General features: G+C 40.2%; 6 protein-coding genes across 15 annotated transcripts; 3 read left to right on the top strand and 3 right to left on the bottom strand.

Moving 5' to 3' along the window:
• Positions 1–10,520: 10,520 nt before the first annotated feature.
• LOC124134315 (TATA-binding protein-associated factor 172-like) lies at positions 10,521–72,313 on the top strand. Its single transcript, XM_046499064.2, has 39 exons — positions 10,521–10,879; positions 15,570–15,693; positions 21,718–21,832; positions 22,201–22,338; positions 22,537–22,706; positions 24,995–25,119; positions 25,998–26,124; positions 27,265–27,423; positions 28,477–28,572; positions 29,072–29,248; positions 30,145–30,285; positions 30,878–31,005; positions 31,940–32,072; positions 32,761–33,018; positions 34,050–34,195; positions 35,044–35,218; positions 36,574–36,743; positions 37,804–37,968; positions 39,436–39,553; positions 46,308–46,464; positions 47,941–48,008; positions 48,397–48,486; positions 48,898–49,030; positions 52,910–53,007; positions 53,989–54,190; positions 54,846–54,994; positions 56,354–56,506; positions 57,550–57,687; positions 58,813–58,964; positions 60,269–60,346; positions 61,089–61,152; positions 62,162–62,369; positions 64,022–64,266; positions 65,251–65,399; positions 68,584–68,742; positions 69,460–69,537; positions 69,966–70,095; positions 70,841–70,932; positions 71,484–72,313. Exons 1-39 carry the CDS (start codon positions 10,869–10,871, stop codon positions 71,749–71,751), a joined length of 5,487 nt encoding a protein of 1,828 aa, XP_046355020.2. The 5' UTR covers positions 10,521–10,868; the 3' UTR covers positions 71,752–72,313.
• A 7,441-nt stretch (positions 72,314–79,754) lies between these two features.
• Positions 79,755–87,729, bottom strand: LOC124134316 (IQ domain-containing protein K-like). Its single transcript, XM_046499065.2, has 7 exons — positions 87,437–87,729; positions 86,400–86,654; positions 83,946–84,043; positions 83,281–83,333; positions 82,917–82,994; positions 82,169–82,253; positions 79,755–81,023 (listed from the first exon to the last, which is right to left on the bottom strand). Exons 1-7 carry the CDS (start codon positions 87,489–87,491, stop codon positions 80,733–80,735), a joined length of 915 nt encoding a protein of 304 aa, XP_046355021.2. The 5' UTR covers positions 87,492–87,729; the 3' UTR covers positions 79,755–80,732.
• Positions 87,730–92,636: 4,907 nt separating this feature from the next.
• On the bottom strand, positions 92,637–141,702 carry LOC124134321. 2 transcript variants are annotated; one of them, XM_046499077.2, is made up of 3 exons: positions 141,579–141,702; positions 137,065–137,153; positions 92,637–93,289 (listed from the first exon to the last, which is right to left on the bottom strand). In XM_046499077.2, the coding sequence occupies exons 2-3, from the start codon at positions 137,089–137,091 to the stop codon at positions 92,777–92,779; spliced, it is 540 nt and encodes a 179-aa protein (XP_046355033.1). In that variant the 5' UTR covers positions 137,092–137,153; positions 141,579–141,702; the 3' UTR covers positions 92,637–92,776. The 2 variants fall into 2 exon arrangements, 1 of the variants encoding a protein (XP_046355033.1); XR_006861080.2 differs by lacking the exons at positions 137,065–137,153; positions 141,579–141,702 and adding an exon at positions 94,109–94,242 and having other exon boundaries at positions 93,151–93,289.
• Positions 98,523–129,109, top strand: LOC124134320 (PDZ and LIM domain protein 3-like). 2 transcript variants are annotated; one of them, XM_046499074.2, is made up of 9 exons: positions 98,523–98,773; positions 115,053–115,204; positions 116,102–116,243; positions 117,913–118,106; positions 121,336–121,544; positions 124,994–125,102; positions 125,678–125,763; positions 125,970–126,066; positions 126,404–129,109. In XM_046499074.2, exons 1-9 carry the CDS (start codon positions 98,645–98,647, stop codon positions 126,405–126,407), a joined length of 1,122 nt encoding a protein of 373 aa, XP_046355030.2. In that variant the 5' UTR covers positions 98,523–98,644; the 3' UTR covers positions 126,408–129,109. The 2 variants fall into 2 exon arrangements, with proteins under 2 accessions (XP_046355030.2, XP_046355031.1); XM_046499075.2 differs by having other exon boundaries at positions 98,524–98,773; positions 121,336–121,409.
• On the top strand, positions 140,530–201,760 carry LOC124134318 (LIM domain-binding protein 3-like). 7 transcript variants are annotated; one of them, XM_046499067.2, is made up of 14 exons: positions 140,530–140,775; positions 141,651–141,802; positions 171,758–171,790; positions 173,655–173,751; positions 182,982–183,115; positions 184,762–184,892; positions 186,802–186,985; positions 189,020–189,226; positions 190,493–190,530; positions 191,475–191,823; positions 193,079–193,265; positions 193,736–193,856; positions 198,176–198,291; positions 198,674–201,760. In XM_046499067.2, exons 1-14 carry the CDS (start codon positions 140,665–140,667, stop codon positions 198,749–198,751), a joined length of 1,938 nt encoding a protein of 645 aa, XP_046355023.2. In that variant the 5' UTR covers positions 140,530–140,664; the 3' UTR covers positions 198,752–201,760. The 7 variants fall into 7 exon arrangements, with proteins under 7 accessions (XP_046355023.2, XP_046355022.2, XP_046355025.2 ...); XM_046499066.2 differs by having other exon boundaries at positions 140,531–140,775; positions 184,759–184,892; XM_046499069.2 differs by lacking the exon at positions 171,758–171,790 and having other exon boundaries at positions 140,533–140,775.
• Positions 201,761–216,032: 14,272 nt separating this feature from the next.
• Positions 216,033–226,160, bottom strand: LOC124134322. 2 transcript variants are annotated; one of them, XM_046499078.2, is made up of 9 exons: positions 225,674–226,160; positions 223,543–223,636; positions 222,565–222,874; positions 222,138–222,238; positions 220,341–220,518; positions 218,543–219,744; positions 218,229–218,317; positions 217,866–217,974; positions 216,033–217,430 (listed from the first exon to the last, which is right to left on the bottom strand). In XM_046499078.2, the coding sequence occupies exons 1-6, from the start codon at positions 225,809–225,811 to the stop codon at positions 219,075–219,077; spliced, it is 1,491 nt and encodes a 496-aa protein (XP_046355034.1). In that variant the 5' UTR covers positions 225,812–226,160; the 3' UTR covers positions 216,033–217,430; positions 217,866–217,974; positions 218,229–218,317; positions 218,543–219,074. The 2 variants fall into 2 exon arrangements, with proteins under 2 accessions (XP_046355034.1, XP_046355035.1); XM_046499079.2 differs by lacking the exon at positions 225,674–226,160 and adding an exon at positions 225,088–225,244.
• Between the last annotated feature and the right edge of the window lie 18,593 nt (positions 226,161–244,753).

Raw genomic sequence — 244,753 nt, 5'->3', positions numbered from 1 at the left:
ATAGTGCCAATAGATGTAGTTTTAGCCATCGAATCACCTTATTTCAATATTTGACCACCCGTGAAGATCCGGGGTAAAAAGCGACTATGCTTGTCGTAAGAGGCGACTAACGGGATCGGGTGGTCAGGCTCGCTGACTTGGTTGATACATGTCATCGTATCCCAACTGCGTTGACCGATGCTAATGATATCATTCACTGGATTGCCTGGTCCAGACTCGATTATTTACAGACCGCCGTCATATAGCTGGAATATTGCTGAGTGCGGCGTTAAACAATAAACAAACAAATCAATATTTGACAATGACTAAAACCATTAAACATGACTCATCTCTGAAAAAGATATTTGACAATGATAAAGCAGAAAAGTTTTATATCGTGCCGTGCACAACGGACAGTAGTGATAGTGATGGTGTCACTGATACAACAGCTGTCTACGTACTGTTTGATTTGCATTCTAGAAAATGCTGCGTAAATAAGAAAACGTACAACTTTAAAAACAAGATAACTTTAATCCAGACGAGTGAGTGATTCCAGTTATATCGCGACGTGTCAGCTTAATGTGGGAGGAAAGCCCGAAGTGATGCAGGTCTCAGACGTTTACCACTTCGGTGAAACCCACGAGCACGGGTATGGTGCTGACAAACCTAGAAACATAATCGGGGCGAACCGGGATTCGAACCCACAATCATAGGTTTCTGGCGCGCCCAAGGGACGCAACTCTGCACAGCGTATCGCGGCGCCTTAGACGACTGGGCCACCCGTGCCCCCTAAATCCAGACGATCAACACGGCGCAAAGGATTTTTGCAGCGTACCTACCTATTAATGCCATGAAGCGCACACGTGTAACTCAGAAGATAAAACAAATTGTAGTTTGCATGTGGTACCTTCAGAATCAGGAATAGGAATATGGCACAATTCAGTTTAAATGTGTATGATATATAAAAGTAGAAAGCAAACATAATATGAAAACAAAACGAGTAACATGTTTTCACAACAATGACTTCATGTAACATTTGTTATTGTTTTCAAGGAACAAGAGGTATTAATAGTGGTATACATGATACTGATGACAAATTACATCACTACAGTGGTAAAGTTATTAATATTTTTCATAATTATTTTTTTCAAAATAATAACTCCATTGATGTAATATTATTTTATAATGAAGTAAATCTGTGAAGATATGTAGATATTGTTAAAACTGAAACCCACATCGTTGTGAGTGCGTTTGTTAATTTTAACCATGAACCATACTTCTCTGTGAGAGTTACCTCCTAATGGTAATATGTTTAGTCCTGTAGCCTGACACATCAATTATTCACACTGTGCAAAAGTGCTAATATCTCCCTGCACGGAAACTGGGTCAACGTTTCCCGCATAGCGATATGCTGTAGGTCTGTCCCGTTCTTTCTCGACAGGCAGAACCGTTCCACAGAAATGTGGCAACGTTTCACCACAGCGAAATAAGTCGGATGGTGCTTAGACCGGTACCCTGCCCTTCGCCTCCTAGCGGCTGCATGCGAGGAGCGCAAGCGCTCTAGGGCAGGAAAACCCGTCAAGGACAGGTCGTGTCTCCCTCTTATGATTGTTGCCGAATATCATAAACATGTTTAAAGTAATATATTACATATTTACAACTTTCCATAACATGGTTTTACGCCGCTTTAGCAATATTCCAGCAATATCACGGCGGGGGACACCAGAAATGGGCTTCCCACATTGTACCCACGTGGGGATTCGAACCCGGGTCTTCGGCGTGACCGAGCGAACGCTTTAACCACTGTGCTACCCCGCCAGGTCTCCATTAACAGAACGCTATTTGTTTTGCATACGCACATATAAACATCACCGTCCTCTCTTCACATGCTTGTGCGTTGCTGTTGTGGTTATTATCATCATGAGTATATACTCTGTACAAAAAGAAACGCAAAAGTAGTAAAATCGTAAATGTCTGACATTGTTGTCGACATCCATACAAAATTAATTATACCAAAAATGAATTTGATGGAAAAATCAACCAAATGAGAGCCTGGCACCGAAACACACTAACATGCACGTGCAATATCACTTGTTAGGCTCTAAAATCTGTGGGTTGAAATACCATCACAATCTTTCAGCAAGTGAACAGCAAAAACATACCAAAACTGACGGAGCAACAACGCCATCAGCCGACTGCAAACAGGAGAATCGTCTTTGGCCGTAGTCAGGTTTTTCCACGTAGCACCAAGCACCATTACAAGACTGTGGAAATGTTATCAGACACACAAGACAACACGTGGCCCACCCAGATCCGGTCGACCACGTATCACTTCGACAACACAGGCCAGATTCATACTGTCACGTCACTTACGTGAAAGAACCACCACGGCCACCTCTTCAACTGCGGCAATACCAGGGAACAAACCCGTAAAACCGAAATCCCAATCCTTGCCATATCTCTCTTTTGTTTACATGTTCCCTGTCACCAGTCATTAACAAATTACCCTCACTCCCTCAACAGAAGCCGGCCATGACCACACATGTGCTAACCCCTCCATCCCTTCTACCCCCTACCTAACAGTGTCAGGGTGCAGCAGTTTTTGTATCAGGTTACTGTTCAGTCAGAGACATCTATTTTTAATTCAACTAGTTGGACCATGGGGCTGACTCTTGGAGCACTATTGCTGTACTGGCAGAGACAAAACGTGAAAATAAAACATTAAAAAAGAACATCCACAGTCATATTATTATGGACATAGTTTATTTTTGTAATATTGTACAACATGTATATTATAATATATGGATAACATATTTAGCTTTGAACTGATGCCAAGACACTGCAAAGTATAAAAATTCCTTCATAAAAAACTATTACGAAGGACCCTATATTACAGAATTTTTATAAATCAGAAAGAAATTTAAACTTGCTTCATTTCGGCTATTACAAGTTAGTTAAGTCTTTTGTAAGAAATATAATGTGATTTAAGGACTTTGTGACAGCCTACATGTCACTGTTCATCTACTTGCTATTTATTATTCTGTCTCACAGTCCCTGAATTACATCATTTGCCTCCACCATGACTGAACCTGTGATGCTATACCTCGAAATAAAGCATGTCTAGAAATCTAAATCTCAACATCCAAAATTATGGGGCCCTTTTTCCATTTTCGTTGTGATTTTTCTGCAAAAATTATAAAGTTTTCAGAGAATAGTCTAGTTCTCTTTAGCACTTAAGAAATATAGGAATAGCAGAAATGAAATCATATGACACTTCACATTGTTTTCACACAAATATTTATCCACTATTCATACATCATAATATTTGCAAAATCTTGTGTATCAGTTATTGTCCTGAAATCTATTTAAATAACTCATTTAATTCAATAAAGCCATTTACATTTTGTCATACATAATACTTCCTCCTCACTGAAAAAAATCAGTCAGTAAATAATTGTATTTAGACACAAAGTCATTAAATAATCTTGATACAACAATATGAGTCACAGATCTGGTTATTCGTTATTCGTTGTTCGAATAACGAAAAACAAGCCAGCACCGGGTTCGTTATTCAAAAGCTGCATATTAAACAACTGCAGTAATGTGGTCAAATACACTGAAATTCATCTAATATATGACAGCAGGTTCGTCTTACACCATCATCCAAAAGCTGTTTAGTTATTCAGTACTTTTGAGTCACAAAAAACAAACCAGCACCGGGTTCGTTATTCAGACTTGGTATAACAAATATAAGATACCGTATTTCCAGGAGGTTCGTTATTCGTTATTCGTTTTTCGAATAACGAAAAACAAGCCAGCACCGGGTTCGTTTTTCAAAAGCTGTATATTAAACAACGACAGTAATGTGGTCAAATACACTGAAACTCATGTAATATATGACAGCAGATTCGACTTATATCATCATCCAAAAGCTGTTTAGTTGTGTCATTTTGACGAACCTGCATCGTCGGCAAAGTCACAGAGTATGGCCACAACTGCGATAGAGACAAGTTTGGTTTCGTGACGAGTCAAGTTTTATGATTCACCGTCCGGATGGTTGACGTCATGTTTACAGACGTCGCGGGAAACGTTATTCTCGAAACTGCACAGGAAGAGGACAGATTTGTCGGTGATAGTGTGATGATGTGGGCAGCCATCTCCTTCACTGGTAGAACAGACTTGGGGAATTTAACGGCACAGCGTTACACGTTGAGATTCTTCGGCCACACGTCCTTCCAATTATTATTATATATCTCTGTGTGTGTGTGTGCGTGCGTGCGTGCGTGCGTGTGTGCGTGCGTGCGTGCGTGCGTGCGTGTGTGTGTGAGCAACAAGCGAACGTCATTTTACAACAAGACAAAATCCGACCTCACACGGCAGGACTGACAACAGCCTTTTTCAGGAATCTCAACATCCAGGTCCTGTCATATCCCTCCAGGTCTCCAGATTTTAGACCAACCGAACATTTATGGGATGCACTGGATCAACGATTGCAACAGCAACAACCGCGACAGTTGGCACAAGCACTGTGGGCAGAGTAGGTGAACACTCCCCAGACACGATTCGGGATCTGATTGATGCTACTCAGTTTTGGAAGGTGGCCATACAATATATTGAGAACAGATGGCCTTCACCTTGAAAATCAAATGGGTTTTACCACCAGATATCTATTACTACTATAAATTACAACTATTATCTGCAGAGGTCAACACTGTCGGTAATACGAAGTTTCACGTGTTGGTTGGTTGTTTGACGCCGTACTCAGCAATATTCCAGCTATATGACGGCGGCCTGTAAATAATCTAGTCTGGACCAGACAGTCCAGTGATTGATATCATGAGCATCGATCCATGCAATTGGGATCGATGACATGCTTCAACCAAGTCATGTCATAAATGTCAACTCAATGAATACGGGTTCAATAAAATATTATATGTACGATTCAGAGATCTTGGGATGTTTTCAATAGTCACTGAAACGGACGTACAATACATTTTTAGGAACTGCACTGTAACGACAGAATTCTTGAGAAGGGCTGAATATTTGCACCAAGTGGAGCCAGTGAAAATCATTTATGAAGCGAGATGGCTAATAGAAACGCGGGAATTCTCCCTGTGGTGTATCATCGTAATCTGGTCAATCTTAGCAATTTATTCAGGATGTTTCATATAATATTCAAATCTAGCATGCAGCTCGCCTGGTGGTGGCGAAAAGCCAAGATGGCCACAAAAAAAGACTTATTTTTTATAGATTGTCAAATGTTTGTTCAGTATCATTTGTTCAGTTCAAAACAATTCCAAGTAATGTTTTACTGAATGTTATAGTTTGGGTACTACATGTCATTCATTTGACGCAAGGCCTGTAGTCCATATGGCAGATCTGCGAAATATATAATATGACTCGTGTAGACAACACGAACTAGGTTTAAACTCAGTAACTGACCACACAACAAGACTAAAAAATCGCATCCCAGATCTGAGAGGACACAATAAAAAAGGCTAAGAGGCCTGTATTGACATTTGATCAAAATATTGGACCGGCACTGAACCATGCCAGTCCCACGCTACCGAATCCTGCAGACTGGGGTTGGGAGAAGGCATGTAGTAATACGTGGATACCCAAGGGGACAACACTTGGTCAGGCAGCAGAATTAAATCTGTTTCGGTGGAGAATCGAGACTGGCATTGGCGTTTAATATTTACTTGAACTGGGTCAATGTTTCTCCTGGCGGACTGAACTCACCCGAGTTTCATCCTGAGTGAGTGAGTGAGTGAGTAGAGTATTGTTTTACGCCGCTTTTTGCAATATTCCAGCAATATCACGGCGGGGGACACCAGAAATGGGCTTCACACATTGTACCCATGTCGGGAATCGAACCCGGGTCTTCGGCGTGACGAGCGATCGCTTTAACCACTAGGCTACCCGACCGCCCCAGTTTCATCCTGAGCTCTGTAGCATTTATCTATTATAATTTACTTGCATATAGCAGAATCTCGGCTTGCGTACGCAGCAAAACGTTAAAATTAACATATCGTTTTTTGATTCAACAGAATTAGTAAAGGAGCTGTCGTGTCACTGCATTGTGTGGTCCAACACTTGATTGTCTTGTCAAAACACGATTGTTAACAAGCAGCCGTCGTATGGCAGGAGTACTCCCGTGCTGCGTCAGGCAACAACAAAAACAACACTTAATTTTATATGTAAAATGTGTGAGTGGCGGATGCTACCGGTAGAGCAGGACATGCTTTCCCTTTCTTGAGCACTTGGTGTCATCGCCGATTTTAAGCGATCTATTCATTCACACCTATTTTTCCCGTACGCCCAATATAATCTGCTTCGGTGGATAATCTACACTGGTTATTCTCCCGCGGCGATGTTCTATATTATACAGGTATACACTGTACCCGTTAGAAGTCTTGCACGTGCTTTTGTGTGTGACAAAGGCTGTGTTAGGTACACTAGTACTGTTCTGTTCACGGTAACTGAGTTTGGAACTGTAAACACATGCATTGATCATGAGCTGATATTCCTGGTCATACTATCTATACATATTGATAATATACATGATAGATAGACTCGACCGTTTAACTCTTAATCCGGCTGCAAGAAGGGAGCTTGGAAGGTTTTCCGGTATAAGAGGATAAAAAGTACTGGCTGCGACTGTTGCGATAGGAGCATAATGTTGCCTTAAGACATATCTATACTTTTCAAATCAGGAACTTATTTATGTCAAGTGATAGAGTTTATTCCGTAAATAATATTTACGGAATAAAATCACTTGATAGAAGTAAAGACATTTGTCAATTTGGTGAAACCCACGAGAAAGGGTATGGTGCTGACAAACCTTGAAACATAATCGGGGCGAATTGAGATTCGAACCCACAATCACAGATTTCTGGCTTTCCCAAAGTACGCGACTCTGCATAGCGAATTGCAGTGCCTTAAAAGCAACTGGGCCTCCCGTGGCCCCTATTTCCTGAGAGTGTCCAGTAAGCTAGATATGTTTTTTTCACAATCAAGATGTATGAAATATGTTCAAATCATGAACTAACTCTCAGAGTATGGTACCCCCAACTGCATGAGGTCGAACTCCTAGACTACAGTGCCGGGCAAAAGAAGTGTACACTTTAAAATTGGATTTGACCAAAAATTTACAAACGTTATCAAAACGTTACTAGGCTGAACAGCCAAAGAAACGCTCCAAAACAGCTCAGTGATACCCGTATGAAATACATCACCATCGAATAACCATTTCTTGTTTGCTTCATTTTTAGCTGCCATAAAAAATGGGTGTGTACTTTCTTTTGCCCGGCAGTTTAGGATACTACGATGAGGTTTGATTTTTTTTATATTTTAGGCAGCAGTCAGTAATATTCCAGCTTTATGGCGGATGTACGTGTTTATATCGGAAATGCTAATGTGTGTTTTCGCAATGTGTATAGCCACCTGTTTATGCAATCAGATGCATCTCCAGCCATCTGTTGTTCTGTCGAAATTGGGTATTACACCTTTACCGTTATCGATGTGGATATATAGTGTAACAGACCATCCGCCCGAGAGGCCATTACACGCTATATGGACCCCAGTGAAAAGATTGATTTATTTAGTCGTCTGCCGTTTTTTATTCATTTGAGGCCGGCCATTTTGATTTTCACTGGACATGCTGGACGTTCTGAAAAATAATGAGGAGCGGTGTGGTAGCCTAGTGGTGAAAGGGTTCGCTCGTCACGCCGAAGACCCGGGTTCGAGTCCCCACATGGGTACATTGTGTGAAGCCTATTTCCGGTGTCCCCCCTCCGTGATATTGCTGGAATATTACTAAAAGCGGCGTGAAACAATACTCACTCACACACTAACTGAAAAAATAATGTCTTGTAGCTTCAAATAGTGTTTGGCATGAAGCGCTGACTGAAAAACATAACCTGTATTAAACAAAGTTCCCAGCCTTCCAATGTATGAAGAAACAAGAGGACAAAGTCATCGATATGCCCCTCAATGGTAAACATAGTCGAATGTCTCATTGTATATTTTATGTCAACTGTTTGTCAGAAACCCCGGCATTCCGAGCGATCACTGCTGGGAACGTCTACTTTGAACGTTCAGATAATCGGGACGATTTCACTTTGAACACAATGGTCCGGTATTAACAAGGTTTTTTGTGTGAATCCTATTCTTATCTACCAAACTGTGACAATACATTTCTCGAGAACAGTGTTCGTAGACTAACTGGACCTCCATTGTAGCGTCATGTACTTTGAATCGGGCCCATAAACAAAGCCATTGTTGCGATGGACCCAGGGTATATATTTATCCTCATACAATGGAGATGTGATACACTGGATATTCGACGACGATCTTTAATAAAACAGCGTTGACTGATTCCTTTTCAAAACTGTCCATGCGACCTTAAGTTTTAACACCCCTCAATTGAGTACAATCTCATTGCACCTTAATTTTGTTTGATTGGGTGTGAGTCAATTTTTTTATAATTTAGCAAGCGTATGTGGGTGACTGAGTTCAGATTAATGCCTTTCTTTAACAGCCTTTCATTCAACTAAATGTCGGAGGGAAACCCAAATTAACGCAGGTTAAAGTGTTCACTGTTTAATTGCATGGTGCTGACAGACAGTTCAAGGAACAATACTGTGCCGAATATTGAATTCGAACCCACCACTAGAAGATCCTACAGCCATACAAGGGTCACACCTGAACAGCGACCTCGACTGGTGACAGAATACGTAGAGTGTGAACTGACAGAATACGTAGTTCATGAAATGACACAGTAGTTCATGAACTAACGGAATACGTAATTCATGAAATAACAGTAGTTCATGAACTGACGGAATACGGTAGTTCATGAAATGACACAGTAGTTCATGAACTGACGGAATACGTTGTTCATGAAATGACAGTAGTTCATGAACTGACGGAATACGTAGTTCATGAAATGACACAGTAGTTCATGAACTGATGGAATACGTAATTCATGAAATAATACAGTAGTTTATGAACAGACGGAATACGTAGTTCATGAAATGATACAGTAGTTCATGAACTGGCGGAATACGTAGTTCATGAAATGATACAGTAGTTCATGAACTGATGGAATACGTAATTCATGAAATGATACAGTAGTTTATGAACTGACGGAATACGTAGTTCATGAAATGATACAGTAGTTAATGAACTGACGGAATACGTAATTCATGAAATGATACAGTAGTTTATGAATTGACGGAATACGTAGTTCATGAAATGATACAGTAGTTCTTGAACTGACGGAATACGTAGTTCATGAAATGACACAGTAGTTCATGAACTGACGGAATACGTAGTTAATAAATTTGACCTATTGAAATGGAGCAGATACAAATCTTGAAACAAAAATGCTTTGCAAGATGCGAAATTCCCGATTAGTCATGCTAACGTTATTTACCACATGCTGTTTATGCAAAAAACACAATGACCCTTCTAAATATTATTATCGTCATTCAAGACACTATTGTAGGTGTGTGTTTACAATAAACGGCTATTCGTTTTATCTGGCATCGCTAGAAGTGCATCTATCGTAAGCAGAATGACAATTGTAATGGTAATATAAAGGTGAAGTTAGATTTCAAAACCCCATCTTCTCTTAAACGGAGACGAATCTCCACGGCAGATCTGCTTGTTGCCCATTTCCTGCCTAGGTCTAGATGTAATTGCTGCCACGTATGAAATTCCGACATTTTGTCTGCATAATTTGGTTAAGTGTTAACTACTGGATGCAAAATATATTGTGAGTTGTTAGAGTAAATCAGATCTAATGCATATGCATGAATTTGAATCAAACTGACCGGAAATATATTGTACCCCTTTAATTCCTAGACTGGCATTTAAAAAAACAATATAGCTTCGTTACCTTTTACCGGATATTTAAGGGCTAGTGTGTCGTACTTTTGGCACAGTTGTGAACGCTGGGATTTTTTTTTTACCATATTGTAACATATGTGCGTTTTCTGTTCGTTTATATAGACATTTTTACCATCTAGATCTAGTTATCATTAAGTTCATAAAAGTATCTAATGGGCAGATTTGTTTACTTAAAGTATCCTTTGACTCATTAACAGTTTGCCAAATTCCCTAAGGTTTATGTTTTTTTTCATTCAAATACAACGAGAGCACTCAATGACACAAGATCAACCATGCGTACTCTCGCTAAACTTCCTACACTGTGTTGTCATATTACCTACCGCTTCTTTCTTTGTATAAGAACCCTGTTGAGAGCTGTCAATACACTACAATGCTTTCGTTGTTCCGAAATGTGTGTGTTTAAAATCTGACCAGTTTTATCGTCCCGACAATGTACGAGGAAGAAGACGTTAATATATTTGGGAGTTAAAGCTCGCGTTTATCATAAATGGTGACAAACGATTTGTAGCGACTACCACAAACCGTCAATAAATCTAGACACTTTTCATTGGTCAAAAGTAATGACCCTCCTGGTTTTCTGGCCAATCAGAACCCTCGTACACCGCTATTTTAGGCTAGAGGTTCAACATGGCCGTCAGTATAAATGTTCGCCGCGGAACAGGCAGGGTGTCGGGAAGTTTAACTCCGAATGTACTGATTGTCAACCCTGTTGTCTTTCAGAGTCGAACTGTGCTTAACTTCTTGCAAAATGTTTGCATTTACAATCTTTTAGACGAAAAATATAGTGGATATCAGCAAGTTTCTAGCCATACGGATACTGCTGCTGTCTCGAAAGAGGTTGCTTCAGTTCTCGTCTTGACATGGCAGCATCCGGTGGAAGGGTGTCATCCTAAGGGAAATATTTACCGCCGACCTCCAGCTGACGTAGACAAACCTGTCTGAATTCTTCACATCTACATTGCCATTAAAGCAAACGTATGACCACGAGGTAATTAGAGTGCATAGTAGAAATATTCGTTCAACAGCATTTTACAGCGGTACACTCTTCCGTTTGACGTGTGTTAAAAAATGGTGACTGGTCTAGATAATAATATGTCATATTTAATGTATTATTGATATTTCTACGTAGGTTCTTATAGCAGTTTGATTGTCAGTTTAAGCTTCTTCTCTATTTGTTATTTTGTCATTAATTTCCAATCATTGATGAAAATCAATAATTATCCATTCTGATCTGCATGCTTAGCCATGAAAATTAAAAATCTAACGTCTATATAAATGTGACCACTCATTATCAATGTGAACACAGAAAAATCTATGACTGTTAGTTAATTTTATGAGAATATATACAGCGTCAACAGTTGACTTTCAAGTTGTATGTCAATTACATATGCCCATAATTTCAATCTGAGGTGGTCTATAGTATGTGGTGATGTGAAAAGAGTGATTGAGTTTAAGAGAAAATATACATGTACAATATTCGTGCAAGTGAAAAGTTCCTTTCTGGTTGTCCCCTGCAATGACTTCTGTAGGTCATTTTCTGAATTCATCATAAATAAAGGAAAATTGGTTGAAATTAATTATAAGCATGATAAGGATCTTAATTGCGGTTCCATGGCTAACTTTCAATGCTCAATTCGAAAAACTGTCAACAATCATCAGAGGTATCTGGAATCCTTTTTCCTTTTACTGTGATGGAGAGTTGTATTGTTGATTATGTTCGTGGTCTGTTATTTTTAGAAATATCTTGTCCCCTCAATCAAAATACTAAGCTTAGTTTTGTCTATCAAGGTATCATTTTCGAGTTTTTCAGGACACTTAAAATTTCAGTATTCATTGAGGAAATTATTATGCATGTAGGATGCAGTATTTTGCATGAGGCAAAACCCAGCAAGTATAGACCATTTTGTAGACTGATCATAATATGAGACAACCAAATTGGTAACTGGTTTAAAAATATGTAGTTTTCAATATTTGCTGTCTGTTTATGATAAAATGTGACCATCATCTAACATCTGTTTAAAGCAAGCAGATTTGATTTTGTCTGAAGGTAACCAGTGTGTTTCTAACTCTCATTTAAGTAAAGGTTCGACTACAAAGACAGTCGCTGAAATGGTTTGTTAACAGGGTTATGTCCAAAGCCGATTATTTGCACCATTTTACACCAACCATTTTTAATTGACACCGGGTGTTCTAACCTATTAAACCATGGCTAACACTTATAGAACCTAAACACCTTCAACTTATTAAATGTTAAGACAACTTTGTTTTGAAAACCGTATCACAAAACTTTCAAGAACTCCATGCTTAGCTGGACAATGAGTCTTCCTATGCAATGCACATGAAATGTGAGTCTTCCAGGTTAACTTCACTGTTTTGCCAATCAGGTTATGCCCCAGAACAAGTATACACTTCTCTTGGACCAACTTAAGTACATTATCAATTACCTAAATGTAACCTAACCATGAGGATGGAATATATAGCTATGATCAACGTGATCAAGGAAAGTGTTTTTTTCTATTTGTTTCTTTCAACAAAAGCTACAAAATCAAAATGTCATGTACGTTCAATGTATTATGATGTATTGAATTACATACTGAGTTAAAACACAAAAATCCCTATTCATAAACACATCAATTTTAACAGTGTTAAGTTTTAATGTTAATTTTGCGGAGTAGCATCCAAGTTGCCATGTCAAAAGATAACATTCGTTAGCCTACACCGATACTGAGTCCATGTATGGGTGATGTCTGCATTTGATCAGGAATAAAGATCTGTAATGAAATACATGTTGAAATTGATACAGTGGATATGGTAATTCAACGGCTCAGGACGGTTTTGTACTCCGATCTCGAGATAAGCTGTATATTTGCGAAGAATATGCTTTAAATAACTGAAATATGCAGACATATCAAATCCTAGTGTATCAAATTCACTACAAAAACTATAGATACGCCATTGAAATAAAGCAATTGCATATATTGAAACTGTTAGACAAAATGATTGTGTATTAGCCAATCGCCAAAGTTACTTACCGTTAGTTACATTCTGAAAACTTCTGCTACAAACATACAGATAGACATGATAGATGCCCATTGAGAAGCACAACGTGTCTAGTCAATGTACATGTATCTTAAACAGTCGCTGATTGGTGATTAAAACAATAGTGCCTTTCTTACAATGCTAGGGTTGTAAACAAAAAATGGCTTCCTAGAGAGGGAGCCGCAAGCAGACGCAGACAGGTTTTCTCCCGTTCACGTAGTTTTAATTGATTTACATGGATTGTTACAAAACAAATTTTAAGTGTAATACCCAAATGTCAAGAAACAGGTGGGAAAAAAAAATTGAATACCCAAATCAAAGTTTAACCCTGGGTAAAATACCCAAATAACCAAAAGCTAATCTATGGCTCTGGTACTTTTGGGTTCCTAAAATTAGTCATGCATATTTGTACCCAAGCAACTCAAAATTAATTGGGTAATGGGGATTTATTTTGCATATTTTATGCAAGTATACTGCTTATCTGGAGCAGTGACTAACTGCAGTTCTTTAATGGCCAGTCAAAGACAAAGGAGACATGGATTAATATGATGCTTTACTAGACAGCTTCATTTCTTCCTTGAAATTACGTCCGTTCTGCGTAAGCCACTCATGCATGACCTTTTCTCATGTCAAGGGTTTATGTAAGCTGTGACGCTCCATTGTTCAACTCTCCCCTTGCACAGTAGGAATCAGGTTGCAAGATGACATGTATTTATGGACATCCTAGATTGTCAATTTGTAACTTGAGGAATATAGTGGAGCCTTTTCAACTTCATGGCGATTTTTATCCTGCTTGTGTGAACAAATCTTTGGCATGTTTTGACTACTTATCTGCTTATAGTTGTTGTTTTTTAATGATTTTCTTCTATTTTCTTATCGCATGCTTTGTTGGTCTGTCAGAATAAAATTTGTTGCCAACGAAATTTGTTTGGACATTACTGTCAATTTCAAGAATTTACTTTTATTAACATGATTAAGCATTTAACAACTGTGAAAGTTTGAGTTTATGTTGTTTTTTTATTTAGGTCATAAGAATCTAATGTAACATACCAATTTAGTGTTTTATACTTTTTTTTTATCCTGTTTTCATGTTTATAGACACAGGGATTGGTCAGCTTGGTCAGTGATTGAACCATTAACTTTTATGTGCCATAAATATGTGAGCAGAGACATATTGTTTTGCCTTGCTCGTCAGATCTATAATCCTAAAAATTAAAAATGGACAGGTCGGAACACTAGGACAACATCTGTTACAAGGATTATTGATGGCTCTTGTGACAGATTGTTGTATGAGCATCTAGTTATACTATTAGTAGTACTGTATATGCATGATAAGTTTGTTTGTTGTTTAACACCACACTCAGCAATATTCCAGCCATATGACGGCGGCCTGTAAATAATCTGGACCAGACAATCCAGTGATTAACATCATGAGCATCGATTGGGATACGATGACATGCATCAACCAAGTCAGCGAGCCTGACCACTCGATCCTGTTAGTCGCCTCTAACGACAAGCATAGTCGCCTTTTACAGTAAGCATGGGTTGCTGAAGACCTTTTCTACCCTGAATCTTCATGGGTCCCATGATAAGTAAAGACATGAAACGTTTATGGACAGTGTCTGAAATAACTGGATGCCTGCCTTATAATGATAACATATATAGCAAAACCCTAAAAATGGCAAATTGCTACTAGTCCTTATGATACCTTAACTATTGGGCAGTTTGGCAAGGACTACAGGACTGGTGCCAATTTCTAACGCTGCCATTTTCAAAAACCCTTCAGGCTGTTTATTTATCCCAAAGTATCAATAAAGGTGAGACCAGTTGTTCAGAGAACTTGAAAAGTGTCAGTGAATACTTGTATGATATCCAAGTTCTGGAGTGTATGGTTTACGGCAAATGATGATCCTCACTCCAGTTTGATGTCAACATGGTCAATAAACAAGGTGAGCTCCTGTACCTCTGGTACTTTGGTTTGAGCACAGTCTGAGATGGGATCGATGGTCAGGCTCGCTGATTTGGTTGATGTATGTCATCGATCCCTATTGCCCGGATTGGTGCTCATGATGTCAATCACTGGATTGTCTGATTCAGACTCGATCATATAACTGGAATATTGCTGAGTGCGGTGTTAAACAACAAACAAGAGAGTTACTTCTCTTATGTCGACAAGTATACCATGGGTATATTGACAGGAATTTTATTAGGATTCCAAAGTGGCATGCAATTGGGGAAAATCATTATTTTGTTCAAATTTCGGATATTTTAAACAATGTTTAAACATTGAATTTTATCATTGCATTCAATGCAGTAATGTTAAACAAAACTCTTTCTCAATATTGGTCCCCATTGTCAGGGGATTACGAGTTTCCTTTACAAAGCCATAACATTAGTTGTGACTATAATAGCATGAATTGGGAAATGTTTTATTCCAATTTGGGAATTTTTACTGATATTTGCTGCAGTCTTGGGGCAGAACATCTGCCTCTAAGCATGTCTAGATTAATCCCTGAGTGACCTAAGAATACGTCACTGAAACTAGTGATGTTTGTGACACAAATTGTAGTGGTTATAGAGTGACGTATTCTCATGATAAATATTATGATCGTATTGTAAGAAGATTGTTCTCCTTCCAGATTAGATCGCCTGTTCCTGTTGCTGGACACAGGGTCTACGCCTCTCATCCGGAAGTCGGCCGCTGACCAGCTGGGAGAGGTGCAGAAGCTGCATCCTTATGAGCTGCACAACCTTCTGTCCAAGGTACATCCCCCTCACAAGTCATTTCATGAGTTACCATGGTTACAAGTGGCCTGATCATCTAAAGGCCCTGTTGCGCTATCAAAACCTTTGATAAAAAAATCGATAAAATATTGCGAGAATTCCCACAATATTTTATCGATTGGTGCATGATATCTACTCTGTGGGACTTGGGGTGCATTAATGTACAGTCATGTGCAACTTATACGTTCGTGTAACGTTTAACTCGCTTCTTTGAAGCGCTTGCGTATTGCAACCGGACGTCTTTTAATTATTTTAGTGGGTACTTTACGTCTCACAACACGTGGCTGTCACATGACACGTTCTAAACTTGTCTGAGTGACCGAAAAGCCGAGATGGGTCGAAAAAGTAATGAGCTAGGCGTGCCTCTCAAAGACATAATTGCAGAAAATTTTGAAAGTGGTAGAAGTCAGAGACAAATTGCTGCTATCTTGAAGATTCCCCGATCTACAGTTAGATATATTATTCATAAATATTGTCGCACTGGATCCATCGAAAATCTACCTCGGAGAGCACGAAGAAAATTCATTGATGGACATGATCGCACCTCGTTAATTAGACTCGCAAAAAATAATCGACGAATGACTTTGAGGGAAATTACCAGTGAATTTAATTCAAATAAGGATCAAGTTTTTTCCAGAACGAAGTGTCCAGCATGCATTGCACTCTGAAGGATATTTTAGACGAATTGCTAAGAAAAAAATGGTTGTGCGCCAGGTGAATAGAATTAAACGTGTTTCATGGTGTAAAGAGCGGAGAAAAGAAAGTGTAGATAATTTCTGAAAAAAAGGTGATATTTTCAGACGAGAGTAAAATTGTTATTGGTACTGACAACCGTGTGTATGTATGGAGGAAGTCCGATGAAGCTTACAGGCCTGAGTGTGTGTGTACACCCTAGCGACATAAGGTGTCTTTGATGATATGGGGTTGCGTCACTTTTAAGGGTGTCGGAACTTTTGTTGCCGTAGAAGGAAATATAAATGCTGACAAATATATGGATGTAATTGACACTAATTTGTGGCCAGTTATTGCCCGTCATTTTCCCATTTTCGTCATTTTCATTATCGTCTTCCGGGATGATGACGCCCCTGTACATCGTGCGGCAAAACTAAAAAAGTATATGGAAGACAACCAAGTAGACACGCTTTATGGCCAGATCAGTCATCTGATTCGAACATTATAGAAAATATTTTGCTAAAAATTAAAAGACATTTAAAATCCCATGTCAACGACGTCACTACACCTGATGAACTTTTCAACGAGGTCCATGCATATTGGCAAAATATACCGCTTGAGTATGTTCAAGGATTATATTCGACGATTCCGAAGCAGATTCTGCATGTTATAAAGATGAAAGGTCATCTCACAAAATATTAATGGAATGAGACAAATAGATTTTAAGTTATTGACGCTGAAAGACGAGGTTGCTAATGTAAACAATGCGCCACCATTTTGAAGGTGGGCCAATATAAGTTGCACATGACTGTAGATGGGTTTATTTTATGCAATTATGGGAGTCACTTATTGATTGATTATTTACATCAATCAGACAGCTGATTCTAATATTGAAAATAATCATCTTGATTTTCTTTGCCTTATGGGTCTCAATTTACTATCAGCGCCTTTCATTGGCTGAAAGTCCCAAATGGTCCAATCAGAATGGAGTTTACACATTTTTGCAAATATATTAGTCATAGTTCTGATAATGCCAAAGATGTTTCTGCTTCAAATGACCTTGGTATCGCAGAATTGCCAACCACAAGTTGTTAGCGATATACAGGATGGGTCACATAGCACAACTGAGAGTGACTGAGGAAACGTTGAAAAACTGAGAAAGCTAGAAATTTTAAGCAAACCTGGTTTCGTGACTACACGTGGTTGCAGCAGAACTCAGAAATAAATACTACGACATGTCAGCTTTGTATAAATCATGTGGGATCTAATGCAACGACAAAGCTACATTCTAATTTTATGATGCGTACCTTGAAGAGACATGCTAACGGCAGAGATCCCAAACAAACTGTTGAGTCTCGATATATTTCCGACGTTGTTGCTGCAGTACGTCTTATCTGAGACAGATGCCATGCAAAGATTCAGTGTATCCCTAACGTTCCATGTGGACAGCATTTCTGCATCAATAACCTGCACACCATCTGGTTTATAGTTTTATATGATCTATCAGAATGTGGCCCCATAAGTTTTGACAATGACCCCATGTATTTATACTGAAGAGGTCCCTGTCCCCACTTGTTCAGTTTCTTGGCAGAACACTGCTAGTTATAATTATGCCTTTATATGAAACTGTTAACATTTAGATTCCGTATATATGCCTCTGTGGTGAAGTGTGAATGGCGTGTGGTAATGAATTATGCCAATAAATAATGATAAATGCACCTAGCACAATAAGATGCACACTTACCCCTTTTTTCATTTCAATAGTTAGGTATTTCTACACATATTATGACACTGGTGAAGATCCGGGTTAGAATAGGTCTCCAGCATCCCATGCTTGCAATAACTGTGGGTGGGTGGTTTGGCTCGCTCACTTGGTTGATGCATGTCATCATATCCCAATTGTGTTGAATCAATGCTCATGATGGCAATCACTGGATTGTCTGGTCCAGACTTGATTATTTACAGACCGCTGTTATATAGCTGAAATATTGTGAGTGCTGCATTAAACAACAAACTTTGTCAGAAAAAAATAAACTTCTTAAAATCTCTCAGACCAATTGACATTCTCGTACATTGACATGAACGACATTGAAGTTCACCAAACTTATTGTTTCCAAATATCAATCACTTTGTTACCATGGTTGGACGATTTCTGGCTGTTAACATTTTCCTGTTTCTTGGCCAGAATGACAAGGTGCAGTGCCCCAAAAAATTGGTTTAGGTTGACAAGTAAGATCAATTCAAACAGGAAATAAATATCTTTGTTTCCATGTTACTTCTTGATACACTTCCGTATAACTTGTATAGACAATGATCGGCAGATACCAACAATTCCAATTTTGGTGGAATTGTTACAACATTTAGAATCAATTTCCGCCAATGCTGTGAACTGAATACTATCATGATTATGCAGATTTTGTCCCCAAAACCTTCCTCGTACTTGACATGTTTAGACGAGTTACTGACCACACTACAGGCATTGTCATATGTATGTTACAGCTAATTATTATCAATTAATAATCAATTGATAATCACATGTTTTATCTTGTCGTGGACATGGTGGAAGGTTTACAGATTTTGAGGAGTTAGTGTAGTGCGATACAATGCTAAAGATTCATCAAAACCCATCTTCCTGAGGCAAGGGAGGAAACTGACTATAGAAGTCCAGTTTGTTTCCACTCTTGCCGAACTAGGCTGGAATTTCTGAGTTATATTTTGGCTGGCCTAAAGAGTTTATGCATAGTCCAATCAAAATCATGTCACGAAATCAACATCCTTTTCGTTAACAACACGGCGTCTGCCATGCAGATTTGCGTCGATTGTGGGATTTACAAAGCATGTGTACCATGAACTTGGCATGCATGTTTTTTTCCAAAGCTTTTCTGGTTTTTATTCATATGTTTTAGTGATTTGAAGTGATTCGCAAAGTAGGACCTTTTGATTGTTGATCAGATCGTCTTGACTGGGCACCACCATTTTATTTGAAGCAAATGCAATCTGATTGGTCGATAGGAGGGACATAGAAGGGGCATAGGTCGTAATCGCCACCGATGGAGCTACAATTGAGCCACGGAATTCCATCATATTTGGGCAAGGCTTGAAAATGGGTTTCTAAAGTCAGTTATTTCCCTTCCTGCTGGAAGACGATTGAAACCATACAGTCAGTCATGATAATGATTACTGGTGGTTTTTTTAAGTACAAGGTCATTGACTGATTGAGATTGAGCTTCTGACACACTATTTGTGTAAGTCTAACAGAGATGATCTGGACTAGCTCAGAGGCCAATACTTGGCCCCATGTCTGCAGTAGATGTCAGTGAAAATTTTGTTACAAATTTCCCAATTCTGTATATTTTAGTAGTGACTAATGTCCATTTGTGAGGTGATTTGTGTATCACTCACAACAGGACCAGTGTGAGGGAGAGGATTTAATGCTTAGCTATGTGTTATTGCTTTGAATGCAATAATAAAGTATCTCCAAGTTCTTGTAAATAAGAACTCACATTGAACATTTTATCCCAATTTGCCTGCCTTGTAACTCAGCTTCAAATACTAGATAAATCCATGGGCAAAGTATAGGCCCCCTTGGTCTCAGTTTCTGAAACATGACCCATGATTCCGTTTGTATTTGTTGTACATATCCACATCAGTGTAAAACCCTGGGTCAGTGGGGTAGCCTCGTGGTTAAAGCATTTGCTCGTCACGCCAAAGTCCCAGGTTCGATTCCCCACATGGGTACAATACCCATTTCTGGTGTTCCCGCTGTACTGAAATATTTCTAAAGGTGGCGTAAAACCTCCTCCATTACTTTATTGATGACTTTTTGTGTTGAGTTCAGTCAAGTCATTTAGTACTTGAATACTTCCACACCATGCCCGGTGTACTCAAATTTGTAACAATTGGGCAGAGCTTAGATACAAATACAAGTTTATGTATTTTTTAAATCACAAAAACCAGTAGTGTAAAGTCACTTTGCTGAACTGGTAATAACAACCCAGTGTGCCCTTTACAGCTTGCCTGGTGGATCAATTGCGGACACCGCGTACCTGTATGTGAACTTGACTACTGTTAATAATGCACATATGCAGTACTTGATGGCATATTTATTGTAAATTAGACAATTATCCCTCTTGTGAGCTTGACACAGGATGCACATAAACAGTTGCAAATAAGTCAGATTAAATTTCATTTAATATGTGTTTCAAGCTGAATTATTAATAAAAATGTCTACTTATTAGCATGATCAGTTTAACAAATCATAACTATACCCCCCTGACTGGACCAAGAGGGTAAAAATATGTTGAGTATGCACAGAAAAATATAAATAGCCAAAGAGAATGTGAATAAATACTCAACATGCTCAACTGATCAAAAATGTATCTGGTTGGGTAATCATGGTAATGTTGAGAATAAAACTATAAAAAAATCTAATTGCAAACATTAGCTACATGGCCACCCAAATCCTTTGCATTCTGTCGGTGAAACTACGGAGAAGTGTATTCACATGTATAACTTGGTAAAGCATCATCTTCAAACAGTACATTTATCATTGTTTATGTTGTCTTGCTTCCTCATAGAGGGAAATGTTGCAGTTCACTACGTTGTCATGGAAACTAAGACATTTAGAACTAAATTATGTATTGCTTTTACTGATCCAAAGTTCTGTGCAGAGTTGAGTCTATTAAACACACCCACACCTATGATTGTGTGTTCGAAATCCAGGTTTCACCTGATTGTTTCTAGGTTTGTCATAACAAGACCCATGCGCAGTGGTTTCACCAAAGTTGTGAACGTCTGAAACCTGCATCATTTCCTCCACATCAAGCTGGAACACTGTGACATAACTCGTGCGTGCGGGCGGGCGGGCGGGCGGAAGAGAGACAGACGGGTGATTGCTATGACCAATGATTAACCAAGTCTGACCACCCTATTGGTTTAATCTATTCATATGACGACCCGTAAAGATCCTGGGTAGAATAGGTCTTCAGCAAACCATGCTGCAGTCAAAATGGAATATTGTTGTTGTAAGAGGTGACTAGTGAGATTGGGTGGTCAGACTCGCCCGATTGCATAGATCGATGATCATGACATCAATCACTGGATTGTCTGGTCCACACTCTATTATTTGCAGACGGCCATCATATAGCTGGAATATTGCTGAGTGTGGCGTTAAACAACAAACAAACGAACAAACATCATACAACAAGCATAGGTTGCTAGGGACTTATTCAAACCCGGAATCCGCACTTGTTCATAACTTTTCAAAACATCATTAAGCCAAACTCGCCAAATGGCTGCAGAAGGTAATGCACGATGGTTTGCACTCCTCAGGTACATGGCTACCTGTGCAGCAGCAACTGGGAGACTCGTATTGCGGCAGGATTAGCAGTAGAAGCCATCTCCAAACATGTCCCGCAGTGGGAGCCCAGAGGAGCTCCTAAATCAGGTCAGTCTTGTTACCGTGGTTACCTTACAGGATTTGTACAAATTAATACCCTTGTGACGTACTATGCTTGGCGTATTAGGCGACTAACAGGATTTGGTCAGGTTTGCTGACTTGATAAGATGAAGATAGATTATCTGGTCCAGACTTGATAATTTACAGACCACTGTCATATAGCTGGAATATTGCTGAGTGTGGTGTTAAACATCAAACAAACAAACAAAATCCTTTTTCAAAGTCAGTGATCAATCTTAAAATTTCATCTAATTCCCAACACTTTTCCAAAATGTTCCAAGCTTTGTCAGTACATGTACTCGCATTGCTCTGAAATGTATGAAGTCATTCATGGATGAATTTGTCCACATTGCTAGAGTTCCCATCACCCTCGTCGGCACATGTGGCTGGCCGCATCCTGTTCTCCCACTTCGACATCAACAAGGTGTTGGCATACGGGACGTCGCTGCTCGGATCTGAGGGTGCCCAGTACGACGTGGACATGTCAGCTATGGGTAAGTCAGTGTTAAACAGGACCTCTCTCAAACCTGAGGGAACAGATGATCAACATTAAGATATCTTTAACGTTTTTGCACATGTCATCCGTAGTTTGTCAGGAGAGCGGAAGGTCTCTCCCCTGTCAGTTTAGAAAACCAGTAGCATACCTAAAGGTCCCCCTTTATTTCAAACACTTTGTTATATGCCTGTTTTAGCACTGGGTGACCAAGAGTCCCTCATTCGGCAGCGGCAGCTGCTGAACAAGCGCCTTGGGTTGGATATAGCTGGCAACCTCGGGATCGAGACAGACAACATTTTTAATGATGAAGATCTTATGGCTGCACAGAGCAATGGACAGTCCAGCAGCAGGAACATCTGCAGCCAGGTAGGAGACACTTTGATCAGTGTGATAGTCAGTTGTGTGTTACTGCAGCCAGGTTGGAGACAGTTTGATCAGTGTAATAGTCAGTTGTGTGTATCTGCAGCCAGGTAGGAGACACTTTGATCAGTGTGATAGTCAGTTGTGTGTATCTGCAGCCAGGTAGGAGACACTTTGATCAGTGTGATAGTCAGTTGTGTGTATCTGCAGCCAGGTAGGAGACACTTTGATCAGTGTGATAGTCAGTTGTGTGTATCTGCAGCCACGTTGGAGACACTTTGATCAGTGTGATAGTCAGTTGTGTGTATCTGCAGCCAGGTTGGAGACACTTTGATCAGTGTGATAGTCAGTTGTGTGTATCAGTGTGATAGTCAGTTGTGTGTATCAGTGTGATAGTCAGTTGTGTGTATCAGTGTGATAGTCAGTTGTGTGTATCTGCAGCCAGGTTGGAGACACTTTGATCAGTGTGATAGTCAGTTGTGTGTATCAGTGTGATAGTCAGTTGTGTGTATCAGTGTGATAGTCAGTTGTGTGTATCTGCAGCCAGGTTGGAGACACTTTGATCAGTGTGATAGTCAGTTGTGTGTATCAGTGTGATAGTCAGTTGTGTGTATCAGTGTGATAGTCAGTTGTGTGTATCAGTGTGATAGTCAGTTGTGTGTATCAGTGTGATAGTCAGTTGTGTGTATCTGCAGCCAGGTTGGAGACAGTTTGATCAGTGTGATAGTCAGTTGTGTGTATCAGTGTGATAGTCAGTTGTGTGTATCAATGTGATAGTCAGTTGTGTGTATCAGTGTGATAGACAGTTGTGTGTATCAGTGTGATAGTCAGTTGTGTGTATCAGTGTGATAGACAGTTGTGTGTATCAGTGTGATAGACAGTTGTGTGTATCAGTGTGATAGTCAGTTGTGTGTATCTGCAGCCAGGTTGGAGACACTTTGATCAGTGTGATAGTCAGTTGTGTGTATCAGTGTGATAGTCAGTTGTGTGTATCAGTGTGATAGTCGGTTGTGTGTATCAGTGTGATAGTCGGTTGTGTGTATCAGAAGCCAGGTTGGAGACACTTTGATCAGTGTGATAGTCAGTTGTGTGTATCAGTGTGATAGTCAGTTGTGTGTATCAGTGTGATAGTCGGTTGTGTGTATCAGAAGCCAGGTTGGAGACACTTTGATCAGTGTGATAGTCAGTTGTGTGTATCAGTGTGATAGTCAGTTGTGTGTATCTGCAGCCACGTTGGAGACACTTTGATCAGTGTGATAGTCAGTTGTGTGTATCAGTGTGATAGTCAGTTGTGTGTATCAGAAGCCAGGTTGGAGACACTTTGATCCGTGTGATAGTCAGTTGTGTGTATCAGTGTGATAGTCAGTTGTGTGTATCAGTGTGATAGTCAGTTGTGTGTATCAGTGTGATAGTCAGTTGTGTGTATCAGAAGCCAGGTTGGAGACACTTTAATCAGTGTGATAGTCAGTTGTGTGTATCAGTGTGATACACTGATAGTCAGTTGTGTGTATCAGAAGCCAGGTAGGAGACACCTTGATCAGTGTGATAGACAGTTGTGTGTATGTGCAGCCAGGTTGGAGACAGTTTGAACAGTGTGCATGGTGTGATAGTCAGTTGTGTGTATCAGTGTGATAGTCAGTTGTGCGTATCTGCAGCCAGGTAGGAGACACTTTGATCAGTGTGATAGTTGGTTGTGCGTATCAGTGTGATAGTCAGTTGTGTGTTTGTGCAGCCAGATATGAAAGCTTTGATCATTGTGATAGCCTTTTGTGTGTATCTGCAGCCAGATGTGAAAGCTTTGATCATTGTGATAGCCTTTTGTGTGTATCTACAGCCAGATATGAGAGCTTTGATCATTGTGATAGCCTTTTGTGTGTTTCTGCAGCCAGATGTGAAAGCTTTGATAATTGTGATAGCCTTTTGTGTGTATCTGCAGCCAGATATGAGGGCTTTGATCATTGTGATAGCCTATTGTTTGTTTCCTATTTCACTGCAGATAGAGTTTGATCACTGCCGAATGGATATGCTGGGGCAATGGGTGACCTCGTGATCTGAGACACCCTAAGTTGCACTGGAATGTTGTGTCCTATAAGTGTCACCATGGTAAAAGGATGAACTGGTTGTGGGTTCGAACCCAAGATTCATCCCGATCTATGATCCCTGGTACATCGGTAATACACACTGATGACCTGTCCGACTTTGCCCTTCCTCCCACATAAAGCTGACGCCTAGTGATGTAACTAAAACACTGTGTAAGGCAAACTCTACCCTAATCCACTTCCTGACTTCTGCAGCCTGTGGCAGACATCGTGAAGCAACAGCTGCTGGACGTGATGGGCGGGATGAGTGCCCGGGAACGCAACCGGGCTAAGCGGAGGGCAAAACACATCATCAAACAGAAGTCTCGAGAGTCTCAGAGGTGAGGAAATTGGGTTTTCCTGTATGATAAAAAAATGAAAACTATTTATTCCCAGTTAATGGTTTATAACCAGTTGGGGCAAGACACTCAAAACTTTTGTGTGACTCTTTAAATTGTACTCTTGGCTTTCAAAACATATGAAATGAGCATGGTGTTGAGTGACGATCGTATCAATCAGTGATCATGACATCAATCTGGTCTAGACTCCATTATATACGGGCTGCCATCATATAGCTGGAATATTGCTGAGTGTGGCAATGTATACAAAACACAAAGATACAAAAACATGTAGTCTAAATGTTAAGCCATGCATGGCTCTCTTAATTATGCTCATGACTCACTGAATTATGTCCTTGACTCACTGAATTATGCTCATGGCTCACTGAATTGTGCTCTTGACTCGCTGAATTGTGCTCTTGACTCGCTGAATTGTGCTCTTGACTCACTGAATTATGTCCTTGACTCATTGAATTGTACTTTTGACTCACTGAATTGTGCTCTATTATGCTCTTGACTCACTGAATTAGGCTCATGACTCACTGAATTGTGCTATTGACTCACTGAATTATGTCATTGACTCACTGAATTGTGCTTTTGACTCACTGAATTGTGCTCTATTATGCTCTTGACTCACTGAATTAGGCTCATGAGTCACTGAATTGTGCTCTTGACTCACTGAATTGGGCTCTATTATGCTCTTGACTCACTGAATTATGCTCTTGACTCACTGAATTGTACTTTTGACTCACTGAATTATGGTCTTTACTCACTGAATTCTGCTCTTGAATATCAGAGTAACTTTTCCGACATGATAGAGCTGATGTATCGCTCAATGCAGTGTAAGCGTCAGTTCAGTAAAGTAAATCATGTTTCCACAGTTGTGATGGCAGTACAGAAGGCGAACCTCCAAATAAACGACAACGCCCAACAACGCCATCAAGTGAGGATGGAGTTGATGACAAGCTGGTCATAGATTCCACAGACACTACACTAAACTTTGAGGAGGTGGGTCCCTCTGTGACAGTGTGTAAGGCACTTCACCTTTGCCAGTACCCTTGTCTTTATACAATGTGTTTCTCCATCCCCTGTGAATACACATGGACGCTATGCTGTGAAGTAGTGATGTCTGTCTATTTTGTTGTAAGCTAATGAAATGAGGCCATTTGTACTTCATTGAAGTCCAGTAAGCAGAACTTGCCCCCATTACCATTTCCTGACATAGCAATATGTGGAGCAGACGGCAACAGGGCTATGGCACATGTAACACACATTGTGAAGCAGGAATCACTACTGTTTGTGAGAGAGACCGCCTCCATGGTCCAGTAGTAGAGTGTCCGCCCAGAGCGCAGAAGGTTGGGGGTTGGATCCCCAGCCATGTCATACCAAAAGACATTAAAAGATGGTACTTGTTACACTGCTTGGCGCTCGGCATTAAGGGGCTAAAACAAGGACTGGTTTTGAGTGGGTTTTTCATGTTAAACTGTGGCATAGAATCTCTGTGAGCTAACACTACAAAATCAGCATTAGTCTGAACAAGTACAAGCAGGCACACACACACACATGTGCATGCACGTCTTTATATAAGTGCAATAATCTTGGACGTGACGTTAAACCTTACATCCTGTTTGTGAGATTGAAGTTGAGCACTCATTGGCCTGAGTTCAAGTGGGTTCCCAATCCCTGAAACCAGGTCTGGATTTGTTGGGTGAAAATAGCGATACATGTTTTCATATGTGATAGAGGGACATAGTGTGTACAAGCCCATGAACTATTAACAATGCACTTCACCGGAACGAATGAGTCCTTATTTGGCAAATATGGAAAATGTAGCATTACAGGGCTATGACGTAATATGTAAAAGGTGTAGACTTAAGTTTGAATATTTACCTGAGTGACGTATCCTATTATCTCATCAAATGTGGTTGAAGGGGAATGTGCTTTTATTTTTCCTTTGCCTGAAAGTAGGAACATTTTTCATTTTGAGACTCCAGTTTAGAACAGGACGCACGCACGCACACACGCACACAGAGTTTGTCAGTTGTAATTAGCATTTCAAGTTCACTCCTAAAAAAATACCCTCACCCTTTTGAACCTGCTCTGAAATATTTATGGTCAAGAAATGTCCTGGTAACATATCTTCCACAGATGGAGGAGTGGCCATTCGAGTCTTTCTGTGAGCTGATGATGAATGACTTGTTCCACACGTCGTGGGAGACGAGGCACGGGGCAGCTACAGGGCTTCGGGAGGTCATCAAGCTTCACGGACGAGGGGCAGGGAAGACGAACGACACGCCGGCCGATCAGGTAGAGGAGTTTTTCACGTATAGACATTTGTTTGGTTCCCTTGGCATAATGGCAGCATGGGTTAATATGTGCAGATGACACACATCTTTAGCCTGGTAATGTTCGTGTTTCTGTCCCCTCCGATGGGATCCATTTGTCACCGCCCATCACCTTCTGAAACAGGCTGAAGGTCCTGCATGTGATGGACAGTTTCAAGTGCTGATACATGTCTATCATGGTCTATAACTGGATTGGATTCCTAATTGATATGTCTCTGGGTGTATATGTGGGTTTTACTTGAGATTAATTTAACACATGGTTATTTATTTGAGAAGTACTCATCTAACACTGGTTCCTTGATAATCCAGAGTATTATCCCTACAGTCTATTATGATTAATACCCCGGACCCTATCGCAACCTCACCTGTAATTTCTATATGGCTTATATGACATGAATTCCAATTGAACGACTGTTCTTTTACAACTGAAACAAGCGGAAATATTACCTGTACTCAACACAACTACTGTTTGGCATCACAAGTACATCTGGAACATCTTCCCTCATGCTCTCGGCATGCTCATTTAATAGGATATTCTTTCCCCCGGGAAATTCTTTCCAGGAGAAAGTAATATCCAAGGCAAAAATATCCAGTGGAAATGTTTGCCAAGGATATTATTTCCACAGCCAGTATCTTTCTAACACTTGAATATTCTGTATAAATATCCTTTCTTCCTGAAACTTTATGACCCAGAAACATTAATTGTTTACACTTAGTCGTCAATTTACAATTTTCCAACAACTGATACTAAAATATAGCAAGGCCTCACTTTGGGGAGGTTGTGATTTTGAGTGTAGATCTGTGCCGCTCTTGTGTTCTGAGCATGCTGAGGAGGCATTTTGATTGGTTGTTGATTTCAAGCTCTCAACAAGATAAATTCTATGCTAAGTTGGTGATGTCACTTAGGAAATAAAGTTATAGAGGTGAATTTGTACAAGGTATGTATCATAATCATGATCAGATGATAATAGAATGAAAATATCAAATAAGTTTCATATATTGTGTTTCCTTTCAGTTGCCTGCTGTCAACCATATATGGCTGTCTGACCTTGCCCTTCGAGTCCTATGTGTTCTAGCTCTGGATAGGTTCGGAGACTTTGTGTCCGATGAGGTCAGATATTGGAATATGTGATTTTGATGAAATGATTCTCCATTATTTATGTTAATAAACCGTAAATTTAGTAAAAGGTTTCGATGCAATATGTGCAAGTTTATGTCTCACAATTCTTGTCCCAAATAATGAAGTAATCAAAAAGATAAAACATACCTTTGTCTTTCCATTCTGGAATCTCAAATTTTGATATATGCTCATTGATATCCGTGAAGACGTAAACGACATACTATGCTTGTTGGAAGAGGCGACTAACGGGATCAGGTGGTCAGGTTCACTGACTTGGTTGATGCATGTCAACATATCCCAATTGCGTGGATCAATGCTCATGATGTCAATCACTGGATTGTCTGGTCCAGACTCTATTATTTACAGACTGCCGTCATATTGCTGGAATATTGCTGTGTATGGCGTTAAACAACAATCAAATCTTGCTCGTTGATGTTTTGAGCGGAACTTGATCATGTTGATGAGAGTTGGCACCTTCTGTATGTTCCAGGTGGTTGCGCCAGTTAGGGAGACTTGTGCTCAGACACTCGGTGTCATAGTTAAGTATCTGGATATGCAGGAAGTAGAGGGCATTGTGGGAGTTTTATTACAGTTGTTGGGTCAAGGACAATGGGAGGTTCGACATGGAGGATTGCTTTGTCTCAAGTATCTCCTTGCTGTCAGACAGGTGAGTTAGTCATGCTAGGAATCTTTCCTGTTAAGGTGTAGTTTGAGATCAGAACAAATATTTTTTTAGAACATTTTGACCTCTTTAGGTTTTACACTACCTTACACATGCTTGACAACACAGAGAAAAGTCAACAGAGGACTTGAGGAATGATCATTAGTGCATCAAAACACACAGGCAATCATACGCACCCACACGCACCCACACGCACCCACACGCACCCACACGCACCCACACGCACTCACACACACGCACTCGCACCCACGCACTCACACGCACGCACACACACGCACTAACACAAACGCACTCACCCACACGCACCCACACGCACTCACACGCACTCACACGCACTCACGCACTCACACGCACCCACACGCACCCACACGCACACACACGCACACGCACGCACTCACACGCACCCACACGCACCCACACGCACCCACACGCACGCACTCACACGCACCCACACGCACCCACACGCACCCACACGCTCCCACACGCTCCCACACGCACCCACACGCTCCCACACGCACCGTAATAAGTGACCAGTCCCAAAGGTCATGGATTTGACAAGTGTCATATAAAGAAGTGTTTTCCATGGTAGTTGTCTCAGTAAAATATAACTATGTCAACTTCTTTATGATGGCAGCAATTGCTTCAAATATTTGTTTAAATATATATGGAATTAACGAAAACATATTCCTCATATTGGTGGTCAAATAATATATTGAGTAAAACAAACAAACAGCTTAACAAATTATACCCATGTGGGGAATCAAACCTGGATCCTTGTGACGACCAAACACTTCAACAATTTGGCTACCTCAGTGCTATTAAAAATTTCTCCTTGTTAGGGACACTGACAATAAAGTTACTACTCGGTGCGTTTCTTGCAGGACATGTCAAATGCGTTGTTGCCCAAGGTTCTCCCAGCTGTGTTTCTGGGGCTACAAGATCCTGACGATGATGTGAGGGCAGTTGCTGCTGCCGCTCTTGTACCTGTTACAGACACACTCGTCACTCTGATGCCAGAACAGGTAATTCTTTTAGCAAAATGTGCCTTGATTGCGGCACACTCTATTTGATGTACAATTAGTTTTCTTAATTCTTTCTTATGACTGAGATTGAACATTACAGTGTTACCATGTGTTAACCAAGTTAACATTGTGAGATTATGTTCTTTGATGCCATACATTCCTGAAATCCATACCATGAGTTAAATATCAGTTGTTACACATCCTTAGAAACCCGTTAAGATCCGTGTTAGAAAAGGTCTTCAGCAACCTATGCTTGTCATAAGCGATGAATATGCATGTCGTAAGAGACGAATATGATTGCCGTAAGAGGCAACTAACAGGATCAGGTGGTCAGGCTCGCTGACCTGGTGGATTCATGCCATCATATCCCAATTGCGTGGATCAATGCTCATGATATCAATCACTGGATTGGCTCGTCCAGACTCGATTATTATTATTTACAGACCTCCATCATGTAGCTGTTATATTGCTGAATGCTGCGTCAAACAACAAACAAACAAAAAGTCCTGAGATGAAATGTTACATTTAAGGTTCATGTAACAAAACGGTGCAATTAGTATCTGTGAAACATTATTTGTTTGTTTTTGCCCAGACGCCCCATGTGATCCAGTGTTTATGGGAGACCCTGCTCGACCTCGACGACCTTACTGCTTCAACTAACTCCATCATGACGCTGCTGTCAACGTTGTTAGGTCATCCCCTCACAGCAGCAACAGCAACGTATGTTAATGATGTGATCACATTTGCAGTTGTTATTGACTATTTGATATCCAGTAATTTCATTGGGAACTAGCAGCTTTAGCCAGAAGTTTCAAATTAAACTACTTCCGGGCATTCAGACTCCTTGATAAGACTAGATGTTGGCATCATAGGCTACACTGGATAGATTCAATTTGATGCCATCCTGAATCAAAAATATTTTTAGATAAAACAGAACGTTGTGACGTCAATCTCCCGGGAAGATGCTTGCAAGTTCACCAGGAACACGATCTTAGGGCGGGAAGCTTAGTAGGTGTCTGTACAGATACAGAGTAAGATGGGACAATACCAATTATCCTGGGAAATATACTACTGCACTTTTGATAGGGATATTTTTTATCTTTCCATGATACACTGAACAGATTCTCATAATAGGTCACATACATGTATATCAAATGTTGAGTGGTATATTTTAGGAGGAAAGTTTATCGGTTATTCAAAACTACTCTCCTGCCTTGTGGTAACCTTGGAACAGATTTCACATATTTATTGATTGCATTTGTGAAAATATATGACACACCCTGACCCTTGTTCACAGTAATTCTGGTGGGCACGGGTGGCCCAGTCGTCTAAGGCGCTGTGCAGAGTTACGTCCCTCAAGCACACCAGAAACCTATGATTGTGGGATCGAATCCCAGTTCGCCCAAATTATGTTTCTAGGTTTGTCAGCACAATACCCGTGCTCATAGGTTTCACCGAAGTGGTAACTATCTGAGACCGCCATCACTTCAGGCTTTCCTTCCACATTAAGCTGACATTCAGTGATATAACCTGAACACTGTTTCAAGCGACACACTCACCTGCATGTGTTGAAATGGTAAGTTCAGTTTAATGCCTCATCTATATCATGTAGATATTTCCTGTTGTTTGATGCCCCTGTGTTTGTCCATTTCAGTGTAACTGCATCCCTGTCTGAACTGACACCTCGCCTCTTCCCCTTCTTGCGGCATAATATAGTGTCCGTGCGACGTGCCGCGATACAAACACTGTCCACGCTCCTCACCATTGCCACCCCAGACACAAAACAGGTCAGTAAGGGTCGTCATCGGTTGTAAGTGTTGGCTGCATTTTGATTGGTTGAAAAATGTTAAATGGAATTTGTACCCACATGGATATCTTGATATTAACTTTTAAGAAAAAAAATTCTTCACCCAGAATTTGAAAAACACATGGAATTGTTTGCTAAATTTTAGCTCAGTTGTCATCCATTATATCATGACTTTACAACATCCAGGATGACGATATATTGTCTCACAAATGTGAGAGTTCATGCAGATGGAACTTTTGTATTCATCGCTGTAACTACAGGACAAAATCAAATACACCATGGCCCACTTACACAAAGCAATCTTAGTGCTAAGATGATCGTACTCCCATACTTTAACATCGGCTCATGATAGTCATAGCTCTAAGATCGCTTTGTGCAAGTGGGCCCATGTACACAACACCTGCAAATCTGAAATCACAGAAAGTTTATCGCCTAACTGAATAACCAGCTTCTACCAGATTTTAAATTATTTATGGAATTTTAAACACCTCCAGAACTAATATGTGGTGTCAATGGCAGGTATTGATGGGTAAGCAGTCATGATGAGGATATTCTCAGCATTTTGTTGATACCAAGTTGATTAATTTGTGTCTTAGCTAAGTAGATATATTTATCTTTACTTATCCCTGTCCAGTATATTAAAGCTGCTCCTTTCCTTCTCCCCCCAGCCAGTGGTGCGGAGCTGGCTGTGTCCGATCCTGCAGGACGTGCTGCGTCACGTCTTCCAGCGGAGTCTCCTGGAGGAGCGGCAGGAGTTGCTTGACCTAGTGCAGAAGGTGTGGGGTCAGCTGCTCCGGTGTGCCCCCCTCGACTACCTGGTGGCTGCCGTCATGCCCTGGCTCGGGGTCTGGCTTTGTCTCCTCATGCAGCCAGCTAGCCTCCCCTTTGACCCCCAGTACCTCATCGAAGCCAAGCATCGTGTTCGGGTAGGTTATTGTGGAGGGTAACTTCTTTAATCCATGTCAATAAAAATGTTTCAGATATTTCTAAGCGAAATTTTGCCCTTTTAGCAACATGGAAGTGATTTTTTTTTTTTTAATTTAAAATTGTTATGCTTGAATTTAACATTAGTATGCCACATACTTTAGAACAATGTCAGATACTGAAATACTGCTGACATTTCATCAGAGAAAATGTAACCATCAATAATGTGTCTATATTTGGAGTGGAAACAGCTGGAATAATCATTATTTTCATAATCTATCAAACCTCATTGAATAACAATGATAATAAAAGGAAATAATTACTGGTTCGCAATACTTGTACAGTGTTACACATTGTTATTTGATCAGCACTTGATTTATCTGAGTATCACTTACCTGAGTGCCATCCATTGTTATAGGATGAACATTTAACTTACCTGAGTGCCATCCATTGGAATAGGATGAACATTTAACTTACCTGAGTGCCGTCCATTGTTAAAGGATCAACACTTAACTTACCTGAGTGCCATCCATTGTTATAGGATCAACATTTTACTTACCTGAGTGCCATCCATCGGTATAGGATCAACATTTAACTTACCTGAGTGCCATCCATTGTTATAGGATCAACACTTAACTTACCTGAGTGCCATCCATTGTTACAGGATCAACACTTAACTTACCTGAGTGCTGTCCATTGCTATAGGATCAACATTGAACTTACCTGAGTGCCGTCCATTGGTATAGGATCAACACTTAACTTACCTGAGTGCCATCCATTGTTATAGGATCAACACTTAACTTACCTGAGTGCCATCCATTGTTATAGGATCAACACTTAACTTACCTGAGAGTCGTCCATTGGTATAGGATCAACACTTAACTTACCTGAGTGCCATCCATTGTTACAGGATCAACACTTAACTTACCTGAGTGCCGTCCATTGCTATAGGATCAACATTGAACTTACCTGAGTGCCGTCCATTGGTATAGGATCAACACTTTACTTACCTGAGTGTCGTTCATTGTTCCAGGATCAGCAACACAATCGGGGACGGTCGTTCCCAGAGCCTGCCACAGTGAAAGAACAGAAAGATTTTATAGGTGGCACAGAGACAGTCAACAGTCACACCACAGACAGAGATGCTGTCGTCATCAACGCCCGACAAACTGCAGCTAAGTATGTTGCTGTAACAACTAACCTATTACTACTACTACTCTACTACCACTACTACTACTACTACTCTCCATGGGGAGTAAGGGGGCATGGGTAGCCCAGTCATCTAAGATGCTGCAATTTGCTGTGTTGTGTCCCTGGACATGCCAGAAACCTATGATTTTGGGTTGGAATACTGGTTCGCCCCGATTATGTTTCTAGGTTTGTCAGCACCATACCTGTGCTCTTGGGTTTCACCGAAGTGATAAACTTCTGAGACCTGCATCACTTTGGGCTTTCCTCCCACATTAAGCTGACACGCTGTGATACAACTGGAATACCGTTAGAAGTAATGGTTAAACCCATCTGACTCACTCACCCACTCACTCATCCATGGGAAGTCATGGTAAGAATAAGTCTCCGGTAACCCATGCTTGTTGTAAGAGCTGACTCAGATGAATGGAGTGATCCAGCTCAATGACTTGCTTGATTATGTGTCTGTTGTACCCCGACAGTGTGGGACACTGATCATTAACACCACCAGTGGCTTCTCTGATCTAGATTTGATTAGTCAAACTCCATACTAAATCCTATTAATTGCACTTTCATGCAAAACTGTAACCAAACATGGTTTAGACGAGTCAGGAATTCCCTGTATGCATCTGTAGTAAGGAGTAATTTTGGAGTAATAGGTCAAAAGTGAGCCTTGCCCAATGAAATGCACACTATCTTCTTTTTTAAATTGTAAAGTTGGTTATTTCAGAATCAAGAGGATTTAATCTATATTAGAAGTAGTCCACTACTACAGTAGGGACAGGGGAATTCTTTCCTTGAGAGAATTATTGCAACCTGATCCTGATCATTCCTTCCAGATTACTGGGTCAGTTGGCCTCCTTCATAACAATGCCAATCCCCAACTTCCCTGCTGATGTAGAGAAACCTGTTGAATCACTTGCCAAACTGTTCGTCTTCCACCTCAACACAAAGTCCGCCCAGCAACGTTTTGTAATAGCACAAGTAGTCTACCATTGGTTTCTGCAGAGTCCAGTAAGTAATCACTGTAGTACTGTCGATCATCTGTCGAGTGAATCATCTACAATCAATTACCTACTGTCAATCATCCATTGGTTATATCAATCATCTGTCAAAACTATCATCTACAATTTACCAAATACATTTACTGGCACTATCAAATCTTTCATGTTTTTGTGATACAGCTTGTAGATACACCATAGAAATCCATTGATTATTGATTAATATGAATACCGTATTCGACATAATAAGCGCCCAGGGCACTCTCAAAATTAGAAATAGGGGGCTCTTATTACAATATTATTTTGGTGAAGAAAAAACAGTTGATAGATAAATTTCCTGCTTTTTGCTGACAGCCTGAAATGTTTATATACGGCAGATATATTTTTCCAGAATTTAATTGCCCATAATTAAGTGTGTATATAACACACGAGTGCATATTATATGTGAATAAATAAGTCTTTTGTACATTGATCAATCGGAAGGGGTGCTAATTGGGATTGTTCACTTGCCAATATATTATCAAATATCGCCGTGAGCGCTCATTAGAGCGGGGCGCTTATTACATCGAATACGGTATTCTACCATAACATGAAACATGAATGAATTTGAAGACTATACTACTAGATGAACATAGTAGAATGTATGAAACTCCTTGTGCCAATGTTTTTATCTGTCCATTTGTTTTTCCATCAGTTAGTGCGGCATTCTTTTCTAAGTCAAACTAGCGTCCAGAGCAGAAACACTAATTTCAGACACACGTCAAATAATTTTCCTCTCAAACAATTGGGCATTTTGAAATGTATAGAGATGTAGAAGGATCTTTGTACAGTTGAGCTAAACCCCTCAACTACAATTTAGTGAGGTTGAACATTTGAAATGTCAGTTATAAGAAATGAGGAAACGGAAATCCAGCTATTGAATGAAGCAGTTATATGGCAGGGTATCTTTGATTTTGCCCATGTACCGCTTTAATTGGGAAGAATTGTGTAATCATTCAATCTGATATCAGTGTCTATTATTCTGTCATTAGGGGTGGTCGGGTAGCCTTGTGGTTAAAGCGTTTGCTTGTCACGCCAAAGACCCAGGTTCGATTCCCGACATGGGTACAATGTGTAGCCCATTTCTGGTTTCCCCTGCCGTGATATTGCTGGAATATTGCTAAAAGCGGCGTAAAACCATACTCACTCACTCACTATTCTGTCATTATATTCAGATGTGTTGTACTAAATATAATATTAAGACATTTCGTGCATTGTCATGTTTGTCAACAAATTAATGTGTTTAAGAAGAGCTTCCATGCCTGTACTGTTATTGTTTAATGTTTTTGAAAGAGCAGCAAGTAATAAGTGTTGACCTTCTCTCTTCAGACCTGTGAATGTCCTACAGATGTTAAAACCAAAATCCTAGAATGTTTAGGTGAAGCAATATACTTTGATGAAATAGCAATATCGTTCACTCGGATGCAATCGGACTGTCAAGACTTCATCGCCAGTCTACGACAGCAGGGGATCCCGATAGACTCCATCTTCCAGCCAGGGTACGTAGCACCCCTTATTGCAGCACCTTGGTCCTACCCCCTGGGTAGGCGGCAGCGTGGTCCTACACCCGGGGTAGGTAGCACCTCTCATTGCCTTATTGCAGTACCTTGGTCCTACCCCCAGGGTAGGTTGCACCTTGGTCCTACACCCAGGGTAGGTAGCACCTTGGTCCTACACCCAGGGTAGGTTGCACCTTGGTCCTACACCCAGGGTAGGTAGCACCTTGGTCCTACACCCAGGGTAGGTTGCACCTTGGTCCTACTGCCAGGGTAGGTTGCACCTTGGTCCTACACCCAGGGTAGGTTGCACCTTGGTCCTACACCCAGGGTAGGTGGCACCTTGGTCCTACCCCCAGGGTAGGTTGAACCTTGGTCCTACACCCAGGGTAGGATGCACCTTGGTCCTACTGCCAGGGTAGGTTGCACCTTGGTCCTACCCCCAGGGTAGGTGGCACCGTGGTCCTACTGCCAGGGTAGGTTGCACCTTGGTCCTACACCCAGGGTAGGTGGCACCGTGGTCCTACACCCAGGGTAGGTTGCACCTTGGTCCTACACCCAGGGTAGGTGGCACCGTGGTCCTACTGCCAGGGTAGGTGGCACCATGGTCCTACACCCAGGGTAGGTTGCACCGTGGTCCTACACCCAGGGTAGGTGGCACCTTGGTCCTACACCAAGGGTAGGTGGCACCGTGGTCCTACCCCCAGGGTAGGTGGCACCGTGGTCCTACCCCTAGGGTAGGTTGCACCTTGGTCCTACTGCCAGGGTAGGTTGCACCGTGGTCCTACACCCAGGGTAGGTTGCACCTTGGTCCTACTGCCAGGATAGGTTGCACTGTGGTCCTACACCCAGGCTAGGTTGCACCGTGGTGCTACCCCCAGGGTAGGTTGCACCTTGGTCCTACTGCCAGGGTAGGTTGCACCTTGGTCCTACACCCAGGGTAGGTGGCACCTTGGTTTGTTCAATCTGTTTCATGAAACAAGTGAAAAGATGAGTTCTGACAGTATTTGCGAGGAACTGGACGTATGTATCTGAACCAACCTTTCGCTTGTGACTTTTTCAGAGCGATATTGACCCTTGACCAGGCAAACCACCTGACCATGGGTTTGTTTGAGCAGGTGAAGGGCTCCATCAAGCCCCGGTCGCTGCAGACGTTGGAGGACAGACGCAAACAGCTGCAGGTGACGGTCGACCAGACCAGCCATGAACAGAATACACTGACAATACGGTGAGATGCAGTAGCTAAGGCATCATTTCACTTATATGTGTTTTATGGATTGTGAGGACATGGATGGTCGTTATGTGAACCGCTGCTGGACGAATGTTGAAATTGTGAATTTGTAATAAATAAGGCTGAGAATGAGATTATATTTCAGTGAGTCTGTATTTTACACTTTAAGATTTAAGTCCATATCATGGCTGTGTGATAATATCAAGTCTGTGGTAAGAGGCGACTAGATGGGGGAGTTAGAATAGGTCCCCAGTAATGCTTGTGGTAAGAGGCGACTAGATGGGAGGGTCAGAATAAGTTCCCAGCAGTGGTTATGGTAAGATGCGACTAGATGGGAGGGTAAGAATAGGTTCCCAGCAATGCTTGTGGTAAGAGGCGACTAGATTGGAGGGTTAGAATAGGTCCCCTGCAGTGGTTGTGATAAGAGGCGACTAGATGGGAGGGTTAGAATACGTCCCCTGCAGTGCTTGTGGTAAAAGGCGACTAGATGGGAGGGTTAGAATAGGTCCCCAGCACTGCTTGTGGTAAAAGGCGACAAGATGGGAGGGTTAGAATAGGTCCCCAGCAGTGCTTGTGGTAAGAGGCGACTAGATCGGGGAGTTAGAATAGGTCCCTGCAGTGCTTGTGGTAAGAGGCGACTAGATGGGAGGGTTAGAATAGGTCCCCAGCAGTGCTTGTGGTAAGAGGCGACTAGATGGGAGGGTTAGAATAGGTCCCCAGCAGTGCTTGTGGTAAGAGGCGACTACATCGGGGAGTTAGAATAGGTCCCCTGCAGTGCTTGTGGTAAGAGGCGACTAGATGGGAGGGTTAGAATACGTCCCCTGCAGTGCTTGTGGTAAAAGGCGACTAGATGGGAGGGTTAGAATAGGTCCCCTGCAGTGCTTGTGGTAAAAGGCGACTAGATGGGAGGGTTAGAATAGGTCCCCAGCAGTGCTTGTGGTAAAAGGTGACAAGATGGGAGGGTTAGAATAGGTCCCCAGCAGTGCTTGTGGTAAGAGGCGACTAGATTGGGGAGTTAGAATAGGTCCCCTGCAGTGCTTGTGGTAAGAGGTGACTAGATGGGAGGGTTAGAATAGGTCCCCTGCAGTGCTTGTGGTAAGAGGCGACTAGATGGGAGGTCAGACTTGGTGACTCGTTGCAGTCAGGTGTCAGTGGGGAGCCCTGGTAAAAGGACACATCTTTTACATTAAAGATGCCCTGCGTAAGGCTTTACTGAATTCACTGAATTCACAAATGAATTCAGTCAATTCAACACAGACTTAAAAAGGCCTAGAAATATTTATTTTTGGATATGCAAATTGAGCCGTTCTGACAAAGAAATACAAAAATGTGCTGATAAAATCTGTTCGAAAGCACAATTATATTTATATTTCTGCCAAGAAAAGTGTTCTCATTGCCATAGTAAGGCCGTAAGAGATGTGGTGGCTTGAGTTTTGTATGAATCAGAAGATTTCTGTATTGCAGGGTACTGAGTAGCCTTGCACTGGCAGCGGTTGTGCTGGATGTGCTCCCGGAGAAACTGAACCCAGTCATCAGACCCCTCATGGACAGCATCAAGAAGGAGCAGAACCGGAGTCTCCAGGTAGCCATTGTACCTTGTGCTGGGGGTGGGACCTTGTGCTGGGGGTGGGACCTTGTGCTTGGGGGTGGGACCTTGTGCTTGGGGGTGGGACCTTGTGCTTGGGGGTGGGACCTTGTGCTGGGGGTGGGACCTTGTGCTGGGGGTGGGACCTTGTGCTGGGGGTGGGACCTTGTGCTTGGGGGTGGGACCTTGTGCTTGGGGGTGGGACCTTGTGCTTGGGGGTGGGACCTTGTGTTTGGGTTGTCGTCTCAGTTGTCACAATTCTCTGTGCAGAAACTTAGGATTGTGCTTTGGTATCTATATCAAAAAGTCTGTACTAGCACAACCGCACCGCACCGCACCGCACCGGACCGCACCGCACCGCACCACACCACACCTAACCGCTAATTCTCTTTCTGATTAAATCCTCCTTGGGGCACTTATTGCATTTTCCTTGCTCAAGAAAATCTATATGACATAGTTGTAACCATTTTCCTTAATAAAAAATGTTACCACACAAAAAACTTCGTTTTTGTATGATATACGACCACCCTTACGGGGCCTCACCCCCAACGGCGCCTCACGCCAGGGGGAGCAACTCTCACCCAAATCACTTTCCTTATGTCATCTGTAAGAGACAGACGTGTTGATTTTTCACACAAGACAAAAATAAGAGAAATCTATCGTTCGACAAGAACCATGGCTGACCAAACTGTATGTATGGTACATTTCTTTCTTTGCAAAGGCGTAATACCTCGCATTGTGAAGTTATAGAGTTGTAATAATACGCCACGTGCACGGTACCTTTGAATTCAAATGGCCGTAATGGCGTCCATATTGTAGTTCCACGGGCTGATACATGTAACACCAAGGCCATTAAGAAACGGCTTGGGGTTTTGTTATATCATACAGCATTGGTCTACAATTTTTTCCTTTACAAAACCCAAGGTGGTGTGTTAATTCTAAACTACACTTACCTTTTTTACGGGTTTTTACACCTTAAAAAATTAGCGCGTAACACGCCCCTTTGGTGTTATAATTATACTACACATTGGCTATTAGTATCGCGTTACAAATCGCATTCTACATTACGCCTTTGCTTCTAGTTTCACAATTTATGCACGTTTCTTTCCGATCTTTATATCGCACTGATACACGTTGATACCCTTCCCGCCCACCTCAGAAATTACGGTCTTGTTTACAAGACCTTCAAACTGTGTACGGGTTGTTCTAAGACAGGCACGAACGCTGCCGAATATGTCTGGCGGAGGACATTGCCTTTACCCCCCGGGGCCCCCAAAAGAGACAAGTTGACTTGTTCCACTTTAAAGAGGTCTATTAAAGGCGGGGGTAGATATCAGATCTACTAAGACATCCCCCCCTCCCCATCTAAAAAGGGTAAAAAAGCTGCCGAGATTGTCTCCCCCGCTCCCTCTCCGGGGGCCGGGGGAGAAGGCTCGAGGGTCCCCGTAGTAAGCACTGCACCCTCTCCTGCACTGTCTTTGGCAGACTTTTCTGCGTTACTTAAGTCGCAGATGGCGTCGATGATGGAGGAGGTAAAGTCTCAGCTCCGAGAGGAGATGCGGACCGAGCCTTCCCCGTTGTCGGCGCCGGACGCGGCTTCGAGACCTTGTGATATGCCCGGCGTCGGCCGAGGCAGGCAACTTGGTCTCGGGGACGATCTCAGACCGGGCTTCGGCGCCGGCTCGAGGTCGCTCCCCAGCGGAGGGGTGGCGGGCGCCGGCCCGTGCACTACCGACGCACAATTTTTCCCTAGCGGAGCCAGACGCCTCTTCCGAGGCCGAGGCTTTCACTAGTGGATTCGTAGCCCGGAGCCAGGGGGGTTCCCTTGGTCTCGGGGACGATCCGAGACCGAGCTTCGGCTCCGGCTCGAGGTCGCTCCCCAGCGTAGTGGTGGCGGGCACCGGCCCGTGCACTACCGACGCACAATTTTCCCTAGCAGAGCCAGACGCCTCTTCCGAGGCCGAGGCGTCCACTAGTGGATACCTAGCCCGGAGCCAGGTTGGTTACCTTTGTCTCGGGGACGATCCGAGACCGAGCTTCGGCTCCGGCTCGAGGTCGCTCCCCAGCGTAGTGGTGGCGGGCACCGGCCCGTGCACTACCGACGCACAATTTTCCCTAGCGGAGCCAGACGCCTCTTCCGAGGCCGAGGCGTCCACTAGTGGATACCTAGCCCGGAGCCAGGCTGGTTCCCTTTGTCTCGGGGACGATCCGAGACCGAGCTTCGGCTCCGGCTCGAGGTCGCTCCCCAGCGTAGTGGTGGCGGGCACCGGCCCGTGCACTACCGACGCACAATTTACCCTAGCGGAGCCAGACGCCTCTTCCGAGGCCAAGGCTTGCACTAGTGGATACCTAGCCCAGTGCCAGGTGGGTTCCCTTGAACCTCCGGCACCTCGGCACCGGGACTCGGCCTCGGGCCGGGTGCAGAGACACGTGCGGGACAGGATTGTCCATGTACTGCCTCAGGTTGCTGCGCCCATGCCAGAGTCGGAGACACCCAACTTGACTAAGGTCAAGCAGGGCCGGCGGTTGCCCCCCCCCCCCCCCCCCCTTTCCCGTGTGCGGTGCGGAGTTGAAGGCTGCTTACATATGCTTCGAGGAGCAATATCATAATGCATGCCAACAGCTCCGTGTGTCCGTACACTCTGCGTATCTGTCGGCGGTACAGAGGGAGTTAGCGGGAGAGGGGCCGGCCGACTCTTCGGAGTTGGCCGCGCAACTAACATTATCTTGCGCGGGACGCTATTCGTAGCTGTGCATCGCAGATGATGTGCGCTGTTATGTGCATGCGCAGGCGGTGGATGTCGGTATCTAAATACTCGACTTACACACGCCAAGACCTACTTGCTTTGCCGTATAAGAGGGTGCCACCCTCTTCCCTGGGGCTCAGCAGGCGGTCCGAGAGGCTGATCAATTGTATACTTCCATCAAAGACTCATAAGGCCTTGTTGGAGGTACCAAGCGTTAAAACCGCGTAAGCGGGCCTCTCCAATTGTCCCCTCCTACGCTAACGCACGGGTCAGACGTCCACACCTGCTTGGAAGCCGCCGCTTCCTTCAGGTATAAGGGCGCCGTGAGGAGCAAGAGAGGCACGGGCCGGGGCAAGGCAGCTGGTCGAGGCCAACAGCTTTTTCGCGGGGCTGGGAACGATGGGTTCCCATTAGCGCCCGAAGAGCCCCGGGTGAACCCATAGTCGCAAAACTCATCCGCTCCTCCACTTTTCCGGGATAAAGCACACACCGGTGCCTGCTACCCGAGAGAAGGCGGAATTCCTCCGTGCCGAGGTCGACGCACTTCTTATGAAAGCTGCGATCGAACCGGGTCCCGAGGGACAGGAAAGCGAGGGCTTCTACTCGACTTGTTTCCTAGTCACCAAACAGTGATCTCAACTGTCGAGACAGGAGAAAGGCTAACGTCAATAGACTTAAAATACGCCTATCTCCACATACCAATACATCCAGAGTTCAAGAAATACCTGAGGTTTTCTTTCGACGGGAGGTGTTGTCAGTTCAGGGTTCTACCATTCGGGATCTCCACGGCCCCGAGGGTGTTCACCAAGCTGATGTTGATTCCCGCCCAAGTGGCCAGGTCAAAAGGTCGGTTCTGCCATCCGTACCTCGACGACTAGGTTACTAAGAGCTCTATTGCAATCCCTGAGTCAGATAGCTACACAACAAGTGATAGATATTCTGATCACTCTAGGGTGGATGGTCAATCTCAAGAAGTCAGATCTGAGCCCCACTCAGAATCTAGTCTTCCTAGTGGCTAATTTCAACACGGTGAGAGGACGTGTATCTCTGTCACAAGATATCAAGTCCCTTAAGCGCAAGTCACACTGCTCGTACATGGCTCCAGTTACTGGACAACATGGCGGCGACAGTGGATTTGGTCTGGCGGGCGCGCTTGAGAATGAGTCCCATTCAACAAGCACTCCGTCGACTTTGGGCGAACTCGGAAGATCTCGAGACTGTGCTCGAGACTCCGTAGTGGCTCATTACACACCTCCAGTGGTGGACCGAGGTCGGGAATCACTCCCGTTCCGTCTCTCACAGTTCAAACAGACGCGTCACTCTCCGGCTGGGGAGGCGTTCTGAATGATCACACTGCCTCGGGACTATGGTCCCAGCAGGAGATCAAACTGCATATCAATGTGCTAGAACTGAGAGCGGTCAGGTTGGTGTTCCAACGCTTCCCGGATCTGCTTCGTGGCCAAGTGGTTCGTCTAGAGATGGACAACCAAACGGCGATGACTTACATCCGGAAGCAGGGGGGAACGGCGTCTCCGTCGCTTCGACGAAAGACGTGGCAGTTCCTACTATAGTGCGACTCTCACGATATCAGGGTGCTACCTGTTTATCTCCCGGGGGTGGACAACGTCCGTGCGGACGCTCTGTCTTGCCGGATCCTCGCTCCTCACGAGTGGAGGCTCGACCCGGGGATATTCGGGATTTTCTCCCTGTTATACAGGTCGTTACAGGTGGATCTGTTTGCGTCTGGGTTAAATAACCAGACACCAACGTTCTGCTCCCGAGTCCACGACCCGAGGTCGGTGGCACCGGACGCCTTTCAGCTAGATTGGACGGACAGTTCTGTGGGCATTCTCCCCAGTACCTCTGATTTCCAAGGTCCTGTCTCAGCTAGGCACTCAGCCTGCGCGACTAATTGTGCTCCTGGCACCTCTTTAGTCGGCGCAGAGTGGGTTTCCAGTAATACTCAGGTTTCTGGCTCAGCCTTCTGTTATATTACCTTTACGACCGGACCTCCTATCCCAGAACGGGGCCCTCCACCCGAATCTCAGGATTCAATGGGTGGCTTGGCCACTGTCAGGAATCGCCTCCAGAAGAGCGGTATTCCTGCACGAGTTGCAGACACAATACTGGCTTCGCGGAGGGATTCGACAAACGTTCAGTACGATAGATAGGCCTGCTATGCGCCCAGGTGTGTCGATAGAGGGATTGCAGATCTTTTTTCTGCAGATCTCGTATCCGTGCTTGAGTTTCTCCAGTCGCGACTAGATGACGGCCTGGCCGCATCAACAGTCCGAGGGTACTCTACAGCTATCGCAGCTTTTCACGTCCCTGTCGACGGGGCACTTCTGGGTGCACATCCATTAGTGCAGCGCTTTTTAGCAGGTGTGGACAGGATCCGACCGCCAGTCCGGCGGATCAGTCCCCCTTGGGACTTGTCAATCATTCTAGATTGGCTGTCCGGTCCTTCCTTTCGGGATCTGTCGTCTCTCTCTCTTCAGCTGTTGAGCTGGGAGACGGCGTTCCTTGTGGTGGTAACGTCCGGCAGACGGGTAGGCGACATTCGTGTTATGTCAGCCGATCCCAAAATAACTGTCTTCCATGGGGTCGATAAATATCACCGGGACAGTCAGTTTTCGTCTACCGGACTATTACCGTCCTAGGGTCGCACACGATTCCACGTGAACGGCTCCTATTGAGCTACCCGCTCTTTCACAGCCTTCCTCGTCGGGGACCACTGCAAGACATGCTCATGTCTTGGATGTCCGCACGACTCTCAAGGCCTATATCAGCAGAAATATGGGTGTCCGTAAGGATAACCAACTATTTTGCTGTTACTGCGGTAGGAAGGTTGGCTCACCTGCGAGTAAACAATCTATCTCGAGGTGGATAGTTTCAAACATTTGTACAGCGTATACGCTTACAGGCAGGGACCCCCCTACCAGGTTGAAGGCTCATTAGGTTAGAGCAGTGGCTGCGTCAAAAGCGTACGCCGCGGCTCTGCCCATTGAGCAGATCTGCTCCGCGGCTATTTGGAGCCAGCCGAGCACGATTCATCAAACCTTACCAACTCGACAAACACTCAAGCGAGCGTACTCGGTTTGGTCAGTCAGTTCTCCGAACTGGGCAAAGTTCTAATCTCTAGCTGATTGAGCATTCGAGATTTTAGACAGTCTTCCGGTTATACTGCTCAGTAATGGTCCGGATTTTATCTTCTGCGGTCGATAAATATCAGTCCTTACTACTCGATAATACTCGTATTTTGCGCACGCACTCCTTCGATCCTCGGGGACCCTCTGGCCTAGCTCAGCGCTGGTTATGGTCTCTCGTGATCTACGCCCTTATATCACTTGTTCAAAAAAGTGTGGGGGGGGGGGGGTGGGAGGTGTTTCGAGTTCTCAACTTATGACAAGCCGCAAAAACAGGCTTTATCATAATATATGGTCGACCACGCCCTGTCTCTAGCCCCCGCCTTTCGACGGTGGTGCCTCACGATAAGGTTGGTTCCATTTATTGAACTCAATATTTTATTCTGTTGAATAATCAAATACGATGTATTTATTTACGCCTGTTGCTGACGGATGCCACTTCCTAGATTATCTTTGGGAGTCTGTCTTGATGCAATAAGTGCCCCAAGGAGGATTTAATCAGAAAGAGAATTTTACAAACCTGTAGAGGTTATGAATTCTCTGATGAAATCCTCCTTGGGGCACGGCCACCCACCTCCCCACATTCCGTCAGCATTTGACATATGGAAAGTGATTTGGGTGAGAGTTGCTCCCCCTGGCGTGAGGCGCCGTTGGGGGTGAGGCCCCGTAAGGGTGGTCGTATATCATACAAAAACGAAGTTTTTTGTGTGGTAACATTTTTTATTAAGGAAAATGGTTACAACTATGTCATATAGATTTTCTTGAGCAAGGAAAATGCAATAAGTGCCCCAAGGAGGATTTCATCAGAGAATTCATAACCTCTACAGGTTTGTAAAAATTTATTTTTTCTATTTACAGAGTGAAGCTTCCAAGGGTCTAGCTAGGTTGCTGAGTAAATGTGCTCAGCGGAACCCCAGTCCAAACTCCAAGGTGCTCAAGAACTTATGTGCATTCCTCTGCTGTGACCCCTCATCTACCCCCATTGTCTCACAAACAGGGGTACAGAAACATACAGGTGAGAGGAAGCTGCAGTTCACTCTTGTGTGGTGCCATGTGTATTTGGTCTTCTGGTTGCAGCAGGTGCTTGGAGAATAGTCATCACAGCTCAGTTTTATTTTGCTGTACCTGTGAAAAAGCAACCTGCAATGATCGGATAATCCATAATTCTGTGTTGGTAGTTGGTTATTCTATGCATTTGTCATTTTTATCCCCCGCCGCGCGAAAGCGCGAAGCGGGGGATATAGTATTCACGACCGTCCGTCCGTACGTCCGTCCGTACGTCCCACCTGTTTGTTGCCACGATATCTCAAGAACTAAACACTGGATTGTCTTCATATTTGGAACTATGGTGTATATACAGACTCCGCAGACACCAGTCGGTTTTGGTGACCTTGACCCCATTTTCAAGGTCACAGCAGGCATATCTGCTTTTGGAGTTGGAAAACGGTGTTGCCGCGATATCTCAAGAACTAATCTCTGGATTGTCTTAATATTTGGTACTAGGGTGTATATACGGACTCCGCAGACACCAGTCGGTTTTGGTGACCTTGACACCATTTTCAAGGTCACAGCAGTTAAATCTGCTTTTGGAGTTGGAAAACGGTGTTGCCGCGATATCTCAAGAACTAATCGCAGGATTGTCTTAATATTTGGAACTATGGTGTATATACAGACACCGCAGACACCAGTCGGTTTTGGTGACCTTGACCCTATTTTCAAGGTCACAGCAGGCAAATCTGCTTTTGGAGTTGGAAAACGGTGTTGCCGCGATATCTCAAGAACTAATCGCTGGATTGTCTTCATATTTGGTATTTTGGTGTATGTATATACAGGCGGGGGACATTTCGTCACTTCTGTGACAAATACTTGTATTTTCTTGTTTGTTGTTTAACGCTGCACTCGGCAATATTCCAGCTATATGACGGCAGTCTGTAAATAATCGAGTCTGGGCCAGACAGTCCAGTGATTTACATCATGAGCATCGATCCATGTATTAGGGATATGATGACATGCATCAAACCAAGTCAGTGAGCCTGACCACCCAATCCTGTTAGTCACCTCTTACAACAAGCATAGTCGCCCTTTACGGCAAGCATGGGAAGCCAAAGACCTATTCTACCCCAGATCTTCACGGGTCTAAGAAATAACATGAAGAAAGCCTTAAAGTCGACAGAGATAATTCAGACATCGACCAAGTGTTCAAATAATACAATGTATCAAATTGTAACATCATGAATAATGGATGACATCATATTGTATTATTCTCAACAGTGAAGCAGATTTGTGTCATACCGCTTAAACTGACCAATCCACATTGATTATAACTAACTGCAAATGTACAAATATTGGGAAATGAAGACACTCAATCAGGACACCAACTGAAATGCTTCAGTGGATGACACTATATTCAGTTGTAGAATTCCATGATGCATTTGAGCAGCTGCTGAAATCAGCATGTCTTGTTTCCTCAATCTCTGTCTTCCTTCAACAGAACCGCATCCTCATGAGATGACATGCGACACACACACTGGCATTCTGACGCTCACCAACATGCAGAAGGTGAGAACACTGCCATATGTGTGTAGATCGTGTTAAACATGTTAAATTTTAACAATGTGAAATGAAAAATATATGTTTGTTTTATTCTGTGGCAGACGCTTACATTCCAGTTGTATTACAACAGTCAGTGAATTATCGTCTTAACCCATGTGAACCAGTGCTTGATAGAATTATCAATGTATTCATGTACAATGACAAGAAGTCAACCAAGTCAATGAGCATGGCCACCAGGTCCAGTTTTGATGCCATTTACTGACCCGGAATCCACACAAGGAGACAAGCATGAGGTACTGCAGACCTATTCTGACCTGGAATCCCCACAGGGTAAAAAATATCAAGAGTAATTCTTTTCCATTACTCTGTGATAGCCCAGTTTTTGTTGTCACAGGCTCCGGAGCGTAGTCGGAGATGGTACAAGCGCAGTGTCAGTGTTAAGGTGGACACTGAAGGATCGAGTGAAACCAACTCGGAGGTCGAGGTAATGAATCGTTTTTTTATTTCTATATTTATGGGTCTTCCGATCTGCAAAAAATATAATTCCAGTTTAAAAGTTTTTTATCTGGTAATTACACATAAAAAATATCACATGCTAATAAATTAAATTTTAATACTTATTGTTGACCAGTATTTATCTTTGATTGTTTACCCTGATGTCCCATACTTTCCTCAGATATTTTATATCATTATGGGCCCTGTACATATTGCTTACATCTGAGCATATTGCTCAAAACTTTCCAGATATGTTAAACCCATGGTTCCACTAAGGTTGTCAACACCAAGTTTACATGGTTTCACTAACGTTGTCAACACCAAGTTTACATGGTTTCACTAACGTTGTCAACACCAAGTTTACATGGTTTCACTTCACTGCAGAATGTTCTGTTGACAGAAGCAACTCCGGATACAGCGCCAGGGGTCAGAGAGTGCCTTGTTCACAATATGTCAGCACTTCGGCAACACTCTGCCAGACAATGCTCCATCACTCTGGGAAACCTGTACTGCTGCATTCCAACATAGAATAGGTAGGTGGACGCATTCCTACATAGAATAGGTAGGTGGACGCATTCCTACCTAGAATAGGTAGGTGGACGCATTCCTACCTAGAATAGGTAGGTGGACGCATTCCTACCTAGAATAGGTAGGTGGACGCATTCCTACATAGAATAGGTAGGTGGACGCATTCCTACATAGAATAGGCAGGTGGACGCATTCCTACATAGAATAGGTAGGTGGACGCATTCCAACATAGAATAGGTAGGTGGACGCATTTCTACATAGAATAGGTAGGTGGACGCATTCCTACATAGAATAGGTAGGTGGACGCATTCCTACATAGAATAGTAGATGGACGCATTCCTACGTAGAATAGGTAAGTGGACGCATTCCTACATAGAATAGGTAGATGGACGCTGAATTCCAACATAGAATAGGTAGGTGGACGCATTCCTACATAGAATAGGCAGGTGGACACTGAATTGCAACATAGAATAGGTAGGTGGATGCATTCCTACATAGAATAGGTAGGTGGACGCATTCCTACATAGAATAGGTAGATGGACGCTGAATTCCAACATGGAATAGGCAGGTGGACGCATTCCTACATAGAATAGGTAGGTGGACGCATTCCTACATAGAATAGGTAGGTGGACGCTGCATTCCTACATAGAATAAGGAAGGTGGACGCATTCCAACATAGAATAGGAAGATGGACGCTGAATTCCAACATAGAATAGGCAGGTGGACGCATTCCTACATAGAATAGGCAGGTGGACGCATTCCTACATAGAATAGGCAGGTGGACACTGAATTCCAACATAGAATAGGTAGGTGGACGCATTCCTACATAGAATAGGTAGGTGGACGCATTCCTACATAGAATAGGTAGATGGACGCTGAATTCCAACATAGAATAGGTAGGTGGACGCATTCCTACATAGAATAGGTAGGTGGACGCTGCATTCCTACATAGAATAGGCAGGTGGACGCATTCCAACATAGAATAAGTAGATGGACGCTGAATTCCAACATAGAATAGGTAGGTGGACGCTGAATTCCTACATAGAATAGGTAGATGGACGCTGAATTCCAACATAGAATAAGTAGGTGGACGCTGAATTCCAACATAGAATAGGTAGATGGACACACACTGCATTCCTACATAGAATAGGTAGGTGGACGCTGCATTCCTACATAGAATAGGCAGGTGGATGCATTCCTACATAGAATAGGTAGGTGGACACTGCTTCCTACATAGAATAGGTAGGTGGACACTGCATTCCAACATAGAATAGGCAGGTGGACGCATTCCAACATGAATAGGTAGGTGGACGCATTCCAACATAGAATAGGCAGGTGGACGCATTCCAACATAGAATAGGTAGGTGGACGCATTCCAACATAGAATAGGCAGGTGGACGCATTCCAACATAGAATAGGTAGGTGGACGCTGCATTCTTACATAGAATAGGCAGGTGGACGCATTCCAACATAGAATAGGCAGGTGGACACTGCTTCCTATATAGAATAGGCAGGTGGACACTGCTTCCTACATAGAATAGGCAGGTGGATGCATTCCAACATAGAATAGGCAGGTGGACACTGCATTCCTACATAGAATAGGCAGATGGACACTGCATTCCTACATAGAATAGGCAGGTGGACGCATTCCTAAATAGAATAGGCAGGTGGACGCTGCATTCCTAAATAGAATAGGCAGGTGGACGCTGCATTCCTACATAGAATTGGCAGGTGGACACTGCTTTCCTAAATAGAATAGGTAGGTGGACGCATTCCAACATAGAATAGGTAGGTGGACGCATTCCAACATAGAATAGGCAGGTGGACACATTCCTACATAGAATAGGTAGGTGGACGCTGCATTCCAACATAGAATAGGCAGGTGGACGCATTCCAACATAGAATAGGTAGGTGGACACTGCTTCCTATATAGAATAGGTAGGTGGACGCATTCCTACATAGAATAGGCAGGTGGATGCTGCATTCCTACATGAATAGGCAGGTGGATGCTGCATTCCTACATGAATAGGTAGTTGGACGCATTCCAACATAGAATAGGCAGGTGGACGCATTCCAACATAGAATAGGCAGACGGACGCATTCCAACATAGAATAGGCAGGTGGACGCATTCCTACATAGAATAGGCAGGTGGACACTGCATTCCTACATGAATAGGTAGGTGGAGGCATTCCAACATAGAATAGGCAGGTGGACGCATTCCTACATAGAATAGGCAGGTGAACGCTGCATTCCTAAATAGAATAGGCAGGTGGAAGCTGCATTCCTACATAGAATTGGCAGGTGGACACTGCTTTCCTACATAGAATAGGTAGGTGGACGCATTCCAACATAGAATAGGCAGGTGGACGCATTCCTACATAGAATAGGCAGGTGGAAGCTGCATTCCTAAATAGAATAGGCAGGTGGACGCTGCATTCCTACATAGAATTGGCAGGTGGACACTGCTTTCCTAAATAGAATAGGTAGGTGGACGCATTCCAACATAGAATAGGTAGGTGGACGCATTCCAACATAGAATAGGCAGGTGGACGCATTCCTACATAGAATAGGTAGGTGGACGCTGCATTCCTTAATAGAATAGGCAGGTGGACGCATTCCAACATAGAATAGGCAGGTGGACACTGCTTCCTATATAGAATAGGTAGGTGGACGCATTCCTACATAGAATAGGCAGGTGGATGCTGCATTCCTACATGAATAGGTAGTTGGACGCATTCCTACATAGAATAGGCAGGTGGACACTGCTTCCAACATAGAATAGGCAGGTGGACACTGCTTCCTATATAGAATAGGCAGGTGGATGCTGCATTCCTACACAGAAATTTCACGTACCCCTTCAGCGAATTAAGGTAAACGAACAGGTAATAAGAAACTTGGTCAGTACAAATTTGAAATTTGACATAAAAAATAACCAGACATGTTTATTTACCGTTTAAATTGCATTTTTCTGCTAGGCATTGTTTTACCTTGTGTATTTACTCTAAAACTAAGCCAGAAACAGGAACAGCTGTACACACGTTTTCTTGGAATCTACCAGTGATTCAGTTAAAACTTTCCCAATGATATAACTTTAAAGGATTTTGATGAAAGGATCGGGAAAAAATTGTATCTGAAACTATTTTTTAATATATTCCAATATCGTGTTATTTTAGTTGCAGCTTTTACTCTATATATTGAAAATAATAATAACCATAAGCATAGCACATCAGTGCAGCTGATCGCTATTGCCGGATATTTTTTTCACATGGAACAATTTGACCAGTCACTGTCAAGGCTGTGAAATCTATATGTTGACATAGAATTGTCAAACTGCAACAAATATGACTTTTAACGAGTCAAAGTATGGCATTTATGATATATCTATCCATTCTCTGTCAACTAAAGCTCGTTTCAAGGCATCAATAGTGATAATCTGACCGTGGTTGCTGTAAATAACGGTGAATTGTGTGATCTTCTGATTGCTTCACACACGATTTCGCTGAAATTATTTCAAACAATATTAAAAGGAATTTTGAATAAAATCAATGAAAAAGGTTTCGAAGTAAAGATATACAATGAACACTTTTTATATCCAGACAGTGTAATTACAAGATTATATTGCGTATTCCAGTATGGATTTGTTGACATGGTATTTCTGGTGTTACATGCTCACAGTAATGTCCTTGCATTGGGGGGTAAAAACATCAAAACTCATTATGGCGTGTATAATGAGCACCCCCTTCTACACAGCTGTTTTGGGTGGTTTTTTTTGGTTTTTTAAACTATATTTATTGTGCACTATACTCAAGAAAATATGGTATTCTGTTCACAGAACTAAAGATTTATGCTCTAGTGTTTTTCTTCATGACATTTGTATTTACAGATAATAGCCAGACGGTAGAATCAGCTCAAGAGTTAGTTAACTCTTTACAAGTATTGGAGACTATAGGTCCCGCTCTTCACAACGATCTCGTAGAAACAGTGAGTAGCCCCATGTTTCAGTCTGGTTGTTACCCATGAAGATCTGGGGTAGAATAGGTCTTCATCAACCTGTGCTTGCAGTAAACATGGTAAAAGGCGACTGCGCTTGCCATATGAGGCGACTAACGGGATGTACCTGTTCCTGTATCTGTTTTCAAGGTTACCCCATGAAGATCCAGGTAGAGAATTGGTCTTCAGCAACCCATGCTTGCCGCATGAGGCGACTAACGGGATCGGGTGATCAGGCTCTTTGACTTGGTTGACGTTTGTCATCATATCCCAATATTGCGTCGATCGATGTAATGCTCATGATGTCAAAGACTGGTTTGTCTGGTCCAGACTCGATTATTTACAAACCGTCGTCATATAGCTGGAATATTGCTGAGTGCGGTGTTAAACAACAACAGACAAACAAACAAACAAACAGTCTGGTTGTATTGATTGATGTCATAGTTGATTAGTAGAATTGTGTAATTTCTGTGTTAAATAGTTAATCTTTAACCCGGGTGAAAACAATATTCACTCACTTATTCACTTATTCCGATTGTGATTTGATACCTCTGACTGACCAATCAGAACCGAGTTATTTCCAAATTCATGGAATTATTACTTACTTGCTGCAGATAATCTGACACCTCAGGTCCTTTTCAAACATTGTTGTGATCCAGCTACTCCCGTTTAGTAAAAGGTTGGTGGTACCAAAAGACTTTAAAAGATGGTACTTGTTGTTACCTTGCCTCGTGGTTGGCTCAGAGTCAGCATAATGTGACTGAGTGGGGTACCCATGTAAAACTAAGGCATGGTATCTCAGTCAGCAAGGACTTATAAAGTTAAAACTAGAACAAGTAGATTCCCACACACAGACATGCACTTGTGAAGTGAAATAATCTCAAATCCGATGTTAAGCCCCATTTCACGACCTCATCTAATCCAGCCCCTGAAACTGGTAACTCTCTTCAATTCATTCATTGACTGTTGCAGATATTTAGTCACCTGGAATCCATTAGGTCATGTATAGAGAGTCATTACACCGGCGTGCGGCACATGGCAGCCAGATGTTTCGCCATGTTGACGCAGCTGCGCACCACGGTGTTGATGATGTTCATTATAGAGGAGATACTGCTGATGCTTGGAGCTACGGACAGCGAGACGAAGAGACAGGGGGCCGTGGAGACTTTTGCCAGTATCCTTCCAATGTTGATGCCATGACCATAGCTTCAGCTGCACTTCCATTCTTAAAAAAACATGGAATTGTGAATACATCACTGTGTCAGGATCTTTGAGCAGGATAGCTTAGAAATCAGGGGGGTATTAACAGGATTCAGCTAGAGAAGAAATATCTGGCTTTTCAGATTCATGTTTTTCGAACCTTTCAATTTTTATGGTTGGCAGAATCCATACATGAATAACATAAAGTCGTGTCCTTTGTAATGGTCAAGGAGTGAGTGCGTGAGGTTTTACGCCGCTTTTAGCAATATTCCAGCAATATCACAGCGGGGGACATCAGAAATGGGCTTCACACTCTCTAATCATGTCGGGAATCTTAGCCCTAAGATGATCGTAACTCCCATACTTTAACAAGGGCTTAAAGTAGTCTTAGCGCTAAGATCACTTTGTGCAAGTGGACCCTGGTCTTCAGTGTGATGAGCAAACGCTTTAACCACTAGGCTACCCGACCGCCCCATCAGTCAAAGTACTTTCTAATCTTTTTTTTTGTATAAATCCAATGTGTAATGTGATTCATTCATATATTTGCTGTAAATATTTAGTGTAATCATGAAAATATTCTGGATAGGTCTTTGATTTCTTGTAAAGGTTAACTTCCTTAACACTGCCAGACATCATTGATGTGCTGGGGATGGAGCTGGTGCCGTATGTGGTGCTGCTGGTCGTACCGATCCTGGGGCGCATGTCAGATCAGAATGAGGCTGTACGCCTGATGGCTACACACTGCTTTGCTTCTCTCATCAGACTCATGCCCCTAGAGGTGAGAGTTAGAACACTAGGGTCATCAGGGTGTCACCACAGTTCTCAGGGCCTCTAGATCACGGCTCACCACAGGGTCGCAGGGCCTCTTGATGTGGTGTCACCACAGGGCCTCTACATATGGGGTCACCATGGGTCGCAGGGCCTCTTGATGTGGTGTCACCACAGGGCCTCTACATATGGGGTCACCATGGGTCGCAGGGCCTCTTGATGTGGTGTCACTATAGGGCCTCTAGATATGGGGTCACCATGGGTCACAGGGCCTCTTGATGTGGTGTCACCACAGGACCTCTAGATATGGGGTCACCATGGGTCGCAGGGCCTCTTGATGTGGTGTCACCACAGGACCTCTAGATATGGGGTCACCATGGGTCGCAGGGCCTCTTGATGTGGTGTCACCACAGGGCCTCTACATATGGGGTCACCATGGGTCGCAGGGCCTCTTGATGTGGTGTCACCACAGGGCCTCTACATATGGGGTCACCATGGGTCGCAGGGCCTCTTGATGTGGTGTCACTATAGGGCCTCTAGATATGGGGTCACCATGGGTCACAGGGCCTCTTGATGTGGTGTCACCACAGGACCTCTAGATATGGGGTCACCATGGGTCGCAGGGCCTCTTGATGTGGTGTCACCACAGGACCTCTAGATATGGGGTCACCATGGGTCGCAGGGACTCTTGATGTGGTGTCACCATAGGGCCTCTAGATATGGGGTCACCATGGGTCGCAGGGCCTCTTGATGTGGTGTCACCACAGGACCTCTAGATATGGGGTCACCATGGGTCGCAGGGCCTCTTGATGTGGTGTCACCACAGGACCTCTAGATATGGGGTCACCATGGGTTGCAGGGCCTCTTGATGTGGTGTCACCACAGGACCTCTAGATATGGGGTCACCATGGGTCGCAGGGCCTCTTGATGTGGTGTCACCACAGGACCTCTAGATATGGGGTCACCATGGGTCGCAGGGCCTCTTTCACTCCCAATAACTTTCACTAACTCACTAGTTACACTGATGAAGCGAACAATTGGCATGTGACAAATACAAGCTCACTGGGGTAGAATGTGTCACATTAAACAGGACAACAGCTCATTTCAAACTATTAAATTGTTTATATAACATAACTAGTTTGGGGGATAGAACAGTAGGCCTTTCTTTAAAGGCACTGGAAACTAACTCAGATCTGAGGAGCTAAAATGGAACTTGATAGTACGTTAACTTATATACCATGAGTGTCACTTGTAAGGTGAAGCTTTGTTTGGGGGACAAGTTACTTGATGAAACTACTTCATTAAACAAGTTCTGGATCAGTTAGACTTGCATATTGTCAATGTGTACATGCTGTGCCCACTACTTCAGGCCGGTATCCCCGACCCGCCTGAGATGACGGCGGCGCTGGTGGCAAGGAAGGAGAAGGAGAGACAGTTCCTGGAGCAGCTGATGGACAGCTCCAAGCTCAAGAGCTATGAAATCTCCGTCCCCATCCTGGCCGAACTACGCAAGTATCAGCAGGTACATCTCCCTGCATCACAGGGACCGATGGTTCATGTGTTCAGTGATAATATTATCTGGGACAAGGCCTGTTCCTCATCCTTGGTGGATTCTAGTCAGATTTGGTCCATGCTTCTTGCTCCATGTTTGACATGTCTGATGTGTGACATGTCTGATGTGTGACATGTTTGATGTGTGACATGTTTGATGTGTGACATGTTTGATGTGTGACATGTCTGATGCTTGACATGTCTGATGCGTGACATGTCTTGTCATGTCTGATGTGTGACATGTCTGATGTGTGACATGTCTGATTTGTGACATGTCTGATGTGTGACATATCTGATGTTTGACATGTCTGTTGTCTGACATGTCTGATGTTTGACATGTCTGATGTTTGACATGTCTGATACATGAAATGTCTTGTCATGTCTGATGTGTGACATGTCTGATGTGTGACATGTCTGATTTGTGACATGTCTGATGTGTGACATATCTGATGTTTGACATGTCTGTTGTCTGACATGTCTGATGTTTGTCATGTCTGATGTTTGACAAGTCTGATGTTTGACAAGTCTGATGTTTGACAAGTCTGATGTTTCACATGTCTGATGTTTAACATGTCTGATGTGTGTCATGTCTGATGTGTCGTGTCTGATGTGTATCGTGCCTGACATGTCTTATGTATGATGTGTGACTTGTCTGTGTGACACGTCTGATGTATGATGTTTGATGTGTCTGATGTCTGACGTGTCTGATGTTTGACATGTCTTTTAATCTGTGGTGCCAATGCATCTGAAATACTCTGCTTTTCATTTGTTTTAAAAACCATCAATGATTAATGTTATCACCCACAGGAACCACACAAAAAATAAGTACATTGCCTGAGACCTATATTTAAATGTGATTCTAAAATTGTTCAGATTTAACCCAAAAGCTTGCTGTGCACCGATTTGCTTTTTACCAGAATCATTTGATTGTGGTTCAAGTTGTTACTGAATATTATATCAGTTCATAAGCATTGCTATGTCTTTTTTTTAAACAAAATATACATCAACCTTCAGGATGGCGTGAACTGGCTGGCCTTCCTCAACAAGTACCAGCTACACGGTATCCTGTGCGATGACATGGGGCTGGGGAAGACACTGCAGTCCATTTGCATCCTCTCCAGCGACCACCTCCTCCGGGAACACGAGTACACAGTGAGTCAGTCACACGTCATACGTGCTCATAGTCACAGTAGCTTATCACATTCACGTAAACGACCAACAATTGACTAAAGATGGAGCGTAGTGTTGATACTTCTGCTGTTTTACATGCCAGGCAACCCCATGGGCATTCCTGGTTGGAACCTAGCAACCGACCCAAGAACATGATGAAGATTCTCTGTTGTCGTCAGCAACCTTTGTTTGGAAGAGGTGACTAACAGGATCGGGTGGTCAGGTTCGCTGACTCGGTTGATGCATGTCATCATATCCTAATTGCGTAGATCAATGCTCATGATGTCAATCACTGGAATATTGCTGAGTGTGGTGTTAAACAGCAAACAAACCAAACACTAGCGTGATGTGCTGATTGTCATGGGCAAGTTGATGGATGAGGTGGTGAAGTTCTGTGACTTGTTGATTGCATGTCAATGTATCCGGGCTGTGTGGGACGTTGCTAAGATCTGATCAGTGATTGATTGGTTTGGAACAGGCTCAGTTACATCCAGGTCACTGTCATATAGCTGGAATATTGCTGAGTCAAAAGACATACAAATGCCAGACAAAAGTTGCACTTCAACCTCAAGGTTCTTTTAACAACTGACTTTTAAGGGATCGAGTAGGTTATGATGATTTACCTAGCTGATTGTGTCAGTGTATTCCAAAGACAAGGATTGTTGTTTATGTTGTCATCTGCTACGTTGTTTCGTCAAGACTGCCATCAGCTGCCGACAGTTTGCTGACTGGGCACATTCACTCACATGCTCACTGTTTTTGTCCTGAAGATATATACAATTTGTTGCACACTACATAAGTGTTGAATACATGACACTTGTTTATGGATAGCAACTTCTCTTATTCCTTGTGAGCAAGAAGTAGCTCTGAAACGTCGTGACAAAGAATAAAAGAATAATAAATGTGTCAGGTATTCATGTTCTTCCAACTTCAAAATTCCTATCAAAGACTGAATATGATTCAAGTTCCTTGGTATCAGCATCAGTTTAACACCTCTTCATAAAGGGTTTTACTTTGAATATGTGGTTAAATAATGAATGTGTAGTTTTGTTGTTGTTGAAAGTGTGTTACATGCCTCCAAATGAAGTCTTGTTTGTTTCATGACAGAAGTCTTCAAGTCCGGACAGCACACCAATCCCATCTATTGTTGTGTGTCCGCCTACCTTGGTGGGCCACTGGGTGTATGAGGTGAACAAATTTGTGGACAAGCAGTATCTCAACCCCCTCATGTATGCTGGGCCTCCTGGGGAAAGACAGAGGTAAATACCTGTTTGAGAGAGTGAGAGGGAGATAAATACCTGCAGGAACAGGGTCAAAGGAGGTAAATACCAGCAGAGAAGGGGTGGGACAGGTAAATACTCACAGAGACGGGGTGAGAGGAAGTAAATACTCACAGGGACGGGTGTAGACAGAGGTTAATACCCACAGGGACGGAGTGAGAGGGAGATAAATACTCACAGGGATGAGGTGACAGGGAGATAAATACCCACAGGGACGGGGTGAGAGGTGGATAAATACCCACAGGGACGGAGTGAGGGAGATAAATACTCACAGGGACGGGGTGAGTGGGAGATAAATACCCACAGGGACGGAGTGAGAGGGAGATAAATACCCACAGGGACGAGGTGAGAGGAAGATAAATACCCGCAGGGACGGGACGAGAGGGTGATAAATACCCACAGGGACGAGGTGAGAGGGAGATAAATACCCACAGGGACGGAGTGAGAGGGAGATAAATACTTGCAGGGACGGGGTGAGAGGAAGATAAATACCCGCAGGGACGGGACGAGAGGGTGATAAATACCCACAGGGACGAGGTGAGAGGGAGATAAATACCCACAGGGACGGGGTGAGAGGGAGATAAATACCCGCAGGGACGGGACGAGAGGGTGATAAATACCCACAGGGACGAGGTGAGAGGGAGATAAATACCCACAGGGACGGGGTGAGAGGGAGATAAATACCCACAGGGACGGGGTGAGAGGGAGATAAATACCAGCAGGGACGAGGTGAGAGGGAGATAAGTACCCACAGGGACGAGGTGAGAGGGAGATAAATACCCACAGGGACGAGGTGAGAGGGAGATAAATACCCACAGGGACGAGGTGAGAGGGAGATAAATACCCACAGGGACGGGGTGAGAGGGAGATAAATACCCACAGGGACGAGGTGAGAGGGAGATAAATACCCACAGGGACGAGGTGAGAGGGAGATAAATACCCACAGGGACGGGGTGAGAGGGAGATAAATACCCACAGGGACGGGGTGAAAGGGAGATAAATACCCACAGGGACGGAGTGAGAGGGAGATAAATACTTGCAGGGACGGGGTGAGAGGGATATAATACTTCAGATTAGGTAACTGTTGGTCTCCTGTGGCTGTAATAATGTTGACCTATTTTTAAAACAATGTCCATTTTCTCCTTCAGTGATATTGTTAACTCATGCTATTGTCAGATATTTGGTATTTTTTTAGCATCAAACATTTGCAATAGTTTATGGAAATAAATGTTGTAATTGAACTGGGGGTTTGTCGATTTGGTCAGTCTCCTTTCTCTGTTCAGACTGCAGAAGAAAGTGAAGAAGCACAACCTGATTGTTGCCTCCTATGATGTGGTCAGGAACGACATAGACTTCTTCAGGTGAGCTACAACACAAAATATCACCAAATTTTAAAAAACACAAAACAATGTTATTAAAAAGTCATTAATGCAAGTCCTCAATTATTCTTAATATTTGTTGCATGTCATGTAAGAACATAGTTACTGTCTATCTGTTCCTGTATTGGGGGCAAGGGTGGCGCAGTCGTCTAAGGCGCTGCGATTCGCTGGGCAGAGTTGCGTCCCTTGGGCACGCCAGAAACCTATGATTGTGGGTTCAAATCCCGGTTCACCCCGATTATGTTTCTAGGTTTGTCAGCACCATACCCGTGCTCGTGGGTTTCACCGAAGTGTTAAACGTCTGAGACCTGCATCACTTCGGGCTTTCCTCCCACATTAAGCTGACACGCCGTGATATAACTGGAATACTGTTAAAAGCGGCTTTAAACCAAACTCACTCTCTCACTCACTGTTCCTGTATTGTTACCATGGATACAAACCTCATGACGATCCAGGTAGAGAATAGGTCTTCAGCAACCCATGTTTGCCGCAAGAAGCAACCAACGGGATCAGGTGGTCAGACTCAATGACTTGGTTGATGCATGTCATCTTCTCCCAATTGCGTGAATTGATGCTCATGTCAATAACTGGATCGTCTTGACCAGACTCAATTATTGACAGGCCACCGTCATCAAGCTGGAATATTGCTGAGTGCGGCATTAAACAACAAAGAAACAGAACCCTGATTACATGCCATGTCAGAACATTGTGTATTTCTTCACAGCACCATCAACTGGAACTATTGTATATTGGATGAAGGTCATATTATCAGGAATGGAAAAACAAAGGTATGCGTCAAGATCTTGTTGCATTGATCTGAGGGGTGCTTGACCTTTTCATTTTGTGATGTTAAAATATATATATATATATTTGTGATGGATGATGCATTCCTGCAATGCTACATGTCACCTACCCTGTGGTCTCTAGCAACCTGTGCAAGGCATCCTTGTGTTGTCAGGCTCGCTGACTTGGTTGATGTCATCATAACCCAACGTTGTGGGATGTTGCTATTATATCAATCACTGTCTCAATAAGTTACAGGCTGCCATCGTTTACTATAAATCTGGAAAGTTTTGCAAGCAGGAAAGTACACACCCGCAATAGTTTCATGAAGCAGTTATGTTTGCAGACCAAAGACGTAAGGAGGAATGTTTCTTGAATTCACTTCCACGTGTAATCAAACCAACCAGTTACTGAATAAACAAACACTCACATCCTGTTTCCCTCATAACACATGGTCATTCACAGTCAATAGTCTAATTGTCTAAGTTCACTAACCTGCCTCATCTCATCATGTTGACATAACACCAAGTAATCCGACATACGCCAGCTGGTTCAGTCTGTTGGATAAACACGCTACTCCAACCCCCCTAGTCAACGACAACACATGCATCTATAGTTTTAGTAAACACTGACTGACACTGAGCTACCATTTCATCATGCCGCTTCGTACTTATAAAAAACAACATATGCAAAAGTAGGTTGGATATTTGGTAATCTTAACATGGTGTTGCAAAACTTTCCAGACGTAGTAAAGGCTATTGTTAGCCACTCGCAGTAATTTCATGGCGCCAAACTTCCAGATTTACAGTATCTGGAATATTGCTGAGTGTGTCATTAAACAAGAAACAATCAATGTCAGGAATGTAGACAAACCAAGTTCTGAAATGTTCACAAGAGGGTGGATTGTATGGTGTACAACGTCTATGATCTGCATCACATTTCCTCCCATGCTAACGTGACACAACTGAAATACTTTGATGTAAAACCCCTCTCACACTCTTGCCACCTGTTCAGCTGTCCAAGGCTGTGAAGATGCTGGTGTGTAATCACCGCCTGATCCTGTCCGGAACTCCTATACAGAACAATGTTCTGGACCTGTGGTCTCTGTTTGACTTCCTGATGCCGGGATTCCTGGGCACGGAGCGGCAGTTCCAGGCCCGGTATGGGAAGCCGATCCTGCAGAGTCGGGATGCCAAGAGCACAACCAAGGAACAGGAAGCAGGTGAGGAGAACCACTAACAGTGTAACTACCTGGGAACTTACGCAAACATGCATTAATAACAGTTCGCATAGTTTCATGACTTGGTTGTTTTAGGATCTTTTTCAAAATATAACTTGTGATGTGTAATAGTGCATGTTTATGCCCTGAACTACAGTCGAACCACATAGTGTCGAACTTTGATGTGTCATATTCCCAGGTACCTAAAACTCACCTTCTGGTCCCTGTTAATTTCTGCTATATTTATCATCATTCATACTTGGATCTGTCAAACTGGATATGTCAAATTCCAAGTTGTCTCAAACAGTTCATAATAAAACAAAACAACATCCACACTCTCCAAACTTTCAACCTTCAACCTTCAACTCATTTCACACTCAAATGACGGACCTCACTGCGATTGACACAATTACACCAAAGGCAGGATGCTTTCTAACAACTGACAATATCCAATCAAGGCTAATTAACAAGCACACCTTACAACAATCGTTCAAGCTGATTACTGGATACACAGTGGCAGAAAGGTACTTTAGCATTCTCATGTGACTGCTGATATCACGTGAAAATTGAAAAATGAGTAAAACAGATTTAAGATCTATTATTCAAGATATGACTAAAACACTGACACCAGACCAGATGGCTATGAGACGCCTGAATAGCTGGCCGCATCACGACCAACAGCCAGGGCACTGAAGTTTACATATGCATTGAATTCTAGTGTTTCATCCAGACCTGGTAATAATTTCCAATAACATGATTTTGGGTTTTCTGAAAATTCACTTTCTTGGTTGTCTCGAACCCTGGACATCTCAGACTCTTTTTCAAGGTCCCTCCGTGTTCAACACAACGAGTTTCGACTGTATTATACTTCAGGCATAATGAATAGCTGGGGTATAAGGGTGCATAACACAACACATAGGAGCTCAGCAAACTATTTCTCTTCTGATATGGCTTCTTCCACAGGCTATCATGAAAAAGTGTTCATTATCATGTAGTAATGAACAGTTGGTGTCCTCGATTTTTGCCTCCAACAATTTCAGATGTTTGATAGGGAATGATATTCTCTTGAAACGTAATTTGGTGTTGATTTAGGAACAATGCTTGTATTGCACATATTCTTTCTGATTTTAACAGGTGCAATTGCATATTCCATGTTGACGTTTGATAAAACTTCTTAAATCTGTGCTTGAGTTTATCTTGTTTTCAGACAGATTTACACTACCATAACTTCATTTGTTGCTACTTCTTTCCAGCACACATTGACTATATCATTATATTCCTTGACTTTATATGGGGCGGTTGGGTAGCCTAGTGGTTAAAGCTTTTTGCTGGTCACGCCGAAGACCCAGGTTCGATTCCCAACATGGGTACAATGTGTGAAGCGCATTTGTGGTGTCCCCTGCTGTGATATTGCTGGAATATTGCTAAAATCGGCGTAAAACCTCACTCACTCACTCCTAGACTTTATGGCAAGTACCGGTAGTAAGCTAACCATGTTATCCGGAGAGGCATTCAAATAAACCCACAAAGCTTGTTTGCCGATCCGACCATCTATACTCTCATGAAATAAATACTTTAAACCATTTTAATGTATTTTTCACTTATTGCACTGTGATATAGAGCTTTATTCAGTGATAATATTAACTGTGTTACAGGTGCCCTCGCTATGGAGTCTCTCCACCGACAAGTGCTGCCCTTCGTCCTGCGCCGCCTCAAGGAGGACGTGCTGCAGGACCTGCCCCCGAAGATCATCCAGGACTACTATTGTGACCTCAGTCCCCTCCAGGTGGAGCTGTACGAGGACTTCGCCCGCTCACGTGTCAAGAAGGGCATCGATGAGACCCTGCAGGACGACACGGACAAGAAAGTTAACTCTCAGGGAACTACTCATATATTCCAAGTATGTGTAAATTTTTTATATTTCATTTTATTGTGTCAGGCCTGTGATGATTTTAAATGTCTGATATTTACAGTGGGTCTGTGCTCCATGATCTGGTATACATTTTCTGTCTTGGTCTGGTCGATGAAATTAGTGATTTGTGTCAATCTGAGACATAGGGTAGTCATCAACTGCCAGGTGGATATACACTGTACGATGTGAATTCCCAACAATATGGGTCATGAAGGGCTGGCTAAGACTGATGGGTCAGTGGTGTAGTCTAGTGATTAAAGCGTTCGCTCGTCATGCCAAAGACCCAGGTTCTGTTCCCCACATGGATACAATGTGTGAAGCCCATTTCTGGTGTCCCCCGCCGTGATGTTGCTGGAATATTGCGAAAAACGGTGTAAAACCATACAAACGAACGAACCAATTGACCCAAGCCTAGTCTCCCATTAATATCAGTGTTAAAGCAGTAGAAGAATGTGTGAAACTTGTCAATGTTCTGTTTTGGGAAAGATGGCCCAGTGGTTTATGGAGCCACAGTTACCTGTTCAGAGGTGTGTCTAAGTCATTCGAGGGTCCACTGGTCGTGGGTAGTATCTAAAATTCACCCTAATATGGATCCTTGGTCAAGTATCACATTGTGTTCCGCCGAAGTGGAAAACATCTAACACTGGTATAACTCCTGACTTTCATCTCACATTAAGGTGATATGTTGTGATAAAACTTAAACACTGTTCAAAGCTGAGTTAAACCCAAGTTGGTCACTCACTCTCTCACAGCATGTGCAGACTGTACAAAGGAGTATAGTTAATCTAGTCATCTAGTCACTGTGCAGAGTTCCGATATAACTGAAATACAGTGTGAGCATCACTAAACTTCACTGCATTTAGATTAGCATACTTGTATCTGCAAGTGTTTATCATACAGCTTGGTTTGCCCTCATTAACTCACGTGTTGTCTGATGGTCAAAGCAGCTGACTGTTGATGTTTCCTCGCCAGGCTCTGCAGTATCTGCGGAAGGTGTGCAACCACCCGGCCCTCGTGCTCAACCCCAACCACCCCAAGTTTGAGTCAGTCTGCCAGCACCTCAAGCAGCAGAACTCGTCCCTGAAGGATCTCACACACGCCCCCAAACTCACAGCACTCAAGTAAGTCTCTGTCTCATGTCGGGATTTCACAACACTCAATTAAGTCTTAGTCTCTTGTCACCACCTTCAACAAATATTGAGGAAACTTGTGTTGTCAATAAAAAAATTATTTTACCTTATCGTGACTCATGCCTATTGTTATCTCGATTTCTGAAAGGTTGTGGAAACTTCCTGAACTGTATTCCAAGAGAACAAGTAGAGGGTGCAGTTTCTGTACTCCATTTAGGAGAAAAAGAATTTGCACAATACCTCTTCATTGTGTAAAGGAAGAGGTTACACCGGAAGAGATGAGAATTATCATGATCTGCATCTTCTTCAGACATGATAACTATGAAGAATAAGAAGTGTGAGGTAACGCCTACATCTTCTTCAGAGGAAGACAGGCCATCTGATGTTATGGAGGAGGTCCACGTTGACCTTCCTTCTTTGCAGGGTAAGGCAGTCATGCCATCACTAAGTTCTTTCCTGGGAAGCAAGGACGTTGACACTCTTATTAAAAGTTCATCTAGGTCTAAGAAGAAATCTCCTACTGTCACCTGCACTAGCAGTAAGAACCTGAAGGTGTTAGCCAAGAAGAAAAGCAGTTATCCCTCTTGATTGCAAGTCATCTTCAACTACAAGATCTGCTAAAGCACAGAACACAGATACCTGCACGCATCCAACGACATCAATGCAGCTCCAGAGGTTCATGAACCTCCCACAACCTTCACAGACCCAGCCATACATGCAGGACCAGTCCTTCACACAGCCTCAGGCCTTCACACAGCACCAGGCCTTCACACAGCCACAGATCTTCACACAGCCACACATCTTCACACAGCCACAGGCCTTCACACAGCCACAGACCTTCACACAGCCACTGGCCTTCACACAGCCTCAGATCTTCACACAGCCACAGACCTTCACACAGCCACTGGCCTTCACACAGCCTCAGGCCTTCACACAGCACCAGGCCTTCACACAGCCTCAGGCCTTCACACAGCACCAGGCCTTCACACAGCCACAGATCTTCACACAGCCACAGATCTTCACACAGCCACAGGCCTTCACACAGCCACTGGCCTTCACACAGCCTCAGGCCTTCACACAGCCTCTGGCCTTCACACAGCCTCAGGCCTTCACACAGCCTCAGGCGTTCACACAGCCACTGGCCTTCACACAGCCACTGGCCTTCACACAGCCTCAGGCCTTCACACAGCCACAGATCTTCACACAGCCACAGATCTTCACACAGCCACAGACCTTCACACAGCCACTGGCCTTCACACAGCCTCAGGCCTTCACACAGCACCAGGCCTTCACACAGCCACAGATCTTCACACAGCCACAGATCTTCACACAGCCACAGGCCTTCACACAGCCACAGACCTTCACACAGCCACTGGCCTTCACACAGCCTCAGGCCTTCACATAGCCACTGGCCTTCACACAGCCTCAGGCCTTCACACAGCACTAGGCCTTCACACAGCACTAGGCCTTCACACAGCACCAGGCCTTCACACAGCCACAGACCTTCACACAGCCTCAGGCCTTCACACAGCCTCAGGCCTTCACACAGCACTAGGCCTTCACACAGCTCCAGGCCTTCACACAGCACCAGGCCTTCACACAGCCTCAGGCCTTCACACAGCCTCAGGCCTTCACACAGCACTAGGCCTTCACACAGCACCAGGCCTTCACATAGCCACAGGCCTTCACATAGCCACAGACCTTCACACAGCATCAGGCCTTCACACAGCTACAGGCCTTTACATAGCCACAGACCTTCACACAGCCACTGGCCTTCACACAGCCTCAGGCCTTCACACAGCACTAGGCCTTCACACAGCACCAGGCCTTCACACAGCCACAGACCTTCACACAGCCTCAGGCCTTCACACAGCCTCAGGCCTTCACACAGCACTAGGCCTTCACACAGCACCAGGCCTTCACACAGCCTCAGGCCTTCATACAGCCTCAGGCCTTCACACAGCACTAGGCCTTCACACAGCACTAGGCCTTCACACAGCACCAGGCCTTCACACAGCACCAGGCCTTCACACAGCCACAGACCTTCACACAGCCTCAGGCCTTCACACAGCACCAGGCCTTCACACAGCACCAGGCCTTCACACAGCCACTGGCCTTCACACAGCCACTGGCCTTCACACAGCCACAGACCTTCACACGGCCTCAGACCTTCACACGGCATTCTTCAGCAGGATACGATACCTACTCCACCTTCTAAAACAGATTTAGTAGCCAGCATCACACATGATTTTCTACTCATTATACGGTAACAATCAGAAAGAGTCCAGATGTTTCCTTCACCATGGTTACAAGAACCCAAGGGCTACCAACTTCTAGTTTCAATGCAGACTTCTTCCCTCAGGAAGAGCACTGACTTGTTACTGAGGGCACTTCAAATTCTAAGAAGAGCAAGTCCCTGACTTCACCTTCGGGTCCTGGCATTAGCAACCAGTTCTCCTCCGCTCCCCCCACATTTCTCTGGGAAGTAGACATGTTACTCCTCAGCGTTACGCAGCAGCGTCAACTTTTGTAGCACATCCTGCTCATTAATCCTATCGGATCGGAGACGTTAGGACAGTCTAGATCACACCAGACACTATCATCAGGGTTCTCTAAGTCTCATATTCAAACTCTGGTACAGACCATGTCCACCATATTTAGTGTACATGGCTTGTATTAGTACATGAATTTTCACCCTCACCGTGGAATCATTCAACTAACATTGAATCTACTCAGATTAGACAGTGAGGATTGGCTGGAAAGTTCACCTAACCTCCACCATGAGGTTGAGTCTTCCAGTGCGCCTGCGCTGCTCAGGGGGTGCATTTGGGTGAGCTTTATTTCTGTTCTCTGGGAACACATTTCAGGAAGTTTCCACTACCTTTCGGAAATGAGATGAGATAAGCAATAAGTGTGAGTCAGGATAAGTATGAATGATATTTGTACCTATAAAAATACATTTCTCCCATAAATGTTAGATTCATTGTTTGTGGGAATAACAAGTAATTTCCTATAACATGGCATGATATGAACTCTTCATGTCTTTCCTTGTCACACCAGCAGAAATTCATTTGATATGTCATGTATTTCCCTGTTATGGATTATTGAAATCCATCTTGTTGTGCCTTGAGTGTATTTTGTGTACCAACATAATAATAGACATATCACATTGCAGACAATTACTAAACGACTGCGGTATCGGTGTCACTGTGTCAACACCTGGGGGCAGCACTGGTCATCTCGGTACAGATGTACCGGTTGTCAACCAGCATCGAGTGCTGCTCTTCTGTCAGCTGAAAGGCATGCTGGATATAGTAGAGAAAGATTTGCTCAAGTGAGTTTGACAAGTCTGCTGTCACTTCTGTTACACATCTGTTTGTGTGTTGTGTGTAAACACGGTCTCAGCCAAGAAGTAAGAGAAACATTTCGTGCGACTTTTTTCTTGCATGGTTCTGAGGCACACCCTGTGAAAGTAAAACATCCTGGCATTAATATAACATTTGTGCATCAGTAAAACATCCCTGCATCAATGAAATATTCCTGCATTGGTAAAACATCCTGGATCACTGGAACATTTCTGCATCAGTAAAACATTCCGGCCTCGATAAAATATTCCTGCATTGGTAAAACATCCTGGACCACTAAAACATTCTGGTATCACTAAGATGTCCCAACAGCGGTAAAACATCCCTGCATCAGTAAAACATCTCTGTATCAGTAAAACATCCCTGCATCAGTAAAACATCTCTGTATCAGTAAAACATCCCTGCATCAGTAAAACATCCCTGTTTCAGTAAAAATCTCTATCAGTAAAACACCCCTGCATCAGTAAACATCTCTGTATCAGTAAAAATCTCTGTATCAGTAAAACATACCTGCATCCCTGTGCATAGACTAAAAAAGACATTTTGACAATAGCATACTTTCCCAAACAATGTGAGGTACCATTCTGCACCAGTTTTTCAACCTCATGTCTACTATTATATATAGAAGACAAACTGGTGACTTCCATGTGGAAGTGAGTTGATTGTCATTGTATGTCTTGTTCCAGATGTCAGTTGCCATCGGTTACCTACCTCCGTCTAGATGGAAGTGTCCCTGCTGGCTCCAGACATGATATTGTACACAGGTCAGTCACTTTTTGGTGCACCGCTACCTTCTGCCTACTTAGCATCTGCTCACTGAAGTAGAGCTCTCACTATTGCTCAAATCTGTAAAAAAACACATTTAACTTTGCCTGGCCATGACTTGATTATGGACAGGCTGCTTGAATATTGCACATCATGCTCACTCACTCACTCACTCACTCACTCACTCACTCACTCACTCACTCACTCACTCACTCACTCACTCACTCACTCACTCACTCACTCACTCACTCACTCACTCACTCACTCACTCACTCACTCACTCACTCACTCAGAATACCAGATTTTTCACTTTGCAGTAGCCGAAAACCCATACTATCTCTCAAAAAAGGGATTCATTCATAAGCTGCACACAATCCTTATGTAAGATGATTGTGAACCATCCAATGTCATGTCTGTGTTGTCTCAGATTCAACAACGATCCGTCTATAGACATGCTTCTGCTCACCACCCATGTCGGAGGGCTGGGCCTCAACCTGACCGGGGCCGACACTGTGATATTTGTGGAACATGACTGGAACCCCATGAAGGATTTGCAGGTCAGTACGACTCAAGGCTGTGGTAGAAATTACCCTGAATTGTCTACAAGCTCAATAATAGCTTTTGTGTATTAGTCTTGAGTATAAGTGTTACTTTTCAAATAATGAATGGCAGTAGGACCACAATTGAAACTTGTTCAGGATAAGCAGAATCAGAATTAAAACTTTTGAAGTTTCGTAATGTTATACTTTTTAATATTTTAAACATTGATGATACTTGCCCAAATATATATGGCCATCCCAAGAAATTCTACTAGTCATCAAGATGCCTTTAATGTTAGATAAACACTCTGATAAGTGCACTAGTGCCAATGTCTAGCCCCGTGGAGGTCTTGATAAAAAGAACGCTAAAACATTTGCACCCAAGAAAAAAATATTATAAACATAAATAGCTTTTTTAAATAGTTTTAGAGTTGAAGATTGGACTGAAAGTATTTCGTGTGATGGATTTTGTCAGGTAGCTCTTGTCACTCCTGAAAGGAGGTGATAATTGTTTCCAGTTGAGGTTTCAAAAGCCATTGGTTTCTAGGTTTGTCAGCACCATACCCGTGCTCGTTGGTTTCACCGAAGTGGTAAACGTCTGATAACTGCATCACTTCAGGCTTTCCTCCCACATTAAGCTGACATGCAGTGATATAACTGGAATAATGTTAAAAGCGGCGTTAAACCCGAATCACTCACTCACTCAAGAGCCGTTAGATAATAATCATAACGTTGAGGTTAAAATGTTTGGTTCACATTCCAGGCTATGGACAGAGCTCATCGTATTGGGCAGAAGAAGGTGGTAAATGTTTATCGTCTCATCACCCGTGGCACCCTGGAGGAAAAGATCATGGGGTAAGTTGGGTCATATTTAGTGGAGGTCATCCGGTACATTGGGTCATGTTTACTAAAGGTCATGGGGTAAGTTGGGTTGTTTACTGGAGGTCATGGGGTACATTGGGTTGTTTACTGGAGGTCATGGGGTACATTGGGTTGTTTACTTGAGGTCATGGGGTAAGATGGGTTGTTTACTGGGGATCATGGGGGTACATTGGGTCATGTTTACTGGAGGTCATGGAGTAAGTTGGGTCATGTTTACTGGAGGTCATGGGGTACATTGGGTCATGTTTACTGGAGGTCATGGGGTACATTGGGTCATGTTTACTGGAGGTCATGGAGTAAGTTGGGTCATGTTTGCTGGAGGTCATGGGGTACATTCGGTCATGTTTACTGCAAGAAGAGATCATTGGATCAGTTGGGTCATGTTTACTGGAGATCATGGGATAGGTTGGGAATGTTTACTTCAGGAGGAGATCATCTCCAAATGCATCATGTGTGAATCTCACTATGCAGCATGTGTTACTCCTAGTGCAGCATCTCCTAACTGATTCCCTCCCTGGCTTCAGGCTGCAGAAGTTCAAGTTGACAATAGCCAACACCGTGATCACTCAGGACAACTCCAGCCTGCAGACCATGGGCACCGACCAGCTGCTGGACCTCTTCACCCTGGGGGACAAGAAGAAGGGGGAGAGTGCCGCCAGCGCAGCCAAGGACGGCGCCCTCAAGCGGGAGACCATGAGAACCATCCTGGAGAACCTGGGGGATCTCTGGGACGAGAAGCAGTACGAGAACGAATTCAACCTGGACAACTTCATGAAGTCTCTGGCCAAGTAGCTATCCATGTGTGACTGGCTTGGTTGACCATGTTTACAAACTGTTCCCAGAACAGACCTGTTGAATTGGGGTTGATAGCGCAAAGTGAAAGTATCCCTGATAGTATGAAGAGTCATTTACTTTTAGTAGGCTATCCAAACTTGTGGGCATGCGTGTTATATTGTTGAACAGCTGTCCTTTAAGTATGACTCGGGTTCTGTCAGTATTTATTTGGAAGGAAATGGGCATTCAATGCCAATGTATTCCTGCATGAATTCAATTGTTATAGTTGAAGAATAATTACATTCAATTGTTTCATTATATGGCTGTTTCAGCTGTTTTTCTAACCTAAAAGTTCCAGAAGATGCCATGTTATTCCAATACTTGCAGAGAGACATGTAATCTTAGAACAGTTGTTTTATCTTTGATTACTACATCCTGGTCACGGGTGTACCAATTCACCTACCGTATTCGACGTAATAAGCGCCCTGCTCTAATAAGCGCCCACAGCGATATTTGCTAATATATTGGCTAGTGAACAATCTCAATTAGCACCCCTTCCAATTGATTAATGTACACAAGACTTATTTATTCGTGTACAATACGCACTCGTATGTTATATGCACACTTAATTATGGGCCATTAAATCCTGGAAAAATATATCTGTCGTAAATAATCATTTCAGGCTGTCAGCATAAACCACGAAATTTACGATCTTTCAACTAAAAATAATATTCTAATAAGAGCCCCCTATTTCTAATTTTGAGAGAACCCTGGGCACTTATTACGTTGAATACGGTATGTATGTATACTACTGAAAAGAAGTTAGAGAGCGCCCAATGTTTTCCTGACTATAGTTATCTGTCAGATTAACTGTAGTCATATGGAAAGATCGTGTGTTCTTTAATTTCTTTTGAGTAGTATATTTTCTGCCTGTATGCCCAAGAGATCTCAGGCCACGGTTCATTAATCAATTCAAATAGGTGTCGGTTGAATGTCTCCGAAAATGCTGAGTAACGAGTTTACGTGTATCATATTGTGTATCATCTTGTGACCTTAGCATCATTACACCCTAGTGTTAGACTTACAAATGCAGTGGAGTGAAAATCTGTCACGGACAAGACGTCCAGTCTGTGTCCGTGCAGTGTGTGTGCCTGTTTGATCCAACATTAGGAGTACAAGTTTGCAAAAGAAGACATGCCTGCAGATACGTGGAGAGACGATAGCTCTCATTGTATATACATGTATATATGCATCAGGTCAGGTCACAGGTCAAGGTCATGGTCATATCTGACTCCTTGGTTTCTATGTATGATAAATATTCCATGATTTGTTGGATGGTTCTTGACAACATTATGCAACATTTGATTGTTTTCTGACGTTCAGGAAAATGTGTCATTTTAAGACTGGTAGTTGTTTTAATGTGTGTTTTAGGGGAATTTTAATTTGAACGTGAGAGTGGATTGCTTGGGTCTCGTGGACATATTGTTTGCAGCATTTTTTTTTCTGGACAAAATAATGGTCACAGGTGACTTAGCATCAGAAGGTTGCTATATGGTCCATGCCTGCACCTCATCCTCCACACCCAAGTAGAAGCACGTTGGCACAGTGGACTGAGTTGCCATTATTCCCTGTGCGTGACAAGCCACTGATAGTGGGTTTGAATCCCAACTAAGCCCAGATTATGATCCTTGGTCTGTCCTACAGTTTTATGGATTTGGGGCCCACAAATTCAGATTGGTAGGTCGAAAAATATAAAAATAATTGATTTTTTTCCTCAATATGTTAAGTAGGTAAGGAAAGAAGAATAAAAGTTTTGATCATAGTATTTTTCATTCAAAAATATTAATTTTGATAGCAACTGTTAGGTTGGGGTGTTTTAAACATATTACTTATTTCTGATCGGCAAAATAATAAAAACACTGATTTTCATTTTCATTTTCATTTTCATTTTATTTTTTATAATTCAATTTTTTCAAGTTACTAACCTTAGGCGTACATATATTAATCAAGACTAAAGACTGACTGCAGGGTTAGGGTAAAGTCAGAGGGTCGCTTGTGTCCTTGTGTTCATAGCTTACAATACACATCATGCAGCTTCTTCTCATGATTCCTGTTACTTTTGCATCTCATTCCTAGCATCTAGGGTAAATGTTTGCATGTATCCCTTGGAGACGTCTGTAACTTAAAAGACTTCAGATGATTTGATGATTAAAAGTGCAACTGCTGAAATGTCAAATCAACAGTTATTATGCTATTTGTAGCTTGCAAAGGAAGTGTTTATGGACTTTGTGTGTAGGGCTGGGACAAGTCCAAATTTACTACCCCCCCTATTACCCTACCTGGGTACCCACACCCATAATACCCTACCCGGGGACCCGTTGTAGGTCTCCAGATATGGGTACAAATGTCTGATTTGGAATTGTTTGACCGTAGCCCTGGCAAAATGTATTTAGATACACAAATAAAAAGATCTGGTTCTGCATACAAAGAAGTTGACTGAAGTGCAATCTTTATTCAAACATATAAAAGTCAGAAGGAATGCATGCATAGTCAAACATTAGTGACATGTAGTGTTACCATGGAGTTCTAGATCATTTTTGTCATTACACAGTATATCACGTGACTAACCACGGGTCCGGGTAGTACCGTGGGTACCCAGGTCCCCGGGTTAGCTGTCCCAGCCCTGTCTGTTGGTACTGACCACTCATGACTATGTTCCACTGAACTATATATCCAACTGGATTATTTCCACTTGTTGAAATATTTGTCCACAAGTCCTCCTGGTGTTTGTAGAGAACACAGACTGAAAATAAGCCATAGGATCCTGTCACTCCAGATATGTAATAGCCTTCAGAAGGTCGTATGTGTTTGACATGAAATAGTATTACTGGGAGGTCAGATACCAGCCATTATGTTTGAGGGGAGGTAGTGCCAGTGTAGTCTAGTCCCACTATTGCTGTGTAGTTGTAGTTAAACCAATGTTTTATTTCTATTAATTAAAACCCGGATTGGTCAACAGGCATTGTGCCTATTTGAAGACCTCTCCAACATAGTTGTAGTACCAGTTGCATATTTACAGATCTGCACAACAGTGACCACAATCTTAATATCAGATCTTTTACTCCAATACAAATCTCGTAAAGATCTGACAAATCTTACAGCATTGCTTCAAGTGAACCCTGAACGAAGGTTTGACCATCCAAGCTTGATGGAAGTTTCTGTGAATACTTGAGCCATTCAGATGTCGGATCAAAGACGATTCAGTTTTATTTCTTCACCACCTTCATTTGAAAAGTGAAGATAGAGATCTGGGTTAGAATATGTCTTCAGCAACCCATGCTTCCTGAAAAAGGCGACCATGCTTGTCGTAGGAGGTGACTAACGGGAAAGGGTGGTCAGACTCGCTGATATGGTTGTTGCATGTAGTCATATCCCAATTGCATGATCGATGCTCGTGATGTCAATCATTGGATTGTCTGGTCCAGACTTGATTTTTTACAGACCGCTGTCATATAGCTGAAGTATTGCTGATTGGGGCGCTTAACAACAAACAAAAATTGTGAAATGTTGATGTGTAAGAAAACCAACGCATAAGACCAATATTCATTCAATAATACACCCTTCTGGGTACAGATGCCATGGTGCTTTCAAATGAAAGGGTGTGTAAAATATCTGCATCTTATACTACTTAAAAGAAATTGAAGAACACCCGATTTCTTCATATGGCTGTAGTTAATGTCATGACATTACAGATTAAGAATAATCATGAAAAAATCAGATGTTCTTTAACTTCTTTTGAGTAGTATAAAATATTACCTGTGTTATTTTACATTTGGAAAATGTTTGTTTCAAGATGCAAATATCAAACATGCTGTACCAAGATCTCCACTCGCTCGTACAGAGAATTCATGCTCATTGGCTATTTGGAATGTTCACCTGATGTCAACTCTGATGGAGGGAGGGTTTGTCACATCTTTCTGCTTTGAATTATCAATGGGAGTTATATATCGGATTTTAATAAGATTGCATGACTCACAATGCTGCTAAATGCATAAATATGAAAATGTTCATGAAATTAAAAGTAAAGTGTCTATGTAGGAAATGTTGCGTTATCAGAATAAACATGCGATATTTGTGAATAACTCTTTACTAATCAGGAAATGGATATCTACCATTGTATGCAAACATAACGCTCTGTTCAGGGGACACTGATGCCAAGTGATCTGGAGCACTCTTGGAGTACAGGGTTGTCTAATCAAGGTGTCAGATGGATGTTGTGTTTTAAATGCCAGTCATCCCATTCTGGTGCTTGCTCCGTCCCTGAAGTTCAAACACCTGTTCATGATTTTTTAACAACTATAATGTAAACAGTAAATTGTTACTGTTGACATCCAAATTCCATTAAGAAGGGATGTTTTGTTGATGAGACCTACTTGTTAATATGAAAACCAGATTATTCTTAATCCAAAAGATGTAATCTGTCTGATGTTTCAATGAGAATACCAGTTGAGGGCTATATCTGTCACATGGTGGACTTTTCTGAACTGATTCTGGCATCAGGTTATCATTCGTCCATGGGAGGTTATCATTTGTCCATGGGAGGTTGTCATTCGTCCATGGGAGGTTGTCATTCGTCCATGGGAGGTTGTCATTCGTCCTTGGGAGGTTGTCATTCGTCCATGGGAGGTTGTCATTCGTCCATGGGAGGTTGTCATTCGTCCATGGGAGGTTGTCATTCGTCCTTGGGGGTTTGTCATTCGTCCATGGGAGGTTGTCATTCGTCCATGGGAGGTTGTCATTCGTCCTTGGGAGGTTGTCATTCGTCCATGGGAGGTTGTCATTCGTCCATGGGAGGTTGTCATCCGTCCATGGGAGGTAGTCATTATTCCAGCGGAAGGTCAGATCTCTGTTCTTTCATCTCATTTACTTCATTCCATTAGATATTCTGTTGACATGTATTTTTTCATTTCACAACATTGTTGACTAGTGCTTTGGATATGGATGAAACGTTTCATGATGAGGACAGATGTTGAGATCGGGTGGTTTTGTACATCCAGAATGATTGTAGTCCTTGTTACTCATGCTATCACCCACGTGTTGGGTCCAGACACAATTATGTTCCGACTGTCAGGCTGTAGGTGTAATAGTGTTGTATGTTGTTAACAACACATTCTACAGTGCTGTGTTTTCTTTAAAACAAACCTGCAATATAAGCAAGAAAATATGGACTGTCATTTATATTATCTGTCTTAGTAGGGGTGTTCAAGGTGGAGTGAGTGAGCTTGGATTTACGCCGCTTTTAGCAATATTCCAGCAATATCACGGCGGGGGACACCAGAAATGGGCTTCACACATTGTACGTACGTCAGGAATCGAACCCGGGTCTTCGGTGTGATGAGCGAACACTTTAACCACTAGACTACCCGACCGCCCTGAGGGGTGCTCATAGAATACTTGCAGCTTAATACAGCAAGTACAGATAAAATCTCTGATAGACCTTATGATGCTGCTTGGGTTGTCAGAGTTGTAGTTGTGTTCGAGAGTGAAGCGTAGATGATACAAGCATCACTGATGTGCCTCCTTTCGGCTCTCTGTAAACCAAGTAAGTAAAAAAACACTTCATGTTTTGTTAACGTATAGTTACTTGATCTCAGTACGCCACGAAATAGCAAGTTGATAACTTTAACTTCCTGGTGTATATTTGCAGTTCATCAAACCAAACAAGTGACTGTGAGAAGATTTTCCAATGTGCTTGTTTTTGTTGCTAATGTACTTTTATCAGCAAACAAGTAAAATATCATTGCAAGTAATTGTTTATTGTTTGTGATATGCACAAATGAAATGTTTTTGATGTTTAATCACTGTTTTGCTTGTGCTTGTTATAAGTTGGATGTTGATCTGTTTCTATCATGCAATTGTGCTATGCTCAGTTTCATACAGTACTTAAATTCATGTGAATAGCTACATCCTTTAGTTAAACTCTCTCATGTAGTGGGTCCTTCGCAATCTGGTGCATTTTGGGGTCTGGAAGTAGAATTATATTTGCTTACATAATAATACCCTGCATAGCAGTAAAACAATAAAACCAGCATTCATCATTGGAGTTAAGCATGGCTACATTAGCTGTGAGGGCCATGACCTTTCTTTTCTTTCCGTTTTTTTCTGTTCAGGCCACACTTTTTTAATGTTATCTTTCGTTGGGTTATTACAGCTTTTTCACACAAGGTCAGTCACAATAAATAGTGATGCAGACATGGAATTTATATATAACATTTCATATTGTAAAAGAGGGTCTGTTTTACTAGTGGGAGACATAATAGAAATAAATATTTTTATGCTGTATTATTTTTTCCCATATGCTTTTCAGTAGGGGCGGTGGGCAGTTAAACGTGTGGCCTTAATTAATTTGAAACTTTCAAAGTGAGTTTTCTGGTCTTGTTGTGAACCACAACTATGTTACCATAATGGGCGAGTCAGAAACATGTATTAAATGAATGAAATCTGTTACACAAGGTCTGTTTCGTGAGAATGTTTTGTTTCAAAATGTATAAACCATTTGACAGAAATAGGTATTTTTCTAATCCAAGATCCCCCTGGTTATGTTTCTGGGTTTGTCAGTACCATACCCATCTGGTGGTTTCCCCAAAGTGGTAAACTCTAAGACCTGCATCCCTTCTAGCTTTCCTCCCACATTAAGCTGACACGCACGCCATGATGTAACTGAAATATCATTCACATCCGTGTCAGACCCAACACTCTCACAAATGCTGCATATAGTCAAGATTATTTCTATTTTACCAACATCTCATCATTGGAAGCATTTCACCAGTTCTATAAAAAGTAGTTCATGGTCCCTGGCGATGTATCGATGTGAGATATGAAATGAAATATCTCTTGATAAAGTGTAACCAAGATGAAAGGGTATTAACTAAATGAAAAATTGAGGTGAATTTTGTGGTTTTACAGTATTTATGTCGGCTTTACATTACAGCCAGCATTTACAGATCATTGTCAATAGCAGAATCACAGCAAGGGGGACAAACAGTCAGTTTGAGTTCAAACTTTTGAAAGATACAGAAATCTACCAGATTACAGTACAGATGGTTATCATGTATTATGTGATGTTACAGTTGTTAAGATAAATTTCTTGTTTCTCATGACCTAGCCCCGCCCTAATGGGTTTGGGTTGGTTGTTTTTTTCTCCATTTTTATCACAGTCAAGAAACAACTTTTTAGACTCAAATTTCCTTTTTTCATAGGATTCCAACTTTTTGCACATTCCCTGCCATTCATTGTGTGTCAGATTCATGGGGGTACCTTGACATGGCCAGCATGGCCTTGACTTGTCTGTTCGAACTTCAGGACCATAGCCAAGAAAAGTCATATTAAAATTGTATAGTACTCAAAAGAGGTTGAAGAACGCCCAATTTGTTTCATCTAACTATAGTAAATCTGTCATGGCTGGTGGGTATTGCAACACACAGCCTTCCAGTTGTGGGTGTTCTTTAACTTGTTTTGAGTAGTATACATTAGAATCAAGTTTTCTTGAACAGCTTTAAACTACTAAGTAATAAAATAAGAACAAAAATCCTCTCTCCACAGTCAATAATAGGTCATGAAAAACAAGTGTATATTTTAACTGCTGTAAAAAAGGGGCAAATTCATAATCTGGACAGCTTGTTGAATTTTCTGAAAGGGTGGAAATATTTTTAAGAACTGTTTTTTTGTGATTTGTACACTAATTTACTGCTGTTTCTGCATGGAATTGAAAGTTACTTTGGAAATTAATGTAGGGTTGTTGTTGACTTTGCAAGGTTAAATTAGATAATAGTGAAATGTGTCTTAAATATTTTGACATTTTGTGAATCACACCAGGTTCCTTGAAACCTGTTACCTGTAAATGATAATACATGTACCACAGAAATAAAGAAAAACCACTGAAAATTGTCATTTGCAGTTTGTAATTTCTCATTTTGTTGAAAAAAAATCTATTGATCTAGGAAAGCAATAAACAAATGAAATAAGTTTTGTTTTTGTTTATTATTTCTCACTGAAACACTGGAGTGTTTTTAACTCCCAGGAAACATTACAGATTGAAGACGTTAATGTATTTACAATGGCAGAAAAGTACAGATTTACATATATACATATATACACAAATATTTTAACTTACAATCCTAACACAACAAGCTTAATTAGATTTTTGATGCTTCAAAACAGTCATAAGTATTTCGTTCACAAAAAGGATCTATAGAATATAACTGTCATGTCAGGTTTTAAACAATGTCGTCAGGACTCTGTGCCCTGATATTAACCAGCCAAGATGGCTCTATGAATAAACCTATTTGTGTATACATTGGTTGATGAATTAACAGTAATTTACTTTTCTATTTTATGAGCTTGTTTGTCTCAGCTGTCTATAGTCAGACATCAAATGTCCTTAAAAAAAATATGTACTTAAAACAAAGTTTCCAAATGATAGTCCTAGAGAGGTAGCATCACTTGTCGGATTATGAGCATTTGCTTTACTTTATAATGGTGAATCACTCCAGGAATTAAAAAACAAATGGAAAATATTTCTTCAATACAATGTAAGGAACCAAAAATCATTTGTTCAAGAAATAGTGCAAACATATTACTTAGCATCCTAATTTACATACACCCAAATGTTCAGATGTCCATAGAAAGAAATTGTATGGCAACCCCATCCCAAACTTTTGTTATTCATTCAGAGAAAACTTATATTCTGTCTCTAAGAAGAATGCCAGAGCTCCGACCTACAGCTGACACCAGTGAAATCACTGCAATAAGACTGGGAATGTATAATCATCATTCATTAGTCTCCGTCAAGTACCCATGAAGATACTGCCATCCAACAAATAAGTCTGGTTAAAATGTTTCATTGATGTTTTGTGAACAGATCACACACCATCCAGTGGAAGCAATGGAATGAAATAACACATGGTGATACAACACCAAGATGGTGGTGACCCCGCTCTCTACTGTGGGGGGGTCGGAGACTGGGCTGCAGGGGTCGGGGACTGGGCTGCAGGGGTCGGGGACTGGACTGCAGGGGTCGGAGACTGGGCTGCAGGGGTCGGGGACTGGACTGCAGGGGGCAGATCCTCCTCAGTCTCCATGTTGGTCTTGGAGGTAGTGGGTGTGGGTTTGTCCCAGTCTGGCATCTGTTTGTCCCAGAAGTCGCTGACACGGGTCTGGATCCCTCGATTCTCCTCCTGCCATTCCTTCTGCCACTGGCGGAGTTCCTGGATTTCTGGAACCCGACGAACCTGGACACAAGCAGACATTGTGTTGATAAAGTTTTGTTTTGTTGGTTGTTTTAAGCCATAGTCAGGAATATTCCAGTAATATCCCAGATGCCTGAATGAGTATGTGCCCAACAAACCTGTGACTGAGTTCAATGGAACCATGCTGTTGGTATGGAGACACAATGTACAGGTGGTCCCCTTGTATGACAGCAATAGCCAGATGGTGATCTGCAACATCTGGGTGGGTCATTCAATATAAGGCTGTGCATGTTCTAAAGATGCACTGCTCAGTGGGGATGTCATTGAGAGTCAGTTTATTTCAGTTAAAGTCGGAGTATTTTCCATCTTCTCGGGGCAAGGGCATTAACTGACTATCGAAATCCAGTTTCCACCCTTGCCAAAGTAGGCAGTAATTTCCAGGCACAATCATAGTGGCTCTCATATTACTTGCATTTGCTTCAAACAAAATGGCCACACCCAGTCAAGACGATCTCATCTATGTTTTTATAAAACAGGTCTTACCCCACAAAGTGTATCAAATCACTTGAGCACCTTGATTAAAAACATGAAAGGATTTGCAAAATTACTGTTGCCCAGTTGGTGGTACGCATGCTTTGCAAATCCTGCAGTAGACCAAAATCTGCGCATTGAAATCCATGATGTTTACAAACTGGATGTCTAGTTCGTAACACGATTTTGAATGGAATACGCATAGCCAAATTGTAACTCCGTCAGTCCAGCCTAGTTTGGCAAGGGCAGAAACTTGACTTTATTGTCAGTTGATGCCCTTGCCTCGGGGAGATGGATATTTTCCAGTTGATTATCAGTACTGAATTTTCCAATCAAGGTTCCCTTGCACTATGTGATCTAAATGTCATGATGATAGTATCTCGCTACTTTATCATAGACTTACAAGATAGAAGTAGCTATCGATTTTTGATATACTAATAATTGAACAAATGCATTGTATGTAATCTCTTGTTATTGCAACAAAAATTTCTCAGAATTACAATAAAAGTAAAAATACTAAATGTCCTGTCCAACAGCATAAGCTCATATTTTGTACACAAACAATTTTATTATTTTATTTTTCCGGCCAACCCAAGGTAATTGCGAAAATCCATAAACACTATAATAAGTGTGGCCTTACTCTCGAAGTAACTTACCAGATAGCCTCTCCAGTAGGACTGAATAATGAGAGCAGCCTCCTCCTCAGTCCAGATGAGAGACAGGGGCAGTGGTGGGCGGGGACTGGCAACAGAGAGACATGATAGACGTGATGGACTGGCAACAGAGAGACATGATGGACTACAACAGAGAGACATGATGGACAACAAAAGAGACATAATGGACTGGCAACAGAAAGAAATGGACAACAACAGAGTGAGTGAGTGAGGGAGTATAGTTTTTACGCCGCTTTTAGCAATATTCCAGCAATATCACGGCGGGGGACACCAGAAATGGGCTTCACACATTGTACCAATGTCGGGATTCGAACCCAGGTCTTCGGCGTGACGAGCGAATGCTTTAACCACTAGGCTACTCGACCACCCCGACAACAACAGAGAGACATAATGGACTGGCAACAGAAAGAAATGATGGGACAACAACAGAGAGACATAATGGACTGGCAACAGTGAAACAAGATAGACTGCAAAAGAGAGACATAATAGACAATAATATCAATGGTGGGAGATGGTTTTTGATGATGAAATGTCCTGAACACAAGGAACAAAAGCAAAATATGTCCATGATATTCCTTAATTTGCACTCTGACAGAGCTTGCGAAAGCTAGCACCAGACTTAAGACATGAATCACAGCTCGGAATTAGCGACCAGTAGATGTCGGATGGTAAAATCTGAGGAGTGCATAGCTACAATGTCCCTGCCCCAGAAGCTGCCTACACTACTCACTGTTCCTTGAGCCACTCCTGCACAAATGGGATGCTCCAGAGGTCAGTTTCTCCTCGGTCCGTGTACTGGGGATTTCGCCTTCACAAATAAACAAGTTACCTTTCACGCAAGGAAACAATAAATTGTTGATTTATTAAGTGACTTGTTTCTCCTATTTCCTTTGTATTCCAACAACAGATATCTTCATTTTATAAGGATGAAAGTTATTCAACAAAATACATTTCAGCTATTATTTCTTCTGATTTCTTGATGTTACAGACACCTGTAGACAAACAAACTGAATTTCATATTCTCACTATCCCAATAATTGTCCTTGATCTAACACCTGGATTGCTGATCACATCAGATAAGGTATGAAGTTTACCTGTATAAATACTCGGTAATAAAATCCAGTGCGTTGAATTTGGTTCTCTTTCTCTGTGGACCAAATAAAATTATTTAGAAATAAATGAAAATGATCAGTTGTGGTTTATCAGTTTTATCAATCAATTCTGTCTGTGGTATTCAAGGCCATTGGCCCACAGACAAACGTACATAAGAAGACAATAGAGAGGTACATATAATTAAAACATTGAAATGACATTATTAAAAAAGATAAAAATCAATTGATTTTATCAATTGTCCTAATAATAATGGTACTTTGTAGAACTTCATTATGTTAACTACAACAGAGGTTCGGCTATTAACATACAAAATGAATTGAATGTACACTGAGCAAAATATTTTCAGGTTTATAATCTTTTCTTATCAAAGCCTACAACAAAGATTTGATAACACATAAACTCTTCTCTCATAGAGTGAGTGAGTGAGTATGGTTTTACGCCGCTTTTAGCAATATTCCAGCAATATTACGGCAGGGGACACCAGAAATGGGCTTCACAATTTGTACCCATGTCGGGAATCGAACCCGGGTCTTCGGCGTGACGAGCGAACGCTTTAACCTCTAGGCTACCGGACCGCCCCTTCTCTCATAGAACGTATATTTAATCATGTTAAAATACTTTTTTATCCACTGATTGTATATTATACCTCAAAGCATTTTTCTGTTTTGGCCTGTCGGAGCATCGCTTCAAGAGCTGGCAGTAACACGGGGAGGACATAATGTTCCAGGTACTCTCGAGCCGTGCCTGTAACAGTACAGGAACAGATGGGGAGACTCAATCTACATTCTGCAAATCTCATTAAACTCAGATGTATTACTCCCATACAAAACCTCTCTGCATGAAGATATACATATCCTCCATGGAAGGACTCACCGGGTGAACCTTGAGCGACACTTTGACTGCATTCTAAATGAAGAATGCTTTCTGAAACAATTTCGATGTATTTCCTTCTCACCTTGATTTAGAAATTATGATCCTTTCAGAAGAACACCCACACAGAATACAAATATTCTTCGATGGTACTCCACTTTGGAGAAAGATGGAATGACACTCAGAAATGAAAGGGTGTATGGAACAGTCGCAACGTATGACTTCCATTTAGAACTGTCCATTTGTGTTCGTTTTCCAGATACAGAATACAGATTTCTAAAATAACAGGATATCATATAATATAAAATAATAGTTTTAGATTCTACTCTTTCAATTATTATATCGAAATTCTTTGAAGTTATATTATTGGGTAATTATTAACCAAATCACCGGTAGATTCTGAGAAACGTGTGTACAGCTGATTGCTACTTCCGGCTTAGTTTACAAGAAAATACACACGGTAATCTTAATCTTTGCATATAAAACAATGCCTATCAGAACAGGAAATACATTTTAATCGGTAAATGATCATGTCTATTGTTTTTCGCAACTTTTTTTCGCAACTTTTAAATTTGTATTGACCAAGTTTAATTGTTATGATCGTATGATCGCTGAAGGGAAATGACGTAATTTTTTTCTGCCGAAGACAAACACGTTTTTATTGCAAATGTAGGGATTGTGTATGCGCTGGTGATGTGCTTCATTCCGATTCACTTTATAGGCGGGGTGTATAAATTAGCATCGATTTTAAAGGCTTGGACAGGCTGGTCGCCTTATACGTGGGGTCGCTTTAAAGACAGCGATATATGGTATACTGCTCTCAATGCTTCACTCAGTTGTTCTATGAAATTAAGAAGCCTTGATGCTGATTAGAAAATTCACCTGACACCACATCCAATGGATGGTTTGTAGGATCTTCATACAGAGAGGTTTCATCTGAGAGGTGAGGTGAAATGGGTTTTCACGATGTCTTCCAAGATTATTACACTGATATAGCAACATAAATGCAAGTGTGTATGTGTGTGGCTGCTTGTACTAGTCTGGACTAATGCTGATTTTATAGTGCTAGCCCACTGGGATACCATGCCCCACTTAGACACAGAATACTGACCATGGCTTGTTTTAGCCCCTTAATGATGAACACCAGGCAGGGTAACAACAAGAACCACATTCAAACCCCCAATCTTCCACTCTCCGGGCAGATGCTCTACCACTAGACCACAGAGATGGTCTATCATCTTAGAAAAATAGATATAATTTTAATGATACTGAAATTATGCCTGCACCCAAGTTTAATCCCATTTCGAGGAATACCACAGCCTCTAATGTAAGTTTGACCAAGATACACAATCAGCAAGCAACATTCTGCTGAGAAGTTGTCATCTGTCCAAACAATCTATGTACACAACAAGTACAAAACAGTCATTGTTGAAATCTATCTAGATCTAGAGTGTCTTATTTCTACTTTGAACAGTATTCAGTGTGTCAGCTTAATGTGGAGGAAAGCCCAAAATGATGCAGGTCTTATATACGTTTCCACTTTATATGAGCACAAGTATGTTGCTGACATCCTGATCAGGGCTTACCTGGGGTTCAAACCCATGGTCATAGGATTCTGGCCATCTTCCTGAGGCAAGGGAGTTAACTAACTGTAAAAGTCCAGTTTCCACCCTTGCCAAACTAGGCTGGAATTATGGAGTTATATTTTGGCTGGACTAACTAGCCTATGCATTGTACAATCCAAATCTTGTTAACGAAATTGAAATTTGGTTCCTAAGAACATGGAGATTCCGGTCAATTGCAGGATTTGCAGAACCTGTGTGCCGTCAACTCTACGTTGACAGATATTTTCCAAATCTTTTCATGTTTTTAATCAAGGTCCTGAAGTGATTTGATGCACTTCTCAAGGTGGGAACCCATTTTATTACAATAAGGATCTTGACTATCGATCAGATTGTCTTGATTATAGGTGCCGTCATTTTGTTTGGAGTTAATGCAAGTGATATGAGAGATGGAATCTAATTGGTGAACAGGAGGGACATAACTCGTAATCACCACCGGTCGCGCACCCAGAAATTCCAGCAGAGTTTGGCAAGAGTGGAATCTGGACTTCTAAAGTCAGTTATACTCCCTTGCCCTGGGAAGATGGATTCTGGCATGCCTAAGGGACCTCTAGATCTATGACTGTGTGTGACAGTATGACCAAATATGATAAAACAATTTAACATACAAGTGTCTTTGTTTGGGGGTGGAGGAGGTGGTGGTGAAGGTGATTTCGGTGGTTTCTGCGTGAAAGAGTAGCCCACGCAGGATGGATGACTCTTGGCTACATCAATCTCTGCAAATGGGTCAGCATCCGACTCAATTCTCTCATGCATCTTTCCAAAAAAGACTGGGTGATGAAGTGCAGGATCATAGTCTTTGTAATCTGTAAGCACGGAGGATGTGTCTTCTTCTCTGAAAGGAGGTCTTTGTCCTGCTATTTCTGAAAATAAATATGGTAGCAATATTCAACAAATACACTTCCTGGTGCCACTGACTACATATGTGTGCATAGTCAATTCAGGTTGTCACGACTACATTTCTAAATGTCGTGTTTATCGTCATGGCTGTTAACTGGACAAGGATTATCTCATTAACTCAGGTCAATATTTGGTCTTTGGCTGTGGGTCACAGACAACAAGATCTGGTAATATAACAAGCTATATTTGGGATTACACTTTCTTCATAAAGTTAAACTTGGAACTAGCAGAAATGGCACCACGACTTCATACTATGGCTTTATAGTGATAGACATAAATATAGTAATAGGTATAAAACATGAAGTAAGTATTTCCCATTCTGGAATCATTTATCTAAACAATACATTAAAGTAAATATTAGCTGTTAGCCTAGATGTGCTCAGATATTTTTAAAACAATTTTTCCACCCAAAATTCCCAAGCCAAGAGATGCATCATCCATCCGACATGAGAATTATTAAATCTGAATGCGTTTTTTTTAGAGTAAATTTGGATGCACGTCAATTTAGCTGAATCTGCACCTGAACCGTTAGGCTATCTGTTCGAGAACTCGTCATGAGCAATACATAGGCGCAGGCTAGGCTATTTCTTTCCGAGGCGACATCAAACACTTCTTTCATCATCATCAATAACATTTTGATGAGAATAACTTTTACCCTAATTTCTTTTGATGATATATTAGCCCAAGATACATTGGGTATCGTGATCGGAAAAGTACTAGGACAGGTAAAGAAACATAACTGTACCTTTGCAGATTTCGTGCCAAATATTCGGCTCTGGAACTCTTGTGATGACTGACATCTTGTTAGCCAAGTGGCTTGAAGAATGTTTGGTTACTTGCTCCGATTAGGCTCCAGAAATATTCTTATTACAACCACTAAATCAATATGTATCTTACTTGATAACATATAAAAACATCAAATAACTAGCTGCACTTATGTTTACAAATTACACGTGAAAAGGGAAACTCTATCGAGCCTAATTTTCATCGACGGAAGTGTCGTCGTCCCATAGCAACCGACAAGGGACATCACTCTAAGCGTGCATGTCCTTATATTTTGACATATGTATTATTTTTTAGGGGTTCGATTCACGAAGAACATCTATACTTTCGAGTGTTTATGATACAATTTTAGACGTTTACATTGGCTCTCAAAGATATAATTTATTCACCTGCCATATAATACCATAATCTTTTCAAATATAACGAATAAACTTTTATATACAACTTTTAACTGAAAGTTTTTGTAAAATTAATACAAGTTATAATATAGTGATGACAGGATCACAATAAATAAATTATTTGATTTCCATAAAAAAAAATTAAAAATATGAGGTTGGACGAATTTTGTAAACATCATTTTTGTGCACTAACTGTTCAAGGAACACTAACTGTTGACAGATGTGATTCACATGAAGCATAAATGTTTTGAAGGACGATATACTAGTACATGGTGAATGTAATCAATCAAAGAAAGAGCCAAGGTTGCTTGGGACATGTTTCAACCTGGAATGTACAATGATACATAGAGATTATTAAATGAACGTGTGTCATACTGATTTTACAAAACGAGCAAGAGCGATATAATAATTCTTTATTACCCATCATTTCTAAATCGTGATGCACTGATCACAACCACTGTCTTAGAAAACCACTGTTGTATTTTGACAATCTTCAGCTATGACATCTTTCCAACCTTACTTCAAAATACGATTTGAATGACGAACCATAGAGTTTTACATACACTACATTAGGGCGAGAATGAGTCCAAATTTACTACCTTATTACCTGAATCTACTCAGCCTTCACTATTACATTTGTAGAAAACATTCTTCATATTCAAATCATACTTAGATACCATATTTTTTTATGAAACTGTGCAGGGTGATGTAACCATGAACTCTTTTTTTATATTATCACAAAATGTTACATTGTTACTTTATACAATATCTCATGTGACTAATCATAGGTCAGAGAAGTCCTGTGGGTACCAGGGTCCTACTCAGGATCCACCAGACCTGGTACCCGAGGTTAGCCATCCCAGCACTACAGTATATTAAAGATTGCAATAATATATAGGCTTTTGAATGGGTTATCAATCTTCAAAAATGTTGATCAGAAGTCTTTGCCCAGCGGGTGAAAAGACTTTCATCTTTAATCAATTTTCTACATCAGTTACTGAATAAATTTTAATTTGTGCAGTTGTTTAGGTCAATCATTTAAGTGGGAAAAGATGCTAATTCTATTTCATAGTGCAGGTTGTTAACTTTTCTTGCAGAGAAATGTATATACAGTATACATTGTATACATACTGTAGTATGTATTGTACACTGTCACGGAAGTCTTTGAAATGGTCTCTCTGAGTCTTGATACTATACATGTTTACTGAACTACATGTACATGAGTGAGTGAGTGAGTGAGTATGGTTTTACGCCGCTTTTAGCAATATTCCAGCAATATCACAAAGGGGACACCAGAAATTGGCTTCACACATTGTACCCATGTCGGGACTCGAACCCGGGTCTTCAGCGTGACGAGCGAACGCTTTAACCACTAGGCTACCCGACCGCCCCATGTACATGAAGAGAGAGCACTGGCATAAAGTGGAGTTGCATGAAAGCATTGCTGTAATGAACCTGGGACATTCTTCTGACATGGTGAGTTTACTGTATCATAATGGAATGTTCATCAATTTGAACCTGATCCAAGTCAAGCCAATATTGGTCCAAATCCAAAACAGACTTTGTTATCAATCTTGTGACATTTATTCAACCTTGAATTCACAGATTTCGTGCTGGTACAGAATTGCTTCATGTATTACTTAGATCTGCTTCCCCCAAAGTTAAGTTTTTTGGTTTGTTTGTTTGTATGTTGTATATAATAATGCCTCACTCGGCATTATTCCAGCTATATGACGGCAGTCTGTAAATAATCAAGTCTGGACCAGACAATCCAGTGGTTGACATCATTAGCATCGATCTATGCAATTGGGATACGATGATATTCATCAACCAAGTCAGCGAGCCTGACAACTCGATCCCATTAGTCGCCTCTTACCACAAGCATAGTCGCCTTTTATGGCAAGCATAGCCACCTCTTACTGCAAGCATGGGTTGCGGAAGACCTATTCAACCCCGGATCTTCATGGGGCCCAAAGTTAAGAAACATGATTGATATGCAACTATAATTTGAAGAAAAGAAGTCGTTCGTTTCAAACCACAATCGCGATATCACTGCAAAAGTTTACTATTAAGTTGTATCGTGATAAGAAGCCTAACTATCCACAAGCAAATGGTTTCTGGGTTTAGTCAACATCAAAGTCCACCTTAGGTCAATATAACTCCACCTTCCCAGGTTTAGTACTGGTAGGCTATTAGACACACTGAGTTCAGAGACCAGTGATGCTGACAGAACCAGATGAAGGATGCTAAGTCTGAGAACCCCTTTTTCAGACACCTATTGTGTCAGCCTGTGTCCATGTTTCGTTCACTAAGTGTCCACCTCCCTTTTTAAAAATCCTGGGTGTATGTGTCCTTGATAATCTAGGGTATTGTTTCTCCATTCTATAATGACTTATACCCTGTCCCTATATCTGAGGTCATAGCTATGTTGTGATCCTCCTGACATCACACTGAAACTAGAAGTCCAATCAAAGCACTCACACAAACAAGAGATACCCTGTGCTGTTTTAGTGATAAGAGGTAAGGGAGGTAACTGACTGTAAAAGTCTAGTTTCCACCCTTGCCGAACTAGGCTGGAATTCCAAGGCCCAACGGTAGCGCCACCAATAACTATTACGAGTTGTCCCTTCTATGTCCCTCTACTGCCCAATCAGATTCCACCTCTCCTTGCACTTGCTTTAAACAAAATGTTGACTGCATCAATACATAGTTTGATCGATTTTGTTTGTTTGTTGTTTAACGCCGCACTTGGCAATATTCCAGCTATATTCTGTATATAATCAAGGCTGGACCAGACAATTCAGTAATTGACGTCATGAGCATCAATCCACGCAATTGGGATTGATGACATGCATCAACCAAGTCAGCAAGCCTGACCACCCGATCCCTCTTACAACAAGCATAGTCGCCTTTACAGCAAGCATGGTTTGCTGAAGACCTATTCTACCCCAGATCTTCAGGGGTCCGTTTGATCAATTGTCACATCATATGATCATGATGTTCTTCTTCTCTAGGAAGAGTCTGATGCTGTTAAAGAAGACAGATGGCCTGCTACACAAAACACCTTTGTCAACAACATTTATTGTATGAAAATGTTATTTTTTGTGAACAATAACAAATTAACACATATACAGAGCTATCAAAAGACACAAAACAAAGATGTCTTTCTATTAACAGAGGTGTCAACAAAGATGCAAATTGTTCAAAAATTTACCAACATATAACAAAATAAATAAATCCTGAAAGAATTCTATAAAGTAATTACTGTGTAGAGTATTTCGAAAGGCAACATCTCACGTTAATGTTTTCAGCAAGAACCATATACCAGGTACATATAAAGTTGGTCACTTAAACAGAGCACATTATAGTGTGGCTCTGTCCAGTGAGCCTTGTCAGATCCAAAATATGTGACAATTTTAATATCCGTCATCTCTAAAACCTTCCCTTTCAGCATTGCTAGGTGTGGAGTGCCCTAATTATGTTTCTACGTTTGTCAGCACCATACCCGTGCTTGTGGGTGTCACCAAAGTGGTAAACGTCTGACACCTGCATCACTTTGGGCTTTCCTCCCACATTAAGCTGCCACAGTGTGATATAACTGGAATACTGTTAAAAGCGGTGTTAAACCCAACTCACTCACTCACTGCATAACCAATGGGATAAAGGGACTTCTAAATTTGTCCTTTCCAAAATTATCTTCAATTATGTAGGATATTATATCTCCATTCTATTATGATAATAGACCCATTCACCGCCAGAGCTTTATTTTAAGGACGCTGAATTACATGAAGCAAAAATAACCATTCAATCAAATTACACTCATAAGCAAGAGAAATTCTGTGCCTAGTTAGTGCATCTCCCTGATGCAAGGGACTTAACAGAGTATTAAATCTAGTTTCCACCCTTGCCGAACTAGGCTGGAATTTCTAGGCTTGATAGAAACCACCAGTGCCACCAGTGGCTATTACGAGTTATGTCCCTTCTATGTCCCTCGTATTGACAAATCAGATTCCATCTCTCATATCACCTGCATTTGTTTCAAACAAAAAGGCTGTGACCAGTCAAGACGATCTGATCGATAATCAAGATCTATATTGTAATAAAATGGGTCTTAACCGTGAAGAGCATCAAATCACCTTGATTAAAAAACATCAAAAGATTTTTAAAATATCTGTCGACGCCCAATTGAAAGTTCACATGCTTTGAAAATCCTGCAGTTGACTGAAACCTGCACATTGAAATCCACATTTTCAAACTGGATGTTTGGTTCGTAACACAATTTTGATTGGATTAGGCATAGAACTCCAGAAATCCAGCTTACTTTGGTAAAGGTGGAAACTGGACTGTTATAGACAGTTAACACCCTTGCCTCGGGAAGATGCGTTAGTGACAAGAGAGTTGAAACAAAACTCTAGTAGCCAATGACTCAAGGTCACATATCATAATAGCATTGAGATGAATATACTGAACAATAACATGGTCCAAAGTTGGCAGGCATGGGTATAATACATAGCTCCCATTACATTTCCAAACTGATTCTAACTACCCGCTCTAATAAGCGCCCACTGCAATATTTGCATATATATTGGCTGGTGAACAATCCCAATTGGCACCCCTTCCGATTGATCAATGTACACAAGACTTACTTATTTGTGTATAATACACACTCATGTGTTATATGCACCCTTAATTACGGCCAATTAAATTCTGGAAAATATGTTTGTTGTGTATAATACACACAGACTTTTCTTTTGTATAATTTCAGCCTGTCGGCATAAACCACGAAATTTACAATCTTTCAACTCTGGTGTTTTTTTCACCAAAATTATATTCTAATAAGTGCCCCCTATTTCTAATTTTATTACGTCGAATACGGTCATAACTTTTGGCAATATCAAATAGCATCATAATAATCCCATCTCTAGTTTGACAAACATTTTAAGAGAAGGGTTCTCAATCTGCTCCAAGGCTTCTCGAGCTGACTTCCCGCCATCACTGTAATAGTCCTTCAGAGATTCCGCATACGCTATCCACACACAATTTACACATCCACTCATGCAGCAGTCAATGGGAGGTTCAGGGGGGGGACCCTTCCCTGGTATCACGCCCTGAGTCTTGAGGGTGGGCTCCGACATGTCCAGCAACTTGGATTCCGTGCCGACAGTTGCATCAACAGCTTTAGTTTGTATCACAGCTTGATCATCATTTTTATTTGCATTACCTGAGGATGAATGTATTGTTCTCATTGTGAGAGACTTATCACACACTTTTGATATCACTTGAGTTGTACGGTATACTGTTTCCGTGGAAACTGCTGAGTTATGCTGCAGGAGGCGGAGGAGTATTTTCCCACATATACATGATGACGTTGACAACATTCCTCTTGGCAAGATCAGTGGTGTTACAGGCAAATGGATCTGTCAAAGAATTAACAAATTAATAAGCACTGAAACATATTACAGTCATGGATGCAGCTTATGACATCAAGTAATTTAGGATTTCCATTTGTTTGGTTGTTTTTTTTGGTTTATATTTGGAGGGGCTGTGGGGTGGGGTGTTAACGCCACACTTAGCAATATTCCAGCTATATGACCACGGCCTGTACATAATCAGGTCTGGACACGACACTCCCTTCATCAATATTGCGACCAACAATCACATCATCAAAGTTCCAAGTCACCAAGTCTGACTAACCAATTGTTTAGTCACCTCTTACTATGTCCAGCATAGGTTGCGGAGGACAAATCAAATTCTTACCAGGAATCCACACAGGATTTGGGATGAACACATTACACTTCTTATTGATTTTCACCGAAAAAAAATAATTCATTGGACAAGGTTGCTGGTCTTGCGAATTGATGTAATATTTAAACAGTGAGATATAAATGCTAAATCAATTCCAGTATACCTGATCAATCAAAAGAAACTAGCTCTGTGCCATGGGAAGTCATAATATTGCAACTGATGTCAAAGTCAAAAGATTATTTTTCATAACGCTTGTAAAATGTCTTTGCAAATTCTATTGTCTGTTTTATAAGAACTTTATTATTAATTTTGATTAGCTCTGTTCAATAACTAACACATTACAATGTTAAACCGATCAGTAGTTTACACAACTAGCCAATAAAACATAAATATTATCTCGAATATATTCTTCCGGATTTTAACAAATAACCTCTGAAACATTCAGATCATTAGATACGAATTAATTACGCGAGAGTTTACTTGTTACATACTTTCCGGTACACGAAAGATATTCACATTTTCCCGATAAACGAATTATCAGTGAACAGGTTGGCACAATGCATCAGTTTATGATGGAACATTGCCGACGACATTTCGTCCTCGACTTCATCAAGCCGGACTGTCATAACCGGACCAAATACACACTTCGTGCCAGCAACAGCACAGTGTCGACAATTCCAATTCTTTTAACTGGAACTGTGTAATATGTGTATGCAGTAGGCCTACATTTGTTCATATTTATGGCACACCAAAACAATTACACCCTGTTTTTTATAAAGTAAAGTGTTCAACATATCTTTGAAAACTAAGTAGATTTAACTAAGCATAGACAAAGTATTATTCTTAGTAGCCATTTTATAGTTAAGTGGTTGGTTTTAATTAGCATGCAATAAAGACATTTGTACACATGATTATCTCCTTTTTCAAATAACACATTTCACAATTATTACTCTATTCCAATCAATAAACCATGCCATTATTTTAGGGGGGGGGGGGTTATGTCACTTTAATGCGTCTTGGCAATTCGGCACAGACAAATCAGGAAAACGAAAAATAATCTTAGCTGCTGCTTACGTGAGTTATAACATTCAAAGCGTGCAGAGGTATGAGGCTTTATTTCTCGGATTTTTGTGCATAGATAAGATAAGATAAGATAATATTTATTGCAGAAACGTTCCATTACGGGACAGATGCAATTTTAAAAGACAAGACATTATGATTTATATATACATATATACAGACATACATAATTTACATTCCTGTAGACACATACAGAAACAAAATAATCAATATTATATATTTTTATACATAAAATGTCAACGGTTGATTATGAAAGGGTATTTATTGTTTGAAATTATAGATGTGGAAACAAATGCAGTTGATATTGACTGCTTCATTATTTGATAGGATGTATTGAAATAATTTGTCTTCATGACTGTGAACATTTACATTTACATTTTGTCTGGATAGTTTTTCAAAGAGTATATTTCTTTCTCGAGTGTGTTTAATGCAGTGAAGTAAGTAATGTTTTTCGTTATCAATGATTGAACATGTAGAACATAGCCTCTGATGTAGTGGGGTTGGTGGCTTTGTGTGTCTTCCAAGTTCAATATTTAATTTATGGTTACTTAATCTTAGTTTAGAAAAGTGGACTCGATATTTTTTTACTTTACAGTGACTGAGATAGGGTTCTAATTTTATTTCATTTTTAACTATCCTATATGTCCTAAGTTTGTTTCCTGTGCCTCTTGTTGTATTTACATCTTGAAGAGATTCCTTGAAGAGGGAGTTGAATTTAGATTTGATTTTCTCTTTGAATATTGGTGATAGGAAAGCTGAAATACTCAAATTGTGTTTTCCTAAGAATAGATTCAGCTGGTATACCCATCCTAATCGTTTTTTCACCAAATATGTACTTTCTGTAAAAGCGTTCTGAAGTATTATGTTTTTGGAAGAACAGACATGGTGATAAAAAATTTCTATTTTGATTAATACTGTGTAGATAAGGGGGTAGAGTCCTAGTTCAGCTCGGCTTGCCCAGTTATGTGTTGTTTTGTTGACACCTAATATGGATTTACAAAATTTGAGCTGCAGTTTTTCGGGGATAAATGAATCAAAGTTGTTCAGAAGGATTGATTCTACACCCCAGATTTCACTATTATATAAAATTACTGGCTCGATTAATGTTTTAAATAGTTTGCAAGCAAGAGCTATTGGTATATCTTGGTTAAAAATGGTGGACTGAAGCTTGTGGTAGGCCCCTAGGCCTTTTTTCAAGAGAGGTTTAGCACTGTTTTAAAGTTTACCATTTGCTTCGAAGCGTATTCCTAAATAGTTATAACTATCTGTTACTAGTATTTTTGTATCACCTATGGTCCAAGTATTCTTTTCTTCTGTTTTAATTGATTGTCCAAACACTACAACATTTGTTTTATCACTATTAATCTTTAGGTTATTTGTGGCACAAAATACCTTTAGTCCATCAAGTAACACTTGTAGCTTTTGGGGGGAATCGGCAAATAGAACTAAATCATCGGCAAACAACAAATGACAAATGTTGAAACCATTGAGTGTTTTATTATTGCTATCAGATTTGATATAATGTGGAAGGTCATTGAGGAATATATTAAATAATGTGGGAGACAAAATGCACCCTTGTCGTACCCCAATGTTGGATTTAAAGGATTGTGAAACGCCCTTGTCAGTTTTCACTTTATAAGAGATATCACTGTATAGTGATGATATTATTTTAAATATGTTTCCTGAGATTTTATTTGATAATATCTTTGTTAGGAGTAGTGATCTGTCAACTGAATCAAAGGCCTTTTGAAAATCTACAAAGCAAGTGTATAGTTTTTTCTTTTTACTTTTTGTAGAATCTATTAATATTTATGCATATTTAACTTAAAAATTAAGAACACATGCTGTAAAATGCTTTCTTAAAGATTAAAATCATGTATATATGCGCGGGATGTTGATTGGGCAGAAAAGGATTAAAGTTCACTTGATTGTTCATAGCCTGTCATTTCTGCTGCGTTTCATCATACCACACAGTCAATGTTGTTGAAACCTCGCTCGTAGACAGCTAGAACACGCGTGGTATGCGAAACGAATGAAGCGTCCGTACAATCTCCACGGAAGAAATAATTCAGACCAGATTTTAACACCCACTCACCCCTACGTACATCGGATTTTGTCAATTTGGCGTGTCTGGATTTGGTGTGTATCCGTGGTTTGCCAGAATTAATGCAGTGTGTAGCTCAAACGTTTCATTTTATCATGAATTCAAATTAATTTTCGAATGTTAAATCCTGTTACAAAAGAGACCCTGAAAACGATTATCTAAAATAGCATGCCACCACATATCGATATATGTTGTAATTTTAGACAGACAGTTATTATTTTATCGTCAGATTTGTGTATTCATAGGGACAACATGGCGTTATTTTTATTACAGTTTTTTTACTGACAAGTTCTCATGAATATACAAAAGGAAAGTCCTGATTGAATATATGACCAAACATTGTATTTAACAACGAATTACAACTAACAACTTATTTTATGGGTTTATAAAGTTTGGCTCTTCCTTCTGTATCGAGCCATGATAAGGAAGCTGATAATAATACCATCATTTAATGCGCCTGTTTGTGAAAGTAATGACATTGTGTTTGCGTGGGAAGCTTTTGAGGTAAACCTATAGTGTCTCAATCAAGTTATGTTATATATGAAAAAAACATTGTTTTCAGTTGTAGCTTTAATGTATCGGCAGGGGTATCTAGACATTGATTCGCCGTTTAAGTGGCTAAGCCTCTTTGTACAAACGGAAGAATTTACGTCCAAACATAAACTTATACACAGTAAACATTGTTAATCCGGACAAGTCCTTTGTAAGAAAATCGTCCCATGATCTAATTCGAACTCTCATATATCACAGTTCTAAGTTGTTCATGTGGACAGACAAATGTTTATATATACAGCTCATCACTATATATACGGAGTGATGTTTAGCTATATATATAATATCTCTCTTACAAGATAAGCCACTCGGTGGTGTGGTCCGGATTAATGAGGTTTCACTGTATGCCGTACCGCACTTTTACAATACTATACCTATTGCGATATTTTTAGATATTTCCATCAGTGCCAACTCTTATATGACCGATGATAATATAGTTCGTTAGGTGTAGCACGTTTTAGGCATAAATTATATCCCACACCGAAAGACGTGGATATTATATGACTTCCTAACATAAAAGGAAACTTATCTTCTGTACAGAGATTTCAAAGCCATCGCTTATGCTAGTTCGACGTTTTCTACAATCCTAAAAAATTGGGAGTCAATACAAAATAGAAACTTTTTACACTTTTGATGACACATGCCCCGAAGTGAAAACTTGAAAGCAAATCTAAATTTCTTTATTAAAAGAAATGGACTAAATGATCAAATCTATCGCTAATAGCTAATGTTAATAGCTACGAATTTCTCTCAAAACATTTCTTGTTTAAAAATTACAGCAAACGTTAATGAAATGTATATTGTTGTTTAATTTAGCAAAAAAACGTTAAGCTCCAAAGTTATACAATTAACATGATTTACAATAACCTGACATGACTTCTTTCAATCAAATATGAGACTTTCTTTTAAACCACACCTGAATGTATGACGCAGACTGATTTGAAACGAGATGCCGTTACACGGGTTTCGTTACACAGGCGTTACAAGTTTAGCGTGTGACCCTAGCCACCCCCGAAATACAAATAATCCCCAAGTAAAATCGGCTACCTAATAGGTCAGTAACACGGGCCTAATTACAACCGTTTCAACTATTTCCGCAGCCCCAAACTTGTCACAGTCGGTCACACCCACTTCTCCCGCGGCCTACTGACGCATCCTAGAGGCCCGTGTGCAAAAGTTTGTTTCTACCGAAGCCGTCCCCTCACTGGCGAGGAGTTGGATAAAGCTGCGAAGTGGCCCATCGACTTCGAGTACTTACGTCGGACCCGCTACCGTTGTCACAGACGTCGTCATGAGTAACATCGAATTTCAGCCAGCTGAGACAATGACGGTCCAACTGGGCCGTCCAGATTCCGGTACCCCCTGGGGATTCCGTTTGCAGGGTGGGACGGACTTTAGCACCCCTCTCTCAGTGCAAGTTGTAAGTACATATACATTGACACATCCGAGACTCATCTATTTTGTCTGCCGGTGGATGACAGTTATCTGTGAAAAAGTACACGGTACTAATACGTGTATGTATAACATTATTCAGGATAAAAATCGGAGGTGTGACTTATTTGAACTAAATAATGTTATGATGAATCGTCCGTGTTTTTCTCTTACGGTACAGCTGCTAACTTTGATGGTGTTCGTTAGATAGTTCGTTGAGAGCGAGGTCCCGCTTCGGCCAATTATCTGCCTGTAGTAAGGAATCGCTAGCTATATATGGGTAAGCCAAGCGCGTGCTCAAAATACCTGTAACACGAACTTGCCTCACGGCAAAGCTAATAATGTTTTTATATTTCATATCACCCACTAAACAGACGGACCAGCTGATTGCTATATGTACTTGATTGACAGCAATATACTACTGTCGACGCGAAGTACTCACGAATTGATATAGACATCAACTGTGTAATGTGATATAGGGCTGCACAATCAAGAGCTGCCGACACATATTGGGTAGTTATGGCATGATAATAGGTGGGATAACGGTTTACAAGCCTAACACTATGTAAGGATGACATTTCACATGGATAGTTTGTTCAAACATGAGCAACATTGTTTATGCTAGGAATAGATGCATTTATATACCAGGTGGTTGCTGAATAGATTGCCTTTGAACAACAGGTTGCTGTAGTATTGGAATAAATACCACAACAATCTTCTGCAGCAGAAACTATGCAGAGGAGTGGTGTGTATAGAAGGAACAGGAAATTCCACTAGGAATTCTGAGAGAAGTCAATGAGAAAACGTTGTTCAGTTATTTTTGTAACAGCGATAATATATAATTGATACTGATTAAGCTGTACACTTCACCAGATAAAAGTGGCTCATTTTATCAGGAACAGCCAGGAACAGTTTGAACCAGGTCATGCTTGCTGGGGTCATTAAAAAATGCTGAAAATTGGATGCCTGGTGATAAATTTTCTATTTTGGGGTTTTATCTTTTATTGAATTTTAAACACATATTTTGTTTGGAGGAGTTATGAATTACTTTTTATGATTGTAAACATTTGAGTTAAGCCACACAAAAAGCTAGTTTCTAAGCACTTTTTTAAAAGAAAGCTGGGTAGGAACATATTTTTGTTGTATTTGGCATTTCAGTTTCCCAACAGCTCCAGTCATAATTCTTCCACACTTAAAGTACACCCGGACAATTGTAACTGTAGCTGTCCTATGAAATACCTGAGAATAGTTGAGATTAGGGGTGTCATTGATTGGAAAGGATAGTATCGATATAATGACGCAAAAGTATCATGACATATTAATAATAATAAAATTAGTTATTCTGTATGTGTATAAATAACATTTTCCTATCTAGTCCTTCAATTTATCATCTTAATATTAAATATGAACACTGATTGATTAAATGTTTAAGATTGAATTTTCATTGTCCATCTGAACTATGGCTATCATAATAAATGTTAACACTTCTATGGCTGTATATTATTAATTTTGTTTGTTTGTTTAATGCCGCACTCAGCAGTATTCCAGCTATATGACGACAGTCTGTATATAATTAAGTCTGGACCAGACAATCCAGTGATTGATACCATGAGCATCGATCCACACAATTGGGATACAATGACCTGCTTCAACCAAGTCAGCGAGTCTGACTACCCGATCCCGTTAGTTGCCTCTTACGACAAGCATAGTCGCCTTTTACGGCAAGCATGGGTTGCTGAAGACCTATTCTACCCCAGATCTTCAGGGGTCTATTAATTTAGTATCAATATTCATAAATTTGTACTGATACAGCATTGACTTTAAACATTACTGATACATCAATATCACAATATACGATGACATCCATATATAGTTAAGGTGTGAACTGTCACAGCTGGTGACCTCTATTTACCTAATCCTACAAGTACTCACATAGTGAATCACACAGGTACTCTAATTATAGTGATGGACACAGGTAATTGTATGTACTTATGTCTGGTAGATTACAGGTGTGTCTTATTGTAACGGTATCACTGGTTCAAGATTGTGTTTCAGCAGCAGCGAGTTGTGATGCTGAAGCTGAGAAATCTGACTGATGTGTATAATATTAGACAGCAAGATGTGGTTAACATGGCTAAGCCAACCATCCACTGTAAGAGTGTATTTTAAGGGGTTGTGGATTCCTTTAACAAAATGGGATAAAAGCACTTTACTGCTTCATGTAATTTAACATGAACTTACTGTAATCATGTCACCACTACTGTTTTCTAATACAGGACCCTTTTCCATGACCCCCAAAAACATTTCCTTAAAGGGCAAGTTCACACGGAAATGAACCTATTTTTCTTGTACTTTTTCCACATTAAAAGTGTTAACATAGAAGTGTCATAGACAAAAATATAAAAATATCACAATTAATTAACATATTTTTCGCATTAAAACGATTTATATTTTTCACATTTACCAAGTGTTCTATTTCCACAACAAAAACACCATGGCTTATGCCCCTTGCAATATGACGTCATTGGTGCCAATTGATAAACATCATGACGTCATCATGCTTTGTTAGAGCCGCTTCACGTGGTGTAGGTCCAGGTATGTGATTCTAGCGTCTCAGATGCCAGCCAGCATAGTGTTATGCTGAGTCACCACTGCGCCGGAGTGTGTCGTAGGCCATGTTGTTTTACCGCAAACTGGTACTTGATATCTTTTGCGTTGAGAATAGACAGGGACCCAGTTGAATTGGCACCAATTACGTCATAATCTAAGGGGGATAACTCAGGCCTGTTTAGCTCGAAAAACGAAGGCCTCACAACGGCATATCATTTTCACACTATTGTGAGATTCCTACGTTCACTGTGAAAAAAATGAGTGTATATTTTCAAACACAGATACTAATTAATTCTAAAATTGCGTTTTGTTTAGAAAAAGAAAGAAAGTGATTTTTGCGTGTACACTTCCCCTTTAACACTTGTCAGTCTTTGCTACCGGCACAATTTTTCTCTTGTCCAAACCAAACATTTTTGCCTGTTCTTTAGTTTGTTATTCAGATTACCTCGTGAGTGAAATAGTGTTTCTGATTTTATTTTTTACATTTCCACTTATTAATATTTCAATGAATAGATCTTAATAAACATTAGGCCAAATCCAAGTTATTTACCTCCTTTACAGATGACCCTCACCTTTGAAAAAGTAAAAAAATAAGATATTAAAAATGGTGAAAATATATATTTTAGTAAGTATTTTTGTCCAAACTTTGATTTTATGAGTTTTGTTGAAAATTAAACCTCAAATCAACCCTGACAATTTTATTTGTTTTGGCGCTTGGCATTTTGATCAGAAAATCCCATCTTCCTGAGACAAGGGAGTTAACTGACTGTAAAAGTCCAGTTTCCACCCTTTCCAAACTAGGCTGGAATTATGGAGTTATATTTTAGCTGTACTTTGTGCAGTCCAATCAAAATGGCGTAATGAAATCGACATCTGGTTTGTCAACTGTCGTGCAGATTTTGGTCGTTTGCAGGATTTGTAGAGCATGTATACCGCCAACTCGGCGTCAACAGATATTTTCCAAATTTTTCATATCTGTTATCAAGGTGATCATGTGATTTGATGTACTTTGTGAAGTAAGACTAGTTTTATTACAATATAGATTGTGATTAATGATCTGATGCCTTGACAGGCCGCCACCATTTTGTTTGAAGCAAATGCAAGTGATATAAAAGGTGGAATCAGATTGGTCAATAGGACAATGTAGGATGGACATGGAAGGGACATGACTTGTAATAGCCACTGGTGGCGCTACGATTGAGCCCAGTAATTCCAGCCTAGTTCGGTAAAGGGTGGAAACTGGACTCTTACAGACAGTTAACTCCCTTGCCTCTGAGAGATGAGAAACTCCATAATACCCAGTACATGAAATTGATTTGAAGACTTGAAATGTTTATAAATAACCTTTTTATTGTTTGTAATAATGTTTTCAGGGCTACATTTTTACCCTTCATGCATCTACTCATTCATCAACTGATGAAGGGACAAGAAGTAGCCCTGAACGTTTTTTCTCAAACAATACAAAGTTGTCAATAAGGGTTTCTTGTCTCCAAGTTCTTCCAAATTCTGAATGCCAGTCATAGACTTAACCATTGTTAACAAAATGATTCTGTCTGGTGTTAAATAATAATGATTTTGTTTCTCATATTACAATAGAATTTCCCCACTAATTTCAAACAGCAGCCAAAACAGTTACTATTTTGAACCACACTCAGTGTCAGGAACAAATGAAACACGAATTAGTTGTATTTGAACGGTAAACAAGATTATAGTGTTGACAGGATACTGACAGTGTATCCCTCTCGGACCATGGTAGCAGCCTCCATTAACAAGACTGTTGGACAGCATGTGGTGGTTGGTACAGGTCAGAGGTCAGGTCAGGGGTCATATGGAGGCATAACGGGGATCACTTCGCATTGTCCTGTCATGTTATCCTTACTGGTAACATCTCACCTGTATCAGGCTGGCTGTCAGGTGCCATTGTTGACTTGTGGTGTCGGCATGGTTACGAAAAATGTCAGTGTAACTGATGTTCTCCAGAGCTGATATATGGGGTGTATCAGGTACATTTAAAGCCGAAACGGTCACCTAAACAAATAACATTTGGACAGTTTGACTCTGAATATTTGGGGGTAGTGGGGTGGGGGGTGTTTGGCATAAGATTGTGTGGTATGTGTAGTTTAATTTGGAGAAATCAATGCTTAATCTCTAAGAAGTGCAGGATAATACTATCGTCACAGTAACAAAAGATTTCTTGATCTGGATAAGCAATAAAAGTCATAAAAATTATGAAGTTTTTATTTATTAAGAAACTACTGTCACGATTCTATTGAAGGAAACAAGGAAGATCGTAAACACAAAGTCAGGAAATAGAAATTTTTATTATTATTTTGTAATGCCCTTTTTATTACTAATTTTTTATTTTTATTGAAAGACACACATTTGATGAGAAAAATGAACATATATGTACCGGTATATCGGTATATACAACAGTAGTGGCTGAGATTATTATATCTTAGAACTGAGTTACATTTGGGAAGCATATTATTGTGTTTCTGGGAAGCAATGTTGCCTAAGATGCTGCGGGAATGATTATGAGGATGAAGACATTGATTATGATGTCATTGATGATGAAATTAGAGATGCTGAGGAAGATTACAATGTGAATGATGCTGGTGTATTCTCTGCTTCTGTCACTGTGAGGATGGCGATTAGGCCAACAGGTAAACATTTAGAATTCAGGTAATGTGCCTGAAAGGGTAACAAAGCAAAAGGATGGGCTGTAGAGCGTAATGAAATTTTTAGGAGCAGGTTTGGTAGTCGAGTAGTTAAAGAATTGATCTTCATGCTGAAGGCCTGGGCTTGATTTGCCTCATGGGTACAATTAGAGAGCCTCCCTGTGATATTGCTGGAGTATTGTTTCATGCATGTTTGTTTGTTTGTTGGTTGGTTGATGCCACACTAAGCAATATTCCAGCTTTATGATGGCAGTCTGTAAATAATCAAGTCTGGACCAGACAATCCAGTTATTGACATCATGAGCATCGATCTACGCAATTGGGATACGTGGACATGCATCAGCCAAGTCAGCGAGCCTGACCACCCCATCCCGTTGGTCACCTCTTACAACAAGCATAGTCACCTCTTACGGCAAGCATGGGTTTTCTGAAGACCAATTGTAACCCGGATCTTCAAGCATGTAAAACCTTACTCATTCACTCTTTCATGTTTCCTTCTTCTTTTTACCTGATTGTATGTGGATGATGATAATCATACAATAACTACACTCATGATGAAGGTAATTAATTAGCCATCTTTGATTATCATAATTGTGAATCAATTATTGGATTTTCATCCCTGCCCACCTCGCTACCACACCCACCTCGCTACCACACCTACCTTGCTACCACACCCACCTCACACAGCTGTATTTCGACCAAGTAACTTCAGAGCTAAGAAAAGTTGGTATTTGTGTTGCCTTCTTTGTCTATTTGATGAAATACACTGCATAGTCCAACCAAACATCATGCTTAACTAGAATCAAATCTCTAAACAGTTAATATACACACATGCCTTACATACTTTGTTAAACGAAATAAATCTATGAAAATATAAAATCCTCCCTCCTAACATTTTTGAAAAGTGTGGATGAAAATTTAAGCTTCGCTTATCATCCATCCAGAGTGTATCTGACATTTGACCTGACTGGGTCAAGGGTCAGTGATTTGAGGAATGCCATTAAAGTTAACGCCAGATACGATCCTGATGAAACTGCAGTGGCTTGCTGAGGCCAGCTATCTGTGGCTGTCAACTCAAGACTACCAGTGCACATTCTTTGAGTGAAGACAACAGTTAAGGTCAAGTGACAGTGTGTTGAGTCGCCTGGCTGGGTAGGTCCATTCATACCCATATAGCATTTCTAATGTGCAACACCACAAAGGAACAGCTTGTGAATGGGGTTGAGGATTTGCCTGGTATTTACATGGTGGCTGGGTATGATTGGCCACTTTCATTTGTGGACAGGCCATGGGTGGCTGTAGATATAGATGGACATGATTGTTGGTTTGTTTGAAATGAAAAATTGTTGACTTGTTATTTAAACAGTGTTGGCACCTGATATGGATCACTGACCATACTGACCACAGAGGGAGGGGTGAGCAGGCTCTGTGCATGTCCCTAGACCTAAGTCGGCCTCACTCCCTGAACCATATTATTTTCCCAGGCCTAGACTGACATTCAGTCCCAGAAATAAAGTTATCTTATTTAGAAATATATATCTACAAAATAAAAAGAATAAAATCCAAGTAGAGCCCAGAACAATTCTTAATTTCTAGAGCTGAGGCAATCAAGAATTGCCAAATCATTCTAGACTTGAGTTGGACTCTTTTTCAATCTTTTTTCTCTTGGGTCTGGGAGACAGACTAGCCCAGGCCTCACTGTAACGGAAAAGCACTAAATGAAGCAAGTCTAGATTTCGCCAAGGCTCTGAATCTCCCATCTCATTATGGGTCAATTTTAACTTAAATGGAGTTTTTTGTTTCTATCAATACTATATATTTTCAGAGACGAAGCGTTAGCCTACTCAGACCTTAGCACAGAGATATCATAACTGAATAAACGATCTGATTGTAATGAGACTGACAGATATTATAAGACTGAAGTGTTATATACGGTAACTTATTCTCAAATTGACTCACTCATTGCCATTGAAATGGATACTCATATTGTAAACTAAAATCCATACTGCATGTGACATACACAAAGTTAGTATTCCTGACATTACACATTAATGTGACCTCAAGGTCCAGTTGAAAGTGTCCAGTATAGTTAACGGAGTGAGTGGGGTGTGAGTCACTTACTTGTCTGGAGAATTACTGTATAAGGATGAGACAATGTTCTGGTCGAGTGCCCCCCATTCTCCCCAAAGTGGTCATTAGCTAGACTTGCACAAGTCTCTAAGGCAATAATTATTAGTTTAAATCATAATTTCTAGATTATATAAATGATAAGAACAAGTTGGCCCTATAAAAGACTGGCATCCTTGTGCTGTTCGCTTATCTAGACTTGCCTGTTATGAGGACAGAATTACTACACATCCATGGACTTACCTTTCAGTACAGCCTTGGAGCAAGGCTAGACACTAGTCACAATAACAAACTGTTACCCAGCCTGTTTATGGCGCCCTTAAACTCCACTCAGCTGAGTCACTGGGTATGTGAAGCAGGTCTACTGCATTTAATGGAAATATTATGTGACAGTGGTGAGTGGATTACTGACGGTTGAATTAAGGAGCCCCTCGGTAGTACAGTCATACAACTGCTGGATTGGTGATTCAGTTTGGAGGACTTGGAAATTTGCTACCCATAGCGTGTAGCGTCTTAAGTCACACTCCCAACTTTATAGTGTTACTGTGAACATACTAAACCAACTATTGATTGATATAATGAGTGAATGTTATTTACATAGTGCTTATATTACCCTGTAAATTATTAATTATGGGCCTGGCAAACCAGTGGTTGATAGCTTAACAACAATTCACATTGTTCGGGTACGATGACACTCTAGTAGACAGGTATCACTCATCTTGATCCTCATCCTAGACAGCTGCTTCTGTTCTACAGGGAGCCTGGTATGACTAGTACAAAACTTTGAAATATACAAATGTAGTATGATATCTTAGTGGGTAACCCAAAAAACATTTCAGGTCCAAATATTGGCCTTATGCAACCATACATCTTTATCTTTGAGGACAACATCCTATCAATAGTCCTATCACTTTGATATATGCTGGTCAGTCCAAAGTGGTTTTCATAAAAGTGTTTAATTGGTAGCATATGTCATTAAAGACAAAGACAACTAGAGCTGTTATGGCAGTAATTTTATTGGTTGACAAATTTAGGTTTGAGAAATAGGTTTACCTTCATTAAAAATATTCCAGTATGATTTATACAAGTCAGCAAGGATGTATCTTTTTCATTTCATGTGATAACATCCACTAAAAATTAAAAACATATTGTTTTAAATATTTTGTTTGTTTAATATATACTATTCAAAAGAAGTTCAAGAACATTTTTTCATGAAAAAAGTCAGGAGTTCTTTAACTTTTGAGTTGCATATTAGGGAAAGAGATTTGGTTTATTTGAAAGCTCTGCCAAGTTTATAAATGGCTGCTCAGATTAAAGATTATCAAGTAGACTGTGTAGTCAAGAAGTGTGTTCTGGTAAAATTACCGAACCTAAAATAGAGTACAAACAACCAAACAATTATTTACAAGGTGGATGGATAGATTATCCACTTACCGCAGGCTTTAATCTGTTAATCCATGTGTGACTAAGGGGGCTAAGGGGGATTAAGGAGATTCCGGATGTGAACATAACCTGTCGGTGACGAATCATCTCCTAATTCTCCCTACCTGATGGTATGTCAAACACCTCGGGACACGGGCTTATTCCCCAGATAATTGTGATGTTGAATTCCGAGTTACACCTAATCACCTCTCCTATATTGTAATACCATGTATCTCATGTTGCCTTAGCAGGGGTGATCTATGAGGATTGTTGGGTAGAACAGGTCTCTTACCACATAGTGATCTTAGTGCGAAAAGGATCGTAAGTCCCCATACTTTTCATATAGACATATAGAAATGCGTACCAACAAGAAACTTCTAAAACCACTGACATAGTGTATGAACCAATGGAGGCAACAAATAATACTCACATCCATTCCACAGGTGATCAATGCGCTAAGACCTTCGTAAGTCCCATACTTTAACATAGACATGCAATCATCATAGTGCTAAGATTCCTTTGTGAATGGGGGGTGGTCGGGTAGCCTTGTGGTTAAAGCGTTTGCTTGTGACGCCGAAGACCCGGGTTCGATTCCCAACATGGGTACAATGTGTGAAGCCCATTTCTGGTGTCCCCCGTTATGATATTGCTGGAATATTGCTAAAAGCAGCATAAAACCCAAACTCACTCACTTGTGAATGGGTCCTAGGTCTCCAGCAACCTGTGCTGGTCATAGTAAGAGGTGACTAAATGACTGGGTGGTAAGGCTTAGTGATTTGGAATATAGTGTCATTGGACCTGGTAGAAGTGGATCTCCGTTCCACAATGACAAAAGTAAACATGAACTCTATGATACGAGCTGAGGATGATGATGAGTGAAGCAACATTATGTTATGTTTGTTGTTTACACCACACTCAGCAATATTCCAGCTATATGATGGCGGTCTGTAAATAATCGAGTCTGGACCAAAACCACTGACATTGTGTATGAACCGATGGAGGTGACAAATAATATGCACATCCATTCCACAAAGTGATCTTAGCGCTAAGGTGATCTGAGTCCCATGCTTTTAGCGTGGACCTATGATACTTGTAGCGCAATAGTCACTTTGTGAAATGCGTACCAACAAGAAACTTCTAAAACCACTGACATAGTGTATGAACCAATGGAGGCAACAAATAATACTCACATCCATTCCACAGGTGATCAATGCGCTAAGACCTTCGTAAGTCCCATACTTTAACATAGACATGCAATCATCATAGTGCTAAGATTCCTTTGTGAATGGGGGGTGGTCGGGTAGCCTTGTGGTTAAAGCGTTTGCTTGTGACGCCGAAGACCCGGGTTCGATTCCCAACATGGGTACAATGTGTGAAGCCCATTTCTGGTGTCCCCCGTTATGATATTGCTGGAATATTGCTAAAAGCAGCATAAAACCCAAACTCACTCACTTGTGAATGGGTCCTAGGTCTCCAGCAACCTGTGCTGGTCATAGTAAGAGGTGACTAAATGACTGGGTGGTAAGGCTTAGTGATTTGGAATATAGTGTCATTGGACCTGGTAGAAGTGGATCTCCATTCCACAATGACAAAAGTAAACATGAACTCTATGATACGAGCTGAGGATGATGATGAGTGAAGCAACATTATGTTATGTTTGTTGTTTACACCACACTCAGCAATATTCCAGCTATATGATGGCGGTCTGTAAATAATCGAGTCTGGACCAGACAACCCAGTGATTGACATCATGAGCATCGATCCACGCAATTGGGATAAGATGACATGCATCAACCAAGTCAGCGAGCCTGACTACCCGATCCCGTTAGTCGCCTCTTACCACAAGCATAGTCACCTTTTATGGCAAGCATGGGTTGCTGAAGACCTATTCTTTCCCTGATCGTCATGGGTGAATAACTGTAATGGGGGAAACTGTGAACATTGCCTTTAAAAAAGTGTGTTGCTGTATATACTCCAATGTTTTCTGTCATCTTAGACATGATGTAATATGACAATGAAACAAACAATCTGCAACAGTGTCGAGCCATGATGGATTTCTCTTGTCAGCTGAAGGTCGTGTCAAAACTGTTTTATTTGTTACCAGAAAGATCTAAACTGTTCTTGTTGTAAAATATACAGAGGTTAAGATTGACTTGTTTTATTGAAGTAATTAGTGACATGTGGGAATTTTGACCGGGGACATTATGGCCTGATTTTTATATTTGGGATTGGTTTACGGATTTATGTGCCAAAAGTTCAGGCTGGTTGGTCGAAAGAAAAAGAAAAAAATCTAATCAGTCTAATTTCGATTATTGTTTTGATTTCCTCAAAATGTCAAGTAGGTAGGAAAAAACAAATTGGGGCTGGATTTTTTAAGATAGAAATCAATAGGTTTTAATTATAGTATTTTAAATAATTTATTTATGTTGAGAGGGATAGTAATTGAGTTGGAATTTTTATCATTTTACTAATTTCTGCTTGTTTTAACGGGAAAAAAATGCTTTTGTGTGAAACAAATCACATTTCAATTGCTGTGAGTCTGCAGATTCATAAACTAAGTTTTAAAAATGTCTAGCCTCACATAACATTAGTCGTACATATATCAATCAAGATTAATACCAGTTTGGCCAGTTTCAGTAAACAATTTATGACAACCAAGCTGGTGATCTGGTACTTATGTTTACAGTTTACTGGCTACTGTAAGAGCCAGATAGAATGGTGGCTACACACAAAATCAGGATAGTCTCCCACTAACCACACTGCAGAGCCAAGTCACGACAATCAATATGTACACACTCCGCCTCATCAAATGATGCATGAAAGTATAGCCACAGGATAATAGCTACGGAATATAAGAACAGAATAGCTGAAGTGTGAAATAACATGTAAGTTAGAATACTATGAGCCATTACTGCAGAAACATTTGAAGAATGTCATGAATTCTGCAGGCCCTTGACTGTGGAAGCATGTGGCCGCCAGACACAGAGATTATCTGTAGTTTCTGTTTATGGTGACCGGTTGTCTGGTAATTGGAGGGGAATGATTCAACCCTGATAAGCGGAGAACTAACAGGTCCCCACCCCCCACCCTCACCCCCAGGGCTTGCTGATTGATACAGGTGTCATGTTTACACAGCGCAGTTGTGTTTCTTGAAGATTTTTTATTGACCTTATTGTTTTAGATGATATGAATAAGGCCACACTTTTTAAATTTTGTTTCACAGATTTATTCCAGCTTTTCAACACAAGGTCAGTCGACATGGAAAAAAATAGCTATGTCAATCATTTTCGTTCTGACATGGTGTTAAAACTGCGGCTGGCTTCTTGAATCACTGATAGTGATGCAGACATGGGATTTATGATAACATTTTATATAAGAGGGTCTATGTTACTAGCTTGAGACATAATAAAAAATATATATTTTTATGTTTAATTTATTTCATTTCCAGCTGCTTTTCAGTAGGGACAGCAGGCCTGTGATGTGTGTGTTTTTAAGTTTTAAAGTAGGCTGAGTAGGCTAATTTCCAGTCCTCGGTCCTGGGCTGCCCTCTCTAGTTGTTTCCAAAGCAAGAAATAAATAGTTCTATCTTTATGAAGAGTTAACTAGACCCAATGACCTAATAAAAACTGTATTTGAGTAAATAATTAGGTTACAGTTTTCCACCTCATTGACAAATCACCCACAGTGTTCATGATGGGGACGAATGTTTACAGTTGTCGCTTCATGTTCTATCTGCACTATATTGTGTCATGAGTGAATATTGAGTAAGGTGTCAGGCTTTGGTGAATACATGTATTGTACACAAACTGTATTGTGTTGCCCAGAGGAATGTCGACACACCTCTCGCCAGGAAAATAGACCATATGAAAGGGCCTTTGTGATCCTTCCTCTTAGATCAGGGGCAGGGTCAAAGGTTATGCAGTGTGAGGTCATAGCAGACCAGGCTATGTAGTTGGCTGAGCATGAATCCCACGGATGGGAGTGTAGGTATGGCAAACACACATAACACAAACGGGAAATGAAACTACGTCAATTTGATTTATTAATATGCTCATTATTGTTGCAACTATTTTGAGCTGTGGTGTGTTCTCTCCCTAAACAACATGTTCTCAAACAGCATAACACAGGATAATCTTCATGTATAAGTTAAGTCAAGAAGGAAGTTTGTAGGACAATGCTATACACAATTATATTTTAATCAGAGAATTCACCACACTGTGTCGGTACATTAACCACAAATAGCATCAGCTGTGCACAGTGGTTTGTGTTGCCCATACTTAAAATCACATTCACAATTTAATCAAAATCACATTCACAATTTAATCATACTGGAAGGTTCAAGGACAACAGAGGAAAACGTGCTGCTGAATTTGTAATTAATTGTTAGACAAGCTAAACTTGACAAGGATCATGCTTATTCAATCACTGGCCCTAAATAAGGACAAACATCATGAAAGACCTCTTGAAAGACCTGACACTATTATGAGTGAAAGTACGTGATATGATTCATGTATTATAGAAAGTGAAAGTGCCCAGATGGTGACCTAATCGTACAGGGGAATTTCATGCAGTAAGGATGTCTGCTTTAGTTACATTTCTCTGTGAAGATCCAGATAAAAAAACGATCATCAGCGATCCATCCTTGTCCCAGTGGCACAGGATTGGGGGGGGGGGCAGGTTTGCTGATTCGGTGGATGCTTGTCATATCCTAGTTGTGTAGATCATAGGAGTTGACATCCATAAATTTTCTTTTAAACTACCACCGTGGTAGAGCATTCACCTGGAGAGTGGAAGGGCAGTGGTTCCATTCCGGCCATGTCACACCAAACGCGTTAGAATATGGTACTTGTTGTTACCCTGTCGGGCACTCCTCATAAAGGGGCTAAAATAAGGACTAGTCGGTAGAAATCAACATCCAGTTTGTCAACTGCAGTGCAGATTTTGGTTGATTCCATGACTTGTTAAGCATGTGTACGTCAACTTGGGGTCAACAGATATTTTCCAAAATGCTTTCGTGTTTCTTATCAAGTGTGCTCATGTGATTTAATGCAAAGTAAGACATGTTTTATTACAATATAGATCTTGATTATCGATCTGATCATCTTGATTTGGCGCTGCCATTTTGTGTGAAGGAAATGCAAGTGATAAGGGAGGTTGAATCTGATTGGTCAGTACCAGGGACATAGAAAGGATATAACTGGTAATAGCCACTGGTGGCTCTGCAATCGAGCCAAGAAATTCCAGCCTTGTTCAACAAGGGTGGAAACTGGACTTTTACAGTCTGTTAACTCCCTTTCCTAAGGAAGATAAACATAGCAATGAACCTGAGAAATGAGAGACCTATATTACTCATTACCTGGGACAGGACTATATGCAAGTGGTGCGCCCGAAAAGTGCACCGCATGCTGAAGGCTGTGTATATATAGCAATGTACATATTGCACTGGTTCCAAATAGACACTCAGAGGTTTAGCTGAAACATGATCTCATTCCTACCTGCCGAGCTGCCATGCTGGGCGGGACATGACGTCATGGCACTGTCATGTTCTGTTCATTTTCATACCTCTGTGTGAATGTGTTGATGTGTGGAGTTTCACTATTGCAAGTTCTAGAAGTTTATGTTCTGTTATCTATAAACAATCCAGTTTATTGAGTCAAGTTGAGTCAAGTTACACCAATCTCTGAAGACAAAATATTGGTCTGTAAATTTAATTCCCAACATAGATATGATACATGAGTTGCACATTTAACTGGGTCCCATTAATTGGCAAGCCATGACCAATCATATTTTTTTTATATCCCCCCCCCACTTATTTTTTGTCACAAAAATCCATAAACCGAAAAAAAAAAATGTCTAGCCCGATAAAAATATGGAACTGTCTTGTTTCTTCTCATCAATGCTCGTCAATATTCCTGACTACATGCCTTCGTATCTAATAAAACTTTTGTGCTTACATTTGACGCGGTAGTCAACCATCTGTTTTTCAATATACATGTGGTACATATGGTGGTAGAAGTAGGTAGGGAGACACTTATTTAGGATTATACTGCCTTAAGCTATGGAAATACTTCAGAGTCAACATATAGCAGCTGGCGCCAGATGCATCAACCAAAGGGTGTCTGAGAATGGTAGAGTCTGCAGACAAGCAATGTAGTGGAACAGTCTTGTGACTGGCAGGTCATGACAATTACGAATATTTATTAGTGGAAAGATAACAAAGGGATGATTGTTGGTGATGATGAATTACTTTGTAGGAGGTGGAATTATTATTCAAATATTACAAAAAGTATATGAAAGTGTCAACATTGTAATTTGTGGGAGACATGTTGGTATATATTCATGTTTCACCTTCAGGGATAAGGAGATGTGATGAAAAATACACTGAAGCAGCTTGTATACATATGGACTGTGTTTAATGGCCACCAACTCAATGTGCCCTTCTAGGATACATGGGGCATGTGGGTGACCCAGACATCTTGGGTATCTCAATCTTCTCTGCAGAGTTGCCTCTCTTAGATGTGCTGGATCTTGGGTTCTAATCCTATAATCATCATAATTATGTGGTTAGGTTTGTCAGCAATAAACTCAAGTCATGGATTTCATCAAAGTGGAAAATGTCTAAGACCTGCATTATTTCAGGTTTTCCTCCAGAATTAAGCATTAAATCAAACACTCACTCACTCTAAGATATATCCATTCTGTGTGTCCCTTGCCTCACCCATTAACATAAAGCCGTGCTTCTTTTATGTTGTGGATCAACCAAACAAACGAAAAGCTTCCAATCTTCAAATTTGTATAAATAGTTAAAGGTTTCGTATTTGTATTTAAGACAGAAAGTAATTTAGATGCTCAAATTTATTTTCAGAAACAACAATTAGGTATGGTGGATTTACATGTATTACTTGTATACACATTTTCCTATACACACTGGGCATTTCAATATTGCATGGAATTCTTTTTAACATGTTTAACATTATGTTATCATTTTGTCTTTTGAGAATTTCAAACAGGCTTCATGTCAGGCTTTAAGGGAGGAACATCCTCCATAGCACTCTTGGGTCATTAAAAGTCTATTTCTAATGGTCATATTTAGTGTTTCCGTGAAAATGGGACATGTAATTAGGGTAGTTATTGACTGATATGTTGATATACATAATACAATGTGCTTTGACGATAAACAAACTGTTTTGGAAACGTTGCTAGGACACTTATTGTCCCAACGCCAAGGCTTGTGTCCCTTTTACCATGTTAACAATCCCAGATGTCGCCTACTTGAGGAGATAGGTATTGCCCAGGCTATGGATGTTACCTTCAGGCAGAAGAGCTACCAAAGATGGAGCTACTGTTATTATTGACTGGTCTCATTAAGAAATGTCTTTTTTTCTGATTTCACATTTTCAGTCAATTTACGAAAGCTGTTTCTCTGTGCAGGTCCAGCCAAACAGTGTGGCTGAGCAGTGTGGCCTTCTGGCAGGGGACGCCATCTTGAGAATCAACGCTGAAAACACAGACAACTTGACACATGAAAATGCCAAAATGGAAATAGTGCGCTCAGGGAATAACATCGACATGCTCGTTGCCAGGTATGCTGGAGATCTGCTTGATATATAGCAGACACTTGAATGATATTAGGAAATGAAGGTCAGCAGAGAGTGTTATTGCTGTGTGCTATGATGCCTTCATCAGGGGTCTGGGTCAGCATGGATGCCCATGGCCACGAGAGTGGCTGGAATGGGGATCCGATGGTTACAATGTCTACTGAGTGTGGACAATCACGGATGCCAGTAAGAGCACATGTGGCCTGAAGATACATGCACAGTGATGAGGCTGTGATATAATGGTGCTATTGCAATGCTATGTGATGTGCTATAAGTGATCTCAACAACAACATCTATTCACAGTTCCCTATGTTAAAAGTTTTAACTTAAAACTTGTACTTTTGGCAAAAGAACATTCTCATACACTGCAGCATCTCAGTGGAACAATGTGCCTGAAACTCTTAAATCTGCAAATCTCATCTTAAGACATTTCTGTTTCAACAGTCTTCAGTTGCTAAAGCTCACAGAGCATATTTATTTTGTGAATTGTTGCACTCTTTAAATGCATGTATTATTGTTATTATTGTTATTATTATTGTATTCATGATGGTAATAATCATAATATACATTATACATTCAAAGGCAAGACCAACTGAATTCTTGTTTCATGGACAAATCTACTTTACCTTTTGCAAAAAAAATAAAACTTGGAGAGTTTTTATGAACTTAAAGTCAACCCCAAACACATTAATTTTGCATTCTCCCATGAAACTAGAACATAGTTTCCCTGGCCTAATACACAGTATATCATGGTGATTGTGAGGCTGTGCTACATAATATGCCAGCGATGATGATGGTATCATACATAATGCAGTGATGATGCAACGATGATGCAGTGAGGATATATATATATGCTACCTGACAACTGCTTATATGTTGCAGGGGGGCGGTCAAGATCTGGAAGCCACAAGTCACACCACTGTCCTCACTCCGACCAGCCGAACTCAAACCGATTGTATCAGCAACAGGAGAAGAGTTTGTTCCTGTACAGAAGACGTCCCTCGTCATGAACAAGCCCGAGTCTGTAAGGATGTGATGGTTTCTAGCAGGCAGAGCTAAATAGGGTCATTGTGGCATCTCTTTCAGAGCTTGAGATAAGCTTTTGTTAGTTTTGGTACCCATGGGTTTGATTTTGATTTGGTATCCACAATCTTTAGATACTGGTATTCAGTTATTTTTTTTACACATCTATTTTCTTGATATTTGCGTGTTTTCACTTGAGAAGCTGTTTAATAACAATTCCTGCAAATCATTCGGTAAATTTTGTTTTGACCTGTCTTGCTCTGCTTGAAATGACCTCTCAAGGAAGCTGTTTTTTCAAAACCTTGCATTGTGGTCATTGGACACTATTTTTAGAAGCACCAATCAGTGTTTAAGATACACTAGGCACCACATGCTTTTCAATTGGAATGTATCTGTGTTGGAGTTTGTTTGTCGCACATTTAACCAAATATAACTGTCAGTAAATGAATTTCGCAAACAGTAGATACGCAATCATTTTATCTAACAGTCGTTATATATTCTCTGGATTTATTTCAATGGCATATTTATAGTTTTTGTTGAGTATTTTGATATGCTAGGATTTTATTTGCCGGTGTATTTAAGTTTATTTAATGCGTATTTCACTTGAAGAGTGAAAATATATATTCTTTGTCCTTGTGCTGTTGTTGCAATAGTAAACAGTCATGTTTGACAACTGTTGTTTTTATGCTTATAAACAAAACATGGAAGTTTGAATAACAAACATTTTCAAACCCAAAACTGGACATGATTAGGAAGCATAAAATATTAAGCTAAAAAATTATTCCGGGATTTCTCAGGCCCCATATCAGTTCAGGGCTCATAGTGAAAACATTACGTTTCCACTGTACACAAGGACTGAAGTTTTCACCCCATGGATGCAAGGAAATAAGCTGCTTACACAGACAACTTTTTTCTCTTTCTTAAACTTCCTTTCACACTGCTGGATACAGCTAATATATTTCTACAGCATAAAACCCCATTCAACCACTCGTCCACTTGCAGTCATGTTTCTGGTTCGGATTTGTCTATTGTATTCAACATGTTAAGCCGCCTGCTCCAATAACCATGCCAACTTATTTTGAACCCAACTTATATGAAGAAAACAGGTTGAAATTTACTCCCTGCATGCGGTTATACTCGCTGGTATTTTCTTATTATATTTTTTAATTCAGAACAAATAGCAAGCACCCACCATAGTCTTCAGTTAGCACCAACCATTTGAAACTATTTGTTAAACCTTCCCCCCCCCCCCCCCAGCATATAATACGGGGGATATAGTCAATGCCTTGACCCTCCATCCATCTGTCTGTCTGTCCATAATCATTTTGTTTCCAGAACGTAACTCGAAACATGTTCAATATTTTTCAACAAAAATTTGGAGATATATCAAACAGATCCTGAAGTGGTGCTATTTGCGGATATTGGGCATTTTCATTTTTCTCGATTTCCAAGTTAGGCTTTGCTGAAATGGAGGTAGTTGTCGTTTCTGGAGAAGAACTAAAACACTATTTAACATTTTTCATCCAAACTTGGTACATGTATTTATCAAGGCCTGGAGTGTGGTGCCTTTTGCTATTTAGGAATTTGAAAAATAGGAATTTTTCCTGTTTCCATGGCAACAAGTTTGACTTGATTCATGTAGTGATGAAGAATGGTCGATTGTGTTCCAGGAACCATGCAGAATAGGCAGCACTCACAATCGGGCAGCGAAGCCATTCGGCGCTGCAGCAGCAGGTTCCACCAAGAGTGCAACGCCAAATGTCGTCCATTCACAGTATAACACTCCCATTGGGCTGTACTCCGCGGGCAACATCGCCTCCACCTACTCTTCACAGACGGCTGGTATACAACGCGAGATGGAGAAGTGAGTGTCAAAAATAAATACTGAACCTTAATATGAGCTTAGCTGGACCCTGGGGACCGGGCAGATAAAGTTACTCACTAGGGTATCTGGTGGTCAGGCTTGGTGACCTTGTTGATTGGTGTCATTGTATTCCCATAGATGAGATGTTGCTCATGATATCAGTCACTAGTTGGTCAGGCCTGGCCGTCATTATTTCAGACTGACATGATACATCCTGAATCTTGTTGACTGCAGCATAACACACCAAACACAACTAATCATACAATCGTCTTTAGTCATGTGGAGGAGTCAAGTGGTTAGTGTGTATGCATGTTGATGACAAGTATCAGGTTTGACTCCATGTATGAGAACAATATGTGAAGTGTAATCTTGTGCCAGAAACCTATTATCACAGATTCGCACTGATTAATGTTTCTTGGTTTGTCATCACCATACCCGTTCTCGTGAGTTTGGTCTTATTCAATCAAGCACATAATTGGTTTATTTTTATCCCCCAGTTTGAAAAATGGGGGGATATAGCGATCACCATGCTAGTCCGTCCGACAGATGTCTGTTTTCTGTTACCGAGCAGAACTCCAAAACCGTTAAATATTTCTTGTTGAAACTTTCTATAGATCAGTCTAGTGGTGAACTGGTGCCTTTTGATGATTTGGGATTTTGAAAAATACTGAACAGCATTATTTTTTTCTTCATTGAACAGCAGGTATCCAATGGCAATGAACCAAAAGTGGGGTATAAGTGGATTTCTTCTGATGACTCTTGTTTACATTAGCTTAGGGTAGGCTAATACATCTGGGGTGTGGAGGGGTATTAATTCACAACCCAGGATAGACATATTTTGAGGAGGGCATGTCATGTGGTTGTCAGAAGACTCTTTAAGTGAAATAATGATGAGTCAATTTTGATTTTAACCTTGCGAGTCTGGAGTTTGATAACATCAAGGGGTGTCAGTGTTGGTTAGGTCAAGTACTGAATATCACACAAACCTGACCAAAACAGCACACCCTGAAATAATTGTTTCCTGTGCATCAAAGGCATAGTCTTCATAAGTTGGGAGTTTGTGTTGGTGCATAATTGTATACAATTTAACCTTGACAATCTGGTTCCATTGCAAGTGTAATCGTCCAGATTAACAAATTTTCGGATTAATGAATCAGGATTAAATGTAACCATTCCCAACAATAATCATCTGGACACCAGGGGCTCTGGGCAAACAGGTGCTAATCACTGAGGTTTGACTGAAAACATCGATAAACACGATGAAGTAATAATTAGCAAATACAAATATTATAGAAAAAACACTGCCATTATCAAGCTAACAAATACTTATATGAAACATTTAAAACAAAATGGGTTGCTCTGGGTTGGATATTTATATTTATTTATTTTTTTGTATTTATATTCTTGGTTATGGGTCAATGGTATCAAAATTACATTGAATTTCCTTTTTTTTTTAAAGGTTCTTAATGGCTCATTAAAAGAGAATTAACTGTTGATTTGTCATGTACAGGAACATTCCACACAGAACTTGCCTTTCATTTCATTTTTTATTGCATTATTACTATCATATATTTTTGGAGAATCAACTTCAAAAGAGTATTTGTCATTTTGACCACCGACCATGTGGTTTCCAAAAAGAGAATCTATAACCAAATGATACAAAAAAAGAACCAAATAGACTCAATATGAATTGCCTTACTGTACTAGATTGGAGATATTTGTGAAGATAAATCACATCTATGATTGGCTATGCAAAATGTGTGACATGGAATTGCTTCTGTAGAAGTTTGTCATAGCAATAGAAGAATTTTAGTGTTGGAGTTTAGGATGAGGTATTAAATTCATCATCATCATTCCTCTTTGCTCATCCTCTGTGCTTTACATCTGCCCTATATAACACAAACCAGGTTATTAATGGAGCACATTATAACAGGTGGATCAATCATTGCTGTTTGTACACTCTGGTTGTGTCACCTGTGTGGTATATAATACATACAGATATTGATTGCTTGACTGGATGTGGTAGAAACTCCGCGTATATTGATGACTCATCAGTTTGTGTTGACATTAGGGTGTGGTTGCTCTGGGTGACTTAGCCTGCTCCATACAGAAGGGACATGGGCAAATATTGTCACAATAGGAATGATATCATGTAGGAAGCTGGGTGGGTGGGTACAGGCATATGGGAATGCCTTTGAATTGTCAGGTGTCTTTTGAAATCGTTTAATATTATCATGATAAAAAAATATTGTAAATTATTTCAATGAACAATTGACAACACATTGTTGTATGTAAAGTTTCAAAGGAAAAAGTGATTGCAACATTTTTGCAAATATTTAGCATAATTAATGAATCGGGATGAATTTGAATATCATTATGAAATGCAAATAAGATGGGGTTTATTTAGTATTTCCACTGCTGTTAAGGAAAGGTGTGTGTTTGGGCAAGAGCCAGCAAACGCGACATGCCACATTTCCCCTAAATGGTGCCCCCATGGTTACATGGGTACAACCTTTGGATCTGTGAATCTATTTTCTGGTATCACCTGCTGTGAATTGGTTTGGGACCATACACAAATGCTCATTATTGGAGACCTGGTTAAAATTGGTCTTCAGCAACCCATGCTTGCCGTAAAAGGCGACTATGCTTGTTGTAAGAGGCGACTAACGGGATTGGGTGGTTAGGCTTGCTGACTTGGTTGAGGCATGTTATCACATCCCAACTGCATAGATTGATGCTCATGACATCAATCATTAGATTGTCTGGTCTAGACTTGATTATTTGCAGACCACTGTGATATAGCAGGAATATTGTTGTGCAGTGTTTTACAACAAACAAACACACATTATTTTTTTACCAGGCATGGCATCTATTTGTGGGGCTGCCAATATTTCTTCACTGCTCCATGACCAGATCAGTTCTGGATACGACCTCTACTTTTTGCCATCATTAGAGACCTGGGCCCTGTTTCACAGAGCAACTTAGTGCTATGACTATCATTACGCCTATACTTTAACACAGACATACGAGGGTCGTAGCACTACGAGGGCTCTTTGTAGAAGTAGAAGTAGAGCCCAGGTATCTGCTAAATGTAATACAGTGTGTGGGGAAAAAAGTATAATAATTTTTATCATTCCCCCTCCCCCCTACCCCTCCACCCCCCCTCCTTCCCCCTCTGCATCTCAGCAGCATGGATGATTCTGATGTTTGTGCTCTGTACTTGTCCCAGGTTGGATGTGAGTGAGTCTGATGTGGGGTCGAGGATGACTGGGACCTACCAACCCGTGACTAAGGATCAGCCAGGTCAGGAGAGTGCACGCTACCAGGAGACAGAGGAGGGCCAGGAACCCGAATATAAGGGCTACACTAACCCGCATGTTCAATCACGCACGTTCAAAGCCCTGCAGGATAACTTAGAACAGCAGGGCGAGATGCCACGTATGTGTTGGTTTGCATGTTTCACTACCCCTGTCAGTGCTCTCACACAGAAACACCCATATGATTCTATCTGAAACACCCATATGATTCTATCTGAAACACCCATATGAATCTATCTAAAACACCCATATGATTCAATCTGAAACACCCATACGATTCAATCTGAAACACCCATATGATTCTATCTGAAACACCCAAATGATTCTATCTGAAACACCCAAATGATTCTATCTGAAACACCCAAATGATTCTATCTGAAACACCCAAATGATGCTATCTAAAACACCCATATGATTCTATCTAAAACACCCATATGATTCAATCTGAAACACCCATAAGATTCAATCTGAAACACCCCTATGATTTATAACCAAAAATGCAAAATTACTAAAAAGAACATTCTCTTGTGTCAAAAATTATGAAATATTCAGTAATTTTATTTAGAATTTTGTATTTGTGTTGTTTTATTGTTTTGTAGATGTACTTATATATTAGGTACATCACTGTTTGAGAGCTATGACAAACTGTATTACATCGGGTGTGGTTAGTCACAACTTATTAATCAAAACACATAGGCAGAGAAAATATACTTTGTTAATATTCCCAAATGAATATAACCCAACACACACTAAAGTTAATGTATTGTTCACAAAGTGTATTTATACCATAGTGAATGTACAGACCTTGAACACCTCATATAAAGATCCAGTAAAAATCTATCTAATATGTCAACCAATAATTTGTAGAGGTCAGCAACTGCACTAGTCTTTAAGAACCTGTAGTTATCTCCCCTTATTTCTCCTAACCAAACAACCAGATCCCCGTTTGCAGAAAATCAGTTTTCTGAATGGTTATTTTTCAGAGATTGGTAAAACCACTACATGACTTTACCTGCCACTTGGAATTGAACAAATACCCACTAATTAATTGTCAGCTGTGGGCTCCAGTAGATGAACGGCCTATCAGTATATAGACTATCCCCTTATCATATTTATGGAAAAGCGTTTGGAAAAATATTACATTTGAATCATGAGCTGCTTTTCATAAGTAAGACATGTAATTACCATTCCTCAGTGCTACTCTTACTGAATGTCTAACACTTATCAACAGATTTCATCTTATTAAGTGTGATAATTCATTGGCCAAAATGTTGTCATTTATCTGAGGTATGTATCGTTCATTACTGTTTTATTTCATGATGTTTATCGTACTGGCAATATTAATGATGATAATAAAAGAGTATTATTTATTACTAGGAAACGGACCAATATTGTTACCATGGTAACCTAACTTAGCAGGTGATAATTTATGCATGCTTTGTGTATAGAGAGACTACAGTGGTGCTTTCAAACTTAGTGTTCCAATGATACAAATTGATAAATGATACCATATTTCAAACTAGTAAACTCCAAGCCTATCTAAAGCATATTCTTCCTTCTAAGATTGGTAACTATCCCCTATTTCAACAATGACCAACTTGATAGAGTTTGCATGGAAATGTCATAAAGTTTACCATTTCAAATATTAACATAAATATTTTAACAAAATAGTTCCAAACAGTTCTGTGTGGTTGTGTTCAACATTTGTGAGTTGGTTTTGCACTTTTTCCTGCATGTAATGTAGATACCTCAAACATGAGGGTTTCAGTGTCACATGACTGTCATGTGACTGTGGCTTGATCATACTGCACTTCATGTCCTGCACCAATGTCCTGTTATTATCGTGACAAACACAAGTGTATTTTCTGTAGTAACAAAAATAGTTTTTTTGAAAACACAAGAATAGATGGGGCATAGATATTATCAAAAACAATTCTTTAAAAGGGGACAGTATCAAGGGCAATCTGTTTATATGTTATGGAATGTGTATAAACTTGTCTCCGATTATTGATTATCGCATGTGAAGTTTAAAATTTACAAATGTCTGCTAGTCTGGGACTAGTCAAATTCAAGATGGACAAGCAACATTTCTTTGTGCAATAAATGTTACAGACTTGATTCCTAGGACTGCAAAAGCATAAGTAAGGATAGGATTTATAGATGAACAACTTCTTTATTACAATTACCGGTAAGAGTTACTATGCAAAAGCATAGTACCATTGCATAATGTAAAAAAATGAGGCACATCAGAAGTTGTTGAGCAGCACCAACCCATCAAGGAAGGTATATTTTATTTACCTGCAGTAGTGATACTGTTTGTTTTCAGAGCAAAAATATTATGATTAGAGCTGTTATTTAATTATATAAAATGTGAAAACCTGAAAAAGGAATTATGTCTGATGGAAAACCTACAGACATGTAAACACCCAAACCCTCAAACTTAAGGAATTATTATTTTTATCCGACATCTTACCCAATGACTCCATCATTGATAGGTATGCAGTGATTGCGCTTCATAAAGAGTTAGATACAGAAAAGCTTCATTGTAATGTAAGTGGAAGAATGATATGGAATGCCAAAACAAGAATATCAAGATACACTATAGCTTGTCGATGGTGCCCATAAACCACTGTAACCTAGAACTTCCACAAAGCGATCTTAGCGCTAAGACTTTTCACTTGAACAATTGTACCTACTATACTTTAACATCAACCTATTATGATCACAGCACCAAGATGATCATAACTCCCATACTTTAACATTGCCTGATGATGATCTTAGTGCTAAGATAATCGTAACTCCATTGTTTTTCTTACAATTTCAATGCTCGTAGCACTAAGATGATAGTAATTCCCATATTTTAAGGTAGACTCACAATGATTGTAGCACTAAGATCGCTTTGTGGAACAGGCCCTGTATCACTGTCATGAATTTGGTCACCAGCATCACTGTTTGTGATAATAACCGACTAAAATGAGGATCAGTTGGCCAAAATGCCTGACCTGATTGTGTGTCGTCATATACCAAAGGCATGGATCAGCCATTGCTTATTCTGTCGGCCACATTTGTGCCGGCCCAGACTTCATATGGACCAGTGATATGGCTCAAATATTGCTGACAACTACTTAAAACAGCATAATCAGTTTACATCTTGAGAACAGGCTCATTTGCATATTGACCCTGCATTGTATACGTTTAATGTTAAAAAAAAGTTCAGCAAGAATTTTTGGAATTTGGAAAACATTGGTGTAGTAGCTTGTTGTAGATGCGGGAGCCATGTTGTGCATTGCTTGCTTTGAGTATCATGATGTGTTGGGGGATTGCTGTTCTTGTGTAGATATTATTGTTTGTATTTATAGCATTTGGCACCATGAACTTAAAGGTAATGATATTGTTAACAAGTCAATCAATATAGGTGACTATATGAGTTATGTTTCAATCATGAAATTTTGTTCAAAAATTTAATACTGAATAATTCAAATGTTCTCTCATTATGTAATTTCTCTTTGAATATTAAAAATCTGATCAATTTGTTTTCAAATATTTTCATGAAGGGGTTGTGTTTTCCAGAATCAGGAGCAGGATTCCGGTCCGTGAAGGCGCCGACAGCTCTCCCCGCAAGTCAGAAGAAACCCCAACAACCGTCCATGAGATGCGGGGGTTGTGACATGCTTGCTACGTAAGTGTGAATCTGTTGTACTACTTTCCTCAAGGAGCTTGTTTGAACATATACATCTATTTATGTACTTTTTAGGATAGTGAACTTGTAAAAAAGAGTGATCCCATGGTGATCCTAGGGACAAGCTACATATTCATGTGTCAGTGAATTTTCACACAAAATTGAAGCTTTTCTGATTTTTCATGACAAAATATGTTTAATTTCCCCCTTATTGAAAATCCTACATCAGTTCCTAATACTAGCATGTTGCAAATATGTCTAATATTGAGATTGGATAATTGCAATGTGTCACCTGTCATTGCACTCTCAGGGTGTCAATTGTTGCTTATGCCATCAACCATCAGTTTTCATAGTCCAGATTCAGTTACTGCTGTAGGTGATATGGCTTTCATATTGCTGACTCTGGCATTAAACAACAGTAACACACTCATCTTAAAAGCATTCTGTACTTTTAATACTATCTTCTTGAAAACTGTGTTTGTTGTACAAGCATTTTGTCTTGACACATAAAGAATGGCTATCTATAAATGATGAAATATGAAATGAAATATATTCTCCTATCTGTTCTCCAACAGGGGTGTGATTGTGAAAGCTAATGGAGTCCCTTACCATGTGGGCTGTTTCAAGTGTGCGGCATGTGGTATGAACCTCAAACAGAAAGGTACTATTTTCATCCAACCTCCTATGCTTGTCATACGACAGACAAATAAATTAGATAAGGAATTTGAAGTGGTATAGCACAGCAACTTCCTGAATAGATAGTAATATGGTAGGATGGTACTGCTGCTGCCATTGATGATGATGATATATATGTTATTTTAACATTAACTTCACATTTTCCTACATGTGGCTATATTTGTGTTTCAGGTTACTTTGTGGTTGAGGAGAAGCTGTACTGTGAGACCCACGCCAGACAGAGGGCCCAGGCTCCAGGGCCAGACATGGTGTCTGTACCTGTCTACAGGTGGGTGTGGTGTGAGTTTGGAGGGACCAGGGGTGGGGGTTCTGACTGGGTGTTTGTATCTGCATGTAAGACTTGTGGCAAAATTTAAACAAATTGATGAGAGTCTTTAAAAAGTTGTAATTCATGGTTTAATATTGATGACATTCATGTAATGATTTGGACTATTTGCAGAACTTGTACATTTCCATATTATGTATTGGTTAAATATATTTCATCTTTTAAGGAATAGCATGCATAATTTGTTTAGTTGATTTTACAATATATGCTTTAAAGATGTGCAAATATTTCACAATTCATATTTAGTTATATTTACATTGGGAATACTTTGGTTTTGCAGGTAAATATTTTGTGGAAGATGATCAAATTGTGTGCAAGAAGTCCTCCCAGACCAACTACCAGCCCGGCCTGTCATCCCTATTTCCTTCCATAGACTAACCAGTCATAGTAGATAGAAGAGTTCACTAGCAGATAATGGGGATGATAAGATGAAAAAGGCATTTCAATAGTACAGAAGCTAGCGAGACCTCAGCTTTAATCCCCTAGTTGTCTCCTCTATCTGCTGAAGTTAGACAGGGTTGTCATCAAAATCATCCTCATCCCACTTGAAGTTTGTTTACTCTGTTTTACTTTCATTCCTTGTGTTACAAGTATGGTACACCTGTTGACGAAGGGTGCCAAGAGATCTGATATTTTTGTCATTACATATCAACAAATTTTAGTTTGTTACAGACATTTTATTTGGGAAATCTGTTTTTGTTTGGGTTATCCCAACAATTGTTTTACGGTTGATACATTCAGGTAATATTTATGTGCACTGAAATCTTAGAAATTTCCTTATGTCTGGAGTCAACGACTGTTTCTCTATTAAATAGATTTGGCAATTATTTTACTAATCACAAATCAACAAATTCATTGGGGGCAGAGTTGAAAAAGATGAAGCTATGGTGAAAAAAAGAAGACTTTTTCATTTCGGGACAAATGTGCTAAATTATCTTTCCCAACAATTAGTTTTACCAAGGCCCTATTTTTCAAAGCAATCGTCAAAGTACCACTGTCAAACGCTTTTTGTAGCTCTGTGATTGCGTTGTGGAATTGTATTTTCACCCCCCTAACCCCTGATGAAGTGCCAGTGTATTTAACTGTTTACAATTATCAACATGACATATTTTAACTGCATTATTGTGGTTTGATATCTTTCATTCCATTATAAAAAGTAATTATTGTGCAAACTGGAAGATAAATTCAACAACTGCTAAAAACCTTGTTGACATAATTCATTATCATGTTCCACCGGCTCTATGCAGAGCCCTGTGAGTGTTAAGGGTTCACCTTGTTTTTTCCTGCGTTTTTGACCTGCAATTTGTTCAGAACCGAAGTTTTATTTTTTAGTTGTAAACAATGTTATGTTTATTTTTTGCTCAAACAACTTCAACAACTCTGATGGTGTCTAACTGTTTACACATTACTGGTTTGTGTTTTGTGATGCAGTGTTCAAGGAAATGAGTCCCGACAAAGATATGTTGATTGAAAGAAAACAACAAACAGATAAAAATAATCAGTAGGTCTGCTAACCCCAGGATGAAAGTTAATTGTACGTTTAGCAGGGTTTCAAATCCTCGCCTGCTTTTTCCCATCATCAGTTTCTAGTAAAGGGAAGTAACTCTAAATCCTAGTTGTGAATGGTTGTATTCCGGTACTTCATAGAAGGGATATAGACTTTATTAACAAAAGTTTGTTCTTACTAAGGGGAAATAACTCTGAATCCCGACCATGTGAACAGAGATGTGAGATAGTTATGATGTGTTATAAGTTATGATTGTTATTAGATGCATAATGTTGTATGCATATATTTATGGAGTCATAATGAAATATAAGATCTGACGTTTAAACTACTGTGATACAAGTGGTGATGATGTTTGTTAAGGGTACTACAGCAGTAATTCGAGACAGGGTAACACTGAAAATACTCTCTGAGTAAATCTTTTTTTATGGTATAAGATAAGTATTTCTGGTAATATAAATTCATATAAGGCCAGACCAATTTAATTACTTCCTTTTTATGTTTTATTTATCACAGGATAACTGAAAGCAAGAGTAAAAACAATTAAAAAGTCAATGAATATGTTTATCACTGTTTTTTTTTTGTATAATGCATACTTTTTTAGGTTTATTCGTGGGTTGAAAAATCTTTATTAAGGGAAGAGGCATGAACAAATTTGCCAAAATATTTGTAACTGTAAACATTAAGTTGGTCTGGCCTTAAAACTATTTCTTCATGTCGCTAATTAAAATCGTGCATAGTTTGTAGAAAGAATTTTGTAGTGAGGATCAGAATAACTAAAATTTTTATTTATTTGTCCATCTTTCCCGTCATGGTCATAATTACATTATATGTTTTCCAGTGGTCAACTCTCCTGTTTAAAAAGGTGCAATGTGTTATCCATTTGTGTGTATGTTTCAGTTTGCAAGATGTTTTAGCCTGGAATGTTATTTGCTAAATTTTGTACAAATGTTCTTAAAAAAATCTTTGATATAATTCTGTTATCTTGAAGTCTGGAGTCAGAGATTCTTTCATAATAGAAGTTCTATGATATTTTGTTAAAAAATATTTATGCATCCATTCTGGGTACTTACCAAAGAATACATTTAGGGAAATAAAGGTTTATTTTGGGTAGATTTATGTGTATTTAAGGACTAAGAGATGTGAGTATTTGGGCAATATGTAATATAAACAATATATTTATAATTGAAATTCATGTCTCTTGATTTTGATATTCATTGAAATTTTTTTAATAGTATTCATAGGTATATTTTTGTGACATAAATACTTACAATTCCAATTGGAAGAGTTACAAGGAAACATCTCCTGAACAGACTAGCATCTGCTAATGAGTTGAGCAGTTATAGCTATTGGCTATACGTATGCTGGTGGAGTGCTAACATTGGTGCTATAAACACAGGGTGGCTGTGTTCGGACGATAAGGGCCAGAATGTTCGACTGTATCTTAATATGGCAATAAAATGTGCTTTCTTCAGTTTTCAATTATGTTGGTGTTTCATTATTGCTCCTCTTTGAAAAGTGATTGAATATTGTTTAATGCAGTATTCCTCGTCATTTATAGCAGCCTATAAATAATCAAATCTGGTACAGACAAACCAGAGGTTGATATTCTGAGCTACATCCCACGTCCTTGGGTATGAATACATGCACGATCACCTAGTCTGACCTCCCAACCAAGCAATGTCATGCTTGGGCCTATTCTAGCAGGGGTGAAAAGCGTTCACTTGTCACCCCAGGATTCGATTCCCCACATAGGTACAATATGTGAAGCCCAATTCTGGTGTCCCCCAATGTCATAATTAGTGAGTGAGTTTAGTCTAAGGCTGCTTTGGTGTGTCAGCTGAATGATGCAGGTCATAGATGTTGATGTGATAGCCCTGAGCATGGGTATGGTGCTGACAAACCAAGAAACATAATTGGGAGAATCTAGGACCATGCCACGCTGTACAGTGAATTGTGGAGCCTGGATGGACTCATCTTCCTGAGGCAAGGAGTTAACCGACTATAAAAGTCCAGTTTCCACCCTCGTTTGAACAAGGCATATTTTATGGAGTTATATTTTGGCTGGATTAATGAGTCTCTGCCAGTTTGTAAACTGCCGTGCAGAATTCAGTTGATTGCAGGATTTTCAAATCATGTGTACCAACAACCAACCGTCAACAGATATTTTCCAAATCTTTTCATGTTTTTAATCAAGATGCTCATATAATTTGATGCACTTTGCAAAAAGATCTTGAATTGAATTGATCAGATCATCCTCACTGGGCAACACCACTTTATTTGAAGAAAATGCAATATGAGAGGTTCAATCTGATTAGTCAATAGGGAGGGACATAAAAGGGATATAACTCGTAATAGCCATTGGTGCGTTACAATCGAGCCTAGAAGTTCCAGCCCAGTTCGGCAAGGGTGGAAACTGGACTTTTACAGTCAGTTAACTTGGGAAGATGACTGGGCGACCCTTCGTTACCCTCGTAATGACTCCAGTTAGTTATGGCTGTTGAGGATGTATCCTGAAATGCTATAAAGTACAACGTCAGTAAACAAGAAGATACCGTTCCCAGTGAAATCATCCCGGATGACAAATTCCTGGATAAATGAATGATAGCTTTGCTCCGATATAAACTGCCTACAAATGTATATTCTTGAAAATTGGATTTGACTAAACAATTACAAACATTATCCAAATGTTACTGGGCTGAAAACACTGAAAACTTAAGGTCCAAAACACAACGATGATACCCCTATCAAATACATCACCATCGATTAACCCTTTCTTGTTTAAGTTTTAGCCACCATCAAACATGGGTGTATACTTTCATATGCCTGCCACTTTACATGTAAACAGTTCTTTCCAATGTGATCATCTGGAAGGCGGGGTTTTCAGACTGGAGCTGTACTAGCAAGGTTCCACTATCTATTAGTAAATCCTGCCCATAATAACTGCAAAATTGCTGACATGGATTTAGAAACTACCTTCTAACGCCTACAAGGGTACAGAGAAACATAAAACAAGAGCGTTCACAGTGTTTCAGTCAATGTTTTCACATCCTTCGGAAAAGGTTCCTGCACCCCATCTCCCCACTAAGAGGTATCAAGGATGCAGGTCTGTCTGATGAGAGGAAGGCCTGGAGTTATCTTGTCCTCAGGCTGTTGCTGAAGGTCTGTCTGTAGTGGGAGGAAGGCCTGGAGTAACCTTGACTTCAAGGTGTTGATGCAGGTCTGTCTGTAGTGGGAGGAAGGCCTGGAGTAACCTTGACTTCAAGGTGTTGCTGCAGGTCTGTAGTGAGAGGAAAGCCTGGAGTAACCTTGTCTTCAAGTTGTTGCTGCAGGTCTGTCTGTAGTGGGAGGAAGGCCTGTGTCATCTTGACTTCAAGGTGTTGCTGCAGGTCTGTCTGTAGTGGGAGGAAGGCCTGGAGTAACCTTGACTTCAAGGTGTTGCTGCAGGTCTGTCTGTAGTGAGAGGAAGGCCTGGAGTCACCTTGTCTTCATTGTGTTGCTGCAGGGCTGTCTGTAGTGAGAAGAACTTCTGGAGTCATCTTGACTTCAAGTTGTTGATGCAGGTCTGTCTGTAGTGGAAGGAAGGCCTGGAGTAATCTTGACTTCAAGGTGTTGCTGCAGGTCTGTCTGTAGTGAGAGGAAGGCCTGGAGTAACCTTGACTTCAAGGTGTTGCTGCAGGTCTGTCTGTAGTGGGAGGAAGGCCTGGAGTAACCTTGACTTCAAGGTGTTGCTGCAGGTCTGTCTGTAGTGGGAGAAAGGCCTGGATTAACCTTGACTTCAAGGTGTTGATGCAGGTCTGTCTGTAGTGTGAGGAAGGCCTGGAGTAACCTTGACTTCAAGGTGTTGATGCAGGTCTGTCTGTAGTGAGAGGAAGGCCTGGAGTAACCTTGACTTCAAGGTGTTGCTGCAGGTCTATCTGTAGTGGGAGGAAGGCCTAAAGTAACCTTGACTTCAAGGTGTTACTGCAGGTCTGTCTATAGTGGGAGGAAGGCCTGGAGTCATCTTGACTTCAAGGTGTTGCTGCAGGTCTGTCTATAGTGGGAGTAAGGCCTGGAGTCATCTTGACTTCAAGTTGTTGATGCAGGTCTGTCTGTAGTGGGAGGAAGGCCTGGAGTAACCTTGACTTCAAGTGTTGCTGCAGGTCTGTCTGTAGTGGGAGGAAGGCCTGGAGTAACCTTGACTTCAAGGTGTTGATGCAGGTCTGTCTGTAGTGGGAGAAAGGCCTGGATTAACCTTGACTTCAAGGTGTTGATGCAGGTCTGTCTGTAGTGTGAGGAAGGCCTGGAGTAACCTTGACTTCAAGGTGTTGCTGCAGGTCTGTAGTGAGAGGAAAGCCTGGAGTAACCTTGTCTTCAAGTTGTTGCTGCAGGTCTGTCTGTAGTGGGAGGAAGGCCTGTGTCATCTTGACTTCAAGGTGTTGCTGCAGGTCTGTCTGTAGTGGGAGAAAGGCCTGGATTAACCTTGACTTCAAGGTGTTGCTGCAGGTCTGTCTGTAGTGGGAGGAAGGCCTGGAGTAACGATGTGTTGATGCAGGTCTGTTTTTTAGTGTGAGGAAGGCCTGGAGTCATCTTGTCTTCAAGGTGTTGATGCAGGTCTGTCTAGTGGGAGGAAGGCCTAGAGTCATATTGTCTTCATTGTGTTGATGCAGGTCTGTCTGTAGTGAGAGGAAGGCCTGAAGTAACCTTGACTTCAAGGTGTTGATGCAGGTCTGTCTGTAGTGGGAGAAAGGCCTGGATTAACCTTGACTTCAAGGTGTTGATGCAGGTCTGTCTTTAGTGGGAGGAAGGCCTAGAGTAACCTTGACTTCAAGGTGTTGCTGCAGGTCTGTCTGTAGTGGGAGGAAGGCCTGGAGTAACCTTGACTTCAAGGTGTTGCTGCAGGTCTGTCTGTAGTGGGAGGAAGGCCTGGAGTAACGATGTGTTGATGCAGGTCTGTTTTTAGTGTGAGGAAGGCCTGGAGTCATCTTGTCTTCAAGGTGTTGATGCAGGTCTGTCTAGTGGGAGGAAGGCCTGGAGTCATCTTGACTTCAAGGTGTTGCTGCAGGTCTGTCTATAGTGGGAGGAAGGCCTGGAGTAACCTTGACTTCAAGTTGTTGCTGCAGGTCTGTCTGTAGTGGGAGAAAGGCCTGGATTAACCTTGACTTCAAGGTGTTGATGCAGGTCTGTCTGTAGTGTGAGGAAGGCCTGGAGTAACCTTGACTTCAAGGTGTTGATGCAGGTCTGTCTGTAGTGAGAGGAAGGCCTGGAGTAACCTTGACTTCAAGGTGTTGCTGCAGGTCTATCTGTAGTGGGAGGAAGGCCTAAAGTAACCTTGACTTCAAGGTGTTACTGCAGGTCTGTCTATAGTGGGAGGAAGGCCTGGAGTCATCTTGACTTCAAGGTGTTGCTGCAGGTCTGTCTATAGTGGGAGTAAGGCCTGGAGTCATCTTGACTTCAAGTTGTTGATGCAGGTCTGTCTGTAGTGGGAGGAAGGCCTGGAGTAACCTTGACTTCAAGTGTTGCTGCAGGTCTGTCTGTAGTGGGAGGAAGGCCTGGAGTAACCTTGACTTCAAGGTGTTGATGCAGGTCTGTCTGTAGTGGGAGAAAGGCCTGGATTAACCTTGACTTCAAGGTGTTGATGCAGGTCTGTCTGTAGTGAGAGGAAGGCCTGGAGTAACCTTGACTTCAAGGTGTTGCTGCAGGTCTATCTGTAGTGGGAGGAAGGCCTAAAGTAACCTTGACTTCAAGGTGTTACTGCAGGTCTGTCTATAGTGGGAGGAAGGCCTGGAGTCATCTTGACTTCAAGGTGTTGCTGCAGGTCTGTCTATAGTGGGAGTAAGGCCTGGAGTCATCTTGACTTCAAGTTGTTGATGCAGGTCTGTCTGTAGTGGGAGGAAGGCCTGGAGTAACCTTGACTTCAAGTGTTGCTGCAGGTCTGTCTGTAGTGGGAGGAAGGCCTGGAGTAACCTTGACTTCAAGGTGTTGATGCAGGTCTGTCTGTAGTGGGAGAAAGGCCTGGATTAACCTTGACTTCAAGGTGTTGATGCAGGTCTGTCTGTAGTGTGAGGAAGGCCTGGAGTAACCTTGACTTCAAGGTGTTGCTGCAGGTCTGTAGTGAGAGGAAAGCCTGGAGTAACCTTGTCTTCAAGTTGTTGCTGCAGGTCTGTCTGTAGTGGGAGGAAGGCCTGTGTCATCTTGACTTCAAGGTGTTGCTGCAGGTCTGTCTGTAGTGGGAGAAAGGCCTGGATTAACCTTGACTTCAAGGTGTTGCTGAAGGTCTGTCTGTAGTGGGAGGAAGGCCTGGAGTAACGATGTGTTGATGCAGGTCTGTTTTTAGTGTGAGGAAGGCCTGGAGTCATCTTGTCTTCAAGGTGTTGATGCAGGTCTGTCTAGTGGGAGGAAGGCCTAGAGTCATATTGTCTTCATTGTGTTGATGCAGGTCTGTCTGTAGTGAGAGGAAGGCCTGAAGTAACCTTGACTTCAAGGTGTTGATGCAGGTCTGTCTGTAGTGGGAGAAAGGCCTGGATTAACCTTGACTTCAAGGTGTTGATGCAGGTCTGTCTTTAGTGGGAGGAAGGCCTAGAGTAACCTTGACTTCAAGGTGTTGCTGCAGGTCTGTCTGTAGTGGGAGGAAGGCCTGGAGTAACCTTGACTTCAAGGTGTTGATGCAGGTCTGTCTGTAGTGGGAGAAAGGCCTGGAGTAACGATGTGTTGATGCAGGTCTGTTTTTAGTGTGAGGAAGGCCTGGAGTCATCTTGTCTTCAAGGTGTTGATGCAGGTCTGTCTAGTGGGAGGAAGGCCTGGAGTCATATTGTCTTCAATGTGTTGATGCAGGTCTGTCTGTAGTGGGAGGAAGGCCTGGAGTAACGATGTGTTGATGCAGGTCTGTTTTTAGTGTGAGGAAGGCCTGGAGTCATCTTGTCTTCAAGGTGTTGATGCAGGTCTGTCTAGTGGGAGGAAGGCCTGGAGTCACCTTGTCTTTAAGGCTTTGCTGCAGGTCTGTTTGCAGTGTGAGGAAGGCCTGGATTCATCTTGTCTTCAAGGTGTTGCTGCAAGTGTGTCTGTGGTTGTAGACTGCCGTGCCTACCCTTCCTCTATTTCAGTTTCATTCTCAGCTGTTTTATTACCTTTCTACCAAATATACAAACATTGTAATGTAAACCATCTGTAATCTTTTGAATACCTATCCTCTGCCAAATTGATTACCTACACAATTACAGACAAACTCTCTTTCATCCAAGTTAGATATGCTCACTCTACAGAATCCAAATCTAATCTCTAAACACTCCTGAGGTCACTCCTCCGAATAGGGTGTTTTAGATAAAGCAAACTGATTTCAAAGGCCCCTTTGTGTTCGTCATACCAGGGGTTATCAGCGATTATAACTGACATTGTTTTTCTCTTGAACAGTAAGTGTAATATGCATTGGTTCCACAGAGGATCTTAGTGCTGTGGCTGTCGTAACTCTATGTTAAAGTACAGAAGTTTCAAGTGTCTTAGTAGAAGGAACCAAACCGTGTTATTGGATGTGGTTGTCAGGAGACAGTCGAGACAAGGTCTCATCAAATTAATGAAAATGGTCGGGAAACATTGTACTCTGTTGCCGAGGGAGGGGGGAGAGTGTCATGAAAAGCATGAACAAGTCTGTAGAGGGGGAGGGTGTCATAAATAATGGTCATTTCTTGGAGTCCTTCTGTGCGTGTGGTGAGCCTGTATATGACGAGTCTGGCACCGCATGTTAAGATACTGCTATATACTCACTCTGGCATTCCGTTTGGCAGGGAGGTGGCATCAAAAACAGGTGGAATGCAAAGTAAACAGATTAATCACAAGAGTGATACATCTAAACACAAGGATCTCTGTTGTTTTCGTTGGAGATTTTAAATCTGTGATGTTGACAGTTAATTAATAGATGATGAATGCATAAATCATTAAAAAGACGGCAGGAAGATTTCTTTTTTAAAATGCCGTTATTTGTAAGATACGCATATGTTTAAGTGTCCTGGGGTAAGTTTGGTTGTATGAGATCCCTGGTCGACAGGAGCACCAGGAAAAGCTGTCCTTGTAGGCCCGAGTAACTAGGTCATGGTGCTGTTGGTGAGACCTTCATTCAGCCTTGCGTGTTTAGAAGAAAAGGTACGTGTGGATTACTCAAGTTGTTTATAGGTGTATAGTTCATTCACTGTGATTTATCAGGCACACACACACACACACACACACACACACACGCGCGCACGCACGCACGCGCGCATGCCCGTGCTCATGAGTTTCACCACAGTTGAATGAGGGTTATGAGTTCTACACACGTCTATGGCCTAGTCGTTCGTGTGGAGAGTTGCATCCCTTTTGGCAAGCCAGAAACCTATGATCGTGGGTTCGAATCCCGGTTCACCCCGATTGTTTCAGCACTATATCCGCTGCCGTGGGTTTCACCAAAGTAAACGTCTGAGAGCTGCATCACTTTGAGCTTCCTCCTTAAACTGACTCGCCGTCAGAGTGACGGCACCTTATCGCAAGCACACAAAGTCAGCCATCACACACCCACTGATCCACCGAGGCTTCCACAAAAAATGATAACTGGTAACCTAGATCAAGTATTTGGTGTACCCCTCTGATAAGTGTAAATTGGCACGGTTCCCATGACCGAAAGCTTTGAATACACAATGCCTTTAACAAAGTGTTAAAATGTAACAAATGTTATATTTGGGATAACTCTTTCTTAGTAAAGTACAAAATCCAGTACTCTGAGAGTGGGGGTTCGAATCCAGAATTGAAATCAACCCCCCAAAAGTACAGGAATTTGTACTTTACTAAGAAAGTGTATCACATATAACATTTGTGAGAATATGAACTTTAAGTGATTAAAGAAATATTATAATGATCTAAGTACAATTAGAAACATTGATGACGACTATTATAACTACGTTACTATTCCTAACAAGGCGTGGACAAACAAGATTTTAACTGATGTTTATTTGATACCATTACAGCTCGTTTCCATTACTGCACGGTGGCACTACTATGAGAAAATCGGGTATAATGTTCTCCCTATTCCACCTAACGATGCCCAACGCCCACATATCGTATATTAACGATTTAATGCCAGAAGAGTATGTTACATATTCTTAGGTCGTATCTTCAATGACATATACCCTACCAGCGCATACCGACAACTGGGCTTGGGTAATGTATGGTGACGTCACGCTGGGGTATTATGTTGGTATCGCCCAGCGTGGCGCGTGCCAGGGCCAGGAACCCATTCACATGTGTGATACTGATATCTTTCTAATGGAATCAAGCGATTTATTGCACTAAGGGGTACTTTACCCCCTCCCCTCGAACACTCGGGCCCCCTAATAATATAACCATTAACTTAATGCAAATGCTTATTAGCAGGGGGTCTGTATAGCTCGTCTCCGTTATAATCCCTGTTATTACGTGAACTTTGTGTTGCTTACCTGTACTGGTCTAACCTTCAGTGACATATATTGTGAAGTACGTCATTCGGACCTACCGTTGATGTGGTACGTTGAAAACGGGTTTTCATCTGTAAAGATATCTTGTATTAAAGGTCACGAAAATGAACACTAGAATGGCCTCTAAATAAAAAACAAATATAAATACAACGTGCCTCGAAAGTTAAAGTCGTCTTGGTCACGTAGTTCGACATGATTCACCCATGCAAGTTGTTTTAGGACGTGTTGTTTTATTGTTATTGTTGTTGGTATGGTAAAAATAATATAGTTTGTGTAAATGATAACAACATTTTCCATGCAGTCATCCTTAATCGTACACTGCATGGAGCAGTCTCTTTTATTATTATTAATTGTAAAGACATTTAACGAATGTCTCATATTATCTTACGAAGCCTTGTTAAAAAACGTTTCCTGTGTTTGTCATGCAGTCGTTACGCACCAGGGACGAAGGAAAACACATCACAGACTATTGATATTTCTTTTCTGTTGGTACCAAAGACTGATTCCACTGTATTTTAATCGTCTCCGCTAATTATCTTTACCGAGGGGCAGTGTCGCTGAGGGCCCACTCGTCAATCTGACTCTTTCTGTGCTTACATAATAGTAACCGGATTAACCCCGTTGCTAATGGATCCATATGAACCGTCTTAAAGAGGGATTCCATGGTCTAATAGACAATTTCTAATGAGTGCCATGTGTAAAAATTTAACAGTGTCTCGGTGTAATTTGGGTTATCGAACACCTCAATGTCGATATACATAATAAAAAGCTGAGTTAGCATGCAGGCAAAAGGGTCAAGAATACCTTTACCTTTTGTTTAATGAAGCTTGCTTGCTTGGACTACCGCGCCTTAAGTGCCCCTATAACACAGTATAAATCTATCGTCTATTTTAAAGGTCACAGAGCATACAATGCTATTTTAATCACCCCTATTCAATACTTATCCCATCCTCAGCTCTAGCGGCCAATACCCATCCTAGTCTCTGACTCAAGCTCTAGCTCTCCTGACATTAAGAGACTTGGGTGTCAATTATACACGAGGGCTCCCTTGCAGAAGTATAATATATTTAGCCACATGCATCCCTTTATTTCAGGGATTACATTTAAATCTAGGTATAAACCCAACTATTTCTGTAATACGGAGCCGACAATGTATTATCCTAAGTATGTGGCGTTTTTTTCTTCTTCTAAAAATAGAATAATATTGCTTGCTGCCACTAATTCAAAACATCAACATATTTTTTCTGAACACCCAGCATGTCCAGTCTAAAAAAACAAGTCAGGACATCATATAGTTGTCTAGTATAACCTACAACCCATCCCCAAACCCTAACACACACACATACACACCCTTCCGTCCCCAATGATCGGTCCGTTACCTCCAACTTTTTTACATGAAAAGCTACAGAACACATGTTCGTTTTCCATACAGTTCACAGCCCTAAACACAGCCCGGCATATCAGCACGAGCACAGTTGCTACAATCGCAGTGTCTACATACACATGTACATTATTTGTTCTTGTTGTTTACTGAAGGAAACGGACCGCGGCTGCATCCGACCATGGTCGTTGATCCACTGGGTCTGTATCCGTCTATGGTCCCGCGCATGGCACATTCAGTACAATTAATGAACGCGGACCAGGTGTAGATTAATATAGTGCGTGACTGTTTTATTGTGTGGGATCCGTCAGTGTTATACAACCCCAGTACAGATATGTACACACGCAATGTACCAATATACATGTCTATATACTGAATGAAAGGTATCTTCCAGTTTGCCATTCAGATCGTTTGTCAGAGAGCTTCAAATATAATGTTATAGGATTTGTTTTGGTGAAATTATATTACATTGGGCATTATTAAAATACATTCATTAATACATCCCGACACTCTTAAAAATTACAATAATATTGGATTTGTTAGTATGTTGTGAGTGGTGAGTGGTGAGTTGCGTGCGTGCGTGCGTGCGTGCGTGCGTGCGTGCGTGCGTGCGTGTGCGTCTTCTTGTTTATATATCAATCGTGTCGAGGCTCTGGCTACCCTTTTTCACTGAAACATATCGAGTGTTTCTTTTACTTACGAACTCAATTGGAATCCCAACTTGCGGGTTTAGTCAAAGGTGTAGCGTTCGATGTTTTAAAAGTCTAATTTGGTTTCTGTTCAGTCTTCATTCCAAACTCATCCCCGATGGATTCCCGAAAAAAGATTGTCATGGTGTACAACAAATAGATCACTATCTATATCAGCGTGTATATGTGGAGCTAATAACTACACACTCCCTGGATCGTTTGTAATGTTTAGTTAAAATGTCAGGAACACAGGGCCAGAGTTTAAATTGTGAATAGAAAAATTTCATTACTCACACCACCACACGACTCTCTACAGTGCGAGACATATTCACTGGTGAACCTGTAATATGTCGATGGCTTAATATTTTCAACGAAAGACAAGTGTTTGAGATTAGAATAAAGTCGTCGTTATCAGATGTAAAGTGAGGTGAGGTGAGGTGAAAATGGGGTTTAACGTCGCGTCGCGTTCAAGATTATTGTACTTATATAACGACGTTTACGCGTGTGTGTGTGCTTGTACTAGTCCGTAATAATGCCGGCTTTAAAGTGCTAGCCCACTGAGATACCATGTCGCAGTTTAACATGAATACCTCACTCAGACACAGTATAAACGCAGTGACCCATTATTTATAAATTAAAGTCATTCTCTTATACAAGCCTTTACTTAAATGATTCATATTTAAAGTACAGCATTGCATATAAATCATACAAGACGAATAAGTTCTTTGATATCCTTACTTAAGACGAATAAGGATTAAGTTTATGATGTTTTTTTCTCCTTTAAGTGAGTGATTCAAAAAGTAGATAGAAAAGTATATATTCTTAATCTGAATAAGCACTCTGATAACATAAATCATACTCATACAGTGACCATGCAGTGTTAAGTGAACAAAAATAACTAAACGCGTATCAAAAATCACGTACGTGTATTTGTTGTATACCAAAAAACATTATTTAAATAACTTTCTTAGTAGTTTAGTTTTATACAATTCGAAACCGATTTATTTACGAACGGGGCTTTTTTATTACACACACAAACTACCTCTAAGCTATATGCCGAGACTGATAAATCCGATAAGATTATACTTCCTTACATTGTAGCAATTACATATTCGCGTCATGTGAATCACATTTCTGTGGAGTGTAGAATTGTTGGAACAAGGAGTATGTCAGAGTTACCCCCCTTCCTTTGTGAGATTCCGAGTTTCGTTATGAACTGATTCCTTTGAAGTAATACCATTTGATGTAATTTTGCTCATTTATGTTATTGTGTATTAAGTATGGTGTCTGTAATCGATACTCTAACGTAATCTGATCAGTGATATAATTTTGATTAATCTTATCCACTATTATCCGACCCAGCTTATAGGTGTGCTGCGTGCCGTGTGCAAAGCTGAGTCAGTGGACTTTACCGGCTCGTGTGTTGTGTAGTCGGGCCTTCATTCGGGAAGGAGTGGGAGCGAAGGGATACCCTCAGTAGATTATAGTTGCTGCTACAACTGAACTGTCAAAATGTCCGTGCTTACTCTAGAAGCCAAGCTAGAGAGGACGGATAAAGGAACGCCATGGGGCTTTCGTATGCAAGGAGGCAAGGACTACGCGAGCCCCTTAACCATTCAAAGAGTGAGTAACAATACGATTTTAAAACTTTGACATGAGAGTGAGACGAGTTGTTTTCGTGGTCGTATGACTACTAGAGCGTCAAAACGGTCTTTTCAACTTCAGTAACAATGTACACTGTGTCTCCACATCCCTCATCTGGTAGATTTCTTGCCACAAGTTCGTGTGGGGTAGATGTGTAAGTTAAATCCCTGGTTATTGGCACACGTGTAGGTGTGGATCGATTGTTTACTCTGTGAGATATCCCATGTCACTCGTCAACTGTCAGTTAAATTCACGTTTATATTACGTGTCATTACACTCGTAATATACTGAAATGTCACACGCCTTGCTTGTTTGAAATTCAAATCCACCCCGTTATACGCGAAGTAAGCTACCTCCTCGTGTAGCTTTCGGTTCGAGGTCATGAAAGGCGGCTCCTTTGAAGTTTTGATTATCGTCGCGTACTATTCAAACAATTAATGCCATAAATCTGTTACTTGCGTGTCACGCGCTGGGGAGAAGATAATGAAAGTTATAAAACTGTTGCTAAAGTTTGTATAACGATTGCTGGTTAAATATGTTGAATTATTTTCATTGACAAATAATGTTGAGCCTACTGAGTGTCCACAGATAGTTGTAATTGATGCAATATTACAAGGTCTTCCTTGAAACACCAGTGTGACCTTGAATGTGTAAATCTACTCCCAGTACTCTGTCTGTTCGGTGTTTCCATGCAAGATATAAATAACATCCACACAGGAATCAGAAAACAGCGAAACATGTGGGCAAAGTCTGCCAGTAACACTCCACCTCCCAAAACCTACCATTTATGGTAGCTGGATTCCTCTCATAACTGCTCCTATTTCACATGGCTAACCTGTCCCCCCTTCTTGTAGGTTACACCCGGGAGTCTGGCAGCTAAGTGTGGCCTTCAAGCGGGAGATATCATTCTGAAAATAGGGAATGCTGCTGCTGAGCCTTTGAGGCATAAGGAAGCTCAGGACATCATTGTAGCCTGCCCTAACAGATTGGACCTGCTTCTGCAAAGGTAATAGATTTGACAGCTCAGCACAGAAAATGTATTTTCCCTGATCCAATAAAACACTGACCCATAATACTCTAATGATACACTTTTCAACAAATGCAGCTAAAACATATAAGCAGATATATATATGTAGATAGTTGACGTAATCATGTTAATTAAAAGAACAAAATCTTACTTTTATTAAATCTTTAAAAATATTTTTTGTTATGTTTTTAAATATTTTTGAAAATGTTTAAAATATTTGTTTGTTTCACCTCAAATAGATCAACATTATAATACAACATAAGCACAGCTGACAGATATGTCACAACAATGTACTTTGACACATTCCATTACTTGTGACAATGTCAGGTTTAGCACACTACAACATGGCTGAAAGCAACAGTAAAATGTTATGTGAATCTCCCACACAAGGGCCCAGGTGACATTCCATATGCTTGTGTTGTCTACAACGACATGTTCACAACACAAGGGCCTACAGCATGTACTTGATGCACCCTTCTTGCATGTCAGGGAAACCTGGCAAATAGCCCCGGTATTTAAACATTCTTTTTCACTTCAGTTTCTTAGTTATGCTACAAGACTTAATCATGAAAGTAGTTTTTAAGTTGCAAAATCGAGTGCAGTGTAAATAAAATAGACATTCTGTCGTGGGGTGGTTTACACTGAGGTATGAAACAATAATTCAAAATTTGCTCTTTGTGGAAACTCAGGGATTGTGTTTCTTAAAGATAAACATATCATTTAACAAGAACATGTGTGCACAGTAAATATCTATTCCCTGTGTGTGCTAATTCATGTATTATTCAAAGTGTAAAGAAATTATTTTCATTGTTATTTGATTATATTCGATTTAAATTTGAAAATATCTTGCATTTTGAACTCTCTATTAGTTTAAGTGGTTTGTCTACAGTGTTAATTAACATACAGTAGATATAATTAATCAGATCACTGAGATTATGATCAGGATTGAATTATGTGACCTGATACAATGTAACAATGCAGTGGTGGTATTGAATATTATGTAACATGTAATCTCACATCAGTGAGGGATCATATTTATCTTCAGATTGAAACATTGGGAAACAGTACGATAGGTAAAGGGTGTGATATATATATATATATATATCTCACACACACACACACACACACACACACACACACACACACGGAGAAGATCTGGGTTAGAAGATGTCTTCAGTAACCAATGCTAATCATAAGAGGCGACTAATGAGATCAGGTGGTCAGGCTCGCTGACCTGGTTTAATGCATGTCATTGTATCCCCATTGCATGGATCGGTGCTCGTTATGTCAATCACTGGATTGTCTGGCCCAGACTTTATTATTTACAGACCACTGTCACAAAGCTGAAATATTGCTGAGTGCAACGTTAAACAACAAATAAACAAACAAACCGACATATTTTCTAAGTTCAGTTTTTAAGAAAACAAAAAACATGCGCCTTACAAGATCCAGGTCAAGCAGCTAGGGAAGATATGAGTGTGTTAAACATACACAGGGGAAATCACTGTACACTTACTTGTTAGTGGAATAAGGGTCTCTGAAATCCTCAAAGTGAGGAACAGCTAACTGCATTCCAGTCCCCCCAAAACTCCTGCTATCAGCAGGGGTCCTCTTGCCAGCTTCCCCGGGGTGTCACATCTGATTAATGACCACAAGCTCTTCTGTAGCAGACGACATGTATGTGAGTCCAGAAAATAATTGTCTTCTTTTAGAATATTGATATTTGGTTATTTTAATCTACTTTCGAAACATTTAAATGTTCTGCAGATTAAAAAATAGATATTGGTCAACTTGTAGACAACCCATTTAAATTTAAATTTATTGTGCGTAACATAATGGCCTTATTAATGCTTTCAAAAGCAGGCAAGACATATTACAAAGTATAACTCTTTTGCCATGAAACATTTATCTAGTCAGTTGTGTACGAAAATATCAAAATTACATTAGACATTGATGAATAATTAAAACAAATGTTATTACCTTCAAAACGTTTTTCAAAGAGTTGATTTGGTCACTGTAGTTTCACTGTTTTGTCTTGGAGTGTTATGTTTCAATCCTTGAGTGTCAAGCTGGCCCATGCCATCAGTGCCCTAAAGTAAACAAACTTGGACCAGCTTGACCGTGCCTGTTTCACTGGAGCAGGGGAACAACTGATAAGATCATGGCTAAAGAGTATCAGATTCAGTGAGAGGGGGGCTGCTGACAGGGAGAGTTTGGGCTTATGCCACTAAGTGTGTAGGAATATTGGCTGAGCAATGTTAAACAGTCTGAGACAGCAAGTTGGAAGGGATTTGGCAGCATTCCCTTCATCTGTAGCCAGTTACCATGGCATGTGTACAGCCTGGCTGAAGTGAATGCTAATGGTTAGAGCCGGCTGCGGAAGGTGAACTGCCATGCCCAGTGAGGCAGATGCAGAGGATGTTAACATGCTCTCAAGTAGGAGATAGCAAAGGTAGATGGGAATTGAAGGAAGGAGAAAAACAGAAACTCTCAGTCCACTGGGTGAACAGGAAGAAGGAAATTCTTTGCCGGCAACTTTTGTTGGGAAAGTGAATCGAAAGCGAATCACACACTAATTGTGAGAAACTTTCGAAATTAATATTAAGTGGTTGTTGCAGTACTGAAGGGTTTTGGCATGAAATGGTCGAATTACATGGTAAGGAAGTATTCGTTTTGGAAAGTTGAGATGATATTCTTTATACTTGTTCCAGGGCTACGTTTTCCTTTAGTTTCCTTGATTCCAGATGTGAGAACAGTAGAAGAGGAAAGGTTCTTTTAAGAATAAAATCAATTATTTTAAAGAAATATTTTCATAGACTACGTTTTAGTCTAGCCTAAGACATGCATCACTTTGGGCTTTCCTCCCATGTCATGATGTAAATGAATACTGGTCAAAGTAGCTGTAACCCAAACACACTCACTCACCCATCAGAGCTCCTTTATATCTTCATTGGACAAACAATCATAGGACAAAGCCATGTGTGTTGTTTATTGTCTATATTTTCCTTTGTTTATTTAATTTATGATAAAGCAGTGTATGTTTTGTATACACAGGTTAGACATAGCACCAGGACAGTGTTTATCAGAGATGGATGAGTGGCGGTAACTGGATGCCACAGTGTAGCAAGTGTGTTAGCCCAACAGTTTACACTGTGGGAGACATTAGGGTCAAGCTGTGAAGCTTGGAGATGATAGGGCTGGGTGGGTCTCTGACCTCTCCCACAGGGAGCAGATAGGCTGCTAATGGAATATGTCAGGTACTGGAAGACCAGGGGATAGTGATACAGACCACTTGGGCTATCATGATGTACAGACCATGCACCAGCAACCCAAGGTTGACACTGACTGTACAGGCTGATCCTATTTCGTACTTCCTAAAGTAAATATTACAATGTCAAAATCGGTATGGTCAGTCACTGTGTTTTTATAGTCATGGAGGTTGGGAGATAACAACTTGAGAGAAAAATCAGTTCCGTGTCTCAGCTGTTTTGTCAATCAATTTCGAAGGGAAACTTTTATTTCTTTTATTGTTTTTACAAAGAAGGACCTATTACATAAAATGTGCTCCTACCCAAAGTAGCAGAAAGCCCATGACATACATCTTCCCGAGGCAAGAGAGTTAACTGACTATAAAAGTCCAGTTTCCACCCTTGCTGAACTAGGCTGGAATTACTGGGCTCGATCAGAGCGCCACCAGTGGCTATTACCAGCTATGTCTCTTCTAAGCCTCTCCTATGGACCAATGAGATTCCACCTCTCACATCACTTGCGTTTGTTTCACACAAAATGGTGGCGCCGAGTCAGGACGATCTGATCGATAATCAAGATCTATATTGTGATAAAACGGGTCTTATATCGCGAAATGCATCAAATCACGTGAGCACCTTGATTAAAAACATGAAAAGATTTGGAAAATATCTGCTGACAACAAGTTGGCGGTTCACATGCTTTGCAAATCCTGCAATCGACCAAAATCTGCATGACAGTTTACGAACTGGATTTCGATTTCAGCGCGCGATTTTGATTGGACAATGCATAGACTCGTTAGTCCAGCCAAAACCTAACTCCATAATACCAGCCTAGTTCGGCAAGGATGGAAACTGGACTTTTAAAGTCAGTTAACTCTCTTGCCTCGGGAAGATGATGACATATAGTACAACTTATCAGTACATTTTAGTGGGGTTTTTTTACAGAAAATAACATACTTCTCACTCACACATTCACTCTAGTAATCGAAGGGAAACTTCATTTGTGAATGAATTTCTGTGTAGATTTTAGGCTAAACAATACAATTAATAACAAAACTTGTTATTTTTAGTTTTACTCAATACACCGGAACAGAAAAAATATTTCAATATGTATCATTTGAAAAGTGTATTGTAGTATCATGAATAACATCCACTCCTAGTAAACATGGTTTCTTTGAGGTAAGGCTATGGTGCACTGACAGGGTAACCTTGAGCCTCACTTGTCTTCAGCCAACAAGGGGAGGGAGGGTGACATTTGAAACAGATCAGCCCTCCTCCCGACCCCAGCAGTGGGGCTGCTTACTGTACACCTGACCCTGAGGTCATCACTTGTAGGGGGAATATATATGGTCAGTCAGCAGAATATCTTCAAGGAAATATTTGAGTACTGCGTTATAGATCTAGCACTTGACATTTAGCTGGAATGTATGGAACAGCCGTTTCAAAGATGGAAATAGTTAACCTAGACAAGTATTATCAGATAATGGTAGTAAAGATGGGGTAGACTGAGAATTTGGGCTGAACATGTCTGTTTTGTACAATAACATATTTTTTAAGTCATTTGAGTTTGGGCTTGGATTGAAATTGGCCTTGAGCCTTACTTCAAAACAATTTATGTCATTTAACACCCCACGGGGATTCAGGGTCATAATATATTCAAAACGCTCCATGCTTATTGTAAGAACTGACTTAGATAAGTAAAATGGTGATTTGGTGTATACAGTCGGTGCTCATGCCATCAACCACTGTCTTGACTGGGCAAGACATGAATATTTATAAATGAAAGGTCACTACGGTTATTATAATACTGGCTGTGACATAAAACAACATTCACTGACCTTCTTTCACAAATTCATTATTATTATTATTATTATTATTATTATTATTATTATTATTATTTTACATTGATGACATTCCTTCAAGCATTAAGTTGCCATTAACATGCATCTATTGTGTGTAATACTGAGGCATAAGAGCATGAGAATATATTAATTGAGCATAGGTGAAAATATTCCCCACAATGTGTTACTACATTGATCAAGTGTTTTCTCTTCTATTCAGTTATTCCCTTCAGCCCTTGATTGATATATGGTTGATAACAGATGCCAGGATATATGGTAGATAACAGAATCCAGGATATATGGTAGATAACAGAATCCAGGATATATGGTAGATAACAGAATCCAGGATATATGGTAGATAACAGAATCCAGGATATATGGTAGATAACAGAATCCAGGATATATGGTAGATAACAGATGCCAGGATATATGGTAGATAACAGAATCCAGGATATATGGTAGATAACAGAATCCAGGATATATGGTAGATAACAGATGCAAGGATGTTAAGTAAACATATCCTCTTTGACTTGATGTCTAGCATGTGATCACTCGAATCAGCACTGTACACCGTCATAGCCCAAGCTTTGAGCAAACGAGCGTGCAATCAGCAACATACAGCATGTTTTTATTACACTTAATATCTCATAACTGACTTTTGAAATTAGTTTCAGTTTCAGTTTCAGTTTTAACTTTCAGTTTTAGATATTACTGTCCTTTTTAAAGACGTTTTACCCTAGACAGTTATTTCTGAGTCAACTCTATATATTGCAGAGAGAAAATGAATTTAAAATAGCTGTTTTCGATTGGAAATATGCTTATTTGAAGATTGTTTTGTTTGTAGATTTATTTCATCTTTGATTTAAAGAGCTTTTTTTTGGAAACTGAATCCAAATCAACAAAAACATGTATTAAATCAGTGATCATGGAATGCACATAATCTAGAGAAAAAACAACAACTTTGGTGTGACCTTGCATTGATTGTGTTACCATATGTACAATGTGCAAATCTGAATGACCCAGGTGTTAGTCATAAGGTTAGTGTTGGTTTCCTGACAGTTAGCCAGCTGTTGAGGATGTAAGTCATGCTACAGTTAGTCAGTTACAGGTAGTTCCAGGGAAGATAGCTTTGCTCCAAGGCAGCACTGAGTGATAAGTCTCTGGATGTATGAAGTAATTCTATCCATATAATTGTCAAGTGTGCTGGTGTTGTCGTATGTTGTGCATACATGATCATAATGATATAAGTTGAATCTTATCAATAATCCAAATAGGGGGTGGTCTGGTAGCCTAGTGGTTAAAGTGTTTGTTCGTGATGCCGAAGACCCGGGTTCGATTCCCAACATGGGTACAATGTGTGAAGCCCATTCCTGGTGTCCCCCGCCGTGATATGGATGGAATATTGCTAAAAGCGGCGTAAATCCATACTCACTCACTCACTCAATAATCCAAATAAAATTGACGTAAATAATGTTTACATATTTTGGTTGTTATTTGTTGGGATTTGTTGGAGTTAAATATGTATGTAATTTTTATTACTTTCTTTTCAATATTTTAAAAGTTTTTGCTTGTTAACTTCCTTCATAAAAAATACTTTCTTTTGCTAATGCATTTGATAATTCAGATAAGTAATATGTAACAATCGATAATATACAATTATTATATATATTAATTAACTAATATTTAATGTGGCTCAGTGTAGGTTCAATAAAATAGTTAAAAAATATATGTATGTTCAAATTAACACTGAAATCAGAACTAAAACTAAAATGGTACTTATCAGTTCGCTGTTACTGTGATAGCCAATAACAGGAAAGCAGTTCATATTTTGTGGAGACAATATTTTGACAAATTGTCTGAAATTGGAAACTATTTGATACTGCCAAATTCATAATTGGCCATAATGAAACAGTAAGACATGACAGAACATCAGAGTGTGTTAGTATCATAACTCACTGTCAATTTTACCTGTCACAGGTAATCAGACCCCCTGCAAAGCTGTGAACATTGGATTGCAATTGACATTGTGGGAAGACACGCCAGTGTCATTGTTCAACACAGACACATTCAAACTCTGGCCAGTTAATAGAAATTATTTTGTATATCCCCAGATATGCATTCCTTTCCTCAGGATCTGACCTGATGCATAGCTGATTTAATATTTCCGGCTGAATACAGGGCAGACGATCCATGAATATTAAAATATTGCTACCAGTGATGAATAAGAACATGTTGAAAGGATTGTTCAGGCAAAATGTTGTGGACAGTGGTTTTGCAAAGGTGGTCATGGTGTTTGGGTCATTTTGACCACGTGGATGACATCTGCTATAAAATGTATGAATAAATTGACAGTGAACATGGTGAATGCATAGGCATTTATCTTTTATTCCAGTTGGATGTTAGAGGCAATTTATCATTCGCAGCCTATCCTACAGCTCTTTGTGGCTTAATTTTTAAACAATGCTGAAAGAGCAGTTGGTACTATATCTTGGTAGCATGTTCTCCTTTCCCTTTTCTACAATGTGTCTGACAGTGATGGGAAACCTGCCTGCCAATAATTCTATTTCCATCCTGGAATGTTAATGGATACACTATCATCACCTTGATAGATGATACTATAACCAGCTTGTGTGGAGTCTTGCTGACCTTTCTCAATCAATAAGCAATTGGTCTCCACACTGCTTGTCACTTCCCTGTATTGATAACTTGGGCTTTGTCATTCAAGGCTCACTCGACACAGATTTGTTTGAAATCAATAATGAATAAATCATTGACATTTTATGTTGAACACAATGAACATCAGTTCACATGTCCAACTGTTTGTACAAAAAATACACAGATTACAGGAAAAAATCATAACCGTGAGATTTCTATTTTTTATGAAAAGTGGTATGGAATTATATATGTATTAAAAAGTGTTTATGTGGTGACAATTTATATATGTTTTATATTTCTTGCAATATCAGATATATTCAATTTATTTTAATCAATATTTCATCCATGAAAGAAGGTTTTGTGCAAATACGAGTACTAAGAACCTTCGCAACTGCTGTTAAATCTGAATTATTAACCTGCAAACTGAAACTTTCCATGGACTACACAGATGTGTCTTTATAATAGTTATAGCTTATTTTGCAAGCCTTAGAACATTGGGTATCACATACCTAGACATGTAATACACATTAAGACGCACATGGGTAGGCCTTCTTTAGCTATGAAATCATGTACAAAGAACATGTATTTCACATTTGTCAATGTTATAATTATACTATATTCCACAATACAGCTGTTACTCCTAATGTGCTTACTCAGCACTGAGCTAGAGCTAAGGCAACCACATCGCCAGTAAGGATATTCCACTACAGTATTATAAGGGATAAGTAGTTCTTTATATAAGTACCAATTAGCCCCTTGGTTACCCAAAGGGTGTTAGTGGTTAATGACTAATAGGGTTATGATGTTAGATCTACTTATGTTTACAGGATTGGTGTAAAGAAATGTGATTTTGGTGATATTTTACATCACTGATTCAACAAAATATAAACATGCTTGAAAAGGAGATCAATATTGAGATTGTCGGTGTCTGTAGGACAGCTGCACCTTCCATCTTCTCTCTGTGGTAGCCACATTCCGGTTGGATGTCTTCAGTATATCCCATTTTCTCTGGAACAGTCATGAGGAATACATTACCAATGGAATGTACTACGTGTGTTGAGTAACACACTGGCTATGTTTGTTTTGCTGACAGGCTGAGAACATCTTTTCCAGACTTTGCTGCTTCTCCTCTTTATGTCGACATCATGCGTGTTTTTTGTGTTCTTTCTTTTTGCATTTTAGAATAGAACAAATGTTGATGTATTTTTCAGCTTGCATCAGGAATGCCACTTCAAATTTGCAAATTACTCTGTAATGAAAATAAATCTTTAGTTTATACATAGTCTTTTTCTAACTATGGAAGGAATAGAAAAGTGTTATCTTGTCTTTTATGATCAGCCAACAAGTGGTACACGATGGTGGTATATATAGGTAGGCATTGTTAGCTGGTAACATGGTCTTATGGAGAACAGATCTAGACCAGCAGTACACAGATCCTCCTCCGAGATTGGCCAGAGGCAACTGTTGACATGCCTCTACATAGCAAAGCCCTCAGTCTGGTGAAGTTGTACATACAGAGCTTTAGTTAGTAAAGCTCCTAGTCTGGTAAAACTGTATATGCATACAACTTTGTTTAAAGCGTCTGTAAGTTCAGTTAGTGAGAGTTTTCCTGATTTTGTTTTGTAACTTTTGAAGAAGTCCCTACTCCCACCCAAAATGTTTTGGTATAAATAATGTCACTTGTAGAATTGTAGTTTTAAAGAAGCTAGTCATGGTTGCCATATGGAGGTTGTCAATGTTGTATCAGATACAGATGAATCTCAAACACCTGTTACTCCTTTGTAATAGACTGGGTGGTCGGGCTGTGTCCTCTTAGTTGATTGTGTACCCAAGCTGTGTGGATTGTTGCTGATAATATCAATCACTGGATTGCCTGATCTCCATTTGATTATTTACAAGCTGCCATCATATAGATGGAATATTGCTGAGTGCAGCATTGAACAACAAATGAGCTATGTCATGCCCTTCACTTTCACAGTAACCTTAGTGCTAATTCAGGTTTCCCAATCACACTGCAACAACAGCTGAAGGATATCTCTCAAGCTGGAGGGCAGGTAAACACAGACCGTGTTCACTTGACCGGTGGTCAATAAACAACACAGGCCACAGAGAAGGTAATAAAGCCAGATAGATTCACTTTATTGGCAGGTTTGAGTGGCTAATCTCTGTACATGGCTGATAATACATGAGTAGCGATTCTGGCACTTGTCACCTAATGGAGAACGTGTCCTATCTATGGTCTCTGGTTTTGTAGATCAAAGTAGATTTATGTGCTTGTTCAGATATTTTCGGAATCTCAATACCACATTTCATAAACAGTCTGTACCACTTGGAGCATATGTTCTGTTGAGATAGAAAAACTTTATCATTGGTATAACAAACAATAGTGGGTGGGCGATAAATTGTGCAACCTTCTTCAAGTTAGAGAGCTGTTGATGTACTTTGTTATACTATGTAACAGCAGGATAATATTGACTAGGGTACCAGTATACTATCATGATATGTAACCTAGCTCATATTATGCCGTCTTCTTATACCTCCCACTGAGAGTTCGTTGGTTGGTTGGTTGGTTGTTTAATGCCGCACTCAGCAATATTCCAGCTATATGACAGCGGTCTGTAAATAATCGAGCCTGGACCAGACAGTCCAGTGATTGACATCATAAGCATTGATCCACGCAATTGGGATCAATGATCATGCACCAACCAAGTCAGCGAGCGAGACCACCCGATCCCGTTAGTTGCCTTTTACGACAAGCATAGTCGCCTTTTACGGCAAGCATGGGTTGCTGGAGACCTATTCACTATACAACATTCACTTGACACTTTATCATTGTCATTAGGAGCTAGGCATTTGAGTATTTCTGAATATTTATTGAAATTAATGCCGAACCCAACTCACACAATACTTTGTTCATTTTCATCCACATAATGTAAGCACCATGCATTAAAGCCTACATTATTGTTAAGGAGTTGACACATGGACACTGTGTTGAATAGGCCGTTGGAGAAAAACCTTTCCTTGTTGTTAAGACCATGTCTGTAGTATACATTGTTAACTTAAACCCATACCACCCGTGAAGATCCGGGTTAGGTCTTTAGCAACCCATGCTTGTCGTAAGAGGCAAATAACAGCATTAGGTGGTCATTCTCGCTGACTTGGTTGATGCATTTTGTCATATCCCAATCGATGCTCATGATATTAATCACTGCATTGTCTCGTCCAGACTAGATTAGTTTCAGACCGCCGTCATAAGGTGTAATATTGCCAAGTGCGGCATTAAACAAACAAACTTAAACCCATACACTAGACTCTCACAGCACAAGAACACTGTGTTTCCTATTGGCCCTTATGATTCAGACTGATTCAGTCCATATCATCTTTCTCCATGGTGACAAGCAGGATATTTATGCCTGATTTACCACTTTAACACAATTAGTGTTACATATACCTACACCAGTGCCATCAATACAAAGGAGGATGTAGGCAGTAAGAATTTAATAGATTGCTGTAGGGTGCAGTCAAGGAAGATGTTAATCTGTGGGTGTTGGGATTCAGTCGTGCATGTCAAAGCAATGCTTGTAGGAAACAATTTGCTCAGAAAATGCTAAATATTGGGCCTGGAGGGGAATAATCAAATGAAAAGTTTGAAGAATTTGATAGCGACAGTGTCAGGCATAAGGTTACCCACTACTTTGAAAATAAGTGTATGAGATTACAAGATGGACTAGCCTTGTGTTGCAGAGTCTGCTGGTCACTCAACAAACCCGAGCCTGATTTCACATCAGGGTGATATGGATTTCATCATAGTGCTGAAGTAGTGTCAAATCAATTTACTCTGTCTTAATATGTTGGTTTGTTGTTTTAGGCCACACTCAGCAATTTTCCAGCTATATGATGGCGGTCTGTAAAATAATCGATCAGACAATTCAGTGATTAATATCATGAGCATCGATCAAGGCAATTGGGATCGATGACATGCATCATCCAAGTCAGCGGACCTGACCACCCAATCCCGTTAATCGCCTCTTACCACAAGCATAGTCACCATTTATGGCAAGCATGGGTTGCTGAAGACCTATTCTACCCCGGAACTTCATGGGCCTGTTAATATGTGAAAAAGCAGGTAGGGTAAGTGTTCACTTATCACACCCAACACCTGTGTTTGATTCCAACATGGTTACAATACGTGAAGACAATATTTGGTGAAAATCTTACCTGTTTAAGCCTTTGTGCTTGAAATCTTTATAACATCTTTCAAGGACACAGCATTGCTATTACGTTAGACAGCTGATAATGCTGCATGGCTTTCTTATTTCAATTGAAAATCATTTCACAGTGCACCTGAACCCTTATAATTTAGGATATCGTCATATTTATGCTGTGAATGAAAGAGATAGAAATCTAGATATTGTCTGTATTCGAAGTCCATGAAGAGGCTGATCTTGAGTTAGGAACATTAGGCTTTGTATGAGAATTATTATTGTCTGTATAGCTTTGGAATTAATGACGTGTAGATGCATGCTTGAATATCTTTCAACAGACTGACACGACACCATTGACAGGCAAAGTAATCTAAGTCTTGAGGTATGCAAAGAAAAAAACCACAGGTACTCTCACTGTCACAACAGAGGATTCAGACTTTTGATAAATGTCCTAAAAACCTGACTTCTGAATAAAGAATTTGGGGCTAATTTGGATTCTCATTGTGTAAGAGATGGCTTTAAATCATTACACACTGTGACACCCATAACACCACTCCTGTGTGACTATGAATTACATAATACATGGCACTAATTGTTGTACACATGAAAATATGTCTGTATTGTGAGCTCTTGACAGGCAGTATATCAAGCTGGGGTGTTGTTGGTTTAAGGACGGAAAACATCTCATAAATAGAATAAAAATTCAGGGTCTTAGTATGTTTATCAAAGTCTTTTATTTCAGTTGACTTTATGGGGCGAGTCAGTTGACTTAGGTTATGGGACTATTAAGGTTGTGTAGATGGTATTTTGATTGAGTAGATCGTCTGCTTGGACATACCCGCATTTCAGTCTTTACAGTACCCTAGTTCTATGTCAGTGTGTGCTGGATTGGCCTGTCATTATGTTGCGTCAAGTGCAGAAGTGCCTGCTCAGCCCTGGTCCCATTTATGGAGTGTTGTACTTCATCTGGCTCTTTAAAGGTACAGTCGGAACAGGGGTGTTCAAATTCGTAAATATAATAAGTCCGTCAGTTTGTAACTCAAGTGTTTGTTGTTTAACACCACACTCAGAAATATTCCAGCTTTATGATGGCAACCTGTACATAGTTGAGTGTAGATGAGACAATTTAGTGGTTGATGTTATGAGCATCGATCCATGCTGTCGGGATACAATGAGACACTATCAACCAAGTCACCAGGCCTACCCATCCATTCCATTAAGTCGCCTCCATCATATCAATATATCAATCATTGAATTGTCTGGTCCAGCTTTGATTATTTGCAGACTCTATTGCTGGAATATTGCAGAATTTTGGCTTTAAACATCGAAGAAATACACAATATCCCAATAACACACTGTAACCACCCAATCCTCATTCTAGTGCACACAGGCAATGATAGCTCCAACGTAGTTGTGATTTATTCAGATTACTCAATGATAAGGTCTCTCCAGTTCTATGCAGGCAGCTTGTTGATGGGTGCACAGCTGCATGCTGTTCCTCAGTGTCAGGTCATGCGGTGGTAATGTCTCACAGAAACCTCATACTAACTCTGGTTGGCAGAGAGTCAAGTATATTTTTCAGGCTGGCTAAACCCTGCACATTGTGAGGGTATCATATTGCAAGGTATTAGACGCTGACCGTTTCTGATTTGTGGGTGAGAGAGAGAGTGAGGGAGTGAGTTTGGTTTAACGCCACTTTGAACAGTAGTCAAGTAAAAGAAGAAAGGTGTGGTGCTGACAAACATTGAAACATGATCAGCTCAAATGGGATTCAAACCCATGATCATAGGTTTCTGGCATGCCCAAGGGAAGCAACTGTGCTCAGCTGACAACCGGGCCACCCGTGCCCCCTGTGAAGGGTTTGACTGTAGTGTTGATAAGGATTGTGCCAGGGGTCGTCAAGTGGCATCATCTTGACCGAGATGTTCAGTGAATTGAGTTTCAATTAGATGTACGCTTGTATTCATTCAACAAAGTATCAGTGTATGGCAATAGTTGGTGCTTCTTTTACATATTGGGAGGTATTGATGCACAATGATGCATGTATGTATCAGGATTTTCTTTCTTCATACGACACAGTACTTTTCCAGCCATATCACGGGGGATGGGGGTGGGGGACAGACAAACCAGTGGTTGATGTTATGAGCATTGCCCAACATAATCAGGGGATGCTGACATGCAATGAGTGTGACTGCCACATCCTTTTCAGCAGCCCCTTACATGCGGGGGATATATTTGAACCCTGAGGACCCATGTAGAATATATATCGGGAACATAGTTTATGTATAGTATGGTGTTACATTGATAGTGGAATGCTATTTTTTGATAATCTGTATGTGAGGTTTGAAACCATTGTTATTTTACACTCAAATTTGGACTTTTGTCTTTACTTCTTTGTCTTTTATCAAAAACTTACTGTCAAAATACTTATCCTTCACATGGTTACAGCCCTATCTGAATGAATTATTACAATAACCTACAGTGAGTGAGTGAGTATGGTTTTACGCCCCTTTTAGCAATATTCCAGCAATATCACAGTGGGGCTACACTGGAAAATGGGCTTTGCACATTGTACTCATGTGGGTAATTGAACCCGTGTCTTTGACATGATGAGCCAACACTTTAACCACTAGGCTACCCCATCGCCCCTACAATTACCTACAGACATGACAATGTGGAATTCTTACCTGAAGGGCAAGAAAACAAGAGATGGTCATTGTTGATTATAGGAAATATATCGTATTTATTTATTTATTTATATAGTCTTGTAGTTTATTCTGAAACTGAATGTGCTGGCATAGTTTCTCTTGACAAACCGATGTTAGTAAATATTTCACAGCCAAGTGCCATCCGGATATACTACTCCTCATGTTCTCACCTTGCCAAAACAAATTAATTAGCTTAGCTCTGCCCCCTGTGACCTCCACGATGCATTAGTTCACCTGTGGTGTCACCTGTCCAAGAGAGCTGTCTGCTCACCTGTCTAGCCTGTGAACTCATTTAGGGGACACACCAATCACCATATGGAATTTCTGTGTGTGTTCACAGTCGTTGAGGTGGTTAAATCTTGTTTTGTCTCATCATCAAGGAGGCGCCACAGTCAACACATGCCACCTGTTTTAGAACCATTTGTAGTGGTCCTACATCTGATGGTTAAGGGGGCCTTGGGGAAAAGTTGAAGCATTGTCTTGTCATGTTCATTGACTGGGTTCAATTTCCCAAATGAGTACAAAGTGTGAACCCATTTTTGGTGTCACTCGCAAGGATATTGCTGGAATATTGCAAAAAGATACATACAACTTTACTCACTCTTCAGAACAATTTGTAGTGGTGCTAAATATGATGTTTAAGGAGGTGGTGGAGAAGCCATGTAGTTATTAAGTGTTTGCTTGTCTGGCTAAAAGTCAGGTTCAATTCCCAACATGGGTACCATGTGTGAAGCCCATTCTTGGTGTCCTTTCCAAAGATATTGCTTGAATATTGAAGGAAATGGCATGAATCCACACACACACACCTATTTGTGACCGTTACACCTATGACATTTTACACTACCGTATTTTCTTGAGTATAGTGCGCACTTTTTTTTCCAAAAAACACAGCTGTGTAGAAGGGGGTGCGCATTATACACGAATTAATGAGTTTTGATGTTTTTCCCCCCATGGAAAGACATTACCGTGAGCACATAACACCGGACATACCATGTCAACAAATCCATACTGAAGTTCGCAAATTATTCATGTAATTACACTGTCTGGCTATAAAAAGTGTTCTTTGTATATCTGGACTTATGTTTGTAACTTATTTCATTAATTTTATTCAAAATTCCTTTTAATATTGTTTTAATTAATTTCGGCCAAATCGTGTGTGAAACGATCGGAAGATCGCACATCTCACCGTTGTTAACAGCAACCACGGTCAGATTACCACTATTGGCGCCTTGAAACGAACTTTAGTTGACAGAGAATGGATACATTTATCATAAATGCCATACTTTGATTCGTTAAAAGTCATATTTGTTTTACAGGTAGTTACAGATGACTTTGGAGGAAGGAGGATGAAAAACTTAATTGTATGAAATGGGCACTTAAGCAGCAGTTAACAAATTAGCTGCAGTGTTTGATGTACCAACTAGAAATAACACAAACATTAGTGGTTCAGACATTGGCCTTCTTTAGGTCTGTCTTATTTGTGCAACCTTTACTCTGTTTGCTGGAGTTGCTCATGAACCTTACAGTGCAATACCCTGCCCTTAGTTAAACAAAAAGAAAGGTTTATACAGTCGGTGGGCAAAAGGCTTGTCCCTCATGAGAACAGGGTTTGATTCCCCTCTCATGAAGCTCACCCTCAGTGCCTTCTGTAATAGTGATGCAAAATCCTAATCTCACTCACTCACTCAATAATTCTATCACAAATGTGTTTAGGGACTAACTGGTAATATTCTGGGGAAAACCTGGGATTTTTAGTTGAATATACCATATTTTCAGTCAGTCCTTCAAGACAAACATTTCTTGGAGGAGGGGTCAAACAATTAATGTTCACATAACTTTTCAGCACATCCAGCACGTCAAGCAGAAGGAATTGTTTTAGTGTTAAATCTGGGGACATTTTTTTCCTTGGCTTATTGTGAACAGATTGTTATTTTTAAAAGTTACCGTTCAGCTTAGTTTATATCATTTCTTACCCCATCACTGTTATATTTAATGTGATGACTGGTGTATATCTCTGCCCCATCACTGATACATTTAATGTGATGACTGGTGTATATCTCTGCCCCATCACTGTTACATTTAATGTGATGACTGGTGTATATCTCTGCCCCATCACTGTTACATTTAATGTGATGACTGGTGTATACATGTTTCTCTGCCCTATCACTGTTACTTTTAATGTGATGACTGGTGTATATCTCATCCCGATCACAAATACATTTAATGTGATGACTGGTGTATATCTCTGCCCCATCACTGTTACATTTAATGTGATGACTGGTGTATATCTCTGCCCCATCACTGTTACATTTAATGTGATGACTGGTGTATATCTCTGCCCCACCACTGTTACATTTAATGTGATGACTGGTGTATACATGTATCTCTGCCCCATCACTGTGACGTTTAATGTGATGTCTGGTGTATATCTCTGCCCCATCACTGTTACATTTAATGTGATGACTGGTGTATATCTCTGCCCCATCACTGTTACATTTAATGTGATGACTGGTGTATACATGTATCTCTGCCCCATCACTGTGACGTTTAATGTGATGTCTGGTGTATATCTCTGCCCCATCACTGTTACATTTAATGTGATGACTGGTGTACCCTGGTTTCTCCATTTTTCGACGGTGTAAGAGAATAATGTCATCGATTGCGGACTAATCAAAACCAAAACGTATCCTTTCATAATCCATTAATCAAGTGTTTAAAACAGCTTACTTTGATTTGTTTATATATATTTTCGATGTTTCTCTCAGACGGTGCAGCGATTGATAATGGCCGACCTATATTTGTGTACACACAAGTGACGTCACCATTTTTCGACGACAACGTGTAACGCACGAAAAGTTGGTATTGTCGAGTAATGTATGGAAATATTTACTCACCATAAATCGGGAATGCCGACACTGAGTGTTTGTCTTCATATGAATACTTGTAGCCCTTCAAAATCAACTAAACTTTGCAAATAACAACGTATATACAGTCTGAACACCATCTAGGCTTTATTCCTCATGTGATGTTGGCTGACAGTGGGGACAAAAGAATTTGCCATGTCTTCGTACAAATCGTACATGCGTGCAGAACTTCAAGTGCACCCAATGTCCACATGTAGGTCTCGTGCACTGAGCCCAGTTCACAAAAGTTACATTTGTGCATTGCCTAAGTTCATCCGGCGTGAATTTGTCACAAACACAACACGTTTCACCATCTCCACTGTCGTCACTGTCGGAGGATTGTGAATCTTCAGTTATCACTGGCACTTGTCTAGGTGTTCTAGCCTTTCTTTTCCCCTTTCCTTTCGATCCATTTCCTTTTCCTTTGCGCTCTGTGCTTTCCTTTTCAGTTGTTATTTGATGACTGTTGATTGAAGTGGGCTTTCTTTTCTTTTGTGCTTCCTGATGTTCAATAAGTTTGTTAGTAACCTCATCTTCAGTAATGGGCTTCCCTCATACAATTTTACTCATGGTTTTTCTGACTTTGGCTGTCTGGACATTCTCTAGAACCTCACTCCCTCTCTTCCCTAAGAAATCACGGGCTTGTAACAAATCTCCTGCTACTTCACAGAGTGTCTGCTGCTTGAATGTCATGGCTGGTGCTACTGCCTCATCTGTCACAACGTCTTTGTTATATGGAAAGATGCCAGATCGTCTGAATGAAGACAAGATGTTGTTGGGTGTTAATGTGCAGGCCAAAACTTTGCAGGCAATCTTGCAAACATCGTATCTGGTGATAGCTTTGCCTCCTGACTCTCGCAGATGTCTGTGGCATGCAGCTGTCCATCCAGCTTCCACAGGTCCATAGCACCCAATGTTGAGCGGTTGCAGCAGGTGGCTTGTATGAGGTGGCAACACAAATAGGACTATGTTGTGCTCTTTCGCCCATTGGATGAGTCCCAGTGAAACATGGCTTCATCATACAGAACAAGCAAAGGAGAATCAGCACTGTCACTTTTAGCATACTTCGCAAAGTGAGTCTTCATGTAACTATTGAAGATATCAGTGTTGGACCATCCAGTCTCTGAAACAGTTCCATCAGCACCTGGTGTAGCTCCTGCCATTAAATCTTCTCTCATCCGTTGGCCAGGAAAAATGAAGAATGGTGGGATCGAACTGCCAGTCGCACTCACGGCACCAATCAAAGTTACTGTTTTGGACTTTCCAGTGGTTACTGCCTGGGGTTTACACTTCGACGATGATACTATTTTAGGAGGTGTGATATCGGTCTCTAAACCTTTCTCATCAATGTTGAAGATGTCTTGAGGTCTGTCTTGGAAACTGTGCTTTTTCATAATCTTGTCTAGCTCGATAAAATAGCTATCAACTGACTGCCGAGTAGCACATCTAGCTCTGGCATATTCCAGTTTCCTGGGCTTCTGCACGCGAATATCAGGCCAACGTGAAAGAAAATTATACAGCCAACGTAAACTGAGAGGCGTGTTCTGTCCCTGTGTCCTAGATGGTGAGCATAATCAGTTGCCAAATTGATTGTTTCATGTCTGGTATAGCCGTACCCAATCTCACTCATGACTTTAATGTGATCAACAAGCAGGGACTCCTCCTCTTGTGTGAACATAGTGGTTTTGCCAGATTTAAAGACATCAATATGGATTCTGCCTCTCACACGATCTTTCAAGGTAGTAATAGGAACCCCCCACCATACTGCAGCTTGCTGAACAGGGACATTCTCCTCCAAAACTGTCATATATGAGTTGTGTAAGTCTTCCTGTGTATAGGACGACCTATATGACCCTCGAGCTGAAGGAAGTGGCTGCAAGTAATTAAACCCATTTATTGTACACAATATTTACTGTTTTTTGTTGCTATATCTTGCTATGTGACTCTTTTCAATTACAAAGAACACTGGTCGCGTAAAAGTAAATCTAACTGATGTAGGAAGTCAACAACGTACTGTTAAGTTCAGTAAGGATGGCCCAGTCAAGCTTCCGTACTTTTTTTTAGCGGTCTGAGCGTGACGTCATTAGAAAGTGTGTATTTACTGAGGCCATTGACAAGTGCTAGCAGACGATTGACTTTGGTGGGATTTTGACCGACTGACTTGATGAAATCTGACATTGAAAGTGAAGACTTTTTGGGAATAAGTAATCCTGGCTTTATATGCAGTGTGGTGTGTATTTTTTGTTTAACTTACCTTACGAATCTCCATTATCGGCAAAATTTTGTTTGCGAGATGCGGGGGTCGGGTTGTTGTTTACAACTCCCTGTGACCTCTGACCTCGAACGTGTTCTCGGAAAATAACGCGATAACATCGGCCGTCGAAAAATGGAGAACGTCGAATAATGGAGACGGGAGGATATATCTCTGCCCCATCACAAATACATTTAATGTGATGACTGGTGTATACATGTATCCCTGCCCCATCACTGTGACGTTTAATGTGATGACTGGTGTATATCTCTGCCCCATCACTGTTACATTTAATGTGATGACTGGTGTATACATGTATCTCTGCCCCATCACTGTGACGTTTAATGTGATGTCTGGTGTATATCTCTGCCCCATCACAAATACATTTAATGTGATGACTGGTGTATATCTCTGCCCCATCACTGTTACATTTAATGTGATGACTGGTGTATACATGTATCCCTGCCCCATCACTCTGACGTTTAATGTGATGTCTAGTGTATATCTCTGTCCCGCGCTGATCGGTCTGCTGTGTGACATCAGGGAAGGGAGCACTTAACATCCCTTGTCCTCTGACCAAAATCTGTGACATATCAATTAGGCTGTTTGACTAAGGTCAAGCCAACAATACAGTGACTGCTCGTGAGAAATCACAACTGGTGACTAGTCGTCTCTATTAATCCTTGCACAGACAAGCCATGTCAAGTTGTGGGAGCTGTGTCACCCTCCTCCCAGGCAAATGAATCCAATGATGTCATTGGACACGTTCTGATGGACCCCCCTCCCTGTGTGTGAGATAATCATGAGGTAACCCTCAGCTTGTGACACATCTTTGCCTCTAGGAGCGGAGAGTTCTGTTGCTATCCTCCGTTGACGGCTAATCAGTGAATCATCCCCAGTCTGGCCTTGCTCCGTTAAATGGCCTTATTTGGATTTAATTCTGTTTCACGATCTTTGCAATGTTCATCATTATGACATTCAGAACTGCAATGTAGTTTTGTTTGTGAGGTTTTTAAAATTGGTTGATTCATATGGCAGTCGAATCATTCAAGGAATAAATCCTTCTTCAACAGATCCAAAACATTTAAAAAGTCTTAACAGTGCATGTTTGTTGTCTCTGTTAAACACCTTTGTTTGGACACATTAGTGATAGAAACAGGAACATCTTCTATTTAGAGTGTATTGATTTTCTAATCAGGAACATATTGCTTAAGTAGTATGAGCACGTTAGCAAATCTTTAAATTGATATATTGTATGTTTGGTGGACATTGACAGATGAATATTAAATTTCAATATTGACTTGGGTCATAATAAACCCCTAACACTCTCTTGCTTGTTTTAAGAGGCAAGTGAATAAAATGTGGTTTTCGACTTTGTGACTGCTAATTGTGTGTCATCGTAGCCGATGTCAGGGATCAACGCTTATTTTCAGTCAGTGGTTTGCCTGGTCCAGACTTGATTAGTTGTTTACAGGCTGCTGCCTTATAGCTGGAATATCACTGACTGTCCTGTAACGATCACTCATGACATCCCTGTGTTGTACAATGCTGTGTGGTATTATGCGATTACAGTGTACCTGGAAATATTGTACCCCTTGTTGCCAGGAAGCCAGCCCACGTTGCTGCACCGCCCCAGTCATTCAGACCTCTCTGTACAGGAAATACTTGCCTGTGTATGTGAAGCAATCGGCCCCACACAGACACGAACACTCCGCTTACGGAATTCCTGCCTCTGCCGCTCATTACAGCTCATATTTGATATATTTGTGACCATATCAAGCTGCTGTACGTACTGCCCTCTGTAAACACCGGTAACATAATGAGATTATCATGATTATCTCTGATTGATATTTAATAATTACCCAGGCCAATTTATTGTCTTGAGTCTACCCCAAAATTGGCTAAATAATTTTAAAAAAAATTAAATTTAAATATATATTTTTTTTGCATACTTTTTAAAGTCTTTTATTTTATAAGTTATTTATAAGAAAGGTTAAAAAATGTATATAGAGAAAGAAGAGACTATTTGGTCTTGACTACATTGACACAATCATGTGTTATAAAAATGGATCTTGCCTAAAGAATTAAGAAAATTGAGTCACATTCACCAATTGTGTCTGTGTATATAAGTATGTGAACTCAGAATGCCTCACATCTGTTCAAGACCCGTGAAGATTCCGGGGTAGAATAGGTCTTCAGCAACCCATGCTTGCCGTAAAAGGTGACTATGCTTGTCGTGAAAGGCGACTAACGGGATCGGGTGGTCAGGCTTGCTGACTTGGTTGATGCATGTCATCGATCCCAATTGCGTGGATCGATGCTCATGATATCAATCACTGGATTGTCTGGTCCAGACTCGTTTATGTACAGACCGCCGTCATATAGCTGGAATATTGCTGAGTGCAGCGTTAAACAACAAACCAAACCAACCCACATCTGTTCAATATCAGGTGTTTGGTTTTGTATTATTGATGCATCTTCTGCCTGTGCGATCACACTGTCTGTACATGCAAGTGTAAATGTAGGTATCAGTGACTCGATCAGTGTAAGGCAAGTAGTACCAGGATGGACACACTGCACTGATGTGTGGCTTTCATAAGTGATAACACTGTGAGACTTAGACCTGTGTACCTTGGTGGAGAGTATATAGACACAAGGTTGGGTGGGGGACTGAAGGCAGGTGGAAGGTTGCCTTCATTTTGTTTCATGAAGTTCAAAGGCTACTGTGACAGGTAGAAAGTTTGTTCCTCTTGTGTTCATGAGGGGTTTTTACCACGAGAGTTTTCTCATTTTGTGTGCTATTATTGAATTGTTATTCTGTTGGAAAGGATCAATATTGTTTCTAGTAGACATATTTGAGGATGCATATATTTGACATCTTTATGAGATTAATACATTTTATTGTTTGAGGAAGTATGTATTATCGTGATTATAGTCAGAGGGACATGGCTAGTTTCTGATGGTATTTAGCAAACATTAGTATGAAGGTCTTTGTGTAACCAAACCCGTGAAGATCAGGGTTAGAATAGGTCTTCAGCAACCCATGCATGCAATAAGAGGCAACTATTCTTGTCATAAGAGGTGACTCTTGGTCAGGCTCGCTGACTTGGTTGATACATTTCACCGTATCCAAATTGCGTGGATCGATGCTCATGATATCAATCACGTGACTGTCTGGTCCAGTCTGGGTTTTTTACAGTCTGCAGTTATATAGCTAGAATATCTCTGAGTGCGGCGTTAATAATAAACAAACAAAACTTACTGAAACCCTAAAGAAGTTAAAAGGCTTGGACAAATATCAATGTAATTAGTTCTGTATGTGTACATATTGAAGCAAAAATTTGAAACTAAGGTGAAATATGTTCCATAAGCATGATAATTTGCTTGAAAACAAGAAGTTTGAAAAAAGATTACAGAATTTCTATCATTACTAAATCTTAACTTAGACTAAATAAATTCTACTGACATTTTAGAACAGACCTATGATAGAATCCTTATCTCACTCACTCAGTCACTCAGTGAGCTCCATCACTGGGGCAGTGCTCTAGCTTTACTCTTAGCAGGAGGGTAGATGTTGCTAATAGCAACCAGGATAGACACTGCAGACATGGGTAAGGCCATGTGCAGAAGAGTCCATTTCCAATGCAGGTGTGGAATTCACTATCGCCAACTCAGCACATTATGCAGTTCCCTTCAATACACAGTAGCATATTTGCCTACATCTGTTACCTTGGTAACTGCACGGAGATCATTGGCTGCAGCAGGATAAATTACTTTGTATTTTGGGTGTTTGACATGTAATACATGTTTTGCCGTGGGTTTTTTAATCTGAGATTGCAAGTGTGAAATATGGATACGTCAGTGTTTGTTTTTTGTATTATGAACTTGCATTATGAATGTACTTAACTGGTTTGGTAAGATCTTGTTATTCATTATTTCAAGCAAGCACCTGTTGACTGTATGCAATAAATGTGCTTAAAACAACTGTTGTTCCTATTACCCAGCTGAACCTAGTTTAAGACTTTTTTGTTTGTTGACAAAACAAAAAGCACAAAGAGCACACATGTAAAATATACCGTTGAACCCCTTGTCTCAAACTCGGATGTGTCAAATCCCCTGTGTCAAATTCACACTCCGGTTCTGGCAAACTCTTATTATGTTATCATTATTTGTACGTGAATATGTTGGAATTCCTGGTTGCCTCAAACTCATTTCATAGCCCCAATATTTAAAAGTAAGTTAATACTTAGCCTGATAAATCGGACTCCAAATGTTTGAAAACCACAACTTATCACAAGTTAGAATTTGTATAATTTTAATAAGATGCATATAGATGCATAAATGTAGATATGACAAATGCTTCTGTTTTTAGTCCTTATAATATAAATCCTATTCACCTACCATGCACATCTTGGTATGTTTGCTTTCTGATGGCAAGGTCAGACAGTAATCAGGTCCAGCTGTATGGGTCGAACCCTGGATAAGTCCGAACTGTTTCTCAGGTCCTCTGGAGTATAAGACAACAGAGTTCGACTGGACCTGACCTTACTAGCTTGAAAGTATTTCTCCAACATAGTTGCATTTAAAAAAAAAATTCTTTTAAAACCTTAAGGGTGGGCGGTATTACCGGTATACCGATGAATTGAGGTTCATTCTTTCCTCGATACGTATCACAATATAATTTTTTCATGCTCAGTATATCAGGTATATCAGGTGATTTAAAATATCGACTTTTATCATGTGTTTCATGTAAGACCCTTGCCAAATACCTTTGCTGCCCTGGAGCGTGCATCCATGAACCCAAGATGGCTGCATATTTGATTAAATGAGTAAACATTTTGTTGTACCAGCATCCTTTTTGTTCCATTCCTTTTTGTGAACTTCCATCCATACATTGATGTTCTAGGTTTTTCTTAATTCAAAGTTTAGAATTATTCAGTATATTGTGATACGTATTGCAATATGGCCTTTGGCATCGCCAAATATTGTGATACACCTTAGACCTCCAATACCCATCCCTAATAAATCTATCCTATCAGCAGTGTATTATAGTGTTATAAACTATTTCAACTATTTAAGGTTCCTTGTTACTCTGTGACCAAGGATATCTCTGTTATTAGGACATTTGTGTAACATATCAACAGCTATACACAACTGCTTTGACAGGAAAGTGAGGTGTCTAATGTCAGCCCTGGCTTACAGACTGTGTGTACCGAAACAAAAAATTGTTTTTGTATCCTGGTGAGCTGTTGTACTAGCTTCACCTGCTCTGATTCTCCAGTACAATGTCTACATTGTATCCCTTGTATTACAATCCCCCCTCCCAACTCTGACCCTCCCCTGAGTCTATGTTGGGGCCTTTCACCCCTTCTTCTCTTGGGGAGCTGTGGGGAGTCCACCATATAATACCAGATTCAGGTAGAACAAACTTGCAAAGGATCCTTAACCTCTGTGGACTTGAGTGAAAATAGTTTCCTGGTGAATCAAGAGTTTAACCACCGCAGCACTCAGCAAAGGGGAGTGTGTTTGGTCCTAGATAACAAGGCTGTTCCCAACACAGGGATACAATGCTAGTGAAATGATTAACTGACTTTGACTTTCATTATGATGTGATTAATTATCTTCGCCTAATACCAGTCCTTGATAATGTTCCGAACTTGTTTGTTGGGTTTGGGGTTTGTTACAAGTTAATGGGAACATGGACTTTATTAATTGTACTGTTTCAAGTTGGCAGGTGAAGTATTGATATCAAGGCTGAAAGGGAAATTTTCAAATTTGTGTCAGATGTGGTCCCAAACTGATCATTCTCAGAATAAAACGATTATTTTTTATGCACAAAATTTCCTTTGTTGTAGCTAAAAAAATTAAATTTCATTTGATGATAACCAACCGTGTTTATGATAACCAATTTGTTTCAAGATGTTAATAGTGGACTGATTTCATTTTGTCATATTCTTTTGATGGAGACTGTAATATTTTCTGTCAGTTTTAATAAATTGGTAAATTATGCCACAAATCAAGTTTAGGGCACCATCATTCAGGGAAATAAAACACAGGCAAGAAGAACAGAACTTTTGTTTCTAGTTACAACCAACTGGTTAGTTGACTGCAACCCTGGAATTATATATTTTTCATCACTTGCCCAGGTGACTGTGCTTGTCACAAGAGGTGACTATTGGGATCGGGTGGTCAGGCTCACTGACTTGGTTGATGCATGTCACTGTATCCCAATTGCGTGGATCGATGCTCATGATGTCAATGATTGGATTTGTCTGGTCCAGACTCGATTATTTACCGCCGTCATATAGCTGGAATATTGCTGAGTGCGGCATTAAACAACACACAAACAAACAAAACAAACATCACTTACCCTCGAGGAAACCTATCCAGGGTTACATTTTTTAATGTTTTTTCACCCACCCTTATCTCGTTATGGGTATTTTACCTGGAACAAGAAAGGGTATATTAAGGTGGGTTGTGGGGGTTAGGACTTTGATTCGATAGTAGTGTTCTTCTGTCCCCTCCCTTCCCCTCCAGTGTAGTAGGATCTACCATGCTGGTGTCAAGAGACACCTGTAGGTGCAGTCCCGGGAAGCAGGAAGGTGCTAATGAGCTCCCACTGTGTGTCGGGGGAGGCAGCATAGTGTGTGCTCAGATGACCCTGATGAAGATGTCCTCAATGTAGCAACCGCACCTGGCACCTCCACAAACTTTGTCAGTCATGTTCCCCCACCTAGGTGTGAACACTAGCCTGTTCATTCAGTCGTCAGTTCATTCATGTAAAGGAAAAACCTGTTGTCTGATAATTGTCATCTCTGTCATTCATTTAGTCCCACGTACGTGACAGGTCAGGCTTTCACTCATTCACTCTAATGGATAGTAAGGATTACTGGAAGATGCGTCCAAGCAATGCAAGTGGAATTCTTTGTCTTTGATATTCTTAAATGAGGAATATCACATTAAAAAGAGATTTTCATTCATTTAGTCACACATTCAGAACAAGGTGTTCTTTCAGGTTTAACTGAACTTCCTGAGACCATGAAGATAGAGGCGCATTTGAAAATGATATGTTTGAAATGAAGTCTAAATACCTCATGCATTATTGTGTGGTAAAGTATTGATGAAATTGCTGATATTAAAAATCGAAAATATGCATAAATAATGTTGACTAGGTATTTCAGTGCTCATTGTTACAACTGAGGCTGTGTAAGGTAATAATAATTTCAGTTACAATTCAGATGAGAGGCATTTTATTTTCCAAATGAATAACTAATGCACACTAGGAGAAGGATAGAGGTTCTTTATTAGAACCTGGTGATCATAGATCTGAGCTGATAAAAATTACTTAGTTAAGACAACAGCTTTATTACCTGGAGTAGTGTCTGTGTGGAAGGTCAAGCTGACCATACAGTGTTTTAGATGTCGGTGTCGGGGGAAGTCGGGTGGGTGGGTGTTGGGGGGGAGAGGCTTTGCATAGCCCTGTACAATGTTACAAATGTTGCGAGTGTTGAATACCTGTTATTAAAAATTAACATGGTGATATATAGATTATTATTTCTTATGGTTAAGTTTTAAAGGTAGGTAAATGTCCTATAGTCTTTCACCTTTACATTATGAGGCTTTTTTGTTGCATTTTTCCTGAATATTGTGGTGTGGAAAAGTGCGGGTTTTTAGATTTGGTGGTCACTCTGAGTCTAATCCTGCTATGTCCAAGTGGAATATGGTGACAGGCGACCTCTGCACCTCATGTTTTTGTTCTGACTTGACATTTGCTGGCAAGCCCTTCACAGTATTGATGTGGGATACCCTGCAGACCTTACCATGTACTTGTCACCGAAACAGACCCACATCACACACAAATGTCAACCTCCATCACGGGGACCATGTCAAAAGTTATAACATATGTAAATGTATAAATACCAAGTTTCTTGTTATGAATGTAGCTCAAGTTTGAGACTAAACTATAATCTCCTAAATAATGTAAAATGAGATATGTATTATGATAATCATGATAATGTCTGATTAAGAAAATGACATGTTATTGTTTTTAATTGACAGACAAGTTTTTGAGAAAACCCTTGCCCATGTTGGCAGGGTGACTGTAGCCAATTTGACATCTCCCATGTTGTTGACATATCTGAGATTTCCTCCCCATCATGTGTTTGTGTTTACACCAGCAGCTATTCCTGGAATGGACAGGGACAGCACTCCGGCTGTACATCCCCCTGCTTGTCCTAGCCTATGTTCACAGTGTAATGGGGACTTCAATAGCAGTTTGTTGCTATGAAATTCAGGATATTTGGGAAATGAATAAAATAAATATTTTCTGATCACCATTGATATGATAAAAACCTGAATGCAAGTATAACATGCCTGTGTTGTATATCCTGGTTATTGTTTCAAAGCTGTTGATGAATAATGTCCTCTCCAATATGTCTATATAATATTGTCTAGTCATCTTCATAAACATGTGTTTAATAGATGCAAGTGTTTGGTAACCTACATGCATATGTGACAATATCGTGATTCCCCATGGGGATTCCAGGTTACATCAGGTTTCCAGAAACCTATGCTGGCCCTATCAGATGGACAAGACTAACACTTAGTCTAAGAACACATTTCTTTAAAATAACAATTTTGTTCACAAGAACCTTTCCTCTGATGCTATTTTCATGTAGAATCAAGGAAACTAGACTTGTTTGGTTTCATCTAGACTTGCCTAAGCTTTTAGTAAAGGATAATTGAATAAGTAGGAAGTCCACAGTCATGGTGCAGGACTAGAAATGAACTTCTAAATTGATGTATTTCAGAAGCTTGGTAACACAGTACCTTGTAGGTAAAATAAAGAAAGTGCAAAAGAATTAAGTTTCTAAATAGCACTATAATGCTGTGTTGAAGAACCAGTATCTAGTTCTTATGTGTTACTAATGTGCCAGATTGTAAATTATTGCACACTTATCTGAAAGCTGATTATTGCCAGAGTATGTTAATGAGTGTCTGGCATTATGGGGTACTTAAGGTGGTAATCAACTACCTCAGTTGATAAATAACCTTGATAAATTGCAGCACCACCATGCTAGAGCAAAGGGATGTTAATGCTATTCGAACAGTATGGTCTATGGTGACTAGAGATTCAACCATGGTGAAAACCATGTGCAGGATATCATTATTGCTTGATTTGCCTGTCATCATCATCATCATCAGCATCATAAGCATCGTCATCAGCAGCATAATCAGTGCATGCAAATGAATCAATTCGGAATTGTGTGTGTCATCATTTTCATTGAGTCTAAAAAGACTATTCACAAGTACTTTAAACAGTCTTCATAATAAACAAACAAACAAACAAACAAATAGACATTCATAGTTCAAAGTTTTCGTTACACATTCATAGTTCAAAGGTTTCGTAAGCAGTGACATCCACTAAGACTGTAATTCGGTGTACATGATGTATATCCTGTTTATTCCACATCTTATCAGCTGTATATCATGTGTATGTGAAGGTAAAATGAAGCGGAGAATAACCCTCATTACACTCCTGTCATTGCCTGACATGCTGTCTACGGCCATTCAGACCCACTCACTGGAAACTTGCACAAAGTAATGGCTTTTCATGCTCAGTCACATGCATACGCAGAGTTGGGGTGCGAGAACGAAGTTATCCAAGTTTATCGGACTCTTGTAGGATATGATTATTTGTTAGGGCAGATTCGCCTGGGATCTAGGGGGGCAGAGAGTCAATGCTATAACTGCCTGTCTCGTAATCCACACTCTTCTTACTTGATCACTGGGATTTTGTGATAAGGCCTGACAAAATTTGCCTGTATTTGATGGATGACCCTGTGCTAATCATAAGGTTTGAAGGGGAAAAGTGGAAAGATCAAAGATTGAAGATTAAGGAAGATATAACGGTTTTAATACACATTTACAGAGCAATCTATATTAAATGTTGCCATGGATGCAGTAAAATGCTTAAACAGCTTCAATGGCCTGCTAGATTGGTCCTCCAACATTAAGCTGACATGCTATGATAGAACTGAAATACTACAACTAGGTTTTATCCACACATAAATGATTTAAGTACCTATCCAATTTTTGAAGAGGTTTAAATTATTTAATTTAGAATTAAAGAAAAGAAAAGTGAACCGGTTAACAGGTGAGTATGATTGTGTAGTAAAAATGTACAGCATGAAGGAGATATAGATTATTATAACCATAGGATCACCTACATAATGTACAATGTGTAACTAAATGGCCTTATGTAGAAATGTATAACATGTATATTGACTCCATGTTGTGTATAACTTGTGGGCATGGTGTATTAACCCTTATGCTGTCAACAAATGACCAATGTGGTTTGTTTCAGCCGTATAGAGTTACTTTTGAATCAATGTACTTATAACCTGTTTATAGCTTTCTGTGTCCTTGGCCACAAACTGCATGAGATGAGTGTGAAAAGGTTTAATAGAGTAGTCAGCATGATGTTGATTGTGTAGCTTAGACTTGTCAGAAAGCAGTTTCTTCTTTTAATAGTTTAATGATTTAAAATAAACAACTTGTAATTGTTTAACTCTGAAGATGCTGAAAGTTTAAATACATATTCTACTTTTTGTGAGAATGAACACTCAAGTTTCAGCTTGTTATCGTGATAATCTATCTTGCATTGAAGAGAGATTTAGTCTAGTTGTCAAGACTTTTGGCTGTCACACCGAAGACAGGGATTTGATTTGAGTACAAAATACACTGTGTAAAGCCAAATCGTGAAGACCCTGTCATGACATTACTGGAATTCTCTAACCTACCTAGCCCCTCAGTAGCTCTTGCTGTGAGCTACACAACAAAGCCATAGTGTTTTATAACTTGTCTGGCTGCTCTGCAAACCCAGTCTCAGATAAGAAACTAACAGTTTCTGCATATATGGAGACCATGTGTCACAGATTAAGTATCTCAATATAGAGTACCACACGCTTTCTTTGAACTTGATGAATAGGTGTATTGTATGAATATCACTTGGAAAACCAACACGCTGTTAAGTGGTCTAAATTTATAGCCTTGTCAAACCTGTTAGTTTAGTAACTCTGTTTACATGAACCTTAGAAATCCTAATGCTTATGGATTTGGAATTTATCAGAAAATTGATGAGATATGTTTTGTGTTTGTTGCTCTCAAAGGTTATTTTAGGCTTCGTGGATATGCATGCTTTTGATGATGAATTTATGTACACTTTTGACATACTTAGTTGAATATTTGTAACCATAGTTAAGCATGAAATATGTTCATTTGAAATTCTGTGTAGGCCTAGGTTTAATGTTAGTATGTTGTTTAATTGTTTTGAGCTTTAAATGTTATTTGTTCATTAAAGTCCTTCATCAAAGTATCCAGAATGGACAGTTTTGAAGAGTTCTACCCCTGTTAAGTTTTGTCATTGTCATTGTTTTGCTTCCCTGAAATTCAGGATACAAAGACGCATTGTCATTTTGTTGAAAGTGTGATTAAGATCCAGATCCAGTGTGACCCTATGTTATTTCCTTGTTCAGTTATCATGCAAGAGTTATCTCCCTTTTTCAGTTGCATCGGATGTACTTCAAAGTATTTTTCCCATCAAGCTTCTTGTGCTCTGTCATGTGTTGATAGTCTGAAATGTGTTTATGTTTATCATTGTTATTGTTACATAGGATAGTTTTGATAATCCTTTGTTTCATCTTGCTTTGTGATACTCATTGCATTGGAACTATACAAATTAAGTAAAAGTGACTTTTTGTGTGTCTCGTCACGTTTTCTATTAGCAATAAAAACATGTCATTATCAGTAAATATATGGACATTTTATTAATAATATTAATAATGATATTTAAATATTTATTTGCAAACTTTTTATCACCATTTTGTGAAGTACTGGTTAGTTAATGAAGCAAGATGAAACGCAGGATTAATGAGCTGAATGAGATGATATGGTGTCTACAGATGTCACTTTTATAGAAACAAAAGCCTTGTGTTGTAAAGTTTATGTTTAATCTTCAGAGGTGGCTCAAGTATCCAGCCTGCCTATGACAAGTTTCCTGTCAACCAGTTCGGGGGAGGATCCAGCCCAGCACAGGGGAGTTTCCAGTCCTCACAGGTGAGATACACTCCTTGATAGAGCACACACGGCTTTATAGACAACACACACGCACACACACAGCTTGATCCAGCGCACGCGCACACGCACACGCACACGCACACGCACACGCACACGCACACACAGCTTGATAGAGAGCACGCACGGACGCACGCACCCACCCACGCACGCACACACACACACACACACACAGCTGGATAGAGCACACATACACACACACACACACACACACCTTGATCCAGCACACACATCTTGATAGGGCATGTACACCGTGATGTAGCACAATTCTACATGTTTTCTTTATGATACAGGGCTATAGATAAGCTTTTGATTATTTGGGTATTTTACCCAGGGGTTTGATTTTGATTGGGTATCCACAAGTTTTAGAGGGAATTCAATTTTTTTTTACCCACCTGTTTCATGACATTCGATCATTTAACTTAAAAACCTGTTTTAATTACCAATCAGCGACTAATTAAGATTCAACATGTACATTGACTAGGCACAATGTACTTTTCAATGTGGCATCTATCAGTATGTTTGTCGCAGAAGCTTTTCCAAATGTAATTGTTGGTTAGTGAATTTGGCGATTGTCTTATACACAATCATTTTATCTAAATTGCATTAATTTTATTCGAATAGCGTATTTATAGTTTGTTTTATATTTGATACGCTAGGATTTGATTTGTCTGCATATTTCAGTTTATTTAATGCATATTTTATGCAAATATGCAGCTTATCTTGAGCTCTGTGATAGCTGCAGCAATGTTTAAACGCCATTTTCAAATTCAAGCACAAACTCCACACACGGATTAAGGCAGTTGCATCGTGATCATTTATGCAGCTAAATCCCTATTCATTGCACAGCTGTGTAATGAGTTTCTGATTATTTGAAAATAGTCTCTAGGTACAAGGTATGAAATTGAAACCAAGAAGTAACAAACACAGAGTGTGGTGAGGATGTGGGATGAGTGATCGTTCGCTTTTCAAGACACTTGGCAGAAAAGAAATACCTACTTTGCTCTACCAGAGGTGCTTGTAATTGCATCATGGCAAAAACAGAACCCTTATTAAGTCATTAACTGACTCCCCACATGATGATACCAGTGTAGCACAGGTTGGCAGTGCACCATGCTTGTCAAGAACCAACTATAATGAGGACTGGTGGTCACAATGTCTCCCCTGGTCCAAACAGCATGGGGCCTGGCAAGATTTTCATTATTTCTGTTTTAATATGTAGAAAGGAGTGCCGAAGATTCAATTTCCTAAGACTTAAGAAATTTAGACTTGCTAACTTGTATGAGATTGTTAAGGGAATTTTTGTTTGACTGTCTGTCAGACTATCTGGTTTTCCCTGATCAATGCTACTCGTTAAAACATCTATTCTAACCAAGTCTCTCAGGGAGATAAACAGCGTATTTGACTACCACGGTTAAATATCCTCAGTATATTGTCATTACAACTGTCAAGGAATAGTGGACATCGCCATATATTGTCATTACAATTGTCAGGGAATAGTGGATATCAACTTATATTATCATTACAACTGTCAGAATAGTGGATATCACCATATATTGTCATTAAAGTTACCAGGGAAAAGTGGATATCACCTTATATTGTCATTACAACTGTCAGGGAATAGTGGATATCACAATATATTGTCATTAAAGTTGTCAGAGAATAGTGGATATGATCATATATTGTCATTACATATGTCAGGGAATACTGAATATCCCCATATATTGCCATTAAAGTTGTCGGGGAATAGTGGATATTACCATATAATTACAACTGTCAGGGAATAGTGGATAGCATAATATATTGTCATAACATCTGTCAGGGAATAGTGGATATCGCCATATAATTACAAATGTCAGGGAATAGTGGATATCCTCACATAATTACAACTGTCAATAGTGGATATTCTCATATAATTACACCTGTCAGGGAATAGTGGATATCATATGTTGTCATTAAAACTGTCAGGGAATAGTGGATATTCCCATATGTTGTCATTACATATGTCATGGAAAAGTGGATATCACCATATGTTCTCATTACATCTGTCAGGGAATGTTTTCAAACGTGTGTCAAGCTGGAGTTTGTACTAAGATGAAGAATGCTATTCAGGATGTGGAGTTGTGAAGCATTCAAATGAGTTTGTATCAGCACTGTTCAGTGTTTTTTCTTCTGTTGTGCATCTCATCAGAATTCTTGGGTTGTGCACCTCATCAGAATCCTGGGGTTGAAAGAGCTCAGCCCAACACTATCGTTTCAAGTGACTAAGACGAGATGTGGTGGCAGAAGGGGAAGCCAACCCAACTCTTGTAAGGCCATCCGTATTAGTTCATGTGTTTCTCACCGCCATCCCAATCTTCAGGTGGGTGGAAGGAAGGAAAATAGAAAGAGCAGAACTTCTCCAGGGCAGGATGATGTATGATGAACAAAACAGTTAGGGATCATGAATATTTGGGAGAATAGTTTTATGAAATGGTGTGCCCAGTCTCCAGTACCTAAAAATATTCTGCAAAATATTCATGATCCCAAACCCTTTTTGTTCAATATATATTTACACATTGGAGAATAGGTGGATGTAACAATTATTTTTGAGTGGGGCTAATTTAGGCGTGCTAAGAGATGAGAATCACTCAACAAATACAGAAGGCCTAAACAGAGAAACAACCAACTTGTCGGCCATTTGTGACAACATATCTTTGAGTTTGTAAGTAGTTGTTAGGAGAAACATTGTATAGCCAGAGGGAAATCAGAGGGATGTCAACCAGTGTCTGCATGTCCCTGTCCACTCACCCTTCTTAATCCTCAAAGCACACAGACACATATCAAAGCTGTTAGATCCCTTGTTGAAATGACACTATACTGATAGTGCAATCTGAATCATCATGCAAACAACATGTCAGCAACCACTGAATACAAATGCTGTAATTATGCATGTTAGAAAGGCAAGACAAAACCATCACCTAATTTGTTAAAAACTGTTTTGAAGGCTTGAATTATTTATAAGGTTACCGAGACAGGTGTGGGCCGGCTGTGAATGAATAAATCTGTACGGACTGTCAGAGAAGTCACAGAATTTGTCTGGGTGTGTATGTAGCCTGTTTTTGCTGTGGTAAAATAAACAGTATTGTTTTAGTAATAAACACACACTGGATAAGGTGTATATGATTGTTTATGAAATAATCATTTCTAAAAGTTGTGAGCAGGAAATAGGAAATAATTATTTTTCTTTACACCAAAATAAATATGCCTTAGAAATGTAATTAAGATGTATTTGATGTTCACAGATTACTATTTCAATATGCTTAATATCAGATCACATAAAATCATATTGTTTGAGGGTTTATGAAGTTTAGCAGTACTGGGAGTAATATTTGTTTTGAGGGGAATACAACTTTACAAGCTGTGACCATGTGGAGACGGACAAGCAAGGAAATGTCCTATACAAAGTGTTACACATTGAAAAGTCAACACAATGGAAACATTACATTTTATTTCCACAAAGAAGTTCTAATTCAAATATTAATAGTACCGGTAGTAACTATTCATGAAAATTCTACCCAAAGATTCACCTTCATCTCAAACTAAAAAGAATAGCACAAAATATTACCCTTTTATTTCACATCTGGAATATACATCCAGTTTCAAAATAAATATAATTCAGAAATAACAGTCACCTCGTTTTAACCCAGCATGCATAAAGTTAACAAATGGTTAAAAAACTGCTTCTGGGGACGTTGACATTTCACTTTGGCGTCATCATCCGTCCAAACCATTGCAGGCTTCCTGTTCGGCACAATAGCGGCAGTGGTCGTATTGCAGTGAGATGGCATAAGACCATTGTGTAGACAGCTGGCCCTCATATAACATAACCAAGCAACTCGCTATAAAAGGATAGGGCGTTAGATTCTTGCAATGGAGATCAAGTAACTGTATCCCAAGTCCAGGTTCTGGGCAGAGGCCTCATACAACACACCAAGGTTTATCTGTCAGCACTACCTCCTCATCCCCATGTACAGGGTGCGTATGTATGTATATTGTGTCATGTGATTACCCAGCCAGGTAATGAATTGCTTCCTGGTAATGATGGATAATTCTTGCAGACTGTGGAATCGGAGTATAGTCTGTATCATACACATGGAAACATATCGGAGACCTGTTGAATCTTTACTGTCTTTTTAATGACATCACATATTTGTGTTAGCACTGTGTTAACAGGTGGTAAGTAAAACCTGACCTTGGTGCCTTCAAATGCATTTAAATAATTTTTTCTTCAATAGCTATTAAAATAAAATTCAATGTTTTTTTTGTTGTTCAAATATTAATCATGTGAAATTGAGTTTATTATCTTTGATAATCAATAATTATCAGGGACAACTTGGGAGGCCAGCATGATTCCCAGACTGTCCTGAAGCCAATGGCGCCAGCGAAAGGTCACCTCAAGGAGATAGAGATCTGAGCATAACAATTGTTATATCACTTGCAGGGTGTCCGTATCATGCAACCATTTGTTTTGTTGGTAAATGTTTATGGAGTTTGATAATCGTGTATGTGGTAGGAGGTAGGAAGGTGTGGGTTGCCTGTGGGGTCAGGTTACAGCTAACCTGCTGGGCTCTGAGAACAGACAGCTGAGACATGTGTTATCACCCTGGAGTATACTGTGGGCTGTCAGTGTGATTTGGCCAGAATCATTAGTTATTCTGTATGTTACAAATTTGTCCAAACAGCATTGCCTGTAACTTAAACCAGATATTAACCACGCTACCCATACAGATTAATAATGAATAAGTAATCTCCTGTGTTAGCTTGTGATGGAAACGTTTTCAGATTTTGAGCAGCTTGGAGGAAAAAAAATGATACAATAGATCGTTTATTTTCCTCCTAGCCATATAGTCTAACATGCTTAAAATGATAACAAATGGGATATATTTTCAATCCCAATTGTAGACACCAATTATTCCAGATATTCCCAGTTGCCTCAGTTTATGGTTGCATCTCTGCTAACACCTGGCAGCATCTGATCAGTAGTGATAGTATACTATGGGAGGGAAACATTTGGTTTGCTTCTAGTGATTCAAGCTGACAGCAGTATCTTTTTGACTTGGGCTCTTGTTTGCATTGCTGATCCTATAAGCCAGGGGGTTAGTCAGCAGAGACAAGATTCCAGTATTACCATGTTACAAATGCTGCTTGTCAGACTCCTTGGTTGAATCTTGTAGCACATTGAATAAGGCTGAGACTATTACTGACTCCATCTTATATGTGGAATCCTGTCAGTTCTGGTTCGATTCTCTGGCCACATCATATCTAAGGATGTTAAAAGATGGCACTTGTCAGCCTGCAGCATGTTATCTCAGTGGACTAGCACAATATAACCAGCATTAGTCAAGACTAGTACAAGCAGCCACACACACATGTATGCTTGTCACTATTTAAGTGAAATAATCTTGAACAGGACAAGGTTAAACCCCATGTCACTTTACCTCACCTAAAGTTGGTTGGGAATTTGGGGATATGTTATTACCTATTTGATACCTCAGTTATGATGATTGTACTTATAGCTGATAACCTCATGCTGTCAGATCTATGATAACGTTCCTGAAAAGTCTAATCAAATGGTTTGATTCCAAAATATCATGATAAATACTTTCTATTTTCTTAACTCATGGAATTTGTTTTTGTGTGTAATAAAAAATGGTTTGAATGAAGACAAACAGTATATGGGTAATAATATATTAAATGCAACAAGCTAATCAAGTTACACGAATGTTATTTAGATCTACAGGTTGGTTGGTTTGTTGTTTAACATCACAGTCAGAAATATTCCAGCTATATGACGGCGGTCTGTAAATAGTCGAGTCTGAACCAGACAATCCAGTGATTAATATCATGAGCATCGATTGGGATCGATGACATGCATCAACCAAGTCAGCGAGCCTGACCACCCGATCCCATTAGTCGCCTCTTCAGGGGTCAGATCTACAGGTAGAACATTCATAATGTATAACCATTAAACACTGGCGACTCGAGAGGAGGGGTGCATGTTACATGTAAACTGTGTCCTCATCCAAGTCACTTTGTGACTTCAGTATCATGTACACCCCACTTTCAAAATCCTGAATCCACCTCAGATAAATTTTGTGAAATATGTTTCAAATATTATTCTTAGACAAATGCAGTAGGAGGCCAACTTTTCTGCTCATAACTTTACTGGCAAATTCTAACACTGCCACAGATATCATACGGTACTTGTCAGTTGGACCGAGTGATGACATGCCATTGTTGAGTCTGAAACCTTTTAGTTCTGTGAATGCCAAGGTGAGTGAAGGCCATGTGTAGGGTGCTCTTCTGTGTAGAAGGGGAGCTAGAACATGAAACCAATAGAAACATTGTTGGAAGTATGTGTTTGGCAGCTGTTGAAGAGTTGAAAATAGACACATGAGTTGTTGAACATGCTTACATGGGTTTCCTGTGACCTTCTGTCAGTGCTGACTGTGGATGTTGATGATGATGGCCATGTTGATGTTGGGGATGTTCCTGATGGAGAAGTTTCAGGATTAAACGATTGTAGTGGGCTTTGCCCCATGGGAAACTAGGAAGTAGTGTGTCTCTGTAATTATGTTGAATGGTTGGTTATAATGATGGCTGGGGGCATGAGTGGGCCAGCTGTCTATGGCTCCACAATTTGCTGTGCAGAGTTGCATCCCTTGGACACACAAGCAAGCAATGATTGAGGGTCTGAATTCTGGTTTGCCCTGGTAGGTTTCTAGGGTTCTCAGCACCATACTGTGCTCGTGGGTTTCACCGAAGTGGTGAACGTCAGAACTGCATCACTTCTGGCTTTCCTCCCACATTGAGCTGACACGTCCTAATATGACTGGAATACTGTTCAAAGCAGCGTTAATCTAACTCACTCATAATGACTGCCGAGTTTTGACTAAATGAGGATCCTGTGCTTACAGTGAGTGAGCTGTCTGATTGTGTCATGACGTACCCGAGATTCTTGATTTTGCTATCAACTACTGGTTTGCCTGGCTACGACTCAATTATTTCCAGGCTGTTGTGAAGTTGATGAAAACACTCACTCATGGAGTTACCCCTCAACACTACCCTATTCTGACTGCCAACTCAAAGGAACATAGAAATCCATCCATTGTATTAAGATCAGTACCCACAATTAATTTGCTACAGAAACTGAGCCTGATTCAAATGGAATGACACTTAAAATAGCCATCTAATTATATTACACTCAAGAGTGAGAGAAATTCTGCGCTAAATTAGTGATTAGAGTGATAGAGATGGTCATTTATCCAAAAATTATCAGACATTTGAAATGTGCTGCATTAGCAGGAACTGGAATTCCTTGTTTACACCTGCAGTTCTGTGTGGGATGTTATCATAGTTATACCTGGCAGAGACTCAACTGATATTCAGGGAGAGCACCGCCAAAAGAATGCGCCATAAATAGTTGTGTCTGCCTACGCAAACACAAGTTCATCTGTTGGGTGTTCAGCTATCTCCAAAGCAATTTGGCTGTGTTTTTGACGATATTTAAACTGCTCATTGGTTCATTAAGAAATAACTTGGTGATACAGTTATAGGTTTCTATCATTAGGTGATAAGTCTGAGTATTTACTGCCTGTTTGTGCTGGCCTCAGGAACAGTGTTCAAGGCCTGGACACACTCGTCTGTGAATGCCTCCACAAACACTGTCATGTCTGACGTTAAGACTTGCTTTTTAACCCTGTAACTAAATTCTTCTAGAAAAATATAGTTTTTCTGGATATTTACTAAGTGTAACCACAGAGATTGCTTTAAACATGTTTACAAACGTCTGTGTCGAGTTGATTGAAACAGGATGCCCAATTTCCTGAGCTTGTCCTTGATGGTCGTTATCAAGAGAATGGGGTCTTGTATGACTTGTTCACACACCTGATCTGTTGGAGGAGAGGGAGTTTGCTTATGTTCCATTTGAGCAATTTTGCAGCACTATTATGGACAATGACTTAAACAATTGTCTTTAGACATTGGATCCATTTGTGGAATGAAACATGGGTCTTCGGCTGAATGATAGCTAGATTGGGTGGGAGGGACAGGTGTGGTCAAGTGTGGGTGCCTGCATGAGTGGAGGTGGGGTGGTTAAGAATGTGTTGGATGGGGGCATGTGTTGTTTTTGGGGTGGATGGGGTTGGTGTGATGGCAGCCAGATATCATAGCCAACCATTTGACGGGGTTGTAGGGTGGGTTTTCTGGCATTGGGAGGGTTATGAACCAGACAAACTGCTACCTCAGATATGGAGAAGTTTTCCTGTAATAAATAATCATGAGTCAGATATCAACTCCAAAACATAACTGAAATGATGGATCAGAAATTGATGATGATGGTGAGGAAGAGGATTATGATTGATACAGTATGATTTCCTGACAACTACTCATGGATGTGTTAAAACCTTGTGGGTTTCCCATGACATCCTGGATTTGCCAGATTGACTTGGAGGGGATGGGGGAACCTGTCCAACTCTGTGAACTATGTGAACTCTGTGATCTGGGTAGATGACTTGTACCTCATGTCCATCGGGGCACATATCTAGTTCCAACACCATCTGTTCATAAGGGAAAGAAATCAGGAACTGATAAGACTTCTTTTTCGTAAAAGAGTGTGATATTATCTATGTAATAAATATACATTGAAATATTTTCCTCCTTTGTAAACAGTGGTGTTCATGAAAGAAGTATTATCTTGTCTGCGTACTAAATATATCCCGAAATGAACATGTGATGAGAGACGTTGAGTGTCGTGTTTTGATACACTCTTGCTGCCCTCTAGTTTTATGCACCCTCATACAAACATCAGAATCTCAAGATGTAAACACAGCATCAATAAACAAGACTGGAAGAAGTCCCAGTTTACAATTTGTATATTACAATTTTTTGGGGTAAAAATAAGAGATATATTTGTTCCCCTGGTATGTTCCAGTTGCATAAGAAACATTTTTGGAACAATGTTTAAAATGTAGTTTAGTTGTTGCCTCACTCACTCACTCACTCACTCACTCACTCACTCACTCACTCACTCACTCACTCACTGGGTTGGGTTGGGTACCTAATGAACTTGACACTTCTGCATTTTGAAGGATTTCCTGCCATTTTCTCTTTCTCCATTTTCTCTTCAATGTCACGACCATCTTTGTTATTTTCAATGTTTTTATCGACAGAACTTCAATGCTGCCCCCAAGCCTTTCGGGGCGCCGTCTCCGGCTGCCCCTGCTGCCCCAGCTGCTGCCCCTAGCTTCAGTAGCCCCAGCGTCAACAGCCTGTCTCAGCAGACACAGAACATGAACATCTCGGGGTAGGTGCACCTGTCTGCATGCCTCTTTCCCCAGGTGGGAACCAGAGGGCAGGTAACTCTGGATTACGCCACATAAACCAAGTTTTTGAATATTTGTTCTTGGACTGTTTGAAATATATTGTCAAGACTGTCCTAATATTTATAGAAGACTTGCAAGTATGTTAAAATTCAAAAGTTTCAAATTGGAATTTAATCCTTTTGGCATCATTTGTAGTGATTCAATTCATGTGGTGGAAGAGTTAACATGGCTGGAATCTCCTGTAATTCAGATGGTTGGGTATGATGATATGCTCTTATGTATGGATCAAAGCAGATATATCATCCAAAACTGGTTCCCACAGGAGATACCGCTTGGGTGACAGTAAAGCGATATCTACTTTGTAGATATCGTTTTAATAAATCACTGATTTTTCGATATATTTCGATTTAAGAATGAAATGGGTGACAATAAGATTTCAGAGTTTTTCAGCTCATCAACTCGTGTTGATATATTTTATAACAAAAGACACTCGGTGAGATTCTCTGTACATACAGCTGAGATGGACTTGAACTTTAAATGTGAATTATGTGAAGTTTGGAGAGTTTTCTTGATAGGCATCAATAATTTGCAACTGTTCAGACCATTGCGCACCTCAGAGAACACCACACGTATGCTGATATAAGTGTAGTTAGTATGTTTGTTGTGATGGTTTTGCAGATGCTGGTGTTGAAAAGTTGATGAATTTTTTGTTGAACTAAAGCATGTGTTTTTGTTCGTGCCCTTGTGTTAAATATATTACTAATAGACTAATTTCAACGTGGAAAAGTACAAAATGTTAACTTAGTACTAATGAAGGATTAATTGATTGTTTAATCAATATAGTGCTAAGATTGTATTCTACAATGTCAGTGTTGTCTAAACTGGTTACATGTACACACAATGATCTTGAGATTATTGTTCAAGGAAGTCTAATGTGTGTATCCTAATCATACTATATGCCATTAGGCTAACTGTATTAGTCATTAGGCACACTTACATTGAGCCACGAGGCTAACTGATTGACTGATTAATTCTAACCTTGATCATGTTGATCAAATCTAATACTTAGACAGAAATACTTATTTGATGTAATGACTGACCAAGTGCAAAAATTGGTATTGAAACGTCTTGAAATCAGTTTTAACTTCCATGTTGTGAAAGCTGAAACCTGTAAGATGACATGTTTTTATGTTCGTTGCTGCTTTTGTTTAGCGTGTATCAGCAAAATGTCCAATATAGATATTAATAAAGTAAGACATAGTGCAAAAACAATTTAGCATGGCTTATATAGTTACATATTGTGCAGAGCTATCTTAAATTATCATTAAGAGTAACACTCAGTAACACTCAGTACAAAAATCAAGTATCCTAAATACTAAATACACTCCTAACATCATAAAATGTGTACACTTAAACAATGTCACTTTTTATTACAGTTTCTGTGATCAGGTCCTTTTCCGTACATATCCAAACACTTAGCATGTAAACAAGGGTTATTGTTTGACTCTGTACAGTTGTTCACAGAGGATCTATTTTCTTGTGTATCTGCTACACAACGTCCAGCCTAGATTCTCGGAACGTACACTAGTACCAGCTGTGAATTAGTTTTGATGTCTCCCATCAGCAGCAGCAGCAGCCAGGCACCTGACTACCTAACCGCAGCACAGCGGTATACGGAGAGGGACACGGCGCCAGACCCCACACAGAACCAATCAAGATCTTTCAAATTTCTTCAAGGTCTCATGGACAGTGGACAAGGTGGGCCAGATACCAGCTATATCTCAAGGAGATAATTCTCAACAGTTTCACAATTCTTGGAAATAATGTTGTGGCTATGGCCATCAAGCTCCTTTTAGTGATACATCGATCCCTCTGCTCCCAATACTATCGCTGCCACCATTCAGAACTTCTCACACTTCTAGGTGTCCTTATCCACACATGGAGTTAATCGTGACCCACCAAACACTGTTATAAATAAGAGATGAGCCATGAAACAAGTATGCCAGATAGGTATGTCAGATGTCACTATTAATTTATGTTTTTGAAATGGAAATATTTTTAAGGAAACAAATATTGTAATAGAAAATGTAAGGGATATTTCGGATAATTGGATGCCATGGACGTGGAATGAGTCTTTGAAAGTAATAAACGTAAATATGTCCTTGGCTATTTTCACATTTCACAAAATCACATATATCACAAGAATTTTGGTTTGATTGTGGTAATGACAGAATCCCTTCTGGTGGCAGCAAAGATGCTGGGAGGGTAAGAAGATGTTATGCACTGGGATGAAGTTTGATCAGCCATGACCCAAGGGAGATAACTCCCCCTTTTGCAATTTCATTAACCGTCCAATGTTTTGCACATTATATGGTCATTTAGAAATTTCTTCAGCTAATTGTTAAGTAAAGTAATGACATACATTATTCAACACACTGTGTGTTGATTCTAGGGACTTCAGGGCAGTTTTGTATCAGGGGGCATGGGTGGCCCGGTCATCTGAGGCGCCGCGATTCGCTGTGCAGTTGCATCCCTCAGGCACGCCAGAAACCTATGATTGTGGGTTCGAATCCCGGTTCGCCCCAATTATGTTTCTAGGTTTAGCAGCACCATACCCGTGCTCATCAGTTTCACAGAAGTGGTAAACGTGTGAGACCTGCATCACTTTGGGCTTTCCTCCCACATTAAGCTGACACGCCGTGATATAACTGGAATACTGTTAAAAGCGGCGTTAAACCCAACTCACTCACTCAGTTTTGTATCAGTTGATCGTACTGAATCAGTTGCAGCGATGAGTGCAAACAATTTATCCAGAAAAAAAGTTTGAGAACTAGCATGATATACATGGGTATGTTAATATTATCGTACAATATTTTAAATATTCACAAAGGCAGCGATCATCGGTTCCTTCATTGCAATCCTTTCCCAAATTTGCATTCTGGGTCAAAATAAAACCCTTGTACTCATGCTTGTCGTATAAGACTGATGAGGATTTGGTGGTTACGATGTTTGACCTAACCAACTGTGTGTCTTTGAACCCAAGCAGGCTCTGTTTTTCATGCCATCGTCCTCTAGTACGTCTGCCTCAACAGCCTTGATTATTTACAGACTGCCATGATATAGCTGGAATATTGCTTAATTGGGCAGAGCAACTCACTTGTGCCATCCTCTAGATATCTCATACATATGCAGTGGTCGAAATTAAGTATGAAAGTTAAAGGGGTTTTCACATGTCAGAACAGTAATGTTAAAAATATAGATTTAGGGGGTCCCTTGCTTCAAATACTATAGGAGTACACCTCAGGGACCTTGTGACCCTCCTTAATTTCGAACACTGCTTAAGGAACTGACCATTTAATATTCTGGAAGGGATGGGGCCATGGAGTATGACAAATATTTTTTGGGTCATTACTTCCTAACAATCCTTTTTCTTTTTAATATACCTTATATTCAGGGCATCCACAATGTCCAGAAAAGTATATTTCGGAAATATTTTGTTAAATCTGAGGGAAAATTATTTTCTGAAATGATTTAGTCTTTTCTAAAGCTCCCAGGATCCATCCCCACTCCCAAGAATATGAAATGGACGGTCCTTGAATGTCATTTAGCCACTACCCATAGATTCCGCACTTCATCTTGCCTGCCAACTCATCCACCACCCTTTCAGAAGCCCCCACTGCCTTCGGACAGCCCCCTGCGGGAGACACGCCCGGCGCGGCGGGCTCCTCCCAAGGGAAGGTCAAGGCCATCATGGCGCAGAAATATAACAACCCCATTGGACTATATTCAGACACCAATGTGGAGAGAGAACTCGAAGGACAGTCTAAATTCTTGGTCAAAGATCCCAGCGGGTAAATCTTCCATGATGTTATGTTGTAAATGGTGGTTATCTTGTCAGTGGCGATATTTCAGTTCTTTTGAAATCATTCAAACTGACAAGTGGAAGGAATGTATTGTCTTGATGTTCGATTCATTTGGAGAATGTGAGGAAGAATGTTAGTCAGTACTGTATTCAACATAGTAAGCTCCTTAAAGAAGCCCTGTTATTACAGGATAGGGGTACAGTCTTTTCTGAAAAAGCTCCCATATTTAGACCACAATGCCCCAGGGTGGCCCAGTTGTCGAAGGTTCCATAAATGACCCTGAGCCCTGCAAGTTCAACCGGACTCTCTCTCTCTCTCTTTCTCTCTCTCTCTCTTTCTCTCTTTCTCTCTCTCTCTCTCTCTCTCCCTCTTTTTATCTCTCTCTCTCCCCCCCCCCCCCTCACCTAATGGGCTTATCTACAGCACTGAGTGAGTCTGGTTTTTGGTTTTATGCCATTATTTGCAATATTCCAGCAACATCTCAGGTGACATTTGAAATGGGCTTCACATGTTGTAAACCAAAGCTTTCGGCATGATGAAGGAAAGCTTGAACCACTAGGCTACCCAACTGCCCCTATGCATGGAGAGGATTGGGTACACGATGCAGAAGATGTTGATTATGGCCCCTTTGAATGTCGAAGTAGTTACAGAACTCCAAAGAACCTGACAACAAGAACCATACACCCAGGAAACAGTTTATATGATCCGATGTTGACCATCTCGTTGGGCTTGTATTTCAGACCAATGGACAGCAGCTGAACCTGTTCAGGCTTGGCGCAGGTATACTCGCCTTGCGCTTGATAGGTCGCCTGTGTGCAGTGTGGTGCAGGTCATGTGACCTGTTCTGCTGTTTCCATTGGTTGATCAGGCATTTAGTATTTGTTAGAATCCTATAGGAAACTGTGTTGTGGGGTTGATGTGTCTCATTATCGGACATTGTAGAATCTTGTGTGACAACTAGCTCCCTAGTCTACAGGCACACAATGGAATGATGTCACGAGTGTTCTCATTGGGTGAATTGTATTGCATTGTCATCATGATGTGTATGGTGTGATTTATATTCAACACTGAAGTGCAATGAATTCTATGAGTCAATGATCCAAATGACTTTCGTGTTACTTGTTACTTTCTGTATAGTCGAAACAATAAAAGCGTATGTAATATTTTCATTATCATACTGTATGAGGTCAGTGTGAACTGACCTGTTTGCTCATACCAATATTTCATTAAGATGTTTGAGTGATGAATGTATTTGTGATGAGTTTGTGAACTACTGCATGCAGAGTGTGAAATCCTGTTAACATACCAATAAAATTCCCCTTTAACTCGTAGGCTAGAATTGTAACCAAACCCCATGTAGTCCATCATATCAATTGCTTATTCTGTGAAAATATTTATTGAATTCTGATTCGTTTAATATCATTTGATTTCTTCTGTCATCTTCACTCTTTCTATGTTTAAACCTACATAATTTGTGTGTCAATACTTACAGCACCTTTAGAGAGACAAATTTTGAAGGGAACTGTGCAGTTAATTGTAGTGGCATCTGCTGAGATGAGGGGGCATGGGTAGCCCAGTTGTCAAAGGCGCCGTGATTCGCTGTGCAGAGTTGCATCCCTTGGGCACACCAGAAACCTATGATTGTGGGTTCGAATCCCAGTTCGCCCCGATTATGTTTCTAGGTTTGTCAGCACCATACCTGTGCTCGTGGGTTTCACCAAAGTGGTAAACCTCTGTATCACTTTGGGCTTTCCTTCCACATTAAGCTGACACGCCGTGATATAACTGGAATACTGTTAAAAGTGGCGATAAACCCAACTCACTCACTCATTCTGCTGAGATGATAGTCCAAAGGAATTTAAACTTCCATCAAACTATTTATAAGGAAGGTCGCCATTACTGAATTTGTTTACAGTGATGTACATGTGATAAACCCTATATCAGGTGTATGTATACTGAATGATATTGTTCATGGCATGGAATGATCACCTGGCATGATATGCATGGAGTGTCCTATTTCAGGAACGATGAGCCATCACCAGCACCAACTTTCGGCAGAACTAACGGTACATCCACCGAAAATAATTCCAACCCAGAAAAACGTGCATATTATCCTTCTGAAACATTTAAGTTGGTTCAGGAGGAGGAACACAAGCAAGAGAAAGGGGATCCGAGATACAAACCTGCTCAATCTCGGTCGCTCAAAATGTTACAAGACCAACTGGAGAGGTATGGTAATTAGGGGCAGATGAGGTCATGGTCACTCATAATGGGGACAACCCATGTTGGCTTAAAGGACAGGGGGGGAACAAGTGGCAAGGGAGACAACTCATGTAGAATTAGTCATAACAGGATCAGGAATAGAGTAACAGAGATAATCATTGTTTGAAATAGGAAAAGGAATGGTTGTCAAATTGGGGAAAAATACATTATTTAATACGTCATCTGTATTATGCAGTCTTGTATACTCTAAGAACATAGTGTACACAAGACTGTTAAGTACTGATGATGTATTTGCAGGTAACCCAAAATTTGGAATTGATTAAAATGGCACTTTAATTTCTGAAATTAGTTATAATTGTGATAGCCTGTATTGGGATATTCTTAGTTCCAACTTTGGGATGTTTACCAACACTTGCCCTTAGATCAGCTTAGATAAATCCACAATATATTAATTATTAGATTTATATTCACATTTCACAAAAAATATAGGGAAGGGGCAGTATATTTAAATGTGGGAGTTTATGTGCACAGATGCCTTCTATTGTTGGCTATAAAAAATATACTGCCCCGTCCCAATATTTATTATAGCCAACTATGGAAGGCATATGTTCACATTAACTGTTGATGAATGTGATTCACATAAAGCGTTCATGTTTAGTCGAACAAGGTATGGTGTCTATTCATCATATTACAAAGAAGGCTAGCATGTATACTCCTGTCTGTAGGTACTGGGGCAGATCAGATGGTCAGAGGGAGGTGTGGATGAAAATGTGATAATTTATTGTGGCCTAAATCTGTAGAGTAGGAAGATCTGGCATAGGAAGAAGTTAGTTTGAAAGTGTTATTAAGTCATACCACCAGAGATTGCTGAGAATGTAAGTCTGTTAATATATAATGCCATTGTTTAGTAAATGATATGTATTGCAATAATCCCATGATGACATAGTTAGCATAATGTGCATGAAATATTAATCTGTTCAGTTCCAACCTACTAATCGTAGACTAGTGATTAGTTTTAGACAACAATACGATGAATGTCAGTTCTGTACATGTATTACAACTCTTCGTGTCCTTGTATCATATCTGTGCACTTTAACAATCTACTGAGGGTCAGGTGACTCCTGTTATGGAAATACATGTAGTCAGTCTCTGAATTGTTCCTTTCTGTGGAACATGAATAATTAATGTCTTCCTTTCAGAAGAATAGTTATGTGGAGTTTAAATCTTTACATTGCATGTGCCTGTTGTTGATTGTTTGTTTGTTGTTTACAGTGGTGGAGGAGTTACACCTGGACAGGCAGCTGGAGGAGGTATGTCGGGGGTGGATGTTGGCGTCATGGGGGAGATACTGTTAGGTGGGGGTGGATGTTGGCTTCATGGGGGAGATACCTGTAGGTGGGGGTGGATGTTGGCGTCATGGGGGAGATACTATTAGGTGGGGGTGGATGTTGGCGTCATGGGGGAGATACCATTAGGTGGGGGTGGATGTTGGCGTCATGGGGGAGATACCTGTAGGTGGGCGTGGATGTTGGCGTCATGGGGGAGATACCATTAGGTGGGGGTGGATGTTGGCGTCATGGGGGAGATACCATTAGGTGGGGGTGGATGTTGGCGTCATGGGGGAGATACCATTAGGTGGGGGTGGATGTTGGCGTCATGGGGGAGATACCATTAGGTGGGGGTGGATGTTGGCGTCATGGGGGAGATACCTGTAGGTGGGGGTGGATGTTGGCGTCATGGGGGAGATACTATTAGGTGGGGGTGGATGTTGGCATCATGGGGGAGATACCATTAGGTGGGGGTGGATGTTGGCGTCATGGGGGAGATACCATTAGGTAGGGGTGGATGTTGGCTTCATGGGGGAGATACTATTAGGTGGGGTCGGATGTTGGCGTCATGGGGGAGATACCATTAGGTGGGGGTGGATGTTGGCGTCATGGGGGAGATACCATTAGGTGGGGGTGGATGTTGGCGTCATGGGGGAGATACCATTAGGTGGGGGTGGATGTTGGCGTCATGGGGGAGATACCATTAGGTGGGGGTGGATGTTGGCATCATGGGGGAGATACCAGTAGGTGGGAGATACCATTGGGCATAGATGGATGAGAGAGATGCAGACAGAAATAGGTTAAAATGGATGGGATGGACTCTTTGTCCACAAGATCGGTGGAAATGCAGATAGGTGAAGGATAAATAGAATAGATGCCCAGTTTCACTTTGTCAACATTTGCAACAGATATATTTTCTATTTCAGCCAAGCACACTGGATGGGCTCCACCTAAGCCAGCCCCAGCCCCAGTATCAGCCCCTCCCCCTCCCCCTGCTGCCAAGCCATGGGCCCCCTCTGCCCCTGCACCACCACCCCCAGGCCCATCCATGGGAGGACCGATGGGAGGACCGATGGGAGGACCCGGAGGACCCATGGGAGGACCTATGGGGGGACCCGGAGGACCCATGGGGGGTTCCCGAGGCCCAGTGCCCAAGCCCACTGGCAAGGGGGCAACAAAGTTCAAGAAGGGTGATGCTGTGGTGCGCCAACAGGGGGCGACTGGAGCGGACATTCCCAGGGTGGCCACCTGTGCCCAGTGTGGGAATACCATTAGGTAAAGAGTCACCTTTGTTATTGCATAGAAAAACTTTAAATTACAGTAAACTATGGTTATAACAATCTCAATGGGACCACTAATTTTAATTTGTTATATACATGGAGGAGACCAATGTAAGGAGCAAATGGAGGGGACCAAGAAATAGTTTGTTATATGCATAAGTTCGTTACAAGCGTGTTCGTTATAAACATAGTTTAATGTACTTATAAAAGAACTCTTATACATTGTTTGATTTTTATTTTAAAATGCTTTATATGGAGATCACCCAAAGTTAATATTTCACAAATGTGGTACAGAATATATAATTTGAGAAACAGATTCAGTTCTGAAAAAAATAGTTGCTTTCTTATTACACCATGTTCGCCCAACTGACAAGTCCCTTCATGAAATCACTTCAAATGTGTTGTTGTTTTAACCCCCAACCCTTCAGCTTTATATGAAAATAGGCAGTAGGCCATGAGATTAAACAGTAGTAATACACTTTGAATGCTATCAGGTAATGCGCTAACTATTCTTATAACGTAGCAGTCACATAAATCAAGGGACACAACTCCTGTACAACAGCGACAAGAGCCATGGAGATGGTAAACAAATTTATAATATTAGTATATACTGAACTGCAAAAGAAACATCACTTCATGAAAAGTATTTCAATGAAGTAAAGTTTCTTTTGCAGTTCAGTTTATAACAATGGCATAATGAGGGTTTGAGGACCCACGTACGAGAAGTAACGTGGAACCAAATGTGGAGATATGCCTGTCCAGGCTTTAGACCTAGACTCACTCTTGGGGTGCGCCTGCCCCTGCCACCGAGTGGCCACGACCTCGACCATCTCTTGTCGGGTGACATGGGGCCACAGTCCATTCTGTATCTTGCAAGAGAGTATTTTAGCTCGGAGTGGGATAGAGTACAATGCCCAAATTGAAGTTTAGAGGTGAATGTGCAACTTTGTAACTAATTTGAGTACAAATTTGCCTCATTATGTCCTTCTTCCACAACTTATAACTCATGGACCTTATTCAGCATATTATTATTGAAAAAGTTTTATTTTGATTGAAATTTGAACTCAGTCTGATCACAATCCCTCGATTTTTTAACACAATTTTAATTTGTTAGTGGTTTTAATAGCTCCCCCCACCCCTATCCACCACCACCTCTGTCAAGTGACTGTGCCCGCGGCACTTATTATGGTAAATAGGGTACATGCTAACCAAATGTTTGAAACACTAGACATGGTGTGTGCGTGTTCCAGAGGTCCATTTGTGGTTGCCATGGGGAAGACATGGTGTCCCGACCACTTCATCTGTGCCAATGCCCGCTGTGGTGTGAAGCTGATTGACATCGGCTTCGTGGAGGAGGGCGGATACCTCTACTGCGAGCGAGACTACGAGCTGTACTTTGCCCCGAAGTGTACCAAGTGCAGTGTTGCCATTGTTGGAGTAAGTGAACAATGTTGTATTTATGTATACATTATTATACTATGACATCACAGGTTTAGAATCTTGCAACCTTGCAGTCGATCAGATCCTCACTAACCAAAGAGTTCAGTATTAGCTGTTATTTCGTGGCAGTATTTGAATAAAATAAATAGAAATATGTTTTTAGGAAAAATGTAGGCTATAGCAGAATCACTAATGTAAGATTTAAATATTTTAACCTGAAGGCCTACGTCAACTGACCAGTGGGTGGTGAAGAAAGAACTCTGGTAAATTCTCTTTGAGATATCGTTTGTTCACAGACAAGCTATATCTCCTGTGGAAGTAAGTTTGGGATACTGAATTGAGTTGTTGCAGTTCCAGGGTTTCTGTATGTAAGTTGTGGATCGAAATGCAACTGAGTTGATAGCATTACTTCAGATGCAGTGTAGATTTACTCACTGGGTGCTAAGTCTACCTTGTCTTGTTTGCAGGAGTGTGTGAATGCTCTGCAGAAGAGCTACCATCCTCAGTGTTTCCTGTGCTTCCAGTGCAAGCAGCCGATTGGTGGAAACCAGTTCCACATCGAGGATGGAAGCCCTTACTGTGAGAAAGGTGAGACATGACCTAGCAAGTCATGGGGAGAGTGATTCCAGGGCAGAGTAGGTCCCCAGTACCCCATGCTTGTCTCCTTGTAATGATTTCAGGGCAGAGTAGGTCCCCAGAACCCCACTCTTTTCTCCTTGTAGTGATTCCAGAGTAGGTCCCCAGTACCCCATGATTGTCTCCTTGCAGTGATTCCAGGGCAGAGTAGGTCCCCAGTACCCCATGCTTGTCTCCTTTTAGTGATTTCAGGCAGAAAAGGTCCCCAGTACCCTACACTTGTCTCCTTGCAGTGATTCCAGGGCAGAGTAGGTCCCCAGTACCCCATGCTTGTCTCCTTTTAGTGATTTCAGGCAGAATAGGTCCCCAGTACCCTACACTTGTCTCCTTGCAGTGATTCCAGGGCAGAATAGGTCCCCAGTACCCCATGATTGTCTCCTTTTAGTGATTTCAGGCAGAATAGGTCTCCAGTACCCTACACTTGTCTCCTTGCAGTGATTCCAGGGCAGAATAGGTCCCCAGTACCCCATGATTGTCTCCTTATAGTGATTCCAGGGCAGAATAGGTCCCCAGTACCCTACACTTGTCTCCTTGCAGTGATTCCAGGGCAGAATAGGTCCCCAGTACCCCATGCTTGTCTCCTTTTAGTGATTTCAGGCAGAATAGGTCCCCAGTACCCTACACTTGTCTCCTTGCAGTGATTCCAGGGCAGAATAGGTCCCCAGTACCCCATGATTGTCTCCTTGCAGTGATTCCAGGGCAGAGTAGGTCCCCAGTACCCCATGATTGTCTCCTTGTGGTGATTGGGCAGAATAGGTCCCCAGTACCCCATGATTGACTCCTTGTAGTGATTCCAGGACAGAGTAGGTCCCCAGTACCCCATGATTGACTCCTTGTGGTGATTCCAGGGCAGAATAAGTCCCCAGTACCCCATGATTGACTCCTTGTAGTGATTCCAGGGCAGAGTAGGTCCCCAGTACCCTACACTTGTCTCCTTGTGGTGATTCCAGGGCAGAATAGGTCCCCAGTACCCCAGGATTGTCTCCTTGTAGTGATTCCAGGACAGAGTAGGTCCCAAGTACCCCATGATTGACTCCTTGTGGTGATTACAGGGCAGAATAGGTCCCCAGTACCCTACACTTGTCTCCTTGTAGTGATTCCAGGACAGAGTAGGTCCCAAGTACCCCATGATTGACTCCTTGTGGTGATTACAGGGCAGAATAGGTCCCCAGTACCCTACACTTGTCTTATTGTGGTGATTCCAGGGCAGAATAGGTTGCCAGTACCCCATGATTGTCTCCTTGTGGTGATTCCAGGGCAGAATAGACCCCCAGTACCCCATGATTGACTCCTTGTAGTGATTCCAGGGCAGAGTAGGTCCCTAGTACCCTACACTTGTCTCCTTGTGGTGATTCCAGGGCAGAGTAGGTCCCCAGTACCCCATGATTGACTCCTTGTGGTGATTCCAGGGCAGAATAGGTCCCCAGTACCCCATGATTGGCTCCTTGTGGTGATTCCAGGGCAGAATAGGTCCCCAGTACCCCATGATTGTCTCCTTATAGTGATTCCAGGGCAGAGTAGGTCCCAGGTACCCCATGATTGTCTCCTTATAGTGATTCCAGGGCAGAGTAGGTCCCCAGTACCCCATGATTGACTCCTTGTGGTGATTTCAGGGCAGAATAGGTCCCCAGTACCCCATGATTGTCTCCTTATAGTGATACCAGGGCAGAGTAGGTCCCTAGTACCCTACACTTGTCTCCTTGTGGTGATTCCAGGGCAGAGTAGGTCCCCAGTACCCCATGATTGACTCCTTGTGGTGATTCCAGGGCAGAATAGGTCCCCAGTACCCCATGATTGACTCCTTGTGGTGATTCCAGGGCAGAATAGGTCCCCAGTACCCCATGATTGTCTCCTTGTGGTGATTCCAGGGCAGAATAGGTCCCCAGTACCCCATGATTGTCTCCTTATAGTGATTCCAGGGCAGAGTAGGTCCCAGGTACCCCATGATTGTCTCCTTATAGTGATTCCAGGGCAGAGTAGGTCCCCAGTACCCCATGTTTGACTCCTTGTGGTGATTTCAGGGCAGAATAGGTCCCCAGTACCCCATGATTGTCTCCTTATAGTGATACCAGGGCAGAGTAGGTCCCCAGTACCCCATGATTGTCTCCTTATAGTGATTCCAGGGCAGAGCAGGTCCCAGGTACCCCATGATTGTCTCCTTATAGTGATTCCAGGGCAGAGTAGGTCCCCAGTACCCCATGATTGTCTCCTTGTAGTGATTCCAGGACAGAGTAGGTCCCCAGTACCCCATGATTGACTCCTTGTAGTGATTCCAGGGTAGAGTAGGTCCCCAGTACCCTACACTTGTCTCCTTGCAGTGATACCAGGGCAGAATAGGTCCCCAGTACCCCATGATTGACTCCTTGTAGTGATTCCAGGGCAGAATAGGTCCCCAGTACCCCATGATTGTGCCCTTGTGGAGATTCCAGGGCAGAATAGGTCCCCAGTACCCCATGATTGTCTCCTTATAGTGATTCAAGGGGAGAATAGGTTGCCAGTACCCCATGATTGACTCCTTGTTGTGATTCAAGGGGAGAATAGGTTGCCAGTACCCCATGATTGACTCCTTGTAGTGATTCAAGGGGAGAATAGGTTGCCAGTACCCCATGATTGACTCCTTGTGGTGATTCCAGGGCAGAGTAGGTCCCCAGAACCCCATGATTGTCTCCTTATAGTGATTCCAGGGCAGAATAGGTCCCCAGTACCCCATGATTGACTCCTTGTAGTGATTCCAGGACAGAGTAGGTCCCCAGTACCCCATGATTGACTCCTTGTAGTGATACCAGGGCAGAGTAGGTCCCCAGTACCCCATGCTTGTCTCCTTTTAGTGATTTCAGGCAGAATAGGTCCCCAGTACCCTACACTTGTCTCCTTGCAGTGATTCCAGGGCAGAATAGGTCCCCAGTACCCCATGATTGTCTCCTTGTAGTGATTCCAGGGCAGAGTAGGTCTCCAGTACCCTACACTTGTCTCCTTGTGGTGATTCCAGGGCAGAGTAGGTCCCCAGTACCCCATGATTGACTCCTTGTGGTGATTCCAGGGCAGAATAGGTCCCCAGTACCCCATGATTGGCTCCTTGTGGTGATTCCAGGGCAGAATAGGTCCCCAGTACCCCATGATTGTCTCCTTATAGTGATACCAGGGCAGAATAGGTCCCCAGTACCCCATGATTGTCTCCTTATAGTGATTCCAGGGCAGAGTAGGTCCCAGGTACCCCATGATTGTCTCCTTATAGTGATTCCAGGGCAGAGTAGGTCCCCAGTACCCCATGATTGACTCCTTGTGGTGATTTCAGGGCAGAATAGGTCCCAGTACCCCATGAGTGTCTCCTTATAGTGATACCAGGGCAGAGTAGGTCCCCAGTACCCCATGATTGTCTCCTTATAGTGATTCCAGGGCAGAGCAGGTCCCAGGTACCCCATGATTGTCTCCTTATAGTGATTCCAGGGCAGAGTAGGTCCCCAGTACCCCATGATTGTCTCCTTGTAGTGATTCCAGGACAGAGTAGGTCCCCAGTACCCCATGATTGACTCCTTGTAGTGATTCCAGGGTAGAGTAGGTCCCCAGTACCCTACACTTGTCTCCTTGCAGTGATACCAGGGCAGAATAGGTCCCCAGTACCCCATGATTGACTCCTTGTAGTGATTCCAGGGCAGAATAGGTCCCCAGTACCCCATGATTGTGCCCTTGTGGAGATTCCAGGGCAGAATAGGTCCCCAGTACCCCATGATTGTCTCCTTATAGTGATTCAAGGGGAGAATAGGTTGCCAGTACCCCATGATTGACTCCTTGTTGTGATTCAAGGGGAGAATAGGTTGCCAGTACCCCATGATTGACTCCTTGTAGTGATTCAAGGGGAGAATAGGTTGCCAGTACCCCATGATTGACTCCTTGTGGTGATTCCAGGGCAGAGTAGGTCCCCAGAACCCCATGATTGTCTCCTTATAGTGATTCCAGGGCAGAATAGGTCCCCAGTACCCCATGATTGACTCCTTGTAGTGATACCAGGGCAGAGTAGGTCCCCAGTACCCTACACTTGTCTCCTTGTAGTGATTCAAGGGGAGAATAGGTCCCCAGTACCCCATGATTGTCACCTTGTAGTGATTCAAGGGGAGAATAGGTCCCCAGTACCCCATGATTGTCTCCCTGTCTCCCTGTCTCCCTTTGGAGATACCAGGCCTTACATTTTGTCGGCTAAAATTAAGTAAGATAAGATAATTGTTAAGGACAGCTTTTCGCATTTTCATCCATGTAAATGTTTTTGTCCGTAGATTGGAACGCCATGTTCCAGACAATGTGCTCTGGGTGCAGCTTCCCCATCGAACCTGGCGACAAATGGGTCGAGGCCATGAGCAAGAACTTCCATTCTGAATGCTTCAACTGCTCGGTGAGTTACCTCCCTTTGTCTGTATACTGTTCATAAGCCCTGCTTGGATTGTCTCAATATATATTTAGAAGTGATTGTGAAAACTATTTCAAGATATGTATATATAAATAGATACATAAATGTCAAAACCTTGTTAGTTCATGCTTTATTCCTGTTATATGTTGTTTTTCTTACACTGTACTATTTCACTGTGTGCTGTATGGTATAATATCAATACACAACATGTCTTGAACACCACATAATATGAGGGTTTATAAGTTGATTTTTTTCCCCTGAATTTGTAGACACACAATTTCTTTTTGGAAATATGATTTATTTTGCATTATTTAAGGTGAATATCTGGTTACATGTTATATAACCTTCCGTAACTTTTTTTTTTCAGACTTGCCAAATTAGTTTGGAAGGCGCTCCTTTCTATGTCAAGGCCGGGAAGCCCTTCTGCAAGAAACATGTACGATAGAATAACACTGGAAGATACAATAATTATTCTTACAATACAACTGTTGACTAATAAGTGAAGATGAGTTCTGGCTACAGTACTGGGTTATTCCACAGTCGACGGTTTGCGGTGCCTTGTGGTGAAATGGCTAGTTAGCTAGGGTCTTTTTTTATTGCTCCATCCACATTTCAATAATTCCTTTGTTTAAGCAATTAAAAACTATGTGACTGTGTGCCTTGATTATATAAGCATACAGTTTATATAATATAATTTTGAAATGCATAAAATATGTACAAAATATTAAACATGGTTTAATGTTTTATCCTGATTTGGAATATTTGATATTTTCTTATAGTGTCAAGTTGTGCAACAATTAAATGGTTCAGAATAAGATAATTATTATGCGTATGGTTGCACTTGATTTGCTTAGCCAAGCAATAAATCTTGAATAAATGAGTTTTTGTGTACAAACAACATTTGTTAGGTTATTGTTTTTTTATAACTGTTCAAATATGTATTTTGATATATCTCCTGCTTTGAATAATTTTTTAAAGGTGTTGAAAGATCCGAGTATGATCAGAGAATGTCTTAAAATAGTGAGAAAAAAGCATGAGGCACAATCTGTGAATCTGATTGGTTAAGTCAGTCTCTGTGTGCAGAATGTGTATATATACCAATGTCTGAATCTCTTGTTATAGCCAAATGTAATATTGAAATCTGTTTTAGGAGAATAGTATCTTATGTGTGTGCCTTGTGTTCTTGTTTGCTACCAACTGCCATTACGCTTCTTTACCCAATGAAACAGTCATTTAACTTTAGTCAAGTTTAGAAGGCTCAAACGGAACATAAAAATAACTTGCGAAGACTTTGTATCACCTGTAGCCCAAGTAACTTTCATCATTAACATATCATTTGCTTGGTGTTAGCGATATATATTAGTTACTGTGGTATATCAACTATATATCCATCTTCGAAAAAGAATGTTAAATGTTATGAATCACTGTGTTCTAAGCAATATCCTTTTTTAATTTCTTGAGATCTCATGTTATGCTAAATGCAAAAAATAACATTGTCGATTCTGTGGACTGAGAAAATAAACATTTGCATAATTTTTATATGTTAAAAGAAGTCATTATTTGGTCTCAATTATGACATTTTGGAGTGAAGTGTTTTGTAAAAGAATCCATGGTTTCCAAATTTCCATGCAGCATTTTTTTGGTGAATACTTTAAGAACAAATCAATAGTATGAGGCTGAAATTGCTTGTGAATATTCCACATTAATGTGCTTCGATGTGTAGTTTGAGTTGTATGCCCAAACCTTTATGTAAGTATTGTATATATATATACATGTTGTTAACACCTTCCCTTATATCCCCTGCATAATGTCTTTTCTTGTGTATATAGGTCTTGTAGATAGATGTCAACTCTCTTCTGTTCTTGCTTTTCTATCAGGGTCTCTCCAATATATGCAAATCTTTTATTTTTAACCTATTTATGTAGATATATTGTACAAAGATTATACATAGTTGATACAAATTTATAAGTAATTTATGACTTTTATAACTTCGCCTCAATATGTACCATTTTTTAGACCTTTGTAAGAAATACTATTTTCTTACACCCTTTTCTATTGTCCATTCTGAGTTCTGGTGGCCTAAATTCAAAAGTCATATGCAATTATTTAAATGATTTCCATGGTGATAAATATTTGAACTCAATATATGTATGCCAAAACATTTTTGCATGCATTAGTGACTTCATTTATCATTAAAAGAAACGGATATATGAGTGCAAGCAGTAGCTAGGAACACAATATGTTGTGACAGGAGAGGCGTGACTGTTTCAATATGGATGCCATTAGAGCCAGTTTTATACTTGCAACTATTCCCTTGTGTTGGACTTTTGTCAGTTTAGTACCTCAGTTTTTCAGGATGTTGAATGTAATGTCAGGTGTTATAGTCCAAATATTTTCCTGAGATTTAGCCTTTTTTCTCTTACCAAAATGCAAGCTTAAACCTGTGCATGATTTGCACTGAAGAAAGAAAACAAACTTTTACAGCAGGTGTTTATGGAATGAATCGTCTTCAGCGATAAAGTCATTTCCATGCATGCATAATGTGAGGTTTTTCAAAAAGCATTGTTCTCAAGTATGATATATGCTACTCAACATTTGCTAAAGACCAGGGCGCCATTGTACAAAACATCCTTAGCGATATGACTGTTGTAAGCCTGTGTTGAGGTATGGGAGTTAAAATCACCTTAGCGCAAGATCGCTTTGTAACGGCACCCTGACCTTGGACTAAATATGACACTTTGGGTCCGATGCATGTGTGGAGTAGTGTACATAAAAGTCTTGCATTTTGATGCAGTGTTGAGATAATCACATGAAAGGAGACGAGTTGCAGAATTTTGCAGCAGACTTGACATGATTCTGAGTTTCTCACAAATAGGTTGAGACTTGACAGAGTATGATACATGAAAGATGATGTAATATACTATGTTCTCAGAATCATCTTGAACATTTCGCAGGGTACTCAAATGTTACATCACAAGGGGTCAATGCATTACAGAGGTTGATGTGTTACTGAATATATCACACAAAAGTTAATGCGTTATTGAATATATCGTAAGGAAACTGATGTGTTATTCAATGTTTCGCAAGGAAACTGATGCATTATTCAATGTTTTGCAAGGACGTTGATGTGTTATAGAATATATCGCCCTAGAAGCTGTTATATAAGGCTTGTTCTGTTGTATACATTGCATACAGTGTATATATATAGTTCATAAATATACCTTGACATGATGGTAGTATGAAGGGCTGTTTTGTTTGTTTATTTTAAGTCTTGAGTTTGATCCCATCTGTGTGGCTACATGGGTGTATACCCAGACATAACATGGAGATCCTCGTGTTTGGATGCAAATTAATATTGAACTGTCTTCAAACAGTACTCCTAGTAATACTTGATACAGTAGTAACTTTCCAACCATATCATGTTCCGAGTAATAAACGCAAGGAATAATTTTGATTATGTGTTGTGTTATCTTTTACTGTAAATGAGTGTTGGAGCTGCAATCTGAGTTGAAAACATTCTTAAATTTGATTAGGCGTATTTTGTACTTTTAACTGTGTGTAAATATTTTGCCATAATGCTTTCTGTGATTGATGGTACCATCCTTGATGATACAGGGTATTTTGTCTCCCTTTTTCAATATCAAATACCCTGGAACATTCACCAGCATTTTATTTTGTGGCTGATTATAATTATGCATTGGTTAACAAAGATGTCCAATCAAATGCACTCAAGAGCTAGAGATCTTCTGTGTGAAGTTTCTGGTAAGAGAAATGATGATGATGTCAGTCCATTAACAATACTATTGTGGTGAATGGGTACAGGTTATGTATCATAATAGTATGGAGAAATTATGCATGGGATAAACAGAGTTGGTGAATGTTTTTGATCCCAGCCATATCCAGGTGGCCTGTCAACAATTAAGTCTGCGCCCCTTACACAAAGCAATCATAGTGCTAAGGTGAGGGTGAACATGACAGTTAAAGGGGCACTGATCTAACGCAATTCCCCGGACTGGTTGTTGCCTTTGTTATTGTTTTTTTTCCCCGTGAGTACCCGGATGATACGCAACGCAACTGAGCGTGACCAGAGACTGGGCTACCGTCTGCAAGGACAGCTAAATAAACTTTGAGGCTGGAGGCAATATTTGTTTTACGCGTTTTTGCATAAACACTGATTGGTTAACTGTGATCTATAAAGATTTCGACAAAGGGCGCATGTTAATTCATTTCTTCTGCCTAAACAAACAGACAAAAAGAACAGCGGAGCTCATCGGATGTCGTCATTTGGAAATACCCCAGATGGTTATAGTTTAATACTAAAAAAAGTATCCATGCAGTGAAAGCATTTTCGGATTTCGGCTTGCGTCGATACTACGATTACTACTCCCTTGTTGTCATCCACGTTTTCTCGTATAACCCTACACTTGTGTATTTGTCGTCATTCACTTGATGCTCAGTTAATGAATTTATTACAGGTACAATTAGTGGTAGCACCACTTAGATTACCTGACAAAGGTTCCCATTTGGCATTTATTGTGTCTGGGGTAATTATTCAATCTAAATCCAGGTTTGAAGTGAGGTGAAATGTGTGTTATGTAATATGCACGTGGCAGCCCAGCAAGAGATGAATGATCAGTTGATTTACTTTTTTTGTAAATCAACGGATCGTTCCTAGTCATCAAAGCATTAACAGACAATACGTTGATTGATTAATCACTGTTATCTTGCACAGTGGATATGTCAAGAGTGAGTGTTTACATGTCTAGGTTTACTAAAACAAAGGGAATATACTCATATCATGGCGTTAAGTGCCGATGTAAAAACAACATACTTTGTTCAAAGGGTTAACTGTTAATACGTTGATTGATTGATCATTGTTATCCATCACTCAATGGATTTTTTGGGAACCGTGGACGTTATGAAAATAGTTGTCACGTGGGCTTTCTCTGCAGACCATTGAGACTTGACACCTATGTGAAACACCTTAAACAATCCAGGTGATCAGTTGAGAAACGAACACGGGTTATAATATCCCGAAACGATATATATCTTTTAAAATATTTTATTGTTACTGAGACACGTGACATCGAATAAGTTTCTTTGTACAGCTGCAGACGAGTGGGATATTGTTCCTTTGTGTGGATATTCACGGATACATTCCTCGAACAAGGAAGCTGCCTAAAATTTATACACATAAATTTGGTAGGTTGTAATTATGATATTTTCATTTTGTTTTCCTTCATTTGAACCGATTCGTTCTTGTTTCTCTACGTCTTGGTTGGGAAATTCTTCAATGAGCGATAGACGTTGTTTTCACAGGTCTTTTCCTTTTTAAGCGTGTATATATTGCCGTCAATTCGTAAAATGTGATTCTCTCAGGCAATTTATAAAATGTGTAAATATTTCAGTCATTTTGACTAAAAAATCTGTCCAGATTGATTAAGACGATCAAAAGGGCCTACAAACATCACAACAGATTATTATGTAGGATTAGAAGCCAAACAACATGGAAATGTACTTTTCAACGTTACATTTTCAGTCTCTTGGTGATGACATTAAACATCAAAATGTTTGGAATTCGTTATCATAATAATACAGATGGAAATGTTTTTCAGTCACTTTGTAAAATAACTGAATATTTAGACGTTTAATAAATTTGTTACACATTTCACAGTAAAAAAATATACACACTATAAAAAAAGCAATGCTCAGGTGAAATATTTACTTTGTGTAGCAAGTCAAAATAGTGTAAACGAAAATCGCAAAATTACCAAGCAAGTGACTTATTAAAACTTCGTCACCATTACCGATGCTACCCACAAAGATACCTACATTTCCTTATTATCTCGAAAACTGTATTTCATTTTGTTGATCAGTGTGACCATACGCCCTTATTACTACCCATAAAAGTGACCTATGCGCTTACGAATGGCGCAGCAGAGGTCGCGAACTAGTCTTGATTTCTGCTATACATCCGGGTACTCACTTGGAAAAAACAATAACAAAGGCAACAACCAGTCCCGGGGAATTGCGTTAGATCAGTGCCCCTTTAAATAGAGCAGCACGCAACCACTCACAGTGGACCTTACATACGTCGTTTGGGTTGTTGTCTGTTATCGGCTGTGCTCCGTCTCTGCGCCTTGCACACAATCGCAGAGCCTATGCAGCCTGTAACCATATTAACATCGATGTGCAATTCCATCGCTTCAGTTTAGAAATACTACATAAAAAACATCAACATGTATTCATATACAATTAGATTTGGTAAAGTTGGAATGAACTGTTACGTATTCTTTCAAGAGTTGCCAATGAGAAAAAAACATCATTCGAAACAAATCCGGGCCGCTTGGGAATGACCTTCACCTCTCCTTTCTCGTCCAGCATCAGCGCTCCGTCAGTCCAAGCGTAAGGCGTTTTATACATATTGTTCGGCTATGCACTATGATGTTCTTATTGTTGTCTAACTGTTTTTAGTTTTGATTTATTATATCGCATAATAGTATCCTCAATCAGCACTGTTAATTAATCTCATCTCACCATGTCTACAGATTTACTGTAGCCCACGTGCTGTGTCCACGTGTCGCCGTCCACACGCGGCAATCAGGCCTACTAATTTAGCTAATTTTGCCCGTGCGATCTCATAAATCGCCAAGGAGTTTGTAGCCGTACACTAACATATTTTATATATGTATTAACATACTGGAAAACGTGTTTCAACTTTAATCTAGTCGCGTATAAAGACAATAAATTGATTCAGTGCAAATCATGTGCAAAGTGAAGTACAGTAAGGCATATTTCATTAAAAATATGTTTGCACATCTGCATGTTGATAAATACTATTCTTTTCAAGTTTTTATGGGATAATAAACCAGACAAAATAAAGAGAACAGTTGCTTGTAAACCTATTTCCCTTGGAGGACTTGGTATGATAGATATTTTTGCATATGTTGACGCTTTGAAAATAATCTGGATAAAAAAGTTACTAAATGTTGATTTGGAAAAGAAATGGAAAATTTTAATGACTGATACTACTCCTGAATTTCCTGATCTACTATTTATGGGAAGTGATTTTCCACTTAAGCTTGCTAAAAAAAACTAAAAACCAATTTTGGAAAGATTGTTTTACTGCCTTTTCTAAATATAGCAATAAAATAAAAACCAATAGATCTAATTATGAAGAGTTCCTAAGGGAACCTCTGCTATACAATAAAAATATTATTATAAATGGCAAATCATTAGATAACAAAACCTTTCATCTCAATAATATACACAGCATACATTGCCTGCTAAACAATGATGGAAATTTTATGACATTGCAACAATTCTGTAATAAATACTTCAATATAAATTTTCTTGAATTTTATGGTATTACAAGATCAGTAAATACATACATGATACAATTAGGCATTAATAAAGACCTGCATCTGGAAACAACAAACAATACAAATATATCTATTGCCAATCTCTTTTCATGTAAAGGCTCAAAGAAATATTACTATGTAATAAGTCAAACCGATGAAAGCTTAAAAGTTATTGACTAGTGGGAAGAGGAACTTTTAATGGATATGAACTGGCCTAGCTTATTTATCAGAGCACACAAAACTACTCCAGACCCTAAACTTAGATGGTTTCAGCTTAGATTGCTCCATAGAATTCTACCTGTTAATACTTATCTACTCAAGATGCATATTGTTGACAACTGTCTATGTACTTTCTGTAATGCCGAGCCAGAATCTATCCAACATCTGTTTTGGGACTGTAGGGTAAGCAAAGATTTCTGGAAAGGATTTTCACACTGGATTGAATCAAGTGTCCACATACTGGCAAGATAAATCTTACTTCAGACCTAATTCTTTTTGGCTTTTCAAAACATTTCCACACTGATGATATTTTTGATCTGATACTCTTATTGGCCAAATTTCACATTTATAGATGCAAAATGAAAAATAACCAACCAACCATTACACATTTCCAAAATGAGGTTAAATATTATTACCAACTAGAAAAATATAGACACTTTAATAAAGCCAAACAGACTGAATTCTATACGAAATGGGCTCCCTATGAAAACCTTTTGAAAATATAAACATTTGCTATTCCAAAACTTTACTAAATATATATCCTGCATTCTGTCTTCATAAGTACTAAAGCTTCTTGTGAGTGTGAATGTGCGTATGGATGTGTGCAAATGATATGTACTTTCTTAAAAAACCCTGGTCATGTATTTTGACTCTTATCCAAACATGATGTACTTTTACCAGGAACAATAAAAAAAAATATAAAAAAAAAAAAAAAATAAAAAATTTGGTAAAGTTGGAATGAACTGTTACGTATTCTTTCAAGAGTTGCCAATGAGAAAAAAACATCATTCGAAACAAATCCGGGCCGCTTGGGCATGACCTTCACCTCTCCTTTCTCGTCCAGCATCAGCGCTCCGTCAGTCGAAGCGTAAGGCGTTTTATACATATTGTTCGGCTATGCACTATGATGTTCTTATTGTTGTCTAACTGTTTTTAGTTTTGATTTATTATATCGCATAATAGTATCCTCAATCAGCACTGTTAATTAATCTCATCTCACCATGTCTACAGATTTACTGTAGCCCGAGTGCTGTGCCCACGTGTCGCCGTCCACACTCGGCAATCAGGCCTACTAATTTAGCTAATTTTGCCCGTCCGATCTCATAAATCGCCAAGGAGTTTGTAGCCGTACTCTACCATATTTTATATATGTATTAACATACTGGAAAACGTGTTTCAACTTTAATCTAAACGCGTATAAAGACAATAAATTGATTCAGTGCAAATCATGTGCAAAGTGAAGTACCGTAAGGCATATTTCATTCAAAATATGTTTGCACATCTGCATGTTGATAACTCGTTGAGTATGCTTGTTGCGTCTCATTTGAAACAGTCATTGTCCTAATTTTATTTCTTAACTATGTATTTGGTGTTTCAAGAATATGTAGATCTACCATATTTTTTGCTCATGATAAAATTTGCCTTCATAATCATCTTTCATAAATTGTCAACATCATGTTGAATTATTCATGCAAGTTATATTCAAAACAGGTGCATTATACAATCATGACCATCACTAAGTCTTGTATTACTTACTCAATATCACTATCAAGAAAACTGTTTCACATATCATTAACAAGTGTTATTAATTGGTGTTTTGTATGTTTAAGGCAGTTTCTTCAGAATTTCCAATCTTCAGCTTTATCATCAGCATACTTCATTATATGGACCGATGTCATTGCATGCTACAAGGTATGATGTTCATGTTGATAATAATAATATTTTAATAATAATACCTTAATAATTTTATGCTTTTGTTTGTGTGAACATATTCACAATATCTGATATACCATATCATGAAAGTGACAGTTGGAATATGTTTTCTGACATGGACAGACATACACATACACATCAAGAAACAGTATCATAAATCTGTATTAATATGCTTACATACAGGAAAATTAACATGTGTATGCAATGACAAATTGAAATGTATTTCGTTCCATGCTTCCAGCCTGGTATCAGCTGAATTTGACTCTTTCTTAAAGACAATACAGTGTCTTGAATGTATTAAGCAAACTATTCATAAACTTGTCACTGTATTGTAGCCATGTAGATAGCATTTTAAAGGTGTATTGAAATCCCTTGTTATCTCTGTTTTTTACTTCATTTCATATTCCACAGTCTATAATGCGTCACATTTCTTCTGCAGTTTGTGCACTGTCCACTTCTTTTTGCGTGTCAGAGTAGATAAAATTGATCCAGTTATCCTCCCAGAGTTTGGCCTGTATCCTACTCGGAATTGCTCAGAATCATTTGTCTCTGGTATATAGCAAAAGTGTTATGTCATGTTCAGAGTTCATTTTTATTTTGTCTTACCACAACTGAATTAATTTTGTGAGTAACATCAAGCGACTTTGATTCTGATGACTCTTGTTTATTCTTGTATGATCCATTTCTTAATTACGATAATATTTTGGTGTACCATTCAGTTCTATTTTCAGTTCATCTGCTGCTGTGGCCTGTACATTGTGCATCATCCATCGTGTGTCATATACATGTTCCCCTCAGAAGCCACAGAACCACTGATGCTAACACTTCACATGCTTTCCCACCAATCATGCCCCCCATCATTTTTTTCAAGAGGTTCTAATTGGATTTTCAATAAGACTTGCATGGGATTTGGGACAGTTACTCATTTTATTTCAAAATAGAATGAAATTTGATGACCGATTGATTGATTGATTGATTGATTGAAGATTGTAGGACATGTTTACTACATATTTATACAATATACATCCACTTTCTAAGATCATCAGTCTAAGACTAAGAGCATCAGTGGCGAGGTACATTGATATCAGGTGTAAATACAGTACACAGAGATTTATTGATTCATTGATATTTCCAGAACCCTTTTCCCATCTGCTTTTCGGAAAATTGTAATGTTAACAAAATTACGGAACGAATAGATTGTATGCTGAAACTTGTTTTGGATTGGCTAACTGAATGCAATAAATTTTGTGAAAAAGAAATCTAGACATCATGGGGTTAATGGTGTAGGTTGTCTCTATGTATATCTATTTTCCAGTGGGTTGGATTCTCTCCACTGGTCTTTAACAGCTAGTATATAAATCATTTCCAGTACCTCTTTTCTAGCCTTTGAATCATTCATGTGTTCATAACTACAGGTATATTTGTTTACATCTAACACTAAATTCCAATCGCCACACATAATCATTTTCTCACTGTCAAGTTTCGCAGCTATTTCTCAGCCATTCCCATATTTCTTTAAAAATATGGTTTTATTAAATTAGGCCCATCAATATTTATCAAAACCTAACATTTCCTATTTCAACTTCTATCTCATCCATAAAAAAATGTATAACTGTAAGTAAGGATACGATATATGAATGAACTTCTACATTACATTTAGAAGCATCAATATGTACTTGTACTAATACTCCAACTTCTAAATGCCTCTCAAAGAAGTGGAACTTTCAATTCAAATTTATTATTAAATAAAATGACTACCTCTGGCTATAATTTTTGTAAGATACAATTACGTCATACTTAGTGTTGTAACTGTAAATCACTTACTACTACTAGTTAATGATGTCACACCTGACCTAGCTTGAGGTACAATAATTATGTCCTTAGTGTTGTAACTGTACATCACTTACTGCTACTACTACTAGCTAATGATGTCACACCTGACCTAGCTTGAGGTACAATAATGTTATCCTTAGTGTTGTAACTGTACATCACTTACTGCTACTACTACTAGCTAATGATGTCACACCTGACCTAGCTTGAGGTACAATAATGTTATACTTAGTGTTGTAACTGTACATCACTTACTACTGCTACTACTACTAGCTAATGATGTCACACCTGACCTAGCTTGAGGTACAATAATGTTATCCTTAGTGTTGTAACTGTACATCACTTACTGCTACTACTACTAGCTAATGATGTCACACCTGACCTAGCTTGAGGTACAATAATGTTATCCTTAGTGTTGTAACTGTACATCACTTACTGCTACTACTACTAGCTAATGATGTCACACCTGACCTAGCTTGAGGTACAATAATGTTATCCTTAGTGTTGTAACTGTACATCACTTACTGCTACTACTACTAGCTAATGATGTCACACCTGACCTAGCTTGAGGTACAATAATTATGTCCTTAGTGTTGTAACTGTACATCACTTACTGCTACTACTACTAGCTAATAATGTCACACCTGACCTAGCTTGAGGTACAATAATTATGTCCTTAGTGTTGTAACTGTACATCACTTACTGCTACTACTACTAGCTAATGATGTCACACCTGACCTAGCTTGAGGTACAATAATTATGTCCTTAGTGTTGTAACTGTACATCACTTACTGCTACTACTACTAGCTAATAATGTCACACCTGACCTAGCTTGAGGTACAATAATTATGTCCTTAGTGTTGTAACTGTACATCACTTACTGCTACTACTACTAGCTAATGATGTCACACCTGACCTAGCTTGAGGTACAATAATGTTATCCTTAGTGTTGTAACTGTACATCACTTACTGCTACTACTACTAGCTAATGATGTCACACCTGACCTAGCTTGAGGTACAATAATTATGTCCTTAGTGTTGTAACTGTACATCACTTACTGCTACTACTACTAGCTAATGATGTCACACCTGACCTAGCTTGAGGTACAATAATGTTATCCTTAGTGTTGTAACTGTACATCACTTACTGCTACTACTACTAGCTAATGATGTCACACCTGACCTAGCTTGAGGTACAATAATGTTATCCTTAGTGTTGTAACTGTACATCACTTACTGCTACTACTACTAGCTAATGATGTCACACCTGACCTAGCTTGAGGTACAATAATGTTATCCTTAGTGTTGTAACTGTACATCACTTACTGCTACTACTACTAGCTAATGATGTCACACCTGACCTAGCTTGAGGTACAATAATTATGTCCTTAGTGTTGTAACTGTACATCACTTACTACTACTACTACTAGCTAATGATGTCAGACCAGACATACATAACCTAACCCTAGCTCTTCCTGATGCGACCAAACGGTATGTTGGCGAACCATAACGTCTGCAGTATCCAAATAGGGCTGTTGAATAACCGTGTCGGTATCAGACTTGACATATACATAACTTAACCCTCGATCTTCCTGATGCGACCAAACGGTATGTTGGCGAACCATAAAGTCTGCAGTATCCAAATAAGGTTGTTGAATAACTGTGTCGGCATCAGATTTGACATACATTACCTAACCCTAGCTCTTCCTGATGCGGCCGAACGGTATGATGGTGAACCATAACGTCTGCAGTATCCAAATGGGGTTGTTGAATAAGCGTGTCGGCATCAGACTTGACATATACATAACTTAACCCTCGATCTTCCTGATGCGACCAAACGGTATGTTGGCGAACCATAAAGTCTGCAGTATCCAAATAAGGTTGTTGAATAACTGTGTCGGCATCAGATTTGACATACATTACCTAACCCTAGCTCTTCCTGATGCGGCCGAACGGTATGATGGTGAACCATAACGTCTGCAGTATCCAAATGGGGTTGTTGAATAAGCGTGTCGGCATCAGACTTGACATATACATAACTTAACCCTCGATCTTCCTGATGCGACCAAACGGTATGTTGGCGAACCATAAAGTCTGCAGTATCCAAATAAGGTTGTTGAATAACTGTGTCGGCATCAGATTTGACATACATTACCTAACCCTAGCTCTTCCTGATGCGGCCGAACGGTATGATGGTGAACCATAACGTCTGCAGTATCCAAATGGGGTTGTTGAATAAGCGTGTCGGCATCAGACTTGACATATACATAACTTAACCCTCGATCTTCCTGATGCGACCAAACGGTATGTTGGCGAACCATAAAGTCTGCAGTATCCAAATAAGGTTGTTGAATAACTGTGTCGGCATCAGATTTGACATACATTACCTAACCCTAGCTCTTCCTGATGCGGCCGAACGGTATGATGGTGAACCATAACGTCTGCAGTATCCAAATGGGGTTGTTGAATAAGCGTGTCGGCATCAGACTTGACATACATTACCTAACCCTAGCTCTTCCTGATGCAACCAAATGGTATGTTGGCGAACCATAACGTCTGCAGTATCCAAATGGGGTTGTTGAATAAGCGTGTCGGCATCAGACTTGACATACATTACCTAACCCTAGCTCTTCCTGATGCAACCAAATGGTATGTTGGCAAACCATAACGTCTGCAGTATCCAAATGGGGTTGTTGAATAAGCGTGTCGGCATCAGACTTGACATATACATAACTTAACCCTCGATCTTCCTGATGCGACCAAACGGTATGTTGGCGAACCATAACGTCTGCAGTATCCAAATGGGGTTGTTGAATAAGCGTGTCGGCATCAGACTTGACATACATAACCTAACCCTAGCTCTTCCTGATGCAACCAAACGGTATGTTGGCGAACCATAACGTCTGCAGTATCCAAATAAGGTTGTTGAATAACTGTGTCGGCATCAGATTTGACATACATTACCTAACCCTAGCTCTTCCTGATGCGGCCGAACGGTATGATGGTGAACCATAACGTCTGCAGTATCCAAATGGGGTTGTTGAATAAGCGTGTCGGCATCAGACTTGACATATACATAACTTAACCCTCGATCTTCCTGATGCGACCAAACGGTATGTTGGCGAACCATAAAGTCTGCAGTATCCAAATAAGGTTGTTGAATAACTGTGTCGGCATCAGATTTGACATACATTACCTAACCCTAGCTCTTCCTGATGCGGCCGAACGGTATGATGGTGAACCATAACGTCTGCAGTATCCAAATGGGGTTGTTGAATAAGCGTGTCGGCATCAGACTTGACATACATTACCTAACCCTAGCTCTTCCTGATGCAACCAAATGGTATGTTGGCGAACCATAACGTCTGCAGTATCCAAATGGGGTTGTTGAATAAGCGTGTCGGCATCAGACTTGACATACATTACCTAACCCTAGCTCTTCCTGATGCAACCAAATGGTATGTTGGCAAACCATAACGTCTGCAGTATCCAAATGGGGTTGTTGAATAAGCGTGTCGGCATCAGACTTGACATATACATAACTTAACCCTCGATCTTCCTGATGCGACCAAACGGTATGTTGGCGAACCATAACGTCTGCAGTATCCAAATGGGGTTGTTGAATAAGCGTGTCGGCATCAGACTTGACATACATAACCTAACCCTAGCTCTTCCTGATGCAACCAAACGGTATGTTGGCGAACCATAACGTCTGCAGTATCCAAATGGGGTTGTTGAATAAGCGTGTCGGCATCAGACTTGACATACATTACCTAACCCTAGCTCTTCCTGATGGGGCCGAACGGTATGATGGCGAACCATAACGTCTGCAGTATCCAAATGGGGTTGTTGAATAAGCGTGTCGGCATCAGACTTGACATACATTACCTAACCCTAGCTCTTCCTGATGCAACCAAATGGTATGTTGGCGAACCATAACGTCTGCAGTATCCAAATGGGGTTGTTGAATAACCGTGTCGGCATCAGACTTGACATACATTACCTAACCCTAGCTCTTCCTGATGCAACCAAATGGTATGTTGGCAAACCATAACGTCTGCAGTATCCAAATGGGGTTGTTGAATAAGCGTGTCGGCATCAGACTTGACATATACATAACTTAACCCTCGATCTTCCTGATGCGACCAAACGGTATGTTGGCGAACCATAACGTCTGCAGTATCCAAATAGGGTTGTTGAATAACTGTGTCGGCATCAGATTTGACATACATTACCTAACCCTAGCTCTTCCTGATGCGGCCGAACGGTATGATGGTGAACCATAACGTCTGCAGTATCCAAATGGGGTTGTTGAATAAGCGTGTCGGCATCAGACTTGACATACATTACCTAACCCTAGCTCTTCCTGATGCAACCAAATGGTATGTTGGCGAACCATAACGTCTGCAGTATCCAAATGGGGTTGTTGAATAACTGTGTCGGCATCAGACTTGACATACATTACCTAACCCTAGCTCTTCCTGATGCAACCAAATGGTATGTTGGCGAACCATAACGTCTGCAGTATCCAAATGGGGTTGTTGAATAAGCGTGTCGGCATCAGACTTGACATACATAACCTAACCCTAGCTCTTCCTGATGCAACCAAACGGTATGTTGGCGAACCATAACGTCTGCAGTATCCAAATGGGGTTGTTGAAGTTGTTTTTGTGCTGTATTGTTGCAAGATGCTTTAGCATTTGACTGGTGGAATCCATTCAGCATTGATTATTGTTGAATGCAAAGCTTGAATTGCTTTGAATACTTATGGTACACATACAGGTAATATGTGTTCAAATAGGGTTGTTAAAACTCATTGACTTTTTACTTGTTTAAGTTGTTTTTGTGCTGTATTGTTGCAAGATGCTTTAACATTTGACTGGTGGAATCCATTCAGCATTGATTATTGTTGAATGTAAAGCTTGAATTGCTTTGAATACTTATGGTACACATACAGGTAATATGTGTTCAAATAGGGTTGTTAAAACTCATTGACTTTTTACTTGTTTAAGTTGTTTTTGTGCTGTATTGTTGCAAGATGCTTTAGCATTTCACTGGTGGAATCCATTCAGCATTGATTATTGTTGAATGCAAAGCTTGAATTGCTTTGAATACTTATGGTACACATACAGATAATATGTGTTCTAAACAAAACAATACACACATTTTGTAAATTTTATCTTTTTTATTAAGACTAACATTAAAGAAAATAAACAAAATTATGTATGACTGATTTCACTGTTCAGACTACAACAAAATATACCGTAATTGTGAAAGGTTTAAGGAAAGCAGTATGACAACATAGATATAATAGTAAAAACATCATTCATCTACTGAATGAGTATCATTTATTTACAGTAGAGTATGATAGAAGTGTGAATTGTATCCATTTAAAATATTGTTGTTACATGTGGTTAAGAGACTGGGGAAAAACAGGTGGAAAAAACCCCAGCTCATAATAATTACAAAGTTCGTAAATGTAATGTTGTAAAAGATAAGCTTGAAAGTAGAAAATGTAAAACTTGATAACATTGGTGACCTGATCTAGGTATCATCCCCCCAGACGACCTGGGTCCTTTCCTAGATTGCTCAGGAATCTACTTTGAACAGACTAGATATATTGTTTATGAAAAGAAGGGGGAAAAAATCAATGCGAAAAACCCCAGACTATGATTTCCTTTTGAGAAAACATCTACTTGTGAAAAGGTTTAAGGAAAGCAGTATGACAACATAGATATAATAGTAAAAACATCATTCATCTACTGAATGAGTATCATTTATATTTACAGTAGAGTATGATAGAAGTGTGAATTGTATCCATTTAAAATATTGTTGTTACATGTGGTAAAGAGACTGGGGAAAAACAGGTGGAAAAAAAACCCAGCTCATATATGGTTTATGAAAAGAAGGGGGAAAAAACCAATGCGAAAAACCCCAGACTATGATTTCGTTTCGAGAAAAAATCTACTTGTGAAAAGGATTAAGGAAAGCAGTATGACAACATAGAAATAACTGAAAAATATGTTTTTTATCTACAGCAGAGTATTACAGAACAAAATGTCAGTTGGATTTGAAACAGAGTGTCGAGGAAAAACGTCTCGTGCACTGAGTAACCAAGTTGGGCTTGAGCGACTTTCATATACAGTCTAAGAGCCAGTCCTACATCATCAGTATGATGTAACCTTGATGTTAGTGACTACTATTGATCACATTTTACTTTGAACCATCTAAAGCAACATGCAATCGTTGATTAAACATTTCAGTTTTTCTCTCATTCCATTTGGATTGCACCAGAAGGAGAAGAAAACAAAATTTGCTCTGGCTCAAATGAGTTGAAGTTGCTTTGATATTTTGGAGGAACGAATTGAACTGCTCACAGATTTCAGTGATGACACCCACATTTTCAAACACTGAAGACTTGAAAGCGTCGCCACATACATGCGTACAACCATGGAAATAATCATGGAAGAATCGAGTGTCTTTAAAGAATGAAGGTTCTCTATTCAAGCAGTATTCAGAAAGTGAACAAGCAAAGTAAAAAAATACATGTGTTGGTGGTTCAGGCAGGTACCTGAACATGGAAGCAAATGGATCTTTTCTGCCTTCGCATTCAGGAATTATGTGGAACCCAATACAATGACCATGAATGGGACAAAACCAGAAAAACAAACTACTGTGTCCACTTGTGCTGACTCTAGGGAAGTCCTTGTTACATTTTTCATCTGCTGCTGGTAGGTCATCATAAATTTTAGTTTTGATGTTGTAGATAGGGAGTTTTCTAACCTGTTCTCCACTTTCAGTAAAATGATATGCCACACCACTTTCTGGATTGTAAGATTTAGGGATGGGATGGGCATCCTGGTAAGCAGGTAAATGTGTATGTAAGTTCTTTGCATAGTCTGCTAGGTACGCTATGAAATCATGTATTTCAGCTGCAAATTGTGAGGTGTAAGAACTCTGCAAAAGATGATGTATTTTGGGCCGAATAAGTTTGACATCTCTAAAACTGAGTGATAATTGGCATTTGTTCAAAATATTATATGATGCTTTTTTGAGTTTGTCACACATATGAGGGGGAATGTATGAGGGGGAATGACTGCTGAGACAGAGGCATCACTACCCAAAAGTTTCAATAATGGGGCAAGAGCTTCTTTCAAGTGTTGATCATAACTGTCACTCACAAAGTGCTGCAAAACTTGCTTACACTGATGAGATGCTACTCTAATCAATACATCACTTCTTTCATCAATCGTATCCTGTGAAATATCCTCATGTTCTGTATGGAGTGTGGCTTTTGCTAAATGTTTTAAATGCATCCTTGCAATCTGTACCTCACTCTTGCATGTGTTCTGTGAATAAGGCAAGAACACTCTGTCAAATCGTTTGGGACCAACAGGTATCTCCTCATCTAATTCTGATCTTTCGATTGGTGTTGCTCGGATATGGCGAAACACAACACCAACATGGGTTCCATCACATGCAAGTACTTCGGGAGATATACAGAATGGATCTCCAATCTTCCTGAAGTCAATCTTCATATTTGCTGCCCAGGAGAAAAAACAGTTGTTAAATGTACTCTGAGACATAAAACTGGATTCATTGTCTTGACTTGTACATACGATCCATTTCTTTGCAGTAACCAGTGAATGTGACACTGTCACTTGAAAAGCTTGTAATTTCTTTACAAAAAGTCATGACAGAGTTCATCAACAATGGCAGAGTTCATCAACAATGGCAGAGTTCATCAACAATGGCAGAGTTCATCAACAATGACAGAGTTCATCAACAATGGCAGAGTTCATCAACAATGGCGGTTTCTTTGCTCCTAAAGTGAATGCCTTCCTCTTCCCCTGTATAATACAGCAAACATTTGCCATTACTGCACTTTCTGTAGCACACAGTTGCCTTAATAGGGGCTAGTCTGGTGTAAAGTGTTGTTTGAGTGCTGTACTGCTGTAGTAGGTTAATGCCATCTGGTGTTTGTACATCATGGTAGGTGCCCTGAAAAAAAGATTAAAGCTTGGTGCATGATTGATAACGCAACAAGGACCAGTGGTAACATCTGAATTGGACCTGTAAATTCTAAAATATATAAATGCCAACATCATGTTATTGGACAACATCAGACATGAACTGAAAGCAAAGGCTGTCAGAGTGACTTTTGGGTAACAAAGTTCTGTTTGATAAGGATACAAAAGGTCAAAATGACCTCCAACTGCCAGGTAGTTTCTTAAGCTGTTTCTTAACTATGTGCCCCTGACAGGCAAATTAGGATTTAATTAAGCGTTTGGTTTAAAATAAGCATTTTTCTGAAGTTCTTAAATTAGGATGCATTATAACATTATCAGATTATACATATATAGCATTCAAGTCTGTCTCTATATTTATCAGCGATAAAGCAAATTGGAAATACTGTGCTTGGAAATTCATACATACCCCACATGAACAGTTTTCTGGTAGTGCAGGACAAAGCAAGATATTACTGACAAAACCAGATTCATCTGTTTGGTGCTGAAAGCACCATTTTTCATGCAAGTGGATATTTCTGAAATCCAACAAGATATGTCCTAATCCCTTAGTATACAATATGATACACAACATTTTAACAAAGAGCAGTGGAGGAAACAATGTGCACTTGACATGCTTAAATGTTAGGAAACATGAATAATAAGTATTGACTTCAATAGCTTACATTAGAATTTAGATAGTTCCATTGCAGTGTTTTGTTGTCAGACCATATGAAATCTATACACAAATAGTTCACACAACACAGCGATTAGAGATAAAAATACTACTTACTCCCTGTATTTTGGGCAACTCTGAGGAGTTGGAATATGTTTACTCAGTGATCCAAAGTCCCAGAAGCCAGTGTCGACATTGAAGTTTGACTGGTGATGAAAGTGCAAACATTAGCAACAACAAAAAGTGTACAATAAAAACTGATCTCAAGTTTTATGAACATGTTAAAAGGAAACTATTCCAAGGATAAAATCAGCAATTTTGAGTGAAGGCTGATTTTGCTGATAACAAAGCCAGGACAGGAGGAATACTCATGACCCAATACCTATATGTTCCTTTTACAAAAGACGGTTTTGTTGCACAGTTTAACATACCTTTACAGTGAATGTAGATGAAGAAGGGCTCGTCAGTTCCTCAGTTGATGTTGAAGGAATCCAGAGTTGTTGGTTTTCTTTCATTGTCAATAAATGTGGACAGAGCCTTTGGGATACCTCTAAGTTCTTTACAGTTTTAGATTTTCCAACAGAACAAAGTCCTGATTGGCATGAAATAGTCCAGTTATCATTGTTGACATGAACAAATTCAACACTTTCATTTCTTCCTTTTACTGAATATTTGGTTACACGAGGAGATTCTGCAACCAGCACTATTTCCTGATTTTGCACCAACATTGAATCCCTCAACTTTTTATCTTTGTCAGACACAGGTTGAAATTCTGAACTGAAGAGATTGTGATAATCTTGCAGTACATACTCTTTCACAAATCGGGCATGCATGCATGTAACACCTGATGTGTCTAGATATGTTTCTTCTGTGTCCTCATTTTCAATGTCACTTTCGTGTACATGGCTTAGCAGCATCTTGTAAACAGAACAAGAACACTGGACATGTGTTGTATCCTCCTCCTCATGAAGCAGTCACTTTGCAGTATGACTGGGGCTTGAACTTTCCACTTTCAGGACAATAGTCACTTATAATCAACACATCCTTGGTAAAGGAATGAGACTGCCAGAGAATAGTGCCACCTTCAATGAGACGTGTTGAGAAGTTGTCAAACAGCGATGATGGTTGAGCAACATTAGGAGTAACTATGTGTTCTGATAGGTTGAGAGAAAGGGCAAAGTTTTCTGGTGTCACTCTCCTCACACGGTTCGCAATTCGTCTTCGTTTCTGTGGAGGCTGCATGGATGTAGTCTGTGATGAGTGAGTGGAGTCTTCACTGTTTCCCTGAGCATGTTGAGCAGAAAGCATCTTCACACTTTGTGTATACTTTTCTTGACATCCAATTCTGAAGTTAAATATGATTTTATTTCTTAAAGAGGTAGGGTACTTCCTTGTGTCTTCATTGTATGTAGAAAAGTACTGCATGTAGTTCGCTGTCTGGTCATTGTCCCAGTGATAGTTTGATACTGATGACAAAATGTGGAACTCTTCTTCAACACTTTTGGGTTTTATTTCTTCTTTCAAGCTGCTGAAGTCCACAGGGTCATCTACAACGTGGTTTCCATGGATTCTGTGATGCTTTAGAACTTGCAAAAGCGTGTCAGGGTGATGAAGCCCAAATATGTGTAGAGGCCTGTTAAAATAGTCAAATAAATGTGTTACTATCATAGGTGAAGGGAGAAAAGTGAAACACAACAGCAAGATCATGATACAATACGTATTGCAATGTGCATATTTACGTCAAATCATGTGGAAACTTCTTGACTATAAAAAGGTAAAGATGGCTGTAGACATGTTTTGCAGCGGTTATTTTAATTAGTGAACTTGAAACTCAATTACAACACATTTCGCGATATTTCACTGACAAACATTCTGGGTGTCATTTAACAAGTATTTTATTTTATCAAGTGTATCGTCTGGTATTGATACATGAAGAATCACGATGCATGGATGCACCCATGTACAGTTTCACCCCAAGAAGGGAGAAGTGAGCGAGCAAGATTGGGACAGTTTGTAAATAATCAAACTTTGTGGTAAATGAAACTTGATAATATCAGTCAGGTGAGCTAAAAACAAACACTGACTTTTGTTTATTGCCTATTTGGTTACATTCATAACAGGAGGAGGATGCATGATGAAAGTTTAGCATTTGTGAAATGAGAGTGATAATGGCACTGCCAAGAAAAAAACATTTATACTGTAACTATGTAAGTTGTATATAAAGAATACCTGTCACGTATGTGATTTTCATCTGCATTTTTCTTGACACAGTGGAAAATTACAGATGATACCTGAAGCTTGTTGGATATGTCTTCAGACTGCGCTGGCATGGACAACTTATCAAACACTACTTTGCATACACTGTATCTGCTGTTGAAATACTGGCTGTAGCGTTGTCTATTCGGTACTGAAAAACAACAACATTGCTCTGATTAACTACAAAAGTTTTTAAAAAGTCTTATTATATTCATGGCCAACTATACTTTATTATGTTTATACTTAAGGAAACACAAGGCTGAAAGAAACCCATGAAAATTACAAACAATGAAAAAAACCGATTGTGTATGATGATGCCATTAATATTTGACATAGATGGCACCAAATGAGAATAACATTTCGTAGATAATGTATTGTCCACTGTGGTTACAGATAACAGAAATGAAACATAACATAGTGATGAAACATATGGAAATTAGTTTGATATAAGATGTAACTGACAAAAGCAAACTACTGGGTATATTATTAAATGTGAGAAACTATGACAATGATCACAATAAAAATAAACATACTCACAAAGAAAATCAAAGCATAAACGCAACTGAAAACAAAAGTATGCAATCATACAACTGCTGTTAAGGTAGTGGTATGTGCATAATAAGAGATGAACATGATGAATATCAACATACTTTGAGTTAAATACAGGTACTCCACAGAATACTCAGGACTTGACACATTGGAGTGCCATACCAGCAATGGAAACTAACAGTTTTAGTCCACTTGTCCTTATAATGATAACATACAGCAGACTTATAATGATATCAAACAGTAGAACCCTTAAAAAGGGTAAATTTCTACTGGTACTTATAATACCTTAACTAATGGGCAGTACTGCAAAGGACTACAGGACACAAGCATTGGTATGTAGAATTCAATACTTGGACACCCAAATATGCTCCAAGTACTTATTCAGTCGCAGATGCATTTACTGAGCCAAAATTATTTATTTCCTTCAATGAAAGTTTTCAGAATTTTTGTGGACAAATATAAACATAATATCAGCACAAGTGAATGTTGACATGCCCTGTCCTGTGGCAAATAGATACATGTATATTTCAGATTTGTAAGCAACTGAGGGATTTCTATTTTGTTTATTATTTACAGCTGCCATTATAAACTGGTAGTTGCAATATTGGTGAATGCAGCATTTAACAAACAAAAGGAACATGATTGCAGTTAGCTACTTTTTGATAAAAAAAACCCCAACAGGTTGTGTTTTAGGATTTTCAATTATCTATGGACTTTAAGCTTAGTGGCAGCCATATGGTTAATTTTAGGAACAATAAGTCTGAGACTTTAGCCACTAGTGGGAAGCCCAGGTTTAGTAAAAAGTCTCTTTGGTCTAGTAATGCCATATAATAACACTAAAATATAATGTTAAGAACCAAGTTTGGGCTCGTAGTCTCAAAATATACCGATCAAAAATGTTTTACTCGGTGAACAAGAAAATGCAACAAAGGTTTCCACACAACTTATATCATTACTGCACATATATGTACAATAAACTACAAATTGAAAACTGGCTGAAAAAGGAACCAGAATTAAATTCGAATTGAGAATTTGTACCAAATTACAATTCTCAATAAAATGCTTCCAATATATCAAAGATTGTCAACATGCCATTTAAAATGCTTTAACTGAAATTTCAGATTGTTGATAACCAACCATACCATGTACATGATGTAGGAAACTGTCAAACAATAGCCCATTTTGAGCTAACAGCACAATATATTTCTCTATATACATTACCATGAGTAGGCCCATTCTGTTTCACACGGCTTTTGCTTCGAGAGGCTGCTGCCTTTTTCTGCTGTAGAACTTTCTTGTCCAAGTCTTGCTTGGTGAATATTCTGAGTACAGAAATGATATAATGTGCATAATTCATCAATGTTTTATATTAAGGGCTGCAACACTCATGCTATATGAGCTAGTCAAAAACTGCTGAGACTACTACTACTACTCGGCTCTTAGGATCATTTTCAGTAGAATGTAGTGTTGTAAATGGACTGTTTAATAGACCAAACAGAATTGTACTACTCTTGGGCTTCCAACTACTGGCTAAAGTTGCAGACTGCTTTTATGACTTCATTAAATTGGTATGAATCCATACTATGATAACTGTATTAAAGGACATACAAACAATGAAACAGACATTACTAATAGTTAACAACATTACCTATATGGGAAAAGTTGAGTGACTGTTGAATCCGATTCCTGAAGAACACTGGACATGGATGGCATGATTCCAGAGAAGCATCCACTTTCAAAATAGCGCACAAACATCTGACTTCCCTGTGTAAAGGCAATGGAGTAGAAAACGCCTTGTACAACATCTGTAGCTGCAGCTAGGTCTAAGACTTTTCTTTCCATTTCTGGGAGTTGTCTATGAGTTGTGGAGACAAAGCCGCTGTTAAAAAGGTCTGAATCCATCATAGCAGAGAAAAGCATGGCTCTGTTGCAATTATTTAGAGTCTCCAATACAGGATCTGCAAATCGACAAATATGCATATATATATACAGAATTTAACCATGTCATGTTTTTGTCTTAACGCAACACTCAGCATTATGATTATAATTAGGCTTGTGACAGTAGCTCCTTTGTTTTCTATTATATTAACTTGATCCAAGATATAATTAAATATTGTTTATATTAATTTCGGGAAAACAGTGAGTGAACTCATCTTAAAATGACTATGAAAACCCAGTTTATGTAACATGATGTACAGAAAAGTAACTTTGCACTATATTAGATCAGGTTTAGCCTAGTATGGCAATATTTCACTGCTGAGGTTGTGTGTTAGAGATACAGAATATGAAGTGATGTTTTTTTAATGAAAAAAAACCCCAAAATGTTCTGCAGACTTGGTTCTGCAAATGCGGTGGTGACTGAGAACCAAGACTATTTTTTAAGTCAACCATAGCAGTCTGAGTTGTCATTACAATTTCAAAGTTACAACAGCAGTCTAAAGCCACTATAACTTAATGAAATATTACATCTGAATGTATTTTTTGTTTACAGGTACTTTGGGAAAATAAATTAATGTAATGCAAAGCCGTTTGTAGGGAGGGATGAAAATCATTTACAGGTTAAAAATATAGAAATAATGGTGCAAAATGTTTTACGTTAGAATGCAAATAAACAACGTTACTTTACCTCGAGATGGTCCAGTCAAAACAGCTGAAAGAGTACTTGGTCCACCAAGCTCTGGTCGTGTCGTAGGAAGTCCGCTAACTGAGACAATGCCACTCTGAGGCAAATTTAGAAAATTAATAAAGTATGGCACAGGTAGATAGGTTTGTGGAAATCTAAACAAAATTATCTTGTTCTGGCAATTGGATCATCTCATTTGTGACAGCTTTAGAAGTGACTAGTTGTGTTAAATATCTGCTGTGAATGTTCAGTTGCATATTCACAACAGGTGTAACTACATGTAGATCTACATTAGTTGAGTAGATTCTAACCTAGCGTTATGTACCAGAGGGCAAGAACTATGCCAGTCCCTATCCTTGATAATTATCATTCAAATGTGGTCTCGACTAGCTGCAGTAACCGGATACTAGCAGCACATACTTTGACTGCAGCTAGGTCTAAACAAGACAGTACAGTGACTGACAATACGAGACCCAGGGCTTGGTGTACTGATGATATCATATACAGGGATGTGAGCAGGTTTTCCCGAAAAAAGAGGAAAGGTCTAGTGGGGTCTGGGGGCATGCCCCCCCCCCCCCCCCCCCCCCAGAAAATTTTATTTAAAACATTTGATTGCATTTTAAGCAATTTCATGCAGTTTGGACAACATTCACACCAAGAAATGTAATAAGTCAATGCCCAAAGTCAATAAGTCAAATAAACAAGATGGCAGATGCAGTAAAATTTCGAAGTTAAAACAGTACTTTTAAAAAATTGGGCATAGCTTTCGCGCACCTGGCTACCCGCCAGGTCTGGGAGCAATACTGCCATAAACTTCAACCCCCATCCCCCAGACACAAGGACAACTGTCACAAGCGTGCAATGTCTGACCCTTTCCCAATGTTGAAGCATATTGAAAAAAACGTACCTTGTACTTACCTTTTGATGAAAAAAACAAAACTCCATTGCAAACATAAGACATTAGTACAACATATATCCCCATGACATGGGGTTTTGGACGCTGAAGAAACATTCATAGTTTTCTCGCTAATCACATGAACAACTGTAAAACATCTCATTCACTTACAGGCTAAAAGACAACTTTATCTTAAAAACAAGCCATCAGCTGACTCTGAGTATTTACAAATTCTGTGTGACGCCACACCCCACGTTATAGTGCAAGTATTCGTGACAGAAAACGTATGATGTCCGAAAACCTATGCTGGTGAAAGCTCTGATCGAAAACAGGACAATCCGCGCCAATTGTCCGGTTTTCGATCATATTTTTCGGAGTGGTTTTTTAAAAAATTTATTAAATTTTTACGCGGAAGATGATTTTTCCCGAGGACTACTGTTTTAAAAAACGCGATTTTCCGCGTTTCCGCGGAGATTTCACATCCCTGCATATAAACCAAATAACTAACCAAGACCACTATGGTTGTCTCATTTCACCGATGTATTTCAAATTGCTACAGGACAATATGACCCACATGATACACCAAGCTTTATTTCCATTTAATGTCAGTTATACTATGATACTGTAGGAATAAATTAACCAATCACACAAACCATTTGACATGAACATTTTGTTGTTAGTTGGGTGGTATGGAACATGAAGAATTCACACAAATTATATAATGTGATTTGTATCATATGGTGAATGAAACATGGCAATAAGTATTGTATCATGATTCATCCGGACTTCCCGGTTCACTAAGTCGCTTAAATTGGCATGACAAGCTTAGGTTAATGGAGGCCTTTAGCCTATAGATCTATCCATAGGCCTAATGACCTAATTTCATGACATGAAACAAAAAGATACATTTGACATTCATAAACCCCATTTTTGCCTGATATGACAAAAAACACACCAAATGTTTGCAAATTGTAATTTCACCAGAACACACCTAATAAAAATGCGAATAACATCTGAAATATGTAGTTATTTAATAATAGTAAACGTTTTGTAGCCGCCATGTCTTTTGGGCGCCACCTGTCACGTGCGCCTGCCAAGTAACGCAATGAACATGAAATACTACTACACATGAGTCTGAACATAGTTAAATTCCTTTGCGAGGAAGTGAGAATAGGATATAAGTAAACCATATAACTGTACATTAACACTGCATATAGTTAATACTGGTACAATTCTTACCGCCATTACTGCTGGTAAACGTTGTCGATGTAACGTGTCCTGACCTGAAACGAGAGAAAAAACGCAGAAAACAGTTGCTGAAAAGAATAATAGTATGCAAAATAAGTTACAGTAACAAACAGGAACAGCATGCAACATACAACAAAACGAATCTAACTCTTTAGACGCGAAAGTGTCTTGGTGCTACGCTAGAAATGTGATTTGCAGCTTAGCACGAGAGACGCATGTGCTTCCAGCGATAAGACTGGGCTCCTGTCTACCTAAACGGTTAAAAGCATTCAAAATGTCTTGCTACGCGAACGATAACTGCAACCAGTTATCCCGCCGTGCTCGATGAAGGTGAAGGCTATAGGCTAACTGTTTTAATAAATGCATTACTTTAGAATCCAAGAATGGTGTGGATATCTGGTTACAATAACAAGGTGGTAACTTGGAATAAACACCTAAAGTATAGAACAAAAACTTATCCAACATATTCAGCTCTCATATATATATGTGAGATTATGTAGCGTATTATTCTGCTGATTACACATGCAAGTGACCTCTGATGATAGGTCACTCACATTAACCAATGAAAACCACCGACATATATTTAGCTTATTACATATGCACGTGAACTCCTATGGAAGGTCACACATATATTAACACATATATGAACCAATGAAAACCATGCTCCATTTAACTGTCATGTTCCTTCTGTAAGGTGTAACTCGATCTACTGGCCTTTTCACATTGGCTTATGATAGTCCTATAGCAGGAAGATCGTTTTGTGGAACGGGGCCCTGGACTAGATAAACTTATATTGGTGTAAAACATGAACAATAACAAACTGTTCAACAACCAGCTGACAGATTCTCTTGTATTTCCCGGTTGGCTATAAGAAGCATAACCTTCACGCCCTGTTTCGCCCCAAAATATCCCATCTTCGATTTCTGGAATTTAAAAAAGCCCAAATGGTTCAGATTTGTGATTCAACCACAAAAAGAAAAAATATCAACGTATGAAATATAAGTACTTGATCGGGATACGAATGGTATCGCATCCATATTGTCGGGATGCGAATCGTAGCGCGACCCCACTCTATCGTTACACGTCTTCGATGTTCATTTATTATTTGTGTTGATTTCTTTCAGTTGGCAATGACAGTATGATGTGGAGACTTTAGGTCGTGTACACTACAATGTTCATCAGGCATTAATAGTCTGTCATACAGACCCTGAAACAAATATATCCAATGCAGCCCATGCAAGTCTAGTATAGTGGGCAAGTCTAGATTACCGTAGTATCTGAAAATGAAGAGATACCCTGGATTCCTTTTTATTAAAATAATTTAAGAACTTTTTCTCTCTGTAAAATATGTTCATTTCAGAGACTAGATGTTAGCCTAGGGCATCTACAATAAGCAAAAAACATGGAAGGTCAGCTGGATTTGAGAAGGTTTCCAAACCAAAAAGCTGTCCCGACTTGACCCGACCGTCATATTTTACTGGCGCTGCGTCCAATATTTCCACGATCTACCGAGATCATTAACAACAGTATAACATGTTAAATCCCACTGGAGTATTTCAGTAAAGCGAAGGGGTTTTACGTGAGTATTTCAATAAAACGAAGGAATTTTTCAATAAAGTGAAGGATCTATTGCTCATTGGGATCCATAATGAATTGATGTTAGTTTTCGAAAGTTCCATCCATCCACCGTCATTGTTGGTGCGCATCAGTCAATGAGGGTTGTGACATTAATGTCATACCGAAAATGCTTTGCGACCTTAAAACATGTAAGCAGAATAAGTTACACCTTTTAATCAGATTTGAGTGATATCGTAACCCTTTTACTTCGTACTCAGATCTTCTGCGTGAGGATCACACAGTTCAACACTGGGGCACCAAATCATTATTGAATTAGTTCATGATCTCGGTATGGAATCGCTGAACGGGAGTTCTGAATTACACCCTCCATTTTGAACGGTTACACCAGTAAACAACGAACGTTAAGAGAAAATAACAATATTTAAACTTATCTTGTTTCACTCTATGCATCTAATCCTTCTTCAGATCCTTGTGTGGAAACATCCCAAAACAAAGTTTCCAGCTTCTAAGCTTCATTCGCCCAAACACCCTTTGCATCACTATGGCGACCACCCTGTCAATCAGGTCTTGCACGCGAATCTCGTGCAGCTTGCCGCACGTGTGCTGATCACCTGGCCCTCTCTGCCTCATCATTCTCTTTATCTTCGCCTCACTGTGGACACCTACTTATTCCTTGAGAGAATATTTTAGGCCTTTTTTTTCTCAAAATTCTACGGGAGTTTGGGGCACTTCTTACACCAAATGGGCAAGGACCAACAGAAACGTCCCGCCTGCGGTGGATCCACACATTTCATGTTGTGACTGTCGGGGAGTCTGCAAACCTACGTTCCGATAGAAAGAATGTTCATACCTTTCTCCTTTCAACGAATACCTAAAGAAATGCCATAAGAGGAACGTAGATCGCAGATCAAAATCTAAGGACACAGCATGGATCTTCCTCGTCAAAAAATGCCTAGACGTACAACGAAGGCTAGCGTCCGTCCGACTCTGAAATCAGTGGTGAAGCAACCTACCCTAGCCACCATAACATCTCTAACAGTCGAGGAGGATGCTGTCGCAGATAGTTTTTTGGACGAGGAGATTCCCCAGGTCTTTGAAAGGCATTTAGAAGTGATTCACATAAGGAAGAGAATATATGGATGTCAACTTCTTTATTATGAGGAACACTTATAGGTGTAAGAATGGACATAGCAAGGGGCAAATTGAAGCCAGCTAGGCATTTTGCCCCGACAAAGATCAAAGCAATAAATCCCATGCGTTAGGCAGATGGTTCCCTGGTCACGGTTCATGGCTGGCTGGTGTCTCCTGATGTCAATGGCTTCTTGTAGTTTCCTTTGTCGCCAGTTGTTGTTGTTGGTAGACATGACTATGGTGGCTTCCCACATGATGTTATGGTTTATGTTCTTCAGGATGTGTTCGGAAATAGCGGATTTCTGGTCGAGTTTGCTAACAGAGGTCCGATGTTCTTTGAGTCTTGTGTTGAGGGGTCTAAGGGTTTCTCCAATGTACTGGTGGCCACAGTTGCAGGGTATCAGGTATATATACACCTCGTCATAAATATCGCACCACACATTTTAAAGTAAAAGTAGAAAATATAATTTTCGGTTTTTTAAACTACAAGTACATATTTCATATACTACACCATCTGTGAACATAATATCACAAACACACCCTTTTCCGAGCTGCACGTGCATGCTTTCGTTGAGCATGCTTGTACCAGGGGTCGGTTTACTAAAACTGCAGTATGCACATAGCCTCTTTTGGCGTATGTTATGTTGGCAGACACAGCTAAAATTTGGTTTTAGGCATTAATTTAGCTTTATTTTGGCCAACCAGTGAAATGCCAAAGCGTCCAGTGTCCCGGAACCAAAGATGGCAAATTATTTTTATGCACCAGACTGGTATGTCATGTCGTGCTGAACAACTGAACATTGATCACAAAGTCATCAGCAGGCTAATACGGAAGCATACTGCTTCCGGTGAAGTGAAGGATGCACCGAGGTCTGGAAGTCCCAGAAAAAAATCAATGACAGGGAAGATCGTGCTCTCGTACGCCAAGCCAGACGAAGCCCAAAGTCTACTTGTACGACCCCACAGAGCTCCTCAACATCTCAACGCCCAGCACCAGAGAATCCAGTTCACCATGGAGGCCGAAACAAATCGACATCTTCCTTTCCTTGACGTGTCCCTCCAAATCACAGATGATGGACTAAGAACATCAGTGTACCGCAAACCCACACACACAGACCAGCCATATTATATACTGAACCCCAACAGAAACGTCATCATGGATAGATATATGAGAAACCTTATTTGTCCAAACACTGCAAACACACTTTGAGACATATTAAAAAGACGAAACTTGCCAAAACTGATCATCAAGGTTGAAATTAAAGTGTCAAATGTTCTTAAAGTGAAACACAACACTAGGCTCTGAGAAAATGGCGTCAAAAGTCAGTATCTCGTGTGTCCACCATTTGCATTGATGACTGCCGTGCAACGTTGATACATGGAACGGATGAGACGGTTGATGAAGGCCATAGGCACTTGAGCCCACACTGACGCAGTTCAGCTGCAGTTGTCGGCCTTGGTCGGACGTCATTCAGCCGTCTTTGAATCTCGCCCCACAAGTGCTCAATGGGATTTAAATCAGGACTGAGGGCAGGCCACTGCATGATTCTGATGCCATTCTGCTGGAGGAAGTCTCTTGTTGCTCTCGCAGTGTGGGCACGGGCGTTATCATGCTGAAACTGGTTGCGGCGACGTGCCAAATGAGGTATGGCGTGTGGTCTCAAGACTTGATCAACGTACAGAGCTGCTGTGACACCATTGCCTCTCCCTGGACCGATGTTCTGGAAGACCACAGGGCCGACCCTCTGTGCAAGAACAATTCCACCCCACACCATGATGCTCGGACCACCCCACGAGTCTCTCTCAACAACACAAGCATCCGAATAATGTTCCCCACGGCGTGGCCAGACTCTCTTTCCCCTGCCCCTCTCTATCTAATAGGGATGGAGTTTGTCCATCCATCCGCTTCTCGTCTAAGGGAGGACGGCTACCTCTACTGCGAGCGAGACTACGAGCTGTACTTTGCCCCGAAGTGTACCAAGTGCAGTGTTGCCATTGTTGTAGTAAGTGAACAATGTTGTATTTATGTATACGTTATTATACTATGACATCACAGGTATAGAATGTTGTGGCCTTGCACTCGATCACATCCTCACTAACGAGTTCAGTATTTGCTGTTATTTTGTGGCAGTATTGGAATAAAATAAATAGAAATATGTTTTTAGGAAAAATGTAGGCTATAGCAGAATCACAAGAGTAAGATTTCAATATTTTAACCTGAAGGCCTATGTCAACTGACCAGTAGGTGGTAAAGAAAGAACTCTGGTAGATTCTCTTTGAGATATCGTTTGTTCACAGACAAGCTATATCTCCTGTGGAAGTGGGGGCACGGGTGGCCCAGTCGTCTAAGGCGCCGTGATTCACTGTGCAGAGTTGAGTCCCTTGGCCACGCCAGAAACCTATGATTGTGGGTTCGAATCCCGGTTCGCCCCAGTTATGTTTCTAAGTCTGTCAGCACCATACCCGTGCTCGTGGGTTTCACCGAAGTGGTAAACGTCTTAGACCTGCATCACTTCGGGCTTTCCTCCCACATTAAGCTGACACGCCGTGATATAACTGGAATAATGTTAAAAGCGGCGTTAAACCCAACTCACTCACTCACTCGATGGGGACAAATGTTTCAAAAACTGTTTAAAGTCAGAAAATTGAAACTTTACACACTGATGTTACTGGTCATGATCTTATATGAGTTTGTATATTGGTGTCTTAAATTCATGATCATTGTTTACAGAGTTATGGCCATTGCACAGTGCTTTTCAACTTTGTGTAAACTGTGTGAAATGGGGAAATGGAAAGTTTTCTCAGAAACCAGAGAAGGTAAAAAATTTAAAAAATGCATGCTGATGTATGAGATACCTGTCAAGTCTTATTTAAAAAATTGGTGCCATAAATATTCCGCCCCAATATAAAGGAGAAATATTTCGTGTATGTATTCATGTACTGCGCAGGATTAATCTAATTATTTAAATAGTTTAATATCCATATTGTGTTCCAAAATTATTTCAGTATACATAGCTGAAGTTTTCCAAAACTTGATATTGCCTGTAATATTGCAAGCACATCATGTAGAGTTAACTCCCTTCGTTGCTAAGGACGCCGTTACGCGGTCAGCTTTACTGATAGTCACGATTGCTGTTCCTTATTGTTTATGACATTGTTGTAACGTAACTCTAGTGTACAGTCCTGTGTTGATAATGTATATAGTATGCACCTTAAAACCATAATGGAACGGGCTAGGTTTCACCAGTTGTGCAATCACATTTTTAATTACTTAAAACCCTCATGTAGGCAAACGTGTCAGGTACGGCCAATAGCTAACATTGCCTCCGCCTGTACTGTTATTACTTCGATGTAACGAGCCCAGGTGTCATATACATTGTTGATGATGTAATGAACAACGTTAATTGTGTTTTGTGTAATGCTCGTGAATAGCCAACGGCGATTGTAAATGTGTGTGTCTTATATGCAGTAAAACATGTGTCTTTCAGCTATATCTGTATTTGAATGAAATAAGGTCGAAATGTATCTGTTTAAGAAGTAATTTATTGTTTGTACAGTAACTTATGTTATAAGAATGTTCAATGAATATGATCATTGAAATATCATACAGCAACCAATATACCGTAGCATTATTATGATTATATGCTGAGAGGACTAGAGTTGTTAATAAATATGAAAATGTCAATGCAATTATGTATGTATAAAATTGACCATCACTTGCCGCTCCAGAAATAAAAGGAATTCACGTTTACATCTGTGCTCATGGTTTCTCTCTCTGTTTGAAAGGTACTAGCTATGACGTGTGACGTCACAATCCCAGTTTTAATGGTTGTCTCCATGTATATCTATTTTCCATTGGGTTTGATTCTGTCCACTGGTCCTTAACATCTAGTTTATAAATATTTTCCAGTCCCTCTTTTCTAGCCTTTGGGCCATTAATGTGTTTGTAACTGTAGGTATCTTTGTTTTACACCGAACACTAAATGCCAATCACCACATATAATAATTTTCTCACTGTCAAGTTTCACAGTTATTACTCAGCTATTCCCCGCTATTTCTTTAAAAATGGTTTAATTAAATAAGGCCCATAAAATGTGTATAACTATATAACATTTCCTATTTCAACTTCTATCTCATCCGTACAAAAATGTGTAACTTTAAGTAAGGATAGGATATATAGATGAACTTCCATATTACATCCATTTATCATTTAACTTAAGCATTTATCCATGACAAAAGCTTATGACATAAAAACATGTATGTCATACCCCAATGACATAAGTATGCAAATTAGATATGCAAATTAGATAACCGGAAGAGCGAGCAGTTTGATTTGAAACTATATATTATAAGTGAAGTTACACCAGAGATATAATCAGATTACACAGAATCGTTGTTGTTACCGTTATTAAAGTTTCAATTATTCTGCAAAAGTCTGTTCAAGTATTTTGTTTAAAATAATCCGAGGAACTTTTTTTCTCAGCGAATTGTTTATTTTGGTTTACATGGCTATGGAAAACATGTATCACTACGCACGATCTATACGTAAAATTTCGACAAGTTGCTGATGTTAATGTTTAATGCAATTATTCCTTAATTTGGAAGCAAAAATGTGAAAATGATAAATAGAATTCATCACTCGTGTTTTTAAATATGGGAAATATCAACCTCGTCCCGTTAATCGGTATTTGCCTCGCCAAAGGCTCGGCAAATACCGATTAACTAAGACTCGGTTGATATTTCCCATATTAAAAAACACTCGTGATGAATCCTCTATATATCTTATACTTGCTTAGTACTCCAACTTCTATATGCTTCTATATGCTTCTCAAAGAAGGTTAATTTAAATTCAATATTGTCATTAAATAAACTGGATCTACCTCTGGCGTTAGTTTTATGAGATACAATAACGTTATACTTAGTGCTGTAACTTTAAATCACTTTGTACTACTGCTACTTGCGAATGAATGAATTAATTAATTTTACATAGGCAAATACATTATTTACAATACATCAATAAAAGTACTTGACTACATACAAAGAAATCATGTTACACAGTGCTATGAATATGGTACATTTTGAGAGCAGTAAGGTATCTAGCAGATATACATATTTTTTTATTAAGGTATTTCTTCAAATTCCATATGAAGTGGCAGAAAGACAGTATGATGCTTTGCCAAGTATCGTAATCAAGTTCGTTAGTCAAGTCATGGATATCTGCACCGAGAAAGAAGGAAAACAGGTTACACCTGACCTTGGGATACAATAACGTTTCACACAGTGTTATAACTGTACGTCACTTAGAACTACTACTAGCTAATGCTGTTGCACCTGACCTTGCTTGAGATAAAAAATAACGTTATACTTAGTGTTATAACTGTACGTCACTTAGTACTACTACTAGCTAATGATGTCACACCTGACGTAGCTTGAGATACAATAATGTTATACTTAGTGTTATAACTGTACGTCACTTACTACTGCTACTAGCTAATGATGTCACTAAGTAAGGATAAGAATTTATGGATGAACAACTTTTTTATTACGATTAAGAGCGACGTTTCGGTGTAGGTTCTAACAATAGTTAGCCACAAAATCCAGAGACTCTTAAAGAAACAGGCCAACATTGATGTAGTTTTCAAAAGGAGTCATACTATTCAGAACACAATTAAAGCCACAGGGAAACCACCATCCAGCCACAAGCTAGAACCATCAGGAGCAGTGTACCACATTCCATGCAATTGTGGACAAGCTTACATAGGAGAAACATCTAGGCCCCTCAAAACCCGAATTAAAGAACATCAAAGCTCAGTCTCCAAAGATGATTCTAAATCAGCTCTATCAGACCACATCCGTGACAACCCAAGCCACAGCATCCAGTGGGAGAGAGTCACAACCCTCGCCACCAACTTCAAAGACTTCAAGATCAGGAAGCTTCAAGAAGCCATCAACATCAAAAGACTTCAGCCCTCAATCAACCGTGACCAAGGCTATTACATACCCCCGGCGTACCATCAACTCATCAAAGACCCCAATCAGCCATAATCCCGTTGTTTATTTACTGGCTTCTTCCTTTGTTTATGGCACTCACTTCACCGATGATTGTCCACTACCCTTGTGTGGTCATAACAGGCTTCTCTACTCCAGTATAACAATATCTACTCTACTGCATAAACATTGCTTCCTACTTGTATATATACTTGCCAACGGACTCACCTCCCACGGCCATGAACTAAAAACTAAATTTAAACTAAATAAAGGCCCTCACATTGCTTTTAAACCAAATTCTCAAAAAAATCCAAATTCACACTACCTAACTACAACTCAGTTGGAACTGACAGAGCTAAACCCAAAACAAGAAGAGCCGCAGGAGGACTAATCATATTTATCAGGGAAGATATAAATTACGAAGAAATAAAAATAGACACGCCAAACCTAGAAGCCAACGGCATTAAAATCACATTAAATAACCGAAACATAAACATCATAAATATTTACCACTGGGCTGAACAAAAATCCAACCTGAGGATCTAAACAAACTACTCCAAATAAGCGATAAATCTACTATATTCCTAGGAGACTTCAACGCTCACCATCCTACATGGAGCACAGATGATAAAATAGATAATCATGGCAAATTAATCTCCGAATGTATAGAAACAAACGACCTAGTACTCCTAAATAGCAACCAACCCACGAGGTACGATAAGATAAACCAAAAAATGTCGGCTATCGACCTAACCATATGCACCGCAGATCTAGCTCAAAGTACTCAATGGGAAGTGCACGACGTCCCGCTAGGTAGTGACCACTTCCCCATAAACATAACCATAGGAAATACAAACGTACAAATCCAAACAGAAAACCAAGAACCAAAATTCCATTTCAATAAAGCTAACTGGGACCAATTCCAAGATATCTGCAACAAAGCTAACTTAAACGAAATAGAAAATAATGATCCAGAAACCTATTGTAAAAACCTAACAGACTATATAATAAACGCAGCCAAAACCTCCATCCCCTTCAAAACATCTAAGACAGGCAAACCGACGGTTCCATGGTGGAATGAGGAAATAGAACAGACTAGACGAAAACGTAAATCAGCCTTCAATAAAGCAAAACGCGACTACAAACATCTAAACATAGCCCACGAACTAAACCACCAGGTTCAAAAACTAGTCCAAATAGCCAAAAGTAAAGACTGGAAAAAAATCTGCGAAGGTATAAATAACCGTACAGATGCCAGAACGGTCTGGCGCAAAATCCACGCCATTAGAGGCTTAAAACGACATAAAAAAAACTCTGACATTAACAACTGAACCAACCCCGCCCAAAAAGCAAATAATCTCGCCAACCACTTTTCGGCCGTTAGCAGTAACACCAACTTCAGCCAAAAGTTCCAAGATAAACTTAAAACAGAAAACAAACCCACAAAAGAACCAAACAATAACAATCTAGAAATAAACCAACCCTACACAATGGAGGAGCTCCTCTACGTAATCCAAAACAGGAAAAAGGGCACAGCCCCAGGATTAGACCTAACTTCTTACCAAATAATTAAAAAACTCCCCCTAAAACTACTCCAGGCACTACTCAAACTATACAATCTCATCTACCTAAACGGACAGGTTCCTACTCCCTGGAAACAGGCCCTAGTCATACAATCCCTAAACCTAATAAACCAGCTAATCAAGCTAACTCATATAGACCAATATCCCTAACTTCAAACTTATGTAAAGTAATGGAACCAATGGCTAAAAACAGATTACAACATTACCTAACCCAAAATAACATCATAAACCTAGATCAAAGCGGTTTCACTCCTGGCCGCTCAACCCTAGATAACCTCGCCCGACTAGAGCAAGATATTAAGACAGGACAACTAAATAAACAATATACCACAGGCATCTTCTTAGACTTCTCTAAAGCTTTCGACATGGTATGGCACGACGGGCTAATACAAAAACTAAAAAAATAGGACTCAAAGGTCAGATAATAAACAACATCCAGGACTTCCTAAACAATCGTAAAATAATCGTGGGTATAGACCAAACTCTAACGGACCAATGTCCCCTAGAAAATGGCACTCCCCAGGGCAGTATCCTCAGCCCCACCCTCTTCAATATAATGATAAACGATCTATTCGAGGGCCTATCCCCTAAAGTAAACACATCAAAATTCGCGGATGATGGAGCCCTCTGGATCCGCACTAAAAGCATGAAAATGGCCCCAAATTTACTCCAAAAATCTCTTAATAAAATACAACAATGGGCTGACAAATGGGGCTTCTCCCTTAACTCAGAAAAAACAGGAATAGTATTCAAACATAAAAACATGAAACCCGCCTCCCCAATCCTCCAGCTAAACAACCAAACAATCAAATTTCAAAAGCAAACCAGACTTATTTTCGATGAACATCTCACCTGGGATGCTCACATCCAAAATCTAACAACTAAATGCAGTAAAGACCTAAACAACCTAAGATGCCTAACTGGCTCTAACTGGGGAGCCTCCAAAGATACCCTACTCTCTCTCTACATATCACTAATTAGATCAAAACTAGACTACGGCTGCGCCATATACAACACCCTTAACAACTCTCTATCTAAAAAACTTGACTCAATACAATATCAGGCTCTCAAACTAGTTACACGCACCCAACATGGCACCTCCTACACTTCACTTCAGGCCTTAACAGGAGAAATGCCACTAAGTCTACGCAGGGAACAGCTAAGCTTAAATTTCTGGGCCGCGTCCCAATCAAACCCTCTCATCCAAAACTTAATAAACCAAAACATCAGCCCCAAAAACCAAGCTCTAGCTCGTAAACACCCCTTACTTACCCAAATATACCAAAGAATAACAAACTACCTAAATGAACACCAAATTAAAAATCTTAAACAAAACTGCAAACAATCAAATATCTTCACCCCTAAGCTTAAAATACCCAAAATAGACACAACACTAGCTAGCCAAATAAATAAACAAACCGACCCGAACATAGCTAAAACCACCAGACTAGCATACATACACGAAAATTGGCCAAATTGGTGTCACATTTACACGGACGGATCTTCAGATCCGACCTCCAAACACACAGGTTTCGGAGTCCATACCACACAACCAACTAAAACCACACAATCCTTCCGACTCCCAAACAACCAATCAATATTCACGGCAGAACTAATGGGCATGCCCTCAGCCCTCCATAATCAAGAATAAAAAAACCACTAAAAAATCCTAATACTTACCGACTCCCTAAGTGGACTGCAAGCCCTCCAAAACAAAAATACCAAAAACCGACCTAAATTAATAAATCAAATACTTAAAAGCTCCAACGACCTAACTAAGGCAGGCAAACAAATAACCTTCTTGTGGATTCCCGCCCACGTAGGAATATACGGTAATGAAAACGCCGATAAAGCAGCTAAACTATCCCTCAAAATCCCAGAAATAAGCTTAAACTTACCCATCTCAAAATCAGATATTAAAAGTGCAAACAAGCAAAAAATCACCAAAAAATGGCATAATCTATATCTAAACTCAAATAGCCAAATCAAAAAAGTACTCAGCAAACCACTAACCAAACCAATAATTCTCCATCCATAAAAAAAAATACAGGATAAATACAATAACGTTTTACTTGGTGTTGTAACTTGGCCGGGCTGTCAAAACTTATTGTTTCATCAATACATCTGTGCTTACATCTATACAATAGCATTATATCTATTTATATATCACTTTATAATGTTACAGTACGTGCTCATTAATTTTCAGTTATCCATTGATATATTTTTTACCACTATCGTTAACGTTTACACCAGATGGAAATGGTTTCGTTGGAAAGTCGAAATTATTTTTTCTCTAGCATTGAATTTTCATATGTGTATGGTTGGTCACGTGCATATTGCTTGATACCAACATCTGGTGTAACATAAAAACAAAGAATATTTCAATACAGAATATCTCGGTTTATTTCACATGGATATTTGATATTAACCGTGCCACGCATTTCAGCAAGAAGTAAGCCAATGTGTTTTAAATTATATTTTATTCAGGAAACAATAGTGAGAATTAGTCAGCCGAACAGACTAAATGTTTATATTTCCCTTCCACACACACACACACACACACACACACACACACTCTAAAACAGATCAGTTAATCATTCAGTAAATTACACTCGATGTATCTATCAGTAAATCTATCACACCACACACACACACACACACACACACACACACACACACACACACAAATGTTTAACAAACACAAGTTTGTGTTTACCGTTATACTTGCCCATGTAGCCGTCGTATACATGAAAAACAGATAAATGTTGTTACTGTCATGTGTGGAATTGAATAAATTTCGATGTTGGTATTTAAAGATAACAAAGATATATATATCAAATTTATGATGTAGCTAAGTTATGTGCAAGTGTAAAAAGTGTATTTTGAAGCCAACCAAAGAAGATCTTCAACACCTTGTATTGCATATTGTATTTAAATGTCTGGCCTTATGAACACTTGAACACGTTCATTTAACACAGCTCCACCTGGTGCCCTTGTTCCGATAGTTTGGTATATTCGTATAGAATATTATTGGCCCGGAGTTTGAGTTTCTGTCGTTGATGGCTTGGAGTGCACTCAGGGAGTCTGATGGGATGACTGCGCCTTTTCCCCGGTAGTTCCGGTATTATTTTGAGTGCATGAGGAATTGCCTCGAATTCAGCAGTGAATACTGACTGATCAACAGGCAGGCGGACGGAATATGATTGTGGTTGTGGAGCTGTGTATATGAATCCCGTAACCAGCACTGTTGTTGATAGGATTCTTGGATCCATCAGTGTATATATTGGCCCAGCTGTCCCAGGTAGTTTAGATTTTAGTGATAGCTACTGATCGTAGAAGGGTTGGGTTTTCTTTTTTAGTGACTTCTGCTGTTAAAGCAGTGTCAACTTTGGGAGTTTTTGAAACCCAGCGAGGGTGTAACCATTTGCAGTGACTTTCTAGATGCTGAATGTCATCACAATTGTGATTTCAGGTGAGTTCACGTACTAATATCCGAGACGGTTTTTATGAGGGATTTTTTCCGAGTTAGGACTCCATCTCGGGTGTTCTTGTCCTGCCATATCTTTTTCACCAAAGGGTTTGATGGTGGTCCCCAGAACGATAATATTTCATGCTCTCTTCTTAGTTTCAATGGGAGTTCTCCTGTTTCTACTTGTAGTGCTTTGAGTGAAGTACACGTTGCTGCACCCGTGGCCAGCATCAGGGCTTTGTATTGTATTCTGTCCAGGCGGCTCAAGACAGTATTTGATGCTGAGTGAACGGCCTCACAACCATAGTCGATTTTTGATCTGATAAATGATCTGTAGAGGTCCAGCTGAGTGTCCCTCAATGTGGCCCAAGATGTGCCTTAAATTTCCCGTGATACGTACAGGTCTTTTTGACTTCTGTTTTCCACATATTCTAAATGTTTGCGCCATGTGAGGTGTTGATCTAGGATCACCCCTAGAAATATTGCGTATTTTTCGAATATGATTGGTTAGCCTTTTATAAAGAGACAGGTTATCACAGCACCTTTTCCCCTCCCACAGTGAACCCCCATTTATTGCACCATTGATCTACTCCGTCAATGGCTGACTAGAGGTGTTTTTTTCGGATTTGTGAAATATCTCTGTACTTTACCCATATTGCTCCGTCATCAGCGAATTTAGAAGTTTGGGTGGGAGAGTTGATATAATCAAATAGATCATTGATCATTATATTATACAGGGTTGGGCTTATAATGCTGCCTTGTGGGCGTGCCATTGTCCAGTGACATAGGATCAGATTGATTGTTTCCTATTTTAACTGATGGCGAACTGTCTTGGAGGAAGATGTCTGTGAAGTTTGCCATAATCCCTTCTACACCATGTTGTGCTAGTTTGAGTCCGTCATGCCATATGATGTCGAAGGCTTTGCTGAAGCCCCTTCCTGAAGCTGCTTTGATCAGGTTTGATGTGATTGCCAGTTCCAAGGTGATGCATAAGCGTTGATGTAACCATGGCTCCCATAGCTTTAGCCATGTTTGAAGTGAGTGAGATCAGTCGATAAGAGTTTGGTAGGCCTTCGTCTTTCCCTTGCTATAGTAGCGGGATAACTGCAGCATGTCTCCATGCTTTTGGGACCTCTCCTTTGGGCCATATCGTGTTGTATCATTCAGTGCGTAAGCTCTTAGTTTGATCAGGTAGGTTTTTCAATATCTTGTAACTAGTTGTGTCAAGACCAGGTGCAGTGCATTTCCTATGTTGTATTGCATCATCAAACTCTGTCACAGTAAAGTGTTTATTGTACAGCAGATGCTTGCTTTGCGGCTGTTTTGATATATTAGACATAAGCATTTTTTACTGTGTGAATTCTTTGCTGCAAATTTTGTCGCTGCTGACAGATGTGAAGTGCTCAGCTAGAATGTTTCTTTGACGGTATGGGTGTAGACTAACTTGGGAATTTTTTGTAGGTTTACGCTTACCCCTCTCTGGAGCATGTATTTTGCTCCAGACTGTTTCAGCATTTGTTTTTTTCACCAAGAGATGTGCACAAGGCCTGCCATGACTCGTTTTAGAATCGTCTATGACCTGTCTTACTTTTAATGTAACTTGTCGAAGGCTTATTTATCCCTTTTTGACCTATGAAGGGCTTTCTTTCTCACTCTCCTTGCTTTTGCTATTTCCCTGTTCCACCATGGTACCTGAGTTTTGCCAGTTTTGTGGACTTTTTCTTAATTGATATTTCAGCTGCGGCAATAACTGCTAAGGTGAGATTTTGGCAAAAATGACCAGGATTATCCAAAGCAATATTTAAGATTTAAATGGTATACATTCCTTCCTGAATTTGGGCCAATCAGCCTTTGCATAGTCCCATGTGGGCTGAAGATTGGGCTGTTCCTCTAATTGTGGTGGACTCCCTGTGTAGGTGAGTATAGGAAGGTGGTCGCTTTCCCAAGTGTCATCATGGATTTGCCATTGGCAATGTGAGGCGAGGTTGTTGGTGGCAATTGTGAGGTCAATTGAACTCCACGTATTGTTGACATGGTCATAACGTGTGTGACTGCCGTTGTGTAAAGTTATGAGATTGTCGTCTTCAACCCATTTCTCCACAATTTTGCCGTACTTGCACGAATTATTGGTATGTTTTCTTCTTTTATGCATGATGCTGTAAGACAGGTGTTTCATTCATGTCATGCTCTTCATATATTCATCTTATATTATTAATTGTGTCATTTGTTTTTGCAGCGACTCCGTGTTAGAATGATACCTGTAATTCTACAAAGAAAGTATGTCGTCTGTGTTTTGTTCCTTTCGTGGATAACGTGTACGTACATCCTTTACTCTAAAGTGAAGAAATATATGAGAAAGGATTTCACAGGGGATAATGCAGGAGAAAGTAGAAACAATGATATACAGATCACTGCAGGAAACCTTAGAAAATATATGAAAGAACATTTCGAAAGAGATATTGCAACAACGGAAGACTTTACGGAATTCACAGGGGATTTCACAGGAGATAAGGCAGGAGAAAGTAGAAACACTGATTTACAGAACACTGCAGGAAACCTTAGAAACTATATGAAAGAACATTTCGAAAGAGATAATTCAACAATGAAAGACATTAAGGAAGGAGATGACGGATGTCTCGTCAGCGAACTCGACGATGGAAACAGTGATAATTATACGAAAGCTGAGAGACGAGCAAAGTCATTATTTTTTGAAAGGATATCACAGAAAGACAAAACTGAATTTAGGGACCTCATCCAAACCTTCAGCAAAGTGGCGTCTTCAAACATCACCTATTTCCTCTGTGCAGGGAGTTTATATGGTTCCTACTTTTATCACGGCATGGTGCCGTGGGACGACGATGTTGACATCATTGTCAAGGACAAGGACAAACCTTCCCTCCTGAAATCCGTGAGGACCCTGGGGCCAGAATATGAACTTTATGCTGAACTGAAAGATAGCTGGAAACTTTATCACACACAATCCCCACGGGCCGGTGAAAAGCAATGGAATTGGCCGTTTCTCGATATATTCTTTTATTCTGAAAAGGATTCATACATCCAAACTGGTAGGAAACTGAAAACAAAATTCAAGAAGAGTGATATATTTCCTTTGATTACACGGCCCTTTATGGGAATGATGCTGCCAGCTCCAAGAGAGACCCGTAAGGTGTTAGATTTGCATTACAACTTCGATCTACATGTATGTGTGTCGAATTCTTATGATCACAGACTGGAGAAGATTGTGCCAATGAAATGCAGATCAAAACTTCCTTGTTCCCTTCTGAAAGACAAGTTTCCCTTTGTTACCAGCAAATAGTCCAATGACCCATCTGCGGAAATACTGGAAAATAACGAAAGCGTTCATGAATATGACAGTTGGTTATAATTATAACATATGTGATTCACACAAATGCCAGTATGGATGGTACTAGTGTCATTTAACAATTTGTAAGTGAGAGGCCACTGTATTTTAATGATAAGTTTTGGCCGTGAAATTTTGATAAAGGTAAATGTTTATTTGTGTCCTTTTATAAAGTTTTTGTTGCATTCATACTGGATCAATGATCACGCATATGCTGCTGAGGAGTTATAATCAGGGCAATTCTGTGAACCGTGTTCACGATCGTGAGGGACCGATCATTTGATATTTTTTTCTTAATTAAAACAATGAGCCTGAATTTGTTTTAAAAAAACCCACAACATCTTGCAACAATGTAATTTTTGTGGCAGGCAAGAATATACGGGGACAATTGTTTGGGGGAGGGACACCATCCTTGAATGAGAGACGCAACGCAACACAGCGAATTGTTGCACCTTAAAGTGCACTCCTTTTCATGAACTAGAGAACTTGAATACATAAGCACCAATTTGAACAATTTCTGCAATGATAACCAGCAGGGAGACTAACAAGACGTTAATTGGAAAATACTAAATATATGTATATTTATTACCCACGTGGTGAAGATACAGGTGGTAAGATACTAAATCCGTACGTCACACGTGTGTCGTACAAGGTTGACCTTGTTTTATTCGTTTTGATTTGATAACCGTGACCTCTGTCACACCGGGACTATTTTTTCATTCATAAAAAATCGCGAGACGTCATTCATTTTGCAACTACAAGGCAGAACTGAAGCAATCTCATGTGAGCGAGGGATATTAACAAACACTCTATTAAACCAAACAAGATTGTCACACGCAACCGGTTTCAGTTTGGTCTGTCAACGAACAAAAGTTGTTATGTATTTTCACTTACATACATATTTAACGTCGGTAATAAACAAAATAGCACACTCATTCTCGTGAGATACCATTTTTACGAAACTCGTGAACTTTCTATGATATCTGACCTCGCTTTCGCTCGGTCAGATACCATAGAAAGTCCACTCGTGTCGTAAAAATGGTATCTAACGAGAAGGAGTATAGTATTCTCTATGTAAACCTCTTCTGGGCTGGTGACGTGCGTCTTGGACTCATACTGTTTATATAGAAACGTTCTACGTGACGTCATAACGTACTACATGACATCATAATTCTGGAAGAGAGTGACATATAGACGGAACAAACAACGTACCAACAATGTTAATATGACAAGTCAAAATACATTTATCTACAATTACAGTAACATACCCAGTGTTCCAGGTCATGAATTATCTCATGTTTCCCTCTAAGCATACACAAGTAGTGCCAAGGCACTGTGCAATATTTTCTCTTCTGATTTGACAAATCATTTACTTCTACGGCTTAGAATATTGTCAAGAACGGTGAGTAATGATATTGTCAGCAGCTATGTTTAGTCAATTCGAAATAGGTAAATGTTGTATACTGTCATGTGTGGAATTTAATAAAATAAAGAAATAAGGAACGTGTTCATAAGGTGGGACATTTCAAAACAATATGCAATACAAGGTGTTGAAGATCTTCTTTGGTTGGCTTCAAAATACTCTTTTTACACCTGCACATACCTTAGCTACATCAAAAATTATATATATCATATTATGTTGTTATCTTTAAATACTCACTTCGAAAATCAATCAACATGCACTGCAAGACATACTCATCACTTCCTAAAGAAATATTTGTATTTGGATTGCTTTATTTGAAATATGAATACTTTCTACAGACGACATATGTAACTGTTAGACTGTGTTGAAAATGAGTGAAACGGGAATCCGCAGAAGATTGAAACTACAGGCGATACCAGGTACTGGGGAAATACGACCTAAGTGTGTTGATTTTACATGTGTACATTATGTAAAGAGCATACATACAGTGTTCAGTTATAATATCCTCTGAATTCCATTGTTGTGAAAATCCAATGAT

The sequence above is a fragment of the Haliotis rufescens genome, unplaced genomic scaffold (genome assembly GCF_023055435.1).
Source record: "Haliotis rufescens isolate VD_foot unplaced genomic scaffold, xgHalRufe1.0.p SCAF_11, whole genome shotgun sequence".
Lineage (NCBI taxonomy): Eukaryota > Metazoa > Mollusca > Gastropoda > Lepetellida > Haliotidae > Haliotis > Haliotis rufescens.
Note: the sequence above shows the minus strand (reverse complement) of the source record. Positions and strands in the feature narration are given on the sequence as shown.

Bases quoted from the DNA above. Each gene is read 5' to 3' on its own strand.
- LOC124134322 (XM_046499078.2), bottom strand. From the start codon at position 225,811: ATGTTGCATGCTGTTCCTGTTTGTTACTGTAACTTATTTTGCATACTA. The intron at 223,637-225,673 runs GTAAGAATTGTA...AATTTGCCTCAG, and splicing joins GTTTACCAGCAGTAATGGCG to AGTGGCATTGTCTCAGTTAG. The intron at 220,519-222,137 runs GTAATGTATATA...GTTGTTTTTCAG, and splicing joins ACAGAATGGGCCTACTCATG to TACCGAATAGACAACGCTAC.
- LOC124134321 (XM_046499077.2), bottom strand. From the start codon at position 137,091: ATGTCACTGAAGGTTAGACCAGTACAG. The intron at 93,290-137,064 runs GTAAGCAACACA...ATTCTTTGACAG, and splicing joins TGAAGGTTAGACCAGTACAG to ATCCATTTGCCTGTAACACC.
- LOC124134316 (XM_046499065.2), bottom strand. From the start codon at position 87,491: ATGTCAGTCATCACAAGAGTTCCAGAGCCGAATATTTGGCACGAAATC. The intron at 84,044-86,399 runs GTATGTTAAATT...GTACTGTTACAG, and splicing joins ACCCCCAAACAAAGACACTT to GCACGGCTCGAGAGTACCTG. The intron at 82,254-82,916 runs GTGAGTAGTGTA...CTCTGTTGCCAG, and splicing joins CAGGAGTGGCTCAAGGAACA to TCCCCGCCCACCACTGCCCC.
- LOC124134320 (XM_046499074.2), top strand. From the start codon at position 98,645: ATGAGTAACATCGAATTTCAGCCAGCTGAGACAATGACGGTCCAACTG. The intron at 98,774-115,052 runs GTAAGTACATAT...TTCTCTGTGCAG, and splicing joins CCCCTCTCTCAGTGCAAGTT to GTCCAGCCAAACAGTGTGGC. The intron at 125,764-125,969 runs GTACTATTTTCA...TTTGTGTTTCAG, and splicing joins TATGAACCTCAAACAGAAAG to GTTACTTTGTGGTTGAGGAG.
- LOC124134318 (XM_046499066.2), top strand. From the start codon at position 140,665: ATGTCCGTGCTTACTCTAGAAGCCAAGCTAGAGAGGACGGATAAAGGA. The intron at 173,752-182,981 runs GTGAGATACACT...TTTTATCGACAG, and splicing joins GGAGTTTCCAGTCCTCACAG to AACTTCAATGCTGCCCCCAA. The intron at 193,857-198,175 runs GTGAGACATGAC...TTTTGTCCGTAG, and splicing joins AAGCCCTTACTGTGAGAAAG to ATTGGAACGCCATGTTCCAG.
- LOC124134315 (XM_046499064.2), top strand. The intron at 37,969-39,435 runs GTGAGATGCAGT...TCTGTATTGCAG, and splicing joins CAGAATACACTGACAATACG to GGTACTGAGTAGCCTTGCAC. The intron at 60,347-61,088 runs GTGAGCTACAAC...ATTTCTTCACAG, and splicing joins AACGACATAGACTTCTTCAG to CACCATCAACTGGAACTATT.